This window comes from Cervus canadensis, chromosome 24 (assembly GCF_019320065.1).
Source record: "Cervus canadensis isolate Bull #8, Minnesota chromosome 24, ASM1932006v1, whole genome shotgun sequence".
Taxonomy (NCBI): domain Eukaryota; kingdom Metazoa; phylum Chordata; class Mammalia; order Artiodactyla; family Cervidae; genus Cervus; species Cervus canadensis.
Genome location: NC_057409.1, coordinates 12,971,834 through 13,233,867, shown reverse-complemented (window position 1 = coordinate 13,233,867; position 262,034 = coordinate 12,971,834). Strand labels below are relative to the sequence as shown.

The 262,034-nt window shown below is 44.1% G+C and overlaps 3 protein-coding genes and 4 non-coding genes across 24 annotated transcripts; 5 read left to right on the top strand and 2 right to left on the bottom strand.

Annotated features, from left to right (window-relative positions):
* Window positions 1-4,893: 4,893 nt before the first annotated feature.
* On the bottom strand, window positions 4,894-5,825 carry LOC122426558 (cofilin-1). Its single transcript, XM_043445562.1, has one exon. The coding sequence runs from the start codon at window positions 5,741-5,743 to the stop codon at window positions 5,243-5,245; it is 501 nt and encodes a 166-aa protein (XP_043301497.1). The 5' UTR covers window positions 5,744-5,825; the 3' UTR covers window positions 4,894-5,242.
* A 23,186-nt stretch (window positions 5,826-29,011) lies between these two features.
* LOC122426960 lies at window positions 29,012-29,118 on the bottom strand. The gene has a single exon (XR_006265305.1). It is a non-coding gene; the product is annotated as a U6 spliceosomal RNA (small nuclear RNA).
* A 19,410-nt stretch (window positions 29,119-48,528) lies between these two features.
* On the top strand, window positions 48,529-171,423 carry PUM1 (pumilio RNA binding family member 1). Of its 18 annotated transcripts, none has more exons than XM_043445925.1 (22): window positions 48,529-48,653; window positions 52,704-53,077; window positions 83,203-83,271; window positions 101,711-101,816; window positions 102,786-102,964; window positions 112,850-113,016; window positions 115,037-115,307; window positions 124,770-124,863; window positions 126,232-126,348; window positions 130,032-130,183; window positions 135,039-135,177; window positions 136,426-136,569; window positions 137,454-137,750; window positions 138,833-139,069; window positions 149,721-149,988; window positions 152,396-152,525; window positions 154,386-154,520; window positions 157,648-157,785; window positions 160,458-160,583; window positions 161,673-161,794; window positions 166,272-166,464; window positions 169,561-171,423. In XM_043445925.1, exons 2-22 carry the CDS (start codon window positions 52,715-52,717, stop codon window positions 169,690-169,692), a joined length of 3,579 nt encoding a protein of 1,192 aa, XP_043301860.1. In that variant the 5' UTR covers window positions 48,529-48,653; window positions 52,704-52,714; the 3' UTR covers window positions 169,693-171,423. The 18 variants fall into 18 exon arrangements, with proteins under 18 accessions (XP_043301860.1, XP_043301864.1, XP_043301863.1 ...); XM_043445929.1 differs by having other exon boundaries at window positions 101,708-101,816; window positions 126,247-126,348; window positions 154,386-154,514; XM_043445928.1 differs by having other exon boundaries at window positions 101,708-101,816; window positions 126,247-126,348.
* Window positions 135,295-135,371, top strand: LOC122426920. Its single transcript, XR_006265274.1, has one exon. It is a non-coding gene; the product is annotated as a small nucleolar RNA SNORD103/SNORD85 (small nucleolar RNA).
* Window positions 155,409-155,493, top strand: LOC122426918. Its single transcript, XR_006265272.1, has one exon. It is a non-coding gene; the product is annotated as a small nucleolar RNA SNORD103/SNORD85 (small nucleolar RNA).
* Window positions 167,287-167,371, top strand: LOC122426919. The gene has a single exon (XR_006265273.1). It is a non-coding gene; the product is annotated as a small nucleolar RNA SNORD103/SNORD85 (small nucleolar RNA).
* A 12,173-nt stretch (window positions 171,424-183,596) lies between the features above and the next one.
* SDC3 (syndecan 3) lies at window positions 183,597-222,206 on the top strand. Its single transcript, XM_043445000.1, has 5 exons — window positions 183,597-183,759; window positions 212,051-212,168; window positions 214,016-214,629; window positions 216,900-217,191; window positions 218,135-222,206. Exons 1-5 carry the CDS (start codon window positions 183,622-183,624, stop codon window positions 218,299-218,301), a joined length of 1,329 nt encoding a protein of 442 aa, XP_043300935.1. The 5' UTR covers window positions 183,597-183,621; the 3' UTR covers window positions 218,302-222,206.
* The last annotated feature ends 39,828 nt before the right edge of the window (window positions 222,207-262,034 follow it).

Sequence of the window (262,034 nt, the reverse complement as noted above, 5' to 3'; positions counted from 1 at the left end):
TTTTACAGGTAAAAGTACAAATAGATCAGATCTTACTGGCTTCTGTTTGAGAGAATGTTCCCCACATCTTTCTTCTTCCTTTTTTTTTTTTTTTGTTAGTATTGCAAGGCATGTTTCCTTTGGGCTTGCTAAGCCTTTGGTTTCTTGGCAATGGTCTCCAGTCAGATCACAGATTCCAATGGGTTAGGGAGGACTGAATTCAGCATATCACACAAGGCAATGGCTGTAGGAATCTAGGAAGCGGGACGGTGTTGCTTCATAGTCTTCAAAGGCATGCTCGGGTCAATTACTGTGCCGGTCCAATAAACTTGGTCCAACAGCCAACTCTGGCCGGGTGAGATTTTTCAGCTGAGTCATGTTGCCTGGGTTGAGCAGTGCCTTGCTGGAAATATGTTAGCTGGTGTGTGATGATTCCTGACACATAGTACCCTCCCCTATGTCCAAAACCCCTATTGTCTCTGTGATTAGTAGCTGCCTCCATGCTGGAGAGAGAGTTCAGGCCATCTCTGGGCTGAGCCAGGTGGGGGGTTTTGGCCTGTCCCGATAAATAAGCCTTTTTGCCCAACTCTTTCTCATCCATTTGCTGATTTATATGCTTTTTGAAGTCATCTGGGGACTTCCCTGGTGGTTCAGTGGTAAAGAATCCATCTGCCAGTGCAGGAGACATGGGTTCAATCCCTGATCAGGGAACATTCCCCATGCCGTGGAGCAACCAAGCTCTTGTACCACAACTACTAACCCATGCATCCTATAGCCTGTCCTCCTAAACAAGAGAAGTCGTTAAAATGAGAAGCCTGCACACCGCAACTAGAGACTGGCCCCCACTCGCTGCAGTTAGACAAAGCCCTCACACACCAATGAAGACCCAACGCAGCCAAAAATTAAATAAATAATATTTAAAAGAAAAAGTCACTTGGAATCTGTAATCATGTCCCCTTACCTATTTTTTCATTTTTAAATAGAGGTATAATTTCCATAGAATGATATCCTCAGATTGTAAGTGTACAGTTAGATGAGGTTTGACAAAGGGATATACCCCTGCACACAGGCTTCTCAGGGTAAAGAATATTTTCACCACCTATAAAGGTCCCTCATGGGTTTCTCTATTAATCTGCCCACCCTCATCCCGTGCAACCAGCGCATCCATGATAATAAAGCTTACGAGGAGTTTGCTGTTCTGATTTCTGCGTGTAGCAGAAATTGTCATGAGCAGGTAATGTATGGAAAAAAGTCATATTGACTGTCAAGTACTTCATGAGTATTATCTCATTCATTTTTCACAACAAATTTGTCAAGTATCATTATCCTGATTTTACAGGTGAGGCAACTGGAGGTCAAGTGAGGTGAGGCTGCTTAATTGGTAGGAAACTAAAGCTATTGGACTCCCAAGTTTCTGTCTTCTTCTGTCCACGTTGCCTCAACATCAATCCTTATAAATGACTTTTAAAAAAGAAAACAACAGGGCCATGCTGAGGTGAGACAGAGCAAGACTTGACCTAGAAGATGTCAGAACCCTAGGTCTCTAGGTCCCCTGGGGAGAGGCCTGAGTTTATTGTGATATGGTGGAATCCAAGAGCTCTTCAGTTTTCAGGCAGATGGCAAAATCAGCCATAGTGAGAGGATTTATGACAAGGAAATTGGCAAGTGTTGCAAATCAGAGCTGTCTTTTCTCCCCAGAGAGCTTACTGTTGAGCTCTGACCAGCACACCACGGGGGACATCCATCACACTGGCCATCTTTTTCTGTGCAGAATTAGCCAAGGACACATAAGCCTTTTTTTTTTTTTTTTTGGAGGCTCCTTGTGGCTTGTGGGATCTTAGTTCCTTGACCAGGGATTGAACCCAAGCCCCCTGCAGTGGAAGGGCAGAGTCCTAACCACTGAATCACCAGGGAATTCTCACAGAAGCTTTTTTAAAATGCTAGTGGAGTGGAAAAGGCACAGGAGACCAGATCTGATCTGAGTTTCAGAGCCCCCGAGATGGACCACCTTGAACTTGCCGCTCAGACTGGAAATTTAGGTTGATCCTCTGTAAATAAGGGGAACAGTAAGGACTGGCACATGAAATTAGGGTTCTGATTCTCCTAGGCCTGGGATGGGGTCAGGGAAGGACAGGACCAGGCAGGCTTTAATGGTCTGTTAGTTGTTAATAATGTAGAAGCCTGCGTGGTGAGATAGACCTTAATTTTTGGCTTAGCAAGAGAAGCTGCTGTTTTAAAGTTGCTGCGTGCCTCTCAGCCTGGAAGAACACAGACTTCTCAGCCTGCTTCACGTGCTCCTCAGCCTGGAAGAATTCCAGGAATGACCTTTATTAGTTATGTATTTGTGTGCGCGTGTGTGTGTGTGAGGCAGTACCCTTTGTGGCCTAACAGGGACTGCCTCTCCAACTTGGTGTCTGGATGGAGACAGGAGGAGGGAAGGAAATTTGCAATCCAGGAATGATCAGATTGAAACACTGACCTCTCTCTTCCAGGGTCAGTGTTACTAGGCCATGTCTGAAGGACTAACATATCTACTCTCTTCTCTTTCTGGAATCCCTAGTAGTGAGATACTGTTCATCCTTCTGAACTCACCTCTCTTTTTCCTCTCAGATTTGAAGTTTAATTTAGAAAAATTAGAAAATACAAGTAAATGAAATTAAGGCAGGCATGGGGAGAGCTTGCCCTGATTCATTCAGGCTGCTTTTCATTTACTCACAAATACATGAACAGAAGAGATCTGACTGTGTATGTGCTCTATGTAGACTGTTGTTTTCACTTGACACATTCGGCATGTAAATATACATGTACAGCATTGTTCCTAATATTAATAGCTATCATTTATTTTTCTGGAGGGCTTTCCATTCCATTATTAATTTAACCAAACCCCTGATGCCAACAATTAGATTGTTCCTTCATTTTTGTTATGAATGTACATCTCATACTTGTTCAAGAACAATAACATTATTGTCCTTGTTTGACCAGTTAAAATGTTTTTCCTGCCTCTTCTCTCCCCCTCTCCTTTCAAAAATAATCAATTGTAACATTCTGAACATTGTGTGAACATGAGGAAATACATAGATGGATATATTCATGTATATCCTCACACAATTGTGTTGCATATTTATGTTTTTTGTAACTTTCATATCAACAGTAGGATCATGTTATGTACATTTCCATTCAATTTCTTTTTTTGCAACCTGACAATTCAACATGGAGATCTTGCTTGTCAATGAATAGAATTAACTCATTTTTTTCTTTTAATAGCTGCAAAATATTCCAGGTTGGTAATATGCCACAGCTTATTCAAGCATTCCCCTGTCAATGGAATGCAGGTTGTTTTCAGGTTTTATTGTGTTTGTTTTGTTTTTGACTTTGCAAACAATATTGTAATTCACATTCTTGTGTATCTGTCCTTTAATTGTGCCTGTATTTCTGTTGGATGCACTGACAGGTGGACAAAAGAGTTTATGTAAATGGAAATTTTAAATTTAAAATTCACATTCTCTGGCTTCCCTGATGGTCCAGTGGTTAAGGACCATTGGAATGGTCCACCTGCCGATGCAGGAGACACAGTTTCGATCCCTGGTCCGGGAAGATCCCACATGCTGAGGAGCAACGGAGCCTGAACACGACAACTACTGAGCCAAGTGCCTGGAGTCCTGTACGCCACAAGAGAAGCCCAAGGAAGAGCAGCGCCAGATAGCCACAGCTGGAGAAAGCCGCAAAGCCATGAAGACCCAGCACAGCCGGAAATGAACACACTGAATAGACGAAGGGATGCGAGGACCGTGTCCTGGGGAATGCCAACAGGTAGAGGTTGGAAAAGGGAAGAAGATTCAGCAAAAGATACAGAGAAGGAGAAGGCAGAGCTGTAGGAGGACCAGGAGTGTGGTGCTCCAATAACCAAACGAAGAAAGGGTTTCTGGGAGGACAAAGTGATTGACTGAGTCAGTAGCTATTTATCTGGCAGGTAAGGGGGACTGAGATCTGATGTTAGGTTTGGCAACATGAAGATCAAAAGTGACCTTGTTTCAGTGGAGGAATGGGGACAAAAGCCTGATTAGTGCATTTAAGACAAAATGGGAGTAAAAGTGGAGGCAGTAAGATTAGATAATTATTTTGAGATGTTTTGCATGAAGGGAACCAAAGGGGTGGGGTGGAGGCTTCGAGGAATCTGGAAATAACAATTTTATACTTTCTTTTCCAATATTTATACTGGGTACTTCATTTTCTTGTCTAATTTGATAAAACCTCTGAAAACATTGTTGAGTAATAACATGTAAGCAGAGATCTCAATCTTTCCCCAATTTTGATGAAAATTGGTTCTAGAGTTCAACCATTTAGAATGAAGTTTGCTATTGATGTTTGGTAAATGAATTGTTGAGCTTTTAAAAAATCGTACTTAAGTAATTTTCTAAAAAAAATAAAAGATTAATGTATCTTTTGGCTGCGGCGGGTCTTTGTTGCTGCCGGGACTTTCTCTAGTTGCAGCAAGGAAGGGTCACACTTCCTTGCTGCGCGCAGGCTTCTTACTGCGGTGGCTTCTTTTGTTGCTAGAGGACTGACCCTAAGTGTGCAGGTTTCAGTAGTTGCAGCGAGTGGGCTCAGCAGTTGTGGCACACAGGCTTAGCTGCTCCATAGCAGGTGGGGTCTTTCTGGACTAAGGATGGAACTGTTGTCTCTTGCATTGGAAGGTCGGTTCTTGTTTGTTTGTTTTTTTTTTAGTGAGCCTTTTTATTGTGGTTTTTTTTTTTTAAATTGAAGGTCCCTTACTGGTCCTGCTTCCATGAGTGGCTGTGACCAGAGGAGAGGGGGGAGGGGAAGCAGGCGGCACAGGGAGGGGTCATCTCCACAACATTCCATTTATACACAGAACTAAACAGACAAGCACAGAGTCACTATTGCGGTTAGAAGTTGGCAGCATGGGAAAGGGGAGGAACAGGTGGGGGACTGGGGTGTCGTTAAAAAAAATACAGGCCCCCCCCCAAACAGGGGTTCGGGGGGGGGGGGGGGAACTTGGTCTGTTTCAACCCAAGAGGAATCAAGATCAAAAGCGGTTTGGGAAGGCCAGAACCGTCAGGGGTGGAGGGAGGAGGAAGGTCCAGGGGGTGGGGGGGGCTGTTTGGCAACTGGGGTGAAGGGACTGCCCTCCCCCTGCTGGGATCCCCCCAGCCCCTCGGGTCTGGCAGGAAGGGGGCAGCCTGCAACCCCCGTGGGCAGGTCTGGGGCTGCCAGATGCTCCAGGCAGGGGGCTGGAGGGGGCTCACAAAGGCTTGCCCTCCAGGGAGATGACGGCGCTGCCCCCCAGCTTCTCTGCAAGGGTGCAGCGGTCCTTGACCTCTTCGTAGCAGTTTGCTTGTAATTCATGCTTGATCCCCGTCAGCTTCTTCTTGATGGCATCCTTGGAGCTGGCATAGATCATTTTGCTCTTAAGGGGTGCACACTCAGGGGCCCAGAAGATGAACACCAGGTCCTCCTTCTTGCTCTCCTTGGTCTCGTAGGTTGCGTCATAGAGGGCGTAGCGGCAGTCCTTGTCTGGCAGCATCTTGACAAAGGTGGCATAAGGGTCGTCTACCGTCTGGCCCACGTCACCCACCAGGATCTCCTTGCCCTCCTCCAGGATGATGTTCTTCTTGTCCTCACTCAGGCAGAAGAGCACCGCCTTCTTGCGCTTCTTCACTTCCTCTGGTGTCGATGACTTACGCACTTTCATGTCGTTGAACACTTTGATGACCCCATCAGACACAGCCACACCGGAGGCCATGTTTCCGGAAGCGAAAAGGCGATAGCGAGGAGAGCCTACGAGACAAGAGCCGCTGCAGCTGCTGCCGGGATCCGACTGAACCGGAAGGTCGGTTCTTAAACACTGGACTACCAGGGGTGCCCAAAGTAATTTTAATTATCCATATTTAAAGGAATTAATGAGGTATAACATAGATACAATACATTGCACAAATCTTAAATGTGTATCTCCTTAAATTTTAAAATGAACATACCCATGTAACTATCTCTTAGATCAAACTTAGAAAACATTTTCAGCATCCTAGAAGCTTCTCTCTTGCTCCTCCTGGCAATATCCCTCCTCTTTCTACCATGATAGAACAATTTTGCCTATTTTTAAAAAATCTTTTGTTTATTTATTTATTCTTCTGTCTGGCTGTGGTGCAGCACTCAGGATCTTCGATCTTCATTGCAGCATACAAACTCTTAATTATGTCATCTAGGATCTACTTCCCTGATCAGGAACTGAACCCTGGCTGCCTGCATAGGGAGCATGGAGTCTTTGCCACAGAACCACCAGGGAAGTCCCATTGCCTATTTTTAAATTTCATATAAATGTAACCAAGAGTATGTACTCTGACATCTGGCTTCTTTCCCTCAATATTGTATCCATGAAGTTCACCTATGTTATTGTGTACAATGAGAGCTGATTCTTTTTCATTGGGCTTCCCTGATAGCTCAGTCAGTAAAGAATCCGCCTGCAATGCAGGAGACCCCGGTTCAATTGGGAAGATCCCCTGGAGAAGGGATAGGCTACCCACTCCAGTATTCTTGGGCTTCCCTTATGGCTCAGCTGGTGAAGAATCCACCTGCAATGTGGGAGACCTGGGTTCGATCCCTGGGTTGGGAAAATCCCCTGGAGAAGGGAAAGGCTACCCACTCCAGTATTCTGGCCTGGAGAATTCCATGGACCCTATAGTCCATAAGGTTGCAAATAGTCAGACACCACTGAGCGACTTTCACTTCCTTTTTCATTGCTGTTTGTTGTGATTTCCCAGGCAAGAATACTGAGGTGGGTTACCATTTCCTTCTCCAGGGGAACTTCCCGACCCAGGGATTGAAGAGGAGTCTCGCGTCTCCTGCGTTGGCAGGTGGGTTCTTTACCACTGAGCCACCAGGGAAGCTGAAAATATTTATTTTTCAGATCTCCCATTGATGAATATTTGGCTATTATAAGTAAAACTGAAAGTGAAGTGAAAGTCGCTCAGTCATATCTGACTCTTTGCGACCCTGGAAGTGGGTAGCCTTTCCCTTCTCCAGGGAATCTTCCCAACCCATAGCAGGCGGATTCTTTACCAGCTGAGCCACAAGGGAAGTCCCTGTGGCTTCACAAGGGAAGTAAAACTGCTCCTGTCATTTCATTTCCTCATATTTTACTTAAGAGTTTTTATTAGGAGTGAGTGCTAATGCCTTTTCAGCATCAGTTCATGTGATCGTATGGGTTTTCTTCTTTAATTTATATCAATATAGTTCCCAATAGTTAATGCATTCATATACTCAGAATTAAATCTATTTGGCCATAGTGCATTATTTTCTTAGGATGTTGGTGAATTTGAATTTCCAAAGTTTTATTAAGAAATTTTTACATCTATATAACGTGATTTGATATGTAGTTTTGCATTCTTCTTATCAAGTTAACATAGTAAAGTTATTCTATTTTCATGTAAATAAATTGTAAAGCATTCAATTTTGTGATCTAAGATAACCTGAGATATACTTGATTTTTAATGATTAGAGAGAACTCAGCTGTGAAATAATCTGACATCTTTTTATGCGATTTTAAACTTATTTTGATATAATCTTATACTTAAAAATCATAAAAAACAAGGAATTTCACATTCAATAATTGTTTACATTTTACCCTGCATAATACTCTCATCCTTTCTCTGTCTTTCCTATCTTCCCACATGTAAGACAATGACATTCTCTTATATAACCACAGTACAATAATAAAAATCAGGAAATTTAATATTAGTGCATATCTATTACCTAATATATAATCCATATCCAAATTTTATCAATTGTTTCAATAATGCATTTGGTTGTTTTTGTTCAGTTGCTCAGTCGTGTCTAACTCTTTGCAACCCTTGGACTACAGCACCCCAGGCTTCCCTATCCTTCACCATCTCCTGGAATTTGCTCAAACTCAAGTCCATTGAGTCGATGATGCCATCCAACCATCTCATCCTCGGTTGCGCCTTTCTCCTCCTGCCCTCAATCTTTCCCAGCATCAGAGTCTTTTCCAATTAGTTGGCACTTCGCATCAGGTGGCCAAGGTAGTTGAGCTTCTGCTTCAGCATCAGTCCTTTCGTTGAATATTCAGGACTGATTTCCTCTAGGATTGACTGGTTTGATTTCCTTGCTGGCCAAGGGACTCTCAAGAGTTCTCCAGCACCACACTTCGAAAGCATCAATTCTTAAGCGTTCAGCCTTCTTTATGGTCCAACTCTCATATCTGTATCTCAATCAGTAAAGAATCTGCCTGCAATGCAGGAAACCTGGGTTTGATTCCTGGGTCAGGAAGATCCCCTGGATAAAAAAAGGGCAACCCACTCCAGTATTCTTGCCTGGAGAATCCCATGGACAGAGGAGCCTGGCAGGCTACAGTCCATGAGATCACTAGAGCCGGACACAACTTAGCAACTAAACCACCACCTCATATCCATACATGACAACTGGAAAAACCATAGCTTTGACTATATGCACCTTTGTCAGCAAAGTGATGTCTCTGCTTTTTAATATACTCTCTAGGTTTGTCATAACCTTTCTTCTTTTAATTTCATGGCTGCAGTCACTGTCCACAGTGATTTTGGAGGTCAAGAAAATAAAGTCTGTCACTGTCTCCATTTTTGCTCTAAGAGCTATTTTTTTCTCAGGTCCAAGATCTAATCCAAGAGCATGAGTTGCTTTTAATTGCCCTGTCTTTAATCTCTTTTAATCAGAAATAGTTCCTCAGCCTTTATTATGTTGACCTTGGCATTTTGGAAAAGTCCAGGCGAGTAATCTTGTAGAATATCCTTCAAATGGTTGTGTCTGATGTTTCCGCATGACTGGCTTCAGGTTATGCCTTTTTAGCAGAAATACCACAGAAGTGAACTGTGCCCTGTTTTAATATTTTTTTTTTTTTAATCTTATTGTTTATTTGGTTGCATCAGGCCTTAGTTGCAGTAAGTGGGATCTTCATTGAGTCCTGCAGGATCTTTCCTTGTGACCCGTGGACTCTCTAATTTCAGCTCATGGGCTCCAGAGTGCCCAGGGTCAGTAGTGTGGCACACGGACTTAGCTGCTCTGTAGCATGTGAGATCTTAGTTCCCTGACAAGGGATAGAACCTGAGTCCCCTGCGTTGCAAGGCAGATTCTTAACCACTGGACCACCAGGGAAGTCCCAGCTGCGTCTTTCTCAGGGCATAGCACCCTGATAAACTCAGCTGTCCCAATCATGGTGATGTTAACTTTGAGGATTTGATTAAGTTGGTATCCTCCAAGTTTTTTCATGCAATGAAATTAGTAAATATTTACAGAACGTTACTTTGAGATCACTTAAATAACCTGTTCCTCATCATACCTTTAAAAAATAATAGTAGAGCTTTAGTCACTTTTTGATCTCTTCTTGATGATTAGTGATTTCAAGTTTTCTATTTATTCTTGGGTCCGTTCTCAAATGTTCTGCCTGTCTTCTCAGTTCTACATTCTGAGACGTTTTATTTAAAATTCTTCAGCTGCTTTGTTTTTGAAGCTTAACCGTATTATTAATTCCAAGAAGTCTTATTCTGTTTATTTTTAAAAAGCATGCTGTTGCTGTTTAATGGCTCACAATAACATCAAAGTTTTCCAAGGATACTAACTACGGTCCCTAAATTATCTTTGCTACCTCTGTGATCTTTTTTTTTCCCATGTGTTTTTATCTTGGCCTTCCTCTTTCAGGTTTGCATTCAGCAGGCTTTCGTCAAATGCCTGGCAGCTCTGGCTCGTTTGCACTTCTAAGAAAAAGGCAACGGAAAGGAAAGGACTTGCTTGAACTTGCCTGAGGCTTTCTGACTGAAGCCTCCTTTCTGGAGGAGTGGGAGGGGCCATCACTCCACTGGAGGGCCTCTGGAGGAGAGATTTATTGGGGTAGTAACTCCCTCTCCAGCTGTCTTTATGACCTCCAGAGACAATTCAGTTGCTTTAGAGAGAAACCCTCTATTATAGCCTTTCATTCTGGGCGGTGGAAGAATCTTTGGGTGGGACATTCAACTAGTACCTACATTTACAGCCCATTTCTGGACGCTAACCTTTTATCCCAATTCTCATTTCCCAGTCAGGAACCCTTCTAGAAGTCTGCCAGGAATATTGATTCTCTCTTGTCTTGCAACCCTCTCTCCGCACTTTCTAATTTGCTGCTTTTGGGGATATACTTCCTCCATCAACTCTTTGCCATCCATATACCATCATCCTGAAATTTGTTGAAACTTCTAGTTCACTACTGAATGAATCTCCTTTATTACATTTTTAAGATGCTGATACATAATTTCTAAATATTTTCTATTATTTTAATTGGGTTTCCAGACAGAACATGATGCAACGGTCATGCTGCCATCTTGAACCATAGCCTCTCTGGGCACCCTTTCATCGAATTCCCTTTACTGCTTCAGCTAACTGAAATTTGCCTCCGTTACCAGTAACCAAAACATTTCTAAAATAGAAGGGCATAGTCAATTTGGATCTCTCTGCTCTAGGCTTAGGCCCCCCACCATTCCTTAAGCCTTTTTGTAAATAAATTATAATGCAACTGATGAGCTTGATGCTTGAGATCACTCCCAGTTACCTGGCATCAGAGTTTTGATTGCTTTTAAAATCCTCAGTCACACGGTTAATTTATTCCCTGATCCTCAGATTCAAATGCCTGGAGGATTTAGGCAGATATCATCAATGGATGAAGTGGGCCAGGTGGGGACTGGGGAAATTTGAGAGTTTGTGTCTCTTAGCTAGACAGCTGCCACCAGACAGCTCTTCAGATCTCTGCTATCTGGACCAAAGTTGCCAGGTCTTCTGATATTCAAGAGAAACTGGAACTCTAAAATGTATGTAAAAAATCCAGATTTTTAAATGTTAACAACTGGACTTCCCTGGTGGTCCGTTGGTTAAGAACCTGCCTGTCAATTCAGGGAGCACAGGCTCAATCCTTGGTCTGGGAATATTCCACATGCCAAGGGGTCGCTAAGCCCAGGTGCCAAAACTACTGAGCCCTCACATCACAACCACTGAAGCCCACACGCCCTGTAGCTTGTGCTCCACAGTCTCAATGAGAAGCCTGCCCCCTGCAACTAGGGAGTAGCCCTTGAGTAGCAATGAAGACCCACTGTGGCCAAAAATAAATAAAAATTTTAAAAATGTTAGCAACTAAATGTTGAACATTTAAAATACCATTCTGGCAAAAGAAAACATGCTCTAAGGCCACATTTGTAACTTCTGATTTACTCCCTAAGGTATCTAACCACATCTGATTTATGTGTCGCTTTTATTATTCCTGCTACTGATGACAATTTTACTGTGTATTTCCTATTAGGCATTGTGCTAAGCAGTTTATGAGCATAATTGCATTTCATTGCCACAGCAACACTAGGAAGTAGGTATTAACTTTTCCATTTTATAGGTGAAAGTGTACAGCAAGGCTTTTTGAAATATAGCTCTTAAATCTTAAATCTTTTAATGGCTTCCTGTTACCCTCAAACTCAAGTTTCCTTAGCTTATTTATTTTTCTTTTTTTAAGTTTCCTTAGCTTAGTTTATAAGGGACTTTAACACCCAGGCCCCTATGTCTGTCTCATCTTGCCTTGCACACTGGGTTCAAGCAACTCTGAAATTTTCTCTTTTCCTTCAAACTTACTAATCTTGCTACTGGGTTTAGTTCTTGTTGCTGGGTTTTCTCATCCTGATTAGTCTTCTATGTTCCCTGGTGGCTCAGCTGGTAAAGAATCTGCCTCCGGTGTGGAAGACCTGGGTTTGATCCCTGGGTTGGGAAGATCCCCTGGAGAAGGGAGTGGTTACCCACTCCAGTATTCTGGCCTGGAGAATTCCATGGACTGTATAGTCCATGGGGTCGTATAGAGGCAGACATGACTAAGAGAGTTTCGTTTTCACTTTTCTCTTTCTGTAACCACCTGTCATTCACTCTTCAGGCTTTGGCCTCCAGATCACTTCGCCCATCCCCATAATTTCATCCTCATCCTGAATTAGGTTAGGCACTTTTATGGTGAGTTTCCATAACATTTATGTCATTTCATTGTTATTACTGGTGTAACAAATATGATAATTCATTATTTCTTCCATCTTTACCCCCAACTGAGTAATAAAGTCCTTAATAATATGACAGATAGGTCAAGAGTCCACAAATTCTCAGTCACTTTCAGATATCAAATATGTGTCCAGTTTGACACGCTACAATAATTTTCAGCAGGGATCAGCAAACTATAGCCTTTGGGCCAAATCCCTGTTTTTGTAAATAAAGTTGTTTTTTTTTAAAATAGTCACTTCATTCATTCTGTATTGTCTATGGCTGCTTTTATACTACATCATCAGATCTGAGTAACTGCCTGACCTCTATAGAAAAGATTAGCCAACACCACTAGGATAGTGATAATCATAAGAATAAACAACAACAACAAAGAAGAATAAATAATAATGACAAGTGTTGACTAGGATGTGCAAAAATTAGGACTCTCATACATGGCTAATAGGAATGTGAAATGGTGCAATTGCTTTGGAAGAGAGCTTGGCAGTTCCTCAAACTGTTAGTTACCATATGACCCAGCAATGCCGCTCCTAGGTATATATTCAAAAGAATTGATAATATATGTCCACCCAAAAAGTTGTTCATGAATGTTTATACGTATACAGATGAATGCTTATTCATAACTTCCCAAAAGTGGAAACAACCCAAAACTCCATCAACTGATAAGTGGATAAATAAAATGTTGCATATCCATACAATGGAATTTTATTCTGCAATGAAAAAGAACTGAGAGAGTTACTTCTTAGATAGGTTGATAAGAAGGCCGGAGTCCCCTAGGAGGAGAAAGGGGTCTGGGGCTCTTGAGAAGGAGAAAAGGGCAAACTTCTTTTCTACATTCCTTCATCTTAATCACATAAAATGTTTTTTTCTTTAAGCCCAGAGCTGATGATTGCACAACAAAACAACTCTGTACTAAGGATTATATAACAGCTATGTATCCTGCTTTGGGGCTTCTATGGTGGCTCAGATGCTAAGGTGTCTGCCCCAACGCGGGAGACCCAGGTTCAATCCCTGGGTCAGGAAGATCCCCTGGAGAAGGAAATGGCAACCCACTCCAGTACTCTTGCCTGAAAAATTCCATGGACAGAGGGGCCTGGTGGGCTACAGTCCATGGGGCTGCAAAAAGTTGGACCCGACTGAGTGACTTCACTTTCACTTGTGTATCCTGCTTGACATGTTTCTCCTTCTTAAGAATCTTCTGACTATTTCTGTTATCTTATAATGTATACTGTGGGAGTGGGTCTGGTAAGATCTTTCTATTGTTAGTTCTAATTCTGCTATTTTAAAATGTATACTGTAGGAGTGGGTCTGGTAAGACCCTTACAACCTTGAAACATTCTTTTGATTTACTGTAATAACCAGTTGAAAAAGTATATAGCTCCCTTGCTAAGACTCCCTTGCTAAGGGGGCACCCTCTGTCCCCCTTCTGATGTCTGTGTCAGAACCTTTCTCTGCCGCTTTCTATACTTCAGTAAAGCTCTGCTACACAAAGGCTCTTGAGTGATCAAGCCTGGTCCCTGGTCCTGAAGCTAAATCTTTGGAGCTCACGAAGCTGACATCGTTCACGTGGTAAGCTATCAGAACAAAGTACTGATAGAGGATACAGCATAAATGAACTCTGAAAGCATAATGCTAATAATGTGTGGTCTTTCTCTTGACTCATCAAGGTGTTTCTCATTTGCTGTTTAATGTCATTTAAGTAAAAAATTAAAATGATAAGTTGTTAGCATGAGTTTGCATTCGTTTTATTTTATATGCTCGTATACCTTATATTTTTACATTTTATGCTAAATTCTGCTTTTAAATGCAAATATAAGAGCAACTTAACTCATGCAAACTCATCAAACTTACACAATTTGCATTTTATAGTTTGTAGATACGTATGTATTTTGATTTTACCAGAATAATGGAAACACTATATTGAACTAACTAACTTGCTTTTATTTCACTTCTGGATGTGTATGTATTCTATCAACACTGTCTACCTTTGGTTTACTGATGAATAATGAAGGAAATGAAGTAGAAAAATAATGTATATTATATATAATAATAATATTAATCTGAATAAGAAGTAGTATTACTAAAAGTTAATCATATGAAATATTGATGAATAAGGAATGAAAATAAACTATGAGTTGCCTGTCTTTTCCCTCTCCTTCTTGTCATTTTCAGGGTAACAGGCTAATGAGGGGAAGTAATGTGGATAAGAAAGGATATGGTAGGGTGCCTTGATCATCTGTGTTTCTTAGAAAGCCATCACCTCATTTCTTTAGTCCAAGCAAGTTCTGGTTGGAACAGGGGCCATGGCTTATCAGGCATATGAGAGTTCCAGCTTACTCAGCCATAGAGGTAACCTGATTACCTTGCACTGGCTGGGTCCCACTGAATTCCCATATATCACAGGTCCATTGGTCACCTGTGCTCATGGGGCCTTGTGAACACAATTTGTAAATGGGGGTGGTGAGGAATGCCAGACACATGTGCTTATCTATTCCTCTCCTGTGCATGCTCCGTGTTCCCCTCAGGTTTCTCAAACAAAACACGCATTCAAAGATGGAATGAATAAGAATGTCAGGATGATGACAGCAGAGTATTAACCAAGCCTGGGGCCCTTGGAAGGACAAGGCCCTCTGAAATAGCAGAGTTTATATACCGGAAGTTGATCCTATCTGGAGGTTTCCCAATTACTGTGGTTCTTTTTAGAATTTGAGGCACTTAGCACCTCTGTCCCACTTTGGGGGCAAATCTCCAAATCTAGTCCAAAAGAAAAATTTCCACACGATTTCCTGTTACACTTGCATGGCAGAGCCTGTATTCTCTCCTTCTTCTGTGATAATAAAATTCTGAGCATTCAACTGGGCACAATAACCACAGAATAAAGACTGCATTTCCAAAAATTATTTGCATCTATCTAGTATGGCCATATGACAGAGCTCGGGCCAATGGGATGGAGGTGGAAGTACTCTATTCTTAAGAGCCCTAAGTATAACTCTTATTAAGGAACTCTGTGTGATGCTCAGGCTCCTTTCATTTATTTTTAATTCCTCCTGGAGTGTAGATCTGGCTTTTTAAAAAATATTTACTTTTATTTACTTACTTGACTGCACTGGATCTTAGTTGTGGCTTGTGAATTCTTAGTTCACCAGAACTAAGTTCTTGGGTGATATCTCATTCCCTCACCAGGGATCAAACCCCGGGCCCCCTGAATACTGGACCACCGGCGAAGCCCCTAGATCTGGCATCCTTGCACCTTGAGATTATAGACCCAGCATGATGGAGCCACAAAAATAGGAAAAAAACCCATGTCTTGACAATAGAATGACATACAAATCCTGAACCACCACCCAGACACAATTTGGGTTTAATTGCCTTTGCAGCTAAACCTAATCCTAGTAAACATTGGTTTTTTTTTAGGTAACAAACAAGGATCTACTATATAGCACAAGGAGGTATACTCAATATATTGTAATAACCTATAAGGAAAAAGAGTATGTGTAATTGAATCACCGTGCTGGACCCCTGAAACTAATATGACATTGTGAATCAACTATACTTCAGTTAAAAAAATTTAACCTCAAAGGGGAAAACAACACCTGCACACACTATCTGTTTCATACGCTCTTTCCCAATTGGCTTTAAGCTCCATTAATGCAAGAACCCATCAGCTGGATTGCCCTGTTTGCTGTTGTAACGTGAACATCCGCACACAGTGCTTAGCACAGAGAAGGTGTAGCAGAGTCAGATAAATGAATAAATGCGTAAACTGAGACCCAGGGTAGTTAATTAACCTGCCCAAGATCACACTGGACGCCTGATAGGAGGCAACGTGACTCAGGTCTACTCCACTGACTCAGGGGCAGCCTTACTTCCCATCTTTCTCCTTTACTGGAGCACTGACGCTACTGAATGACTTACGATTCCCAAACTCATCTTGTTGTTTCATGCCTTTGGCTTTCTGCCCAAGCTGTTCTTTCTGCCTAGACTGCCTCACCCACAACTGCTGCCTTGCCTTGTCGGCCTGGTGAACACCAACCTGCCTTTCAATACCCAGAGCATGTGTAGCTCCCAGGAGGATTAACCTTTCCTTCTTCTTCACTTCCACTGTACTCTACACTGGTTTCTATCAACCCGCTGATAATCTTTTTCTACACTATAAAGTGCAACAAATTTGCACTCCTGTGCCCCAACTGTGATTTCTCTAAGGGCAGGAACTGGGTTTTATTTACTTCTGAGTTCCTAGAGCCTGGAACAAGAGAGGAGACTGAAATATTTGTTGAATTGGTAGGATCCTGATCAGCTTCTGGGCTTCCCTGTGGCTCAGCTGGTAAAGAATCTGCCCGCAATGCGGGAGATCTGGGTTCTATCCCTGGGTTGAGAAGATCCCCTGGAGAAGGGAAAGGCTACCCACTCCAGTATTCTGGCCTAGAGAATTCCATGAACTGTATAGTCCATGGGGTAGCAAAGAGGTGGACATAACTGAGCGACTTTCACTTCACTTCTCCCAGCTTCTAGTGGTTTGCAGGCAATCTTTGGTGGTATTTGGCATGTAGAATCATCACCCAATTTCTTCCTTCATCTTCATATAGTGTTTTGTAGTGTGCATGTCTGTTTCCAAATTTCCTCCTCTCATTGTATTGGATTGGAGCCCGTACAAATGACCTCATTTAACTTGATTATCTCTGTAAAGGCCCGATGTCTAAATAAGGCCACATTTTGAGGTACTCTGGGTTGACTTCAACATATGAATTTTAGGGGAATGTAGTTTCTCAACTGCAAACTGAAGGATTCAGTGTGAATGATTGTTAAGGTCACTTCTGCCTCCAAGCCCAGGCGGAGGAAGCGGTTGGCTAAAGGCCACATAGATAACGGCTGGAGCTGGGATTCAAATCCAGGTCAGCCTGACTCCAAACCCTGAACTTTCAAGCCAGTACAGATTTGCGATGCCCAGTTCACCAGGAAACAGCCTTCAACTTCATAGGCACACAAACCTGCTTTCGGGGTCAGCATGCATCCAGGTCTTTTGTCTCTGCAGCTGTCCTCAGCATCCACCCTCCATTACCCTCCAGAAGAGATTTGTGTCCCATTCTCAGCTACAGCCTGAGGCCGTGGAGCCCACCAGTGTCTACCTGTTCCACCTGCAGCCCCAGCAAGGAAACAGAGAAGCCCAGAGTTTCTCACAAATACTTATTTTATGAATGTATTGTGGGCAGATGATGCTGGGTTGCGAGAATCCCCAGCAGTTTGAGGAGAAATCTACAAGTGAACGGAATTTGTGCCTCACCTCCTGTTCTGAGGCCAGGAAATCTCCATGTCTTTTTGAACATGATTCCCAATGACCAAGTGATGAGTAAGGAGGTACCTATATGGGTAGTCCCCAAGGCACTTTCACAGTGTCCCACACATCCCAGAGCAATGTTGCAAGTATCATAGAAATGGCCAGGGTCACTTCCATCTCTAAACTTCGATTTCACCATCTGTTAAAAGGGATATAAAAGTAGTTATCTCTTCCCATTGTATTAAATATTTATCATTCACTGAACTCTTGCTAGGGGTCAGTAATTAGACTGAACCAGGCATTGGCAAACTTTTTCTGTTAAGTTCCAGATAATAAACATTTTAAGATTTTCAGGTAAAGAGCCAAAATTAACACTGTCACATGGGGATGTATATAACAAGACAGAAAACAAATTTTCACTAATTTTTTATGAAATTAAAAATGGAAAAATCTCTGTAATGATGTGTATGGAAAAAGAATCTAAAAGAGTGTATATAGGTATATGTGTAACTGATTCACCTTGTTAAACAGCAGAAATTAATATAACCTTGTAAATCATGTCTATTTCAATAGAATTTTTTAAATGTAAAAACCACTTTAAGCTAGTGAGTTTTGTAAAAAGAGGTAGCCTGCGAGTTGTAGTTGGTTTACCACTTCTCAACAACATTACACACAATGGCTCAATTAATCTTCACACCAACAGGATGAGTTGTTTAAGGATGAGTTATGTGCTATCTTTATCCTTTTTTTTAAATATGAGAGCAACAAGAGAGCTCTAGAGGGGTAAAGTAATTTGCCCAATTTACACAATTATTAAGTAGTGGAGCTGGAATGTGAATCAAGGGAATTCATTTCTAGGGTTTGCAAGCTTAACCACATTATTGTAGAGCAAACCAAACAGACACATAGGACTTGACATTTAGATATGTTTATTCATATGTAATTGCTTCCCCTTTTCCTCTCAGAGATGCCAGACTGGCAAAAAGGTATTTCCAATACAGAATGAGAAGTACAAAGAGAGGGAAGCACAAGGGGCGTTAAGGGTAGGAGGTCCTCCGAAACTCCCAGTTTCATGCCCCTTGTAGAGTGAGTGCTCAGTTGCTCAGTCATGTCTTTGGAACCCCATGGACTCTATCACACCAGGCTCCTCTGTCCGTCGAACTTTCCAGGCAAGAATGCTGGAGTGGGTTGCCATTTCCTCCTCAAGGAGATCTTCCCGACCCAGAGATTGAACCCATGTCTCTGTGTCTCCTGCATTGGCAGGTGGATTCTTTACCTCTGCGTCCCCTATGCCCATCACCTCCCGATAACCCTGTGACTCAGTGATGGTAAATTTAATTATCTCCAATTTGAAAACACAAAGCAGAAACTCAGAGAGATGGGTAACTTACTTAAGGTCACACAACAAGCATGTGGCAGAACCAGGATTAGGACTTCAGTCTCCTGAACCTTGTCTAGGGTGCTTTCCATCATCACACCGTAGTCCAGGGCTATTAACTCTTCTGCTGGTGAATAGGTACCCAGGACCTGGTTCTTCCAGAGAATACCATGTGTGATCCTGGGTTATGTATGCACCAAATCCCAGAACATTAGAATTCCTGGGAGATCAAAAGTGGCAAGTCCAGGGATTTCCCTAGTGGTTCAACGGCCAATTCTATGTGTCCCCAATCAGGGGTTCTGGATTCGATCCATAGTCGGAGAACTAGATCCTCCAGGAAGCAACTAAGAGTTTACATGCCACAACTAAAGATCCTGCGTGCCACAACTAAGACCCAGAGCAGTCATATAAATAAATTAATTAATTAAAAAAATTATTTAAAGTGGCAAGACCATGAGAAACTATCAGGAGACCCTGCTACTTCTAGTAGTCCTGTGGTCCCAGGAATTGCTGGCTGCTTGGCATCCATTATTCCATTTAATTCCACTAAAGGCTCCAGGATCTTTCATTTGCTAATCTGTGGGTACAAGAATATGTCTCAGTGAAAGGAGCAAATGCTGTGGGGCCAGACTGCTGCTCTTGTCAATCCTGACTCAACCTACCAATTTACCAGCTCTATGACCCAGGTTAACTTGCTTCACCTCTCCGGGCTTCACTTTTTTCACCTGGAAAATGGGGACCATAAAACCTATTTTGCACAGCTGTTGTAAGAGTTCAAAATAATACTGTATTAGTTATCACTAAGGAACAGGATTATGTTTTGTAGGACATGCGTATTTGGTAGACTTTTCTGGTGGCTCAGACGGTAAAGCGTCTGTCTGCAATGCTGGAGACCTGGGTTTGATCCCTGGGTTGGGAAGATCCCCTGGAGAAGGAAATGGCAACCCATTCCAGTACTCTTGCCTAGAAAATCCCATGGACAGAGGAGCCTGGTGGGCCACAGTCCATGGGGTCCCAAAGAGTCAGACACGACTAAGCTATTTTACTTACTATAATCGCAAATATTTTATAATAATCCTGTATTGTTTTGTAAGTAGAAAAGTATGTAGAAATGAATAGGCATATATATTTAAGCTAAGTGCATGTTATAAGGACTCAACATGCACTTGTTTGTGTACATAATTATTTAGGGAGCATGTTAGGGCTTGTGGGATTGGAGTTCTACCAAAGTTTCCAGTGGGATTCACTGAACGAGAGTGGGAGGCATTGGCTGTAGTGGGAACAGAGTGCTTTGTGCAGGTGACAGGCCAGGCAGGGAGTTTGAACCTCTTCTAATTGCCAGTTAAAGGTGATGGAGACACTGGGAGAAGCCAGCACCCAGAACAAAGGGTAGGTTTTATGGATTAGTAGAGCTTGCTGGAGTGCAGACTGGGAAGGCACTTTCCCACAGTTCGCAGTGATTTTTTTGCAGGACTAGATGGAAAAAAGTTGTTTGTTTAAGGATGGCTCAGTATCTGTCAACTTCTGTAGCAGAGAACTGAGGGCCATCAGATTTAAAGACCCACCAGGTCATTCATGATTGAGGAGGACAGTTCTCAGGTAGCTGGTGGATTCTCAGATGGAGTCCAGTGTCCTTGAAGATTTAAATATTAAACCTAAAACCGTTAAAGCTCAGGACAAAAAAAAAAAAAATAGGTGAGTAAGTTTATAACCTAGTGGAGGACAGAAGAGCCTGGCATGCTACAGTCCATGTGGTCAAAGTGTGAGACATGACTTAGCAACTGAACAACAATGAGTTTATAACATAAAGTTGAGAAAGGTGTTCCAAATGGTCAAAAAAAAAAAAAACAAAAACCAGAAATCATGTTGTAAAAAGGTGATTAATTTGATAAGAAAAAAAATCTAAAGTTATGTACTGCAAAAGAATCCAAAAATAAGTTAAAACACAAATGGCAGATTGGGAGAAAATATTTATAACATATATAACTAATAAACCTACTGTAAGCATAGAACACCTATAAATAGACAATTTGATAGAAAAATAAAGAATACACATAGGCAATTCACAGGAGAAAGGGCTGAAACATTAAAAGAGCTTTGGAATCTCTCCTATGTAAAGTGATAAAAGTCCAACAAAAGAATACAATTTTTTCATCTATCAGAATGACAAAATTAAAATAGGTTCTTGATAGCCTGTGTTGGTGATGAGGTGTTTGTGTGCATTTGTGTACCCCTATAATTTACTAATGGATTTTGAAATTAGACAATCATTTTGGAGAGTTGGGTCCTAACATTTGAATTATTTGCTTTCTCACCTTCCTCTTCCCACCCCCCAAAATGTAAGCTCTTTGATGGCAAAGACCTCATTCGTCATACCCACTGTTGCATTCCCAGCACTGTATGAGTATATGGCATAATAAACTTTTGATAAATATTTAACTCACTCAAGAAAAGCATGGATTGGTTCATGGTTTAGTTGCTAGGTCGTGTCCGACTCTTTGTGAGCCCATGAATTGCAGCCTGCCAGGCTCCTCTTTCCATGGGATTCTCCAGGCAAGATTACTAGAGTGGGTTGCCATTTCCTTCTCTAGGGAATCTTCCCAACCAAGGGATCAAACCTGGGTCTCCTGCATTGCAGGCAGATTCTTTACCAACTGAATTACGAAGGCCAAAAGCACGAATTATGCATTCATATTTCTCTAGGTGCAGAAATCCTATTCTGGAAATCTACTGAACAATACTTTTATAAGAAGACAAAGATATTTCTAGAAAAATATTTATTGAAGATTATATGAAATAGTGAAAAGAAAATTACATACAGAATAACTGTTCTCCAATAAGAAAGGACATGGAACAACAGACTGGTTCCAAATTGGGAAAGGAGTACGTCAAGGTTGTACATTGTCACCCAGCTTATTTAACTTATGTGAAGAGTACATCATGATAAATGCTGGACTGGATGAAGCACAAGCTGGAATCAAGGTTGCCGGGAGAAATATCAATAACCTCAGATATGCAGATGACACCACCCTTATGGCAGAAAGCAAAGAGAACTAAAGAGCCTCTTGATAAAGTGAAAGAGGAGAGTGAAAAAGCTGGCTTAAAACTCAACATTCAGAAAATTAAGATCATGGCATCTGGTCCCATCACTTCATGGCAAATAGATGGGGGAAACGATGGAAACAGTGACAGACTTTAATTTGTTGGCTTCCAAAGTCACTGCAGATGGTGACTGCAACCATGAAATAAAAAGACACTTGCTTCTTGGAAGAAAATCTATGACCAACCTAGGCAGCATATTAAAAAGTAGAGACATTACTTTGCCAAGAAAGGTCTGTCTAGTCAAAGCTATGGTTTTTCCAGAAGTCATGTATGGATGTGAGAGTTGGACTATAAAGAAAGCTGAGGGCTGAAGAATTGATGCTTTTGGACTGTGGTGTTGGAGAAGACTCTTGAGAGTCCCTTGGACTGCAAGGAGATCCAACCAGTCCATCCTAAAGGAAATCAACCCTGAATATTCACTGGAAGGGCTGATGCTGAAGCTGAAACCCCAATACTTTGGTCACCTGATGGCAAGAGCTGACTCACTGGAAAAGACTCTGATCCTGGGAAAGATTGAGGGCAGGAGGAGAAGGGGATGACAGAGGATGAGATGGTTGGATGGCATCACCAACTCAATGGACATGAGTTTGAGCAAGCTCTGGGAGTTGGTAATGGACAGGGAAGCCTGGCATGCTGCAGTTCATGGAGTTGCAGAGTCAGACATGACTGAGTAACTGAACTAAACTGAGTAAGAAAGGATCCATTAAAAAAAAAATTATACTATGAAGTATTATGTAGCAGGTAAAAAGGATGCAATAGAGTTGAACATATTGTTCATGATATTTCATTGAGGAAGAAAAATGAGTTGTACAACAACAGATATGAGCAGAGAGGATGTCCATTTTGATTTTGGGGGTTTTCTTTTTCATCTATTTATGTATTTTAAATTAAAAATTATACACAAATATATTTAAGGCATACAATGTGGTGATTGATATACCTATACACAGTGAAATGATGACTACATATATGTAGTCAAGCTAATTAATATATCATCTCCTCACACAGTTATCTTTTTCATATGTGTGATGGGGACACCTGGAGCTTACGTTCAGTGAGTTGCCAGGGCTCAATACAGTAGTAAGTTGTGGTCATCGTTCTACATAATGCAACGGTGTACCCTTTGGTCAACCTCTCCCCAGTTCACTCATCCCTCCAGCCCCTGGAGACCACCATTCTGCTTTTATGAGTTCCACTTTTTTTTGAGTCCATGTATAAGTGAGATCATGCAGTATTTATCTTTCCCTATCTGACTTGTTTCACTAAGCATAATATCATCCAGCTTTATCCAGACTATAGCAAATGGCAGGAGTTCCTTCATTCTCATTGTTGAGTAATATTCCTTTGCATATATACATCATCTTCTTTATCCATTCGTCAGTGAACTCTTGGGTTCCTTCCATATCTTGGCTGTTGTAAATAAGACCGCCGTGAACATTAAGGTATAGACAGCGCATCAAAATTCTGATTTCATTTCCTTCTAATATATACCCAGGAGTGGGATTGCTGGATCATAGAGTTTTGTTGTTGCTCAGTTGCTCAGTTGTGTTTAACTCTTTGCAACCCCATGCAGTGCAGCATGAGGCTTCCCTGTCCTTCACTATCTCGCTCAGACTCATATCCATTGAGTCCAGGGTGCCGTCTGACCATCTCATCCTCTGTCGTCCCCTTCTCCTCCTGCCTTCAATCTTCCCCAAGATCAGGGTCTTTTCTAATGAGTCAGCTCTTCGCATCAGGCGGCCAAAGTAGTAGGGTTTCAGCTTCACCATCAGTCCTTCCAGTGAATATTCAGGGTTGATTACCTTTAGGATTGACTGGTTTAATCTCATTGCTGGTCAAGGGATTCTCAAGAGTCTTCTCTAGCACCATAGTTTGAAAGCACCAATTCTTCAGTGCTCAGCCTTCTTTACGGTCCACCTCCCAGATGACTACTGGAAAAACCATAGCTTTGACTATACAGACCTTTGTCAGCAAAGTGATGTCTCCACTTTTTAATATGCTGTCTAGGTTTGTCATAGCTTTTCTTCCAAGGAACAAGTGTCTTTAATTTCATGGCTGCAGTCACTGTCTGCAGTGAGTGACTCTGGAACCCAAGAAAATAAAATCTGTCACTGTTTCTGCTGTTGTTCCTCCATTTGCCATGAAATGATGGGACCAGATGCCATGATCTTCATTTTTAGAATGTTGAGTTTTAAGCCAGCTTTTTCACTCTCCTCTCTCACCTTCATCATGAAGCTCTTTAGTTTCTCTTCAATTTCTGCCATTAGGATGGTGTCATCTGCATATCTGAGGTTATTGATATTTCTCCCAGCAATCTTGATTCCAGCTTGAGCTTCATCCAGCCTGACATTTTGCATAATGTATTCTGCATATAAGTTAAATAAGCAGGGTGACAATAAACAGCCTTGACATATTCCTTTCCCAATTTTGAACTAGTCCGTTGCTCCATGTCGGAGTTCTATTTTTAAATTTTTTGTAGAATCTCTGTAGTATTTTCCATGATGGCTGTGACTTCTTGGGTTTTGTTTGAAATGTTTGTAATGAGCACATATGACAAGTATAACCTTTAAAACAATAAGGAAAAATTAATGAATATAAGTGCTCTTTTATTTATTTATTTTTCATTTTGCATGCTCAGTCACTAAGTCATATCCTACTTTTTGTGACCCCAGGGACTGTAGCCCTCCAGCCTCTTCTGTCCATGGGATTCTCCAGGCAAGAATACTGGCGTGGATTGCCATTTCCTTCTCCAGGGGATCTTCCCAACCTAGGGATTGAATCTGGTTCTCCTGCATTGGCAGGTGGATTCTTTACCACTGAGCCACCTGGGAAGCCCCTTTTTGTTGCTGGTCAGTTGCTCAATCGTGTCTGATTCTTTGTGCCCCCATGGACTGCAGCATGCCAGGCTTCCCTGTCCTTCACCATCTCCTGGAGCTTGCTCAAACTCATGTCCATTTAGTTGATGATGTCATCCAACCATCTTGTCCTCTGTCATCCCCTTCTCCTCCTGCCTTCAATCTTTCCCATCATCAGGCTCTTTTCTAATGAGTTGGCTCTTCTCATCAGGTGGCCAAAGTATTTAAAACTGTTTGCTGTTTTAAAGCAAAAGCACTAAAGAGAGAAATTCAGTAGTCTGCCTAAATCATCAGAGTCTGGTTTTTTGTTTTCCCCCCTCTTCTACCTTCTCTCCTTCTTTCCTTCTCCTTTTTCTCTTCCTTCTCCTCCTCTTCCTTTTCCTTCTTTTAAATTCAGTATGATTTTTTTTTTTAAGTATATAAGGACTTTACCATGTGTGTGTATATAGACAAGGCCAAGGCTGTGATTGCCTCTGAGTGGACTGGATAAGACAATCCATGATGATGGGCTGGGTTTTTGTTTTTTTTTTTTGCTTCATGGAATCTTAGTTGCAGCATGTAGAATCTAGTTCCCTGACCAGTGATTGAACCCGGGCCCCCCAGCTTTGGAAGCACGGAGTCTTAGCCACTGGACCACCAGGGAAGTGTTGGTGATGGAGTGTTGACTGACAGTTCTTGAAGTCTCAGGGAACCATTTTACATTCCTGCCTCCTTAAAGAGATTCTCTGAGATAAAGATCCACAAAGAGCTGCAGTGGAGTTTAGTGATTCCAAACTGACTGGGTTCAAGCTCCAGCTATGCTGTCTTCTCACTGTGTGGTCTTAGCAACTTTCTCCACTGTGGGTTTCTCCTTAAAATGAAGATAATAGCTGGGACTTTTTTTGGTGGTCCAGGGCTAAGACTCTGAACTCCCAACGCAGGAGGCCTGGGTTCAACCCTTGGTCAGGGAAGTAGATCTCACATGCTGCAACTGAGAGTTCCCATGCTACAACTAAGACGCCACACAACCAAATAAATAATAAATATTTTTTTAAATGGTGGTGCTAGTGGTAAAGAACCTGCTTGCCATGCAGGAGAGGCAAAAGACACGGGTTTGATCCCTGGTTCAGGAAGATGCCCTGGAGGAGGGCATGGCAATCCACTCTAGTGTTCTTGCCTAGAAAATCCCATGGACAGAGGAGCCCAGCAGGCTACAGTCCCTAGGGTAGCAGTGACTTAGCACAGCATATAATAATATTAATAGCATCTGCCTCACAGGGTTGTAGTGAGGATGACCTGAATTAATATGTATCAGGCCTGGAGTGCAAGGCCTGGATGAAGAAACTGAGGTGAGCCATCAGGATTCTAGCCTACCTCCGACGGCCTGGCTTTGCAGTCTGAGTGTTCCCCAGCCTGCTGGTCCTTCCAGCCAGCCCTCCTTGGGGAGCCAAGCTTTCACTTGGACTCTGAGGCTGAACGGAGAGGTGGAGTTGGGAGAAGTTCCTTTCTAGATCTCCCCCGTGTTTCTTCAGCTGTTGAGGACAGCTGTGGTTTTCTTAAGCAGGAAATAGCCTTAGGAAAACCAGAAGAAAAGCTCTTAGCACTCCAAAATCCCCAGAATTTTTATGCTGGTTGTAAAAGGAATTTGTGCAAGTCCCTGGGAGGGTCTTGAGGGGTCAGGTGTCTTGTGGGGACTTATTTCCTTCTTGGCCTGAGGGTACGCTTTCCTCTTAGACTCTAGTGGAGGGAGGCAGGCCTGGCGGAAGCTCCAAGGGTCAGGCCCAGACCTATCCCTCCTCTGTTAGGGGAAGCACTGCTGACTAAAACCGCCCACCCTGGCCAGGCACCATAGTAACTATCTGCATGAGTTGTTTTATGACAGGAAGTCCTGGTAAGGAAAATGAAACTAATAAGCTATCACCAACCAGAAGAGTTCGGGAAAGATCAAAAGGAGACACCACATGTTCCACCACCTCCCAGAATCCTTCTCGCTGGCATCCATCTTGGCTGAACAAGGCGTGCACCACCAGGAAGGACTCTGAGTCAGAATGATTGGCTAAAGACAACCTGGAAACTAATCCCATCACCAGACTGTGAGCCAAGAGGCAGAGAAGTTCTCCTGGGTTCCCTTACTCTATTGCCCTCCACGAGGGCACCCTTTCCCAATAAAATCTCTTGCTTTGTCAGCACATGTGTCTCCTTGGACAATTCATTTCTGAGTATTAGACAAGAGTCCAGTTTCGGGCCCTGGAAGGGGGTCTCCCTTCCTGTAAAACTTCCACTCCCAGAGACCCTATAGTGCCAGCAGCCAAAGGGTGAAAGAAGTAAGAGATAGCTCCATCCCAAAAGTTGCTTTGAAAATCACATTTTTAAAATATTTTAATTGTTTGGTTTTTCAAAGTTTTAAAAGATGTTTACAGAAAAAGAGCAGATGTGACATCGTTCTTTTTTAAGAAAAGAGGTCACAGAGGGAATGTGGTAAAAACCCAAGGCTTCCTCTGGGCTGCCCACACCTGTGTTCCCCTTCCCCCATCTCACCCCACTAGTGTGGCCAAGCCGAGGGGTATGGAAGGGGGCACAGAGCCTGCCCTGGGCAGCAGTCCAGAGGGCATCTAACAGTGTAAGGATCTGCCCCTGTTCATACTCAAAGGCCTTTCCACCCCCGGCCCTCTCCAGGGCCTGGCTCCTCTCCCAGTCGCTTCCACCCACTTATAATTTCAATTCCTGGGGTTTGCGTGCAGTCCCTGTGTGCCCTGGGGAAAGGAGCCTGGCTTCACCCCACTGAAAATAAAGAATAGTAAACCACAAAATCAAAACACAACCACAAAAAGACACCTTGGAAAGCAATATTTACTCTGGCTGTGTTTTCCCTTGTAAAAGGTAACACACGTTGTACACAGCGCGGAATGGCAAACACGAATGGAAATACAGCGGGTCCCCGGCAGCAGGTGCTGGCCAACCTTTCTGTTAGCAGTTTGCTTCTCCTCTTTGGGTTACAGGACATCTGTGACGTTTACTTACCTCCCCCCACCCCGGGCTGGGACACAGGCCCCCCACCACACACACACCTGTCACTGCGCACCTGGGTCCCCGAAGATGTGGACCGCTCACTCCCGTCCCCCTCCCGCGCGGAGGACGGAGTCGAGGGCGCGGCGCTGGGAGAGGTTTACCAGGAAGCCGGGGCTGGAATGGTGCTCCGGGCAGGGAGTGGTATCAGGTGGTGTTTCTGCAGCTGCGGGGCAAGTGTTCTATGAACGATATGAAGACCAGAGACTCCATCTGGGCTCCCTGACTCCGCGGAAAGGGCCCCAGAGGGCAGAGGGTAGCTCCTTTTTTCCTTTCTCTCCCCCTTTAAGATGTATCCATTCACTCTCTCATTTAACATTAACCAGCGCCCTCCCAGTCCGTTGGGGCGGGGGAGGGGGGGGGGTAGTAGCTGAGGTCCCGGGCTTACAAGAACTCTTAGCCTGCAAGACAAGGGAAAAAATAAGGGACTCTGTGAAGGTGCCCCAGGAATGAAGGGGAAAGAGGTGGGAAAGGAAAAAGAAGGGAAAGCAGCAGAACTCCCATTTTAAAAAAGAACATTATGTATTATAACAGCACTGTTATTTGGAAATGCAAAACAAAGCTCTGATTTATTTTATTTTTGAAGCATAATTGATTTACAATGCTGTTTTAGTGTCTTGTGTATAATGCATATATTCTCCTTTTGCCTTCAATCTTCCCCAAAATACATATGTATACATATAGGTACATACACATATATATTCTTTTCCATATTTTTTTTTCTTTCTTTTTTTCTTTTTTATTTTTTTTTTATTAGTTGGAGGCTAATTACTTCACAACATTTCAGTGGGTTTTGTCATACATTGACATGAATCAGCCATAGATCCACACGTATTCCCCATCCCGATCCCCCCTCCCACCTCCCTCTCCACCCGATTCCTCCGGGTCTTCCCAGTGCACCAGGCCCGAGCACTTGTCTCATGCATCCCACCTGGGCTGGTGATCTGTTTCACCATAGATAGTATACATGCTGTTCTTTTGAAATATCCCACCCTCACCTTCTCCCACAGAGTTCAAAAGTCTGTTCTGTATTTCTGTGTCTCTTTTTCTGTTTTGCATATAGGGTTATCGTTACCATATTTCTAAATTCCATATATATGTGTTAGTATGCTGTAATGTTCTTTATCTTTCTGGCTTACTTCACTCTGTATAAGGGGCTCCAGTTTCATCCATCTCATTAGGACTGATTCAAATAAATTCTTTTTAACGGCTGAGTAATATTCCATGGTGTATATGTACCACAGCTTCCTTATCCATTCATCTGCTGATGGGCATCTAGGTTGCTTCCATGTCCTGGCTATTATAAACAGTGTTGCGATGAACAAAAATATGGAACGCTTCACGAATTTGCGTGTCATCCTTGCACAGGGGCCATGCTAATCTTCTCTGTATCGTTCCAATTTTAGCATATGTGCTGCCGAAGCGAGCACCATATTCTTTTAAATTATGGTTTATTGCAGTATATTGAATATGTTCCCTGTGCTATAGGGAGCACGGTAGTTCCCATTAGAACCTTATTTTTTCTTTATTTTTATTAATACTTCTTGATGTTTCTTTTTTGGCCACTTGGCATGTGGAATCTTAGTTCCCTAACCAGGGGTTGAACTCATGCTCCCTGCATTGAAAGTACCAAGTCTTAGCCGCTGGACCACCAGGGAAGTCTCTAGGACCTTGCTTTTTGTCTTTTTAATGTACAGTAGATTATATCTGCTAATCCCAAATTCCTAATTTAACCCTCCCCATACTCTTGATTTTTTTTACATGACCATAATTCAACTCTTTTTTAAAAAATTATTTGTTTATTTATTTTTAGCTGCACTGAGTCTTCTTTGCTGTGTGCAGGCTCTCTCTGGTTGTGGAGAGCAGGGCTACTCTTCGTTGCAGTGGATTCTCTTGATGTGGAGCACAGGCTGTAGGCTTGTGAACTTCAGTAGTTGTGGCCACCCTGGGTTTAGCTGCCAAAGGCATGTGGAATCTTCTCCGACCAAGGATCGAATTCATGTCCCCTGCAATGGAAGGTGGATTTCTTATCCGCTCTACCTCCAGGGAAGCCTAGGATGTTTGGTTCTTAAAACACTAATGTCCCATCAAAGTCTTCTTTTATGTATAAAGTTGATTTCAATTATAATTTTTACAGAGTTGCAATAGCCCACATTTATCATGTTTTTCAAGTTATATATGTTGTCTGGACTAGAACATTTTGAAAAGGTCATGATATTCTTTCAGTATCATAAGTCTTTCTTTTAAGATGTTATTAGTGGGTTGAGTATAGCAAAATAAATGGAAATAATTTGAAACTTGATTTTGGCTCTTGGCAATCACAAAAAAATCAGTCTTCCACCTTTCTTTTTCTTAACATTTTCTACTACATGGGTAATGGCATCAATGTTGAAATTCTGTAATTTGGCATCAATAACTCATTTTTCATAAATCTTGCTTCCTGTTTTAAACAAAGAGCATCTTAATTTTTTTTCAATGCTTTCAAGGCCATTATTTATATTAAAGTTTGGTTCCTGTATAGTTTATTTAAAATATTTTCCCTAAACACCATTTCATATTAGCCCTGAGCAAGTACATTTAAAAGTTGAAATTTACTAGAATATTCATTGCATTCTAGAATCTATTATTATATCTGTAATAATATAATCAACAGTTCCTAAAAAGGGCTTTGCATCCTGCGTCTTGAGTTTTTAGTGACATTATGGCATTCACTTAACTGTCTCATTGTGGATTCAACATTGACATTCAGTGTCAGAAAATGACATGTATGTTTGAGAATACATGTTCAAAACACTCCAGCACTGCATCATAACTGAAATTTTTCTGAATTGTTCCCAGACAATACTTAAAAACTCACTGACATCAAAAGAATTTTTTACCACATCAATCACTCTCAAGTTTAAAGAATACAGAAAACAAAGAAAGCAGATTTCCCAGAATTATTTTTCAAGAATTCTCTGTTACAATCTATTATGATTTGCCATGCATTTTTGTTGCATTGTCATATTCCTGGGCTCATGGGTTATTTTTGCTTAGATCCAGTTTTTGTAAGTGGTCTGCTGAGAATGCAAAATCCTTCTCTAATCAATTCATCTGTTAAAATCCCCCAAGATGTTCGCATATAGGCATTTTTGTATTTTGGAAATCAACAGATCTAAAATAATTGTTATGTATTCTACGTAACTTGTTCCTGGAGTTGTATTTAAAATAATTGAAAAAATAAAATAAAATAAAATAATTGAGTAATGTCTAACATTTTTTACTCTATTCAACTTGTTCTTATTCACTGAATCTACATTTTTATGTATTTAATTATTTTACTTTGTCTTTTATTCCCTAAACAATGCACTGTATTACTTTGTGTTGGTGTTTATAGTTTGCATAAATATTCTGACATAATTGTATCAAATTCTGCTATGATTTCTGCCAAATTAAGAAGATTTCCCATTATCACACTCATTAACTTTATTGGATGAGCTTGGATATTCCCTCATCAAAAAGTGAATCACAGGTATCACGTGTTCAAAACAGCACCCATTTTTTCTCATTTTTCACGTGGATATGTTTTTGGAATCAGATTTCAGTTTGGTTGGTGTACATTTAACTTTCTTCATGTTTATTAGGAATATGCAGTAAATGCTGCCAACCTTTGCTTTCATTCTCATTCTAGTGTTGATTCTCCCCCACCCACATCCCCAAAGACTTTACAATGTAGACATAATAGAGAATCCTTTCAGATAGGTGACTTCCCTGGAAGTCCAGTGGTTAACATTGCAAGCTTTCAATGCAGAAGGTGTGGGTTCAATCCCTGGTCAGTGAACTAAGAGCCCAACAAAACTCGCAACGTGGTTAAAAAAAAAAAAATTAGGATTTAGTGATTTTTTTTTTTTTCTGGAAGAATTGGGAATATTAAGTTTCCACAACTTTCTACCAGTGTTGTTCTCTAGAAACTTAACGTTTCCTACCCAAGATAGGTCATTTCAACCAGAGTTGCCTGTTTAACATGGTAAGTTCTGTGGTCAGGTACCTGATAGGCAACAAATATATTTGGTTTAATGCATTCTTAGTTTTGGGGGGTTTTGGGGTTCTTTTTTTGGTTTTGGGGTTCTTTACCACTAGGGCCACCTGAGAAGCCAAATAACACTTTATTATCAGTGTTACGTACTAATAAACTTTAACAGTGTATAATATTTGTAGTAATGAAATTTCTAGGGCAGTGAATAAACAATTGATATAATTAGCAAGTCATTATATAATAATCTTTAATTTTATCTGTAATGCTTTGTAGATTTTTCATGGTAGATTCATGCTAGTTATCACATAATAATTTGTGTCATTTTGTGAAAGTACTAGTAAATTTAGTTGGAAACCTAACAATAACCTCATGATACAGAAACATAGTAGCAGATGGTGTGAACTGTAAGATAAAACACATCACATTTGGCCAGGCCACTGATACCAATAGGATACTTTCCTTTCTTTTTTTTCAAACGATTACTGGTCAACAATGGAGTCAAAAAAAGCAGAGCTTGTTTATTTTTTAAATATTTACTTCTTTGGCTGTGTCAAGTCTTAGTTGTGGCATGTAGGATCTTCCTTGCAGCATGCAGTATCTTTGGTTGAGCTTCATTGCAGCGTACAGGCTTCTCTCTAGTTGTGGCCAGTGAGTTCAGTAGTTGCAACTAGCTGGTTTAATTGCCCAATGGCATGTGGGATCTTAGTTCCCTGACCAGAGACTGGACCATGTCCTCTCTGTTGGCAGAAGGATTCTTAACCTCTGGAACACCAGGGAACGTCCCCTTATTCTCTTTTAATCCTACTCCAATCTAGTTTTTGACTTCATAATTCCAATGAAATTGCTTGGCCAAGGTCATCAGTGACCCTCATTTTGTTAAATTCTCTCCTCCTCCTCAAAACACTTATTTTTCTTGGTTTCCAGGGCTCTACGTCATCTACCTTCCATCTCTTCTCTGTCTGTTTGTGGACTTCTTCCCCTCTCCTAGATATCCCTCAAGTGTTTTTTCACATGTTACCTTCGCAACCTGGCTTACCTACGCTGAGGACACTTTTTAAATTCCTAAATCTGTGCCCTCCCCCAACGCCCACCATACCTGAGTGCTCTTATCTTCAGTTCGGTTTAGTCGCTCAGTCATGTCCGACTCTTTGCAACCCCCATGGACTGCAGCATGCCAGGCTTCCCTGTCCATCACCAACTCCCAGAGCTTGCTCAAACTTGTGTCCATTGAGTCAGTGATGCCATCCAACCATCTCATCCTCTGTTGTCCCCTTCTTCTGTCTTCAATCTTTCCCAGCATCAGGGTCTTTTCAAATGAGTCAGCTCTTCACATCAGGTGGCCAAAGTATTGGAGTTTCAGCTTCAGCATCAGTCCTTCCAGTGAATATTCAGGATTGATTTCCTTTAGGATAGACTGGTTTGATCTCCTTGCAGCCCAAGGGACTCTCAAGAGTCTTCTCCAACACCCCAGTTCAAAAGCATCAATTCTTTGGCGCCCAGCTTTCTTTATAGTCCAACTCTCACATCCTACATGACTACTGGAAAAACCAAGACTTTGACCAGACTGACCTTTGTTGGCAAAGTAGTGTCTCTGCTTTTAATATGCTGTCTAGGTTGGTTATAACTTTTCTTCCAAGGAGCAAAGGTCTTTTAATTTCATGGCTGCAATCACCATCTGCAGTGATTTTGCAGCCCCCCCAAATAAAGTCTCTCACTGTTTGCATTGTTTCCCCATCTATTTGCCATGAAGTGATGGGACCGATGCCATGATCTTAGTTTTCTGAATGTTGAGTTTTAAGCCAACTTTTTCACTTTGCTCTTTCACTTTCATCAAGAGGCTCTTTAGTTTTTCTTTACTTTCTGCTATAAGGGTGGTGTCATCTGCATATCTGAGGTTATTGATGTTTCTCCTGGCAATCTTGATTCCAGCTTGTGCTTCTTCCAGTCCAGCATTTCTCATGATGTACTCTGCATATAAGTGAAATAAGCAGGGTGACAATAAATAGCCTTGATGTACTCCTTTTCCTATTTGGAACCAGTCTGCTGTTCCATGTCCAGTTCTAACTATTGCTTCTTGACCTGCACACAGATTTCTCAGGAGGCAGGTCTGGCATTCCCATCTCTTTAAGAATTTTCCTCTTATCTTAATCTATGTTTTATTTTTCCTTTATTTTTTATCACTTTTCTCTCTGAAAGTGAAAGTCGCTCAGTTATGTCTGACACTTTGTGACCCCATGGGCTGTACAGTCCATGGAATTCTCCAGGCCAGAATACTGGAGGGGGTAGCCTTTCCCTTCTCCAGAGGATCTTCCCAACCCAGGTCTCTCACATTGAAGGCAGATTCTTCACCAGCTGATCCACCAGGGAAGCCCAAGAATACTGGAATGGGTAGTCTATCCCTTCTCCAGGGGATCTTCCTGACCCAGGAATCAAACCGGTGTCTCCTGCATTGAGGGCAGATTCTTTACCAACCGAGCTATCAGGGAAGTGAACTGAGAATTTCCACATGTACAATTTAGGTTTAGAAAAGGCAAAGGAACCAGAGATCAAGTTGCCAATATCTGCTGGATCATAGAAAAAGCAAGGGAATTCCAGAGAAACCTTTGCTTCTTTGACTATGCTAAAGCCTTTGACTGTGTGGATCACAACAAACTGGAAAATTCTTAAAGTGATGGGAATACCATACCACGTTACCTGCCACCTGAGAAACCTGTATGTATGTCAAGAAGCAACAGTTAGAACAAGACATGGAACAATGGACTGGTTCAAAATTGGGAAAGGAGTACGGCAAGGCTATTTATTGTCACCCTGCCTATTTAACTTATATGAAGAGTACCTTATGCAAAATGCTGGGCTGAATGAAACTCGAGCTGGAATCAACATTGCAGGGAAAATATCAATAACTTCAGATATGCAGATGACACCACGCTAATGCCAGAAAGTGAAGAGGAACTAAAGAACTTCGTGATGAAAGTGAGAGAGGAGAGTGAAAAAGCTGAGTTAACATTCAAAAAACGAAGATCATGGCATCTGATCCCATCACTTCATGGCAAATAGATGTGGAAAAATGGAAACAGTGACAGACTTTATTTTTGGGGGCTCCAAAATCACTGCAGATGGTGACTGCAGCCATGAAATTAAAAGACACTTGCTCCTTGTAAGAAAAGCTATGACAAACCTAGACAGCATATTAAAAAACAGAAATATCACTTGCTGACAAAGGTCTGTATAGTCAAAGCTATGGTTTTTCCAATAGTCATGTACAGATGTGAGAGCTGGACTGTAAAGATGGCTGAGCACCAAATAATTGATATTTTCCAACTGTGATGCTAGAGAAGACTCTTGAGAGTCCCTTGGACAGCAAGGAGATCAAACCAGTCAATCCTAAGGGAAATGAACCCTGAATATTCATTAGAAGGATTGATGCTGAAGCTCTAATACTTTGGCCACCTGACATGAAGAGCACATTCATTGGAAAAGACCCTGATTCTGGGAAAGATTGAGAGCAGGAAGAGAAGGGGGAGACAGAGGATGATATAGTTGGATGGCATCATCAACTCAATGGATATGAGTTTGAGCAAATTCTGGGAGATGTTGAAGGACAGGGAAGCCTGGTGTGCTGCAGTCCATGGCGTCTCAAAGAATCAGACACAACTAAGTGACTGAACAGCAACTCCCACTGCTGCCAGAATAACATCTCTCTTTCCCTTATTTCCAACCCCATTTTCCTTCTTGTTCCTTCATGGACAATCATTTAATTAATCTTTGAAATTATAATTACGTATTATTGTAAATTTCAATAATATTTTAAAAACAGTAACTTTTAGTGTTTGAATTTAATTTGTGAGAATGGGATTGTGTTTCTTTTCTTAATTAAATTTTAAAATTGGAGTACAGTTGATTTACAATGATTTGTTAGTTTCTTCTGTACATAAAAGTGATTCAGTTATACATATATCCACTCTTTTTTAGATTTTATTCCCATAAAGGTCATTACAAAGTATTAAATAGAATTCCCTGTGCTATGCAGTGTGTTCTTGTTAGTCATCTTAGTTAGTCATCTATGACTAACTGTTAGTCATATATATAATATATATATATAAAATAGATATATATGGGGCTTCCCTGGTCATTCAGGTGGTAAAAAATTCTGCCTGCAATGCAGAAGATCCAGATTCAATCCCTGGGTTGGGAAGATCCCCTGGAGAAGGGAATGGCAACTCACTCTACTATTCTTGCCTGGATAATTCCATGGAGAGAGGAGCCTGGTGGGCTACAGTCCATGGGGTGCAAAAGAGCTAGACAGGACTGAATAACTAACACTTTCACTTTTCGTGTGTACATGTCAGTCCCAATCTCCCAGTTTACCCCTCCCACTTCCTCCTTCCCCCTTGGTAATAACAAGTGGTTTGTTTTTTTTTTGAGGTTGGGGGGGGGCTGTGCCCCGAAGCATGTGGGATCTTAGTACCTAGACCAGGAATAGAAGCTGCACCACTTGCATTTGAAGCACAGATTCTTAACCACTGGACTCCCAGGGAATTTCCTGTAAATTTGTTTTCTACATCTAGGACTCAACTGCTCTTTTGTAAATAGGTTCATTTATACTTTTTTGGGGGTAAGATTCCACATATAAGCAGTATCATATGATATTTGTCTTTCTCTTCATTCAGTATGACAATTTTTAGATCCATCCATGTTGCTGTAAAAGGCATTATTTCATTCTTTTTTTTTCATAGCTGAGTAATATTCTGTTGTATATATGTACCATATCTTCTTATCCATTCCTCCATCAGTGGACATTTAGGTTGCATCCATGTTCTAGCTGTTGTAAACAGTGCTGCAATGAACACTGACGTACATATATCCTTTTGAATTGTGATTGCCCAGGAGTGGGATTGCTGGAACATATATTAGCTCTATTTTTAGTTTTTTAAGGAACCTCCATACTGTTCTGCATACTGGTGGTGGTAGTTTAGTCACTAAGCCCTGTCTGACTCTTGCGATCCCATGGACTGTAGCTTGTCAGGCTCTTCTGTGCATGGGATTCTCCAGGCAAGAATACTGGAGTGGGTTGCTATTTCCTTCTCCAGGGGATCTTCCTGACCCAGAAATTGAACCTGAGTCTCCTGCGTTGCAGGCAGATGATTTGCCAGCTGAGTCATGAGGGAAGCCCCTCATACTGCGGAAGTTCTCCATGCTAGCTGTACCAATTTACCTTCCCACCAACAGTATAGGAGGGTTCTCTTTTCTCCACACCCTCTCCAGCATTTATCGTTTTTAGATAAAAAAAAATATTTATCTATCTTTTTATTTGGCTGAGCCAGGTCTTAGTTGTAGCACGTGAGCTCTTGGTTGTGGCATGTGGGATCTAGTTTCTGACCAGGGATCGAACCCAGGCCCTCTTCATTGGGAGTGTGGAGTCTTGACCACTGGATCACCAGGAAAGTCCCCACTTCTTGTAGATTTTGCCATAGCTCACATTTGTAGATCAATTCTTTAATGACTTCAAGTTCTGGTACCCTCAGGCAATACATGGTTTCATAATCCTTTTTGAGCTCAAAGAAGGTGCTATCAAAGATCTGGCAAAGGCAAAGAACCTGCAACTCCTTCCAGCCTTTTGAGCTCACCACTGATATCCCTGATTCTGATGACAAATGCCAATTTGGGTTTCACTGGTAGATACAGGTTGCCAACTTTCCTGTCATCCTAACCATTCAAGTCTCAGTCTATACATCTGCCTATATTCCTTGTAATAGTGATTAACTTTTTTGTAGGTAAGCTTCTTCTTTGCCTTTCAAAGCATTTTTTGGGGCACACTTCTTTTAGATGCTTGATCTGTGAACTTCTTTCTTAGATGCAGCTCTGTAAAATTCCTTCACTCTTAAAGTCTTGTGATACAGCAGGAATCTTTTTCTCTTTTTCTGCACCCTCCATGATTCCAGATGGAAAAGAGGAAGAAAAAATATTTTTCTTTGTCAGAAACTAACAGAGTGAGGTTTAATGAGAATAAAAAGCAAAGCGAAAGAGAAGTCGCTCAGTCGTGTCCGACTGTTTGCGACCCCGTGGACTATAGCCCACCAGGCTCCTCAATCCATGGAATTTTCCAGGCAAGAATATTGGAGTGGGTTGCCATTTCCTTCTCTAGAATGAGAATAAAAAGAAAAGCACAAATAAATAATATAAATAATAAAGGGCTTCCTAGGTGGCTCAGTGGGTAAAGAATCCACCTGTAATGCAGGAGACACAATTTTTACTCCTGGGTTGCAAAGATCCCCAGAAGGAGGGCATGGCAACCCATTCCAGTATTCTTGCGTGGAGAATCCCATGGACAGAGGAGCCTGGTGGGCTACAGTCCATAAGGTTGCAAAGAGTGGGACACAAGTGAAGCGACTGAGCATGCACCAAGCTTAAATAATAAAGGGGCTATAACTACAGGGAAAACATAGATTTAAGAGATAATAAGAGGACTTCCATGGTGGCACAGTGATTAAGAAGCCACCTGCCAATGCAGGGGACACAGGTTTGATTCTTGATCTGAGAAGAGCCCACATGCCTCCAGGGCAATGAGGCCTGTACCTCAGAGCCCATGCTCCACAACAAGAGAAGCCATTACAGAGAGAAGCCCTTGCACCGATAGCAGAGAGTAGCCCCTGCCTGCAACACCTAGAGAAAGCCTGTGGGTAGTAACAAAGACCTAGTGGAGCCAAAACCAAATAAATAAAATATATTTTTTTCAAAAGGTGGTAAGAGAAATCTATTGTAAACTTCTGCCAATAAATTTCCAAATTGACATGAAATGAATAGCTTCCTAGAAAATGTAACAACTAAAATTGACTCAAGGGAAGCCCAAAGACAAGTAACCTTGTAGTGATTCAAATTGTACTCTTGAGCATTTATCTCAGAGAAATGAAAATTATGTTCACAAAACAAAACATCTGTACATGATAGTTTATAGCAGTTTGGCTTGTAATAGTCAAAAACTGGAGACAGACAAAATGTCCTTCAAAGGTTGAAATCAATGGTTCAGCTGTATCACTGAATACTACTTAATTCAGCAATGAAAAAAGAACATTGATACATGCAACAACATGGATAGAACTCAAGGGAATTATACTGAGTGAAAAAAGTCAGCCTTGAAAGGTTACGTACTGAATGATTAACATAACATTCTTGAAATAAAATTATAGAGATGAAGAATAGGTTAGTGGTAGCCTAAGTTAGAAATGAGGGGGCAGGGGGTTTTCCTGGTGATTCAGTGGCTAAGACTCCACACTCACAGTACAGGGCTGCTGGGTTCGATCCCTGGCCAGGGAACTAGGTCCCACATGCCTCAGCTAAGAGTTCAAATGTCACAACTACAGATCCCATATGCCACAACTAGGACCTGATGCAGCCAAATAAATAAATAATTTTTAAGGAAGAAACAGAGGGGAGAGGAGTGATTAATAAAGGGGAAGTAGAAGGATCCTTGTGGAGATGAGATAACTCTGCATCTTGATTGTGGTGGTTGGTGATTACACCAACCCACACATGTGATCAAATTTCATAAAAGTATACACCCACACATGCAGAAATGAGTGCATGTAAAACTGGTGAAATCTGAATAAGTCATGTGAGTTGCTCCATGGTCAGTTTTCTGATTTTGATATTGTACTATAGTTATGCAAGATGTTACCATTGGGGAAAACTGGGTGAAGGGTAAAGAGGATCTTCTAGTACATTTTTTTTTTGCAACTTCCTGTGAATCTATCAGTATTTCATAATGAAAGGTTTTTAAACATTGGAGTAGTAAGCAGCTTCCAACAAAGAAATCACCAGGCCCTGATGGTTTTACAGGCAAATTCTGTCAATTTTCAAGCCACAGATTATTTTTCATACACAGATCATCTTATACAACTTCTTCCAGAGCATAGAGAAAGAGGGAATAGCCACCTTCTGCTAAATCCATGAGGCCAATATAATCTGATACTAATTTCAGATAAAGTTAAAATGGAAAAGGTATTACAAATCCATTTTACTTGTGAATATAGCTGCAAAGATTCTAAACAAAATATTAGTGAATTATATCCAATAATGAATAAAAGAAACATACAATGACTAGGTTGTAGTTATCACAGGGATAAATATACATTAGACTCTCTAGAGATGTCACTGTTATAACAGATTAGGAGAAAAACATCCATATGAACATTTCAATAAATGCAGGAAAATTACTTGACAAAATTGAACATAAATTAGAAATAGAACAGTAATCCAAAAACAAAAAATAAAAAACAAAAACAAAAACCAGTCCTGAATATTCACTGGAAGGAATGATGCTAAGCTGAAACTCTAATATTTTGGCCACATGATGCAAAGAACTGACTCATTGGAAAAGACTCTGATGCTGGGAAAGATTGAAGGCGGGAGGAGAAGGGGACGACAGAGGATGAGATGGTTGGATGGCATCACCGACTCGATGGACATGAGTTTGAGTAGGATCTGGGAGTTGGTGATGGACAGGGAAGCCTGGTATGCTGCAGTCCATGGGGTTTCCAAGAGTTGGACATGACTGAGAGACTTAACTGAACTGAACCTAAAGAAAGTACCTATAAAAAGACTCACAACAAATGTTATCATATATGTAGAAACTTGGAATGCATTCCTTTTAAAGTTATAAACCTGATATGCATGCAACTATCACTATTTCTCCTCAACAATGTGATGGAAGCTCTAGCCAGAGCAGTAAAAAAGAAAAAAGAATTCATGGTGGACTTCCCTTGTGGCACAGTGGATGAGAAGCTACCTGTGAATGCAGAGGACATGGGTTTGATCCCTGATTAGAGACAATTCCACATGCTGCAGAGCAACTAAGCCCATGTGGCACAAGTACTGAGCCCACGTTCCAGAGCCTGCCAGCCACTACTACTGAGCCCACATGTCACAACTACTGAAGTCTGTACAACTAAAGCCTGTGCACCGCAACAAGAGAATCCTGAACACCAAAATGAAGAGGGGCTGTCATTTATTACAACTAGAGAAAGCCCTCAGGCAATAAAGATGAGCTAGTGCAGCCAAAAATAAATAAATACATATATAAATAAATTCAGGGCATAACTATTGAAATGGAAGAAATAAAATTGTCATTATCTTCAGATGGCATGATTATTTTCATTAAAAAAGGCAATAACCTATAGACAAGTTTTTGGAGTAGTAGAAGAATATTGCAAGGTAGTTGATTATAGGGTCTGTGTACAAAATAATCAAACACTTTGGAGATCAAACCTGTCAATCCTAAAGGAAATCAATCCTAAAAATTCATTAGAAGGACTGATGCTGAAGCTGAAGCTCCAATACTTTGGCTACTTGAGCCAAATTATTAGAAAAGACCCTGATGCTGGGAAAGATTGAAGGCAGGAGAAGGGGACTACCGAGAACGAGACAATTGGATGGCATCACTGACTCAATGGACATGAGTTTGAGAAAGCTCCGGGAGATGGTGAAGGACAGGGAAGCCTGGTGTGCTGCAGTCCATGGGGTCTGAAGGAGTGGGACACGATTGAGCGAATGAACACAAAACAAATACAAAGAAGGCATTCGCTATTCTATATACCAGCAAGTTTATATGATGTAATTGTACAAATAAAACATTAAAATAGCAACAAAACTATGACAGAGGAGTAAATCTAATGAAAAAGGTATAATATCTTTATATGCAAAATTACAAAACTGTACTAAAAAAACACCAAGTGTGTATTAGTCTCTCAGTCCTGTTCGATTCTTTGCAACCCCATGGACTGTAGCCCACCAGGCTCCTCTGTCCATGGGATTTCCTCAGACAAGAATACTGGAGGGGGTTACCATCTCCTTTTCCAAGGAATCTTCCTGATCCAGCAATTGAACCCCGGCCTCCTGCATTGCAGGAAGACTTTATGTCACCAGGGAAAGGGAAAGTGCAAGTGCAAGTGAAAGTGAAGTCACTCAGTCGTGTCTGACTCTTTGCAACCCCAGGGACTGTAGCCTACCAGGCTTCTCAGTCCATGGGATTTTCCAGGCAAGAGCACTGGAGTGGGTTGCCATTTCCTTCTCCAGGGGATCTTCCCGAGCCAGGGATTGAACCTGGGTCTCCCATATTATAGGCAGACACTTTACTCTCTGAGCTACCGGGGAAGCCTACCCTCCCACCCCCCAAATACCAAAGAAGACCTTAAGAAGTTAGACATATCCCATATTTAGAGTAGGAAGGCTTAATACCAGAAAGACACTTCTCTATAAGTTGATCTATAAATTCAGTATATTTTATTTATTTTTAATTTATTTTACTGTGCTCGGTCTTAGTGCTGTCACACAGGATCTTTCCTCAGGATCATGTGGAATCTAGTTCCCTGACCAGGAATCAAACCCAGGCCTCCTGCAGTTGGGGGCACAAGGTTTTTTTAACCACTGGACCTCCAGAGAAATTCCTCAATAGATTTTAAATCAAAATCAGATAGGATTAGATCAACAAGCTAATTCTGAAATGTATATATAAGAAAACAGAAGACCAAGAGTACTTAGACTAAATTTTATTTTTAAATTTATTATATATATTTGAAATTTTCTACAGTAAAGAAGATTTTAAAAAATCATGTCTGTTTTTGGTCTTTTATTCTTACTATATTAATATATAATCATCATTCAACTCTAACAATTATCAATTCCTGTACTATCTTGCCTCATTTATATCCTCTTTTACTCCCTCCCCTCCTGATTATTTTGAATCAGATCCCAGACATTACATCATTTCATCCTAAATGGGAAATGGGAACTCACTTTAAATGTTTTGACAACATAGCTGCAAGAGGAATTTTTTCCCTCTCCAGTTAAGTTACTCATACATTCCAACAAAATAAAACAGAAAAGGAAGTTAGATTGTGCTTCCCTTAAAGATATTTCAAATTTCTTTTTAATCTTGACAGTTTAATAATACATCTAAAATTTTCAAATAAATACAAAAAAAGATGGAGTTAGCTCCCTTTTCTTTCTAAGCAACCTGTAAGAAAATGGTTAACTCAAATACATGAGGCTAATGGACTGAGAAATTGATTTTTTTTAAAAAAAGTTTTCTTGATTTTTATTTTAATCAGTGAGAGATATAAAGGAGTGCATATATATAGCATATATATGAAGTGTATAGTCTGTTACATTGGAACATATGTATAGAGCTATGTGGGCTTCCAGGTGTCTCCAGTGGTAAAGAACTAGCCTGCCAATGCAGGCCATGTGGGTTCCATCCCTGGGTCAGTCATAGAATCGGTTATGGTGTATCCTTTACACTTTACTACCAGAATTATAAACCTTCCATTTCTCTTCTTGAACACAATAAACAATGTGATGACCACAATATGAGGCACTTTGGCGTGCCTTTTGATTGTGTCACTGTTGTGCCGTGCTTTTGTTCATGTTATCTTGTCTTCCAGTATACCTAATTATTTTTGCTTGTGAAATAAATACATCTGCATAATTGTTCATAGAAATAATTCAAGTTCCAGAGGATTCACTTTGTTTTCTGCCAAGTATTTGGGCATTGGCATGCTGGGATCATTCAGACAATTTCAGGGTTTCAGATATTTTGAAGCTGAGTTTCAATCTGTAAGACCTTGTCTACTCTATGCATATTTGCTTTTAGGGTATAGTCCTTTAGGATCCAAGTCTCAAGTGAGACCTGTTTACTAGGTGCTTTGTCTCTTAGCTGCTTCTGGACTCCGATCTCTGTTCTGGGAAGTATCCAAGGTAGGCTCTTAACTGCACCTCAGAAAGACTAGGAGTCCTATTTGTAGGGTTTACATTCCTCAGTTTCTCTCCTTTTCCAGATCCTGGCTCAGTTAATTCTTCACTAACTTATTAACTTTTTGATGATTTCAAGAGGAGATTTTCAGATTTTTCCAGTTTTACTAGTTTTCCTCAGTTGGAGAGTTGGTTGGAATTGCTTAGTCACCCATGCTGGAACAGCCCAAACCTTCCCTCCTACCTTCCTATGGGAAAAGCACTCTAATAACCAAGATTTGCTAAGAAACAAAATTACAATGGACATGCTAACAGTGTAACAATTAGCCAAGCACCAAAACAATGAGCGGAAATACCACCCAAGGGAAAGTCTACAAATACACAAAAACTCAAATGTAACATAGTTGAAAAAGCAACACAAATCAGTACTGATCACAAAACATCTTTCCAGAAAATTGGAGGTGTTCCAACCGTTGCTTAAGAGTGCTTTGCATTCAGTGTACAAATGCCACATTATCGTAACATTTATCATCCGATAGCATTGGCTATAAGAAAGAATGAAAGTTTGTGGAACTGAACAGCATTTGTTCTCTCCAGGAGTTTTTCTCAGCTGTCATCATGGGCCAGATTTGCTGACTCACCAGTGTGCTTCAGATCACAACTTGACAACCACTTCCTTGTGAACGAAGAGGTAACATTGGAAATTCTTGAACCAGGGCTTCTTGAATGGCCTTCACTAAATATTTCTATCTGAGATCTCTGTCTGATTCAGGTTACAATGGACTGGATTAGGTTTTTACTGATTAGATCAAAACACTTCTCAAATCCTAATCCTCAACCAGGTCAGTTTGATTAGATTTTTGGTTTTTGAAAATTTTGACAATTACATTATCTGTTATGCATGGGTTTAATTGACTGAATTGTAAAGATTTCAAGATCTAGGAATGATTAAGACAAGCTTCTGGGCTTCCCTGATGGCTCAGATGGTAAAGAATCTGCCTGCAATGCAGGAGACCCAGGTTCAATCCCTGAATAGAGAAGATCCCCTGGAGAAGAAAATGGCAACCCACTCCAGTATTCTTGCCTGGGAAATCCCACGGACAGAGGAGCCTGGTGGGCTACAGTCCATGGGGTCACAAAAGAGTTGGACACGACTGAGCAACTAAACAACAACAAGAGCCTTCTGACCAGACAACTCTCAGCAAATAACCTTAGATAACTTGCTTGGATAAATACTAATTTGTTTCCATAACATTCCAAGTCTTGGTTTTCTCATTTTTAAATGGAAATAATGTTCTCCATGTCATAGGTATGTGGAGACTTTTAAATGAAATACTGTATGTAAAAGTTTTGCAGTGCATGGCACATAGGTAAGCATTTGATAATAAGATGTCTTATGAGTCTGTTGCAAGTGATGTTCTGATAGAGTTATTTTTGGGACCTCAGGTTATATAAGGGAAAGCAGGGATGGTTTTCTGTTGGGAGTATAGCTTTTGATGGAGGAGAGGCCTGCATGGGGTGTGGTTCCACATGACTGTGGCCAAACTGATAATGGAATCTGAGTAATGAAAGCTAAAGCTTAAAACTGATTTAATCATGGATAGCAGAATATAATCACAGAACACACAGCCTGGTAAAGTTCTGGAAATTTTTGTAATTTTCTCATGTCACCTAAGTTTTCTCCTCTTATATGTTTTTCTAATTTGGCTACTCAGCACATTCCACTGTCCTGGCCCCATAGGGCTAAATGCTTTATCTGCTTTATTACCCTTAAAAAAAAAATTACACTTAGTGATGTTATATTAACCTTATGTTCCATGGGAGAAAAACAGAGGCTCAGAGAGTTAAGTAACTTCTGGCCTGGCTAAAGAGCTGGATCTCTGAATACAACATAGTAGTTTTTAGGATTGTTGGATTTGAGAGCTGTCACTCTAAATGGCTGTTGAATTCATTCCTTTAACAAATATTTAATGAACAACGTCCCTGTGCTTTGATAAGTTGCTCTCTGGGGATTCAGAAATGAATCTACAACCACAATAAAACAGCTACATTTAGTGAATGCTAATTCTAGTCAGGCACTTTATATATATTAGTTTATTTAAATCTTGTAATTGTCCTGTGGGTATCAGTTCAGTTCAGTCGCTCAGTCATGTCTGACTCTTTGTGACCCCATGGACACCATGGGCATGCACACCATGCCTCCCTGTCCATCACCAACTCCCTGAATTTACTCATACTCATGTCCATCGAGTTGGTGATGCCATCCAACCATCTCATCCTCTGTCGTCCTCTTCTCCCGCTTTCACTCTTTCCCAGCATCAGGGTCTTTTCAAATGAATCAGCTCCGAGCATCAGGTGGCCAAAGTTTCAGCGTCAGCCTTTCCAATGAATATTGAGGACTGATTTCCTTTAGGATGGACTGGTTGGATCTCCTTGCTGTCCAAAGTATGGAAACCCTTATTTTGCAAATGAGGTCACAGACACTCAGGAATACATCCAAGGTCACACAGCTGCGGAGTAGCAGAGCTCTGATCTTTAACTTCCAAGTCTTATCTTCTTTTTCAGAAATAAAATTCTCACTCTTTTAAATACAAATAACATTAAAAGTAATATCTCCTTAAATAATATAAACAAAAAAAAAATATCTCCTTAAATAATATAAACAATATGAGTGCTGATGTCCTCACAAAACCTGCCAAAAAAGGATTTAGTGATTATTTAAATTTTTGCCAGTTTAATAGATGAAATATTATATTTCAAAGTTGCATTTCTTTTTATTATTCTCATTTTTATAGCTTTATTGAGATATATTTCATATACTATAAACTTTATCTTTTAATGCACACACAGTTCAATGGTTTTTAGTGTATTCTCACAGTTGTGCAACCACCATTACAGTCTAATTTTAAACTTTTGTCAATACCGCCCAAAGAAACCCATACTCCTTTTCTTTATTTTCTTTTTTCTTTTTTTAAAATTTTTAATTATTTTTTTCCATTTATTTTTATTAGTTGGAGGCTAATTACTTTACAATATTGTAGTGGTTTTTGCCATACATTGACATGAATCAGGCATGGATTTACATGTATTCGCCATCCCGATCCCCCCTCCCACCTCCCTCCCCACCCCATCCCTCTGGGTCTTCCTAGTGCACCAGACCCGAGCACTTGTCTCATGCATCCAACCTGGGCTGGTGATCTGTTTCACCCTTGATAATATACATGTTTCGATGCTGTTCTCTCAAAACATCCCACCCTCGCCTTCTCCCACAGAGTCCGAAAGTCTTTCCTTTATTTTCTAAACTGAGGTATAGTTGATTTACAATGTTGTGTTACTTTCAGATATGCAGTACAGTGATTCAGTTTTATATATATATACATATATATTCTTTTTTATATTCTTTCCCCCTCTAAGTTATTACAAAATACTGAGTGTAGTTCTCTGTGCTATACAGTAGGTCCTTGTTGGTTATCTGTTTTATATACAATAATATCTATCTGTTAATCTCCTAATTTATCCCTTCCCCAGTTCCCTTTGGAGGCTGTAAGTTTGTTTTCCATGTCTGGATTGTGCTCTCTTTTTTTCAAAATTCTCTTTTTTAATTGATTAGAGAATTTCAGTATTTATCATGAAGATTAACCATTTGTCTACCACTAGTACTATACTTTAAAGCTATTTTCTCATTTCTGCATTGATGGTGGCACTCTTACTATATAGACGTTTAAATTTCTTTCAATTTCTAAAGAGATTTATTGATTTTGATTCATTATAAACATTCTCCCTTTCTATTTAAAAGCTTTCTCCCCTTATAATCTCTTCTGATCTTTTACAGAGTTGTGGTTTGCCTATGTTTTCGATTCATCTTGGGTTTCGTTTGAGTTATAATAGCTATATAAATACCTGGAGAAGAAAATATATATTGAAAATATGATATAAATATATATCAAATACCTGGAGAAGGAAATCACAGCCCACTCCAGTATTCTTGCCTGGAGAATCCCATGGAAAGAGCCTGGCAGGTTACAGTGTATGGGGTTGCAAAGAGTGAGACACCACTGAATGACTAACCCTTTATCAAGTACTGATTTTGAAAAATCACTTTCATCAAATGCTCAAATTTCTATTTTCCGAACTGGACAGACCAACATCGGCTAACGCTGAATCAGTGCTTACAAAGTCGGCTTTGCATCTTTGGTTTATGTTAATATTCTGCTATGTCGGTCTTGAAATTTATTAACGATTTTGAACAAGGGGTCCTGCACTTTCCCCTTGCGCTTGTTGTTGCTGTTCAGTGGCTGAGTCCGACTCTTTGAGACTCCATGGATTGTAGCACACTAGCACTCTGTCCACTATCTCCCAGAGTTTGCTCAAATTGAGGCCCATTAAGTGGATGATGCTGTCCAACCATCTCATCCTTTGCCGCCCTCTTCCCCTTTTGCTTTCAATCTTTCCTGGCATTAGGGTCTTTCCCAAACTCCCGCAAATTCTTTATCGGGCCTGTTTACCAGTCTCAGGCACTGTACTAAGCATTTCACATTATTAAATGGACTACTAAACCATATTATTCACTAATCCTCAGGGCAATGCTGTTAAGTAGCAATTTTCATTTTCCTCTGAATTTTTCAAATGGGGCAACGTAGGCAGGAAGATTAAATAATGCCAGAGCCAGAAAGCTGCGGCAACGGAGTTTGAACCCAGCACCTCTCGGGCCAGAGTCTTGGAGTAAGCGTCCATTAACCCTGGAGGCGAAGTTGGGAGAGCGCCGGGGTGGATGGCGCCTCGGCTGAGGTCACTGCTTGGACCCCGCGCGCCCAGATCCGTGCGGTGCTGGGCCAAGATCCGTGCACCCTGGGCGCTCCAGTGCCTGCCCGCGGGACTCCGCCTTCTGTCCGCCGCGGCGACGCACGCCAGTCTTGCGGTAGGGAACTCGCGCGCGCAGCGGTTGTGTTGCCAGCGAGTTTCCCAAGTTCACACAGGCCCCGGGTTGGCATGGCAACCAGGCAACCTGTTCCAGAGCAGCCTGCCTTCTCCGCACATGCAGCTGCCACCGCCGGAGCCGGGGCCCGAGCCTATCCCATGATGCACCGCGCCAGCCCAGTCCCCAGTGGGCCGCCATGTTGTCGGAGTGAAAGGTAAGGGGGAGCGAGAGCGCCGGAGAGAGAAGATCGGGGGGCTGAAATCCATCTTCATCCTACCGCTCCGCCCGTGAGTATCCGCACCCCGCTAGCCCCAAACGCTGCTCCGGACCCCCAGCGAGCAGATTGTCCCTTTGTATTGGTGTTTGAGAGCAGTTGCGGGGGTGAGAAGGGCTTTGGAAAAGCCGCCGGGGCCCTGGCTGAGGCTTCTCACTCGCTGTTCCTCGTACATGTTTTGGAGTCAGCAGCAAGGCCCCTATTGTTATCAAAGGAGGGAGGGGGTGGGGAGCGGGGTCGAAGCGAGGAAAATGCCGGGGGTTTAGGCCCGGGCCCTGGGCATAGATGTGCCTCTACATTTCTGCTTGGCCCCGTTGGGGCCCCTGAAGATTGATGTTGCCATTCGGGTTGCTTTTTTGATGGGTTTACGAAGCCAGAGTCTTGTGTGTGGCCATGAAGTGTAATTCTGTACCACCCTGGATTTCTTCGACTTCTTGAGCTTCCGTGGCTGCGCCGAAGCAGGAGGAACAATAAATCGCTTTAGAAGCAGCCGTGGCCCTTGTCTGCAGGCGAGATCCACCATGGGGGAACTTTGCGAGCCTTAAATGTGGAGAAGTAGGCGATCAGGAAGTTTCAGATCGCTTTTTAGGTTCCTGAGTACTTGTGGCCTTTTGTTTCCGTGAGAGCTTGTTTTTGGTGGGTTCTTCCTCTTTGAGCCTGTCTGTATTGGTGCGTGTCTGTCTTAACTCAAAGAGAGGTTCGTGCATCTGTAGTAGATAAACAGATACACAATACTAGATAGTTTTAGTCCTCACGGACGTTCTTGATAAACATAAATCGTTTGTTAATACTTGTCAGTACCACTCCCACGTCTAGTGAGGAATACGCTCGCGTAACTCCCCTCCACCACTATATGCCCCCCTCCCCCACAACATTACCAGGAAAGGTTTTATCCTTCCCATAACTTGATAAGTTGTTACTCTTCGTTGTCCAATTGAGAAAACACTGTTCTTAGTTGTCTGTAATAATTCGTTCACTTCCTACTCTGCCAGCGATTAAGAATGGGGTTTTATGAAGCTTTTGGGGGGGTTCTATTTTTTAAAATCTGTTACTTCTGAAACCGTAGGTTTGTAGTTTTAGCGTTTTGTTTGTTTTATGAAAAACACATCAAGACTCACCGAAACAGAGGTGGCTCCCAATGCAGCTTTAATAAGCAAAATAAACATTTTGACCCATTGCTAGTTTTAACTTTACAAAAAACACTCTTGGGGGCTCTTGATTCTTTATCTGGATTTTTGGGAAGTACACACTGGATTTTGAACTTTTCCTTTTGCCTTAGCCCCAAATGGATTCGTTTTGTTCAAGGCCGCGGCTTTTTGAAGTTGTGTTTGAAGTTCAGTTTGGGTTTAGATGAACTGCTTTAAAATAAATTTATGACCACAGAATTTTTTTTTCCCCAGTGTGGTAAAAATAAACACCTTTTAAACCACAAAGCATTTTGTAAATAAAAGGTGAGCGGTGGATAGATTAGATCATGTTCCTTTGTTTGAAATAAAACCTGTTAGTGATATTAAAAACAAGACTAAAGAAAAATAACAACTTTGGTGAAAACAGTTTGAAAACTATGGAAGAGTAACTAGAATTCAGAACTTTTTTTAGTTGCTTACAAATACTTTTTTAATGTATCATTTGGAGAAAAAAGTCACATTTCAAGTTCTTCACATAAGTTTTTAGTGGGTTTGAGAGTTCTTTAAAAGGCATCAGCAATTTAAATGTTTTTGAATATTTAAGTGACTGATTTCTTAATTTTTATGCTGATAGTTTCCAAGATACTTCAAAATTATCCAAGACACTTGTTAATTGCTTAGGTATTTGCTCACTTTCAAAATGTCCCTTCTGCCAGGTTTTCTCTTGTTTGAGAAACTGCCTTGCCTCATTAGGTAAAGCAGGAAGTCTCAGGGCGTACAGATAGCTTTACAAAAGCCAATTGTTTTGTTTGAACATTTTCATAGGAACTCTCCCGCTACCTCCATACCATTGCCTTTAGAGAATGAAGTTGTGGTCGGTGTATTTCAATGGTGAATACCTTTTTCATATGTAAGTTCTTCGTTAGATAAGTGTTATGGCAAATCTTATTTCAGAAAAGATTGTATTTGCTATTTTAGGAATCCTCTTAGGGACTGGAGTTCTATTGCTTTAACTGGTGGTGACTGAATTCCCAGGGCCTCAGCATGTGACTTTAAATTTACTAACTTTTATATGTATTATTTTGATTAAAAAGCATTTGTGAGTCATAAAGGAAGGATCTCTTCCATTTTCTAGATGAGGAAACAGGCTCAGGGAAGTTGTAGTTTAGTGGTAAAATTTTAGTTTTGGGACTCCTGGTTAGCTCTACAACGCAGACTATTAGACTGATAGTCCCTTGTGGAATAGAATGGGACTGGCTACTGTTGGTGATGAGAGGGCAGTGAGTTCTTTTGAAAATCAAAGAGAAAGGCATTAGGCTGGTTAGGACTGTGCTAGTACCGATGGTAAACTATGACTTTCTGATTTTCGTGTTTAAGCGTGAACATGACTGTTGATGAAAGCAGAAACTGCAGTTTAGAAAGCTGGATTACTCCAGTTAAGGTTCTGATGGATTGGAATTGTTAACTGAAACTATGCATTTCCAAATTCGGCTTTGAAAAATATTAAAAATTCCGATGTCTTTTAAAACATGAATTAGTTGTGAGAAGCAAATGCTTCTTTATCAGGATGTTTATTCTATAAAGAGAAATAATTTAAAAGATTTCTTATAAATCTTGTGAGTCTGTTTATGGATTGTCACAGTAGGGCTAAAGGGAGATATGGCATTTGTAATGGACTGTTAGGGTGATAGCTTGAAATTAGATTCTAGTGGCTGTGGACAGGTGTGTTCTAGTTGCTAACTGATAATTATTTTGAAGCACTTTTTTTTTTAAAGCACCTATAGGCTGACAACTTGTATGTTTTGTACAAATGTAAATTTTGATTTTAAGAAAACTTGAAAGTGGTGTTTTATAGTAACATTTTGGAGGTTTTTGGTTGATCCTTCTAGAGAAGAATAGCAGATGCAAGCGAGAGCAATAGTACCTGTTTTGGTTTACTGGGGTGTGGTAGCAAGGGGTTTATAGAAAGAGCTAGTTTTGGATGTGTACAGATTTGGATTTGAATCCCTTTTCTACAGCTCAGTCGTTGAATGGCCTTGGGCACATCACATAACTTTTCCTCTATACGTTAGTGTTTTTATCTGTAAAACAGGAGTGACTAGGAAATGTCTGCAGTATATTTGCCGTACAGTTATTATTGTTTTGAAGCATTTCTTTTTTTTCTTTCTTTCTTTTTTTTTTTTTTTACAGTGAGACTTTCTACACAAGGGGAGTGAATTTAGTTTGTCTCTGTAGGAGTCAGAATTTTAGTAGAAAGATGATGTGATTATAGTTATAATTGTAAGTTATTGGTAAAAATTTAGAGTTTATCTTTCCCATGTGCAGCAGCTGAAAAGTTTCAGGCTAAGAACATTCTGTTGCTGTCCTTACTTAGTCAGGGGGCCTTATTGTTTTTTTCAGAGAGTATCTTTCGAATACGTCAGACATTTTAAAGGATCTTTTCAAGTTTCGACACTGAGTCATTGCTAATTATATATGGGGTTTGGATTTTTGTTTGGTTTATTAGTATATGTCTGCTCCAGCTGTAAAGGGATATTTTGTAAAACTCTTATTCATTTAAAAAGTATCTGCTACAGTTGGCTTAAGGTGTAAATAAGTTAGATAGAGGAGTTGTTAAAGTCTAATTCCATACTGTTAACCTTTGGTACCAACATAAGTTTCCCTGAAGTTGCCGTATTGAGTCCTGATCTCAATTTCTTGTCAGTGCCTGTCACCTACTACAGTTATTTCCATACACACACTCTTGGCAACTTCAAAATAGAGGTTTCAATTTAGAAAATTGTGTATATGTCATGAAACATTTAGCTGCTTGGTAGAAATTATTTTAGATGATAGATTGCAAAAGCCAGGGGGCTCCCATTTTTATCTTGGTGCATATATCAAGTTATGTTTTAAGAAATGCAAATTGTAAACATTTGTAACCTGTTTGTCCTTAGGTGTTGGTGGAATGAGCGTTGCATGTGTCTTGAAGAGAAAAGCAGTGCTTTGGCAGGACTCTTTCAGCCCCCACCTGAAACATCACCCTCAAGAACCAGCTAATCCCAACATGCCTGTTGTTTTGACATCTGGAACAGGGTCGCAAGCGCAGCCACAACCAGCTGCAAATCAGGCTCTTGCAGCTGGGACACACTCCAGCCCTGTCCCAGGATCCATAGGAGTTGCAGGCCGTTCCCAGGACGACGCTATGGTGGACTACTTCTTTCAGAGGCAGCATGGTGAGCAGCTTGGGGGAGGAGGAAGTGGTGGAGGCGGCTATAATAATAGCAAACATCGATGGCCTACTGGGGATAACATTCATGCAGAACATCAGGTAAAAAAAGTTCACTATTTCAGTTTTGAAACTCTTTTTATAATCACTGTCCACTTAGGATGTCTGCTTTCAGTGAATGTCTTTAAGAAAGCCTAAATTGCTAATGATTTCATTTGGTCTAAACTAAGCAGTCACTTGTTTTAAAGGATGATTGTTGTTATGTTGTCACTGAGTTATCTATCGTTCTGGTGGTGCTAAAGAGCAAATGACCAATTCATTAAAAAAGAAAAAAAAAGACTTAAACTTGTTCTAATGTGCATGTTCCTTTTCTGAGTATACTTTTTAAACAAAGAATACTTTTTTCATTTTAGCATAGAATCTTTTAAGATCTATTCGAGCTGTTTATAGGCTAAATACATATTTTAGAGCCGTTCCTGTTGGGTTATTGGTGACTTTTGTGTTTAAAATATTATAGTTGGAAGCAGAAGGAAGTTGATACAAAAAAATCAGCTGCTGAAGTGAAATTTGACATGGAACTGATATATCTAATGTTTTGTGTTAGAAAGGAGTGGTTGCAGCTTTTAGGTTTTAACCATTTTTGTCCTCTTGTAAATGCTTGTTTTGTTTGGTGAATTTTAACATGCTTGCTTTTACTAACCAAAACTATAGCTGGAATCACAGCATATTTTACTGAGAAGAGAGTTTAGCCTGATGCTTGTTTCCTAACTTCTTGATAGTGATGAAAGGGTTAGAATGTTTTCATCTGGTTATTCTTTGAAACAGGGTATAGGTTGAATTTGCAAAAGTTTTATTTTGCCAATGTCTGAGTACTGACTAGCAGAAAGAATTGATGTCTTTCATGACGGGCTCTCTTGCTTCTGTTCTTCAGAAATAAATTAGGCACAAGCGCACTCAGTTGTGCTTCCCCTTGACCTTTCCAGACAGCCGGCGTACCACAGTTCTTTACCATACTAGAAATGAGGAGGTGGAATCTTGTTGGTTAACAAATTACTGAGCATGTTGTTCGCAGGTCTTTGGTTTAGTGGAACAGTTATCAGTATCAGTGCTACTTCATTAACATCTATTATGTGTAGGTAAGCAATACTAAGAAAAAAAATGAGGTGTAGGAGGCTTCTTCTTGGGCACTTAGTACATTTTTTATTATGTATCTATTACTTAAGGTACTTTGTTTCCTGTTTGCTTAAATCTTGGAGGTGGAGATCAAATTTTATCCATCTCAATATCCCAGTTCCTAGATCCTAGAATTTGGCATATGGTAGAGTTTCAGAAGAAAGTTATTGAATGCATGAACTCCTAATCCTATGGCTTTAAAATAAAGCTGGGGGAAAAAGGACATTGTCACAAAGATAAGGACCTTGAGTGCCAGGCTAAGGTTTAATTCACTAGGCAGCAGGGTTTTTAGTGTGTATGGAGTGGTTTTTATACAGTAGTGTTTTGGGAAGGTTGAGTTGGCAGTAAGAGATTGGAGTGGATAAGAGCTGACACTAGATTAGTACTCTGATAGCCCTGGTGTGAGCAGTGGAAGAGATGGGATAAGACTGAGAAATGCATAGAATTTGGTGATTGAATTTGAAAGTTTAGGTCCCTGGGAAAATGGAGTAATAGAGGAAAAGGAATATAGAGGGGAATCTGGTTTGGGGACAAGGTAATTAAGTTCCGTAGAACACGTGTTGAATTTGAGTTATAGGTAGCTGTGTGTGTAGGGTGAAACCAAGGTAGGAGGTGGTTAATTTGGATGGTATCTGTCTAGGGAGCAAAGGTGGAATGCCTGTAATTTTTGCCTTGTTGGGTTAAACATTATTTAAAAATCATGACCATTGGTTTTTAAAGTATATATTATAATTTATATTATAGATCTGTAAAATCCTGTGTTGGCTTTCCTAACGATGGACTGATGGATAAAATCTCAAAGAAGAATTAAGGTGCTTGTTTTGTACTTTGCTAGGTGGGCAAGTCAAACTCTGGGTCAGCCCTTGGCAGAGCTTCAAGATCTAAAATCTGGCTGTGGAGGGGAGGGAGAAACTCTAGTTGTGCTGTGCTGTGAAGACATACTCTGGACTCTAGGGCTGAGCCCTATCGTATGGAATCACATCTGACTTTCTGACCAGTTTTATCCAGGTCAGTTAGCAAATCGGTGTTAATGTTAAATGGCAAAACCTGTTCCACACCTAGGGGGGCCTAAACCAATGACTCAACTTGGACTTGGCATTTATCACCCGCATTTCTGTTGGTCTGGGTACATGGTATGATGAGCAGCATTCGGAAACTGCATTAGGTAGTTGCTGTGTTGCAGTGTGGACCACCCACATATTACCTCTCCTGTAGTCATTAGAGTTATTGTAACTTGGTGGTTTTGGTGTTGACTGAGTGAGGGAAGACCATAAAGTAAAGCAGTGAGTCTCAGAGCTTAGCTGTTCTGCTAGAAATACATGGCAGTAGATAGTGACCACTTGGACAAGAAGCAGTGATGAGTGTAATATAATTTAAGAGTTGGGGCGTAGCTCTGTTGCAAAGAATTGCTGCCCTCATGTCTGATCTGTCAGGTGGAACTGCAAAAGAAGTTGAGAATCTTATGTTTTAGGCACTGGACTAAAGTATTTCCTATATTTAATCCTCAGAACAATCTTATGAAGGAGGTAAAATCCTTTATTGAGAAGTGAGAAACTGAAGCTTAGTTCCCAGGTAGACTCTGGTTTTGAAATCAGGTGTTTGTGATCCTAATGCCCATGCTCTTTCTGTATTTCTGCCTCCCTGGGAATATTTCTAGCCCTAGAACCTAAACCAAACCAGAGTAACACATTCTAAGATCAAAGAATTACTTGGCCATAATTTATTTGAATTTTCAGAGATAAATTTGATAACAAGGAGATGAATACAAATAATGTTGGCTTCCCTCCCCACCCCCATCGGTAATGCTAAAGTACTTTTTTTTTTTTTAAACTACTTACATATGTGTATTCTATGTAGAAATTGTAGGAGTCTGTTGAGACAGAGTGACTCAATATAAAGTGATTCTGCTGCTAGCACATTCTGCCATTCCAGTGGGTCATTACTGTTTGTGGGCCTATTTCCCCTTCTTCTTCTTTTTTTTTTAAGACTTTTTGCATAACGGAACAAATTTTAAGATCAGATTGGCAGAATGCTTTCATCAGTGAGCTGGTGAAGTAAAGAATATCACAGGCTGTGATGCCAGCCAGCAGTATTGGAGGGAAGTGCCAGGTATTAGGCCAGTTATTTTATTTTATATCCATTTCTCTTACTATTACTCCCATTTATGAGCAGTCACTTTTTTATACTTAATTTTTTTTTAACCTTTGAAATTAGGATTTTTTTGCCTTATGTAGAAATTCTCTTAGTGTCTGGGTTCCATCTTTTTTTTCTTTTTTTTTTTGGCCATGCCACTTGGCATGTGGGATCTTGGTTCCCTGACCAGGGATCAAACCTCTCCCCTGCAGTGGAACCACACAGTCCTAACCACTGGACCGCCAGGGAATTCCCCTGAATTCCATCTTTTAATAATGCTCTCTTTAACTTGTGTCTGAATACATGTGACTTTTCAAAAAAATATTTTAAGTTTTGTTTTCTAACTGAAACTTGATTATTTGCATGACGCCCCTTTAAATAAAAGTTTAAAAACTTACAGCTTGAGAACTTGTGTTAAGTTAATATGGAGTACTTTAAAAATCTTGCAAGCTGAGATATTTAAAATTAAATTTAGGAACTATAATATTTTGAGGTGAGGAATGGTATTCAGATTTGTTTATATGTTTATTTTAAAAAGTTGTAGTGTGCAAACTCTTTATGTTTTTTCTGTATTTGTCTTTTACCTTAAGAATATAAACAGTAAATATCACTTGTTTTTTTGACATTTATTTCTGATTTTTTAATTTTGGCTGCACTGGATCTTCCTTGTGGTGCATGGGCTCAGTTGCCCTACAGTATGTGGGATCGCAGTTCACCGAACTGGTATCAAACTCGCCTTCCCCGCATTGAAGGGCAGATTCTTAACCACTGGACCACCAGGGAAGTCCCGAGTATCCCTTGTTTTAATACATAATATTATTGTATTTGGTATAGTTAGAAACTTCAGAGCCCTCATTTTTGGGTCTGATTGAGGTCTTTGGGAGGGGAGTGAGGGAAAGAAGTACCGTGAATTTTTTTTTTCTTTTTTGACCTGTAAAATTTACTCATAGTAAACAAGACAGTGGATATGGATCAAGATATTATAAAATACTAAAGAGGATTCCCTGATGGTCCAGTGGTTAGGACTTGGCACTTTCAGTGTCAGGGGTCAAGGTTCAGTTCTTGCTTGGGGAACTAAGATTCTGCAAGCTGCCTGGGCACTGCCAACAAAACAAAAAAATCCCATGAAAACACATCTCACTAAGTAAATAATACTATTTAAAAATGTTGACTACAAAAATTTGCATACTTATTTTAATAACAAGTTTTATAACTAGATCTTTCTTTCCTGAATAGTATTAAAGGTTTCACCATTCAAAGCCCAGCCTCAAGTCTTTGACTTTTTGTAATTGTTTTATTCTCTCATTGTGAAATCTGTTTTCTCTGTAAACTGTTGTGAGATAAAGCGGGTGATGAAATAGGGAAAAAATTTTTAAGGTTGATCAATTGAACTGTGGCCTCTGTACTGGATTTTAAGGGGGCAGAGATAGGTAGAAAGCTCTGCTTTTTGAGAAAGGAAATTTAGAGGACAACTCAAGTTTTCTTGCTTTTGTTAGTAGTCTTTTGGCACTGGGATGTGTCAGTATCCACCCACAGGAGATTGGCAGCCGTGGGAGATAATTCTAGACAGCCAAAGAGAATTCAGTGGCTGAATCTTGTGGGAGATAATTCTAGATAGCCAGGCAGAATTCAGTGGATAAATCTTCTTGTTGACTCTGTACCAACTCCCCCCACTCTTTTTTTCACTTGGTATTGCCATTTTCTAGTTGTATCCTTACATCTACCCCATTAATCTCCAGTGGCTATGAGTTAATTCTTACACTATATAATTAATAAATACTATGTTAAATTGGGAAGGAGCCCAAGTATTTTCATACTGGAAGTCTCCTCATTACCTGCATATCCTTTTATGTTGTCCCTGCTCTTTGACTTCGTTAGACCATGTGTCTCTTGTCTTTCTGGGTAGATGGCTTAGATGCCTCAGCATTTGGGCCAGTGGCACTTAGTTAACATGCGTTAAAGTTGCTTTCATATTTTTCAGTGTTTTCTCTTTCATTGTACTCTTGGAGCCTTTTTCATTGTATTTGGAGTTCACAGAGACTTAAAATATTTTATATTTAGTCGAAAGGATCATCAGCGGGCTTTCTTTGACTGTAACTTCAAGAATTATTTTCCAGTGTTAAGGATTAGATTCCAGTGTATAAAAAGTATACATTCAGATTCCCTTCTCGGGCTTCCCTGGTGGCTCAGTGGTAAAGAATTCGCCTGCTAGTGCAGGAGACATGGGTTCGATCCCTGATCCGGGAAGATCCCGAATGCCGAGCAGCTAAGCCCCAGCACCCACAAATACTGAGCCTGTGCTCTAAAGCCTGCTAGCCGCAACTACTAAAGCCCCCACCCCCGAGAGCCCGTCTTTGGCAACAAGAGACGCTAAGATGATGCTAGCATCGCAACTAGAGTGTAGCCACGGCTTGCTGCAACTAGAGAAAAGCCCTCAGCAATAGAGACCCAGCAGAACCAAAAATAAATAAATAAATAAAATTGGAAGAAAAAAAAAAAAAGAAGATACCTTCAGATTCCCTTCTCTAATGCCGTGTGGTACTTGATTGTATGTGCCTCCTAGGTGGCACCTTGTAGAAGTTTATATCTTTGTTTTGTTTCAGAAGGTTTTTGTTGTGGAATTGGGGAAAAAATACGACAGGTGGTAATGAGACTTTGTTCAGTTGCTTAGTGGTGTCTGACTCTTTGTAACCCCACGGACTGCAGCAGGCCAGGCCTCTGTCCTTCACTATCTCCTGGAGTTTGCTCAGACTCATGTCCATTGAGCCAGTGATGCCGTCCGACCATCTCATCCTCTGTCGTCCCCTTCTTCTGCCTTCAGTCTTTCCCAGCATCAGGGTCTTTTCCAGTGATTCAGCTCTTCGAATCAGGTGGCCAAAGTATTGGAGCTTCACTTTCAGCACCAGTCCTTCCAGTGAATATTCAGGGTTGATTTCCTTTAAGATTGACTGGTTTGATCTCCTTGCAGTCCAGGAGCCTCTCAAGAGTCTTCCCTAGCACCATCTTGAAAGCATCAGTTAGTTGGCACTCAGCCTTCTTTATGGTCCAACTCTTATATCTGTACTTGACTAGGTATATGAGATGTAGCAGTGGGAAAATAGGGTTATGTTAAGAAGATGAAGGAGGTAAATGTAGAATTTAGAAATACACAACAGAGTGGTGGGTTATAGAATTTGCTCTGAGTGCTCTAGTGGCCAAAGAAAAGAGGGAAATGGGATGAATCAGGAGATTCTTAGTAAGACAAAAACATAGTTACTTAGGAAGAGCTGTATTTCAGATTTCAGTTTGGTTGTGGTTGAAGTGCTTTGTAAACCATGAAATGATATAATAATGATACTGTTTTTCATTGCACCTCTCTGTATTTGGAGAAGATACACACATCTTTTGTGCATGTATCCATTTTCTCTTGGGCAACAGATTTTGCTTAATACTTTGTATATAGGCTGAGCCTGAGTATTTTGCAAAGAATACTTAAATTCTAGCTCTTGCTTAGAATCTATTCACTTTTGAGAAATGGCTTAACACTCATAGAGGAACATAGGACAATGCCAGTAAAGTAAGTGCTGAGGATAGAGTAAGAGGTTTTTTTTTTTTTTTTGCCACTTTATTTTTTTAATTGAAGGATATTTGCTTTACAGAAATAAATTTTGTGGTTTTCTGTCATACATCAACAAGCATCAGCGATAGGTACACCCATGTTCCCTCCCTCCCAGGGTAAGAGTTTTTGTTGTTGTTGAGGGATATCTGACCCCTTCTTTCCTAATTTTCACGTTCACTTTCTGTATCTTCTAGATGTAGGTAAAGAGCTGTAAATGGGAGTGTGGTTTCAGCTTAGTAGAATGCCTCTACCTTTTTGCTCCCTACTGTGAATATTGTGAGAAGTGGTGGTCAGTGATTGGCAACAGGTTGGGTGAATTTAATATTTGGGAATTTGATTGAAGAACTTAGGCTGAAGGGTATACATGGCATTGGTGATAAAACCTGAAGTTGAAGAGGAATGTTCATATTTTTTTCTGTAATATTTTTTGAGAATTGTTTTTCAGTTGCTATATTAATAATTTCAGAAGATTCAGCAGATGCAAAGTTGTGTTTTTTCTTGTTCAGTAAGTGTTCTTTTATGGTTAAAATATCTTAGTGTTTTTGAAAATCACATTAGGAAAACTTTTAGATTTGTGGAATTTGGGGGCCCTAACAATTTTTTATAATTGCTTTATTGGTATATAATTCATCCATTTAAACTGTGCAATTCAGTCGTTTTTAGTATATTCACAGAGTTGTGCAGCCATCACCACAGTCAGTTTTAGAACATTTTCATTATCCCTCACAGTCTGTACCAGTAGCAGTCACTCTAGCCTTAAGCACCCACCAGTCTACTTTCTGTGTCTATGCATTTGTCTCATTGCATATAATAAATGGAGTCATCCGATATGTGGTCCTTTCTGATTGGCTTAGCGTAATTTAGTACTTAATGTAATTTTTAAGTGATTTTTTTTTCTTAAATTTTTCTGTGGCTGCTCTGTGTGGCACTCAGGATCTTAGTTCCCTGACCAAGGTTTGAACCTGTGCCCCTTGCATTGGGAGTGCAGAGCCTTAACCACTGGACTGCCAGCAGAGTGTTTTAAAGGTTCATCTGTCTTGTAGCATGGATCAGTACCTCATTCCTTTTTACTGCTGAATAATAGTCCGTTATATAATAGATATATACCATATTTTGTTTATCCATTTATCAGTTGACAGACCTTTGGGTTTCTACGTTTTGGCTATTAGGAACAGTCCTGCTTGTAACATTCGTGTATAAGTTTCTGTCGATATATGCTTTCAATTCTTTTGGGTACCTAATAATTTTTAAAGGCACATAAGTCTAATATACAGACAAAAGTAATGAAAGTATCTTCACTGATGTCAGTGCTTTTTAGAAATAGTTTGGAGGTTAGTTTATCTACAACTTTATACCATGAATTTGGAATTTTTCCAAGTGAAAAGTTTTACTGGAGTTAACGACAACTTTCTTCTTTATCTGTGAAGAAAGTATTTTCAGGTTAATAGCATAAATAAACTTGTTTATAACCCTGGGAAGCGGAATGCTTAAATTAGAAAGAGCAGGTGTTTTTAGGGAGCTCTGCTCTCTAGATGTCATTAATATACAGTTAATTGATCTGCTAATGACAAATAATTTTTCTTTATTAAAGTTACCGTAAGGTCTTTTAATAAGGGAATGGTTCATTAATTTAATTCTGGTTGTTGTATGTGTTTAAAAGCACTATATCTGTTGTTAATTAAAAAAATGTTCTTTATAATTTGCTAAGAATTTATTGATTCAGATTGTTCCTTTTTTCACAATTGGACACATTAGGAAGATACTGCTTATACAGGTCAGAAGCCTTATAGTAAAGTACAAAACAGTGAAATTAATATATCGTTCTTTCTCCAGAGAATGAAGGGGAGGAAGGAAGGGAGGAAGGAATTGTTGGTATCTATATTGAAATGAGTGTTAAGATGGGGCTGTTGGGTGTTTGGGTGACAAAAACAAACCAGGTGAGAATAATTTTATAGTAGATATGGTTCCTTCACTTACTAACTTATTATCTAGAAAATAGACCTTAAGCTGTATATATCCATTAAGAGTGACATACGTGGAAAAAGGACTGGGAGGACATACGGGAAAATACTAATTTTATTTATGTGGGTGGGGAGATTATAGGTAATTTGGTTTCGTCTTGTACATTTTTAATTTTCACAGAATTTCAAACTGAATTTTTTTGTTTTGGCCTTGCTTTGTGGATTGTAGGATTTTAGTTACCCAACCAAGGATTGAACCTAGGCCCACAGCTGTAAAAGTGCCTAGTCCTAACCACTGGACTGCCAGGGAACTTAGACCCTGAAATTTTTATGTTAAGAAGAGAAAAAGGACAAATTTCAAACCTTTTGTTAAGAGTTTGGTTTACTATACTGACTGAAAGCCGAATTGGTGAATTGATACATTTCCAGTGGAATTTTGGTGTTGGAAAAGATCTTAGAAACCATTTAACTCCACTCCCCCCCCCCCCCATCAGTGCGGTGGTTTCCTTTACATTAATTATCTCTGTTTTAATTAAAAAGAATGTTAGTGGGTGTGTTGTGCTGAGGTTGTTAGGATAGATTGAGTGTATCCAGTGAGATTTAGAGGTATTTTTATTTTGGTATTTAGTACCTTTCTGTACCTATAAGTTTTATTGACATGTCTGCATATGCTGTGTGCCAGAACCATTCTAGTCTTTTTACATATGATGGGAAGACCCTGTAAATCTGTATCATTTTTTATTATTTCTGTTTTATGGATGAGGAAATTCAGGGTCAGAAAAATGAGATGCGATTTTTTAAGGTCTCATAGAAGACATGTATTTAAGGTGATTAGCTTGTGCTCTTTCCACTAGATCAATCTGTTTGGAGACTCTACTGTTGTGCATCATGGATTGAGTAGTCAGCTTATCCATCTCTCTCACACACACACATGCACACACGCCTTTTTTACACATTTTCACACATTTTAAGTCCTACTTGTTGCTTACATAATTTAGGGACACCAGTACATATTTAGTTTGCATGTTTAATTATAGGAGCCCAGTACTTGATGCATAATAGGTGCTCAGTGGGCTTCTCTGATAGCTCTGTTGGTAAAGAATCCGCCTGCAATGCAGTAGACCCCAGTTTGATTCCGGGTCTGGAAGATCCCCGGAGAAGGGATAGGTCACCCAACTCCAGTATTCTTGGGCTTCCCTTGTGGCTTAGCTGGTAAAGAATCTGCCTGCAGTGTGGGAGACCTGGGTTTCATCCCTGGGTTGGGAAGATCCCCTGGAGAAGGGAAAGGCTACACACTCCAGTATTCTGGCCTGGAGAATTCCATGGATTATGCAGTTCATGGGGTCTCAAAGAGTCAGATGGGACTGTGCGACTTTCACTTTCACTTTTCACTTCAGATGCTCAGTGAATGGCCTGTTCAAACAGGTGACGTTCAAAACTGAACTCAAGTGATTTCATTCCCTGTATCTTGTTTCTATGTATGGTATCTCTGTTACAGGCAACCCAAGAACCTTAGATTCTTGCCTCCTGCCTCAGACAATTCCAAGGTTATATTTATATTGCTGTGTTTGATCTGCTCATATTTCTTGCCTGAACATATAATAATAGTCTTCTAACTGGTTTTCTGTACCCTTCTCCCTTTTTTCTTCCTTCTGGCTATTTTCTTTGCTGCTGCCAAATTGTTATTTCTAAAGACACAAATCTGCTTTTGTCTCTTCCTTGCCAGGACTTCCCAGGTGGTGCTAGTGGTAAAGAACCCATTTGCTAATCCAGGAGACTTGGAGTTGATCCCTGGGTTGGAAAGATACCCTGGAGGAGGGCATGGCAACCCACTCCAGTGTTCTTGCCTTGAGAATCCTATGGACAGAGGAGCCTGGCGGGCTACAATCCATGGGGTGGCAAAGAGTCAGACATGATTGAAGTGACTCAGCAGGCATGCATGCTTCCTCACCTAAATTTTGTTTTTGGCTTTTCCAGTTGCTTTTAGGTTAATTAACTTTCAAGCTTCTCAGGATAGCACAGTGTACACTCTTTGTGTTTTGAGCTAATTTACCTCTCCAGGCTTTATTCAGCTTTACTGAAGTACTATAACTTTCTGAACATACATGCTATTTTTATAGTTTGTGCAATTGCTCAACATAGTTGTGCTATTTTTATTGATGTGGTTTTCTCTGCTTGGAGTCCCCTTCCTTCCTCATCCACCTAGCCACTTGTCTCATCTTCAACTAAAGTATTTTTATCTCTGATAAACCTTCCTCTTATCTCTTTCCTTATAGGTTGTGTCCCCTTTTGGTGCTGTCATCATTTGGTACACGTCTTACTAAAGCATTCGGCTCCAAATATTCAATTGGAGTTGAATATTTACTTTTTCCTTCACCATTGGGTGCTAGTAATCCGTATCAGAACAGATGCTTGGGCTTAAGTCCAAACCCACTGAATCAAAATATCCAGTGATGAGATGGAGTTTATATATTTTTAAAAAAAGCACTCCCTGGTTATCTTTATGTACAGCTCGGTTAAGAACCGCTGTGATGGTTCTTCTTGAAGAATCTTTCAGCCTTATATCTCCAGCCCCTGGCAAATAGCGTGTATCTCATGAATGATGAGTAAATACATTATGTCATCAGGGCTTATTGAAGAGACTTAGACTGATGGGAGTTTTATTTTGAAGAGTATTACGATACCATTTTGAATTGATAAGGTGTAAGGTGTAACAGAATGTAGGGTCTTGAATACTTGAGAGGCTTTTTGGCATGAAGCAGAGGAGTCAGTAAGCATTTATTGCAGAGTTGCATTAAAGAGCTCTTAAAGTAATTCCTATCAACTCTGGTTTTATGCTTTTTGGGGAGGAGTGGAGGGGGGTGGTTTAAAACCACATCAGAGCTAGGCAAACAGGAGGCTGTAGAAACAAGTTTTACTTTGCTTAATTTGTTAAACATTGAAACTTTTTGTTCACAGTCAACATTACATACTGGGAAATGGTACCATACTGTTTCAACCTAGTACATTTTCAAAGTTCATTCATGCTCTCATAAGTGAATATTATCTATTATTGTTTAAGGATAGTATCTTTATGAAGATAGAATGAAGGTTGTAATTTATCCCTGTATTGTCAGTGGTTAACTACTCAACACTTTCTGTTGTTATTTAGTTGCTAAGTCATGTCCAATTCTTTTATGACCCCATAGACTATAACTGTAGCTCTGCCAGGGTCCTCTGTCTATAGGATTTCCTAGGCAAGAACACTGGAGTGGGTTGCCATTTTCTGCTCAAGGGGATCAGGTTGGAACCTGTATCTCCTGCATTGGCGGGTGGATTCTTTTTCACTGAGCCACCAGGGAAGCTAGTGACTCATTTTTCTTGTTTGAAGCTTTTTAAGTTGCTGTTTGGGTTTTTAAGGTTTCTATTGGCAAATTAAGTATAAAGTGCAATGTCAATATTAAATTGCGAATTATTTTCTTATGTTTTGGGTTTAGATTTTGTTCCAAAGTAGAATAGCTTTATTGAGATATAATTCACATACCATACAGTTCACCCATTTAAAATGTAGTAATCAGTGGTTTTCAGTATATTCAGAGTTGTACAACCGTCACTACATTCAAAGTGAATGTTTTCATCACCCACAAAAGAAAACCTGTGCCTTTATTACCAGTCACTTACCACCTTCCTCACCCACATACCTAGGCAATCACTAATCTACTTTGTCTAAAATGAAAACTTTTTTGATAGTACATGTTTGTTTTAAAAAATGTCAATCATCTGTTTTTCAGAGTTAACTACTTTTAACAGTTTGGTTATTTCCTTCCAAACTGTTTCTGCACGTATATAAACAGATACGTGGATGCGTTGTAGTTTTAAACCAAATGGGGTCAGTTGCACTCTCTGAATATATTATATTCTTTTGTGTGTCCAGGCACGCACACACTGCGTGATAGTCTTTTCCCCCTTTGATACATTTGTAGTCATCCTTTCAGGTCAGTAAATACCTCTACTTCTTTTTTAAGGGTCCCAAAGAGTCAAGACAGGACTGTGCTCAAGAATACTGGAATGGGTTGCCATTTCCTTCTCCAGGGTATCTTCTTGGCCCAGGGATTGAACCCCTGTCTCTTGTATCTCCTGAATTGGCAGGTGGATTCTTTACTTCTCTGTGTATTGAAGTATAGTAATTTAACTGTTTTATCCCAGTTTCGATTTTAGGTTGTTTTTAAACTTTTGACATTCTAAATAATGCTGTAGTAAACAATACTGCAGTTATATTTTTGTATTCCGGAGTCACTTCTTTAGAGTATATTCAGAGATGGGAAAGTAACAGATCAAACAGAAGAATGCATTTAATATTTTGATACATGTTTCTACATTGTTTTCCAGATAGACTGTAGCAATTTAAAATTTAGTGAACACCTTATGAGTCTTTGTCCACTTTTTTTTGGTAGTAATTTATTAAATTTATAAAAACTGTTTTTATGTCTTTTAACTATGTTTTGGGACTTCCCTGGTGGCTCGGACAGAAAAAAATCTGCCTGCAATGCAGACCTGGATTCGATCCCTGGGTTTGGGAAAGTCTCCTGGAGAAGGAAATGGCAACTCACTCCAGTATTCTCTCCTGTAGAATTCCACGGACAGGGGAGCCTGGTGGGCTACAGTCCATGGGGTTGCAAAGAATAGGATATGACTGAGCGACTAACACTTAACTGTGTTTATTGTCCTTTATGATTTCATTATCTGTTTGCTCTTAGATCATCCCTCACATAATCTGTGTTTTTTGTAATATTTTAGTAGTTATAGTTTTATATTTTCATCTTTAATTAATCTGGAGTTTCTGTGCATTGTGTAGGCAGGAATTAGTGATGTAATTTTACTTTCCTCAAATTGTCAATTACTAATTCTAGCACTATTTATTGCTTTGAAAGACCTCCTTTATAATAAATTCTCTTCCCATATATGCATCTGTTTTGATTCATTTGTTTTATTGATATGTTTATTCTTACTGTAGGGCTAGTTTTTATTTTTTAAAAAATAATCTTTGTTGAGGTATAACTGACATAAAATGCACACATTTAAAATGTATAATTTGTTAAGTTTTGAAATGTCAAAGTATTCAGCTGTGAAACCTTCATGACAATTAAGATAATGACTGTTCCCATCTTCTCCAAAAGTATTGTTGGCCCCTTGTAGTTCATCTCAGCAGCAACCAATGATCTGCTTTTTGCTTAAGTCTAGGCTTCTATTTGTTGTATTTTAGTGGCATTTGGAATGACATTAAAGCAATTTTTGTTATTTCTAGAATCACCCTCATATCCCATCCCCCAGAGTTTTGACTTGCAGTTCCATTTGCTTGAGTGCTTCTGTCTCTGATGTCTGTGAAAGTTGCTCATATACCTTCTTCCAGTCCTTTGTTTAAGTTACCTTCTCAGTGAAGCTTTTTGTGAACATTATTTAAATTGTAACTGTCTCCCTTCCCTGCTTTCATTTTCTCAATAGCCTTAATCCCCCATTTAGTAATTTGTTATCCCTACTTTCCAAAGTGTTTACAGTGAGGATTTACTGTTCTTATAGTTCAAAATTTCCTAAAAGCCATCATTTTTAGTATAGGAAACAAAACACATGTTCTGATTTTTTAAAATCCCATTTCAAATGTTACTCTAAGGCACCCACAGTCTCCAAATTTAAACCTAATAAATTTATTACACCTAAAGTCCCTCTCAACTCTGAGAGGAAAAACTTCCACGGTTCATGATCTCACAGTAATGCAAATTACAGGGTAAGAAACTACAGGTAGTAGTTGTTCTGAAAAAGGAGCAGATGAAGGTTTACTATTTGTATAACATTAGGAAGAGTTCTGTAAACAAACAAACCATACAAAATACATACCAGTGTGTGTATTAAAAAGATTATTAAGTTCTGTCTCCTCATTTGTATTCTGTCTCTTGGCTGAGAGTCACTGATATTTTCATTAGTATATCTTTTTTTTTTTATCCAGAGGAGGTAGAAGTCTATTAAAATATTTTCTTCCACAGACACAGTTTTGGATTTATGTATTATGTTTTCCCTTAGGATCATGAAGTCCAGAGTGAGCTGTTTGATGTGCTTGGTAGCTGCCCTCTCTAATTATGTTGCTGTGATGTATTTGGATAGACTTACTCATTGAGAATTCCTGTTCCCTTACGTGCTACAAACAATAGAATGATGAAACACAAGAGGAGTGAGGGTTAGCGACAAGACTGCTGAATGGAGAAAGATGTTTACTAGGCTCCCTGGCTGAAGACCTTTTAGATAGGGAGCTCTTATTTCCTGTGCCAACTATTTGTATTGTAACAATAATAATGAACTGTTCAAACTTGAGAAACTGATTCTCTGAGAAATGTTTGATTAACAATATAGAATGCCTTTGTTATCAGACTAGAGTTTATTCCCCTTACATCTAAATATATGAGCCAACTTTGCAGATATGTTAAAACGAGTCATTTCTTTTGGTGATGATTGTAATTTTGTTTCTCAGTATTATAAGTGAACTAAGGACTCTTTCCATGGCCTAATTTCATTCTGTGTATCCTAATGAACAGTGATTTAAAAATAAAAAATTTCCCGTCCCATTAAAAAGAATGACTTGTAGGTATTTTTGAGTTCTAAAAATCAATAAATGCTCATTGTAAATATTTCAGAAAGTATAGTTATAAAATCATAAAAATAAAAACCCCCAAGTAACAAACCAAAAACCAGCCAACCCTCATCTGTAATTCAGCCCTAAGAATCTTTTGTAATATGTCCATCTAATTTTTTTACTCAAAACCTAAAAAATGTTAATCATTTCTTTTCTCTAATAACAAGGATAATTGTTTCTTTTAAAAAATTTTTACTTGTTTGGCTGCGTCAGGTCTTCATTTTGGCATGCAGAGTCAGTAGTGCCAGTACCTGGGCTTAGTTGCTCCACAGTAGGATCTTAGCCCTTGATCAGGGATCAAATCTGATTCTCCAAGGTGGATTCTTAACCACTGGACCACCAAGGAAGCCCCTTATTGTCTGTTTCTTTTTGGGTGCACTGGGTCTTTGTTGAGGTGCACAGGCTTCTCATTTCGATGACTTCTCTTGTTGCAGGTCTTGGGCTTTAGAGCTTGAAGGCTTTAGTAGTTGTGGCTCTCTGGTTCTAGGGCATGGGCTCAGAACTTGTGCGTGGGCTTAGTTGCTCTGTGGCATGTGGAATAATATCCCTGGACTAGGGATTGAACTCATGTCCCCTGCATTGGCAATCAGATTTTAACCACTGGACCACCAGGGAAGTCCCATCCTTGGGTTAATTCTGCTTGGGACTCTGAACTTCCTAGATTTGGTTAACTGTTTCCCTTCCCATGTTAGGGAAGGTTTCAGCTATTCTCTCTTCAAATATTTTCTTGGGTCCTTTCTCTCCCCTGGGATCCCTAAAATGAAAATGTTGGTGCATTTAATGTTGTCCCAGAGTTCTCTTAGGCTGTCTTCATTTCTTTTCCTTTGATCCATTCCACATCAGTGATTTCCATCATTCTGTCTTACAGGTCATTTATCCATTCTTCTGCCTCAGTTATTCATTATTGATTCCTCCTAGTGTATTTTTCATTTTAGTTATTGTATTGTTCATCTCTGTTTGTTCTTTAGTTCTTCTAGGTCCTTGGTAAACTTCTTGCATCTTCTCCATTCTTTTTCCAAGATCCTGGATTATCTTCACTATCATTATTCTGAAATTCTTTTTCTGGTATGTTGCCTATCTCTATTTAGCTGTTTTTCTGGGGCTTTATCTTGCTCCTTCATCTGGGACATGATCCTCTGCCTTTTTATGTTAACTTTCTATGATTCTGGTTTTCATTTCCAAGGCTGCAGAGCTGTAGTTCTTCTTCTGTTGTCTCCCTGGAGCCTCTTCATAGTCAGCTTGTACTTCCATTCCCAGCAACTGTTTTCTGTCCCTGTGGTTTTGCCTTTTCCAAAATGTCATACATGTACTGTAAATGTATGTAGCTCTTGAATCTGGTTTCTTTCACTTAAAGAAAGTTGCTCAGTTGTGTCTGACTCTTGTGACCCCGTGGACTACACAGTCCATGAAATTCTCCAGGCCAGAATACTGGAGAGGGTAACCATTCCTTTGTCCAGGGGATCTTCCCAACCCAGAGATTGAATCCAGGTCTCCTGCATTGCAGGTGGATTCTTTACCAGCTGAGTCACCAGGGAAGCCCAAGTAAATATTCCTTCACTTAGCATACTACATTTGAGAACCTGTTTTGTGTTTAACAATAAATGGAGCCTTTTAACTAGTAGTTTACTATTAAAGAGGCTTCCATGGTGACTCAGTGGTAAAGAATCCACTTGCTCATGCAGGAGATGTGGGTTCCCCTGGGCTGGGAAGATCCCCTGCAGAAGGAAATCGCAACTCACTCCAGTATTCTTGTCTGGGAAACCCCAGGGACAGAGGAGCTAAGCGGGGTACAATTCATGAGGTTGCAAGAGTCAGACATGCTTTAGTGACTGAAACAACAACAAACAACAATATCATTAAATAGTTATATGGCAGTTTTATCCACTTTATGTGCTCGGTTGACTGGAGTGCTTGGTATGGTAATTGCTTGAAAGATGGCATGTGGGTGGTATATTTTTTTACCTCTTTTGTATATTGTATTCCTGTAGCCTTTATAAATGAAAGACAATTGTGTCAAGACATAAAATCTTTGGACTGTAGATAGTAGATCTTATTGACTTTGGCAGGTAGTGTTTTAGAGAACCAAGAGTAAATTCTGTTTTCCCCCCCTGCTGTGATACTTATAGAATTCTCCAACTTTAGGATAGTTTGGTCAGGATATGATTTTTGTGTACTCTGTGGGTGAGACATTTTGATTTGCATAGTTCTATAGCTTGAGGAAGGTTTCTTTGGTTATATGTTTGATTATTTTAGATTTTTCCTTTGGAATTATTTTAAGTTGCGTCTTCATTATTTCTTCATAGCAGTCATCTTTTTTTAATTTAATGAAATTTTGACTTAGTTATTTGTTGATTCCTGTAGTTAAGAAATAATACAGAGAGATCGTTTGTATACTTTTTTCTGTTTCCCCTAGTGGTAACATTTTACAGTATAACCTTTGCAGGTAACATTGTGTACACACTAGTTTATTGACATTGATAAAATCCATCCAGTCCTAGTCACATTTCTCCAGGGTTACTTGTACTCATTTGGGTGCATGTGTATGTGTATGTATGAAGTTCTATATAATTTTGCGATCTGCTGGGTTCATGTACTTACCACCACAAAATACTAAGTAGCTCTTAAAACAAGGAACCCTTGAGTAGCCCTTTTTAAATACACTCACCTTCCCTTTGCCAGGGGTGTAGGGGCCTCCCCCCAGCCACTATATATTCAGTCTTCCATTTCCACAATTTTGTCATTTCAAAAACGTCGTAGAAATGGAGTCATACTATATACAGCCTCTGAGGGCTAACCTTCATCGCTCTGCATAGTTTTCTGGAGCCTCATCCAGGGTGTTGCCTACAGTAGACTGTTCCTGTTTATTGCTGCATAGTGTGTGTGGTGTAGATGCACTTTAGATGTAGTTTCTTAACCTGTCGAAAGACATGAGGGTGAGTCCATTTTTTAATTATTATAAATAAAGCTGTGAACATTCATGTACAAATTTTTGTGTGAACATCAGAATGAAGTCCAGTTGCTGGGTAATACGGTAGTTCCATGTTTAGTCTTTTAAGAAGCTTCCAAGTTGTTTTCTAGACCAGTAATGTTGGAATAATCCAATTTTTCTGTACCCTCCTAGCATTTGGTGGTATTACTGGTTTTTATTTTAGCCACTCTGATACATATGTAATGATCTTTCATTGTGATTTTAATCTGTATTTACCTGATGACTAATGGTGTTCAATATATTTTCATGTGAGCAGCTATCTTTATTTTTTAATGTGATGTTTAATTCTTAGTTTTATATGATCTTAATTTTTAAGAAAAGTACTAAGTTCTGATTGCTAGTTTCTGTATGTTCCCTTTATCCAATAACATTTGTGGAAGTTCCATTTATAAATTTGATAAGAGATCTTTGCTTAGTTTGTGGATCATTTTAACTTGGCACACATTACTTGTAAACATAAAAGGAATGACTTATTTTTAAACCAAATTTGGCAAACTATAGCCTCTGCCAAATCTAGCTTGCTGCCTTTGAGCTAACAATGGTTTTTACATTTTCAAGTTTGTAGTTGAAAGTAAAAGGGCTTTCCAGGTGGCGCTGACGGTAAAGAACCTGCTGCCAATGCAGGAGACATAAGAGACACGGATTCGATCCCTTGGTCGAAAGATCCCCTGGAGGAGGGCATGGCAACCCACTTGAGTGTTCTTGCCTGCAGAATCCGATGGACAGAGGAGCCTGGCAGGTTGCATTCCATAGGGTTGCACAGAGTCGGACACGACTGAAGCAGCGTAGCATGCATGCTGAAGAACAGAGAATATGTGACAGAGATGCTGTGTAGCCTGCGGTGTTATGTGCTCAGGTGCCTATTTGTGTCCAGCTCTTTGCAGCCTTTGCGATTGTAGCCTGGCAGGCTCCTCTGTCCATGGAGGAGGAGATCCTCCATGGGATTTTTCAGGCAAGAAATACTGGAGTGGGTTGCCACTTCCTTCTCAAGGGAATTGTCCAGACCCAGGGATCTAACCTTGTGTCTCTTGTGTGTCCTGCGTTGCAGATGGATTCTTTACTGCTGAGCCATTGGGGAAACCATGTAGCCCAGAAAGCCTGTATTATTTATTTCTTGATCTGTTATGGAAAGTGTTTGCCATCTCCTATTTTTTAATAATAGCGTTACTGTTATAAGATATTCACATATCATAAAATTTACCCTTGAATTTACAGTTTGGTGGATTTTAGTATGTTTACAGTACTAAGCAACCATCATGCTTCTAACACTGGAACACTTAGCACTCCCAAAAGAACCTCTGTACTCATTAGTAGGCATTGTCTATTTCCCCCTTTCCTAAGTCCCTGGCAAGCACAAACCTATTCTTGTCTCGTTTATTATGGATATTTCCTGTTAGTGAGATCACATAATATGTGGCCTTTCGTGTCCGGCTTCTTTCATTTAGCGTATTTTTAAGGTTCATGGATGTTGTATCGTGTGTCGGTACTTGATTCTCTTCTTCCTTTTTCTTTTTGCTGTGCGACCATGGCTTGTGGGGTCTTAGTCTCCCCCAGGGATGGAGCTTGCGCCTGCTGTGACGGAAACGTGGAGGCCTGACCACTGAGTGGCCAGCAGATCCCCTGTCCTCCGTTGCTTTTTTATGGCTGAATAATACTCCTTTGTACGATGTATATTATTTTTTGTTTATACACTCATCAGTCGATGGACGGTTGATGGGTTTTTTTTTCTTCAATTATCTTCTATTTGAATCTGTGTCCTTTTCCTCCAGATTGAATTCTTCTCAGTTTTGTTTGTGTCGTTAATTATTTGGCTTACTACTCTTTTCTGCTTTGTGAATGTTAATTTTGCTATGAATTTTTATCTATATACCTGTTATTTATTCTCTCCTTCAACAGGTAGATCATTTTTAGTCCTCTCTTTTATATCTTGAGATTTCCTTTCCTTGGTTAAGTAGTTTTTCCCCCTGGAGTCCCATGACTCCTTGTCTCTTTTCGATTATCCTTGTATTAACAAAGAGGAATCCTTGAGTTTTAGCCAGAGATGGGCTGTATGGGTTGTTATATTTTCAGATTTTGAGCTGGGTGACAGGGTAATCTAGTCATCTTTTTCCATTTTTGGGTTTCCAGCAGGCTTTCATCTAGTGCAACTTCGTTGCCTAAACAGTTAGAGTACCCCCAAAACATTTTGATCACTAACAGGACACTGGTTCAGAGTCAGACTCTGGAATCAGCTTGTCTGTGTAACTCTGGAAAAGTTATTTAACCTTTTTCTGCCTCAGTTTCCTTCTGTATTAAAAAAGTGAGTAATGGAGGATAATTAGGAATTATTTCATAGTTTGATAATGAAAGCACTTTGCTCCCCAGTACACAGTCACTAAATACTAGCTGTGATAACAGTTATTTTGAATGGCATAGGAGAATCCTGTCTCAGTAGAAACAGCTTCTTAGTATACCATAACCTTTTTATTTACTGAGTATTGTTAAAAATAAGGGCACAACGAGCACCTTTGCTCACTGCTTATTTTTTCCTCTCATTTCTTTTAGTTATTTAAGATGTTTCTAGAAGAGGATTATTAGTTTGAAAGATACTAATATAAAAGACTTCATGAATGTTAAGTTTATTTTCAGAAGATTCTTTCTGAGTTGTTTCATTGGCATTATAGAAAATGCAGAAACTACTGAAGAAGTTACAAATTAACATTTGAATATATTACTTTCTTATTTTGTGCATGTCTCTATGGAAATACATACTCTTTTTATATATACAGATTGGTAGCCTATTATAGAATCTTTACACATAAACATATTCTCTTCTGAGAATTTCAAAACTGTTTTAAGTAGCTGCATAAAATTCTGTAAATGAATATCTGCGGAATTTAATAATTCCTGCTGTATTTAAACTTTTTTTTTAAACCACTTTTCCCAACACAAAGCCATGTTGAACGTTCTTTGTTAACTTTGCCCATATTTCTGGTTATTTGCTTCAGATGAATTTCTAGAAGTAGAACTACTGGATCAAAGGGCATGAACATCTATAAAACCTGATGCATATTGTTAAATTTCTTTCTTTTGGAAGTCAGCTGTATGTCACTATGGGTAGTAGTTTCCGGACACACAGAGATAAAGATTTATCACTGTCTTTAGTTTTATACTTTTTAGATTAGGTTCTTTCATCATATTAATTAGTTTCTCTCTTTAATTAAAGTGGCCTGCTCTCATTACTGATTTCAACTTGATTATGATTGGTAAAATTAAGAAAAAGACAGAACCAGAAATTGTGAGGTTTTTACATTTAAAGGTCACTAGTATCATAGGGTTCATTAACTGCTTCTGAAATATTTATTCTTTTCAGTTTGTAAATCATTTTATGTTTAGGAAGTGCTGATATTTACATGAGGTGTATATATTATGGTAGTAAGGTAGCAAATCAGTTTTGATAACTTTGACTTGATAAACGGGTAGTTTATCTTTTTGGTTGGTTAACCATCCAGTCTGAATGTCATCAACACATTAGATGATCTGTAACTTCAATGGTATTTAATTGCCCAAGGTAGTAGCAGTTTTTAAATGATAAATAGTAATAAAAAACCTGAACTTTGACCTAATTCTGGCTGCTGTGGTGATTTCATTCCTTCCCTACCCTGCTGTGTATCATGGAGGAGACTATAAAAATAGTGTACTAATCAGTTTCTGGAACAACAGTTGTTTAAGCCAGGTGTTCTGGGTCCTTTGTGCTTGTCTTTAATGAGAAAAGATAGAAGTGGTAGTAAAAGAGTTAGAGATCTGAATTTGAATTCCACTTTGATCTTTCTGCTCTGTGACTTGGGACAGATTACACCTCATCTATAAACTGGAATAATTTTGCAGTCCAGTGTCTTGAAAACTCAGTAAATATACTGGTATTTAGTGTTGTTATTGACAGTGAATAAATAGCATCATGTAGTAGGCTTTGCATTCTCCCGAGCTAAAAGAGTTTTTTGTTTCTGGTTTTTCCCAGCAATCAAGAATTCTGTTGATTTAGTTATATATTACTAGAGGACTGTAATTACTTTTTGTTTTTCTTAACAAAATGGGGGTAAGAGTACTTGCATTTTCAGATTGTTATGACTTTTAAAGAGATCATACAGCATATAAGGATTTTTATAGGACAGGGCCTGTCACAACATAAGTCTCAGTAAATATTTATTGTTTTATTGTTTGTAATACAGATATAATAGACCAGAAGATGGTGTGGAACAGACTTATTAAGTGTTTTTCCCTTGATGTACTTTGTGCTTAGTCGCTCAGTTGTGTCTGACTCTTTGTGACCCTATGGACTGTAGCCTGTTAGGCTCCTCTGTCCATGGGGATTCTGCCAGGCAAGAATACTGGAGTAAATTGCCATGCCCTCCTCCAGGCGATCCTCCCAACCCAGGGATTGAACCCAGGTCTCCTGCATTGCTGGCAGATTCTTTACTGTCTGAGCCACCAGGGAACCCCTTTTCCCTTAATGATGAATTTCAAATTAGGTTAATTTCTCACATTCCGTTTCTTCTCATTGCTCAAGTTTCTCCTGCATTTGCTTGGCTTTTTCTCACTGGTATCCTTCCCGTAATGGTTTTTGGCACCAGATCTTCTGCTTGTATTGTTCTGGATCTCTGTTAGTGAAATGGAGCCATTGTGATCTAAAATATAAACTTTCAGTGTGGTTTCATTAACAACCAACTCAGTGATAACCTATTGTGTTAGAGTTTGGTTCTTGTTTAAAAGCAGCTGAGAACTGGTCAGACTGGCTCAAGTAAAGGGACATTCATTCTAAAGACACCCCGAGCAGTTAAGGGACAGTAATTCAGGACAGAAATGCTAGTAAATAAATAACGCCAGTAAATAAATAAATAAATGCTAGTGAATAAGAAAGGCAGTGCCAGAGAATGGTCAAACTACCACACAATTGCACTCATCTCACACGCTAGTAAAGTAATGCTCAAAATTCTCCAAGCCAGGCTTCAGCAATACATGAACCGTGAACTTCCAGATGTTCAAGCTGGTTTTAGAAAACGTAGAGGAACCAGAGACCAAATCGCCAACATCCGCTGGATCATCGAAAAAGCAAGAGAGTTCCAGAAAAACATCTATTTCTGCTTTATTGACTATGCCAAAGCCTTTGACTGTGTGGATCACAATAAACTTTGGAAAATTCTGAAAGAGATGGGAATACCAGACCACCTGACCTGCCTCTTGAGAAACCTATATGCAGGTCAGGAATCAACAGTTAGAACTGGACATGGAACAACAGACTGGTTCCAAATAGGAAAAGGAGTACGTCAAGGCTGTATATTGTCACCCTGCTTATTTAACTTATATGCAGAGTACATCATGAGAAACGCTGCGCTGGAAGGAGCACAAGCTGGAATCAAGATTGCCGGGAAAAATATCAATAACCTCAGATATGCAGATGATACCACCCTTACGGCAGACAGTGAAGATGAACTAAAGAGCCTCTTGATGAAAGTGAAAGAGGAGAGTGAAAAAGTTGGCTTAAAGCTTAACATTCAGAAAACCAAGATCATGGCATCTGGTCCCATCACTTCATGGCAAATAGATGGGGAAACAGTGGCTGACTTTATGTTGTTCGTTTCCAAAATCACTGCGGATGGTGACTGCAGCCATGAAATTAAAAGATGCTTATTCCTTGGAAAGTTATGAACAACCTAGACAGAATGTTAAAAAGCAGAGACATCACTTTGTCAACAAAGGTCCGTCTAGTCAAGGCTATGGTTTTTCCAGTAGTCATGTATAGATGTGAGAGTTGGACTATAAAAAAAGCTGAGTGCCAAAGAATTGATGCTTTTGAACTGTGGTGTTGGAGGAGACTCTTGAGAGTCCCTTGGGCTACAAGGAGATCCAACCAGTCCATCTTAAAGGAAATCAGTCCTGTGTGTTCATTGTAAGGACTGATGTTGAACCTGAAACTCCAATACTTTGGCCACTTGATGCGAAGAGCTGACTCATTGGAAAAGACCCTGATGCTGGGAAAGATTGAGGGCAGGAGGAGAAGGGGATGACAGAGGATGAGATGGTTGGATGGCATCACTGCCTCAATGAACATGAGTTTGGGTAAACTCCGGGAGTTGGTGATGGACAGGAGGCCTGGCGTGCTGCGGTTCTTGGGGTCGCAAATTGTTGGACACGACTGAGAGACTGAACTGAACTGAGAGAAGGCCAAGAACTGAACCAGAATGCTGTCAACAGTTGCTTCTTTTTTAGGTTTTATGCTGGACTGCATTGGCCACCATGGTAATACTGCTTTGTTTTTTGAGATTTACTGTTTAGTAATACAGAGCTGCTTAAAAATCTTGTAAACTAATTCGTTACATATTTGGATCATTACCTTCTTACATTTGGATTACTTTTTACCCAAGTCTAAGTTTCAAGTTTTTTTTTCTTTGACTGTAATGTTGGCTGGCCAAAAGAAAGACAGAAATCAGAAATCTAAACAGAGGAGCAGAGAAATAGGAGGAGAACCAGGAGATCATAGTGCTGTGGAAATCAAGGAATGAAGGAATTTGAGAAGGTGACTACTGAGCTTTTTTTTTTTAATGAGAACAGAAAGAATCTGAGGTTTAATCAGTGATGATTTTTGTTTTTATATTTTAGAAGTTTCTGAACTGATTAGAATGGAGAATGGAAATTTCTCTGAATTGATGATTTGGTTGAGAATCAAAAAGAGAGAAAATGGTTGTACTTTGAAATGCTAAGTTTTAGAAAGTAAGTTAGATGTGTGTGTGATCTCGGGGCTTCTAATACTGATTATGAAAATGCTGACTTGTAGAGAGAGAGGCTCCCCTCCCCGGAATGACCAAAACTGAGGATAGGGAAAAAAAAGATGGATGTGTGGAGACGTTTCAGTAACTTAGAAGAAACTATGAAGTGGATGTAGTTGAATACATGCCTAGTAAGTATTGGACATGTTGTTTCATTTAATCTTTATAGCAAGTGTGTCAAGTAGTCAGTGCTACCTCAGTTTTACAGATGGAGATAGTGAAGTGTATCTAAGTATTGGACATGTTGTTTCATTTAATCTTTATACCAAATGTGTCAAGTAGTCAGTGCTACCTCAATTTTACAGATGGAAATAGTGAAGTGTATATCATTCATTGATTCTGATAAGGGTATGGGATGTTGGGTATTGATAAGTAGGGCTTCTCAAGGAATGCAGTTTTGAATATCATTCTTAAAAGATTTGTAAAGTGATGCATTTGCTTAGTTTTTCATTTTCCAAATGTGATGTATAGTTCTGTGTTTATCTATTTTGATTTTATAACTTCCTACAGTGTCAGACTGTATTTTTTGGGGCTCCAAAATCACTGCGGATGGTGACTGCACCATGAAATTAAAAGACGCTTACTCCTTGGAAGGAAAGTTATGACCAACCTAGATAGCATATTAAAAAGCAGAGACATTACTTTGCCAACAAAGGTCCGTCTGGTCAAGGCTATGGTTTTTCCAGTGGTCATGTATGGATGTGAGAGTTGGACTGTGAAGAAAGCTGAGCACCAAAAAATTGATGCTTTTGAACTGTGGTGTTGGAGAAGACTCTTGAGAGTCCCTTGGACTGCAGGAGATCCATCTAGTCCATCCTAAAGGAGATCAGTCCTGGGTGTTCATTGGAAGGACTGATGCTGAGGCTGAAACTCCAATACTTTGGCCACCTCATGCGAAGAGTTGACTCATTGGAAAAGACCCTGATGCTGGGAGGGATTGGGGGCAGGAGGAGCCGGAGACGACAGAGGATGAGATGGCTGGATGGCATCACTAACTCGATGGACATGAGTTTGAGTAAATTCCGGGAGTTGGTGATGGACAGGGAGGCCTGGCGTACTGTGATTCATGGGGTTGCAAAGAGTTGGACATGACTGAGTGACTGGACTGACTGACTGATTTTGGTAAAACACCAATTTAATTTTCAAAATTATGATTTTGGTTAGGACAAGAACCTTGTTAGAAGCAGAAGGCTTACAGAAGAAAGATCTGGGAAATGGAAAGGAAACTCAGAAACTTCGTCGTTTATACAGATGATCCTTCTTGGGTGGGATGAAGTGAGGGATATGAGGTAGGTCAGACCCTAAGGTGGTTATCTTGCTTTGTGGCTTTAGTAAAAGGGAGTAAGAGATGATTTTATGGGGAGGGGCAGCAGTAGAGAAACTGGATGGGTGTAAGATGAGTAACTGGCCAGTAGCCCAAAGACAAAAGTAGGAAGTAGTTTTGGGAAACCAAAGGGAATAGATTATTTAGTAGAAGGAAGGAAGTCTTATAGACATTCAGCAAAAGTGAAGATGAAATTGAAAGTGGAAGTCTGTCAGTCGTGTCCGACTCTTTGTGACCCCACGGGCTGTAAAGTCCATGGAATTCTCCAGACCAGAATACGGGAGTAGGTAGCCTTTCCCTTCTCCAGCGGATCTTCCCATCCTAGGGATCGAACCCAGGTCTCCTGCATTGCAGGTGGATTCTTTACCGGCTGAGCCACAAATTAGTAAACTTTTAATTAAATTAGTAAACTTTTAATTAAAGAAACATTAACATTAACTCATCACTCAAATTGAATACTAGAGAAAAGGGGGAGGTATAGTTGTACAAGAACTTAAAGATGGTTCTATCCTGATGGGAGCATTTTCTGTGGTTATCATTTACAGCTAGCTTTTCTCCTTCATATAGAGTAAGTTTCTTTGTTAACCTGCCCAGGACGTTTCTTACAGTGGTCTCAGTTTTCATAACTTGATTTCTCTTGATTCCTGAGCATCTTTTTCTGATTATTAGTTTTGTTTTCTGGGAAGAGTTTTGTGGAGTCTGCCTCATGTTGATGATCATACCAAGTACAGCTCCCATTATAAACAATAAATATCTGACTTGTTAACACTTGTGAGAGTGATTTGGTTTATCTTGTCCACTCAACCGTGGGCAAATGGTTTCTGTACTAGCAAAGCAGACTTCAGAAAGTGAGCTCCCTTCTCATTGTCTCAAGGAGGTGGGAGGAGGAGCGGTTCACCTTGTACGTGAGACAGAGACAGACGCAAGGAAGGAGGAAGAGCTTGAGGTGAACAGAGAGCTAAAGAGGGGGAGACAGGAGAGCCGAGAGAGTGAGCGAGCCAGCAAATAAAATTTGGTAGGAAAGAGAATGAAGAGTGGGTGGAAGGTGGTATAGAAAGGGGTGGAAATCACTGAGGGCAGGAGGGGCAAATTGTGAAGGTGGGGGGAATAAACAGGTGGGAAGGAAAGGCAAGCATACCAAGAGGACACACTTGGCAAGGCCCTTGGCAAAAACTGAAGGCACCTCCGTCTGGGGGTGGCATCCTCCTGTGGCTGCCCTGCATGTAGCTTGGTGACATAGAAAGGACAGTACACAAACATTGGAACACCTGCATTTAGGTCCTGGAAATGCCGTCTAAGTGCACTTCCCTGCTTAACAGTGGTTGACAGAGAAAGTGTTCTTGGGAGGAGAAGGGGATGACAGAGGCTGAGATGGTTGGATGGCATCACCGACTCAATGGACATGAGTTTGAGTAAGCTCTGGGAGTTGATGATGGACAGGGAAGCCTGGCGTGCTGCAGTTCATGGGGTCGCAAAGAGTCGGACACGACTGAGTGACTGAACTGACTGAACAGTATCTCTGAGGCTCAGTTCTAATCTCTTAAATAGGAATAATTACTGTGAGATTGTTGTGATGATAGCATCAATATGCACATTGCATGTTCTCTACCTTCCTTACCATTCCCACTTTCTTTTTTCACTTTTTAATTAAGTAAAAATTCTTCCCGACTGTGCCGAGTCTTCATTGCTGCACTCAGGCTTTCTCTTCATTTCCTAGGTCAGCACACGGGCATCTCTCTTGTTTCGGAGCCCAGGCTCTAGGTACGTGGGCTTCAGCAGTTGTGTTGCACAGGCTTGGTTGCCCCGCAGCATTTGGGATCTTCTTGGACCAGGGATTGAACCCACGTTCCTGCGCTGGCAGGCGGATTTTTAACCACTGGACCACCAGGGAAGCCCTTTTTTCATTTTTGTAGCCACTCCTACTTTTTTCTTGGGAAACATGAATAGAATTCTAACATTCTTGGTTAAAACTATTTGTAGGTTTTTGAATTTTCGTGAAACTCCTAGCATCTAGTTAAAAGCATGTTTATAGATTCCATAGGAAGAGCTCCTAATAGTGTAGAACTTTATATGCGTTTAAATTACATGCCTTGTAAATGTTATTTGTCCTGAAGGTTCAAATTGATTTTATCTATTGTTTGTAGAGTTTCTAGCTAAGATTCTGTCCTCATCACCCCTCCTTATTTTTACCACCTGAAGTTTAGGAGCTTATTCAGTGTGCTTACCTGAATAATGTAAATGGCGTGTATTGTGACTCTAGCTTCTGTTTCAAGGCCCTTTGAAACTGTTTACTACAGTAACAAGTCTTATCTCTATGTCTCTTTGTTTTTATATGGCTTAAATTGAGCGTCATTTTGAATTTTATAAATTTACATTTTTGACAAGCATCCCAAAGCTGTTACATCTTAGTGACAACAGTGTATCATTTGTAGCATTGGGTCTTGAAAATGTATAATTCAGAACAATGTGACTGTATTTTTATGTGCTGTCACCTCGGTAGAATTAGGATTATTGGGTGGTATTCAGGCAGCATGCTAATAAAATTGTTAAATTGATCCCTCCAGCTGTATTCCAGTTCATGTTCCATGCTCTGCTCTCCCCCTGCCTGGCTCTAGTTTGGCTCTTTGCGTTCACCCAGTGCTAGACATTGTACATACATTTAGAGGCGGTGGTGATTAGATGAGGGGGTTTGGGAATGTTCCACTTTAGGCAGTCAGCCATCTTTCGCAGGGAGGCTGGAAAGCCTTCCTTTTTAATAAACGAGGGACTGTACTCTAGCCTTAGCAAAGGTGGCTTCTTGCTCATAACTGAGAGGTGACTATTGGACAGGAAAGGGTTTTTGAGTTATGACTGTTTTGTGTAATCTGTTCCACACTTCATTCTTGCTCTTAAATATTACCTTCTAGTAATGACCTTGAAGATGAGTTAATTGAAGTCTAGAAAGATTGTTATGATGTAGGTAGTACATTTAATTAGGTAAAGTTTGAAGGGATTCTTGTGATACTTGCTGATTTTTTTTCTCCTGGTTTTGAGATTCTAGGCGCTCCCAGAGATCTTCCAAGTTGGAGAAATGTTGAGGGCACTCAGTTATGTAGTTTGTAGTGACTTTTTCCCTGAGGTTGTCAAAGACATACTAGCTTGGATCAAATGAGTCCCCTAATTTGTATTTAACTGTTCACAGCTGTGGACAAGCTGTGGTCTTAGAGCCAGTAGCAAGGTTTAGGTAACATAATCATCTACATATATCATTGCCCTTAAACATGTTGAGCTTTACTTACTAAGTTAAAATGTATGAACAATAGCTATCGTAATTCTCGTGTGATGCAGTTTCCTTTTTCTTTTTTTGGATTCTGTGTTTTTCATGTTTGAAAGCAAAAGGGATTGGGAGGGGAGAAAGCGCAGGGATCATTGCTGAACCTGATGGTTAAAGGTAAGTGAATGTTTAATCTTAGTCACTTGATTATTGTTATTTTCCTTGTCAATATGTGAAAGTAAGCATCAAAAAGCTTTTCAGTTGTATTTAATGTGTATGTAAAATTCAAGGTACTAACGTGAAACTTTTCCCTCCTCTATTCTAAACATTAGGTACGTTCTATGGATGAACTGAATCATGATTTTCAAGCACTTGCTCTGGAGGGAAGAGCGATGGGAGAGGTAAGTAAATTGGTGTGTCAGAAACGTGGGTCTGTTTTTAAGGGAAGGTTGGAGCTGTCTCTCATCAAATGTGTCCGAATCTAGTCTCCAGAAGTATGTGCTTGCTTTTCCTTGTTGCCATCCTCATGATAGGAGTGGGGTATTGCAGAATTTTGCCAAAACAATCTCATTATAAGGAGAATGTTAACTTTAGCCTAATATGTTAAAAATAAAACCCAAATGTAAGCACAAATTAATATTATCTTAACCAGTCAGTTGGAAATTGAGGTGTTAAAATTTTACAAAATAACTTAGTTTTATATGCATCAAATGTCCTTACCTTTGCTTCATTTTTCAGTCATTAGATTCTTTTGCAGTGAAAGAGTTTTTAGATCTGCTGCTAGTCAATATGTTGATAACCTATCTTTAGAGGATGTTGCAGCTTTTGAGGATGTTGTTTGCAGTTTCATTGTGAAGAAGGAATTGAGATTTTTGGTAAATAATTCGAGAAGATTGAGGCCTGAGCTAGTCACCCATTACATAGATAGAATTTAGAAATAAGGATTTTGGTTTGTTTGTAATGTTTAAAATTTGCAGAAAACAAAATTTACTATCATTCGTTATACTGATAGTGAAGATTGCCGTAATTCTAAAAGAGGAATATAGATGAAGGACAGCTGATTTCCGGTGCTTCTGTATGTTGACCTAAGTGTTGTGGTGACAGGCAAAACATAAGTTTGCATTAACTGCTGAAGATGTCACAGGTTCACAAACTAGACATTTGGGTGTGATTCTTTTTTTCCTGGAGAGTAGCCTTAGGTTTTTTTTTTTCCTGTTTTATTTTTTGTGTATCTAATATTTAAAAGTTCCCATGTCTATTTTAACACTTTAAAGGAGGGAGAATAGCTATATGCTGGATTCTCTTTTATATCATTCATTAAATACATTTGTTCTTAATGATTTAGCCAATATTCTTTGATCCAGGCACTGTGCTAGGTTCTGAGGACTCAAAATTAAGATAATTTTCTTTCCTGATTTATAACAAATTTTCATTGACTACCATTGTGACTGAGTATTAGTTAAAGTCTTGGTGCTTTGATCCTAAGATTCTTGCTGTCTTGGTTATAAGGTTTTGTTTCTAACTTTTCCGAGTCATCTTGGCTTCATGGGTTTGTGGCCTGTTTTTGTTTTTCCTCCAGTTTGCAGATCGGATTGGTAGGTGTCCTTATGTTTTCCGGTGCTTGCCTAATATTATTGAAACAGTGCACATTAATAAACCCTGTTTGGTTATTAAGTAAAGATTTTCTCACTGTATTTCTGGAGCAGAATTTGAACAGAAGGTTAACAGATGTATCTGATACTAAGTATAGGTGGGGAAACCGCATTTATCTGCTTTCACATTCCTGTGATGGTAACCTGGTTCATTCTACCAAAAATATAATCCCAGTCTTAAAATTAGTTACACAAAATAAAAATAATATCCTGTTACTGTTTTGTAAGCAACACTTCATAATCTCTAAAGACTTAACTCTAATCAAAGAACAGTGGACAAAAAGTGAATTTTATTTAAATTAACAACAAAAGTATTTTAAAAAATCATTTTTTTCTTTTCAAAATGTTCCTTCCTCCCAAGGTCTCCAGACCGCACCCTCCTTACTTTTGTTAGAAATGTTATTTTTTGATGTTTATATGTAACTCCTCAGACCTCTACATGGGCATATGTAAATAACTAAACAAAATACACATTCCACCAGGAATGCAGTGTCACACTTCTTTGTTCTTTCCTCGTTGTTAACACAGTAGTAGTAACTACTGTTTGTTGACCACCTATTAGGCAGATGTTAAGAGATTTGCATTCGTTGTCTCCTCAATAACTCAGGACGGTTCTTTCATTCAGATAAAGAAAAAGACCGAGAGAGATGAATTAAATTGCTCAGGGTCATAAATCTAGAAAGTGATGGAGCTGGGACTCTGACCTGGCTACCTCTCCAAAGCATGAGAGTGAATAAAGCCAGGACTTAGAATTGATCACAGAAATCTCATTTTAGTAAGCTTTATAACAATAGATATTTGGGGGTGGATTTTTAAAAATGCTTAGTATACTTCCCTCCTAAAATACTGATACTTAACTGAAACTAGGTTTTGAAAGCATAACCCAGTGTCCAGGCACAAAGGGAACTAAGTATGGAGCGAAGTTTTTGAATTCGAGGAACTCTTTATTTAGCTAGTTGAGCATGGAATGAATATACATGATGACGGAAAGTGTGCACTGTTTTTCTTTGTGTGGTTCATGTTCTGAGAAGGTTAGTGATCACTACTGGCAAGACTAGTTTGTGCTTACTTGAATGGAGGAGGTATATAGGACTTGAGCAATGTCCTATAATTTAGTTAGGATTCATATAGGGGTAGGTTGGGAGGATGTTTTTGTAGAGATAAAAGGGAGATGGACACAAAAGAGAAAGGAAGAAAGTAAGTTTTTGTAATAAAAATGTTTCTAATTAGCTTAATGTCATTGAATTTCCTTCTCTTTAAACAATAAAGCATCTCTGGGAGGGGATGTGTGTAAATGTAGTCTTTACCCACATAAACACTAAAATTTCAAGTAAATTGCATAAGCCAAGCACAGTATTTTTTTTGCTGCAGTTATTTTATTTTTATTTGTATGTGTCTGTGTGCTTGTGTGAGAGTCCTCCTTAGGGAAAATAATACCTATGTTCAAAGAATGTATGAATCTTTGGAATTCAGAAAATTGGCTTCTTTCAAAGTAATTGATTTTTGGTAAAGTTAGTAGTGCCTGGCTCTTGTTATTTCTTTTCCCTCATCAAAGCCAGTGTTCGATAGACTCCTAGAGTCACTTTGGTGTATTTAGAGTGTTTCTTAGAAATCTTACTCAGAAGTGACTATTTAAAACTTCACCTTCAAACCTTGCTGGTTGTCTGAAATACAGCTGGTCATAGCTGAAGGACACAGTACAAATGCTTTACTTGCCTCCTGTTCTAAGAAGTACACATAAAAAGGAAGATAAGAAAATCTGTTAGGCTTAGGGCTACAAATTATTTTCAGATATTTCATCTACTGTCCTTGCTAGCAGCCCCTTTCATTCAACTTTAAGTTCAGTTTTGAAAAGTTTAAAGGCATAGATTATTTCTGGTAGTTGAGTATTTAAGAGTGTATCTTTGTAGTACTGAGGAAGGCTCATTGTCCTGATGTTTCTGGGCTCTGGTTCTACCATGGTTATTTGGCTTATGATCTTGCATGACTTATTTACTCTACATATAGGAGGGCAGCATTACTCCTCTTTATGTCCCGAAAGGGATGGATTTGCAGAGGTTAGCGGTTCTCATTTGAAAGTACTTCGAGTCTTTGACGGAAAAGACACTTTATCCTGAATAATTGGTTATCTCGCTTTTAAAAACCAAGGAACTTTTTTCTTTTTAAGTTTCCTTAATGTTTTACATATAGTTAACTTGACAGTGTTCAGGGACATTAATAATAGTGATTATTTCTGGAATAAATGGAATGTATTTAGATATGTGGCCCTTCATCTTTGTTTTAGAAAACTGAAGCATAGAAAAACTTACCCTTGGTAATAGACAAGTTTGTAAACAAGAGGAATGAAATCTGGAAAGTGCTTCTGTATGTGGAGTAATAATGAATCCTACCACGTTCCCTGGAAGTAGAATAAGGTGAGATATACTTAAAACTTAGATGTAGGTTCTCATTAGGCATTACTTAGAAATTCTGCCTGTAAATGTGAGAAAGCAGAATGGCTTGTAGAGTAAGGAGTTTGACAATAATTTGAAGAGCTCTTAACCAAAAGAAAGAAACAGCTTTGTGGGATGGGAGCTCACTGGACAAGAAGAACCCTTATGTCACCACTTCTGGCCTTGCCTCAGACACTCATATTCTTTGGACTTTGCTTTTTTTCCATGTATAAGACACAGATATTGGACTAGATAGTCTTCTAGGACCCTTTTAAGTCTTAAGATCCTTGAAGTTTGTCCTGATTTCTATCTTTAAAAAGATAGAACATCAGAATAGTTTTGCTATTTCTAGGATATGCCAGAGGTATCTTTGAGATACCTTAAAGATGTGTTTAGACTGTGATGTAGTGATTCTGTAACTTTTCATTGGGGTGTCTGAGTCATTCACCATCTGCAGCTGCATAAGATACCGAAGTGTTTGTCCATCATGGCTCATAAGGGTGGTAATTTGGGAATTGGGACAGGTGGGAGCCTAATGTGGACGTCACGTCCACATCTTTCATCATGGCATGATAGCTCACAGAATTGGAGGCTTTGCGGTAGCTAAAAGTACTTTTTTGATCTACAGCCCTAGAGGGGCTAATTTCACACTGTAAATTCCTTGCAGGTAGAGTCCCATAAAAGTAACTCAGTTGTCTCTAAACTGGATTGAATTTTGGAAAGGAATATGTTGTCTGCTAGCAAGATCATGCATCCCTTCTTGCAGAAGGAGGGAAAAATAAATAGAGCCTTAATATAAAAATATCAACCCAACAGTGTAACACACCTTTCCCCCACAAAATGCAGCTTTTGAGTATGCAGAGGAATGGCAAAAGGTTCCTAGTTCCGTTCATTTTGTGTTAATACCATTTGATTGTTGGGCATTTTTGACATCTTGTTATTAAAATGGAATGGTTACTTTAGAGAAAACATAGCCAGGCAGGCCAAGTGACCGGGAGGAAGTTAATAACTATCCTGTATTCTGTTAATGATTGTGTTAGCAGAGAAGTGACCTTTATATGAATCTTGTTTCGGAAGTTTCTGGGATCTCTTAATAGTTTTGGGATGAGGATTGGGCATTTTGAGAAAGAAGATTAAGAAGGTGTCTTCTAACCCTGTAAATGTGGGTGCATGTGACATTTGAAACCTGGTGCCCAGTTCGGCCCTGTGACTTTGAGACCTGTGTGGAACTCCACTCATTCCAGTATCTTCCTTCTGTCCTGCACTAGGAAGAATGGGCAGACCTACCACTGTATGCGTTGAGCTGCCTTGGAATGTTGAATACAGTAAAACATGCTCCTTTGAAGCAGGAGATAACTGATCCACATGTTGCTTAGTTTGTCTTCATTAAATTTCTCTTTTACCCTCCTTTTTCTGTTTTTATTTTTTTCATCCACATCAGTATGTTTTATTTGAAAGTAAGCTAACTGACTGCAGTAACACTTTTCAAGACACTTTGGCATTGATATCATTTCCTATGTGAATATTCCAACAGATTTTTGAGAGATATTAGTATCATTTTTGCATGAGTTCTAAGGTCAAGTGACTCCAGCAAAGATCAGAAATACCAAAATGTGGATTGACTTCAAGTTCTGTTTCATTAGGTTCAGAAATAATAATAACTGCAGTCTACATGTACCATTTTCCAGGTACTTTATTAATCATTTCATACACATTAACAGTTTTCACAGGCGTCCTGCAGTATGATGACGTCTGGACAAACATGGGTTACAGAGGTTAACATGATCACGGGCCAGCTCTTTAAACCCAGCTCTCTGTTGCTGGGTTTAACAGTAGCTCTCCTACTGTTACTCTGCATGTCCAGAGCCCCCAGTGCTCAGAAACCCCGCTCTGCTCATCAGCTCTCCTGGGAAAGAGTTCTTTCCCAGAGTTTTTACCAACCAGAAACTACAGAGGGAATTCAAGTAGCAAGTTATTTGTTTATATCATTTCTATGGCCCTGATTTATTTTATATATGTGCTTTGTGTAAATATTTTCTATTTCCTTGCACATAAGTTTGTTGAAGGCAGAGGCTTCAGCTAATACGCACTTAGCTAACAGTGGCTGCCTACTATTGTGTTGAATGAATTGTTTACCAGTAAATATTTTTTTCTAAGTATGAATTCCTCTTTATTTTCCCTTTTACTTTAGAAGTTCCCCCAGGGAACCTCAAGAGACCTCAGTTCAATTCAGTAAATATTGATTGTATTCTGTATTCATATTACTTTTGCATCCTCAGGGGTGTGGGGTTCTGAAGAGGGGAAGGATGAGGAATAGATAAAACTGAAAAGTATTTATTCAGTCTCTTCTGCAAATCTTTATATTTTCAAACTATTCAGTAATTATTTTACCAGAGTACATAAGATGAATAGCATATCAGCAATGCTGTTATCATCCAAGTTGAATCTTATATATAAAAGGCATTTATTATAAAGGATCTTTTGTTTAATGTAGCTCTAAGCATAGGATACATTCTCTGGGCCATCTGCTGGGGCGTGGAAATATCCTCATTATATATACAACCAGACATAATGGTGTTTAGAAAATTGGAATTGCTTTTGTTATACTTCTTGTTCAAACTTGTATTAAGCTATGTTGTACGTAATTCTTTCTTGTTTACTTTTATTTTGCTGCTGAGGACCCAGAAGATGAAAATTAATTCATTGTCACTTAATTAATTAATGCATTCTGTGATCCTCATTTTAGCAAAATGTATAGAAGAAATAGTTTATTTTCTGTGTTACATGCACATCTATGACATTTTCCACTCTTGGAACATATAAAAGAGGGAACTTGTCCATAACTGGCATATTGAGACACTTGTCAATTTAATAGTTAAAATTAGCCTGAGGATGACTGGTTGTGTGGGTCCCATCTTAGTTATGGGTCCCAAACTGAGTGTTTGGTCCCATCTTGAGGAAGAGGACTCTATCCTGTTTTAACCGAGCTGTTTGCTTCCTGCTTGTGGAATATGAGGGGGGTAGGAAGCAAACTAGAAGCAAACTAGATGTTTTCATGGTTTATTCATGCACATTACAGATTTCCTAACTGACCTGGAAGCTTATCTTTTGCACACTGGGCTCCCAGGTACTATTGGAAATAATCATTTAAAGTCTAGACCTAGTATAACTTTAATATGATTATGTTGTAGATCAAACCATGTAATTTATACTTAGATAAAAACAAATGACTTTATTTATAGGTAACTTAAAGGTGGCCAGGATAATAACATTGTCTTCTGTTTCCTTACATGCTTTTCCTTCTATTGTGCAGAAAAACCTGGTTCAGTTCAGACTCTTTGCGACCCCCCTGGACTGCAGCACGCCAGGCTTCCCTGTCCACCACCAACTCTCAGAGCTTGCTCAAACTCATGTCCATCGAGTCAGTGATGCCATCCAACCATCTCGTCCTCTGTTGTCCCCTTCTCCTCCTGCTGAAAAATCTTTGCCAGCATCAGGTCTTTTCCAGTGAGTCAGTTCTTTGCATCAGGTGGCCAAAGTATTGGAGCTTAGGCTTCAGCATCAGTCCTTCCAATGAATATTCAGGACGAGGTTCCTTTAAGATTGACTTCGGTTTGATCTCCTTGCTGTCCAAGGGACTCTCAAGAGTCTTCTCTCACACCACAGTTCAAAAGCATCAATTCTTTGGTGCTCAGCTTTCTTTATGGTCCAACTCTTAACATCCATACATGACTACAGAAAAACCATAGCTTTGACTAGACGGACCTTTGTCAGCAAAGTAATGTTTCTGTTTTTTAATATGCTGTCTAGGTTTGTCATAGCTTTTCTTTCAAGGAGCAAGCGTCTTTTAATTTCATGGCTGCAATCACCATCTGCAGTGATTTTGGAGCCTGAGAAAATAAAATCTCTCACTGTTTCCATTGTTTCCCCATCTATTTGCCATGAAGTGATGGGACCAGATGCCATGATCTTCATTTTTTGAATGTTGAGTCTTAAGCCAGCTTTTTCACTCTCCTCTTTCAATTTCATCAAGAGGCTCTTTAGTTCCTCTTTGCTTTCTGCCATAAGGGTGGTATCGTCTGCGTATCTAAGGTTATTGATACTTCTCCTGGCAGTCTTGATTCCAGCTTGTGCTTCATTCAGCCCGGTGTTTTTCATGATGTACTCTGCATCTAAGGTAAATAAGCAGGGTGACAATATACAGCCTTGACGTGCTCCTTTCCCAGTTTGGAACCAGTCCGTTGTTCCATGCCCAGTTCTAACTGTAGCATCTTGACTTGCATACAGATTTCTCAGGAGGCAGGTCAGGTTATCTGGTATTCCCATCTCTTTCAGAATTTTCCAGTTTGTTGTCATCCACACAGTCAAAGGCTCTGTCTTAGTCATTAAAGCATAAGTATATGTTTTTCTGGAACTGTCTTGCTTTTTGTATGATCCAGTGGATGTTGGCAATTTGAGCTCTGGTTCCTCTGCCTTTTCTAAATCCAGCTTGGACATCGGGAAGTTCTTTTTTTTTTTTTTTTTTTTAGTTGGAGGCTAATTACTTCACAATATTTCAGTGGGTTTTGTCATACATTGATATGAATCAGCCATAGATTTACACGTATTCCCCATCCCGATCCCCCCTCCCACCTCCCTCTCCACCCGATTCCTCTGGGTCTTCCCAGTGCACCAGGCCCGAGCACTTGTCTCATGCATCCCACCTGGGCTGGTGATCTGTTTCACCATAGATAGTATACATGCTGTTCTTTCGAAACATCCCACCCTCACCTTCTCCCACAGAGTTCAAAAGTCTGTTCTGTATTTCTGTGTCTCTTTTTCTGTTTTGCATATAGGGTTATCGTTACCATCTTTCTAAATTCCATATATATGTGTTAGTATGCTGTAACATCTGGAAGTTCTTTGTTCACCTTGGGCATTTCTTCATTTTCTGAACATAAATTTACTGTTTATGAAGTTGATAAGAGAAAAGAAGTTTCTTTTGGCTCCATTCCAGTAACTTGAAGTGGGAAGGTATAAAGAAAACTTTACTTTCAGTGGCTTCAGGAAGGGATATGCAGTGGAGAAAGAATTAGTGTGGAACTTGCCCCAGGTTAATTTACCACAAAATATTATGGAGCTTGAGGTACTAACAGTATCTCTGATTTTTTTTTTTTTTTTTTTGAAGGGCATGCTTTATGAAAGCAGCCAGTGTCTTTTGTGCGTTTAGTTTCAAGGATAAAGTTGTTAACAGTGGTTGTATTTTTTGTGTGGTAAAGAACACTGGGAAAACTTTGTGCTTTGTTGAAGACAGTGTATTTTTTTTTTTTAAAATTTGACCTAGCTGTGCGGTGTTCCCCGAGTCTTAACCCCTGGACAGCCAGGGAAGTCCCCAGAGTACATTTTTAAGTTAACAGTTGTCCTCAATTGAAGAACTGTTTGCAACTCGGTCTATTTTGTGGTGGTCCTAAAATTTCAAAGCTACCAAATTCTTCTATCTTTAGTTGATTGTCTTTTTCTCTTATTGTTCCCCAGCAACTCAGAGTGAATCCTCAGGACAGCCTTACCTTAAAACCTTACACTTTGGAGTTGTAGATTTAAACTTGTGACACCATATTCTTACATAGTTGGACCCTGTTGTCTTCTGGTCTTTGTACTCAACTGACTCTGTGGAATAGATTCCTGATTAAGACAACTTCAGTGGTAGACTGGCTTATTTATGTATACATTGTGACTTCATTCTTGATCATCATAATGGGCTATGAATCTTCCATTTTGAAATTAAATAATTTAAAATGCCTTGAAAGCTGAGCGAGGCATCTAAGCAGCAGTTTGTATTACCTTCCCTGCTCCCATTTCCACAGATCCCTTCTTTTACCATTTTATGGCTAGGTTACTGAGGTCACCGTTTTGCTTGGCGTCCCAGCATCTGTTTGCTTTCCCTCACTCCATTTAATAAAGGAATGTTAAGTTAATCTTTTAAAGTGAATTTTTATGATTTTATTCTCTGTTGCTGCCTGTTGGATTAGAGCCTAGCTCCTCAGTGCTCCACTAAGCCTCACTGGCAGCTAGACTAGTTGTTCTTTTGTTACCTTCTTACTGCTCCTCTAGTTGATGGCCAGCTTTCTTTTTTATTGGTGGGCACCAGGACAGAGAAGCCTGGCATGCTATGATTCATGGGGTCGCCCAGAGTCAGACACAGCTTAGCTACTGAACAAGAGCAACCTGCCCCACTGGCTTTCATTTCTGCCTTTGCCCTTTCTGCTTTCTGCTCCTTCCTCCTTTAAGGCGTCCAGGCCGTCCTGTGCCGGGTACTGCTCCTTTCTCATCTCTGTAGGTTGTGAAGTCTAACGGTCTGCATCACACTATTAGTGTGCTTATTTTGAAATGCCTTGTAACTATCACTTTGATTCCTGGTAGGTTTTTAATCTTTCATTCAAAGCAAAGACTTTTTGTTATTTATTTATTTCAGTATTTTTGTTACTTCCAGTAGTGGCTTCTGCGGGGTGTGCATTTCAGTGTAAGTTCAAGTAATAGTTTACTTTTTAAAATCTGTAAGTACTTCAGATGCTAAACCTTTTCTTTTTTCAGTAGTCAGAAAAGCAGTACTGGTTTTCCAGATACGAGAGAGAAGATGAAGTTACCACATATTGGCCAGGCCTAAGTGATTTGTGTAACTTCATCATTAGTGGTGGAAGTGTTATTAAAGGACATTAGATACAATTATTAGCAGTGCTTATTATGATAAGTGTTTAATAACCCTGGAAAATATTTTGTAAAAAATCTGTTAATTTTATATACTACAGTTATAATTATGCAAAATATTAAACATTTTTTCTTAAAAGGAATATATTAGATTTTAACCAAAAGATGTTTAGTTGTGAGACCATTAATATGGAAATTAGTTTTCACTAGTAGTCATCTTGCCATATAGGCTAAACATTTTAAGTAGTAATTGCTAGATGTCAGATTATGATGCTGCCTAGTAGTGACATATGTGAAAAATTATAGCAAACATTGATTTTTCAACAATTTTTTATGACTTGAATAAAATGAAACAGCAGAATGTTTATAAACATTTAAAAATAATCTTTGCATAGAAGTATTGAGTAACTGATGCAGGACACTTCCTTAATTAGTAGACATATAAGTGAGAAGTGAGAATTTAGGGGATCCTATTCCTTAAACTTGAAAGCAAAACCACCATATTGTTTGGCTTTTTAAAACCAAAGATTAAACCTGTGATTAAACCATTGAACATTTTAATCGTTCCTTATTTAAGCTACAGTTTTCAAAGTGCACTGGAAGTTACTATCTGCTTGCTTAAAATTATTTGAAGCATGCAATGTGAGCTCTCTTAAAATTCCCACTAACTTTGGTCACTTTGAAATTATGTTGTAGCAAAATGTATCTGCTAAGAGAAAATGCCATGTTTATTTGTAGTGAATTCTGTACCAGTATCTCAGTTTTTATTAAAAATCAGTTCTAAATCATAATAAAAGTGTGTATTATAACAAGTCATCCATAATCCCACTACATCAACAGACACCCATTTCAGCTTTTATTTTTCTTTCCAATCTTGATCCAAAAGGGAAGGGTCCATGAAGAGAAGCAGTCTTTACATGTACAATTTTGTATTTTGCTTTTAAAATTTACTGTTATTTTATAAATACTACATATAGTCATGATAGCTATTTTGGGTGTGCGTACATTGTTGCATACAGCTGTACCTTATTGAACATTTAATTTGCTCCCAGCTTTTTTGCTGTTATACTTTGAATGTGCAGCTTCCCCCCCCCCCCCGCCACCTTGAATTATTTAATGTTGATAAACTCAGGAATGAACATAACTTTTTTTACCTAGCTTTTAAATTTTTTATTATTTTTAAAACTTTTATTGAAGTGTAGTTGATGTACAGTGTTGTGTTAATTTCTGCTGAACAGCAAGCTGATAGAGTTGCACATGTACCTGTGTTTCGTGTTCTTTTCCATTATGGTTTATTGCAGGATATTGAATATAGTTCCCTGTGCTATGCAGCGGGACCTTGTTGTTTATCCCTCCTGTGTATGTAATAGTTTGCATCTGCTGATCCCACACTCCCAACCCTTATCTTTCCCACCTTCACCTCCTTCTCGGCAACCACACATCTGTTCTCCATATCAGTAAGTCTGTCTGTTTGATAGATATGTTCATTTTTACCATATTTAGATTCCACATATAAATGATAACATATATGGTATTTATCTTTCTTTTTCTGACTTCATTTAGTATGATTATCTCTAGGGCCATCCATGTTACTGCAGGTAGCATTATTTTACTCTTTTCATTGTGTATATCACATCTTCTTTATGGACACTTAGGTTGTTTCCATGTCTTGGCTATTGTAGATAGTGGTGCTTATGAACATAGGGGTGCATGTATCTTTTTGGATTATGCCCCGTTTTGTTTTGATATATGCCCAGGAGTGGAATTGCTGGGTCATATGGCAACTCTAGTTTTTAAAGAAAGCTCCATACTGGTTTCCATAGTGGTTGCATCAATTTACATTTCCACCAAAAATGTAGGAGGTGAACATGACTCCTAATGTACAATCCTTTCCACAAGAATTGTCCTAACAGTGAATGGATGTGTGTACAAGGCTTTTTCTTTATGCCTTGTAAAGGATATTAATTTATTCTTTTATATGTAAGCTGTTTTGTGTTAAAACTTCAGTAATAAAGCTTTATGTGTATAGTATAAAGTATTATGAACTATTTCACTACATTTCCCAATAACCCTCTGTGGTATGGAGGGCCAGGAAATCCCTTAGGGCATTATTTTTGAGAGTGGTTTTCTGAAAATTAAACAGTTATCACAGTCAGAGCTATTGGTTTACCAATAGTACTTCTTTACTGCCATCTGTGCTGAGTGGTCCTTTCTCTGAGTTGTTGTCAAATTCTTTTAATGTAATGAGGATATTTACCAAGAGATTAAAAAATTTTGGAGGGGGCTATATCTTACCAGCTAGTTAAAATGTCAGGTATTTGATTCCAGTATTGGCTACATTCCAGTGAAACTAAGCTTGTGTGGGAAGTTTGCATTGCCACATGAGATGATCAAACCTGGTCATGCCTTTGGGGCTGTAGCATCCCTGTACTCTTTAAGAAGCCAAATTTCTGCTTTGAGAGATAGCTCTGTGTAGCTTATGTTGAGTGTGTGAGTAGTTACCTATTTTGTTCCTCCTGAGTACAGCATACTTGCTGGAGTTTCCATCTGTTCAGGTGTTAGCGGTGGTACGGTCAAACACACCCAGTCCTTAATCAGCTTGCCTCTTAGTTCTGCAAAGCTGTAATCATGGTTCTTCTTGCAGTGTTTTTGTTAGGGCTCTTAATTCTACAGGATTTACACTGAAGTGGGCTGGGTGATGATGTGCTCACATTTGTGAGTTGAATGCACAGGAGCATCTCACTGGCTGTGCTATTAGGAGTGTGAAGTCTATTGGTTACTATTTTGTTATTAAATAATATTAACAGCTAACTCTTGGACTGGTTACTCTTGAATTTCGCGTTGTTACGTGCTATAACATTCAGTGTTTGTAACTTCATTTTATCAGTGAGAAAACTGAGACCTAGGTGAATAAATTCAGCACAGTTGGAACATGAAACCATCTTTGTTTGTCCAGTTTTAAAAATGATTTCAGAGTAGTTGTGTGTGCTTTACCTGCTATATTACTTCTTAAAATAAAAGGCCTAGAGGTTTTTGATATTCTTAGCGTTTTAGAACACTTTTGTTTAAAGGACTGTTGGTAGGGGTTAATGTGATGGTTGATTGTGCAAGTGTGGCTTTGTGTATTGTCTTTTTTTTTTAAAACGTGTTTCCAAACAAAATTTAGAGAAGTTTCCCAAGTGGCTGACATTGCTTATAAACCAGTGGTGCTTGGTTTCTACTTTATTCTCCAGAAGCCTCATGAATAAGCTTACTGTATTTCTTTACTCTTCTTAAGTTTTTTATTTTACAAACCTGTAGTTCAAGCTGGGATTAAATAATGTATGTGTTTTTCTTCTAAAGACTGAAGAGCAGGATACTATTGGAGGGGCAATTAGGAATCCCATGTAATGAGACAGTACTGAGGAAGAGTACAAGGTCTGTTGTATTGCTGTGTCAGATGGTGAAAGTGAAGTCGCTCAGTTGTGTCTGACTCTTTGCGACCCCATGGACTATAGCCTACCAGGCTCCTCAGTCCCTGGGATTTTCCAGGCAAGAATACTGGAGTGGATTGCCATTTCCTTCTGTCAGATGGTAGGATCTCCCAAGCCCTGGTTCTCAATTTGTATGTCTTAAAGGGGATGTACTAATTTAGAGCTGATTGGTTTATAGTACTGACCTGTACTAACTAGAACCGCAAGAGATGAGTGTATGAAAACTAAAATGCTGTTTACTGATTCATAAAGAGAGATAGCAGTTCTCAAGTGGATCAGCATGTTTGGCTGTAGGTGGAAACAAAGTTCTCTTAAGAAGTTTGCTTGGTAAGCAGAGTCTGAGCCAGGGAACTTGGATGTTTTTAGTGGCTACTGTACCCACACTGCTAGTCTGATGCAGTAATTGTTTTTATAAGGACGGACTTGTTTGTGCATCCTATTGGTTCTCCCTAAACTTGGGTACTGGACGATACTGCCTTCTTCATCTGACTCACTGGCTCTCCTTTTCTTTTGTTGGTCCAATTCCTAATTCCCTTATCTTCCTTTAGAATTGTCAAATCTTTTAATCCTCTTATTGCTTAATCTTTCTTTAAATTGAATTTTGTAAACTTCTGCTGTGATCTGTTCTTTGTTCCTGTCAGAGAGCAGTCTTTATTTTCAAGTTCTTGATGGGGTAAGCAATAACCATCTTTTTCACAGACCAGTTGCATTTGAATGTTTGGTGATTGAATTTACGTGGAGGTTTAATGGACATGAATTAAACTCAATGGATATAAATCTGAGCAAACTCTGGGAGATAGTGGAGGACAGCCTGGCCTGCTTCAATCCGTGCGGTCTCAGAGGATACAACTTAGTGACTGAACGATGGCAGCAAGAAGTGAAGGTTTGCAGGTTGGCGAACCTGGAGGCTTTAGCCTGTGCTATGGATGATGTTAACTTTAGAGGGCTTGAATCTTAATTTGAAATAATTGGATACTCATCATCACTTTGTTTTATGTTCAGTAGATTACAGCTCCTTTTAGTATGATCAGGTTCAAACAGCGTCTTTGCTTTAGATGACTCCTGGCTTTGTGATTGCTACTAATTCTCAGTAAGCTTAACATATCTAAGCCCATTTAATTTTGCAGAATTAAAAAAACCAGTAATTTTTTCTTTTTATTACAGAAGTGCTGTAAGGCAAAGTGAAACAGATGAAATTTTTTCCAAATTAAAAAATATTAGAAATAGAACAAGACTTGCTTCTTGAAAATAAAATCTTAAAGATATTTTAAATGTAAGAAAACCCTTGTGTATATCCACAGCTATATTAGTTACCTATTGCTGCTTACCAGATTACCCCAAAATTTAGTGGCTCAAAACAGGATCCCAGTCATGACTTTGTAAGATTATTTATTTCAGGGTCCCTGACAAGCTTCAGTAAAGATTTCAGCCCCAGCAGGGGCTACAGTCATCTCAAAGTCCCAACTGGGGAAGGAACTGCTTCCAAGCTCACTCACGTGATTGATATCAGGGTTAAGTTTCTCGCAGGTTGTTAGACTGAGGACCTCAGTTCCTAACGAATTGATGTCCAGTGACCTCTCTTGGTTCTTTGCCATATGTGTCTCTCTATTGGGCAGCTCACAATATAGCAGCTAGTTTCATCAAAGTGAGAAGGAGCAAGGGTGAGAGAGGAGCAGAAACAAGATGGAAGTCAGTATTTTAAGTCTTGAAAGCAACACTCCCATCATTTTTGCTTTTTATTGTTCCTTAGGAGCAAGTCACTAGGTTCAGCCCACAGTCAAAGGAAGAGGGGGAGTTACATGAGGGACTGATGACCTAGAGGCAGAGACTTTAGGAGAATTGACTTGTTATCACCTGCTGCTGCTGCTTTCTTTTTCTTTATCTCTTACAGACTTTCCTTTTCATTCCCTGCCATTTTTATTAGTAATAGTTAATTGATCTTGGCTACTTTGCCAGATTGTATGGGGTTTTACTAACTTTTGGGACTGCTCCTAGCACCTCTTCAGGATTTATATTTATAGATACTGTTCATGGTGGGAGACACCATTTCCTCTTAGTATCTGACTGGAGTCTTGAATTTTTTAACATGTACACATTGTGTGCATAGTACTACATCATTTTATATAAAGGACTTGAGAGTCTGAGAATTTCCGTATCCAAGGAGGCTCCTGGAACCAATCCTGCATGAATACCAAGGGGCAGCTGTATCCCTTTGAGATTTGTTGCATCTATTACCACTTTGAAATACAGTCTCTGCTTTTTAGTACCTTTCTACATGTTTCTTGTATTATTGTTTCCTTTTGAGAAAAGTTGACCTGAAAATGGCTCGCTTTATGTGGACCTGCCTTTACTGGCTTTGCATGTTGTAACAACCTGGCAAGCTACAGTGAAAGATGACAGGGTCTTAGAAGTCATTTTTGAAGCCTTGAGTTCAAAGGCTGCTACTTTCAGTAAGCAGTTTGAAAAATTATGGACAGACTATGTTTGCATATGGAGGCTGGTGCTTAGAGAAGCTTGAGTTTTGAGTAAAGATTTCCAGATTTGTGTCGAGAGGGATGAGAGTATAATGAATGTATTTCATCACCGTTGCTCTCTTTCCCATATATGAGACTAAAGTTAACCGACTGGTGAAGTGTCCCGTATGCTGACGTTCTTTTGCACAGAGAAGTTGATGCAAACTCTTGTTTGCTCACACTCCATAGGAAATACAGGAGAAAGATCTACCAACAGGGAAAGAAATTCTGTTTCTATTTGTAGTCTTATGAGAGGGCATTTTTGAAATTAAGAGGAGAAAAAGAAGTTTAAAAACAAGAATCTTGAGTTGTGCATGAGTAGTGCACGTTAATTTTCACTGTCCCTTCTGCGGTTTATAGCTGTTTTGCCTTGGTGTATTGCCACTGAATACATTTATTGAGAACCTCCTTTGTGGTGGACATTGTGTTGGGCACACATCTACAATATCTCTAATCATCACAGCATCCTGAAAAATACCTCCTTCATTAGTACAAAGAAAATGAGGCCCAGGGCAGTCCTGCATTTTGTCCTAGGACACACCAAAGTTGTTTAGTCTAGGGCTTCCTGACTCCATTGCTTAGCTGTGGTCTGGGCTCTTGCTCCCACCTGTCCTCATTGTACTTCAAGTTAACAGACCAGCTGTGTCCTTGTTTCTTTGAGAGAATGAACCCTAGAGGCACACTAGGAATTGACTGCTTATAACTGTTCATCATCAAGTAAACCAGTGCATCTGTTCAATTAAATGTCAGATCAAAATAGGTCTTTTTTTCATGACCTTGTTGGACCAGGAAACAATGTTAGGGCCTGAAAAATAAGTGGGAAACTACTTTGGTTCAGGTAGTAACCCATATCTACCATATAGTTCCATAGAACTCAAATAAATTGATGCTGAGAAACCCAGAAGTTGGATTGGATAGCTGAGATGTGTTTTAGTGAGAGCAGAGTTGAGATGTTTCTCCTTATCATTGGATAATAGGTTATAAATAGGAAAGGTAAACCTTAATTATCAAGGAGGAGAGCAAATGTTTTGTACTCTCTGCTCTTCTATTCTCTTCCTCTGAGAAATTCAAGTCTTCAGGTGTGTTCTTTTATGCTCAAAAGCAGTGATGAAGTATTATCTCAAACTTCTGAGTTTCTTGTCTGACTAGTAGCAGCTGAAGTGAAAACATAGAATAAATAAGAGGGAGGTTTTATTAGTGAGTAAAGCTGATGAAGAATAATGGGATAAAAATTTACCTTGTAGCTTGGGTCACTAATGCTTTGATCATGTGCAGAACTATACTGTGTTTTGCTTGAAGGGTGGTTTGCATTTCTTTGGTGGGAGCTAATTTAAAGCTAGTGATGCCTGCATTTCTAGGAAGTATGGAATGTTTTGTGAAGTCACTTTAATGGCGTTACTAAGTATTCTTAAGATTAACTGAGGTTAGGAGATTTTAATTTCCCTTCCAGTAATGGGGGAATAACTGATCTGTCTTTCCAATATCTTGGAATAGGTTAATGTTGTGGTTAGGAAGTGTTTTTTTTTGTTGATTTTTGTTTGTTTTTAATTTTTTCTTTGTGGTATTGAAAATGTTTTGCTTAAATAGAATCTCTGTGTATAAAGGAGGTAAATTTTGCCTCTAGTGTTCCATAGCTGGTGTCTGAGTTCATGCCCAAGCGTGAGTAACTTTTCAGGGTCAGTTAGTGTAAATGTAGGCAGAAGTAACCTTTTCAATAGTTGTAGGTACTTTTCTTTTTCAGTAAGAGTCTTCTTAGTGAGCAGTTAGCTGATAGGTCTAATATGAGTCCCCCTCCCTCCCCACTTAAAAATCTTGGCATAGATTAAGTGAATAATTCCAGATGTTTAAGCTGAGCCTCTATTGTGATGGGTTGATCTGTAGCCCTGCTTGCATTAGGCCTCTTTGTGACTTTTATCAAAGATAAAGTAGTGCTCTGAGGACAGTCTGCAGAGTCAGAACACTGTAATTAAAGACCTTCAGGGCACGTGAGCATCTTGCAGTACCCTTGTCTAAGAAAGTGTTGACTGCTGTACTTTCATCCTTTATGAATTCTTTAAAAGCATCTATTATTTTTAATTTGCAGCAGCTCTTGCCAGGTAAAAAGTTTTGGGAAACAGATGAATCCAGCAAAGATGGACCAAAAGGAATATTCCTGGGTGATCAATGGCGAGACAGTGCCTGGGGAACATCAGGTAATCTAGATCTAGCATCTGTACTGTGATTTATGCCTGTCTTAGAGCTCCTTTCCTCAGCAATTGGCAAGTCATGAATTTTACATCAGTGACATAAGCATGTCAAGCAGTGTCCTGTCCTGTAGTATAATTGCCATGAAGGAGCTTATATGATGTAATTTATTAAAACATAATTAATGCAAAATCAAATCTTCAATATTTTGGCTGAAGTGCTAGCCACAGGGGAATGGTCTTAGTTGAAATGACTGTAATTTCAGCTATAACTTCTTGTTCTGTACTGCTGTCAGCATACTTGGAATTAGAAAATCCATGCCTGCCATTTGAAGTTCATGTTTCTTTCTCCTCCCATTGCCCCTGTGTACTGTGTATGGGGTGATCTATCTAAAAATGTGGTTGGGGCCAAATAAGTCACTGGGCATGGATGCATTTCTGACTGACTACCCCTGAAGAGAGAGACGGGGAGAACTTGTAGAGGCAGCCACACTGACAGCAGAAAGAAATGACAGATGATGGGGAGGAAGGAGTCAGAACATTCAAAAGCCAATGTGCTGTGTTACAGCGCAATGTAAGAATGGAACCTCAGATGACAGTGGTCATCAGAAAAGATCAGATTATGTTGTTATTTTAAAAAGGGCAGTAAAATCACATTTCCTTTTAGTGACATTACCAATAAAATACATTAAAAAGGAATTCTGCTACTTGAAAGGGGTAAACATTAATTTGTCCACTTAGCTAGATAAACCAGTTATGTGAACTACTGTATTGCTGAACTGGATATATGAAGGGTGTGTTCTGTTTCATTAGCTTATGTAGAACATTATACTTAGGGAAAACACAGTAGGACATTTTGGCTCAATTGACCATGACAGGTTTCCTGATTCCCAGTCATTGGTTTATCCATGAGACATCGCTCGTAATTTGTTTGAGCCTCTGGCTGCACTGTATCATGCTTGTGTATCTTTTTTGTAGATCATTCAGTTTCCCAGCCAATCATGGTGCAGAGAAGACCTGGTCAGAGTTTCCATGTGAACAGTGAGGTCAATTCTGTACTGTCCCCACGGTCGGAGAGTGGGGGACTAGGCGTTAGCATGGTGGAGTATGTATTGAGCTCATCCCCGGGCGATTCCTGTCTAAGAAAAGGAGGATTTGTAAGTTGGCTTGAGGAACTTGTTCCTATCTCTCTCTCTCTTTCCCCTTCCCTTTAAAGAAAAACATGCCTGTTTAGTTTCCTTAGATATTCACAGCACTAATTGCAGAGTTTTTAAGAACACTTTTATTGCAATTAGATGTCAGCAAACACAGCAGGAGATATAACTAAACTTTTTAAAAGTAGAGAAATGATGTTTTTTTGGGACTCATTTATAGTAATGTGAGGTAAGAACTGAAATCTAGGTCTCAGTTCATCGGTCCTCTAGAAAACACACAAAAAGAGAAGGAATTAACACAAAGTTGAAGGTGGATGTCAATAGGGAATAGATCTGAGAGCAGTGATTTGCCAATACCTGAGGATCCTTAAAACGGATCAGATAACGTGGGTTCATTCTTGTTTTTGCTAGCTAAGCTTTAATTATGGAATGATCTTTGGCCCTCTTTGAATAACTTTGCTTCTCATACCCAATCTATCAGGAAATCAGAAGTTCTGTTAATACTGTGTTTCAAATTTTTTCAGATTCATCACCATTGACTTCTCTGATGCTAAATTCTAGCCAAAGCAGCATCTCTGTAGCCTCTTCCCTTTTTAAGTCTTAAGTAGTCTTCCTCAAGCATCTTTGATAGCCTTTTTCAAGACTAGTTCTTTCTTATACTATTGACTTTATAGATCTAAAAGTCTTAAGATGCATTTCTGTTTGATTCTTCCTCATTTTGTGTTCTTGGACTGGTTTTATATTCCAAGTCATAGCTAGGAAGATCACAAAAGGCACCCTAACTCTATCTTCCTTACTTTTCTCTTGACTCAGCATGTTTTGTACCTTTTCAAAGCACTGTCTCCCTGAAGTCTTTTTGGGCTAGTACTTCTGTTGGCAGTCATTTTAAGAGACCTTCTTTCCCTCAAATCATATTAATAATTCTGCCTTTATAACTGTCTTACATTCTATTATCTTAATAGCATTTATTGTTAGTATTTTTATCATTAGACATCTGTTGCTAGATATCTGAGGCTGGTTCTGTTTTCCCAGTTCCACTTGAAACTAATTTAGTGTCAACAGCAGTACATGTTTGGTGCAGCTTGCTCAAGGGTCAAGTTCAGTTCTTTAACATGTTAGTGGACACTAAATGAACGATTGTTGACTTGGTTGTCAGGAAAATAACAGGTGGCATCCAAGGTAACCAGAATCTACCTGGAGTTAACTTTATTCTACTCATGTCAAAGGTAATGCTTCAGTGGACATTGACACTTGACATATGGCTGGAGCTTTTGATTCTATCAAAAAAAAAAAAGAGTGGGGCAGGGGGAGTGAAATGAGCTTATTTAAGAGGCTGGTTTGGATTTCTCCCAGCTCTAGACCTAGAAGTTTGGTTTGAGGAATTAAGCCAGAACAGGATCATTCATTTTTATAACATTTAGGAAGAGCAAGGGATCAAACTGGGGCTTTTGTCTTGATTCTTGCATACTAGCTGTTCCAAGGTTGACCTGATTAACTTCTGGGTCTTTTGATCCTGCAGAGACATAGGTTCAGTGGCTCATAGGTCAGATTGGAAAATACTGCTTGTATTTGAACCTTCCCAAGAGGCTCTTTGGGAAGAACAAGATCTACCCTTTGGATGTGAGGAATGGGATCAGGCAGAATGATCATTTCCATGTTGTCTCATGGGAAGAATGGTGTTACTTCGTCTCTTCTTTCAACTTATCCCCAGCTCACCTCTTTTTCTTACCTCTCACACTTTGCTCATCTTGAGTGTACTTTGCTCAGAGGAAGTGCTGCCTTCTAACTTCTGCCTATGTTGTGGTTTAGTTGGTAAGTTGTATCTGACTCTCCTTCAACCCCATGGACTGTAGCCCGCCAGGCTTCTCTGTCCATGGGATTTTCCAGACAAGAATACTGGCGTGGGTTGCCATTTTCTTCTCCAGGGGGCTCTTTGCGACCCAGGGATTGAACCCACATCTCCTGCAAGTCTCCTGCATTGGCAGGTGGATTTTTTACCACTGAGCTGTCAGGGAAGCACAACTTCTGCCTGTAACTTTTAGTTATTTACTATAGGAGAAAAGTCATAGCTAAGTCATTACTGTGGTGAACTGGAACCTCTCAGATTCTTGCCATGAATTCTCTATCATGTGTGACCAGCTTCTAAGTCTTGGGCATTAGCCACCAGACATGTGCCTGGGTTACTGTGAAGTCTGTGAAAGTGAAAGTCACTCAGTCTTCAACTCTTCGTGACCCCATGGACTGTACAGCCCATGGAATTCTCCAGGCCGGATACTGGAGTGGGTAGCTTTTCCCTTCTCCAGGGGATCTTCTTAATCCAGGGATTGAACCCAGGTCTCCTGCATTGCAGGCGGACTCTACCAGCTGAGCCACAAGGGAAGCCCAAGAATACTGGAGTGGGTAGCCTATCCCTTCTCCAGCAGATCTTCCTGACCCAGGAATAGAATCTCCTGCATTGCAGGTGGATTCTTTACCAACTGAGCTATGAGGGAAGCCGTGAAGTTTGTAGGAAGCAGAAAAATAATTAGACGTAGGAGAAAGATAAAACACTCGGGCCGATGTATTATTATTTTTTTCCTTTTTAAACAATTATTTCATTAGTTAATCTGTGATGGAGCTGTGTCTTTTCTATTCCATATCTTTATTTGATTTTGTAAAGGTGGCTTCTATCCTTATTGTCTTGAGAGATTGGTGATTTCCAGCTCTTTTGTAGTATTGTTACCAGGGGAAGTTAAGACCTCAGGATAGAGGTCAGAAAGTTGAATTATCTAAAAACCGTCTGTTTTACTGAGTTTTCTGAAGTTTGCGTAAAGATAAATGAAAATTCTCCAAATCTGTATCCCAGTTTCTCAGAAGGAAGGTTGTGTGTAATGAAATGTTATCCTGTATTTTGACTTGAGTTACACCTAAACGGTGATACAGGAAGACTGATCGGTGACGTCAGGCCGTCACTTTGGCGCATCTCATCTTATGGTGGATGGAGACCTGGGATCAGTGACCTGCTTTATCAGCTTTTTGGTTGTTTCCTGCTGATCTTGTGCTTCTCTTGGTTTTGCTGTCTGTCTGTTGGTTAAGGTGACATTTGACCACAAGCTCTGGTCATGGAAACCTGAATCACTTTTTGATTGTCATGGTATGTATACATCTTCTGGGAAGAGGTGAGCCTTTTTCTGTTTTTAAGAAAAAAATCTATTTTGTCTTTTAGAGCGCTGAGTTCAGAGACCAAGGAAGACAGAATATCTGCTTCCAGTAGATAGTTGTTCTAAAGAGTAGTCTTGGTGGTTTATGGATTAGAGCATTCAGATGTTTTTCTTTTTAGGTGGTCGTGCCAGCATTTCTTCTGGTTAGCCTCAGAGATGCCCCATTTTAAATCCCCAAGAGCTAAAAACATCATCCCTAATGGCATAATGAATGTACACCTCAAATCAAGTACTAAGGGGCTATTCTCAGATAACTGACAACAGATAAGCCAGACTCTGATGAACTGTTCAGTTAAAGGGGTTTAGAACTAAAGTTATTACATTGGTTTTCCATTTTCAGTAAAGTTGTTTTTATGGTTAAAGCTTGAATGAAGGAGTTTAACCCTGTCTAGCTTTCCTGAGCCTTTCTTAAGTTCATTTCGAATGTAAAAATGGACTCAATCGTTTTGGCTTTTGTGATAAGAGTGCTTGCAGGCCGATGATAAGAACCCGACAGCAGTGTTTTGTTCTCAGCACCCACTGAAAATTTTTGGTAGTATTTCAGGTATGAATCACAAACTTCAGGGTAGCAGTTTTCAGAATAATGGGAAAACTCAGAATACCAGTTAAGTCAGAGTCAGGTTTTAAAATTTGATTTATTTCCTTTATTCCTGGATAAAGACATCTCCCTTACCTGCCCACTCAAATACCCCAAAATAAAACAAAGCATGGTTTAGGATGGTTATAAAGTCATATGTATTTACTATGTTCTTAGGCCATTGGGTGAAAAGATTTTTAGAAAAAAAAATATATTGGGAAGACCTTTCTGCTTGTTTATAGAAACTGGCCGCTTTCTCACCTGGAGGTTACATGCACCTCATAGCAATTCACTTAGGTCACAAAACTTGATAACTTGCTTTTCTAGTTTCCAGTGTATTTGTTTCAGGCAGTCAGTGTTGTTTCAGTAGATTTTGTTTAAAAACTTCGTGTAATGTAATGCAGGGACTTGAGTCTTAACTGGACTTTGATTTCTTCATTTGCAGAAAGTCATATGGTTATGTAGTATATAATATATGAAAATACTTTGTAAGTCTTATAAAATCTTGGGCCACATAGTTCTTGTCCAGTATCGGCATCTGGTAGCTTATTAGAACTGACAGCTCTCAGATTCAACTCCAGACTATTGAATCAAAGTCTGCAGTTTGATATGACCCACAGATGATTTATATACAATTAAAGTGTCATAAATACTGATAATATAGTTTTATTGGAAGATTTCAATTCAGAAACTTTTATCTCAGAATGGAGCCCCTTCAGACTTGAGCTTCCCTTGAACAAGAAATCTTTGTACTCTGCTTTGCAATGTCAAGGTTTTAGACACTGACTAAATAAAAAGTTTAAAAAAAAAGCCATGCAACTTTCAGAAAACCTTTTATGGTTCTCATCTCTTTTTCCTGCTGAATCTGGTGGTAGTACAACAGAGGGGAACACTTTTCTTACCTCTTTGCACACCAGGAATTGGGTGATCATATACACAGTGCATGGTATATTCCATGCTCCACTGTTTCTGAAGTGCATACCTCCCAGCTTCTGTTCAGTTTGAAATTGGATATGTTTTAATTGCCAGTGTTTCCCTTTTAGCAGCACATAAGATGGTGGTGTGTCTTTTACATTGATGGTGCCTCAGATTTGATGAAATGTAATAATAGGTGGTGGAGCTTCTCTGGTGGCTCACCATTAAAGAATCTGCCTGCCAACACAGGAGACACCGGTTTGATCCCTGGGTTGGGAAGATCTCTTGGAGGAGGAAATGGCAACCCACTCCAGTATTCTTACCTGGGAAATCCCATGGACAGAGGAGACTGATGGGCTGCAGTCCCTAGGGTTGTGAAGAGTCAGAGTTGACTGAGCAACTGACCACACACACACATACACACACACACACAATAGTTGGTGGCTTGATTGTATACAGATATTTCAGAAAAGTTACTGGGACAGAGGGGTTAATGATGAAAGCCATAGTCTTTCCAGGGGGGAAACATAAGGTATCAAGCAAGATTGAAGCTTTAGGGGTAGTGGAGGTGAGTGAGACTGTTTGTGTCTGAGAAAGGTAGTGGGCAAAATGTGAAAATTGGTTAAAATATTTTTAAGAATCTTTTAAAAGGAATTGCACAGTCATAAATTGCCTTGTGTTTAATAACCTGAAACAGCCCTTTGAAGTAGATGTTGTCCCTGTGAAAATTTATCAGTGAGGAGAATGAGGTTTAGAAGGGAAGTGGTGGGAACTGAATTCATAGTGTTCTAATTTCACATCTTTTAGCCATAGTATATGCTCCACTGGCCTGTTTTTTAGTTTCTCACAATAGTATCATATTTAGTACATTAATTTAAAAGTAATTCATGACTAGTAATTTCAAGCTTTTACTCATTTTTTTAGGTATTTGAAATTTCTTTATTACTAGTGAAGCTAAAACTGCTGAACTTTAAGGAAAGTTGACATTTTGGTTTTGGGTGGCATTTTGTGAAAAGTTGAGAAGTGTACACAGGGAAACCACTATTTTAGTTATTATGGTTTTTGGACTGGTTTATCAAGCAAATATACAAGTAGTCCTTTTAGAAAAAAGAAAAATTACTAATCTCATTGAATGTGACTTCTGCCACATGGACCTTTGAGGTAAAATCTCTGCAGTAACAGGAAAAATTAAGTTCTCATTTCTCTGACTTCATTCCGAATTAATATTCCCTGATATATTCATTCCCCTTTTGAGAAAGATGAAACTTTTGAGAAAGGTGAGCTAGACTGAATGACTCTGATCTGCATAGTACATAGTTTTCTGCTCTTCTCTCAGTTCTTTGGTATGAGGCAACAGAACATATTCTAATGTATATATCTGTGATCTGATCTCTCAAGAACACTCCTTGGCCCCACTCTAGGGATTTTGAGTGGGCTTGGCTTCTTGCATTTTGAGCACTCTCTGAGGGCTATATTTGGGTTACAGTTTTGAATTGAAATTTATCTAAAGAGAGCCTAGAACAGGAGGATGCTATTAATCCATCTTTGTTTTTTATTTCATTTAGTTATTAGGCTTTTTAGTATTAATTTGCACTGGGTAGTGTGTAACAGAAAAGAAAACCGTAACTCCTGTCTTTAGGATGCTTATTTGGGTTTAATTTTAGTGGTTCTTGGGCTACCCAGGTGGCGCTGGTGGTAAAGAACCCGCTTGCCAGTGCAGGAGACATAGAGACTTGGGTTGGATCCCTGGGTGGGGAAGATCCCCTGGAGGAGGGCATGGCAACCCACTCCAGTATTCTTGCTTGTAGAACCCCTGTAGAACCTCCGCCAGAGGAGCCTGGTGGGCTACAGTCCATAGGGTCGCAAAGAGTCGGCCACAACTGAAGTGACTTAACACACACACACATAGTAGTTCTCAGCTGTGAGTGCTTATTGAAAGAGAAACTTAGGTTTGTGGGAGCTTCTGCAGACCAGTTAAATTAGAATCTCTGGGAGAAAGCCCAGTCACTTGCAAATTTTTAAAAGATTGTGGTGGTTGATGCGAACCGTAGAGCCACGGCATTGTGAAAAGGACAGTGTATCTGGGAGGGCCAGATCGGCTCTACACTTTTATTTGAGTTAAACCACTGAATGGGAGCCTTCATTTTTAATGTTAATATCACAGTGTTACATAAGGAATATTCTCCCAGTGCATAGTTTTAACTAGTGTCATACTTGTATACAGTGTCTTTTTACTTTATAATAAACTTTTACATATGCATCATTTCATTGATGTTTACAACTACTCTGTTTTAAACAAAATGATCCCTGTTTTATAGATAAGACAACTCAGACTCGGGTTTAATGACCTGTCCAAAGTCCAGTAAGTGTTAGCAGTTGAGATAGACTGTAGGTTCTGTGCAATCTGGGTTAGTATTTTCCTAAAAGAATACCTTACTTTAAACATTAAAAAAAACTTTAAAACTCCATAAAACAGAGCAGCCCAAATATACCCTTATTCTCTCTCACTAGGGTGCTCAGATTTCTAAGAGACCTTTTTTATGATCCCCAACTCTGTATTCTATATTCTCTTTTAATAGCAGACTTTGACAGGATAGCTTCCCACTTGTGCTCTTGGTGTCATTCATAAATCAGACTTCATGTCAACTGTTTTAATTTAGTGCTTTTGTTGATTTACTGAATTTGTTAAAACTTTTTATGACCCATGTACAGAAAAGTTTACACGTCATAAATGTTCATCTTCATGACTTTCTGCCTAATGGAAATATCCCCTATAACCCGTCCAAATCAGGTATGGAAGTCATCCTACCTGTTCTGTGTTTTGCTGAGGCATTAATAATAGCCTAGTCGGAGTAGAAAACTAGGTAACTATTATGTAAATAGACTGTATAGCATGGACCAAAACCAGCCCATTCCAGGGACATCTTTGAAAATCTAGCCCTTGGCAGTATAATTGAGAAGCTAAGTATCAGTGACTAAGTGTTCAGGTCAGGGCAGTTGGCTTACAGGGGGAGCAGCTTCTCAGCAAGCCCTTGTGAAGGGTCATTGAGGAAAGATCATGAAAATGTTGATTTGGTGAGTGAGTCTCTTCTGTACCCAGATTATTTGCTTGGTGAAACTTCCTACTGCTGCTTTATTGCATTTCCTTCCCATTTTTTTCCTGTAGACTGTTTGAACTCCTTGTGAGAAATTGGAGCTGAACTGCCTGCCACTCCTGAGCCAGTGACTTGATTTGTAGATTTGTAGAAGATTATTTAAGTGTGTTGGTGGGATGATCTTAAAATACTTTTAAAAATTATTGATGTTACTGGTATCTAATTCAGGTGGACTTGTTTATTACTACCTGTTGGACTCTTACCTGATGATAAATAGAATTATTTTAGCAGTTCAGTTTTGCAGGACTTTTTTCTTTGTTTGTTTTATCTTATTTTTTGAACTTCTGTCCTGCAGTGTATTCAGTGCTGGGGACATGAAAATTACTACATAGCTTCCGTCAGTTTTACCTTTGCAGGAAGAGGGAGCGTTTATTTCTGGACATTTTGAAAGCTCTTTCTGTCTTTAGAATCCTGTCGTACTTTGTCTGGCTTGGGATCTCAGTGTCATGCTTAATTGGCTCTCATTTACTCTTTGAACCAGTATCAGTGTTATACTTTGAAGATGTGAAAGTTACATCTCATTTGCTGCCAAAACTATAGTTTACCATCTTGCTGCTACATGAAACTAAGTGGTATATCCTTTCTAAATTCTTTCTGGTATATGTTCCTTAATTCGTATTAGCCGTGAAGTCTTTCTGTGTTACTTTTGAGCAGAGGATGGTTTTAAAAGCAAAATGGGCTTTGAATTGGTTGTTGAAAGGTCTAAAAGATTGTCAGGGTCCCTGTGTCTGGTCTTTCTGTGTCAGGGTGGCTAAGAACTACTTTGAGAACATCTTTTTATTTTGCGTTTGCAGGCCTACCCATTTGCAACTGTGTCTGCTGCTTTATCTTCCATTTGTGGTCCCCACCCTCCCCACTGAAATTTGGTTGTGGTGACTGGAATTGCTGAGGAGGAGTTTCATTATCTTTTGATTGGATCTTACCTTTTACCAGGAGCTTTCTTTTGGTCTAGGTCTGTTTGTGTCTTTCTTAAATTAGGGGTCAGTGATGGAAATAGGCAAGATTATCTCTCTAGTTTTACAAAAGCAAAAATTATTTAACCCTTGGGTAAGGTTTTGCAAAGCTTGCTATACCATGTCAAGTCACTATACCAAACCTTCTTTTCATTCTGAAAATCAAGACACATTTGCTTTGAAAGTCCATGTCTTAACTTAGATTGTTGGTAAGAGGAGACAGACTTAATTTCTTTAAAAAAACAGGACATCTGTGTGCTTGGCACCGCATCAGTCCTTTTAGGTCCAGTCTTTCAGTCTTTGTAGTTTGAAGTACTTCAGAGATAAACTTGGTTGTATCAATGATTTGCCTTAACATGCTCCCATATAATCCTTGGTATGTATGGGACAGGGAGTGGATGACAATGGTAAACACTTAGAGTACTCTTTGTGAAAGAATTTTAGTTAGATTTAACATGTTTTGAAGGATTAAAAATTCAAGTTAAGGATGATTAGTGATTTATTGTTTCAGTAAGCGGTGAGACATTGGGTGGAATTGGGGTGGTGGTGGTTCAAATTGGCAGGGCATATATCCCAATATGAAGTCTGTAGAGTAATTGAATTGGAATGATGTTAAGACCACACTTAGCTCAATATTCAGAAGTAAGGGAGGAGTTCACATAGGCAATGGAAGTAGGAAATTCATTTTGTAGGCTTAATATTTTCCAAGTATAATATTAGCTATAATTCCTGGGGATTATTAGGAGCCATGCTATTCTAGAGAGTTAGATATTAGAGTAGAGAAATGGAACTAAGAAATACAAAGTTGTGGTTGGGTAGAAAGGAAAAAAAGTGGGGTGGTGGGACTCTGGGCATGATAAGACTGTCCTAAACTCTGTAACATAAATGTATGTCTGTCTCCCCCATTTGGCAAGACTTTCTGCAGTGTTCCTGCCTATGTGTTGTCTGTTAATTAGATTGTAATGTCTTGAAAGGTCATGGACACTATCCTGTTGTAATTAGCATCTAGTGTAGTCTGGTGTCCACAGTGGTTGCCCGCTATTATTAGTTAATGATGATTAGTGAAGCTGAAGCTATTTTTTAAACAGGGCCCAAGGGATGCAGACAGTGATGAAAACGACAAAGGTGAAAAGAAGAACAAGGGTACGTTTGATGGAGATAAGCTAGGAGATTTGAAGGAGGAGGGTGATGTGATGGACAAGACCAATGGTTTACCAGTGCAGAATGGGATTGACGCAGACGTCAAAGATTTTAGGTTTGTATGTTTTACACTTCTGATATTTGAGTGGGGGCTATGGGTTTTCGTTTTGATTCATTTTATTTTGATTTTAGTTTTCTTTTTCCCTCCCTACGTGTCTTTTTAAAGAACTGGGACTAGTGTAGGCCATACCACAAAAACTGTATGAACTGTTAAGGTGAAACTTTTTAAGATCTGTCCATGCCTGATGTTTTGCCAAAACAATAGACTTTGCATTTGTATGGAGCTCTATAATTTGCAGAATGATTTCATAAAGATCAGTTCATTGATTCTCAAATTTCAAAATCACCTGGGATGAGCACCTTGGGATTTCTCCCAAATCATTATCTTGGGAGAAATCATGTTTACTAACGGAAGTGTGTCATATTACTGTGGCATATTAAGGAAGAGTGAAAAATAGTTGATCAGTTAAGTATTATTTCACTTGAGACTCATAAGCTCCCTTTGAGGTAGGCAGGTATCGTTTTCTTCGTTTTGAAGAACCAGAGATACAGCTCAAGTGACTTGTTCTTAATCATATTCCTTCCATGGAGGCCTCTCATTCCATCTCTGGTCATAATTGATTTGCAGGTTTTACCCTGTAATTTTAATATGCACAGTATTAATGATACCATGTTTGTCTTCCACATTTGTCAAGTATTCTTCATTTTTGTAACTAACCTTTGTTACATGATGGTATGTGAGTTTTAATTTTTTTTTTTAATTTTGACTAAGGATTTTTATCCTCAGTCACTGATGTCCAGTAGAGAATTTAATTTTTAATAATTTTAGTGTAAAGCTAATGTGTGTCTAAACACATACACACACAACATCCCTTATCCTAATAATCTGCAAAGCCAAAATTAAAATATTGTGTGTGTGTGTGTGGGGGGGTCATTCCTTTTAGAAGAGTATTTAATTTGTTTAGTCTTCCTAAACTAATTTTTGCATCTCATGGATGTAAAGAATTAGTCTTTGTAAGAAATTTGAGTCACAGAGTAATAAACACTTAACCTCAGGTCTTTCAGATGAGTTTGGGTGTCCACTGCACCCTGAATCTCAAGCAGCTTGTGGTATTGTTTTGTGGTGTTTGACTCCAGGGCAGATGGTAGTAGTAGAGGGTGTGTGTGTGTTAAGGAACTACAAGAGCTTTAATTTGTACCAGCTATAGGATTTCTTTTAGGCTAAGTATGTAGTCACAGGCTATATTTTCCTGACTAGAATATAATATTATTCAATATTAATCTGAACTGGAATTAGATAGTTCTGCTGTCTTTTTGCATAGGGTGATTGATCATGTGTCCTGGATTGCCCAGGACAGTATTTGTTTATACCTCTGTCCCAAGATATTAATACTGCCCTTTTTTGCTCTTATGAGTGTCCTGGTTCGGATGATAAATGACATCCTCATATTACTTTTAATTCTTAGAGTTGACTCCTTAGCAGGAGCTTATCCTAAAAAGTGAATTTACTTTGTACTGTTTTGTAATGGTTTGATTCTGGTTTCTTTGAAAAGAAAAAGAGAGTCAGTTTGCCAGTGGTACCTAGGAAATACAAACAAAAATTTTTCGCCTATTAAAAATTGTTTTTGAATAGAATTATTCTCCCATGTGGAACTTTCCCTAGAAACTACTTTGTCTATTGACTCTTTAAAGAGTAGGATGTTGCTTTTGGGGGGCATGTTTTACTACCTGTATTTTGGGATCCCTGCTTTCATGAATACCACAGAGTGATTTCCCCCCACCCAGTCCATCCAGTGTTCCTCACATCTGGGCCCCTTGGTAAAAGAGATGGTAAATTAATAGCAGTTAATGTAAATTTAAGGGGTGGGTTGTGGTGGGAAGGCAAGCAATAGAAGAGTTGTTTTATAGGACGTAACATGTAAGCACCATAAAGGGTCTCTGGTCATTTTTCTCAAAATAGTTTTAAATACTGTTGGTAATAAGCTGTGTCAAGGACATTGTCCTTAAACTTAGGTTGGTGTAGTGTCCCTCCCCATTTAAAATAAGGTTTAATGCCCTTTACTTTCTCTGTTTAGCCGTACCCCTGGTAATTGCCAGAACTCTGCTAATGAAGTGGATCTTCTGGGTCCAAACCAGAATGGTTCTGAGGGTTTAGCCCAGCTGACCAGCACCAATGGTGCCAAGCCTGTGGAGGATTTCTCCAACATGGAGTCCCAGAGTGTCCCCTTGGACCCCATGGAACATGTGGGCATGGAGCCTCTTCAGTTTGATTATTCAGGCACGCAGGTACCTGTGGACTCAGCAGCAGCAACTGTGGGACTTTTTGACTACAATTCTCAACAACAGGTACTGTGTGTGTCTCTGTCCCTCTCTCTGCTCTCCCTCCAGGCAGAAACATTATTCAAGTAACTGAGAATGGGGGGATGGGAGGAGGGTGGCAATATTTTAGGCTTTTGATGGCCAGTCCTTATTTACCCAACAGTGTAAATTATAAAGCCTTTGCATCTTCCCTTCCAGCATGATTCCCATGCTGAGGTTTGTTGGCAAGAGACCACCCTGCTGTGTATAATTCCTTTGGCTTCTCTCTTTTATCAGGGCCTGGGGAGGGGCTGTGGTGGTGTTACCTCCTGTAACACAATCCTCTTGAATGTTAATCTCATTGAAGATTAATGTGATTATAATGCTGTTGGTTTTTGATTTTTAAATAGTAAACCTGTTGTCTGCCACTGTCAGGAGTCCAGTGCCAGATGTCTGATTAGTCTTGTCTTTTAATTAAGTGAGTTACTACAGATAACAGACATATGTCATACCTTGCAAAAGAGTTAGAATGTGATTGGGGAAAAACACGAATCACTCAAAATCTGCAGTGAAATTATTTGGCTCTTCTTTTATTTATAAGCCCTTGGTGTATATTTTATGTGTGCCTCTGATTTTGAAGGGACTGTATGACTCTCTCTAGAGCTTACAGATTCTTCTTTTTAATTTTTTTCTTTTTTTAAGGAAAATTAGCCAACTTAATGAAAAGGGGACAGGTAACTTCCTGTTCATGTTAAGTTCCACACGTTCTCCTTTGTGGCCTCAAGCAGTTTGATGAGCCATCAGTGTCTGATGCTCCTTAATTTTAGTCTGGCGCGCATACATATACATTTCTAGGTGTGAAAAGTTAAAATCTCATTTTGTAGTTTAGAAATTATGTATCTATGGGGAAGGTTGGCTTATGGTCTTTGTAGATCAAATTGTACCACACTGTCCCTTTAGTTGTCATAAGTGGCTGATTTTAAGTGAATTTTGCTTGATAGATAGCTGGATAATACAGTTAACCATGTGAAGTTTACAGAAACAAACCCCTTTAAGGGATGATGTGATATGCACGCACTCTGTGTTCCTATCAGTTGGATATACTAGGTGTAATTAACAAAATCTTTTTCTAGAGAGTTTGAACTAACAATGTACATGTGTTCTCCCTGTAGTTCCCAATAGATATGCTCACCTTTCCATGGAAATTTGACTTTCTGTGCTTTTTGTCTTATTTATTTATTTATTTGAATTTTTTTCACAATGAATCCTCAAAATAGCAGTGTTGAGTGAAGTCAGGAATTACTTCAGATGCTGAGGAAATATTCGACTTAAAGATATTTTGTGGCACATCAGCAAACATAGAGACACGCTATTACTGTGTAGACTTCAGCTTGTCCAGTTTAGAATATTAGTGTAGTAATTTCTCTATCAAAATTGAGGTATGTTAAGTGTAGGCTGTTTCTAATCAAGTTCCTGTAACCTAGTTATCTCAAAAAATTTTATCTGAATTCTATCTTTTATTGTCTCATTGAGCTTCCCCTGGCAACCCTTAGATTTGCAGCCAGTTTTGGTTCTTAGCTTCCATTCCCAATCTAACCCAGTCTGACTCTGCTTGTTATTTAAGAAGTGTTTGTCTTCAACCTCTTTTGAATGACAATCTGATTCTCTGTCATTTAATTGTTATCTCATAATCAGAGTTGGGATTCACTTTTGATTTGCTGAACTTGGATTTCAGAATAATTCTACCAATTTTTGAGGAGGCTGGATAATTATTAGAACTTGAACAGAAATATACTTTTTGCATGCCCACAAATAATTCACACAATTACATAAAAGACACCACCTGCTCAGATTTATAAAACCTGGAGTGCCTTCACCACGGATCACATTTCAGCAGTTTTTGGAAGCAAATGCCATTATTTTGCAAGTTAAGCTGTTGTTGAATTCTGACTTCCCATGCATGTCTTGGTTGCTGCAATATAGGGTCATTGTTACCCAGTTACAGCATCATCATAGGATGTGATTATTGTTATTTTGTCCCATGGGCTCATAATTCTTGCTATTTTGAGTAGTAGATGGCTGTACACATTCTTATACTGGGTGTACTGATAGCATGCCTGGAAGTCATTGACCCAAGACTCTTCAGGACCCTTAAATTCCCAAAGGCTGCTGCATAAAAGCCAGTACTTAAAGATGGAAGAACCCTTTCTCTACTGGAAATTGGTATTTGTTCCTATACTTTATCCTTCTAATCCCTTTTTACCCTTTTGCTTTTCATTTGATTTTATTCCTCTTTCCATTTCTAATAATTAAAATGATTCTCATTCTTCAAGGTCCAGTGCTATATCCCCCCCTTTTTTTGGTTACCTTTCTTGATCTCTAAATCAAGAAGTAGTCATTTCTGTCTCTGTAGTGCCTTGTGCTTCCTCTAAGAAAAAGAGTCATGGTGTCTCCTTGTCTGATGGTCCTCTGCTAGATTGTAATCACCTAGAGAGTAAGGTGGGGTCTTGATCTCTCTGTGTCCTCTGCTTTTGCTTTGATGGACCAAGTTTTCAGGGAACCTTTTCCACACCCCTGTTACATTATCTCAGAACATCCCCTGTATTTAATATACTTCACCAAACTAAGATTGAAAGCTAGCCTTGGCAGAGGTCTGGAGGTCACTCTTTGAGGTCTTGCATGTATTCTAATATGTGAGTGCTTTAGGTCTAGCCCACTAGATTGTTTATCATAGACGAATAAGGGTACCTTTTTAATAGCCAGGAAATTTATTTCCTGAATCAGTATTTAACCTTTTAGTGTCACAGCCCTCTTTTGCCATATGGTTAAAAGCCATAGTCCTCATCAAAAAAACATACATGGTTCTTTTGAGACTCAATTTTGTACATAACTTGAGGGAGATCACAGATCTGTGGATTGCAGATTATAACCTTCTGTTCTTATTTTTTGTTGTTACCTGTAGTCAGGCATATCTCTCATGAATGGAACAGACTTCCCCCAGTCCCATGGTTCTCAGTTTAGTTATTGTGGCTCATTTGGTCATTTAGATAGTGTAAGGAAATACTTGATGACAAGTGATGAGACTATTTATGCCTGCATCCTAGGGAGAGCATACTGTTTCCTGAGCAAGGAAGGACTTACAGAAGAGATGGATGGATCTTGAGCTGTGCTTTGCAAGACTTATTTATACCAGGAAAAGAATGAAAACTTCAGTGGAGAAAATAGTAAACTAAGAGCTTAAAATTAGACATTAACATATGTGTTCAATAGATAATATAGAAATAGTCACCCTGGATGGTAGTTGAGGTTGAAAAAAAGTGACTTGTGAGGTTACATACTGTCTCGAGTCTTACCATCTTTGCTGTGCTGTCGTACAGGCATTAACAAGGCATTTTAAGAAGTGATGACTTAATTATCATGATTTAGTTTTTTTGTGCAGAGAGTTAGCTTAGAAGCAGTTTTAGACATTCTTTTGTCCATATTAGTTAACTATTGACTGTTGTATCCTTGCAGGGACTTTAGGTTTTGTCGTAATGAACAGAGCTAATGTTCGTAATAAGCCTGTCTTACAGTATATAAAACAGTTATGGAACGCTTGAGGGACTAAATGTTAAATTGGTTGGTCAAGAATCCTATCAGACCAGGGGAAGGCTCATTGAGGACCAAGTTTGTATAGACCTAACTTGAATGAGAGATGGAATGTATATTCCTGCAGTTAAGAGAACAGAGTTATGGAGATGGAAATGACAATGGTGTGATCATAGGTTAGTAAGAGTAGAAGGTACACATAAAAGGAAAACAGAAATAGATGCATTTGGTTACTGAGTCCAGGTCACAGGCATTGAGAGCAAGGACTGAGTACAGACAATATTAATGATTGTGAGGATTGAACTAAACATCTAGTGTAGCATGTATTTTTCTGTACATTTTGCTCTTTTATCATGGCTTTCTTAAATGGGCATCAACTTTTTTTTTAAAGTTTGGAGTTTTGGAGTTATTTGCTGTAATTGGTAGGATATGTTGATTTTATGAGTGGATCTGGTTTGATAATTGACAGAATAAATCCTTGTGTCCTATTTAATTTCATTTGGGGTAGTAAGTTGGTTTCATAAGACTATTACTATCAGCCTGTATTTAGATACATAATATAGAGCATCCTGAAAATACAGGGAAGATATTTTTCATTTAGTTCATTACAGACTAACTGTCTTTAGGGATACTTTGGTTTTGGATAGCTAAACTGCTTATCTAATCACTGTGAACCATCATCTTAACCTAAGAGGTACTTATAGCAGGGATTCCTTTTATGGTGCCGTGAACCCCTTGGCAGTTAGGTAAGATCTCAGACTGAATTCTTAGAATACTGTCTTAAAATGTATGGTGTAAGTATAATTACAAAAGAAGCCAGTTATATAAAAATAGCTATAACAGTATTTAACAGCAAATTGAATGATGGGTGTTTGCTTCTTTTTCGTATGATGCATGAGATAGAGGTAGTTGTACTGGCCATGGTGGTGAGCATAAACAAGATTGTGAGATGTCTAGCAGTTGTAAAGTAACTTGAAAATACATGATTTCTATTTGTGATTGAATCACAGAAGTGTGGCTAAATTTAATGTGGTTTGTTGCCTATAATAATAATTGAAGGACTTGTTAAATTTCATGATAGTAATTTTACCTGCCTCAGGTACAAGGGTCTGGGGTTAGGAACCTTTAATTTAGGGTGGTTTGAAATGCTCATTGATACCACTTTCCTTACTTTCTCCTCATTGTCTTGTCTTTAATCCTGGAAAACACAGTGAACAGTTCATGTGTAATGTGTTCATACTGCTTTGTGTTATGATGCTTGCATAGTAAATAGCCATGAAGTTATCTCTGTTCATCTAAATATATTTTAGAAAATTATTGCTAGGTTTCATTATATTACAGTCGTGTAACAGAAACCACAGCCAAGATTAAGTTGATAATCTGGTTAATTGTTGATGTTCTTTATCTTAGGGTTCAGTTAGAGTAAAAATAGCCTAATGATGTGGCATGACTTACAAAATTGCCTACTGATGTACTGAAACTAATCTGTTAAGCATGAATTTTTAACAAAGAAGCAGTACTCTGAAAAAGCCTTAGTCAGATGGCAGAGGAAGTTGGCACGCATTGCTTTTTAATGTGTGGTAGTGACTTAAATGTCATTCTTATGAGACAGAGTTTGCGTAGTTTTAATATAGGTATTTAAAATTCTTGGCTTTCTTTTCAGTTTATAAATGAGAGGAAGATTTCATGTGTATAGTCACTGTTGAAATGCTGACTTTAGCTAGCAGTTAGGTCATTTGAAAATACCTTTATTGTTCTTTGACTTTGATGAAATTTTAGAATATGATTTTTCTCTAGAGATAATAACTTGCTTGACGGAAGGCTGTATTTTGTTTTCCTCACTTATTTAGAAGTCATTTGTTTTGAAATCAGATTCTTCATCTGCTAAAGAAATGTGAAATTTTTTTTTTAAGTTTGGCAGCATAGTTTGTATGTACCTGTTACGCTAAAAATCATTGTAGTTATATGTTAACTATTGCAACTGTTCAGATAACCTAGTCAAAAATGAACTTTGATCTAGAGGATATAGCAAATTATAGACAGTAGCAAATTTTCAAAAATTTCATATACTGAGGACTAGCTCCAAAATATAATTTTTTCTTTAAAATTTATAACCCCACTATTGATGTAATACTCTTACTGTTTAAAAGGCTTTTCTCCGTGAATTCTGGCAATAGCCTTGTCAGGTAGGGCAGCCATTTTTATAGATAAGAAAATTAAGACATCGTGAAGCTCAGAGACTTACTGAAGATCTTAAAACCCTGCTATGCAAACATCTTTGTTTCAGTTTCTAGCTCCTCACTCTTTGCTTTGGACCTAGTCCTAGAAACATAAAACTCTGTGTGGAGATGTCTCTACTTCAGATTTAACTGCATTCGTAGTTTTTTCAGCATGGTATATGTTTTAAAATTACTATCAACAACAAAAACAAAAAAAGTTTTTCTTTCCTCTTTGTGACCTAAAGCAGGTGGTGCTCATGAACTCAGCAGGACTTTAACACTGCTCAGAAGTTTTTTTTTTTTTTTTTTTGTCTATTTTATATACTTTTTAACATTTAATTTAATTTTTGAGTAGGTAGTAACATTCACATGGTTCAAAAAATCAAAACAATGTAAAAAGATACACACTTGTTATTCTTCCCACTCCTGCTTTCATCCTTTTTATCACTTTTGTTAGTTTATTGTGTATGCTATTAGCATTTTAATTTTTTTTACTATACAATGTTGTGGTGTCTGCCGTATATCATCACAAATCAGTCATAATTTTATATAAATATCTCCCCTTCCTGTTGAGCACGCCCACCCCCCATTCCACCCCTCTAGGTTGTCACAAAGCACCAGGCTGGGCTCCCTGTCTTACACAAAGCTTCCCGCGAGTTATCTGGTTTACACAGGATAGTGTATACATGTCAGTGCCACCTGACTCAGAAGTCTTGCCTTCTGCTTTCTTTGTCCCTTCCCGGACTGCCTTACTACATGACGCGCTATAAGAGGTAGCCCACAGAAGGACTGTGTCTGTGTAGGGGGTGCTCTCCTCATTCATCAGAAATAGTATCACATAGAGAGGACTTCTGTGTGTGTTGCTTTTAATCGTTAGCAGACAACCTTATGAGTTAGACAGCTCTTTATTGTCCATCTTTAGAGAGAGGAAGAGAGTGAGCACAAAGTGATTTTCCTTCCCAGTGTCCCACACACAGAGTCAGCGGTGGAGCTGAGATACCAGTCCAGGTTTTCTGGCCCCAGAGTCTGTGCTCTTATCCGCTCTCCACTGGGCATATTGCCTTAAACTCACAAGAAGGCAGGCCTGGCAGTACATTTTATTTTGAGGTGAGAAAGGGACAGAGTTTAGCACTTTGCCCAGTAGATGGCATTTGTATACATTGTTCAGGATCCTCTGGAACCTATCACTTGCCAGTTACCCAGTTTTGGTTTTTAATAACCTATATTTCCAGTTAATATTGGACCGTCTACATGAGAGAATGTGCCAGAATTGCTGTAATTTATGCTATGATCAAATCTGTCTGCTGTTGATGTATAGTTTACTTATGTTTAATTGTTTACTGCAGAATGCACTCAAAATAATTCCTTCTCTGTCACAGTCATGGACATATTAATCAACTCTCAAACATGGGATATATGGGAGCAGTTATACGGCCTGTCTGTTTCCAGTTAAAATTATTAGTCCCAGTGTTCAGTGTGGTGACACAGTAGTGAGAACCACAAACTAATGTTACGTGGAGTGATTACTTATTCATACACTGTGTGTATATATATGTATATTTACAGATATAGTACATGCATGTAATGTTACATGAAATGTTAAAAAATGTTAAAAACATATGAAGTGAGGTTAAGTCATAATGGAATGGTGTTAAAGTACTGTTTTTGGTTAGTAGGTCAAGATAACCTCAAGAGTTACATTCTGAACACAGTATCCTTATTCTCTTAGCTTCATGTCACAGAATAAGTGACATGCTAATAAGTGCTCAAAAAAATATTTGTTGAGTGAAATGAGTTATTTTATTTGCAGCAGGGCCAAGAAAGGTAGAAGGAAGAGGCTAGCATGAGCATTGTCTGAGATGTTAGATATTTTAGAAGATTTTAGGGTAGGAAAATTCCAGAGACCCATTGACTAGATAGCAGATACCTAGTGGAACTAGGAGGTGTTTTTATAGTCTTGGAAAAAATGTTAAACAACTTTCTACTATCTTACTTGTTTTCTGCCTCCTGGACGCTCCTCTTGCAGGGAGGGGTTTGGGGAGAGCTGTTGGTAGGAGGAGTATGAGCCACTTATCCTTCAGGTGAAACCAAACCAACTTGGCGATGATCACAAGGTTGTAGTTACCAAATAGTACTGGTTGGCTCCCGTCCTGGAGTGAACAGTTGTTTTGATATATTTGCCAGTAGAGTCCTGTATTTCTTTTGAATGCTTGACAGTTAATCAGTGCCTATGAAGTAGAGCTGTTTTTTTATCAGCGTTATAATGAAGTTTTTCTTTTCTTTAACCTTTGAAAATAAAAAACTATATATAAAGCATTTTTGAAACCCCTACTGCATGGTTACTTTTGACATTCATACTGTGAAAGCAGAGACTTATTTTACTCTGGTTTTTAGAAAAATAAATATATATAGAGGTAACAGGTGAAGTTGGTCAGTATGTTCAGAATATTCACCTTAAAAAAAATTTAAAATCAGTCTGTTTTTATACTTGAGGTACAGAAGTAACCAAATCATAACAGTCAAGTTCACCACAACTGAATCAAAGTTCCACTGTGACAGTAATTAAGCTGAGTTGTCAGAATGACATTATCACCTACTGTCCAAAACAGGTTTCTTTATGAAGACATCTGTGGTTCAAGATCCCTGGTATCTGTTACATATCATCCAGTGATGTTAGCCTAACCACTGAAAAGTCCTGTAGAAAGAGTAGGTAGGTTGAAGGTCCTTTGTGGGGAAGTCCCATCAGTAAATTCTCCCAGTCTGATTTCAATAAATAAAGAAGTCTTCAGTATATAACTCCTTGGAAGGAGGCATATCAGGGCAATCCAAAATCAGGTATCCCCCTTTTTTGTACCAGTATTATTCATATTAAACTGTATGAGCATTTCATTTAGTGTTGTTAACTTAGTTCCTTGCACAGTGCCTATCAGGTTTTGATTCAAAAATAATTGTAAAATGAGTGATTGACTTTGTAATAAGAGAGAGTCTTAGGATATTCTTAGTGTCAAGACCTTTGAACTCCTTTCCTTTTCTTGGAAACTAAGCCCATAATCCAAGTTTGGTTAGTAGCAGCTATACTTCTATTGTTTTATTTCTCACATGTAAAAGGATTGGTATTCTAGGAAACTCGGGAGCCCCTGAAAGTTGCACATTGTCCAGTTTACCCGTTTTTGTAAACCACTAGTTTGAGGGAGGTATTCAGTATTTTCCCGAGAGGAGACAGCCAGGGATGAAATGAAAACTTTCCATTTTCCTGTCTAAAATGTGAGTAGGTGAGAATTATTTCAGAGTGTTTGTGAAGTTCTCAAAAGAACTGAAGGGAGGTACCAGCACTGGTGCAGTGAGGTAAGTCATTTGTAGTACATTTGTTTAGTTTCTGGCTTGCTCTGGATCAGGCAGCGCCCTTAGACCTGAAGCAGCTGTTAGGGCATTTGTATGTATGTTTATGGTTCAGGGGATAGATAACCTGTGAAGTAAGTAGTCAGCACATGGGAACTGGGCTCACAAATTGAGCCAGAGCAGTAGAGGGGAAACAGAACTATGAAGCATCATAGATACCAAGGGAATGGAGTAGAGCATGAGGACATTTTTGCTAAAAGCATCATGTCTAAACAAGAGTTATGGAAATTTTTATTCAGAGAGGCTTTAAAATTCCTTCATGTGACCAGTTCTCTAACCTCATCATGCCCTTTTCTTTCCTCAGCTGTTCCAAAGACCCAATGCGCTTGCTGTCCAGCAGTTGACAGCCGCTCAGCAGCAGCAGTATGCGCTAGCAGCCGCGCATCAACCCCACATCGGTAAGTCCTTAAGCCAAAAGCACCCTTGTAGGGGTGGTCCCATCTCAGGACAGTGGCTGTTGTGAAACCCAGCTAGTGTGGACTGATTGTGAAAGTCCAGACAGATCTCAGAGTAAACGGCCTCTGACTCTCATCCAGTTGTCTTTAGCCACCTTCTTATTTTTCTAGACCTAACTCGTAAGATTTCTTAGTATCCAGTTATTGCTCTGCCAGCTGTTTCAGGATTTAAAGTATTTCCTGTAGTAGTGGCTAGCATCAGCTCTGTTGGTAGGTTTGGATGGACTTAAATAACAACAATTTTGTGCTTATTGGGAGTGTATAGACTATGGATGTCTCAATGTCACATCTTATTAGGTGGCGAGTAGTACCTGTAAACCTATTTTCCAAGTAGCATGTGTTGAAAAATTTAAAAAGTTTTATCATAATCACTGGTTTTTAAAGTTGCTCTATACCTGTTGTATTTGTTAATGTCTTGATAGTAACATATTTTTTATCTTATGGAACATATTTTTGTCTTACTGCTGACACTGCCCCGCCCCCCAACACACAGCTATTTTGGGGTCTCTTCAAAACAGTGCTATACAAGTAGAAATTTTATAAAGGGGGGAGGTTAAAATGACTTGATTGAATAGATAGAAAATCTCCAGTCACGGATTGTGCAATGCTGTGGAAGAAAAGGCTTGGTTCCAGCCTAGTTGTATAGGTGACCCTTGAACAACGTGGGTTTAAGCTGTGCAGGTCCACTTATATATGAATTTTTTTCAATAAATATGTTCTATAGCATATTTCTTGGTTGAATCGTTGATGCTGAAGTGTGGTTATGGAGGGCTGATTTTAAAGTTACACATGCATTTTTGGCTGTGTAGGTGTCACATGAATTTTTGGCTGTGTAGGTGTGGGCACCCCTAACCCCTGTGTTGTTAAAGGGTCACCTGTATTAAGTTTAGACATAAAAACCTTTACCTGGGTCTGATTTAATTTGTACTTACAGATAGTTTTTATAAATAGGCATACATTTTCTTTGAGGAGAACTAGAGAATTGTTTAAATGGAAGTAAATCCTTCCCTCCATTCCATTAAAAACTGTTTTAAGTCACTTTATTTTAACCTATTATAATTTCATTAGTCTTTTAGAAATTGTGCTGAATTTAAAACTGCTTAGTAGTTTTAATTGTAATCTTCAGCAGAGGCTAAAAAAAGAGACAATAGATGGCTGTCACCGTAATCTTTAGTACAGGTGTTATCTTTCTGAAAGTCCATTTTGCTCTCAACCTCTTGTATCCTCTCTTTGTTCTCCTCCCCACGGAACGGTTAGCCAGACTGTGTAGGGGTTTGGCAGGCTTGTTTTAGTCGTTTGTTTTACTGACAGGTGTGTTTTCAGCAGGTTTAGCTCCCGCTGCCTTCGTCCCCAACCCGTACATCATCAGCGCTGCGCCCCCAGGGACCGACCCCTACACAGCTGGATTGGCTGCAGCGGCGACACTCGGTGAGACGTTCTGCCACACGAGGGATTTTCTCACCTGCTAAAAAAGTCCCTTTGATGGGCATTCATTTTTTTTTATACTCTTTTACAAATCCGTGTTTCTAGTGAATATTTCTCTCCTGATTTTCAGGACCATCTGTCTGCCAGCTAAATATCTCTGCCCACCTATAACCTCAGACTTGAACATATTTAAAATGAGGTTAATCAGCTGCCTCCTGTATGGGTTGTTTTCCTTTTTCTTTGGCTTGGTGCAAATGCCTTTTAGGCCAGTTGTCGCCAACATTTTTGGCATCAGGGACCAGTTTCATGGAAGACAGTTTTTCCGTAGATGGTGAGGGGTAGGGGTTGGGCGGTGGGGTGAGTGGTTCAGGCTGTAACGCGAGCAATGGTGGCTGGCAGATGAAGCTCGGCTCACTTGCCTGCTGCCCACCCCCTGCTGTGTGGCCTGGAGCCTAACAGACTGCAGGCTGGTAGTTGGGGACCTCTGCTTTAGGCCACTTCCTTTTAAAATTAATTATTTAATTCACAGTGTTGTGTTACTGTATAGATAGTTTTGCTCCCCTGAGTCACCAGTTGCTCATACATATTTCGGGAATTTCTACCCTTGCTTATATCTCCCTACTATGGCAGATCCTTTTAATCTTTACCTAGACTTTACAGCTGTTCTCTCTTACATGTTGCTAGCTTTTTTTCTTTTGCTCCCTCTTTCACCCACCTAGATTGTTTGAGAAAACAGTCTCAGACACAAATCTCACTATGTCACTCTTCTACTTAAATCCTTTTTTGATTTCTGTCTTACCTACCTAATATAGTATACTGCAGTTAATGTCAGCATGGGTGGTCATTCCAGACTACTTGGGTGGTGATGCTGGTTTGTTCCTTGAAATTAGTGTTTGAAAGGAGCTACCAAGACATCTGAGGATTAGTGAGGATTGGGACCCACTATGTATAGCAGTCTTTCCATGACTATATGAACATCTCCACATGTGTACCGCTTCTCCCCCTGCCCCACACTGTCTCATACCATACATTCTAGCAGTATTAAGTTGATTTTGGTTTGCTACACACACCGCACTGGTTTAGGCCTCTGCATCTTTGGACATTATGGTCTCCTTAGTCCTCTAGAGTAAACTCTTTCCCTATACTTTGCCTGGGAAGCTTCTTAGCCGGTATTGTCACCTCTAGAAAGCTTCCTTTGTTAACCTGTTCTTACTCTTTCTCTTATCACTTTGTATTTATTTGCTTGTGTATGTAAACATGACTGTGTACCTTTTGTTTATTTTTGTTTTCATTTCTGTTGCTTTGGGAGACTGACCTAAGAAAACATTGGTATGGTTTATGTCAGAGAATGTTTTGCCAATGTTCTCTTCTAGGGGTTTTATGGTATCATGTCTTAAGTCTCTAAGGCAGTTTGTTCAGTCTGAGAATGTGTTCTAAATTCATTTATTTTCATGTGGCTGTTCAACTTTTCCCGGCACTGTTTGGTGAAGAGACTGTCCTTTTTCCATTGTATATTTTTGCCTCCTTTGTTGAAGACTAATTTGACCATAGGTGTGTGGATTTATTTCTAGGTTCTCCTTTCTGTTCCACTGGTGTCTGTATGTCTGTTTTTGTGCCAGTACCATGTGGTTTTCATTACTGTAGCCTTGTAGTATTGTCTGAAATCTGGCAGGATTATGCCTCCTGCTTGGTTCTTTTTCTCAGAATTGTTCTGGCAATTTTGGGTCTTTTCTGGTTCCATATAAATTTTAGGGTTATTTGTTCCAGGTCTGTGAAAAATGTCATGGGTAATTTGATATGAATGACATTAATTCTGTAGATTGCTTTGGGTAGTAGAGGTCACGTAATTTAAATGTTACAGAGTTGAGATTTAAGTCAGATACAGCTCAAAGCCTGTGCATGGACTTCCCTGTCATATAGTGCCCTTGTTGTCTTGAGTTATCTTCTCTCTGCTTTCTTTCCTTTACTCACTTTCCTCTACTAACTACCGTATGTTATTTGAAACAAAGAACCAGTCTTAGAGATGACAAAAGTTGTCCTCAGTGAGATCATAATTTGATGATGAGAATCTTGCTTTTGTACTTATCATCTGAGCCAAACTGAAAATGAATTAAGTGCTTTTGCACAGAGCAGAAATGTTAACTACCCAAACTGTGAAACTGCATATTCTTGTGGAATGTTAATCCACAGAAATTGAAACAGGCATCCCGAGGGAATCAAGCTCAATTAATGATGCACCCTGAGCCAAACATGCCCACATGTTTAAAATTTTTTAACTTATTTGCTCATTATTAAAAAATAACTCATACTGTAGCATAACCTTCGTAAGCAGCACCTTCATTTTGCACTGTATTTGACTGTGGGCACCTTTATAAACAGATTCTTGATCTTGTCTAAGGCTACAGATACAGAAAATGCCAAATTAGAAATGTCAGAGTTGAAAAGAAATGTCAGAGTAATATTGGACAGTAATATAATTTGACTTATTTGTGTTTTAGAATTTAATGGAGAAGCAAAAACATGAGCGAATTTATTTTGACTTAATGAAGTACATATTTCTACAGGATTGGCTACTATGTCAGAATGGATGTATTTGAAACAGCTCTATGGAATTTCACTGAAAAGTGCAGTTATTATTTAATCAGGTTGCAAATATTTGAAACTGTGCTTTAACTAGGAGAATTCTCATTAGATATGTATTCCCGCACACGTGAGATGCTGGCTTTGTGCCCTTGTCTTGGTTGACAAATGAGCCTTGATGTTTCTTGCCACCAGCTTCGGAGAATTCTGTGGTTTAGATTTTTGCCCCACCCAGGTTGCTGTCTGCATAGCTCTGTTAACTTCTCTCTTGCTTGTTCTATTTGGCAGAGACTGCAGTGGTAGCTTGTTGACAAAGAGGTTAAAACAGAATGCTCAGTTTTGTATAGAATACTCAGGTCTGTGAGAAGTCGAGGTTTTTTTGTTTTTCATTTCCGTTTGTTTTCAGCTTTGACTTATGTTTAAAATTTCACATCCCGATATCTAAATGTAGTTGTGTTGAATGCTTTTTGTGACATTAAAAAATAGAGATGGGAAAAACAAGCCTCTTCAAATTTGAGCCGTGGAGTTTCAGTGGCGTGTCTGGGCTTTGTTGTCAGACAACTGGTGGATTTTCATGCTTCTGGAGTTAATGAACCACCAAGATCCCTGTCCCCATCAGTCGCTTCAGGTGCCATCCATCCTTACACTGAAAGCAGGGTGCAGCTTCATCTTTTGCTGTGTTTCATCACTAAGCATACAAACTTTCCATTTCCCTTTTAACAGCAAGCTTTGTCTCTATATATCCTATATATTTTTTTCTTTCTCAGGGGAAAAACATACCTTTGCCTTCTTGACCAAGGCCAATTCCTCCATCTGTTCTTAGTCTCTTCCAGCTTCTATCAGTTATACTCCCTTTCAACATCTCCAGTGCTTGGTCCTTCACCAGCCTCTTTCTCTAGGCCTGGAGTATATTGCTGACTTTAGAAGACTTTGGTGTGGGAATCACATATAATATTTTCTGTTTTTAAAAAATAGAACTCATGATTAGCTATAATGAATCAATATATTAATATTTTACAGCAGAGTCTGCTGAATCAAGTATAGTCTTTGGAAACTCTGATTGTTAATAATCTAAATTTTTCTTACCTTTCTCTTGCTATTTTTAGGCCCGGCTGTGGTCCCTCCCCAGTATTACGGAGTTACTCCCTGGGGAGTCTACCCTGCCAGTCTTTTCCAGCAGCAAGCCGCCGCCGCTGCTGCAGCAACAAATTCTGCTAATCAGCAGACCACCCCACAGGCTCAGCAAGGGCAGCAGCAGGTAAATGTCAACAAAATTTACCCCACTTAAGTGTGAATATTAGTTATTGTGTATAATTAAAGGGTAATGCTGTTCCTGATAGAGAAACTGTGAATGGTGAATGAGTGCGTTCCCTTGTGTGGTATATGAGTTCAGACAGACTGCCTGTGCTTTACTCAATGCCTTTTATTTATCTGTTCTTTGGTCAGCGTGACAAAGTGAGATCATGGTATGACATACCATGTGATGCTGCTTAAGAGGGTTTTCCACCTTAGTGATGGTCGAGTTTTCTCGCTTTGATACTTTGGCTACTTTCTAAGCACCATTCTCAGATCACTTCTGGCTCTCTCTTTTGAGTAGTTTCCTACCAAAGGGGAGGTACTAGTTCTTCAGATTGCTTATTTATGGCGTCAGTTTCACAAAAAAAAATTGAAGCATAGTTGTTTTACAATGTTGTGTTAGTTTCAGGTGTACATCAAAGTGATTCAGTTACACATACATATATACACATGTACATTATATTTATATATTCTTTCTCAAATTCTTTTTCATTATAGGTTATTACAAGATATTGAATATAGTTCCCTATGTTATCAGTAGGTCCTTGTTTGTCTATTTTATGTGTAGTAACATCTGTTGAATTGGACGTAAATCTTAAACCTATTTATATCTTTTTTAACTTAGAGTAAGCTTTTTAACCAAGATAAGAAAAGGAATACTTAATTGTAAAACTAAGTGTCTTTTTATATTAGGCTATTTTCTCTTGCTTGCTAGAATAATACCTATTTATTTCTGAAAGTTGTGGTGAATTGAATTACTTGAAGGGAAAAATAAATCCCTTAAATCCTTGTGTCAGAAAAAAACCAGTATAAATGTTTGGTATCTGTCATTCTAGTCTTACCATTTAATTAATTTCTTATAAAATTGGGATTATGCTGTCCACACAGCTTTGCATCTTGTTATTATATTCTTCTCTGCTATTTATTGTTTTTAAATCCGTTGAAAAGTGCCTCGTTCTTTATTTTGACCGGTCCATTATTATTTGTTTTATTTATGTAACTGCTGCTATAACTTAGCAGTATTTTGATGTTATAAATAAGCTTAATATCTTTTGCATAAATCCTTGATTATTTCCATGGTATAATGTCCTGGAAATAGAAATTTTTTTTGAGCGAATAAAATGAGCATTTAGGCTTTTGATAAGCATCATCAAATTAAAAGTTGTGTGTTTTTTGTTTTTTTTTTTCATTTTGAGGAAAAACACCATGCTCATATATGTACACATGATAATGATCCAAACAAGAATCATTTGCTTTTTATCATTCTCACTAATAAAGTGTATGTTTAATTTCTTAGATTTCACAGGTTTATAGAAAAACCAGGTCTTGAAATTCTAGCTAGTTTTGTCTGGCTCAGTATTTTTTCAGTTAGATGACTTTTTGGAAGTTAATGTGTGGTTTTCTTTATAGTAGGTACAATTCTAGTACCACGTGCAGAGGGGATTTAGCAGATAAGTTGTTGACAGAAGAGTGACCTCTATTAATAAATTTCTTAGTATCAATAGCTACTCTTTGTGGAAAGTTGGTACTTATCAGGTGATGATCTGTGTGTTTTAAATGGCTGCCAGATCATGGATTTGGAAGATGAAGTAATAGCCGTGTTTTCAAATCAGCTCTAATAGACTGAATAAGAAAAGTAGTAATAAGTACATCTTATTGAAAGCTTTTTGTTTAAAGCTAAGTGCTCTACATATAGTTTTTTTAATTTAATTCTAATAAGTAGATTACATGACTTCCCAGCATAAGATTGAGGGAGTGGAATTTCTGTGCCAAGGGTCACACACGTATTAAATTGTTAAGATTTGAACACAAGTGTGTAAGTTCACAGTTTGTGCTATCTTCTGACCATATTGTGATATCTAGAGTGATAGAAAACCTGAGATCTGGTCTTTGTTCTACCACTAACTGGTTGCAACTAAGGCAAGTTTTATGACATCTCTGAACATATCCTTTGCTATAAATTGAGCATGACAGGTTCATTATTTCCAAGTTTTCTGTTACCGACAATAACAGACTCTACTGTGAAAAAGTTGTTATTCAAATTATGTTTTGACAAGTATCCATGTTTTCATTCCAGTGTCATTTTTGCCAATTTCTGACTTCAGATGTTTTAGGAAAATATGATTTTCCTGGTGAACTTCTTTGGTTCTAGTCATTTAAATAAGAGGTCCTTTTACAACTTTCGACCTTTTTGGCCTTTGCCTTTTATCAATAAGCATTTGTTACCTGCTTAGATATGCTAACTCTTTTCCAAATCTAATTGCTGGAATTGACCTCTTGGCCACTCCATCTTTTTTCTGATTCCTTTTTCATTCTTTTCGAAGATTCCTTTGACACCTGATAAAAATGTTCATTTTTTAAAAATTTCAAAATGTTTGGTGAAGAAAAAATTCTGGATATTAGATGAACTCAGGCATGGTGGTAATCTTGGTGGTGGCTTGGTGCTGGGTGTTGTATCATGAGAGGAAAGTTTAGAATGGCTTCTGAAGCCTCTAGATGAGGGGAGACTATATAGATGTTGATTCTACCAAGTATGATGAACTATAGAAGGATGAATGCTTGTTAAAATATCTCCATTGTGCATCTGCTTGCTTATTAAATTTTAATGCTGCATTTAAAATCACTACCTTTGGGACTTCCCTGGTAGTCAGGTGGTTAAAACTCAGTGCTCCCAATGCAGAGGGCACAGGTTCAATCCCTGGTCAGGGAACTAAGATCCCACATGCCAAAATAAATAAATAAATAAATAAATAAAATAAAATCACTACCTTTGAAAAGAAATTAGAATTTAATACTTTTTGCATCATGAAAATAGTAAACTGACTCGTAGGATAGTGTTTTACAAATAGATATTCAGTCATTTTGTTGATTTTATTTGATGTGTAAAATGTTACTTGTGAAATTTTACATATTTGTTTCCCGGGCTTGACATTTCTTTATGAAATTAAAATATGAATATTGGGAGCTGACTTACAAACTTTGGTTTATCATCAAGGGTACCACATAGATTTCTAGAGAGTTGACCAAAAGGATACACATTGCTCTCTTCGTTGTAAAACAGAACTCAGTGGTCTGGACTACCCCTTTCTTCTGACACCTTGTCCATTTCCCTGTCCTCTGACCTTATACACAACTCCTAACAAAACATAAGCCTAATTCATAATGCTTTCATTGATTTTTCTTCTTATTTTAAAATTAAAAAAAATTTTGAACTATTAGTATTTGCCATATCTCTGTAAATACTGTTTACTTTTCCTTGAGTAAGAGCTCTTCTGGATTGTTGGTGAGGCATCTTCTCAGTCTTGGACCAAACTCTCACCTGTGCAACTTCTCTTGAGTCTTCTATCTATATAGATTGAAGCATTCTGTCTCTTGTAAAGTCCACTAGAATTCTTTCGGTCACAGATAGATAAATTGCCTAATATTTTGATAGGAATTTTTTTTTTTTCATTTATTTTTATTAGTGGGAGGCTAATTACTTTACAGTATTGTAGTGGGTTTTGCCATACATTGACATGAATCAGCCATGGATTTACATGTGTTCCCCATCCCGATCCCCCCTCCCACCTCCCTCTCCATCCCATCCCTCTGGGTCTTTGATAGGAATTAGCTATTGGTTATTGATTGTTTCCTGGTTACTAGGTTTAATGCCTTGCAGACATTAATTTTAATACTTCCTACAAATTTGCATGATCAGCTATTATTCTCACTACTTCTGTGGATAAGGAAATGAGAAACTTTCAGTGGATTTAGTGTCTGTACATCTCTTTTTGCCAATATGGACAGTGTCTTTCATCTTAAATACTCATTTAATAAATATTTGATAGTAGTGTTTCTCTGTACATGGGCTCTTGATTACATGTCTAACTTTTAAAAATAGCAAAGTGATAATGAAAATGATCTGGTAAGAACTTCACCTTTGAAAACTTTGCAAAATGCATAAAGTTTGGTAATTTTACCTTGTTATTGGGTTTTGCGTTTTTGCTTATTGTCATATATAGATCTTTTGGAATAGATTCTTAATGATTATCAGCATCTTATCTTTCATTAATTAAAGAAAAAAATCCTTTATCACAGTGGCAGAACAGATATTCTGCACTGAAATGTCAATGTTCTTGACTGATACGTACATCAATTTAGATTGCTCTCTGTGAGATTTATGAGGAAAAATAGAAATAGGTCAGACGCCTTTTACAATCAAATCTGTTGATTTCATTTGGGACTGTTTGGCCTCTGATGAACGGGAATAGTGTTATAGGGTAGAGAAAATGTTCTCATATTCCATAAAGAAAATACAACCTTTTTTGTGTGTTTGGTTTTTATTTTTTTAATACAGATATTATAACTTGGTGATGTGGGTAAATTATTCCTGTTTATCATATCTAAACCTCTCATCCACTCCAGCATAATTTTTTTCACCCTCTTTTGATTATTTTAGGGTTACTGTCTAGCTCCCATTCACTGGAATAAAAACTCCAAGAAGACAGGAGCTTTGTGTGTCTTGCTCCTTGCTTTATCCCCAATACCTGCCAGATGTTAGGCATTAAGTATTTGATTAATGACTGAATTATAACTTTTAAGTGCTTTTAACTCTTATAAAGGTAATATGTTTCTTAAACTAAAAGTGGTAGAGTGAAATTTCACTATATGAAATGCTGTTAATTGATTTTTTTTTAATCCTAACATCCATGTCACATAAAACCATTATTGGAAAAATGGTTTACAGCCATCAGTTTTTAAAGTTGATTTAACTTAAGCACGTGTTGGGTCTTAGATGTTTCCAGTGAAGAAAACATTGATTTATTTCTGTCTCCCAGGTTCTCCGTGGAGGAGCCAGCCAGCGTCCTTTGACCCCAAATCAGAACCAGCAGGGACAGCAAGCTGATCCGCTAGTGGCAGCTGCAGCAGTGAATTCTGCCCTTGCATTTGGACAAGGACTGGCTGCAGGCATGCCAGGTGAGGCTGCATTTGTCCCTCATCACTTGAGGCGGAAAAAGTCTGCTTATTGGGGGGAGGTTCAGAGGAGAATGGCAGTACTTTGGCCTTGCTTATTAGGCTTGTCATCACTTGGGGACTGGCGAGGATGACATACACTTGCCCTCACTTAGACCATAGTTCGTTGATGAGAGCACCTAGTATTCTGAGCCAGTCATAATCTCACATGTTGGAAATATGTGAACCTCCACACATAGCTTCGATTATCCTGCTTTCCTTTGGTAGTAGTCTGTTTTCTCACTCAGTGTTAAGAATGAAAGGAGTGGCCAGGTTGCATCAGCATCATTCCAAGGCTGATATTTGTGAACAGTATTATTAGGGAGACATTCCCAGTATTCTTTGTCATGTTCCCCTTACATTTCTAGAATTTCTCCCAAACCAACAGTAGAGGTGCTTTGTAGCTGTCTACCTATGATTGATATGTATGCTGAATACATGTTATTCTTAGCTTACTGTCTCCTGGTCTTATTCTTTGCATGGATTGCCTGTAGGTTGAGGTTTTGCCTTTGAAACAAGTCCTTCTGAGACCTCAGTATGAGTTCATGGGTTCTTACTGACCCTGGCATATAGCTAGATCATCTTATCTATTTATGAATTCACTGAGTAACTTGAACTTAGATCATGCATGTTGTTAGTTACTAAGCATTTATGTTTTATTATGAAGTCAACTGTAATTAATCTTATGGCTCAATAGCATTTGAAGATTCTGTCTCAGAGTATTGAAAGAACCTGTTAATGGAAGCTTGTCTAGAGTTTCCCTGATAACTTGCAGTATATTTGTGTTTAGATTATGTGATATGAATTGTATAGTCAAGAAAACATAAAATAATTGTCAGTGTATGGTTGCTGGTGATAACCATGGTTAGCACTTTGAAGAGTACAGTTGTTCCCTGTCCCACTAAATTCCCTTTCTAACACTTGGTGTATAATAAATTACACTACCCCCTACTGTGCCACATTTTATGCTACATCTTTCACACTCATTTTTTAATCTTCACAAGAACTTTGTGAGTCAGATATTATTATTAACCTTACGAGGATACTACCCAGACACTCAGGGTTATGCTGCTATCTTAAGTGGTCAAGCCAGGATATAAACCTAGGTGTTTCTGTCCCTACTGCTGAGTTTGTAACTATGTACAGTTTGCTGGTGTCCAGGAAACATTTGTTAGTTTCATATATACTTATCTGTCACCTTAATATTCTCAGGTTATCCAGTCTTGGCTCCCGCTGCTTACTATGACCAAACCGGTGCCCTTGTGGTGAATGCAGGAGCGAGAAATGGTCTTGGAGCCCCTGTTCGACTCGTAGCTCCTGCCCCAGTCATTATTAGCTCCTCAGCTGCACAAGCAGGTGAGCTTATGTCTTAGTGGACTCACTCAGATCTGAAAGGGAGGATGGATGATATTCTTAAACTATGTTGAAATATACTTTAATGACAGTTCTCAGTAAGAATTCTATCCTGTAATTTTTCAAAGAGAGTCAGTCAGAAGTGGCAAGTGACCTTGATAGATTCTGGTTCTGTTGACAGCATGTACCAGCTGGTTAGCAGCAAGGACCTGCTCTACTGTGAGCATAGGAAGTTGGATTACTCACACAAAATGGCACTGTTGGCAGAAGTCCAAGGCTAATTTCACAGAAATTCATATTGTTATTTTTAGATGATTTGATATTTGTTTTGTTTTTGTTTTTTACTTATGGTGGGGGAGGGCAGCAATAGATTTTTATTTTAAGTCTTTATATGTATATATGTCATATATATATACATAGTATTATTATATATGTTATAAATTTGGGAACAACAGTGGGGGTATCTAGGGGAGAGGAATATGCTTAAGTGTCCTAAGAATTGCAGGGCTTCAGTATGTGATTCTGGAAGAAAATGTCCTTAATGTAGATATTTGTAGAACTGGAAACTTTAGGAAGCGGTTGTATTTGAAATGAGTACTTTGATACCCATATCTATCTTGAATCATAGACTCTCTCACCCGCCCACACCGTGAGCTTGGCTGCAGCGGTGTTCTGGCTCTGAGTTGGGAGTACAAGTAGGAAAAGACTAGTGGAGCTTCCGGTGAAGGGGTCTGAGATGGAAGACAGATTTGTGTAGTTCTTTACAAGGTTCGTGTCGACTTTGAACAGATACGGCAGCATTAAAAGGTTTTCAAAAGGATAACAATGCAGTTTGGAAATGTGGCCAGTGTCTTTCATAGCCATATGGTTTGCTTTCTTCTACATAGCTGTTGCAGCGGCCGCAGCTTCAGCAAATGGAGCAGCCGGTGGTCTTGCTGGAACAACAAACGGACCATTTCGCCCTTTAGGAACTCAGCAGCCGCAGCCCCAGCCCCAGCAGCAGCCCAGTAACAACCTGGCATCCAGCTCTTTCTACGGCAACAACTCTCTGAGCAGCAGTTCGCAGAGCAGCTCCCTCTTCTCCCAGGGCTCTGCCCAGCCTGCCAACACATCCCTGGGGTTCGGAAGTAGCAGTTCTCTCGGCGCCACCCTGGGATCAGCCCTTGGAGGGTTTGGAACAGCAGGTAGAAATCAGACGGATGTGCTGAAACTAAATTTTAATTATTTTTTACAATCTTTATGGAATTACTGACAGTGCATGGAACCCTGGACAGATACCACAGGCAGATCTGGACCGAGTCCCGTGGGAACCCAGCTGTTCCACACGTCTTTGAGATAATGGACTATTCAAATCAAGTTATACATTTGGGGCCTATTTCAGATTTACACGCACATTGCTACTTGTTTATCCTCTCAGAGTCTGTTTTTTTTATTTAAGGATTAGAAAATCTGGGGAGATTACTGCAGGCATTGGGGAGAACGTGGAGGGAAGTATACAAATGTGGATATGAAAAACTGAGGGAGGAGGACTTACCAAAAATCTTAGGGTGGTATACTCCACAACCTGCAGGCCTTAAAGAGTCACGAGTTTTCTCTAGTCTTGAGAAGAATTAAGCTGGATATTATGGAAAAGTGGGAGGAAGGAAATTAGACTTAAGATATTTTAAATGTTTTAATGGGAGAAAATAGCGGGAAAGTAGTAAGGAAAATGATGGAGTAATTGCAGTGTTTGTAAGACAGTGTAATCAAAACAGAAGGGTTTATTTGAGAGACAGTATCTTAAATTGGAACTGGGGGCTAGTAATATCTGTTGATTGAACCCTTTGAGAAACCAGGCTTCTACATGTAAGTCTTGTGTAGTGGGGCAGTACCCCCTCCACAGATCCTTTTTCTACTCCATTTTTCTACCAGAACCTTTGGGTTGATGAAAGGCATTCTTTCTAGCCCATTTTCTTTCACCTTTCCCATAACTTGTGTGGCCATCAGAGGATTTTAACCCACCCCTACCCCCATAATATGAGACACAAAAGGAAGGAGAATTTAACATACGTGTGATGGTTTGAAAAATACGTTTCATGTTAACCTGAGCCATGTCCTCTTTATTACTTTACCTGCCCCTAGAACTGCCACATGAACAGTTAGGCTGTCTCTGCTGACAAATTTGCGGTGGTAAGGAGTCTGGATCAAAGTGTTAGGAACAGGTCACTGGGCTTGTTCTTCGAAGAACAGGCCTGTTCTTATCTGCATTGTTTTAATTCCATTTTAGTTGCAAACTCCAACACTGGCAGTGGCTCCCGCCGTGACTCCCTGACTGGCAGCAGTGACCTTTATAAGAGGACATCGAGCAGCCTGACCCCCATTGGACACAGTTTTTATAACGGCCTTAGCTTTTCCTCCTCTCCTGGACCCGTGGGCATGCCTCTCCCTAGTCAGGGACCAGGACATTCACAGACACCACCTCCTTCCCTCTCTTCACATGGATCCTCTTCAAGCTTAAACCTGGGTAAGAACCAATACTCTGCACCACCTTGAACTCTAGAAATCTCTTGCCACTGATGACATTAGAAGTACTTTGCATAAGCAAAGGACGATCCCTTTATCCTAGAGGTGTCCTGGGTGTTCTGTGCCTTCCTAAAGCACCTCATGTTATTGAGGCTGTACCTAGGTAGCACAGCAGTTTGGAATTTATCCAAGTTTGGGTGCCTCCCATGTATATTCACTTCAGCTTTAGTGTGAACATCTTTGGCTGTTCTTTGGCTGCATTGAGAATCTTTCAGTATAAACAGTACAGATTCCTTTTAATTAAGCTGGAAAATAGAAACAAAGAGTGTATTAACCTAGTAACACTACTGAAATAGCACCACAGTTAATATTTAGCTTTGTTTTTCAGATTCCCTTCCCTTCCCCATGTATATGTTTAATATCTTACTTTCTCACATAAAGCATTTTGTTTTAAAAATTTTGTCAGATTCTTTAAAAAATATTTCTATATACATTCTTAAACTACACAGGATGCTAATGAGTATAGATCCTTCTCGATTATATGTTTAGCTTATTATGTATATGGGGTTTAAAAAAATGTTACCATCTGAATCCTGGACAATGACGAGGGAAGAGAGGATCCTAAGCAGCCAGCTTTAAGAATGAAAAGAAACTTATTTCCACAGTTTGGGTGGCAAAGTCTTAAATCTCCCTTCCTCTAGTCATTTATCAAGTTTGTATTTTGAAGTACTGATTTATTTCTTAGGTGGAGAAAGTTGAGGCATAGAGGTGTGGTGATCATATAATTCATCCCGCAACCCAGGACACTTAAGGGAGCTAATGACGGTGTTGTTATTAATTATCTCTGCTGACAAGCCTGAATTGGGACTGTCCTGGGAAATACCACTTTGCTAGAGGATTCTGATTTTTAAATCTTCTATTTATTATTGTTTTAAGTTAAAGCTTTGTTTTTTAGAGCAGTTTTAGTCTCATAATAAAATTGAGGGGAGAACACAGAGATTTCCCTTGTATTCTCTGACCTGCACATTCATAGCTTCTATTATCACCATCCTCCACCAGAGTGGTACCTTTGTTATGGTTGATGGACCTACATTGACATATCGTTATCATCCAAAGTCCATAGTTTACATGGATCTTTTTTTTTGTTGTTGTTTCTTTGTTTTTGACCAGAAAGATTACGGACTCAGAAATGAGGACTGATTAAAAATGATTAGTCCTTTTTTATTTGGAAAGACAAAGACTGAAAAATGATTATAAAAATCAAAAGTCTTGAAGGGGACAGGATAATATAGTTATTATTCTAGAACTAAGAGTGCTCTGTGAGTTTTAGAAATGAGTTCTAAGGCAAAACTATCTATGTACATGGACATGTGAGAGTGTGTTGTATCCTGAGATTTTACATGATAAGAACTATAGTTATGAAACTGTCTCATGTTACATATGGACATTACTTTAGAAAAGTTTTAGGGATGTTACAGATTGCTAGGTCCATATTGGATAAATAAAGAATAGGGTATATTGCACAATAGTGTCTCCTTGTGACAGGAGTCCTGGTTTTAAAGAATGAGGGTTAATGCAGACTTGCAAGGAGGAGATGAAAGTCCCAGCTTAGTATGTAGATGGAAAGTACTAACATTTATTGAATAGTTATTACCAGCTACTGTTAACAGTTTTGGGTGCTATACATACCATACTGGAAGATACGGTATTATGCCTATGATTCAGATGTGAGGAAGCTGACTTAAATCTTGCTTAGGTCTTTATCTGAACAGACTCCAAAGCAGCATCAGGGTATATCCTACCATGTAATGTTCCCAGAATATCTTTTAAACCAGTGCATTATCAGGGTCAGAACTCTTATCCTTTAATTCCTTGGTTTAAACATTTAAACTGTATCAGCATATACTTAACAGTAAACAAATGAAATCTACAAAAAGTTTTTTTTGTAAACAGCCAGATAGTAGATATCTTAGGCTTGTCAGTCAGTCTCTGTAGTCAATATTCAACTCTGCTATAGAAGCACAGAAGCAGCCACAGACAAAATGTAAATAAATGTGCCGCTATCTTTCAATAAAACTTCATTTACAAAAATAGGTGGCAGGCCAGATTTGTCCTGTGGACTGTATCAGCCTCTGAACTAAATGCTATGGCTCTAGGTGTTTGAAAATGGAGCTGGAAACATTACTTGCATGCGTGGTGCCTTTCCTCTTTCCAATATATCAGCAACTTAATAAAATACATCCTTCTCCTTAATTTATGATTCCCCTGTGAAGAAGGAACAAACTATTGGTGTGAGTTATTTCTTATTTTAATGACTCTTGCTGTCTGCCTAGTTTTATTTTTGACATACCTTCCCTTTAAAAATTTTTTATTTTGTATAAGCATTTTAGATGTATGTATTTCCATTGGAGTGCTTTTGTTGCATGTGTGATGTTTAATCATACATGCCAGTTTTGAGAAATTTTGTGTCTTGATTGGTGGTGCTTTTGCCTCACCTCAGTCTGTTTCCTTGAGAAAAAGATTCTTGTATGCTTTAGTTTTAACCATTACAAAATGATCACCACAATAAGTCTGTTTACCATCTGTCACCAAGGAAATGTGACATTTCTTTACCGAATAAATATTGGGCCATTCCTAATGTAGTTTTTACTATTAATACTATACAGCTGCCACCAACTATCAGTTCTTAGGTCACTAACAACCATAGGAAGTAAGCATTCATTCATTGTGTTAAGTACTCAGATGACTCTATACGGGGAAACTTAAACTCAGCATGGTTTAATGACTTTCGTGATACCCCATAGCTATAAGTGTTTGAATGCACACTCCAGCTTGTATGTCTGTTATCCCAGTGTGGCTCTTTTCTCAGTGTTATCATATATTTTCACCCTTCCTCCCAGTAGACAGACACGTGTTAGAATACTCTGATAAAAAATCACTGCCTGCAGTAATTATATTCCTCCTTATTTATTCAACATTCACATGTCGAGTGCCTACTATAGATTCTTCAGTGTTTTTTTCCACACCTGTTTTAAAGATCAGATTTCTATTTTTAAAAACAATTTATTTAAAAAAATATCTGTTTATTTGGCTGTTCTGGGTTTTAGTTGTGGCACGCAGGATCTCCGATCTTTGATGTGGCATGGGGATTCTTTAATTGCCACATGTAGGATCTAGTTCCCTGACGTCCCCTGCAGTTGGGATCATGGAGTCTTAGCCACTGTACCACCAGGGTAGTCCCACAAAAACAGCTTTATTCAGTTGTATATTGCATATTTTGAAATCTACTCCTTTAAAGCATACAATTCAATTATTTTTAGTAACTTTCTATATTGTGCGATCTTTAGCATAAATCAGTTTGATAATATTTTCATCCCTTCTGTAAGATTTTTCTTAGTCATTTATGTTAATCCCCATTCACACCTTTGTGTATGTGCATGCGCATGCACTAAGTCACTTCAGTCATGTCTGACTCTTTATGACCCTATTTTAGCCCACCAGGCTCCTCTGTTCATGGGATTCTCTAGGCAGGAATACTGGAGTGGGTTGCTGTGCCTCTTCCAGGGGATTTTCCTGACCTAAGGCTCCAACTTTCGTCTTCTACGACTCCTGCATTGCAGGTGGATTGTATACTGCTGAGCCAGCAGGGAAGCCCATTCACGCCCTTAACCCCAGTCAGGCACTGATGTACTTTGTGTTTGTGTTCTTTTTTGCATGTGGAGGTGGAGATGTGTGTGCTTCGAGCCTTACGGATTCTTAGTTACCCTACCTGGAATGGAACCCAGTGCCCTCTGCAATGAAAGTGCAGAGCCCTAACCACTGGACTGCCAGGGAATTTCCTACTTCCTGTTTTTAAATTTGCCTTTTCTGAACATTTGATATAAATGGAACCATACAGTATGTGACCTCTTTTGCTTGACTTCCTTTTTTTTTTTTCTTCAAAGGTTTTTGAGATTTTATTCATGATATAGTATGTGTCAGTAGTTTATTTATTTATTTATTTTTGGCTGAATTATCCTCTGTTTTCTGGATAATGCCACATTTTGTCTAACTTTTCACAGTTGAAGGATGTTTGTTATTTACAGTTTTTGGCTATTAGATGTTTTCCTGTGGAAACATGTTTTCACTTCTGTAGAACTAGAATTGCTGAATGTGAAAGTTTTATGTTAAACTTTGGACAAATTCAAACTTTTCCAGTTTCATCATTTACATTCCCACCAGCAGTGTACGAGGATTCCAATTTCTCTACATCCTTGCCAACATTTGTTATTTTATTGTTATTTTTCTTACATAACATGGCCATTCTACTGGGCATGAAATAGTTAATGTCATTGTGGTTTTAATTTGCATTTCCCTAATGACAGTAATGTATAGCATCTTTTTATGTGCTTATTACCATTCATGTATCTTTGGTGAAATGTCCACTCATTTTTTGGGCCCAGTTTTGGATGTGCATTGTTTGTCTTATTCCATGAAATTGTAAGGGTTCTTTATATATTCTGGATGTGTGCTAAGTTGCCTCAGTCGTGTCCAACTCTTTGTGACACTATGGACTCACCAGGCTCTTCTGTCCATGGGATTTTCCAGGCAAGAATACTGGAGTCGGTTGCCTTGCCCTTCAGGGGATCTCTACAACCCAGGGATTGAACACGCCTCTCTTAGGTCTCCTGCATTGGCAGGCAGATTCTTCACGAGTGCCCCGTCTGAGAAGCCCTGTATTCTGGAATTAAGTCCTTTATCAGACTTCATGTATATGTGTTTTGCATATACATAGTTTCTGATCTCTTGCTTGTCTTTTTCTTTTTAAATGGTGGTTTTTGAAGTGCAATAACTTTAATTTTTCTAAAAATAGTTTTAATTTTGATGAGGTCCAGTTTATCATGCTTTATAGTGTAGAAATCTTTGCCTAACTCAAGGTCTTAAAGATGTTCTCCTATGTTTCATTCTAAAATTTTTGTTTTTTCAGCTCTTAAATAAGGTCTTTGGTCTGTTTTGAGTTAATTTTGTGTATTGCACAAGGTAGGTGATTGTTCATCTTTTTGCGTGCACTGTTTTTCCCCAGCAAAGTTGTGAAATTTTTAGTGTGCAGGTGTTTACATGCTTTTTGTTAAGCTAGATCTAGTATATTTTATTTTTTTAATGCTATTGTGAATAGAATTCTAGTTTTATTTTGGGTTGTCCTTTGCTTGCAAGTGTTTAGTTTTATTATCATGGTAGAATTCCTAATCCTTTAAGAAAAACAAAGATCAAACAAAATAATTTTCCCTGTCCCTGCCTGAATTGCAGTTGATGTTTCCAATTTATTGTTCAGTAACCTGTGGTAATCTCAGGTTGTTTACTAGTCATGTGTGTGCCTTCAGGCACTTCTCTATTCTAAATGGAAATGTAGCATTTTGTGACTGATTACCTAGTTCTCTGAAAGTGACTTGTCATCTCCAAAACTAACTAAGTGAAAGTTAACGTAGTTTGGATTCGGCATTATGCACTAAAGACAATTATTCTTAGGCTTACTTTCATGAAGGGTTGCTTGGTTATGGTATTAAGGAGTGGTTGGGGAAAACTTACTTTATAAACATTTTTGTGAGCAGCACTGCCTCTGCCTGTGTTAAATTCAGAACCAGATGTTGAGTGCCTTGGGAAGTTTTCTTTAAAAGGCAAAGAAAGCAGGGTTTTGCCCATTAGTCATCTACTAAATCTCTGAGTACAGAAAACAAAACCAGATGAATGAAAACATTCCACGTAGCAAGAGGATGGGATCCTAGATGTCTGGAATACTAGAAAACCTTTTGGATAAAGTAACTGAAGCACTTCTTAATTAGCATGGTACTTTTAATTTGTATGTGTGTATTTTTAAAGTTAGCTTCTTGTAGACAGCATATGTTGAATCACATTTTTTGACCCACTCTGACAGTCTCTTTAATTGGTACATTTAGATCATTGACAGTGATTATTGATATAGTTGGATTAATGTTTACCATATTTGTTGTTTTCTATTTTTTGTTTCTGTGTCTTTCATTCTTTTTCTGCCATTTGTGGGTTTAAAAAAAATTTTTATTTGGCTGCATGGAGTCTTTAGTTGTGGCATGTGGAATCTAGTTCCCTGACTAGGGGTCGAACCCGAGCATCCTGCATTGGGAGTGTTTAATCTTAGCCACTGGACCACCAGGAAGTCCCTGCCTCTTGTGGTTTTAATTGAGCATTTTTTATGATTCCATTTTATTTCCTTTCTTAGCCTATCAGTTAGACGACTACCTTTTTTTTTCCCCCAACTTTTTCAGTGGTTTGACTAGAGTCACTATACATTTACAGTTAACTGAGGTCCACTTTCAAATAAGGCCATAAAAGGACTTTATAATCACAAAATAATCTTAACCTTTATCTGCTATCTCTTGTGTAATTACTGTCATTCATTTCAGCTGTGTAAAAATCATATGTGTGTATATATGTATGTATATGAAATAGACATAAGTGTGCATAATTGAATACATTGTTGCTATTATTGGAGCAAACTGTTGTCTGTCAGATCAATTAAGAATAAGAGAAAATTTTCTCTTTATTCTTTTTTCGAGGTTCCTCCTTTCTTTATATGGATCAGTTTGTGGCCTGTGTTGTTTATACTTCTATCTGAAGAACGCTTTTGACATTTTTTGCAAGGCATATCTGTTGGCAACAAATTCCATCAATTTTTGTTTGCTGAGAAAGTCTTTATTTCTCCTTCACTTGTGAAGGATAATTTTGCAGGATATAGAATTCTAGGTTGGTGGGTTTCTTTCCTTCAGAACTTACACTCTTCTCTCTTCTGGCTTGCATGCTTTTTGAGGAGAAGTCAGATGTAATTCTTAGCTTTGCTCCTCTGTAAGACTTTTTTCCTCCTATGGCTTCTTTCAGTATTTTTTATGTAGTTTGATAGTTGGGCGGTATAATTTTTTGCTTTCTTTTCCTGCTTGGTGTTCCCTGTGCTTCCTGGATTTGCAGTTTGCTGTCTGACATTGATTTAGATAATCCTTAGTCATTATTGATTCAGATATTCCCCCTGTTCCTTTCTTTCTTCTCCTTCTGATATCCCCACTATGTATATGTTCCAGTTTTTGTGGTTGCCCCACAATCCTTGGATATTCTGTTCTGTTTGAGTCTTTGTTCTCTTTGCATTTTGATTTTTGAGGATTCTATTGATAGATCCTCTAGCTTAGAGATTCTTTCCTCATCTGTATTCAGTCTAATAAACCCATCAAAGGTGTTCTTCATTTTGGTTACAATATTTTTTTTATCTCTAGCATTTCTTTTTGGTTCTTTCTCAGGATTTCTATCTCTCTGCTTACATTGCCCATCTCTTCCTGCATGCTGTATATTTTAGGGCCCTTTGCATATTAATCATAATTGTTTTAAATTCCCATTCTGAAAATTTTAGTATCCCTGTCATATATGTTTCTGATGTGTGCTCTTACTCTTCAGATTTTATTTTTTTTTGCCTTTTGCTCTGCCTTGATAGCCATGCCTGATATATCAAGTGAAAGGAAATTTCATGAATAGGTTTTTAATAACGTGATGATGAAGTGTGAGGGAAGGGAAAGTGTTCTATAGACTTACGATTAGGTCTCACTGTGTTAGCCTATATCTCTGGACTGTCAACTTCACAAGCGTTTCTTAGTTTTTTTCCTTCTCTCTTTATTGAGACAAGATAGTTTGAGTAGGCTAGAGTTGCATATTTTAGGGTTGTCAACACTTGATAGTTTGTTGGTTACAGTTCAGGATTTCCTAGTCTGGTACTGGTTTAGGCAGTGTGTCTATTTGAGTCTGTGGTCAGGTTAGCCGTGATGACCTGTATATCTGTTTCTCTGATCTTGGTGGCAGTGGTTTTGTTTACTTTCCCCTCTTTTATGGATCCAAGAAGAATTTTTGATTTTTCAGGCTGTTTAGTTTTTTGTTTGTTGTTAGGGTGAAGTGGTGACTTCCACATTCCTTACATGTGAAGCAGGAGACCTACACATACACAAAACATTTAAGCTGTTGATCTCTGTAGAAATGTCATAGGACACAGCTCTATGAAATCCACCACCATCAAAATATTGCTGAAAACTTTGTGGAATCATTAGGAGGCTCCCTTAGAGGGCCTGAATGAAATGTTCTTTTTAAAACAGGTGTTAAACACCCTGAGAGGCCACCTCCAAGGGATGAAAGTTGGGGCCTAAGTGCATGTATGTGTGTAAACTATGGTGAACTAGAAAACGCCTTTATGTATCTATAAAGAAACTGCAATCAACAAGTAATGATGGTCTACTCTTTGCCAGGTACCTTTTCAGAAACAACAGGAAACCACATTTTTTAAGCAGAAATTTTAACCGTTGGCTTAATGTTTAAAGAAAATTATTTGGCCTGAGCAGAATATTCCCATTAACTGTTAGTTTGCCATTTATATTATAATACCTGGAGAAACTTTTTTTTCAGATTTGTGTACTTCCTTTCTCAATAATAACAGCTGTGTGTATATATGTGTGTGCTTGTATATCCTGTCTGGCATCCAAGGATACCAGAGCCAAAAATCAAAAGTTCAGGGCAGATGTGTAAATCTGCCCATTATTCACTCCAACCCTTTATGTTATGGACTAGTCAGTATGCTCTTAGCCCCAGTAACAGAAATCCAACTGATAATGGCTTAAACAGTAAGTGCATTTGCTGGCTTGTGTAACTGAAGTATAGAAGTAGGGCAGTGCTCAGGGTTGGTTCCCGCAATTCAGCCTTGAAAGCAAGGATCTGGCTTTCTTCCATGTTAATTTGGATGTTTCTCAGGCCTTTTAGGAGTTTGGTTGTTTTTTTGTTGATTTGTTACTTTTCAGTAAGTGCCTTTGTTAGTGACCAGGTTCTTAAAATACCTTTGAGTTGTTTCAAAACCTTGTGTATTCCTGCCATCCCTTCTTCTTCACCACCTTACTTGGTATTATCACATTCTTCCATTGCTGCTGACCTGTCTGATTACTTCCTCTTTGCCTGTTTGTATCCTTTCTCAGACTGGGGAAAAAAAAATTATTTTTGAAATGGGATAAAAAGCAGCCATATGACTACTGTTCTTTTTTTCTTACAAGCCTCCTGTCTTCCTTTGCTGAAAGAAATGTTTTCCTTTTGGATTAAGAAATACTATGGAATTTTGACAAGAATAACAATGTCCTTTAGAAAACGAAAACTGTATAACTGTATCTGAAAAGGAGAATCGTGTGGTTGGTTGCAAAGCTGTAACTCTGGAGTTAAGAGTTCTGTGATAAATTCTGGCCATGGTGAATTTGAGTTTCGTATCTTTGGAGAGGCATTTCATATCTTTGGGCCTTAATTTTGTTACTTATATGGGATTTTTAAAACTCCCTTTTCCGTAATGCCAGTAAGAATTTGATAGAAAGTGGGTATGAAATATTGTTAGCATAGACAGGCTGGCATAGGACAGATACTCAGTAAGTAGTTTTTATTTAATTATTTAAAAATGTGAGCCATTTCCTTTTGGATCTACAGTTTTCATTGAGACCCAGACCTTTGAAACTGGGCCCTAGAATTCTGTGGAGAAATCCAAGCTGAGTATCCCTTTGTAGCCACCACTGAACTCCAGACCAGACTGTCATTAAAACTCTAGTTAACAGGCAGTTCATGTTGGGTGACTTCTCTCATGGTTCCTGGATTGTTATTCATCTGCTCTCTTTGTGGTTTAAATGGCATTTCTTACCTACTTTGCAATGTTGGAATGGGGGAAGAACCAAAAAAAAATAAAAAAAAAGGCTTCACGTCCTTTTTATAGTACAATCTAAAGTTAAAAAAAAAAACAGTATCATTAAAAAACAAAGAAAATAGATACTCATAATTTTTGAAATTCTGTTTTACCTTTTGATAGGCTTTTCAGTCTTCCCTCTTATTTTTTCTGTCTGGGGATTGACAGTGCTTATTCCCTTGTCAGCAGTCAAGATGGCAGTCAGTATTAGTGGCCTGAAAGTTGTTGCTACTGCAGTTACTTCAGGCTCTGTTCCAGTAGGAGTTAGATGCTGCCCATTCCTGATGAAGAACTTGAAAGCCTTCCATTTCAAAGCATATATCCTTTTTATTTTTTTTATCCTTTATGTCTGATCATTGGCCTGCATTGCCTTAGTGATTTTCATACTTGTATTTACTGGCAAAACTATGCCTTCAAAACTTTTTGGGGGGACACTATATAAAACAGACTAACCTGGGTACCCCATTTTTCTTTTAAAGGAAGGGTTTCAGATGGGAGTGGGGATTATTCACTGATGGCAAGAATCTCCACAGAGATGAGAGTGGAAAACCATTCTCGTCTCTGTGCAGTTTGTCTTTTCTGACCCTGGTTCACACAGCAGGAACGTTCCTCCTCATTTCACTTATGAAGGGACTCACTAACCCTTGCTCCATTATTGCTAGCAGTCTCCTATCAGTGTTTAATAGCAATCTCCTCTTAATTTTTGTGCAAAAGTTTTCTTCCAACTTAGTGAGTTGGCCTTCTAAAAATCAAGGCACTAATAGAATTGAGTCTTAACACAAAAGCAACAGATTTGAAAAGAAATCAGAGGTGATACAAGATTTCATGTATGGGATGCTTTTTCTTCTCTTGAACAAAGTTCCTTAAGAATGAGTCTTGAGTTCTCCTGTTCTGTAACCAACAGGAGGACTCACAAATGGCAGTGGAAGATACATCTCTGCTGCTCCAGGCGCTGAAGCCAAGTACCGCAGCGCGAGCAGTGCCTCCAGCCTCTTCAGCCCCAGCAGCACCCTTTTTTCCTCCTCCCGTTTGCGATACGGAATGTCTGATGTCATGCCCTCTGGCAGGAGCAGGCTTTTGGAAGATTTTCGAAATAACCGATATCCCAATTTACAATTGCGGGAGATTGCTGGGCACATAATGGAGTTTTCCCAAGACCAGCATGGTTCCAGGTGAGGACTTGGCTTTGGCACTTAAGGTAACTGAAATCTTAATGCCTTAAATTCCATGCCTCAGATAAGGTATACACTAAGGAAATTGCTATAAAATTAATGAAACAAAATTTGCCTTTTGGTATACTTCCTATTATTTATTTTAGAGGCTGTGAGACCCATCAGATACAAAGTGATTGACAATAGCCATTTAGTAATCTGGATCACAACAAACTATGGAAAGTTCTTAAAGAGATAGGAATACCAGACCACCTTACCTGCCTCCTGTGAAGCCTGTATGCAGGTCAAGAAGCAACAGTTAGAACCAGACATGGAACAACAGACTGGTTCAAAATTGGGAAAGGAGCACGTCAAGGCTGTATATTGTCACCCTGCTTATTTAACTTAGATGCAGAGTACATCACACGAAATGCCAGGATGGATAAAGCAAAAGCTGGAATCAGGATTGCTGGGAGAAATATCAGCAACCTCATATATGCAGATGACACCACCCTTATGGCAGAAAGCGAAGAGGAACTACAGAGCCTCTTGATGAAAGTGAAAGAAGAGAGTGAAAAAGCTGGCTTAGAATTCAGTATTCAAAGAATGAAGATCATGGCATCCGGTCCCATCACTTCATGGCAAATAGATGGGGAAACAATGGGAGCAGTGACAAGGCTTTATTTTCTTGGGCTCCAAAATCACTGCAGATGGCGGCTGCAGCCATGAAATTAAAAGACGCTTGCTCCATGGAAGAAAAACTATGACAAACCTAGACAGCATATTAAAAAGCAGAGACATTCCTTTGCTAACAAAGGTCCCTATAGTCACAGCTGTGACTATAGTCCCAGTAGTCATGTCCGTGAGAGTTGGACCATAAAGAAAGTTGAGCACCAAAGAATTGATGGTTTTGAACTATGGTGTTGGAGAAGACCCTTGAGAGTCCTTCCATTGGACTGCAAGGAGATCAAACCTGTCAATCCTAAAGGAAATCAATCCTGAATATTCATTAGAAGGACTGATGCTGAAACTGAAGTTCCAATACATCGGCCACCTGATACGAAAACACTTTTTAGAAAAGACATTGATGCTGGGAAAGATGAGAGGCAGGAGGAGAAGGGGACGACAGAGGATAAGGTGGTTGGATAGCATCACTGACTTGATGGACATGAGTTAGAGCAAGCTCTGGGAGATGGTGAAGGATAGGGAAGCCTGGCATGCTGCAGTCTGTGAGGTCTCAGAGTCGGACATGACTGAGCGAACTGAACAACAATAATCTGGATCACATGCTGAAACAACCCTTTTTACCTTTCTGAAAGATTAGCCTGGTGTTCATTTGCTCATGAGAACCTCATAGAATGTCTACAGTTCAAGAAAAACAGAAATAGTAACACAAAGACTTGTGTACAATACTTGCTACTTTAATCACTGTTAAGAATCTTTCTCTCAAAGAGATACTGCTCAGTTGCAAATTTGGGTCCTTAGGCTCAGGAATAAGCTGTTGCCACTGCTTTCCTTTGTTGTTCCCTTCTGTAGAAGTAAGGGTCTGCACAGAGGTTAGAAAATGCTATTATTTAGCTTTGGTTACCCGTCCCTGTTCCAGTGGACTTCACAGAAAGGGACCTTGGTCCTCAGGAAAAGGCAGAGTTATGGTGACATTATCCAGCCTTCTCTCCCTTTTTCTTTCTCTCTGATGGTTCCTTTAAAACAACTCCCAAAGAACTTGCCTCCTCTTTAAGTTCTACCAGCTTGCTACTGGGCAAGGATTTTTCATATTTAAATATTTTCATATTTAAATCCAGATTAAGAGAAAAACATGTTTTTTTTAATACAGTTTTTTTAATACAGTCTCCTGAGCTAAAAAAGGCAAACGGAGTAGCTGCTACTTTAGAAAGATACTGCGCATAGATGACTGCTGTCCCACACCGTTAATGAACACATACTACATGTGCACTTCATATGGGTGTGTGTTGAAGACTAAAATAGGGACCATGGGCTTTTAAGTTTATTGATGTGGGACTGGTTTCTAAGAGAAAACGTCTGGCCAAGTTCTCCTGGTGTTGTGCCTCTTGCCTTCACCTTCTTCTCTCTTTTTCTGCCCCACTTTTCATCTCTTCCTTCCATCCCACACGGAAATAAATACATGTCCTGTTGTAATGACATATACTGAAACTTAAATATACTTTTAAAAGCTTGGTTAAAATAGGGAATACTTCACAGTATAACTTGTTTTTTCCTTTTCAGTAATTCTTCAAGTAAGTGAGCTCAAGTGATTTATTTAAGTAACAGTTGTGTGTGTACGTAAATGCATATGCACACAAATACATATAGCTTCAGAACTGAAAAATCACATAAATTGAGCTAGTCTTTAGATATTTTCCAAGTCTTCCTAAAATGCTGTGATTGCTCTTTTTACTTTGTATTTCAGATTCATTCAGCTGAAACTTGAGCGTGCCACACCAGCCGAACGCCAACTTGTCTTCAATGAAATCCTGCAGGCCGCTTACCAGCTGATGGTGGATGTATTTGGAAATTATGTCATTCAGAAGTTCTTTGAAGTAAGCCTTTGTTCTTTCTGTCTTTTGCCTTTAGAGAATCTGCACAGCATTTTGATTTTCATTAGCTGTTTTTAGAATTGCAATTTCATTCCAGTTCTTAAAATGAAGTGTGAGTGGTCTTTTTGAAGCACGATTAAATGTTTCTCCAGTTCGTTAGCAGAAGTGCATCATTGAAATACCCAAGCAGATAATGATAGTGTATTTGAGAAATGTGTTTGTAGAACCAGTCTCTTCATTTAGGATCCAGCACAATATTTCTGATTGCCAAAATAGTTTCACTGAAAGTGTCATGTTTGGAGGAAAAAATTTGTGTAAGATAATTTTAGCAGGACCACAATAAAGTTCTGAAAAAGAAATTTAAAAAATGGTTTCCTAGAGAATTATCTTTGAACACCAGCTCTAGTGTTTTTCATCATAAACCACAGTCATGAGGATTGATACATGGGTGATCCTTCAGCCTTGGTTCCTTATTATTCCCCTGTTAATGCGGATAATGTCTATTCTTGTTTTCATTGTCTTTGGAAAGGATCGGTGAGATTGTTGGATTAATGTCTTATTTCCTCTTCTAAACTAAAGTGTCAGAAAGGCACAGATTTTTTTTTTTTTTTTGACTGACCATTGTAGCTGTGATGTACTACAGAGCCGTGGTATCAATAACCTTATTATAATCCAGAAAGGAGTGAAACATTGAGATGAAACATCTGGTACAGGGGTAAAATGTGGCAACTCTGCACATTACCTGTCCCTCAGCAAGAGAAATTTGTAATCTTCTTACATCTTATTTTTTTTGGTTTGTGTGAAGATTTTTTAAACATGGCTCACTCACAGTCTTCTCAGCTTTTCTCATCAAGATCTAAGTCCTTTGACTCTGAATTCTCTAGCTGTGGATTGAGGAATCAACCTAAACATGACTCTTACAATTTTGACTTTCAGATACCTTTTCACTGCCATTTTGGTCACATATATATAAAAATATAGGGCTCTCCCAACTCCAGAGGTTAATGCAGCTAGGCTGGCCAAATGAACAGTTGATTATAGCAGTACGATTTGGGACAAGCTGGAGAACTTCTCTGACTTAGAGAATGTCCATGGACTTGAGTTCCCTTGTATGAAAAATGAGTGGGTTGGGCATCCTTATTCATAAAGTCTCTATCAGTCTCATATGCTATTCAAATGAAAATAAAAAAACAAGGATGGAAAAGCATTCTAGGAAGACTTAACATTGTGCAGTCATACCCCTCGATTTTACTAACTTTCCCCCTGATCCCGTTGACTTGTATAAATAGACATTATCATTTCTTATAGTAGTATAGAACAGTGTATTCAGAAGAGAGTGCGCATGTGTGCTTTGGCTTAAACGTCACAAAGATGAAAGAACTTCAGTTCTTTCATTTCAACTTACGGACTCAGACACCTAAAGTGATACAGGTTTGCTGCAAGAAACCCTTAAATATCCCTCAGACATTGTCTAAAGCCTTAGTAATAAACAGTGTCGTCCACATGTAATTTTGTTTTTAGAATAAATGTAAATGCTCTTGTAATTAATGGCATATAGGTATATTTAATAGTATTGATGAGTTAAGGGCATCTTTGAGGAATTGCCTATTTGTTTAGCAGAAACTACTACAGTTGGATATCTGAGAAGTGTTTTTAACATTAAAAAGAGTTCCTCTTAATCAGATTCTGATAAGTACTGCCTTGAAGAAACAAAGGTTTTTATAAACAAAAGGTTTAGTTAATCACAGACGATAGGGCTAAAAGAGGTATGCCAGTGGTTGATACAGAATAATGAATGCTTTGCTTTCTCTGGTTTCTTTCTTTCTACCTAAGTAATGGTGTTCACCCACACATTATGTCTAGTTTGGCAGCCTTGAACAGAAGCTGGCTTTGGCTGAACGGATTCGAGGCCACGTCCTGTCATTGGCACTGCAGATGTATGGCTGCCGTGTTATCCAGAAAGCTCTTGAGTTTATTCCCTCAGACCAGCAGGTAATTGTAAGTTTCCCCTTTAACTTTTCTCTTGGTGTTTGGTGTTTCTTCATGGTACATGTGGTGAACCTTGCATGTTTGTCAGTCTTTAGTTTTCTCTCAGTGTTTCTTTGGTGCTTGTGGCTGCCCTCTGTGCATGACAAGCATGAATTGTGCAGTTAATTTTGTAAATTTATAGTGGATCAAGTGTCTGTGTTAAAACCAGCGGTTTCAAACATTTTCCCCTTTGACCAGAATTAAGTCTTTAGTAGGTGTGATTTTAGAGGTGGGTTTTTCCTTTGGCAAGAGGTGAAGAAAGTAGAGTTGTCAATTTCTTGTACCCGAACTGACCCCAACAAACAAAACTTTTTCCAACTTAAACCTTCTAGTTTTCTTCACTTGCACCCTCTTAATCTTCCATTCCACCGTTTGCTGAAGGAGCTCCTGCCTGAGGCCGCACTGGTCTGGCACGCTGATCTGGCGCCCACCGTGTGCCAGTCACCAGCACAGAGATGGCTGAGGCTGAGCACTGCCCACAGAGCACATGTGGGAAGGGTGACGTGAGCGCCTGAGCGCACGCCGCTGAGGGGAGGCTTTGTAGGAGGAGAAGTCCAGGCTGCAGAGGAGGTAGAGGGGAGAAAATGGGACAGAAATCTGAGGCGTTGTGTGCCGTGAGTGGGAGCTGACCCAGAAAGCACATGAGGAGGCTCAGGGCCTCAGAGCGGTCGTGGAGGAGGTCCCGCCGGCCCCACACAGACCACGGGGCCGGGGAGTCCAGCCAGCCCCCAGGCAGGCGTGCGGGCCGCACTGTGTCTGCGGGAGGCAGTGCCTTGCGCCTCGGGTGCTGCCCGTCTGAACCCTCAGCCTTTGGGCTCTGAATTGACCCAGCCCTTCTCGATGGAGGGGTGCCCGTGGTCTGGCAGTGATGAGCCACTTGCCCTCTCTGAGAACAGAGTTCGGTAATGAGAATCTTTACTATGGACTCAAGTTCTGAGCCAGACGGGGCCCCCACCGCCTCCAGGTCAGAACCCAACACCGTGCTGGTGTTGGCGATGGCAGCTGAGGGCTGGGGAGTCCAGAGTCCTTAAGCTGTGAGACTCAGATGGGCCTGTCAAGGTGCTGGTGAAGGTGGAGGGGATGTTGGAGACACACAGCGGGTTGGGAATTCATTCCATTCAGTGCCCAGCACAGGAGCTACAGCGATAAGAAGAGGATGTTGTGTGTAAGTGATTAGAAGCAGGGGTGAAGCTACTAGTTTGTTTTCTCCTAATGTTCAAATCGTTATCAGTTTTAATTTTCCCTGGGATGTTCCAGGATGAAAATTTGATGACTGAATCTTCCTTTGTTAATTTTCTTGTTTCTTTTGAACATGGAACTTTTTCCCTCTCTTGACCATAATGCCTGCTTACTGAAAGCAAGCAGGAAATTTTGATTCCCCAGATATTTTCCATATCTTTGTCCTCTCCCATGAATATGATACACTGTTGATTTTATTTTATATTTTACTGTATTTTTTTGTTTGTTTTCTGATCCAGTGGCTACACTGTAGTAGTTTTTGTCTCCCTTCTCTTCCCTGTGCCCCCACCCCCCCATTGCTCTTTCTACCCTATATATATTGCTGAGTATCTTTTCCTAATCTGGTTTCTCTGTGATTCCTGTTCTGGGTCTAAACTATCTTCCCCAGTACAAATAACTTACTGTTTTCCAGATGTAAGTGTATTTTAGATGAAATAAATTGATCTCCAGTGGAGTTTTTACCTCTTTGGGCTTCAGGGATGCCACTTCCCCTTCATTTTGATTATTAGAACTGTTCCTGGTGTTTTATCTTTATATAGGCATCATCCTCTATTTATCATTCTCATAATTATGTTTCCATAAGTTATTCTTTTCTGACATTTGATTAATTGCTTCAGCAAACTGTCCTGAATCTATTGCTTGTTTAGTCCCTGGCAATGTAGTCTTGAGTTTCTTTAATTAGAAAATCTTTTAGTGCTTTTACATGCTTAACATCTCAAGGATTTAAGACAATTGTATTCATAAATGTCACCATCTTAAACTGGTTTGCTGTCTTCTCCCATACCATAAATATAGAGTCAGCACCGTGTAGCTAATATATAGAGATTGTATACAGCAAAGAAATTGGGCAGAAAGTACCAGGGCCCTGCCGTTGTGCAGGTATTCAGCTTAAGGAGACCTGAGTCAACAAGTCTGGGGAGGGGATCCAATAAAAATCCCAATGGCTCTTTTTCGGTACCCTTGTCACCCCCACACACACATACATACCACATAATGTCTAGTTTTGTCCTGTATTTTTCCCTGCCTTTGGACACTTTTCATTAACTGAGAGTACTATTCCAGCTGATTATGCAGTCAGTCTGGCCTGGTGGAAAGATCATGTTGGAGTCACAGACTCAGGCTAGAGTTCTGATTCAGTCACCGTTTATAGTTTTAACCCTTCTCAGACTCAGTATGTTCATATATTCATATATGTGGGTGGAGAAGAGTGTGCAGGGTAATATTTAATCGACTAGTCATTTGCTGACATGATCTGTATCACCACACACGGGAGTCAGATTACTTGAGTTTGAATTGGGGCAAGTCCGGGTCTGTGATTTTTTAACAAGTCAGCTAATTTTTCTCTGCCTTGATTTATTCATCTGTAATAGTGGCCACTGCAGAGGATTGTCAGGCAGATTCATAAGTCAGATCATGTTAAACACTTAGAGGTCTGCCTAGCTAGAGTCAGCTCTAGATTAACTACTGTCATTTTTATTGATAGGGACTTTACAGTCTTGTCATGGTGACAAATGGTGAATTGTATGTGATAGTCTCTAATACAATATAGTTGATTTGATACCGGCTGCTTTCTATTTGAAGTTGACTGCATTTTTTTTGGAACTCCCAAGAGGTCTTTTGCAAGTTAGAGAACTTTTCTTAAGACTGGTTGTCATTATAGGAAATTTGCTATCATGTGGAAAAACTCCAGTCCTCGTTTGTTATCAAGGTTGTCTTGAGTGCCACAGCTGAGTTGTCCCACTTTCATTGTCATGGATTCCCTGCTCCGTGCTTTTTGTGTTTGGTAAGGAGAATGTTGACTGTCCAGGTGTTTGCTCTCTGTGATTCTGGTGATGCTTTCTTTCTTTGTCTCAACTAGAATGAAATGGTTCGGGAACTGGATGGCCATGTCCTCAAGTGTGTGAAAGACCAGAATGGCAATCACGTGGTGCAGAAGTGCATCGAGTGTGTGCAGCCCCAGTCTCTGCAGTTTATCATCGATGCATTTAAGGGGCAGGTAAGTGACTTAGTAAAGAAAAAAGGGAAACAAGTTGATGGGTGTTTCCATTGTGAGCGGAGAGCACAATGGGAGTGTTCTCAAGGGCTTAGTGCGTTTTAGACTGCAGTAAGTAGCAGTCCTCTTCAGTGTTACTAGGTACTAGCTCTGTGCACCTCCAGCTCTTCCCTTAATTGTCCATGGATCTTCTCTCCATCATGAAAGCAGGAGGATCATGTCAGGATCATGTCAGGATGAGATACTGTCATCAGAGTTGTTAAGTCTTATATTTGACGAGTAAGTTTTTTTATTTGGTTGAGTACTATTTATCTTGATATTTAAAAGTTTTTATCATGTTTTAAAATTTAGGTGATTTACAAAACCAGTCTTACAGGTTATGTGTGACTATATCTTTAACAAGGTGTGGGACTTCCCTGGTGGTCCAGTGGTGAAGACTCTGCATTTCTAATGCAGGGGTTGACTGAGGTCCTACATATCCACCAACCCTTCCCCTCCCCCCTTCCTCTCTGCCCCCCAAATCTCAAGAAAACACCAAGGTGCTTCTTAATTTTGGGGCGTTGGATGGGGCAATGATCAGGTTGGTTTGAACTCTGTTAAGTGGCACCCAACCAGAACTAGCTTCTGATTTCTCCTGTTTATTGTGTATCATAAGAACCAGGGTGCTTTTAGCACCAATTTCCAAGCAGAGTTGCTATTTTGTCATACCACAGCTTTTGTTGTTGTTTTTGAAAAGGAGGGGAGACTGGAAATATCAGGTAAATTTTCAGGTATAGTCATGTGAACTGCTAAAGCCTGTATTGAAATGGGATTTTAGAGTTGTTTAGGTTTTGCGGTTTGCTCGGTTACAGCAATGGTTAAGTAGAGTACAGACACTGAAAGTGAAAGTCGCTCAGTTGTGTCCGACTCTTTGCGACCCCATGGACTATACAGTCCAGAATACTGGAGTGGGTAGCCTTTCCCTTCCCAACCCAGAGATCAGACCCAGGTCTCCCACATTGCAGGCAGATTCTTTACCAGTTGAGCCACAAGGGAAGCTCAAACAGTAACTGAGGATTATTTGGGATTTTCTGAGTTAAGTTAAAAAAGAGTACCTCTGTTTAAGGCTTTTTTTGTGTGTGTGCTTGAAATACACAAAAAAGTAAACAGATTAAGCCACCAAATGGGAGGGAATATTTTCAAGATGAAAAATGCCAATGAATTGATAACCAGCATATATAAAGAACTCTTAAAATCAAAGAGAATAATACAGGTTAATTCAGAAATGGGCTCAAGGCCTGAATAGACAGAAGAAACCTATGAAAAAGTAATCCTATTAGTAATCATGAAAATGCAAAATAAGACCACAAATAGTAGATCATTTTTTTTGTTTTTTTTTGGCCACGCCTCGTGACAGGTAAAAGTGAAAGAGGAGAGTGAAAAAGTTGGCTTAAAGCTCAACAAGATATGTTCAGATATGTTTAAAGCAGCATTGGTCTCCTAATAGGAAAAGACTAAGTAAACTAGATATCTATCAGGAGAGGATCAGACCCCGCCCCACCCCCCCAGACTTTCTCAACTTTATGCTATACAGATAGATAAACAGAGTAAATGGTAGAACCTCATAGTATTATAAGTAATATTTGAATCACTATGTTGAGTGAAATAAGTTGCTCTAGACTGAGTGTTTACTGTTTTTATAAAGCTAGAATTGAGCAAAACAGTACAGTGTATCAGGTGTATAGTTGTACACATGAAGCTGTGTATAAAACACCTAGAACTGTGACTGACACTTGGTAAACATCTAAGACACATGAACTGTAGCCCACTAGGCTCCTCTGTCCGTGGGATTCTCCAGGCAAGAATACTGGAGTAGGTAGCCACTTCCTTCTCCAGGGGATCTTCCCAACCCAGGGATCAAACCTGGGTCTCCTTCATGGCAGACACATTCTTTACCGTCTGAGCCACTAGGGAGCGTATTAAGTGTTCTCATCATTACTGTCATTATTCTTGACAATAAATTTGAGGTTCAGGTAATCCAGGTCATTCAGCTAGGAAGGGCAGAATTGAGACTGGGTTCTCTGGATCTGAAGCCTGTGCGTTCGCCTTGTTCCAGACTCAACAAAAGAGGAATCCTTTCTTGCTTCTTGCTGGAAAACACCCCAGCTCAATTCAGAACATTATCCTGTGGTTATGTGAAAGCATTCAGGCTTTGGTCCAAACCCTTTTTCTGTTTTTAAAGCCATCATTTGACACTGTGGACTCTTTAACTGTGTTTTCTATGACCTTAATCTCTGTTCCTTTCTAAATAAACCTTTTGGTAAGGTCCTTCTTAGTTTTGAATTTGTATAAATCTATGAGTTCCTGGAATGGGTTTAAGAAATTAGAGTTTATCCTCATTCGTCCATACACACCTTATTATTTTCAGAGAGAACTTAAATGCCATACTTAATAATTTGGACTTGGAGTCAGAGTAGGAAATCAAATCCTGGCTGTGTCATTTACTGTCTGTAAGACTTTAGGCACATTATGTAAACTTAGGCACTTTGGTTTTCTCATCTGTATACCAAGAATAATCATGACTGTCTCTCTAGGTCATTGGGAAAATTAATGGGAAAATGTATATAAGTAATTCTGAAGTATTGAAAGTGGCACCTGTTAATTTTGGTTTTCTTGTTTGTGTCGGTCTGCCCTAGGTGTTTGCTTTGTCCACGCATCCTTATGGCTGCCGAGTGATTCAGAGGATCCTGGAGCACTGTCTCCCTGACCAGACACTCCCTATTTTAGAGGAGCTTCACCAGCACACCGAGCAACTTGTACAGGTAATGGAGTTGCCAGTAGAGGAACTGCAAACACCTGTGCGCTTACGTGTTTTCTCAGCACAGGTTTCTTTTCCAGAAGGGGTTAATGTGTTTAAAATGCCCATTGAAGCTCTGGGCAAGTTTCCATTTATACCAGCCTGGTTCATCTTTTATGCATATGGGTGATGAGTAGAACCCTGCCCTTGGAGTTAAGATCTACCTCTGAGTCATCAAGAGATCTGTCAGGAACTGTCAAAAGCCAGAGCCCTGTCATGGATTAAGCTAGCTGTGGCCACTTAGGCAGGCCATGTAGTCTGTCAGTTTCATCTTTTCAAATGAACTAAATGGAGTAGTTAATTTCTGTAGTTTTTAAAATTTGTCTTGCTTCTACTAAAATTTTCTCCCATATCATACTGTTCGAACACTTTCTTCATGTAGTATGTTGTCTTAAAGCAATTTTAGGAGTGGTGCTTGTTGCTTGTTTTGCTCAGAGATGTGAGATTATAAATGTATTAAATATTCATTGTAAAAAAAGTTGTAAGTGCAGAAAGGAGCAGCAGAACACAAGAAAGGTTCCATAATCCTACTGTCCAGAAGCAGATACATCTGGCATAGGCACTTTTTTAAAAAAGTGTTCTTTGTATGCACTTAATTTTTTGTGTGTTACAAATAAATATTTGTGCCCTTGGAATTCTTGCTCACACACTTATTCTTTAAACACATCTTTCACTTTAGATGAAAGCATTGTATGCTTGTGGTGTTATTTAATTAGGTGTTGCCAGTGTTTCCAGTTTTTCTTTGTTAAAGACAGGTGCAGAGACCCATTTGTACATTTGTTAGAAAAATAGCTCTTTATTTGAAATCCCTGATTGGATCTTTCAGCATAAATATATATAGAAACATTCCATTGTCTAGTAATGATGTGTTCCTGTTTTGTAATGATAGGGAAAAATTGTCACTACCTATCCATTTAAAAAATCCTATATGTTCTTTAGTATTCAGGTAAGCCATCATGGTGTTAAAGGAAGATAGATGTTGATTAATGTCAGAATTTAGGTAGCCTAGAGCTTGTTTATATAAATTTAAAATTTTCTGTTGTTTTTGAAACAGGATCAGTATGGAAATTATGTAATCCAGCATGTATTGGAGCATGGTCGTCCTGAGGATAAAAGTAAAATTGTAGCAGAAATTCGAGGCAATGTACTTGTGTTGAGTCAGCACAAATTTGCAAGGTATGTGCTTTAAATTACACAGGCTGTTTTCCAGAAGAAATGATTAAATAGTATTTCAGGTCCAGAGAAATTGTGGTACTTTTTTCTTCTTCTTCTTTTTAATGTTTATTTTCCTTAAAGTAATACATAGTTACTGAGTTCTACTGCAAAATATGAAACATAAGACGTCTCTTAGTGGGCTTCTTACTCCCCTAGAGTGAGCCACTTTGAAATCTGGGGAATTTGTTTCTAAAGCACATACATTTTGTACTTTGGTAAACTGGGTATTTCATGAACTTACTTTTTTGGAATTGTGAAATGTTCTTTACTTAGTTTCCTCATTGATACTGAGAGTTAAAAGGAAGGTAACCATATCTTTGTATAAGGCCTTCATAGTCTTCAAAATCTCTTTTCAAGCCTTCATATCATACCAGCCCAATAATTAAATGTATATGTTATTCCCAGGTTGTAAAAGATGTTTTAGGTAACTTATAAGTAGCAGAGATTGAAGAAGAAATTGATGGCCGTCCAGTGGGTTAGTGCTATGATTTCTGAGTAGAGTGTGTATCTTACGCATAACATAGTTCTCTGTATTTTTTTGGAATATTTTTCTTCTCTTGTTTTTAAAGTAAATTGCAGGGCAGGTGTGACTCGAACAGCCTTGATGTTTTTAAATTGTTCACTTTTAATTCGTGAAATCTTGTTACAGCATGGAAAATAGAGACGAGAAATAAAAGCACCCCAGATCCAGTGTTTCAACACCCTAACCACAGTAGGATCATCTCCTGGACCTTGTATTGGTTTTTATGGACATTTGCTAGGATCAGGAAAATAGAGGACGGAACCTCTTAGGTCTCTTTTTGGGGTCACAGTCCTCTTTACTGTCTGGTTCAGTGTATATAATGTCTCACCCTTGTATAGTGTTAAGTATTACAGTTGTGGTCTGATAATAAGGGAGTAGCTATTTTGGGCCCAACCCTCTCATGTATAACAACTAATAAATTGTTGACAAAATGCCAAAAACTACCTGCAGACATTAGATAGTGACCAGGAGCATGGAGATAACCAGAAGTGAGTAGAGGAGGTTGTTGATACTTGAAAGAAGGTTCACTGCATTGGGAAAATTCCACCCCCCCTCCTCCCACACCTCCTGTTTTGAGAGAGTGGGAGAGATACATAATTGACAGGTAACACTGTGCAAGTTTTGCGTGTACAACCTGTTGGTATGATACATTTATATGTTGTAATATTCCTACAGTAACTTGAGCTGTTACCATGTCACATAATTATCATTTTTCTGTTGAGAACCATTAAAGATCTAGTCTGTTAGTAACTTTGAAATTTATAAAAGGTGTTGTTGACTATAATTAGGAAAGTTTTAGTCTGTAGGCTAAGTTGGGATAGAAGATCGCTGGTGTTCCAAAAAGGCAGTGGCAGAGTGACAGGGGAGAAATTCTGGAAAGGAAGAGAACCAGGGAGGAGGGGGAAGCCTAAATTTAAACTTTCTTAAGTATCTAGTTGACTCCTGACCCACACTGTGTAGGATGAACTTGAGGCAACCCTGCCAGGGCTGAAAGAATTTAGTGGAGATTTCATGTGCTGCTTATTGCATGGGGGAGGTTTGCAGTTTACTTTCAGCAAAGATAACGCGTGCCCAAAAAAGGGGTTAGGAGAGTGATACTCTTAGGAATATGACAGAACTCAGGGTATACAGTGCATCATTTGTCATGTCTAGATAACAGAAAAATGTGACCTATACTCAAGAAGAAAAAATGAAAATGGAAAAATCCCCAGTGAATATAGTTCCATACCACCCAGATGTTGGAGTTAGCAGAGAAGGATTATAAAGCATTTTATAAAGTATATAATTTTATAATTATATAAAAGCTATTATTTTAAAAATTAAATTAAAATAAAAATTTGTATTAAAATTATAAAAAGTATAATTATATAAAAGTATGAATTTTATAATTTTATAAATTATACATTTTACAAATTTTATATAAGTAATTGGTATTTTAAAATACTATATTTTAAGGTACTTAAAGTATTATAAAGTATTTAAATTATACTCAAAAATGTAAAGGAAAATGTGCATATAGTGAAATGAAAAGATGAATGTTAGTAGAGAATTAGAAGCTTTATTACAGAAAGAATAATAGGGAAGTTCTAGAGTAGAAAAGTATAACATCTGAAATAAAATTCACTATATGGCTTTAACAGTAAATTAAAGTTAACAAAAGAGCCAGTAAATTTGAAAATTGAATAGAAACAAACCAATTAAGCAGGTTAGTGACCTTATGACATTTTTGATGGTAACCCAGAATACAAAGTAAATTTTTCATCAACTTTGAATGCATAGGCACGTGCATACACACATAACTGAAGATTGTCATAATTAATTGATACTGACTACTCTGTTTCATTAAAAAAAAAAACAAAAAAAGCTAGTCTCAAATCACTAAGTTGATTTTATCACCCACAATCAGGTTAAGAACCACAGTTTCAGAAATACTAGAATGAACTTTAAAGACTGAAACAATATGGATTGTGTGCTTAGGTGGTAGGGCGGCTTTGGCCAGGTGGGATCCTGATCAGTGAGTCATCCTACCAAGTGTGATAGCCGACCCTGATGACCTTCTTGAAAGACAAGTTACTGTCAAGGAGTCAGTCTTCCACCCAGAAGAATGAGTGTCCTGTTGCCAGCCTAGCTTAGTAGAAAATTCTGTTCTAAATCTGATCACTCTGGTCTTGGGTGGATGAAGGGGCAGCTCAGCCTGGCAGTTCTAAAAAGTGATGATTCTTTGCTTGAACATTTGGATATCGTGACTGGCTTAGTAATGTCCTAACTCCCTTTTCTGCTAAGGGAGAAGCCAGTGTCTATTAGGAGATGCACTTCCACACGCCACACCTTCAGCTCATGCTAGAATTGCAGAGTGCTGTGGGAGGAACGTGAGGGGGAAAGTTTTCGCATGCCGCTGCTATATCACAAGGGAGAGGCTTTTTGTGGTCTTAAAACGTGATTATCAGATTTGATTTGCTCTGTCTTAAGAAGAAAGGTTGAAGAAATGTCTGGTAGGATGGTGGTAGTTCTTGGACATTTTAGCTTGAGAATTTTGTTTTCTAAATAAAAGCACGTACATAATAAAGGTTCAGTATTCGAAACCAGATAACATGGTGAGGGTTCTTTCAGAGTGGTGTGGAACCACCACCCTCTCTTGCGATTTAAAAATCGAAGTAGGAACTTGGTGTAGGGACCTGGAGTAGGGACTTGGTGGTCGTTATTTGTGATGACTGTTCAATTATATAGGGCTGGCCTTTGAAAGGAGTGAGACACTATCTCTTGCCTTCTGGTGTTCCTAGAGTAGGTATAGACATCCTTTTTTTCAGCCCCTGAAGGCAAAATTAAGACAAATAGGTGAAATTTCAGGGAAGCACATTTTTACTCTAGTATATAAAGAATGTTTGAGAGAACCATTCATTTGCATGGTCGGTTGCCCCAGAATCGCTTCCAAATCATTGGAAATTCTCATGCAGAGGCTAAATGGGCATCTTGCAGAATGGTCAGAAAAGAGCTTTCTGCATTAGCTAGATTTGAAAGTTCCTTTTCTACTTGAGTGTTCTGTGATCCAGAGCAGCTCTTCCCCCAGTCATGAAATCCTTGCAGAGTGTTCAGCCTCCCACTTGCCAAATGTTCTCTCTGCCAAGTATTGGCTCCAGTAATACAAATACAAAGAATAAGTATTGTTCTTGTTCTTAGACATCACACAACTTCCTCATACCTACGGAGGCACAGAAGCAAACATTCTTGAGTAATCAATCACTCCTGGGTGAGGAGTGCCCTTTAGCATGTGGCTGGGTGTGATTTAATCAGCATCTGCTGTCCTTCTGGATTGTAGAGGAACTCTGGTTTAAAGTAACCACGTCTTTTTTTTCCTTTCCGAGGTTGAGACATCTGTGAAGTGTTTAGACATGTGGACACACCTGGGGGTCCTTCTTGTTTTTAAGAGACAGTGTGAAGTAGTTGACTGACGACTGTGGTTTCTCCTTGTGTCTGCCTTCACTCAGCAAGTCTGTAGGGCCTGTCTTAAGTGCCCAGTTCTGTGCGTGGCACTGGGGATCTAGATGTGAGAGAGACTTGTTCTTGGCCCCATTAAGTTCACAGAGGTGAGGAGAGAATTGATAGATGTTGATGCCTGTTGAAATTATGTTCATTACCCATTTCAACTCATAACCAGTCTTGTGAACCTTTACTTACCTGGGTTTGCCCTCCCCTGTTAGGTGGTTGGGTCTGGTACCCTCCATGACCTGGGCTTGGCCATGGTCGACATTGGAGGTCACAGATGGCAAAAATAGGATCTTATAGAGCCAAACAGATGAGGAATTAATCTTCCAAGAAGTCTCACTTGCTGCTGACCTTGAGGTCAGAGCCCAGGCCAGATGAGCCCGGCCGATCGAGGCCCGTCTAAGGACTGGCCCTGGACTTGTCTCCTTACAGCAACGTCGTGGAGAAGTGTGTCACTCACGCCTCCCGTACAGAGCGCGCTGTGCTTATCGACGAGGTGTGCACCATGAACGACGGTCCCCACAGTGCCTTATACACCATGATGAAGGACCAGTACGCCAACTACGTGGTCCAGAAGATGATCGATGTGGCGGAGCCAGCCCAGAGGAAGATCGTCATGCACAAGGTAGGCCAGTTTGTGCGGGTCTCCATCAGAGAGGAGGAGCTGGCCTCGCTTCTTCTCAGTTCTGAAATGCAAAGGAGGGTGGGCCTCTTGCTGCTTCTTGTGCAGTTTGTCACTGGATCGTGCCTTCTTGTCCCTTTTATCTGGAGTGGCCATTGTCCCTGTGTTTGCTGCCGCTCCATCAGTAACTCACTGGCATGAATGTTAAACTCAGTCTTTGTGGGGGAGTCCCCTCCGAGTCTTGTACCTGCTGGCTCCCAGGAGACCAGCTTCTCAGTCTAGCAGATCAGCCGCCTTAACCTTATTTCCGTTCCTCCCTCTCATCTTCCATTCCACCGTTTGCTGAAGGAGCTCCTGCCTGAGGCCGCACTGGTCTGGCACGCTGATCTGGCGCCCACCGTGTGCCAGTCACCAGCACAGAGATGGCTGAGGCTGAGCACTGCCCACAGAGCACATGTGGGAAGGGTGACGTGAGCGCCTGAGCGCACGCCGCTGAGGGGAGGCTTTGTAGGAGGAGAAGTCCAGGCTGCAGAGGAGGTAGAGGGGAGAAAATGGGACAGAAATCTGAGGCGTTGTGTGCCGTGAGTGGGAGCTGACCCAGAAAGCACATGAGGAGGCTCAGGGCCTCAGAGCGGTCGTGGAGGAGGTCCCGCCGGCCCCACACAGACCACGGGGCCGGGGAGTCCAGCCAGCCCCCAGGCAGGCGTGCGGGCCGCACTGTGTCTGCGGGAGGCAGTGCCTCGCGCCTCGGGTGCTGCCCGTCTGAACCCTCAGCCTTTGGGCTCTGAATTGACCCAGCCCTTCTCGATGGAGGGGTGCCTGTGGTCTGGCAGTGATGAGCCACTTGCCCTCTCTGAGAACAGAGTTTGGTAATGAGAATCTTTACTATGGACTCAAGTTCTGAGCCAGACGGGGCCCCCACCGCCTCCAGGTCAGAACCCAACACCGTGCTGGTGTTGGCGATGGCAGCTGAGGGCTGGGGAGTCCAGAGTCCTTAAGCTGTGAGACTCAGATGGGCCTGTCAAGGTGCTGGTGAAGGTGGAGGGGATGTTGGAGACACACAGAACGTTGGAAGTTCATTCATTTACCAAATACTTAAAAGCACAGGTGCTCTCCGGTGAGCTCTTCTTGCACCAGGACACTGTTGGCAGGCCCAGCGGTGTTGCAGACAGTTACACTGATGCTGGGGAGATCGTGGGGGGCTGTGAGTGTGGAGGGGCGCCTCACAGAGAAGGCTTCCTGCGAGAGCGATGTGTGAATAAAGCCTTGCACCTTTCCAGGTGGAGGAAACCTAGTGTGTGAAGCCTTGAAAGAGGAGACAAGACAGTGTATTTAAATGGAGAAGTACAGCAAGTCCAGTGGGACAGGACTGGGGTGCCAGAATCACACTTAGATTTCAAATCATGGTCCTGGCCAGTGAGTAACTTGGAGGAGAGGAGGCAGTGAGGTCTGGACAGGGGGTTGTTGAAATAGCTAAGCCAAGAGGTGAGTGGCGGTTTTGAGAATCAAGAGAAGTGGACAGAATGGGGCTTGTGCAGCTGGTTTGATTGAGGGAGTTGAGAGAGGAGGGGGAGTCCTAAGAATCTGAAAAGCCTAAGACTTCTGCTCTTTCACAGCTAGGCATACCCATTTTAGGAAGCGGGAGGATTGAGAGGGGAACACGTTGCTTTCCATTTCCCTTTAAATCAAGTGGAAGATGGAGTTCAACAGTGTTGTATATGCACATTGTTAGTGTCTTGTCTGGAATAGGACAGATGTAAAGGTTAAGTGGCTGGACTCATCAGTGAGCCAGTCCTGGGGACAGACAGGTGAAGGGATTGAATTTCACTCAGGTTTTAAAAGGAGAGCTGCCAAAAGCAAGGGGTTCGGAGCCTCGAGCACTAAGGACCAAAGCCTCAGCTCTGTATGTCACCATGATTGCGACCCAGATGGAAGTGTGGTGTCCTTTCTGCAAGTGTGTTTATTTAGGACGGTTAGGCAGTGGTCTGCGTGCCACAGCTCGGAGTTCGAGCCAAGGACTGTGCATAGTTTCCCAGGCTGGCTCCTAGGTGAGAGTATAAAGCTAATATGGGTCTGCGTCCTGTGTGGGTTACAGAAGTGGTTTCTGGAGCCACCTGACCCTTCCTTGCTTTGAGGGTACAACTAAACAGGCAAAACGGTCTGCGTGGAACACTCAGGCTTGAGAGTGTCCATCTTCCCTGGCATGTTGTCCTGTGTTGAGTAAGTAACTGGGGAGCTGTGATGGGGGAAGCAGGTCAATGTTGTGGGTTTTCACTGTCTGTGTGGCATGTTGGTGGTTCCACAAATGATTGTGAACGCAGTGTGTTGTAGAAGGCTCTGTGAGGTCACCAACGAGGAAAGGTGGTTCCAGAGAGGAAGCACCTGCCGAGTTGTGTGGGATGCACGGGACTTTTGGATGTGGGTCTGCCCCAGGGTTGGGGGTACAGAGAGATGCTCATGGGGCTGAGTGTCTTGGAGAGGTGGAGCAGAGCTGTGAGAGGAGTGGCCAGACAGTGGGGGGGGGCTGTCTGACTTTAGATGAGTGGCTTAACCACTGTGCCTCCGTGTTTTCATCAGTGAAACGAGGATAATCACACCTCTCTTACGAGGATTCAAAATGGATGGTTCTTGGCTCTTGTTCATCATTTTTATTGTTATCATTGATAGCCTTCTGTGATTTGCTGTGAATGGGAGAGCAGGGTCAGGTGATGAGCGCAGGGTTCGTGGTCCCCAGAAAGCAGCCCCTGCTGCTGAGGAGAGCCGTGGGGCCGAGAGGCTCCCTCAGGGGCTGCCGACAGCGGTGGATGGTGTGGTCGTGTCTCGGGATGCTCAGTCTCCACACGCTGTCCTGGAAGTGGCCTGTGGTTGTCCAACCTCCAGAGCCCTTGGATCCTGCATCAGCGCTCAGGACAGGAGCCGCCCTCCTCATCTGCTGGGTCAGTGTAGCTCGTGTATTCAGGTGCTCAGGCTGAGCTAGTGAAGGATGCTGCTTGTGGGGTGTGTGTACCTGTAGGCACTCATGGTGTCCAGGAGCAAGTTACCCTGAGCCCCCTGAGCCTGTCACAGGCCAGAGTAACACAGACTGTGCTTTCTCTGCAGATCCGGCCCCACATCGCGACTCTTCGCAAGTACACTTATGGCAAGCACATCCTGGCCAAGCTGGAGAAATACTACATGAAGAATGGCGTTGACTTAGGGCCCATCTGTGGCCCCCCTAACGGTATTATCTGAGGCAGTGTCACCCCGTGCCCTCATTCCCACTGACCTCACTGGCCCACTGGTGAATCCAACCAGCAACCAGAAATGTTCCAGTGTAGAATCCAAAAATGGGTAAATGGTTGCTCCAGGATTACCCTCTCCTCCCAAAAAAAGGAATCAAATCCACAAGTGGAAAAGCCTTTGTAAATTTGTTTCATTTTATTACGCATAACATGTACTAATTATTTTTTTTAATTGACTAATTGCCCTGTTGTTTTACTGGTGTATAGGATACTTGTACATAGGTAACCAGTGTACATGGGAGGCCACATATTTTGTTCAATGTTGTATCTATATTCCACGTGTGGAAACTTTCAGGGTGGTTGGTTTAACAAAAAAGTTAAAAAAAAAAAAAGAAAAAAGGTTTTTAACTCATTTGCCTCACTGGCAAGTTTTGCAAATAGCTCTTCCCCACTTCCTCATTTTAGTAAAAAAGAAAAACAAACAAAAAAAAACCTGACAAGTCTGAATTTTAGTTAAATGACCCCAAACTGGCATTTAACAATGTTTATAAAAATATATATATATAAATATATATATATATAGAAAATCATTTCAGAGTTGCAAAAGCCTCAGTTTATGACATTAAGTTTATGAAACTTCTGAAAATTGCCTTTTTTGGAGACTATTATGCTGAAGAAAATAGTGTAGTCCATTTTGTGAGGAGGAGATGTGAGCACCCAGAATGTCTTTCAAGGCCGGGCGGGTATGATTGTTTACTGCCTACTGGATTTTTTTCTGTTAACATTGAAAGGCAAAAATCTGATTATTTAGCATGAGAAAAAAAAAAAAATCCAACTCTGCTTTTGGTCTTGCTTCTATAAATATATAGTGTATACTTGGTGTAGACTTTGCATATATACAAATTTGTAGTATTTTCTTGTTTTGATGTCTAATCTGTATCTATAATGTACCCTAGTAGTCGAACATACTTTTGATTGTACAATTGTACATTTGTATACCTGTAATGTAAATGTGGAGAAGTTTGAATCAACATAAACACGTTTTTTGGTAAGAAAAGAAAATTAGCCAGCCCTGTGCATTCAGTGTATATTCACACCTTTTATGGTCGTAGCATATAGTGTTGTATATTGTAAATTGTAATTTCAACCAGAAGTAAATTTTTTTTTCTTTTGAAGGAATAAATGTTCTTTATACAGCCTAGTTAACTTTTAAAAAGAAAAAAAAAAGCTTGGTTTTATTTGTCACCTAGTCAGATAGTAGCGAGATCCTTTCTAAATGTTATTCCAGATGATTCAGTTCACACTAGTGGTTTTTTTTTTTAATCCTAAAAAAGTAATGTTTTGCTTATTTTGTGACAGTCAAAAGGACGTGCAAAGTTCAACCCTGCCCTAACTTTCCTTACAATCAGAGCCCCTCTCACCTTGTAAAGTGTGAATTGCCCTTCCTTTTTGTACAGAAGATGAACTGTATTTTGCATTTTGTCTACTTGTAAGTGAATGTAACATACTGTCAATTTTCCTTGTTTGAATATAGAATTGTAACACTACACGGTGTACATTTCCAGAGCCTTGTGTATATTTCCAATGAACTTTTTTGCAAGCACACTTGTAACCATATGTGTATAATTAACAAACCTGTGTATGCTTATGCCTGGGCAACTATTTTTTGTAACTCTTGTGTAGATTGTCTCTAAACAATGTGTGATCTTTATTTTGAAAAATACAGAACTTTGGAATCTGAGTTTGTGCTTTATTGTTATTATTACTTTTTCCAATAGAGTGCCCCAGAGCAGACAGCCCTTTTCTTGTTTGTGTCTCTTTCTTTCTGTTCTGTTTTTGTCTTGTAAGAGGGTTTATCAAAGACATCCCACGTGCATCGTGATGTCCAGCTTCTTTTGAAAAATCAGAAAATTCACCTTCCTGGGTGCCCATGACAGCATCCTCAAAAGGCCTGACCCCCACTGTCTGCCTGGTTCTCGTCATTTGCACTCTCTGGGCTCTCGGGTGCTGTTGTGAGCCCGAAGGGCCGGTATTGGAATCCAGCAGATGATAAACGTCTCCTCCTCGCTCTCTGAGGCAGGGTGGTGGGGAAGGCCTCCCTGTCCTGAGGTCCCCGCTCCTTCCCCTGTCTGCACCCCGCCCTTCTGTGTCCTGACACCAAGGTTGGCCCAAGCTGGCCTGCTGTCCCTAGCTCACTCTTCTTTGCATCACACTGGGGACCTCTTCCAGCAGTGAGTTCAGGAGGCCCTAGCTCACTGAAGTACCTGCCGCCTGTGCCTGGAGATGCCCCCTCCCCTTCTCTGCTGTCTGCTCCAGGAGCAGCTTTGGCAGAAAACCACCAGTGAAACTTGGTTGGCAATGACAGGATGGGCTCAGCCAGGGGCACTGGAAGTGGAGCCTCAGGGTAGATGGAAAGGGGACTTCTCAGGGTCCCCTCCCAAGGGTGAGGGACGGTCACTAGCAGCCCCTGTGGTCTGAGAAGAAACGTAGGGGAAAGGAGCTAAGACTGGAGAGTTCAAGTGCAGAACCTGATTTTGCCTTAGCAGCTGTAATGGAGTCTTCCCGAACCCTCTTCCGAGGCTGTAGTCATTGCGGGCCCACTAGAGATGGCATGCTGGGGGTGTGTGCGACTGAGTAGTCAGTCTGGCTCTGCAGTCAGACCAGGCTCCCTAGCCCTGACCCGACCTTTTTCAGTATTTGTGTATTTATTTGGCTGTGTTGGGTCTTAGTTGCGGCATGCAGAAGCTTTCGTTGGGGTGCGTAGACTTCTCTAGTTGCAGCACAAGGGGTCAGTAGTTGAGGCGTGAAGGCTTATTTGCCCTGTGGCTTATGGGATCTTAGTTCCTCAGCCAGGGATTGAACCCCTGTCCCCTGCATCGAGAAGTAGATTCTTAACCACTGGACCACTGGAGTAGTCCCTTTACCTGATCTTGAACTGAATTCCTTGCTGGAAATGGATTGAAGGCCCATCAATTGTGTGTAGGTGAAGTGGTTCTTACATCATGGAAAGTTAACAGCTTTCGAGACAGTTACGGTTTTACTGAACCTTTGCAGAGGCTGAGAACAAAGCAGGCAAGACAAGAGGCTTGGATTTCTTTCTCTCCCATGAGTCTACAGTCTGTGACCTTGAGGTGGTAATTTTGTCTGTCTGATCCTCAGTTTTCTCTTCTCAAAGATTGAAGTAATACCTCATGAAGCTGAAATAAGATGGAATTGTTAATAAACATGTCATGGGACTTCCCTGGTGGCCCAGTGGTTAAGACTCGATGCTCCCAAGGCAGGGTGCCTGGGTTTGATCCCTGGTTGGATGATTGGATCCCTCATGTTGCAGCTAGGACTCAGGCAAAAAATAAAAATAAACATGTCAAGTGCCTGGAACTTAAGAGGTACCCATGTAGGTTTTCTCTTCTACCTGGACTATTTACACTTAGACTACTTTTTTTCCCCCCTCTGTCTCCTTTTACTCAACATTTAGAGAAATGTCTTGTGTTTTTAGTGGTAAGAAAGCAAGGTGCTAGGTTGGAAATGTGATACCTCCACCATCTTACTTCAATCCTGTGTCTTTGAGGCCTTTGTGGTCAGACAGATACAGGTTTTCATCCCAATTGCCTTTTATTACCTGGGTCATCTCTCTGAGTCCAAATTTTCTTCTCAGTGAAACTGGGGAAAACAGTACTTCATGTCCAAGGTTGGCTGTGAGGATGAACTGAATTACGTAGCCTACCAGAGTGCCTGGCACATTGGTGCAATAAATGATATTTATTGTTTTTTACCTTTAATAGCACTCCTCTAAATGTTTGTGCACAGGTTTTGGTGAACCAAACAATCCTTGTCCATTATGTAAAGAAGTTTAAAAGTGTTAGTCGCTCAGTCGTGTCCGACTCTTTTTTACTCCATGGAGTTAAAATTCCTGCTCATGAATTCTCCAGGCAAGAATACTGGAGTGGATTGCCATTCCCTTCTCCAGGGGATCTTCCTGACCCAGAGATTGAAACTGGGTCTCCCACATCACAGGCAGATTCTTAACCGTGTGAGCCAGCGGGGACGTAGTCATTCGTCATGAACCAACTCTGGGCCAGGCACCCAAGAGTTTTTACATGTTCTCTCATTTCTCACAACAGTCCTGTGAGGAATGTGGTGGTTCTCATCTTGGAGATATGGAAATGAGTTCTGGGTTCTGATGCGAGTCTTTGGGTCAAACCAATGCTTGGCCTGAAGCTTTTTCCCTTGGCGTCTTGTGGGAGGGATTGGGGCTGGGATGGACCCCTCCCTCTGCAGGATTGCATTTCAGGGCTCAGGCTGAACCTCCTTATTTGACTGCCAGTACCAGCTGCTAACAAGTCCATCCAAGGATGTGAGGTCCTGGGCTGCCACCATATGGAGACTGACATTCTTGGTCTCTTACAAGAGACCTCCATCCTGAGTCCCTCCATCGCACTTTGATGACAACAGAGTCCTTCCATCACACTTTGTATAAAAATCCTTTACCGGATCACAGGGCTTTACAGGGTACAGAGCACATTCGTATTTGGATGCCTTTGATCCTCTTGAAAGCCTTAGGCAATAAGATAAAGTGAAAAAGTGAAGTTGCTCAGTCATGTCTGACTCTGCAACCCCATGAACTGTAGCCTACCAGGTTCTTCCATCCATGGGATTTTCCAGGCAAGAATACTGGAGTGGGTTGCCATTTCCTTCTCCAGGAGACCTTCCTGACCCAGGGATTGAACCTGAATCTCCTGCATTGCAGGCAGACGCTTTACTCTCTGAGCCCCAGGGAAGTCGGGCAGTAGGACAAGGCAGACATCAGCCCATTTTTCATGTGAGGCGGTTGAGACCCAAGCCACACAGTGAGTCAATAACCTAGCAAGGATTTTATCTGAAGTCTCCTGAAACCGAGTTCAGTGCTCTGTCCATGCCATCTTGCTCCTGCCACCTTCCATCAGCTCCAGGGATGGCTGGTCTCTCTTTTCTAGTTGAGTTTTTCGAGAAGCGTGAGGGACTGGACAGAGGAGCCTGGCGGGCTCCAGTCCAGGGGGTGGAGTCAGACAGGACTGAAGGGACTTGGCGTGCTGGCAGGAGGCGCTAGAGAGCGAAGCATTTTACAGGGAGGAGAGCTGCGGCTTCATGTAGTTACCAGCAGTAGCCACACGAGGGTGCTGCTGCCTAAAGAAAGCCTTATAGACGCCTACGGGCTCAAGGGTCCAAGGTGGAGGGCTGGGATGGCTTATCCCCGGCTTGTGGGGCTCCGGAGTGAAGAGTCCCATCCAGAGGCCTGAGGTCTGGCATGTGCCCTAAGACTAAGCTTTCCACTTCCCTCCCTCCCCAGCTTCTGCTGGGCAGAAAGCTAGTCCCTCACTCTGGCTTGGGACGGCAGGGTATCTGTCTCACAGACCCTAGTTTTGCCTGGGACTCACGTGTGACCTCTGGCAAGTCGGTTGCCCCAACTGTCACCTGGCATGATAGCCCAGCCCTGCCACCCTCACAGGGTTGGTATGAGGTCAGAGGGCTGATCCTGTGAGCAGGGGGGCCCCAAGCCTCTGTTAATGTGACCCGAGGCCCTAGTACCTCTTTAGGGGCTACATCTCTGGCTTATGCATCAAAGCTTTCACAATGAAAACTTCCGAGTCTTTTTATGACCCACAGGTGCGCCTAGCTTCAAATCCCAGCTCTACCACCCCTCTGGGACCAATGTGAGTCATTTATCCTCTTACACAAGAGGATAATAGTCCTTCTACCTCCTGGGGCGCCCTGGAAACACTTGACACAGAGCTGGGCACATAGCAAGCCACACATGAAACCTGTTACTATTATTTTTATTGCCCTATTTTTTCCTGCTATGTTGGAGACCTTGGAATTTTCACTAAGTGTGACTAATTTATCCTCTGAACTGGGACAATTTTAAGCATGAAAGTGATTGCACTGAGTTATTACCTCATGTGGAGACAGCCTCCCAGGTGGCCGACTTCCTGATGTCCTTTTCCTCATGTGTTCTGCGTGAAGGGGGCAGCCTGCAAACAATAGGACATTGTGCAAAGGGTAGGGCGTGACTTCCCCCACACAGGACACTAGCTCCAGCTTGCTCTCTCCGGGACACTTTGTAGGACACTCTGACTTGAGGGCCCCTGCTGTTGACCAGGCTTAACACGCCAGTCACACTTGCCAACTTGCCAGCAGGGCCTCCAGCCCCCTTCCAGCCTTCTAGGACATCCTGACTGCAGTCTCATGGGAGACCCCAAACCAGAACCACCTATTCAGCCGCCCCTGAACTCCTGACCCACAGAAACTGGGGGAGATAGTGCCTATCGCTGTTTTAAGTGGCTGTGTTGAGGGTCATTCATTACACAGCTGTGGATAGCTAATACACAGCACAAAAACTGCTGTAGGCCAGGCTGGTTCTGGGCACATCAGAAGGCCCATTTCTCTCATTTCTCCTGTGAGGCACATGCTGCCCTGCTCTATCTTGGCCTTGGAGAGCTTGGCCACCCCACCCCTACCAGCTGCCCCCTTGCCAGGACTCCAGGAAACTTCCAGATGCTCCTCGGAGCCCCGGGTAGAGACGTGTCTTGGGGTGCGGCTGCACCAGGGACCCCCCCAGAGACCACAGCTCTCCTGTGCCAGGGCTAGGTCAGCCTCTGTCTCTCAGGCTCAGGAGGGTTCCCTGGCCCACACCCCTCGGGTCGCGAGTGGACCAAGCCAGGAATGACTGGAAAATAATGGCCAGTATTGGCTGATGCCCTGAGCAGGGTGCTGCCCTATGTCACCCGGTCACCTGCCTCCAACTCTGGGAGGAGAGAGCAGTTACATCAACTTCCATGGGAAGACAGCGGTCTCAGGTCACTGGCCAGGAAGTGGAAGAGCTGGGATTGGACCCAGAGTTCCTCTCCTCAGAGCCCAGGGGCTCAAGACCCTCCCTGCTTCTGCCCTCCGACATGCCCCATCCCAGGGCCCCACGCTGGGAGCTGGGAATTAAGTTTGGCGTTCCCAGATCGGACCCATTTACAGATGCAAAGACTGAGACCCAGGGTGAGGGGAGTAACCTGCTCAGGGCCCACAGAGGGTGAGGAACGGAGCCAGGAGCCATGTGTCCCATGTGAATGCAGTTACAGTCACCCCTCAGCATCCCTGGGGGATGGGTTCCAGGATCCCTGTGATACCTAAATCCACTGAGGCTCAGGTCCCTTATACGAAAGAGCATGAATATTTGCATAGAACCCACGCACATACTTCCATGCACAAACTTTACTTAAGTCATCTCTAGATTCCTTATGGGCTTCCCTTGTAGCTCAGTTGGTAAAGAATATGTCTGTAGTACTGGAGACCCAGGTTCGATCCCTGGGTTGGAAAGATCCCCTGGAGAAGGAAATGGCAACTCACTCCAGTGTCCTTGCCCGGGAAACCTCACGGACATAGGAGCCTGGAGGGCTTGCAGTCCATAGGGGTCTCAAAGAGTCAGGCACGACCGAGCGACCAGCACTTATAATACCTAATGCAATGTAAACACTCGGTAAATAGTTGCCAGTGTGCAGCAAATGCAGGTTTGGTTTTTTTTGGAACTTCCTGGAATTTGTTTTTCCTGAATACTTTCCATCCGAGGTGAGCTGAATCCACGAATCCGGAGGGCTGACTGTCCTTGCTCCTTGCCCACCTCCAGCCCTGGGATGGCAGCTTCCTCAGCACCTAGATCTGTGCCTACTTGGCCCTCCGCAGGGACTCAGGAAACTGAGGGTGAGCTCTGCTGGTCTCGGTGAGTCTCAAAGAGGAAAGACGCATGACATGTCTTGGTGATGGTTGAGCTCTCTCCATTTCTGTTGGTGTGGAGTCAGGAGGGTCTCCGGCCCCCTCGGTCCGTCTCACTCTCCCTTCACACACACCTCTTTTGCAATTCCAGGTCACTCTCCTCCACCGACTTTTTTGGTTGTTGCCCAGCTGGGCTGCTCTAGCCCCAGGATGAGGTGAGAAAGAAAATATATTTTTAGAGAGGCTTTTTTTTTTCTTCCAGGAAAATGACTCTAAATGTGCAATTTGTTCCTGGGAACGGGGGTGTGTGAGTGAAATGGCTTCTGGTACGGCAGTGGCCTCGTCTCCTCCTGCGGTCTCCTCTACATTCCTGCTGACCCTTCCCCTCTCTCCCTCCCCTCCCCACTCAAAGGGAAGAGGGCAGGTGTGTGCTCCCCCACCCCAACAGCCACTTCCGAGCCCTGTGACCCTGGACTGGCAAGAAGGGGTCACCATGGGTAAGTCTTGGACATGAATGAGGTCTTTGTTGTGGGGTTGGTCCTACCTCGAGAGTTTTTGCAAACCACAGAGCGTTCGGCCTAGGAGAGAGGGTGGGTAAAGCAAAGCCCAGGGCTGGTGGTGAAGCCGCCTGGGTTCTGCCACAGGCTGACTGTGTGTCAGTCACTTCCGCTTTTCAGGCCTCAGTTTTCTTACCTGTGAAATGGGCAGATGAAGTGGGGAGTGAGGAGAGCAACTCAAGAGCCTACATACTGTCATTCTAGGTCACAGCGAGCAAACTTCAGAATCTTCTCGGCCTCATCCATACATAGCTCGAGCTCAAGACTTTAGGAGCCCTCCTCTCAGGTGGGCGTAGTCTCAAGTGCAACCGCTTCAGAGCACCCACTCTCGGAGGTGGGCCCACCATGGTTCAGTAGAAGTGGCGCCACCACCATGAAGCCTTCCTATATTCCCCCAGGATCCACAGCCCTCGGAGTGGGGTTAACCCCTCCCTGCCCAGGCTCCTCTGCTGACCCTGCTGGACCCAGTCGATGGTACCTGGCTGGGCTGTGGGCTTCTGTTCAGACGAATGTAACACAAATGAAGCTTAAGCTTTGGGGACCCTCACTGGCACAACCCCCTTCCAAAGCCAGCCAGCCCCTAATTTTGTATTCATGATCCCCTCAAATTGTATAAACTCGGGTCCCACAGCGTTGGGTTCATCCCTGTTTTCATCCCCACCCAGTTTGAGGTCAGAGCCTCACTCCTGGAACAGTTGTTGTTCCTCCTTCCCTTCCACCTCCCCCCAGGCCCCGGTTAGTCTTGGCGCCTGGGCCAGACAGACCCAGGGACAAGGTTTCGGCTTTCACCTGCCCGAAAACAGGGGTCTCTGTTGGGGTCTCTGTGACCTCTGCTCTCCCCTCTTGGGTGACCAGCCCAGGCCTGCTCTCTGGCTCCCAGGTCACTCATCTGAAACAAAATTGGACTTCCTCTCTCCCCCTCCTCCCTCCCCCTCCTCCATACCTGCCCGAGGGGCCTCCCAGGAAACCTGTGGGTCCTGAGTTTGCCAAACCCCAGCTCACAGACCTAGGAGAAGCCTGGGTTCGAATCCTGGCCCCGTGCCTGGCAGCTGTATGCCCAGGGGCATCACCCACTCTTCATCTTGAGGAGATGTGCCTTCAAGTCCCTCGCACATGGGGGGCTCAGGAAAGGCTCGAGGATGGCCTTCTGAGACCCTCACACGGGCAGGCCCCTTGGTGGGCAGGGGGCTTCCCCCCGATGGAGGCCAAGCCCTCCCGCTCCCACCCAGGCCCTGCAGACTCTCCCAGCAGCCACTCAGCTTATCCCGTGACACTTCTACTTGCTGGGTCAGCAGGCAGACAGCCCGAACCTTCCCAAGTTCCCTCTGTGGGCTCCAGCCGGAGCCCTCTTGCCAGAATCCTCTTTCACTTCCTGATTTTGGGGTCAATGACACCTCAGGACTTCTGTCATTCAGGCTTTTCTCGGAAGCAAATCGGGGCTCTGGCTCCATCCTGAGTCTTGGGCAAGATGGAAAGTTATGATGGGAGAAGGTAGGTGCGGGGCGGGCAGGGGGAGTCAGGGGAAGCCCAGGCAAGGCACAGACTGCTTTTCCCAGACCTGTGATTGCTTTGAGCTGGAGGGCCGGTGAGGATCACAAAGTCCCCTGCGTGGCCACAGGGAAGAGCAGAGTGGTCCTCTGTCAGCCCCTTAACTTCCCGGCTGGGCAACCCTGGGCCAGTCACCTCAGCTGGAAACTGGGGACCACGGAAGGCGCAAACCCATGCATCCCTCTCCCCGTGTGCCAGGCTTCGCTGGTAGACTCCTCTCAGCAATGACGCGAGGAGGCGAGTGTGTTTGTGGTACACGAATCCCAGGCCGCAAGAGGAGTAGGGAGGTGCCCTGGATGGTGTCTGGCGAAGGGCAAGCCCTCAGGAGGACCTGGCTCTCATCATTACACGGCAGTGTGAGTTCCAAAGAGCCGGTCTGTTTAGCCAAACCTCTGGGAGCAGGTGGAGTCAGGCAATGATTGCTGAGCAGCTCCTGTGTTCCAGGCCTGGAAATGCAACACAGGCCTGGACCTCAGAGATTCCGGCAGAGGCCTCCACTTCCCTTTTGCTGCCTTGCTGGAGCCAGGCAGTCTGGCTGGGGCAGAGGAAGGTCTGAGTGGGGTGGGTGGTGGGGCCTGGCTGTTTGGCGTGCCTGTAGCAGGGTCATTTGGTCTCCAGGCTCATCTGAGTGCATCCACAAGTTGTTTGTGTCCAGGTGATGGTGCAAATCACATCCCCCCCGACAGACCTCTGGACCTGGCATTGCAGTGTTACTGTTGAGAGCCTGGGTCACGAGCTTAGCTCTCCCTCACCAGCTGGGTGACCCTGGACATGTCTCCTAACTTCTCTGGGCTGGCTGTGGTTCATCCCTTGTAAAGTGGGGATAAAGCCACTTTACAGGCGATGTGCATCTTTAAGCTGTGCCTGGCGTCTAGTCAGCTCTGCCCCATTGTCCTTTGGGGGTTCTGAGGTCTCCCACTTCGGGTAGGTGGGGGGTGGGAGCGGGGTAGGGAGTGACAGACAGTAGAGACTGAAAGGGCTGGGACGGCAAGCTTGGGTCTTGTCCAGGGTGCTGGTTTGGGGGTGGGTGGGATGAGTGGGGATTAAGCCCCACCTGAGGGAGTCAGGAAGGTTCCCCCGAGGGGCCAAGCAGGCCACGGGAGTTGTGCTCTCCGAGTGCGGCGAGCAGATGCCTGTGTGGATGGTGATCACAGGTAAGGGAGACCCCGAGAAGCTGGGGTGAGGCTCCAATGCACAGGTAGCCATGGGGAGGGGGGTGTTGATTGCATGGATCGTCAGCTGCTGGGATGCGGTGAGTGTGTGCAGCTCTGAACACCAAGGACAGCAGGGTGGGGGAGGTGGGAGAGGTGAGGAGCAGAATGAGACCCTCGGGGCTCAGACCCGGCTCAGCTCCGGCCGGGATCAGCATCTCTTGAGGTGCGGCAGGGGGCGCTCCTGGCCTGCCCAGTCCAAAGAACCTCCCCCCTCGCTGGGACGTCAGGGAAGAGGGCACAGCTTCCAGAAGTCTCGGAACTGGCAGGGAGCTCTGAAGGTGGGCCATGCCCATTCTGTGCATGGGGACTGTCTTAATGGCCTTCCTGATGGCTAGTTTTCTGAGCCTCGTCTACCTGCCAGCCAGAGTGCTCCCCACCTCTCAGAGTAGCCAGTGCCATCTGTGGCTAGTTCCAGCTGTTCCAAAGTCCCTCCTTACACAGAGCGGACATCTGGCATCTCAGACGCCCTCCCCTGACCCTGTTGGCCCCAAGTCTGCCCTTCAGGAGCTCCTCAGACCCAGCCTGTTCCCTGGGCCTGCAGCAGCCCCTCTAGGAAGTAACTATCCTCATATCTGGGTCCCTTACTTAATAAGCATCATCTCAGCCACCCTGGTGGCTCAGACGGTAAAGAATCCATCTCCAATGCAGGAGACCAGGGTTTGATCACAGGGTCAGGAAGATCCCCTGGAGAAGGGAATGGCTACCCACTCCAGTATTCTTGCCTGGAGAATCCCATGGACAGTGGAGCCTGGGGGGCTACATTCCATAGGGTTGCAAAGAGTTGGACATGACTGAGCCACCTTTATTGAACCCCAGTTCAGTGGCCAGAAGAGCTCATTTAATCCTTACAACCTGGCACATGGCCCTGGTCCTGGCACACACGGCACTCACTTTATCTTTGGATGATGAATGAATGAGTGACCACGTGGTCATGTTTTCCACATTACAGTTGGGAAACTGAGGCTCAGAGGGGTAAACTCACTCATCTAGAGTCACCCAGCTCACATCTGACAGAACGGAGGTCTGAACCCAGGTGTTAGCCCAGCTGAGTCAGAGCTCTTTAACTCCAAGCGGTGCTGCCTCAACTGGAACCAGTTCCCCACCTCCTGGGCCCCATCAGCCCCTCTCCAGCCATCTTCCCAAGGGGCCCATGGGTCAGAGTTCCTAAAGCTTTGGCAATGGGGTTCCCAGAGGCTGGGAGCTCAGAATTCCCAGGGATTTTTGAATCTCAGAGTGTTGAAGTTGCCTTGCCTCCCTCTCCAGATCTCTGCCCAAGGGCATCTGGATGAGGCTCTCGTGAGCTACCCTGCAGGGAACGCCTAATGAAGCACCATGTGATACTGAGCTGACCTTTGCCCTTTGACCCTCCTCTCAAGCCCCTGGAAGGGCCAGTCCTGATTCATCCCACACCCCAAACCACGCCTGGTGCCAGGGTCTGTTCCTCGGGTCCACACCCGGCACTCTCCCCTCCTGGCTCCATCAGTCCTGGTTTCAGTTTCCTGTTCCTCAGGGGGAACTGCTCCAATTTCAGTTCGATGATTTCCCCTTTGCTGAAGGCAGGCCCTGAAATGGGTCTGGGGAAAGGGGGGCTGGGGGTGGAGACTTTCAGCTGGCCAGTGCCAGCAAATAATCTTCTCCCTCTAGGCCTGTTTCCCATCTAGGAAGTGGAGATATTGACAGCTCCTACCTTATGGGGTCACTCATGTAAAGTACTTGGCATGGATCAGGGGTTTAGTAAATGTCTATACCCTTCTTCCTCCAAAACAGGTGGATGGGAGTGAGTGAGAAACACATTTACTGATCCAACAAATTTGCACCCAACCACTATTCTGCACCAGGCCCTGGGCTAGTGCTGGGGACAGAGCAGTGAATAAGACGAACCAAGCTGCTGCCCTCCTGGGACTCCTGTGCTGGTGGTGGGAGATCCCAGCGGGTGAGCGAAGTGCATCATACGTCAGGCAGGGATAAAAGCCACAGAGAAACCCAGGATGAGCACCCAAGGGGAAAGGACTACAGCGCAGGGCACCCCCCCATCTGGGACATACTTTTCATACCACCTGCGCTGGGAGCAGAGGGGTCTGCAGCCTACAGTGAGGAATCCGAGGCTGGGGGAGCTGGCAGCGCCCGCCTGAGGTCACATAGCTGCGGGAGAAGAAGCACCTGGCCAGGTCTGTCCACCCAGTGTCAGGGCCCAGAGGTCAACACCCGCCGGCGCAGAGGGGAGACTGAGGCCCAGAGAGGGCCACGCCTGTTCTGTGGTCCCGCTGCCCACCCGTGTCCTGGAGACACCAAAGCCCAGTGAACTCGGATGACCTGTGGCCCCTTCTTGTGGATCGGCTGGAGGGGGTGATGGATGGGTCCTGGGAGAGTCAGTGAACCCTTAGCGGGAGGGTACCCATTGTCACGCAGATGAGACCCATCTACCCGGACTCTCTGACGAGCCAGGTTGTACCCCGCACCTCCACGCGGGGTCCTTCCCCCTCCAAGCCCCGCGACGGCCCGGGGAGGCGCGCGCTGCGGGTCCCGGTCCCCACAGCGAGGTTCAGCGAGGCCAGCCACCCGTCCCCGGTCGCACGTTCCCCTCGGTACCCCCATCCCGCGGCGGGCGGGTGCGTGCGGAGCGCGGGGCGCGCGGGGACCCGGGCGGCGGGGGGCGCTCCGCGCCGGCCCCGCCCCTCCGCGCCCCGCCCCCCGCGCTGGGGGCGGCCCGGCGGCAGCGCACGCTTCCTGCGGGCGCGGCGGCCGTGGGCGCGGAGCTGCCGGGCGGAGCCGGGCCGCTGAGCCGGAGCCCCGACCGAGAGCGCGCCGGGCCAGCCGCCGGGCCGTGCCGCCGCCGCCGCCGCCGCCTCGGGAACAAAGGCGCCCGCCGCCGCCGCCGCCGCCATGAAGCCGGGGCCGCCGCACCGCGCCGGGGCCGCCCACGGGGCTGGCGCCGGGGCCGGGGCCGCTGCCGGGCCTGGGGCCCGCGGGCTGCTCCTGCCTCCGCTGCTGCTGCTGCTGCTGGCGGGGCGCGCCGCGGGGGTGAGTGCCTCCCGTTCCCGCGCCCCGCGCCGGCCGGCCTGCGGGGAGCCCGTGCTTGGCCGCCCTTGCCTCCCGGGGGCTCGTTTTCCCGCGGGCGGGGGGACCCTTCCCCGAGGGCGGCCTGGGGTCCCGGCTGGGGTCCGGGCGCGGGGCCGCGCTGGGCGTGTCTCGGGTCTGAGCGGACGTGGCTTGGTGCTTCGTGGGTGTGCCCGGACCGCGGCCACTTTTAGGGAATGGGGTCGCCTCCCCCTGCGGGGGGAAGGGTGTGCTTTCGGTTCCTCCCTCCGAGGGTCGTTGCAGGAGGGCCGGGGGCGGTGTGTGTGGGGGGGCAGGCGGCCCTGGGAGGAGGAGGGGTGGAGGGTGACTTGTGTGAAGGTGACCTGAGGGGGTGGGTGAGGATGACCGCGTGTGTGGCCACCTCCGTGGAGGGTGCTGGGACCCGTGGGGTGTGCACGCGTGAAGGATGAGGCGTGAGGACGAGCCCGTCCCCGTGGATGGGGACCCCGTGCCCTACCTGCGTGTGGTCGTGTCAGGGTGACCCATTGTGTGTGGTGTGTGCCCGGGCCGGGCTGCGGACCATTGGCCATGCTGAGTGTGCTTGCAGGGGTGACTGTGTTGGGGGGAGACCTCTGTGGGGTGTGTGTGTGTGCAAGCATGTGCAGGCAGGTGTATGGTTGACCCCGTGCATGGAGCATGCACATCTCGGGGGGCGTGCGTGTGGGTAGCAGTGAGTATGCATGTATGACCTGACCCCTCGGTGTCTCTTTGACCGCAGCAGGCGTGGGGTTGAGCTCAGTCCCAGCTCCATCAGGGGCAGCAGGAAGAAAGGCCACCTCCTCCTTGCAGGACCCAGGTCCCAAGAGAGTTCCCCATGGGCACGTGTCTGGAGCCTGGCCAGGCCATGAACGGGGGAGACTTTAGTTCCCTTGGTTGGTTCTAAGAGTTATGCCTGGCTCCCCCATTCCCCAGGGTGAGAGGAACCCAGGCCTATCAGGCAACCCCCCAGGTGCTTACTCTGCCCCTGCAAGCCTCTGTGGGCCTCAGTTGGCCAGTCTGTGAAATGGGAGGAGGTTGGGCAGGGGCATCTTGGACGGACATGCTCAGTCCTCCCCATCTATCTGAGGGCTTTGAGCTGGGTGGGGTGGGGTGGGGAAGTGTCGAATGCCAGGCTGAGTACCGGGGCTGGTGAGCTGGCTGCCTCATTCCCAGTTCTCCCCTAGATGGGGTGAGGAAAAGAGGTCCCTAGCAGGGACAGAGATCCAACCCATCCTGGTAACTGGGTCCCTTTCTCAGCTACATTTCTGGATGACCATCTTAGGAATCAGAGACTTAGAAATCGCACAGGCTTGGGTTCCAATCCTGCTCTCACCCCTGATTCTAGTGTGACCTTGGACAACTTGTCTCACCTGTCTGAGCTTCCATTTTCCCCGTCTGCAGAATGGGGCTGATAACACCCTCCTGAGAGATTAAATGAGAGGCCATGTGTGCTGGCCCACAGAAGGGGCCCGTTGAATGTTTGATGTCTAGATGAATGAACAGAGGTGCTGACGCCATGCTTTAGACTCGGCAGCCCAGCGGGAACCCTGAACTGGGTGAGCCCTGGGCAGCTCACGTCCCTCGTAGAACTTTTCCTCATCCATAAAACCAGGCTCATGGTTTGTGCGCCACGAGGCGGTGGAAGGAATGAAGTGAGCGCACGTGAAGTGAAAGGTCTCCGTGAGGCAGGTCTGAGGGCCAGGTGGAGTGGGCGTGGCTTCGACTCAGCTCTGGGTGGCAGATAAAGTCAACCCCCAGGGTTGGGGTCTGGAGGCTCAGATGGGGGGGCTGGACATGGAGAAGAGGAGGGGCTGGGCTCCAGATGAGGCGATGGAGGGGACCCGTCTTCTCCAGGCTTCACACCTTTCCAGGAGGAGGGACGTCGACTCATCTGACCTGGGAGCCAAAGGGTTAATGGGTGGTGCCCAGGGGCCAGGGGCACGGCACCAGAGGAAGAGGGTGAATCCTGCATCAGGAGGGACTGAAGTTAGATCAGAAGAGCCCCAATCAGGATGGCTTCAGGAGTGGCTTCCATGGTGGGAACTCCCAAGGGCATCACTGGGATGGGCAGTGGCTGACTCGGGGCAGGGGAAGGACTTAGGAAAGGTGATACCAAGGTGCTCACCAGCTTGAAAGGGAGCTTGTGTGTGTGTGTGTGTGTGTGTGTGTACGTACGGGGCAGCTTCTAGGATGGCCTCAGTAGGGGTAACAGGTCTCATTCATGCTGCACGTGGTGAGTTGGGGAGTGTGTGTGTGTCCTGGCATCCTCTCTCTGAGAAAGCAGCTGTCTATGACTCTGAGGGATGTCTGCCTTCAGGGTTGCTTCGGATGTTGTATTATACTTAAGTCTACCCAGAAAGACCTAGAGTGTGGACATCCTGGAAATTTCAGCTTTAAATTGCGTTTTTTGGATGATCAGGGCTGAAAGGGACTTAGATAATCACTTAGTCTTGTTTGAATTCCCAGTGGTGGGAGTTCATGGCTTTGTGATCTTGAGAAAGCGATTTAACCTCTCTGCACTTTCCTTTCCACCTGTGAAAGCTGGGAAGGATAGGAGAACAAATGGGGTTAATATGTAAAGCTCTTAGCGTGGTGCCTGGCACATAGTAAACACTCGGGAAACGTTCTCTTCTTGTTCTTCAACAAGGTTGTCATTCCGTGATTGGGAACCTGGTAGGTGTGGGGGGTGGAAGGGTGGGGGACCATGGGAAGAGGAAATCACTCCCGGAATTCTTTTGTTTATTTGTTTATTTTTGGCTGCACTGGGTCTTCATTGCTTCATGCGGGCTCTCTCTAGTTAGAGCGAGCAGGGGCTACCCTCGAGTTGTGGTGTGCAGGCTTATTATTGCCATGGCTTCTCTTGTAGTGGAACATAGACTTTGGGGTGCACAGGCTTAGTTGCCTAGCAGCATGTGGGATCTTCCTGGACCAGGGATGGAACCTGTACCCCCTGCCTTGGCAGGTGGGTTCTTAACCCTGGACCACCAGGGAAGTGCCCAGGGAATTCTTCTGAAGCACCAGCCCTGGTGGTTCCTGCTCACTCCCCACCCCCGTGATTTTAAGCATCCAGGAGCTCCCTACTCCGCTCCCCTCCAGCTGCTCCGGTTGGCTGTGAACACTGAGTTGCCAGCGCGAGATTGTCCTCACTGTCAAACTTAAATGCTGGGAGACCCCTGGGCGGTTCCAGGGCCAGGCCCTGACAACAGGGATACCTTAGGGATCTGTAAGTGTTAGCACCCAAGATGGCAGGGACTCGGGGACGGAGACTTTGAGTAAGGGATTTCTCCGTTTCAACATTCTTATCTGTCAAATAGGGACCATGACTGTGCCAGCCTCACAGGGCTGTTGAGGAGAAAGTGAGCTCCTTGGCTAGACCCAGCACAGCCTGCCAGTGCACTCTCCAGAGATGGGACCTTTCTAGGAGGGAGCCTAGGGAGGGCTTCCTGGAGGAGGAGGTTTTAAGCTAGGCCATGTGCCATATGACACTGAGCAAGCTGTCGCCTGCCCTGACCGTCAGCTTTCTCACCTGTCAACTGGGGACCAATACTTGCTGCATGGAATTGCTACTGGGGGGCATGGGGGGGAGTCATACCATTCTCATGGCCGAGTTGGGATTGGAACTTGGTGCCTTCTGCTCTCTGGGGAGCAGCACAGTGCCCCCCGCCTGTGAATTCAGTGTGTTTCTTGTTCCCTCTTACTGGGGTTTGGCATGGGGTTGAGCTCTGCTGGAGAAAAAAGCAGTGTGGGCTTTTGAAAACAAATGGCTGTCCCATCCCATGGACTGGGTCATAGGGTCCTGGGAGGCCCCAGGGCAGCGCTGGGGGCAGGGGCAGCTTTGGACTTGAGACCTGGAAAATGCTGGGGCAGCGGTGGGGCGGGTGAGAGGGGCATGATGACGGGGAGAAGGTAGAAGCCGAGCTCCCCCACCCCCCCAAGCCACAGGTCCTGCTGAGTGCAGGCCTCCCGCCTGCCCCTCCCATCGGAGCTGGGACCATCCCCAGAGCTGCTGAAGGGGAGGGGAGAGGGACAGGTCCTTCCAGAAGAGGCTGCGGTAGGATTCCTTCAGGCTGGAGCAGACGGAGGCAGCTGGGGATGGGAGGTGGTGAGCTGAACAGGGGCCAAGGCCCTGATTTGGGTGGCAGCATCCACACCTCAGAGGGCTTAATAACACAAAGAGCAGCTAATGCTCACTGGGAGCCCTGCCCATTGAGCACTTGGTATGTATTGGCTCATTTAATCCTCATTTTAATCTTTGGAGGTAGGAGTTGTTAGAACCCCCATTTTACAGATGAGGAAAACTGAGGCATAGAGAGGTTAAGCAGCTTGCTCAATGTCACACAGTTGGAAAGTGACAGAACTGGATTGAGCCAGTGCCTGGCAGGTTTATAGAACTGGGCTGCAGTCCTAATTTCAATCTCTCTTGCCATGTGATCCTGGGCGAGGTACTTACTTCTCTTTTGGCTGTCCCTACTCCCAAATTATGCCTACATTACCTGTTTCATGAATGCCTGCTCCTTGCCAGGCTCTGGGCCAGGCATGTCCCCTATCTTTTTTCTTTTAATTCTCACTGTCGCCTTGGTGGTGGGGTGATGCTACACATGTGGTAGGTGGGGGAAGGGTCTGGCTCTGGAGCCCTTGCTCCCACACAGCCTCTCAAGGCTCCGTGATCTGTAAGTGAGCTCTTCTGAGGGTCTTGGGGGATGAATCAAGGGAGAGTTTTATAAACTGCACGATGGTTAACAAGATGGGGGGGTTGGTGGCGGGGGGGATTGTGTCTGGGTCATGTGACCATGGCCCAGGAGAGGGGAATGTTTAGAACCTCAGGATGAGAAGGGTCTAAAAAGTTAGCATGTCCCCTGGACACCCACTGGATGCTCCCAGTGTTGGGGCTGATTCTCTGCACAGATGACCAGCCCTGCCTTTAATCCCCTCTGACTCTTAAAGAGTTGTGTGGAGTCCCAATCTATGTCCCTGTCACCCCATCCCTGAGTCCTGGCCCTCTTACACCTACAGGTCCCTCTGGCCTGAGTGACAGAGGCTTAGAGAGAGGGAGTGACTTGGAGGTCACACAGCAGTCTGGAGAAGGGCCAGACACTTTCTGGATAGACCGTGAGCACCTTGGGGAGGCTCTCTGGCTTCCTTGCTCTTTGCTGCACCCCCAAGGCCAGCACTGTGCCTGGCCCAGAACGGAATGGTTTGAATGAATGAAGAGTGAATGAGTGAAGGAAGGCAGGAAGCCAGGACTGTGAACTTCGGTGCCCAGTCTGGGGCTCTGTGCTGTCTCCTGTGGAGGTGGGTTGGGGTGAAACATCGAGGGACAGTGAAGCTGGTAGAGTCCTGGTGGGTCCAAGCGTGTGCCTGTGGGCCGGGAGGCGCCAGGGGGGCCACAGAGGGGGCGGGGGACTGTGGTCTGAGCACCGAGGTGCGGCCACCACATCTGGGTGGGACAGAGGCCCTGTGGTTCTGGGCTCCAGCCCAGCTGCTTGGAGCCCTGTGATTTTGTGTCGGAGATGGGGTGGGGAGGCGGGGTGGCTGGAGCCAGGAGCCGTCCCTGGGTCCAGCCCCTTGCTCACCCCGCAACTGCCCCCTGAAGCAGAGAACAGGGTCTGGGCTGGACCACCTGGCTAGTCTTGCTGTCCCCGTAATGTTCCACCGCATCCTGGGAACATCAGGCCAGCGCCTGCCTGGTAAACTTTTGTTGACTGACACCCCCTCCCCTTGCCTTGGCTCCCAGCCTCCCAAGATTCCAGGAGGCTGGGTCGGCCTCTCTTCCGGCCCCCCCTTCCCTCCAGAGCAGGCCCTGGCCAGAGGGGCGTCCGCTCCCCTCCCCCCACTGACCAGGCCTAGTCTCAGCGCCAAACAGGAAGCTGTGATTACAGGGGGAGTCTGAGCAGCAATGGCTGAGGGCCCAGCTGGGGGATGGGGTGAGGGTGGCCCCTGACAAGTGATCTGGCCCCTTCCCTACCTGGCTGCAGAGGGTGGAGGCCGGGGAATGCTGGTGGCAGCCTTTTATACCTGGTGGAGAGTGTTCTGCATGCCTCAGCCGGCTGAGGTCTGCCTTCTTCCCATCCCTGGGTCCCCACCTGGGCCTTGATGATGTCTCTTTGGGGCGGGGGGCCTCCAAATCTGAGGGTGCAGCTTGAAGTAGTGAAAGGAACAGGGGCCCCAGAGCCTACTGGACCAGGGTTGAGATCCTGCTTCTGCCGATTTCTGGCTGTGTGATCTTATCAAGCTCACTTAACCTCTCTGAGCCTCAGTTGCCTCCTCTTTAAAAGGAGCTAAGAGTACCTCTGCCTCAGAGTTCTCTGAGAAGGAGAATACAGAACAATAAAGTGCCTGATAAGAAGTGGGTTCCTCCTCCAAAGAGCGATCTCTTCCACTTCTCTTCCACAAGACCTGCTTTGGTCTTGCTCTTTTCCTGTGCCTTTCTTGGTCTCACTGAGGAATTGCTTTTGTGGGGGTGGAGATAAGGTTTTCTTTTGGAGAGTGTGGGAACCAATTTTGAAGGATCATGGATGACCCGAAGTAGAACCCTGGGGGTGGGGGCTGCCCTAGGAGGGAGAACTTGGGCCAGAACTCCCCATTGCAACAGGCAGGGTTGGGGCCAGATTAGAGGAAGCACTTTCCGGTGCCTCGTGGTAATGAGTTCACCAGGATTTTGATTCTTTGGAGCTGTTGTTGGCAGCCTGTGGTCCAGTCTGGAGGTAGATCAGACTTGATGACTCTTCAGGCCCTTCCAGTCCTGAAACCCCAGAGAGACCTTGCTATTGGAGGTACCGCCCAGAACATGGTGACACCGGGCCCCTCTCCCTTTCCTCCCAGCTGGGGAGCCCCTCCGCTGCATTCCATTTATCACACACATCCTGGCCCAGAGTCGGTGACTGTTGATGTTTACACAGGACCTCAGGGATGGAAGAGCCCTAAAGAGACTATCAGCCCGGCAGCTTCCAGGCTCACAGATGGGTGTCCTCAGGCCTGGAGGTGGCTTGGGGCCTTGCCCAAGGATTGGGGGTGATCCTCCAGCCTGTGGTCTCCTTGAGCCTTCTGACGCTGGTGGCATTCCACCCCTTTAGAAGAAAGCTTGGAGATGTCAAGCCACCTGCCAGGGCTTACACACCTGGGTACTGGTGAAGCTGGGTGTTTGCTTGCTTCTCAACCTGCTCTGGATTCTGCCTGTCCTGTTGCTGACCTGGTCACCACACCCCTTCAGGAGTGAGGTTTTCTGAGATGAGAGATGAGGGTTAGGGGTTTGGGGTGCTGGGGAGAAATCTGAGGGGTGGGAGTTGGGGGTGGGGGATAATACTGGTTGGGGCCTATATCCCACTTCTGGGATGGGCCATGGGCTTGCTTCCCTCTGGGTTCAGCCTCAACCCAAGCCCTCCCAGAAACTGCACCCCCTGTGCTGCCAGCCGGGCCCCACCCCCCCCTCCCCACCCCCCAAGCTCGGCTCACCAGCCCAGACTTTAATAAGGGTAATTTAGAATCAATCACCAGCAGGATCTCAGAAATCTAATTGCAGCAAGCTGATTGCCAATTCGACTGCAGGCACCAGGGGGCTGTGGGTGGCTCATTAGGCCTGTCTTCCTTCCCTGGGCTGGGGTTTGGGGGGCCGTGTGGGGACTGAGCAGGCACGGCTCCAAGAGAGGTGGGGGTGGCAGTTATATTGGGAGCAGGGGAAGGCTATTCTTACTTCTTGGGGTGCCTGGCAGAACCCAGATACTGCAGCCCTCTCCAGGGTCCATGGCTAGAGCAGGTGCCCATGTCTGTCTCCACCCTTCACTCACCACCATGTGTTTACTGCCACTCCTCATGGCCATTGGGGGTGGGGTGGAGGTGTCCGCTGCTGAGTTTTACCTGGCTCCTGCTCCAAGTTGCTCCGCTGTTGGGGAGCCAGGTGCAGTGGTGACAGTGATACTGGCCAGTCCTCACCAAGCACGTGATGTACCAGGCACAGTTCCACGTGACTAACACGCTTTATCTCAGTTCTTGCCACGACACTATGCGGTAGGTATTGTTACCCCATTTTACAGATGGTGACACAGAGGCCCAAGAGCTTAGGCAATGTGTTTCAGGCGAGACGGTTAACAAGCGGCTGGAGTGTGCTTCCTGAGATGCCCTGTTGTTTGGTAGGGTAGGCCAAGGAGGCTCGGGGCCTGTCTCTTGCTGGACTCCTCTGTTCATTCTGCAAACGTGAACTGGGCACTTGTACGCCTGGCCGTGTGCTGGGGGCTGTGGGTGTGCAGGTGTATCTTGGGTGTGTCCTGCTTCTTGTCGTTGAGCCTTGTTTGGGGGGGTTTGTGTCCGTGTGAGGGCAGGCATTGAAGAGAAGCAGGGAGGAGGCCCTGCTTCCCTCCCCGACAGGTTCGAATCCCAGCTCTGCCACAGAAGCTTCGAGAACCTGGGCGCGTGACTCCTCGAGTTTGCGTTGTCTCCTCCTCTGTCAGCTGGGCCAGGAACGTCTTGTTCGCTAGGCTGGGGTGAGGAGCAGTGCTGGGGGAGGGGCAGCTAGTTAAAAGGAAGCTGCTGTTGACTAGTTACTTGTGTTTTACTTGTTTTAATGGTTATACTTTCCCTAAGATTGTTGTGTCTCAGAGCGAACCTGCTACAGGCTTGTCCTGTGACTATGGGGCAGCTTCCCACCTCCCACCCCTACCCCCAGCATCTACTTTCACATCTGTAAAGTGGGGAAACTGGGGTGGATGACTCAGTGGCTCTTCCAGTCTTCACATTTGAGGAACTCAGAAAGACCAGAAAGCCAAAGAGGGCAGGAGCTGACCTGGGGTAGCCCAGCTGGGAAGGGAGGACAGGCCGGTGGGGCTGGGGCAGACGACAGGAGGCCTGCTTCCTTCAGGTGGCCTGTCTGTCTTTCCTTCTGGGTCAGGGTAGGAGGTGCCCTTTCCTGGCCCATCACACTGAGCACTGTCTTCTGTCCCAGCCTCTGGGACATGATCCAGGCCAGCTGGAGGCTGGGCTGTGTGTCTGGTTTCCTGGGCAGAGAGTTTCCTGGGCAGGGAGTCCGGTGCCTGAGGTCTTGTCCGTACTCTGCTGCTGACCTGCCAGTCACTTTTAGCCACTGTTTACTGATGTCCCTTCTGTGTCTGGCCTGTGCTGAACACTAGGAACCCTGAGGGGGCTCAGCCTGGTCCCTGACCTCAGGAAGCTTCCAGTTAGGTGAGGGGCTGAGGAAGTGAGTCAGGGGAAAGAGAAGTTGGTTTTTGACTCTTGGGAATCAGGGAGGGCTCCCTGGAGGAGGTGTCCTTTGTTTCAGGCCTTGAAGGATGGCAGCAGATTGACAGGCAGAGGGATCAAGATGGACAAAGGCTGAGAGGTGGGAAAGGTCATGGTATAATACGGAACTGAAATGTGGTTAAAAGCAGCAACTCCCAGCTGGGGGAAGGGAGCCATATGTGAAAGTGGGAACATATCTCCCTTGGGGAGGGGGGGCGGAGGAGCCGTTGCTGGAGGGTGTGCTGTTTCTAATGAGACTGTTGCTTCTTGCATTTAACAGACATTCACGGGGCACCTCCTGGGTGCCTGGCCCTGTGCCACAGGATGTTTTGGGGCTAAACAGGTGAACACCACAGTGCCTTGGCATGGGAGACCCCAGTGGCTCATAAACTGGGCTTTGAGTCCAAACCAAGGCATTGGGTTCCATCCTCGAGGCAGAGGATGTTGGTCTGTAAAATGCGTGCAACCCCATCCTGGCCTGGAGGGCTGGCGTGTGATGCCAACAAGAGCATGGATGTGATAATATTAATATTGAATGATGCCTGTTGAGGGCCTGCCACGTGTGACAGACTCTGCCAAATATCTTGTGTATAAAAGCTCACTTAATCCTTACAAACTTATGAAGGAGACACCATTATTACCTTGATTTTACAAAAGAGGGAATTGAGGCACAGAGAGGTAAAAGGATATGCCCAAGATCACAGAGCCAGTAAGTGGTGCTCTTACTAGGCTTTGAACCCAAGCCGTCTACCTGGGGTTGCAAGAGTCGGACACGACTTAGTGACTAAACCACACCACCAGTCTAGTGTCAGAGTCTATCTGGTACATAAGCGCTGCTCCCGGCTACTGTGTGTGCTACGAACTGTGAAGGGTGGTGCCCTGAGAGGATGAATTTAAGGCTAGTTAGGTCTTGCTGGGTGAGCCGGTGGGGTTGCTGTGGGGGAGCCCTGACGCAGACTTTGGGCTCTTGGCTTCCATACGGGGCTTCTCTGTTGCATGTTTTCTGTTCAGGTTGGGCCATGGACTGAGGCCAGCCCAGACTGGGGAAAGATCAGAGGACTAAAGATGGTTTGCGCTGGAAGGGCTTTGGAAACACTGTTGTCCAACTTTTTCATGGTCCTGAAGGGGAAACTGAGGCCAAAGGAATGACCTCAAGTCATAGTGAGGGTCTTTTGAGAGCTAGTGGTTCATCCTTTCTGGAGGAGGGCATGGCAACCCACTCCCGGATTGTTGCCTGGAGAATCCACGTGGGCAGAGAGCCTGGTGGGCTGCAGTCCGTGGGGTCGCAGAGTTGGACACATGAGCAGCTAAGCACAGCATAATTCAACCTTTTTGTTTAACCTACAGGGAAACTGAGGCTTGGAGAGGCACGGTGACTTGCTTGAGGTAACACAGCAAGGTTGTGGCTGCGCTGGGACTAAGAACTTTGTCTCCTGACTCCTAGGCAGGACAGCGTCCCCTGTACTGTGTTTCTTCTCTTTACCTGTCTCTTTGTGCGAAGACTGCAGGCCCAGCTCCCACCGACCTCTCCCGGGAAGCCTTTCCTAACCTCAACAAGACCCTATGCCAAACTGATTCCATTCACCGCTCTCACTGGGCTTCTCTAGCCTCATCCTTTTGCCCCACATCCCATTACCACCCAAGTCTCCTGGCTATTCCCTGAGTACAGAAGACAACATTATCTCTTTTGCTTTCCTGTCTACCCACATGCTTTTCACTCTCCATGGACTGTTATTCTCCAGCAAACTCCTACTCATCCTCCAAAACCCAGCACAGATGTCCCCTTCTCTGGGGATCATTTACCAACCTCCCCTCCCAGCTCCCAAGCACAGTGAGCCCTTTTTCCAGCCCCTTCTCTCCTGCCTCCCCGTTCTAGATTCCCAGGCACTGCTCTAATACAAGCGATAGGATTCACTGCTGAACCCCAGTTCTATGACATCAGCTTTACAGCCTCTGGCTCCCCACAGGGCTCTATCCTTACCTCCTGGAGCCCTCACCTGGATGCCTTGTTGCAGCAGCTGCTCCTCCATTACATCATCTCCCTGGTCAGCCTCACACTTATTAGTTTGTTGCCTTTCCCTCAATTCAGTCATTGCCACGTTGTTTCCTCCTCTTCGCTGGCACCTCCTCAGTCTGTTTTACTTCTGGCTCTCCCCTGCTGTCTGCCACACCTCCTCCTTTCTCCCCAGAGCCCTGCTCCTGTGATCCCCAGGCCTGGAGACGCGGCGAGCGGAGGCTGGCAGCGGGGAGCAGTGGGCACTTGCTGCCTCATCACCCAAGGCTCAGGCTTGGTTACGAGAGCTCTTCCCCCTCTGTCCTCTATCTCCCGGCACCGGCCGTCTCCTGCCCACCCCCTCCTCTGTCTCTCCGTCTGTCCGCTGTACACACCTCCCCTTCCCTCCTTCCTTTTCTGTCTCCCTCCTCCTGCCCTCGTTCCCCCGAGGACTCTGCCTCACTCCCTCCCTGGAACCTCCCATCTCTCTGGCTGCGACCCAGGGCGGGTAGGACCTGAAGGGGGACGGGAGTCTTTGGGGGCCCAGGGGTGTTTAGGGTCAGGGCTAGAGGGGCGACTCTACTCCTCACCCTCTGGGCCCAGGAACCCCACACCCCCACCCGTTCCCTTCATCCTCCCCTCCAGAAGCGTAGTTTCCTGGACAAAGGGCCACAGGAAGTGAGCCCTGGTTGCACTGTTTGGATGAGGACGTGGTGCCCAAAGACGGAGCTTGGATGTTCAGGATCCGCAGTAGTGAGAGACAGAATGTCTCCTTCAGGAAGCTGAGCCCTGGCCTGGCTGAGTCCTGTTGTCTCGTGAGGCGGGGAGCTGGAACACTCGGGGATAATCTCAGATCTAGTCTGTGTCTGGGGGGCTGCCTGCAACGCTGTGGTTGCGCCCAGGGTGATCCTTTATCTGTGTGGAACTAAGGCCACATTTCTGTTTCGGTTGGGGTGAAGGGCTGGGTTTGTGGGTGCGTGTGTGGTGCTGTGTGTCTGTGCTGGTGCACGGGGGGCCCCGGGGTCCCCGTGGGTAGGAAGGAGGTTTGTGGCTGCTCCTTTGCCATCAGCTGTTTTGGTGGCCCTGATGTGAGGCTGGGGGAATCAGGAGTCCCCTTTCTCGGCTGTAGGGGGCATGCTCCCAACACCTGGGGTGGCCATGGGTATTAGCAGCTCCCAGGAGGACAGCAGAAGTTAGGAGACACTCTCCCACCTCAGGGTGGGGGGATTGAGTCATGGGTAGATGCACGTATAGACCCATTTGTGTATGTGAAAGAGCACACACCTGTCCTGCACACACGTGTGGAGACACAGACCCATGTATGTGGACACACACAGGCACTCAGAGATAGGGATGCACATTCCCCCTAGCGCACGTGAACCACTCACAGAGCGACAGCCCTCGTGCTCACGCGAGCACACCCAGGCCCACATCTCGGGCATCTCAGCCCACCTAAGACAACCTGAAGGTGAGCGCACACAAATGCGGCTGCACGGCTGCCCAGAAATACCCTTGCAAGTGCCACCTGCGTGCCTCCGCAGGACCGCATGCACACACGCCCACACACACGTATGTACATGGGTTGCTGGGCTTCTAAACTACCAGGAATGTGTCCGCCCTTAATCCCAGCTCTTAATCCCAGAGTCCAGGGAGCCCAGGCCAAAGGGGCAGCTGGTCAGCCGGCCTCCTTAGAGGTGATTAAGGCATGGGCGGGGGCGGGTGCAGGGGAGCAGGGCGGTGTCTTCTGCCTGACCTCCAGGGATGCCACAGAGCTCAGAACTTGGGTTCCACCTGAGACTTGGCTACATGGAATTTACCAATCCTGGGGTGCAGACCTGGTGGGGAGGCTGGCCAGGGGTGTGGCTGGTGTGTCTCCAGGGAGCGTGACAGCTTCATCAGGCCAGGGGAGGCGGTCCCTTCATTTAACCACCTGCCTGCTGGGGCCTCAGTGTGAAGTCTTCTGGGCATTCTGACCTCTGGGAACCCTGCTTCTGGCTGGAGCACTTCTGGACCAAGTGGGAAAATGAGGCCCAACTGGGAGATGCTGAATGTGGGGTCCTGAGTGGGGAGGAAGGTGGTCACTGAGACAAGGGTGGGGTGGGGAGGAAGTGGGGGCTGAGCTGGGCATCAATGCCTACTACTGGGCATTGTCCCAGTAGTGGGGGTGCTGCTGGTGGCATTTCCTGGGTGGGGGGTCAGGGCTGCTGAATACCACAGGGCTGGGAGGACTGTCCCACCCAGGAGCCTCCGCAGTGCTCCTGTTGAGAACCGCTGTCAGGTCATGCAGCCTGGGAGGGGTCAGCGTGGGCCACAGCTCAGAGGCGAGGCTGTCCCCAGCGCGCTGCAGGAAGGAAGGCCATGCATACTGCCCAGGGCGCCATAGAGGGGCGCAGAGGTTGTGCAGGCTGAGTCCTCCTATCCTGGCCTCCCCGCTTGGATGTGTGTGTGTGAGTCTATAAGGGGTGGCTGTGATAATGGCGGAAAGAGGGTGGTTCTGGTTTTGGACTCTGACCGCTGCTTGTCAGCTGGGTGATCTTGGGCAGCTGTGGGGTGATTTTGAGAATGTGGGTTTCCTTGGCTCAGAGTCCAGCCAGCGCGTTGTTGCACCCAGAGCTAGCGGCCAGTACTGGTCATCGTGGGAGCAGTGGTCATGAGAGGCTTCTGTCACTGCAGAGGTGACAGCCACCTGGGGTTTGGGGAGCAAGCTGGCCCTGGGAACAGCCCCTTGCCATGTGTCCATCTTTGAGCCCGGCTTTTCCAGACCAGTCCTTTCTCTCACAGGCTCTGTCTGCTCTGGCTCCAGGGCTGGGCCATTTGGGTGCATTCATCTGGACATCCCTGGGGTCTTGCTCTGGTGTGAGGCTGGTCACGGTGGAGCCCCTGCTGTGCGGAGGGGGACCAAGTTGGTATGATTGGGGCTCTGATGGCAGGAGCCCAGGAACAGGGGCTCCGAGGCTGCCTGCAGAGGGTCAGGTTGATGGGTCAGCTGAAGGAGTTTTTGGTCTGGGAGTCATGTTCAAGTGAGAAGAGGAGGGTGTGTCTCCCCCCTGGACATGTGGGGCACATGAGGGCCGGGCAGTCAGGGTCCCTAAAACCCTTGGGTGTTTTGGACTTCATCTGAACTCAGTTGGAGGGTAAAACCTATGGCGGGGCCTAGGGATGGGCTGGCTGGACACCAGGGTGCCCTGGACTGGTAGGAAACTGGTGAGGATGCTGGGGCGATGACGGGGGGACGCTGAGGTTTTCTCTGGTTCCCTCCACCAATAGCTGAGACAGAGGGCTGGGGGGGTCCTCATGGGGTTTCTGGCTTCCCCCACCCTCAGGGTTTGTTGTGGCCCCCTGCCCTGCAGCCTGAGCTCTGAGGGGCCCTCCTCCCTTCTCAGTGACCAGACGGGGAACAGGGATGGCGAGGTGGTGAACCGGAGGCTGGGGATGCAGGCGGCGCGGGCTTCAAACTTGGATTCAGCCTGGTTGGGGTTCGGGGGACGCGGGACACCTGTCAGAGGCCCAGCCCTCGGGACAGACGGGCCTCTGCACAGCGAATAGGGAGTGGAAAGCAGCCTGGGGCTCTGCGGCTGCCAGCTGGGCTGGGGGGAGGCGGGTGCCTGGGAGCCTCGTGCCGACAGGGCAGGGTGCGGGGGTGGGCCCTGCGACCTGTCTGTCCTCACACAGTCCTAGACAGATACGCAGGGGCAGGGGCGGACGGACTCGTCTTCAGACTCACCTGCACGTCACCGCTGGAGCCCTCCATCCTCCTAACCCCTTCCTGGGCAGGGATGTATCCTCAGGTCTCTTCCTGAGGGCAGCCAGGGGCCACCACGTGCTCTGAAGGTCCAAATGGGGACATCCTGGCACCATCGAAGGCTGGAGCTGGGGACACTGGGGTCTAGAGAAGCAGGTGACAGCCAGCCTGAGTTTGGAGCCATCTGCCTTCTCCGGGGTCACTCTTGGCTGAGCCTGCCCCTTCCAGTGGCCCCACCTGGCAGTGTAGCCTTTGACAAGCACAGGGGAGGCAGGCAGTTGCTGTGCTGGGCCTCTCCCACTGTGGTCTGCAGAATCAGTGTTGGCCCTTTGGAGGTTGGGGCTGGGGAGGCTAACCTGGGGCTTGGTTAGGGGTTACTAAACAAGCTGAGGAGGTGAGCCAGGATAAGGCTCACCTCCTCTCCCATCTGAGCATTTGAGTTGAGGCTCTGCTGTGTGACCCTGGGCAAGTATCTCGCCCTCTCTGAACCACAGTCATACATTCATTCTTCTCTTTTAAACGAAAGCTTTATTATGATTTAACTCACATTCTGTACAATCCACTCATTTAAAACATAATTACAGTATTCTTGCCTGGGAAATCCCATGGAGAGAGGAGCCTGACAGGCTACAGTCCATGGGTTCACAAAGTCAGACACGACTTAGTGAGTAAACAAGAAAAAAAAGAAAAAAAAAAAAACATAATTAAAGGGGTTTTAGTATATATACAGTTTGAAACCACCCCCAATATTATTCATTTTTATTACCCCCTAAAAGAAGCCCTATACCTATTAACAGTTGCTCCCCATTTCCTCCCAATCACCCAACTCTGAGCAATCACTAATCTACTTTCTGTCTCTATGCATTTGCCTATCCTGAATGTTTAATATTAGTGGAATCATATAGCATGTGGTCTTTTGTGACTGGCTTCTTTCTCTCAGCATAATATTTTCAAGGTTCATCCATGTGGTAGTATGTATCATGACCTCACTTCTTTTTTCATTGAATAATATGCCATTATATGGACACATCACCTTTTTTTCTTCTGTCAGTTGACAGATATTTGGGTTATTTCTACATTTGAGCTGTTACGAATAATGCTGATATTTTTGAAATGTGTGGACATATGTTTTCACTTCCCTTGGATGTATTAACATATGCCCTAGGGGTCGAATTATTGGGCCATATGGTGGTAACTCTATGTTTAACCTTTTGAGGAACTGCCAGACAGTGTTCCAGAGTGGTTGAACCATTTTCCATTGCCACCCGTGGTGCGTGAGGGTTCAAACTTCTCCACATCCTCACCACTACTTGTTATTTTCTGACTTTCTGATCACATTACTCTTGCATCCATTCATGCCTCAGGTATTTATAGAACACCTGTATTTGACAAGGCAGGGTGCTCACTGCAAAATTGAGAAGAAAATTTATCCCTTGAGGAGTTGTTTAGAAGATTTAATAGCACCATGGCTGTAAAAACCTCCATGCGCTTAGTGACAGATCACGATTATCAAGGGGAGAAGCTGAGGGTGGTCAGGAATCACGGGGCCTCTGAGAACAGGGGAAAAGAGAAAGAAACCTTTGTGTTCTGACTGCAGGCTCTGTGTCAGAACTTTTGTTTCAGTTCTCATGACCTTCTGGGCTATCCTGTCGGCCCATTTGCAGTTGGGAAAACTGAGGCTCTGGCCAGGCACCTTGCCCCAAGGTCACCCAGCTGAGAGGTAGCTAGGCTTTGGCCTGAGAGTCTGTTTGGATAACTTCATTTAACCTTCCCAACCTTTTGAGGTTGATACTATCATTTTGCTCATTTTGTAGAAGAGAATGAGGCTCAGAGAGGTGGACTTTCTTGCCCAGGGTCACACAGCTGCTGAGGGCCAGTGCTGGGATTTGGATCCAAGCAGTCTAGCTTCAAAGCTCCTGCTTACTGTCAGATGAGGTCCCACCTATCTCCTAGGACTCAGCAGATGAGGGTGAGGGCTGGGGCATATCTCATAGCATATCTTCTTGGGCTGGAGGTGACCCTGGCAGTGAATGTGGCCTTAGGCAGGCCTCCTCCAGCTTTTTCCCTGACTCCTTGCTCTGTGCCTCAAGTTTCTTGTGTAGGCAATGGTGATGGGGCCCCTGAGGTCCCCATGACTCATACTGAGTCTGGCTTGTTCTGTCCCTTGAAATGGAGCCACTCAGAAGCCAGGGGAATCATCCTGGGCTGGGAGTAGGGAGTTGCATCTCCACTGCGTGTGAGTTTGTGTTGGTTCTAAATACCCTGGCAAATGGAAGGGTGAGGGAGACCACAGCCAGCCTCCTCAGGAGGCCACACACTCACACCCAGATGGGCGTATTTTGTGTGTGTGTGGTGTGTGCCTGACCTGTGCCCGGGGAGGCTCTGGGGCGGATGGCAGAGCTGTACAGTATCCCAGCACAGCCGGAAGCACTGGCCGTGCCTCTGACCAACTCCAGCAGGGTCTGTCTGGTTTTCTGGAGTCCCAGAGGATCCCCAGGGCTGGCCAAGTCCCTGTGACCTCCGCCTCTGGCTTCAGGTGGCCCCTAAGACCGGGCAGAAGCACCCTGTGCCCTGCGGGCTTGCCTTTCCTGAGGTCTCATTCTGTGGGGTGAGGACCAGACACACCGCATGGGGGTCTCTCTCTGCTTTCCCAGTCCCTCCCCCACTACCAGCCCCCCATCCCAGCTGCCTTGCTCCCCTCAACTCCATCCTGACTTCGCCAGCTGAGTTCTCTGTAACCTCCAGCAGGTTGACTGGCTTGAGTCTACGGAGTAAGAAGGCCCATTCCTCCTGGTCCTGTCCGTAAGGGCCAGGTGCTTAGTAGGTGCTCAGTAAACGCTCCAGTCCTCCCAGCCCACGCCTGGCTGTAAAGGGGCCAGAGCTGCAGGCTCCACTGGGAACCTACTCTCCTGCATGTTTTTGCATATAATTTGCATAGTCATTTTATGACAAACAGCTGGGATCAGTTCTCCGTCTCTCTTCCCTCCTCCCAGATGAGTTGGAGCCCTGGTTGGCTTTTGGAGGGATCAGAGAGAACTTTGTGCACCCATCTGGTTTTATGGATGGGGAGACGGAGGCCAGAGGAGAGGGTCCTACCCAGGATCCCATAGTAATCAGAGAAGTGGCTGAAGCAGGTCTGTAGGGGTGATCCCATTCATAGTATTCAGTGAATTGATGGAGGCCGACTGTGTCCCAGTCACTGCCCCCAGGAGCTCTTCGAGGGGAGCTAGGCATTAGACAAGGAGGTCAATAAGTAAACAAACTAATTTCAATCTGTGGTGGGCTGTGAGGAGTAAGCCTGCCGTTGACAGAGTGATGGTGTGTGTGGGGAGGTTATGTGGATGGAGCTGGGGGTCAGGGAGGGCCACTCTGAGGATGTGAGCTTTGAACAGCGACACCGGGTCACGCCCCAATACTTACTGGTTGCCTGGTAACTGGTCAGCTTGTCACAGCTGGAGTCTTGAATATTGGGCATCATCATCCCATTTTGTGGGAAGGCGAACTGAGGCACGGTGAGGTGAAGGAGCCTGACCAGGGCTCTCTGGAAGTCAGGATGGGCTTTTGTCAGTCCAGGAGATGTTGCCAGGGCCGAGTCTGTTGGCAGGGTCGTGTGCAGAGTCTGGAGATGCAATCCCAGGGGCACCGGCTGGTGAGTCCTGGGGTGGTGGGTGGGGCTGCTCACCTGAGCTGGGTCACCTGTCATGGGAACAGTACTTACCTTTCCATTGCTTCTCATTTCTAGTCTGTCTGTCTTTGTGCAGGGTGCTGGGCTGGATGTGGGGGGCGGTATGTAGACTCTGAAGCTTTCCCGCACCACAACCCCCCACCCCCCCGCCTTGAGGAACTTCCTGATGAGGGGTGGAAAGAGGTGTGCAGGTTCAACTAATCCAGGGTTCATATTTGGCCCCATTGGCTGTGTGACTTTGGGCTAGTTGCTTCACTTCTCTGAAATTTGGTTTGCCCATCTGTGAAATGGGGCTAATTAACCCCTACTGGTAAGATGTTCTTGAAGAGAAATGAGGCCAGGTGCATATATTAAGTGTATGCACCCTCTGTGGGAGCTATAACTCTTGCTCATGGTCAAGGGAAAAAAAAATCCCATTGTGTCCCTACTGGTGGCTTAACAGCCTCAGTCTCCTTATCTGTAGATGGGGACAGTGGAATCTGCTTCCTAGGGTGGCTCAGTGGGTTCCATGAGCTCTGGTAGAAGGGGCCCACTGGAGTGATGGGAGGCGGTTGTGGCCCCTTGCCCCCAGAAATGACAGCACAAGGGAGGTAGATCCCTATGAAGGGACTTCCCACTTCAGAACGCAGGTGGTTGGCATGGGATGGCCTCGCAGGGGAGGCAGTTTGAGCTGACAGAGCTTCCTGAGCACATACCTGTCCTGTAGCCCACGGGAACCTGGGTATCTATAATAGTGCCCGGTACCCAGGAGGTGCTTCATAAAAAGTACTGCTTGTCCTGACTGGCTGGTCAAGTAGTTGCTGGCTGGGCAGAGCTGTGGAAGAATGTTCCAGGAAGCAGGAATAGCACGTGCAAGGCCTGGAGGGAATCCACAAAGGGTTCAGCGTGGGAGGAGCACGCGGGCGGGGCAGCTGGGCCTCAGTGGGTGGTCCTGCTCTCAGACACCAGCTTGGGGACAGGGATAATTGAGCAGGGTGAGTCAGGGTGGCCGAGAGGGTGACGCCAGAGGGCAGGCGGCTTGATGGATGGAGCGGTGACAGGGACGTCCCAGCCCTGGGTTGAGGAGGAGGCTGCTCTTCCCAGGATTGCGCTGTCACCCTCTGTCCAGGTGTAGGTGACAACGGTAAGGGCCTGGGGCTGGCAGGGTGGGAACTAGGCTGTTGGATGAAGCCGGCGGGGGGCCTGCGGCCGAGATGTCTGATCGCTATAAGCCAACCGTGGCTGCCAGCAGGTCAATGCCGGGGGAGGGAGCTGGGCTCTGCCAAGCCAGCCAGTCTGCAGTGAGACGCAGCTCTGTAGGCACTGGGCCACCGGCCTGCCAGCTCCCTCCAGCTCCCTCCAGCTCCCTCGGAAGCTTTTGTGTTCATTTCCTTTCTGCTGGTTCCTCTGTTTGCTCGTAACTCATGACCAGCCCCAATAGGGGTCTCGGCAGAATGACGGGGGCCAAGGAGTTTCAGAGAACCAGGAAACAGCAGACAGGGGAACTCAGAGCATGCTATTTCTAATAACAAAAGTACTCTGAGTTTATTGTAGAAAATTTGGAAAATACAAACAGATTCTGAGTGAGAAATGAAAAACTGCTTGTAATCCCACCACCCAGAGAGAGCCCCCTGGGAACCTTTAGTAGAATTCAGTGTTTAGAAATACACTTTGGTATTGAGTTCATTACCAAATGAACTTTTGGTAATGTTCATTAGCAGGATCAAGTTCTACGTATTTTTTCTTTAACCTATTTTTTAGACTTAATGATGATCATAGTACTAATAGCCAACATTTATCAAGTAATTCATTAATGTGTGGGCACCCTAAGTCTGTTACAGTGAATCCGACGGGGTGGTTATTATCTTTGTGTAGGAAAACCAGGCTGACAGAGTTAAGTACCTGTCCAAGGTCACCTAGGTATTGAGAGACAGAACTGTTTGTATGATCCTATCAACAGTCATGCTACATTGCCTCCTGACAACCAGAGTGTACATTTCCCCATGTCCTTGCATATTCTTTGAAAAGAGTTTAAAAAAAAAAAACCTTTTGTTATGCATTTATGCTTTTTAATGACCTGATTAGACAGTGTGGATTTGTGAAAACACAGTTATTGATAGCTGCATAATATTCCATGTCATGGTTGTGCCCTAAGTTCTTTAACTAGTCCCATGACGTTGGGAAAGTAGGTTATTTCCCCACTTTCTCTCTTATAAATAACACTGCCCTGGCTCTCTTTGACCCAAGGGCTGAATTCTTGGGCAAGGGCTGAATTCTTGGGCACCCAGAGTGTCCAAATCAGAAAGGCGGCTTAGAGCTCCAAGCTCTGGTTCATTTCCAAATGAGACGTCGGAAATGCAGAGACAGGGGTAGGGGGCTGGGGGGTGGGAGGGTGACTTGTCTGGGTCTGAGAGGCTGCGGTCACCTGCGCCGGGATGCTGCCCACTCTCTGGTCCAGTGTAGATGAGGAATATTGGTAGTGTGGGGAGAGGGTTCTGGGGAGGATGGTTGGGAGCACAGGGGTGGGTAGTGGAGAAGGTGGTGGAGCTGATGGAATGCAGTTGTGGCGTGGGGAGGCTCTGCTGTCAGGATGTCTCTTCCCAGAGCAGTTGGCTGAGAGGGGATGGACCCAAAGGGCTGTTTTCCTGCCCTCTAGGCTACCCTTGGGGCTTCCCTGGTAGCTCAGACGGTAAGGCATCTGCCTACAATGCGGGAGACCCGGGTTCAATTCCTGGGTCGGGAAGATCCCCTGGAGAGGGAAATGGCAACCCACTCCAGTACTTTTGCCTGGAGAATCCCATGGACCGAGGAGCCTGGTAGGCTACAGTCCATGGGGTCACAAAGAGTCGGACATGACTGAGCGACTTCACTCCACTTCACTTCACTTCAGGCTACCCTTGTGGGAGATCTGGGGGCAAGTGTTTGGAATAAGGGAGGTGGGGAGATGTGTGGGGGACTGGGTGTGTGTCTGGGCTGTGCTGGCTGTTTGCAGAGGGGCCTTCTCAGCCCTTGTGCCCCGTCCTCCTCCCCCAGGCCCCTCTGCTCCCCAGGACTTGGGGTCCATGGCCCCTTCCCACTGACGCAGCCGCAGCCTCCGCACCCCGCACCCCTCCGGCAGCCAGTAAATGTGGCGAGTGCTGGGTTCCCAGCCAGGGCAGCTGTGGACAGTGGGGGGGTGGTGTGGAGACCGGGGCGGCCCCCTTCCCGGGTCTGGACTCTCCATTGTGTTGCCCCCTCGGCTGTCCTGCCGCCCGGAGCCTGGCCCCGGCCCACATTCCTGTGGTGACGCTCCGGGTCTCCGGGCTGGAGCTGGTGAGCGTGAGGGGCATTGAGTTCTCACAGGACTGAGGGCCCTTTGGGGACGGGGGTGGGGTGGGGGTGCTGGTGGGGATGGAGCCTCTGTGTGTCTAGAGGGCTCTGCTGAGACCACCCTGCTTCTGGAATCGGGTGTGAAGTCCCACTGTGCGTCACTGGACACGTTACTTCACCTCTCTGAATGCTGCGTCTTGGGCTAATTCCCCACCTCCCTCTCATCCCCTTTCTGAGCCTCCGTGTCCACCTCCGTAAGACGGGAGAGTTGAACTTAGTGATCACTCAGGCCTGAAGGTGAGGTCTGGGCGGGTGGGGGTGGGGGAATGTACCACAGTACTAGTTACACATGGTTATGAAGTGCCAACTGTGTGCTGAGCAACAAGAGTGGTTTTGGTGCATTATCTTACTTGATTCTCACAATGGTATTATTTAAGCAAATAGAGGCTCAGAGAGGTTGAGTAACTTGCCCAGGGTCACCCAGCAAGTAAGCAGAGCTGGACTTGAACCCAAGTCCAGCTTGGGTTCAAGAACCCAAAGTTGGGCCCCCAGCTGTTGCTCACATGCCCTCTAGTCACAGGAGAGGGCAGGCCGAGCCTGGCTAATGTGGGGAAGGAAGTGCGGGCAGAATTAATTATGCTTGATTTTATTCTTAGTTTTTGCAGCATGATTAGCACTGCACAGGGTGCTGGGCTGCTGGCCCCCCGCCAGCTGACCTAATTTTTGTGTCTGTTTCTGTAACTCGCCCTTCCTCCCCGCCTCACCCAGCGTCTCCTTTTTTCTCTCTCTGTGCTCTCCCCTGCTGTGTGGCTTTGGCAAGCCCGCTTAGGCTCTCTGGGCATGAATAGTCGCATCTGCAGCCTGGGTGTAACTGTCTTGATGCTACTCCCCTCAGGAGTTCGGTGAGGCTTACATGAGATAAAATCTTCAGAATTCATAATGGAAATATTAACATACACCTAGCAATAATCCCAGCTACAATTCTTTATTCAGCTCCCAGTGTTGGGTCCTATCCTTAAGCCTATCACATGCATGATCCTCTTTGATCCTCACAGCACCCCTGCGAGTCACATACTGCAATTGTCATCCCCATTTTATGGATGAAAAAACTGAGGTGCCGAGAGATTCAGTGGCTTGCCTGATGTTTGATGGGTAGTGAGGGGAGGAGCTGGTTCATTCTGGTTTAACCTCTGTGTTATCCTGTTTCTCTGGGCAGGCTCACGATGGGGGGTGGGAGGTGGTGGGGGCTGGACATGAGAGATCCTAGACTTCTGGTCTCCAAGGAAAGCTTGGCAGCAGAGTGGGGGCTGGAGGAAGGAGAAGCCTTGCCTTTCTGCCTGAACACGTCCCTTCTCTCAACCCCATGAGAGAGGGACGGTGGTGGAAGTTACCCACCCCAGTGGCTCTGAAGCCCTATGGAGAGGATCAGGTAGGGGTGGAGGAGGGCCAGTGGCTGGCAGCTCATGTTACTGCTGGTCCCATCAGGGCAGGGAGCCTGAGTTACTTTTTTGGGTCAAGGCTGTGGGTCAGCATGAAGTCAGATGGTGACAAGGGGGAAGTGAGGAAAAACGGCAGGGGGTGTGTCCATTGGGAAAGGTGCCACGTCTCACCCTTGCATCCTCCAAGGTGCCACGTGTGTGTGCTTGTATGTACCCCGGAGGGAAAGTGTGCGTGGTGTGCGCATGGTGCACGTGTGTGGAGGGGAGTGGGAGGCAGGTTCAGGGGCCTGTAGCTGGTTGTCGGGGTGGGGTGGGGCGGCACGTATGTGTGGTGCAGTGGGTGCCTTTTCAGGGATGCATGGGTAGAGCTTGTGGGCAGTGGGTATTTGGGAGCATTTGGGGTGTTTGCCATGTGCCAGCATGTGTATGGTGTGGGCGGGTGGTAGTTCTGAGCTGAGGTTGTCCAGGGGCTGTGTGGGTCACAGGTATAGGAACTCTAGATGAGCAGCAGATTGGGGGCCACCTGGAAGGTTTGGAGGAAGGGCCCAGAGGCTGAGGACTCACGGTCATGTCTCAATTCTAAACCCCAGGCTCAGTGCCTACCTCTGCAAAGTGGGTATAATGAAGTTGTGGGAGGCGGTGCTGGTTGAAGCCAGTGCCACAGGTTAGAGTGCTTCCAAACCTGACCTGGGAGGGGGCCTCCATAAGGGTGGGCCCTGGTCTTTAGAGCCCCCTGAGGACCCTCAGGAGCTCCCCCAGCAATCTCGGAGTTTCCCCTGCTGCTGGGGGAGCCTCTGGGTGGGTGTCTTGGCTGGGACAGGTGGTGGCAGGAAGCAGAAGACGCAGGGGCTTCCACAGTGGGCTGTGTGTGGGGGGTATGAGGATGCAAGTGTGAAAAAAGGTTGTTTACAAGTCATGAGGTTTGTGTCAGAGTCTGAGGGGTCACTGGCGTGGGGAATATGAATAGCAATGCTTGGTCGTGGGGAGGGTCTGTGTGTGCCACCCATGTGGTTATGGGATCTTGCCGAGGTTGTGTGGGGTGTATTAGGTGGAGAGAGGGATGCAACTGTGTGTCTGTGTGTGCAGCTGGGGGGCAGCAAATGGGTGAGCTCGTGGTGGAATGTGCTAGGCTATTGTCTGTGAGTTGTGGGTACACAGGTTGGGGTCGGTAAATGTGGATCACGACTGTGTGTGAGCGTCTGTGCTGGACATGTGTGTGTGTGCATGCACGCATACAGGTGCTCTTGTTTGGGATATGTTTATCAGGCATGGGAGGGTGTGTGGTTTACCTGGAAGGGACACAATGAGGGTTGGGGGAGGCTGGCATTTGACTTGGGTGCTCTTTTAAGGGAATTGGTACAGATTATTATGCTAATTATGCATGGAATTATGCAAATAGAGAGGTCGTTTGGGGGTCAAAGGCTGTTTGTCATTACCCCCTCTGGTACTTGTGACTTCAGGCTTTCCCTGCTGTCTGCCGGGTTCTGTTCCCCAACCCCCCTCCTCTCTGCAGCCCTTGTAGCTTCAGCCACCGCCAGCACCCCTATAGTGTTCCTGGGAGGGCCCTGTGAGCGCTGGTCCCCCAGGGAGGGGGGCAGCTGGCACTTAGGCGTGGGGGTTGTGTGGGCAAGATGGAATCCTGCACCCCTCCCCCACCCCACAGGTCTCAGGTGTCCCAGGGTTAAGTTTCCCGGGGTGAACTCAGGGGTGCCTGGTTGTTGGCCGTCACCCCCCCACCCCATCCGGGGGCTGCTCATTATTTGGAAGGAATGTTCTCTCGGATGCAGGTTTGGAAAATCACTGAGGTGGCCCCTTCCCCAGCTTTGTGTCTGATGAGCGTGAGGCTAAATTAAGATGTGAGAGAATTCTCTCCCTCCGCCTCCCACTCTTGCCTTCTCTCTCTTTCTCTCGCACACCCAGCCCTCCCTCCACTCCCTCCTCCCTGTCACCCCCGCCCCTGCCCCTCTGACCCCAGGCTTCCCTCTGTCCTTGCATCTCTGTCCGCATCCGGTGCCTCGCCCTCCCCGTCCCTGTCATTCTCTCTGTTCTTCCAGGATCTCTCCCTCTCCTGCTCCCCCTCCCCGCCCTCCTCCCCCCCCCCACCCCCTGCATCTCTGTGGGGAGCTGGAGCTCCTGGTCCTTAGCATGGAGGAGATGGTCGTCATGGTAACGGTTGTCATGTCGATGGCTACTGAGCTGGGGATGAATAGTATCTAGGTGAGAGCTACCTGAGCGGAGGCTGATGGGTTCACAGGAGGTTCCGTACTTGTTTCTGAGCCTCAGAGCTGCACCGCGTGTGCCCGCATTTAGCGTTTGCCCCCCCCACCCATGTATGCGCCTGTTTGCACCCAAAGGCATGCCAACACGCGGTGCCTCTCTCTAGCTGCCTTTAGGTGAGCGTGTGTCAGCGTGCCTCTGGGTATGTCATTTCAAGGCTCTATGTGACTTTGTAGGGGTGGGGGGTTTGAATTTGTGCAAGCCTTTCTGGGAGCAGGTTGTTAGGGGCTGCTGTGTGGTGCTGGTCACTGTGGAATCATGAGGACTCCCTATTTTGGCCCCCCACCTTTACCCCAGTTTGGGGGTCCCCTGGGACCACAGGCTTCTTAGGCCCCTTCCTCCCAGCTAAAGGGCTTTCAGCTTCCCTGAGCTGCTTGGAAGGATGGAGAGACAGTCCGGGCCACACCCCGGCTCAGGCCCCATCATGCTGCACGTCTCTGGCTTTAGGCTGGTGGCCTAAGAATGGAGCAGAAAATCTCCAAGGGACCCTAGCTAAGGTGGGGTCATAGAGGCTGGTGTGGGGTGGGGAAGCACCTAGCCCCTTTCCTTTGGGTCCTAGGGAATTTATTCCTCTGGTAAGTGGGAGCAGAGATGGCAACTGGGGAAGGTTGGATGGTAGCTGCTCTGAGCTCCTGAAATGTCTAAAACGGAGGAAGACCCGGCAATTAGTCACGGAGCAATTACTCTAATTGTTCCACTCCATGACTCACTGGTAGCAAGTAAATACTGATTAATTCATTACTTTGAGACTGTGTGTGTGTGTGTGTGTTGGGGGGGTGATGGGTAAGCTGGGGGAATCTCCTGGCACCCCGCCCTGGCCTCCTGCCCTGCCTGGTCTGGGTAGGGCTTTAGAGCAGGTGGTCGAGGCTCAGGGCCCGGAAGCCAGGATCGGGATCCTCTCTCTAGCCCCATAGGAGCTCCAGGAAGGGGCTGTCAGGGGCGGGGTGTGAGAGGCTGAGCACAGGTTGTGATGCTGAGCTAGCCCCTCTCCTGCTCACATACCTTCCGTGACTCCCCATGTCAGTCAAACAGTAGGGGTATTCAGACTCTGCGTCAGACCTGCTGAGTTCTGTTTTTACAACATTCTGACGTGCAGTAAGAATGAAACATGACCAGTTTCCAAGAGAAAAGTTGCCAGCCGAACCCTGAGAGCCTGTGATGGGGCTTCCCCAAACTCAACTCTGGCCTGTCCTGCGCCCACCCCACCCCCACCGCCCAGGAATTGCATCCTCCAACACCAAGTCCATTCCTCACCAGATACTTGCTGATACCCACTGTGTGTCTGACACAGTCCTGCTCCATCAAGGTATAGTTTAGTGGGGGTGGGCACAGTCACAGGAGAAGTGTATACCCATGCCTGCCCAGCTCACAAGTGGTGAGAGATGTGAATTCAGAAGCACCGGATGGATGCTCTGAAAGCTCAGAGTAGGAGGGCTTCTCGGAAGAAGGGATGGGGAGTGAGTTAGCTTCTGGGAAGTTGGAAGATGAGAGGATGGGAGGGGAGAGTGTTCCAGGTGGAGGGAACAGCATGAGTGAAAGAGGCAGGAGACACCAGGCAGGCATGTTCCGGGAACAGATGGGGGCCGGGTGACTGGACTGCAGTGACCGCAGGAGTCCTGAGGGACCCTGGATGAGGCCCCCAGACCCAGCTCTGATGGCACAGGCTCTGCTTCCCCACCTTGGAGCCTTTGCTTATTCTGGTCCCCCTGCTTGCTTGCTCTATTTCTTTCTTTCTTTTTTTTCCTCTCTCATTCAATTGTTTAAGACCCAGGTGCTAATAACCCTCTATAGCTGAGCACCAGCTCATCTTTCTCTGAAAGCTCTCAGGGGGCAGGGACTGTGGCCAGGCTCAGTCTGGATTCAGGTTTACGCTCCTGTCTTCAATGTCCTTAGTGCTGGCTCTCAGGCCGGGTTGCAATGGGGGGAGGGGGGATGGTCTGGGCCCAGGAGCCACAACGCCCCACCTTCCCAAGTTCTGATTCTGGGAAGAGTCTTGGACCTGGAGGGCTGGACTCCCCTCATCCCGGCAGACCCCTAGGAGACCCTTGTGGCAGACATGGAAGTGGCATCCATGCCCTGAGCTGACTCTGGAGCTGACTTTGTTTTGGGGAAGACCAGAACTAGGAACTACACTCCCTTCTCTCCCTCCCCCATTACCCAAGTTTCTTCCCTCCCAGAGTCCCAGCCCTCCCCAACACCTATGTCTGTCTGATGGGATAAATGGGCCTGCCTTTGGGATTTTGAGGTGTGAGGCACTGCACCCCTAGCAGAGTGTGGACCTCGTCACATCACGTGCTGTCTGGTGACCTGGGGCACTGGGGCCTCAGTCTTCCCGGCTGTGGAAGGGGCAGATGGGGCTGCCCTGTGCGGAGTACCGGCTGCTTTGAGGCGCGCTCAGCACATACTAGCACACTGCGTGCTCACAGCAACCTGCAAGGCAGGAAGTGGTGATCCGGCCTACCCCGGCTCTCTGCCTCTGAAGCCACGTCTGATGCTGTCCCTCCACTGTCACTTGGCCCAGAAGGGTGTCTGTTGCTCCTCTGGGCTTGTCCAGGCCGCTGGCCTCGGTTGCTGAGCCGTGTGCCCACCTCTGCCCTCCGCAGGCCCAGCGCTGGCGCAGTGAGAACTTCGAGAGGCCCGTGGACCTCGAGGGCTCTGGGGATGACGACTCCTTCCCTGATGACGAGCTGGACGACCTCTACTCTGGGTCGGGCTCCGGTTGTAAGTACCCCATTCCGTTTTCCTACATATCATGTCAACAGTGCCAGCCTCCCACCAGTGCCCCATCCGAGGCTTTGATGGCAAGGAAGAGGAGCCCTCGTAGGGTAGGCTTGCTTAAACGTGGGGTGGGGGAGGGAGAGGTCATTCAGAGGCAGCTCCTGGACCTTAAGCACGTAACGGGCAGGCCGTCTTCCCCCCGGGGTGGAACCAGAGCCCAGCACTCCCAGTTTCTCTGTCTCTGGGTCTCTCTGTGCACTGTTTGGGTCTCCCTGCAGACCTCCAGCCTCTGTCAGGGAACACGGACGCTTCTCAGTAACCCAGGTTTCATACTGTTGTGACCACTTTTGGAGGAACTTAGTGGTCAATGTTTCAGGTGTAGTGAGCAGAGGCCCATTTGATTGGCTCAATTGGGGTCACGTGCCCCCGTTCTGCCCAATCAGCGGTGGCCAAGGGCGGGGTTAGGACAGTGACGGAAAAATTAGAGGGGCCTCCAGTGGTGCCTGGGACAAATCAGTTCCATGGTCCCGCAGAAAGCCCAGCAGAGTAGCCTGAGATAAGGGAGGCACGCCAAGTTGAATCTGTTTCTCTACCTAATAGCTGTGCCGTCTTTAGCCGTTTTCCCTCTCCAAGTCTGTATTCTTATCTGTAAATGGTGATAAATTTGCCTTCTTTTCGGAGCCTCTGGGGGCTCTTCCCAGGTGGCAAGTGGTTAAGAACCTACCTACCAATTCAGGAAACGTTAAGAAAGGCTGGTTTGACCCCTGGGTGGGGAAGGTTCCCTGGAGGAGGGACCCGCAACCCACTCCAGTATTCTTGCCTGGAGAATCCCATGGACAGAGGAGCCTGGAGGGCTACACTCCACAGGGTCGCAAAGAGTCAGACAGGACTGAAGTGACTTGGCACCCGCTCACGCACGCCGAGCCTCTGGGAGGCTTCAGTTTAAGACGTCAGGGCCTGGCACAGAGATGAAGCTCTGCAACTGGTAGTAAAAAGGGGTGTGTTTTGAGATTGGGGCCCTGGAGGGGACAGGCAGAGTCTAATGTAATGGTGGGGGTCTGTGTGCTTTGGAGCTGGCCCCCTACAGCCCCTCGCCTCTAGTTTCCTCACTTTAGCCCATTTCTTTAAGCATCTTATGAGTTATAAATCTTGTGAGAATCTTCATAAAATCCATCCTGATGGGTGGTAACATCTCTACTTCCACACCTCTCAGGCTCCTCCCCACCCCTCCTCTGCCTGGTTCAGACCCCCCGGGAGCTGGTGTGGCTTATCTCTCTCCTTATTTCTGCCGAGGCCCTCCCTTCATTTGTCTGGGTTTGGAGTCCAGATTGCACAAGCAGCCTCTGTGGGAGGGGCTTGTTCTCCTTCTTGCTGTCTGCTTGTGCCTCTGGGGGAACCTTGTTTGCCCACCATGGGTGCTTGGGTAGCTTGTAGGCATGTCTGACTCTTCCCAGAATGCCACGGCCATCCTCCCCTCCCCTCCCCTGCCTGTAACCTCCAGCAAGATCTGAAGCCAGTAGGGCCTGAGTTACCACTGCCTAGATTCAGTCTGCTAGAAAAGCTCCAGACTGGGTGGGCTGGAATAGTCAGGGAAGACTTCCTGGAAGAAGTGGTCCCTTAGAATTTTTGGCTAGGCAGAGAGGAACTGGGACGCATCACTAGCCATCAGTCGACTGGTAAGCTTTGACCAGACTGTGCCTTCCTCCTTTCCCTCCTCTTGTCTTGGGAAAATTATGCAAAGGGTGAGGGTTGGGAGCCTCCCATCTTGATGGCCATTGCTGATCTGGGATCCTCATGCCCTCAAATCACCCAGCTTCCTAGCTCTTTCCTTCTCCCCCCGACCCCCTCAGACTTTGAGCAGGAGTCGGGCATTGAGACAGCCGTGCGGTTCAGCCCAGATGTCGCCCTGGCCATGTCCACCACCCCCGCGGTGCTGCCCACCATGGACATCCAGCCTGTGGGCACCCCGTTTGAAGAGCTCCCCTCTGAGCGCCCCACCCCGGAGCCGGCCACCAGCCCCCCACTGCTGACAGAGGTGCCAGAAGAGCCCAGCCAGAGAGCCACCACCGTCTCCACCCCGACGGCTACGACCACTGCCACCACCACGGGGCCCCCGACGGTGGCCACAGTGCCCGCCACAGTGGCCACCGCCGTGCCCAGCATCCCCGCGGCGCCCCCGTCTGCGGCCACCACCTCTGTCGTAAGGACCACCGGCGTACGGAGGCTTCTGCCTCTGCCACTGACCACAGCGGCCACAGCCCGGGCCACTACCCCAGCGGTGCCCTCACCTCCCACCACGGTGGCTGTCTTGGACACAGAGGCCCCAACTCCCAGGCTGGTCAGCACAGCTACCTCCAGGCCAAGGGCCCTTCCCAGGCCGGCTACCACCCAGAAGCCTGACATCCCTGAGAAGAGCACGCTGCCCCTCGGGACCACCGCCCCTGGACCCACGGAGGTGGCTCAGGTGAGCCGATGTGGAGAGGACAGGGAGTCAGAGCAGAGGAGGGTGGGTCAGGGCTCGGGGGGCGGGGTGGGAGGAGGAGGATGGAGCTGGACAGGGCTGAGATCTAGAATGTTCTGGAGATGAGCCAGACAGGGAGCAGGAGGGTGAGAGAGGTGTGAGGCCAGCACTGGGGCTGAGTCACAGGATGAGGACAGAGGTCGAGATGGATGGGGATGGAAGAGGGACCGGGCCGGGGTCTTTAGATGTTAGGTCAAGACATTAATGGGGAAGGAACTGGGAGGATGGGAGTGTTCAAAGGGGAAGGGGCCAGGGGCCTGTGTGTTCTGGTTAAAAGCACAGACTCAGGAGCCCTGCAGCCGGCATTGGAATGCTTCCACCACCATGCAACTTCAGGAAGTCACTGATCCTTTTTATACCTTTGTTTCCTTATCTGTGAAAAGGAGAAAAGAATAGAATGCAAATCACAGGGTTGTGAGAATTAAGTTTCCCAACAGAGCCAAGGTTCTTAGAGCAGTGCCTGGCAATACTAAACAAGCAAAACGTTTCACTTTTGTTATCACCGCCACCACCACCACCACCATCATCATCGTTGTTGTTATTATCCATCTGAGGGGGATTAAGAGCTGGGCGGTAGGAGATGAATACTGCAGGTCACGTTCATGGAGTGCTGCCTGGGTGGAGGCTCAGTGCTAGACACTTACCTGTGCCACCATCTCCTCTCCCTCTCATGCCTGCCCTACGGAGTGGGGTGGGCCTTGCCATCATCCTCCCTTAAGGTGGGGCCACTTTCCAAGCCTTCACGGGCAGCAGTGGCAGAGTCAGGATTTGAACTTGGCAGTCAGCTCTAGGGTGTGTGTGTGTGTGTTTGGGGTGTTATGGATGGTGTGTGTGTGTGTGTGTGTTTGGGGTATTATGGATGGGGATGGTAGTTCAGGGAAGAGGATGAGGATGCCAGGAATGCCAGGATGGGGAGGGGATCAAGGAAGTGGGAGAAGTAGACTGATCCTTGCTGGTGCTGCTGGGCAAGGAGGGGATGTAGTGACATTGACTGGGGTACTAAAGCCCTTTGCATCTGGAGGAGAACCCCCAGGCTGTGGAGCTGCCTTTGGGTCAGCATCAGCCCGTCCGACTCCCCAGCCAGCCCCAGCAGGACACGGGCCCTGCTCTAGGCTCCTCTGAGCAGTTAGGGGAACCTGGTGTTTCATAGATGCTTGGCCAGGTGGGCTGGGGACGCAGTGCTGGGGCACTGAGAGCAGGTCGCTGGTGCAGCCTCTGTGCATGTGCGTGGCCTTTCCTCGGCCTGGACCCCGGACCCATTCTCTCCATGCACACCTGTGAAGCAGCTCCATCCTTGCTGCGATCCCAGCTCTAGTTGGGATCCTGCCTCCAGATGCTGGGAGCCATTGAGATTTGTGGTGCTCTTGGACTGACCTTGGGGCTTCCCTTGTGGCTCAGCCGGTAAAGATTCCGCCTGCAATGTGGGAGACCTGGGTTCGATCCCTGGGTTCCCTTTTAGCTCTGTTGGTAAAGAATCTGCCTGCAGTGCAGGAGACCCGGGTTCGATCCCTGGGTCGGGAAGATCCCCTGGAGAAGGAAATGGCAAACCCACTCCAGTATCCTTGCCTGGAAAATCTCATGGACAGCGGAGTCTGGTGGGCTGCAGTCCATTGGGTCGCAAAGAGTAGGGCATGATTGAGCGACTTACGCTTACTTACTGGACTGACCTTCAGGCTACAGGACTCACCCTTGCCTTAGGCACATGGATCGAGGATCAGGCCCAGGTATTTAAAATCTGCACCCAGCTATCCCCAGACAACAGTCCCTGATAGCAATCTGCTAAGGCAGCTGCCAAGAAAGGCAGCTGGAGAAGGAAGGGATGGAGATGGGATGGGGACCAGGATGTGGCCAGGATAACAGAGGTAGTGTAGTGTAGTGTTAGGGACACATACTCTGGAGTTGGACAGATCTGCATTTTAGTTCTGCTTCTACCACTTACTAGCTATGTGTCCTTGGGCAAGTCACTTAACCTCTCTGAGCCTATTTCCTACTCTGTAATGTAGGGGTGCTAATACCTTCTTAATGGGTAAAATTTGAGGGGAAAAGGCCCATGATGTGCTTAGCACAGTGCCTGGCCCATGGTGAGTGCTTAGTGAGTATCAGCCCCCCAGGGAAGTGCAGTGGCAGCAGTGGGCTGGTGTGCATGTGTGTCTGGCTGCCCTGTGGCAGGGGTTCTGGGCCTGGCTCCTGGGCTCATGCTACCCTCCCTACAGACCCCAACTCCAGAGTCCTTCCTGACCACCATCCGGGATGAGCGAGAGATGCCAGTGAGCGGGGGACCCAGTGGGGACTTTGAGCTGTCGGAGGAAGAGACCACACAGCCAGACACAGCCAATGAGGTGGTGGCTGTGGGTGGGGCCGCGGCCAAGCCATCGCCTCCCCCCGGGAAGCTGCCCAAGGGTGCCCGCCCAGGCCCTGGCCTCCTGGACAATGCCATCGACTCAGGCAGCTCCGCGGCTCAGCTGCCCCAGAAGAGCATCCTGGAGCGGAAGGAGGTGCTTGTAGGTGAGACTTGGGGCCTGGGAGAAGGGGGCAGCTGGTGGGGCCTCAGTTTGCCCCCCAGGAGCCCAGGAGGGAGGGTAGGGTGTGGGTTTCCTAGAAGCCTAGTTTTCTAGGAAGGGAAAGCTGGGGACTTGGGGACCTGAGGACCCACCCTCTAGTTCCTCTTCTGACCCTCTGATCCCAGATTTTGTCCTACCTCCCGCACTTTCCTCAGCACCCTCTGACCTCTTCTCAGACTCTGCCCTTGACCTCTGCCTCCCTGGGCCATGCTTGTTTATCCCTCCTGGACCTTATCCCCTGGATCGTAATCTAGGGCCCCATCCTTGGCTTGATCTGCTCCCACCCTTGATACCAGCCCCGAGGACCTGCCCTTGGTCTTCTCTCCTGAAGTCTCTGGATTTGTGGCCCAAACCCTGTTCCCCACTTATGAGCAGCGTGGCCTCGGGAAAGTCCTTCACCTTTCCAGGCATGCTTTTTCCTCATCTGCGAAATGGGGGTTATCATTTTGCTCCTAATCAGTCTCAACGCACGTGTGTTCATGTTAACTGTTCTGCAGTTGGGATGTGTCCTAGTTTAGATGGCAGAGTTTTTTCTTTCCTAAGGGTATATAAAATACTGGAGCATCTTCTTATTGATGGCATCTCACATTTGATGAGGACCTTAGCACAGCACCTCCCTAGTAGCACTGTATGAAGATTCCACGTGTTCATATGATTAGAACAGATGATTAGAACAGTGCCAGGCTGTGGTGAGGAGTATCAATGGCAGCCAGTGCTGGTGTTTTAGCATTGACTCCAAACTTCACTCCGACTCTGGTCTCAAGTTTGAGATTCCCAGCTCCCTCCCAACTCTTGCTTCTACCTGCAAGGACCCTCTGCCCTTTCCTCAGGCTCTAAGGTTGTCTTGCCCTTCCTGTGGCCTTGACCTTTGCCCTCTTTCTCCACAGCTGTGATCGTGGGCGGGGTTGTAGGCGCCCTCTTTGCTGCCTTCCTGGTCACCCTGCTCATCTACCGCATGAAGAAGAAGGACGAGGGCAGCTACACGCTGGAGGAGCCCAAGCAGGCGAGCGTCACATACCAGAAGCCTGACAAGCAAGAGGAGTTCTACGCCTAGCGGAGCCAGAGTGCCTCCCTGTAGCCTCAGCGCCACCCCTATGTCCAGTCCCTGGCCTGGCATCCCCAGCCCCGGCCTGGGACTGGGCCTGGGAGACATCCTGGCCCCACTTCATCTCTGCCATCCTCCCAAGGTCTGCCCAGACTGCCAGCCTCACGCAGCTCTTCCCCAAGGGACAGGGGGCACTGCCGTTGCTCCAGACTGTACCCTTATGAGCTCATCACTTGTTCCACATACTCCTCCCCCAGCCACCAGCTTGGAGCTTTAGGACCTCACATCAGATGGACAGGAGGAAGGGAACTCCTGATTGGCTGGTGGACGAAGGGGTGGGACTTCAGCCCCAACCTGGCCCCACAGGGCTGGCTGAGGTTTCCTTTTGGAGGCAGAGAGGCACTCGGGCTGGTTTCTAGGACAAGCATTTGGCAAGCCCAGCCCTTGAAATCATTGGGACACTGCACCCTGTTGCTCCTGTCCCAGGCTCACTCTCTGCCTGGGTGAGACGTTACCCCTCACCCACCAGCCTGTTTTGTCCTGGCCCCTCTGGGGTTATGGGGTCATTTTCCCTCATCTCTGCTCAATGCACATGCACCCACAGGCTTCACTTCCTTCCTGGCCTGCCCCAGCTTCCTGAGAGTGCTCCGGCAGCCACTGGTGAGGAGGGGTCTGCACCTCCTTCCTCCTAGTGGATTCTGCACAGACACCGTCTCTCACATGGTTACACGTATTGTCACACACAAAGAGAAAAGCACGCAATGACAAAACCACACACGATCTTGACCACCTAGCTAATCCAGATACGTCACAGACACACACATTTTTCCAAAGATGTTTATTCTCATATGTTTCTTATGTGCCCCCCTGCCCCAAATGCTTATGACAATGCAAGTCACTAATCATCATAACCTAATGGTAATGGTGTGGCCTGCCTCTCTCTCTGCCATCCCGCCACCCCTATTCCTGCCCACCCACATACACTCCGACACCACACGTGTTGCCTCCAGCTTTCAGGCTCACTGGGGAGGGTGCAATTAGGCCGAAACAATCAGCCCATATTGGGTCCCCGAGTTGCCCCGTCACGCTCAGCCTTCACGACTCCTCACCAACCACATCGCCACCAAACCCCAGCGAGTCAGATGCAATCCCACGTGGGTGCACAATCTCACCCACACCCACACAGCCCTGCTGTCACGCTTGGACACTTGCCTTTCCTGGAATTAAGTGCAGTGTGGGGGACATGGCCACAAGCCCCCTCAGGGCCTTGCACACCTGCTGAACCTGGCTTCACCTTACCTGCTCCCTACCCTCTGTAGCCTGCAAAGGGCTTGGTTGGGGGCAAGTTCCCCACTTGCTGAGGCAGGCAGGCTGGTTCCTGGAATTCAGTCTTCGGCTGGAGAGGGGGCTTGGGTCTCCCAGCACCAAAGGCTCCTGGTGGGGAGGGGGCATGTGGTGAGGCTCCTGGTCTCCTTCCATCCTCCTCTTGCTCTGAGCTAGGGGGTCGACTCTGCCTCCCAGGACACAAGTCTCCAAAGTGCCTGTGAGGGTGGGCCTGGCGCCTGGGCCCTCTGCACCCTCTCCCTTTGGCCTCACCAGGCCCACCTCAGCCCCACCCCTGGGCCTTCTCGGGGACCTTCCGGTGGACCTGTGCCCATGCATTTGGCCAGACAACTTGGTGTTTCTCCTGGCTGCAGCTAGAAGCAGTCCATCCAGACACTGTCCCTGGCTGAGGGCTGAGGACAGGCGGGGTTGGGGATGTTCCAGGCCCCAGCCCGCCTCCCTCTTCTTTGTTACCCTTCAAATGGGGCCACTTCTGTAGATATTTTAAACGTGGGGTCACAAATCTCCCATGGGGGCTGTGCTTTGAGAGGGGTCTTGGAGCCACGGGATGTGGTCTGAGTTGTGGGTGGCTGGAGCTCACCCCTCCACCCCTTGCCCACAACCCTGGTTAAAGTCAGAAAGCCGGGTTTTATTTCTGTTCCCTTTTGAAGACTCGCTGGCAGGAGACTTCTGCAGGGTGAGGGCTGGGGGTGCCAGAGGCGTTGAGGGTGAGGTTCCAGGGAGCTCCTGCAGCCTGTCTTTTCCACCGTCTTCCCAGGCTGAGGCTCCATCTCTCAGGCCTATAGGCCACCTTGGCAAGTCCTGGAGGCTTGTGAGGAGCCCACCTGGTCCAAGTCTTTGCGGGGCAGGAGCAGGGGGAGGCATCCTAGGCTCACGATCTGTTGGAGGTGACCTGGCCTCGGTCGTTCCTGGAGCGGAAGGGCTGGGGGACGAGGGAGACCAAAGCCAGCCCCAGCCTCCCCTCCCTCTACCCTGCCTCTTGGCAGGCTGCTGTCTTGGGGCAGCAGCTCTGGTGTGAAGGCCTGGGCAGGCCGAGGCTGAGAAGCCAGGGAGCATGGCGGAGAGAGGATCTGGACCATCCAAGGATGCTGGGACCGGGGTAGGAGGCCCAGCAGTGGGGGTGGCCTCTGCACAGCCTCTGGTCGGGGCGGGGTCCAGCACAGGATGGCTGAGCAGGGCCTGGGCTGGCTGGAGTGGGCTTAAAGGGGCCGCATGGGTCCAGCCTGACCCCAGCAGGCCTGACTCCTCACCTTCTGTGGACCGGCCTCTAACCTGGGGCCTGGGGCTTTGCCACCCGCTGACCGATGCCTCTTCTCTGCATCCTTAGCGTTGGAGAGAAGAGACTGAGGGCTTCATTCATTGAGCCCTGGCCCCGAGACAAATGTCCAGGCTTAATCTTCATGAAGCTTAAAAGCAGTCCAAGTCCAGCATGGTGATCTGAGAGCAGGCGGTGAAAAGGATGAGCTGGATGTGAGTGCCTGGGTCTCACCCTGCCTGGACACAGGGTGTGATGCATGCAGGGCCTGCCCAAATATGTCCCCAGGCACCCTGGTGCTCCTGGGGAGGTGTCCTGCAGGGGCCTAGTGTTTCCAGGAAACACGGCCGATTGCAAAAGAAGAGGGGCTTGTGTGCTTGACAGCCTCTCTGGGGCCTCAGCTGCCAGAGAGGACAAGGCGGGCCGGGGTCACCCCCCACCCCCAACTGTGACTTCTAGAGCCCAGGCTCTATCTCCCTGGGGATCGAGAGGGGTACCTCCCCAGGAGGGTCAGTCCCCTCGATAGGAAGCAGACGGGTGATCACTGGGGCCCAGGCCGGGCAGGTCGGTGGGCGGTGGCTTGGGGTGCTCAGGCCAGACCCACCTGGGGTTGGCAAAGCCATCTGTCCAGGCCTCCAGGCTGGGGCCCTGGGCACAGGGAGCAGATGCATCTCTGCCTCAAGGGCAGAAGGGGCCACCACCTCCTTGGCGCTCCTGAATTCCTTCTCCTGCCAGCCACCACCCTGGACTTGCTTCCCCAGGCCTCTTGCCTGTAAATAGAAGCCCACAAACTGTGTACAGATTTACGGAGATGCTGAGGCTGGGCCCCAGAGTCGCCATCAAAGGGCTCGTGGCCCCAGCATCCCCCGGGTGCCCAGCAGGCAGCTCAGCGCGGTGGCCCCAGCGTGGTGAATGCATGTAAATATTTTTTGTAGGCAGTGCGGCTCCAGAGAGCCCCCTGAAGACTGTGTGCCCCCCACCCCCCGCCTCCCACCACGTCCTTTCTCCTGTACAGATCCTCCAAGAACCCAGCCTGGGATGGGGGGAATTTGTCCTTCCCTCCCCCAGGCCTTCTCTGTCCCTTCTTCCCCTTAACCTGTTTATTAACCATACCTGTCCCGAGTTCATGGCCAAAACTTTCAGTAGGAAAAAGTGGTGGAAAAAGACTGGAAAAAGAAACCAAGGCACCTGTCCCACTGTGGGTGCTTACCTGTCCCAGCGTTGTGAAGGAACTGTTCCTTTTTTTTTTTTTTTTTTTAACACTTCCCGTGCTGTGCCCATTTATAAGAGGAAATAAAATTAAGCTGAAATGATGCATTGTGGTCAGAGTGTGAGATAAGCATGGAGGTCATTTGGGGAGGGGCAGTCCGTGGCCCCACTTGGGTCTCAGCCACATCCCCCTTTAAAGGAAATTGAGAAGCAAGCAGAGAAAATTGACCGACAACCCCTCGTGGGAACCATTATGGCAACAGCTGCTCTTGCTTTAGAGTGTTCAGGAAACCACGGAGCTGACTGCGGCCAGGCTGAATGGGGGCTGCGGTTGGACAGAGGCCAGGACGTGGCGTTGGGGGCTCTGTGGTCCACCCTCGGGGGAAGAACTGGTTTCAGGCCACAAGGAGAGAAACCTGGAACTGCAGGATATTGGAATCCGTTGGCTGAGGTGAGATGTCTTGAGGTTCTGAAAGGCCTGGTTCCAAACCCAGGTGATGTTTCCTGATTCTGACTTAGCCTGAGCCTTAGCTTGGCCTGAGCCTCAGTGTTCTCACCTGAGAAATGGGATAAGCATTAACGACACCCCCCCCCCCCAAAATGGAAGGTAGTGGGATTATGAGAGGAAGAACATTTAGCAGAGGGCCTGGAACTATCAGCTCACAGGAATAGAACAGAACCCCGGGCCGGGAGGAGTTCTGGGGCCTGGGAGCAGTTCTGGGGCCTGGGAGCCTGGACGGCCTCCTGGGGTTGCAGGGTCATGGAGCTGGGAGGGTAAGAGTCAGCCCTGGGCTCCTCAGGGTAGAAATCCTTTCTTCAGCACCTCGTGGGGGATTTCCCTGCCACTGCCTGCATACCTCTTGGAACAGGGGCTTGGTGCATCCTGGAGACTCTGCCTGTTGAGAAGTCCTTCTTTATTTTTAGCCAAAATCTGCATCTCCTGTGTTTCCTTTCTCTGCCTCCTCACCATGAGATAGCCCCAGGCATGAGTGTCAGGGTCAAAACCTTTCCTCCTCCAAAGGAGTCCTCTGCATGTCCTCCAGAGATTTACTCCTCTTGCAGTGGGATGCGCATACGGAGCCCTGGTGGTTCTGGGGTGGGTTAGAGGCTGAGGCCCCTGGATTTGGTTCAAGATCCCACCAATTGCACCTTTCTCCTTCACTCAAGTTCCTTGAGTGCCTCCCTGTGCCATCCTGGGGAGCACTTACAAATACGGGGGAGAGAGCCAATAACCAGGGTCTCATGACTGTGTAATGATGCTGGTCTGGGGGTGTCTTTCCTGCTCAGCCTCCATCTCCAACCACCCTCTGCCAAGCATCCCTCTTACTGCCAGACAGTTTAGGATCAAAGCTCCAAGGCCCGGTCTTCACTTTGGGATCTCAGACCACATGGCCCCTGACAGTCTCGGGCGGCGTGGCTGTAAATTGGGGTGAAGGAGCCAGCGATATGACTTTAGGGTCTTACAGAGGACTGGGCCCCAGTTTGAAGCTCGTTATGACGTGAGGGGTTGGTTTGCCATCATTCAAGTCCCAGCTCCTGATGTGGTCCCTCCTCCAGGAAGCTTTGGGAAGTGGGTTCCATCTTCCCTGAGTTCCTATAGTCTAGAGTTATCTCCCCTCCGGCAGGCACCCCCTCACCTTCTCATTTGAATTCGAGTGGCATGCATCATGTTGTATTCTCAGAGTCTGATCCTGAGGTCGAGAACACCTAGCTGTGTGCACTTGGGCACAGGGCTCTACCTCTCTGAGCCTGTTTCCTCACAAGTAAATGTGAACAATAGGGTTGATATTTGGAGACCCCTGTAAGGATTAAATGAGATAACATTGAAAGCCACTAGCATGGAGCTTGTCTGCCATATGTGGCTGCCAGCTGCGGGACTTCAGTTCCTCTTCCTTCGGTCAGTCTTTAATAGGCAAACCTTTATTCAAATGCTCACTCTGCCACTGACTAGCTCCGGGACCTTGGGCAACTTATTCAAACCCACAATGCTCAGTCTCCTCACCTGTAAGATGGGGACAGTATCAGTGCCTGCCTCATAGGCATGGTGCTCAGAGCCACGCCCGACACACAGTAGGTGCCGTGTAACTGCGGCCATTATTCGTGCTGTTGTTGCTGCCGTCGTTATTATTGTCATTATCTGCCGAGTCCAGCCTGCTGCGTGTCGAATGAATAAATGACATGGAATCTGGGTGGAAATAAAAATATTGGTGTCAGCTCTGGAGTAAATGATGATTTAGGCTGAGGTTTATTCGAGCTGAGGCTGACACCTGGAAATCATCCACATAGAATGTACAGATGGGCTGGGAGTTGCTGAGACTTGGAGCATTTCTCTCAGGGCCCCCTGGTCCAGGGATGAGCAACGAACAGAGGGGGAAGGAGGAAGAATAGCTGATTGTTTCCTGAAACCCAAGAGGTCACAGCTGCTTGCCAAGCTGCCCCAAGAACAGAGCGTGCTCAGCTTCCGAGGGCCGCCCACCCTGTCTCTGCTGGCTTAAGGGTGCGCTTGGGGCAGACCGAGGGTCCAGATTTATCACGGGGGCCTTATTTGCACTCAGGGAGGAAGGAGGCTGGGCCAGAGCAGACAGCAGAAAGGGTGGAGTGAGGCACCGGCTGCCAGGCACCCTGAGACCGGCTCTTCTCATGTTAACTCATTCTAGCCTCATGCAGTTCTGGCCTCCTGGCTGTTTTTTTTTTTTTGGCAAATGAAGAAACTGCAAGTTTACAGAAACCTGAGGCCATAAAGCTATTAAGGGTGCAGTGGGATTCGAGTCTGAGTCTCCACATGGAGTCAGTGTTCTTACAATTCCACCCGCCCTTTCCTCCCTCCACTGTGTGAGCGTGGGCAGGTTACTAAGCTTCTCTGAATCTCAACTATATCATCGGAAAAACAGAAGCACAGGGTATTGAAAGGCTCAAAAGATACATTAACACATGACAACTGTGGGTGCCTTGCAAGAGTCACAGCCCATTTATAGACATAATCTCAGTTCTTGGAGAGAATGATCCCCTTGCTTAACAGATAAAGACGTTGGCCCTGTGAACAGAATCCACACCGTGGGACTCTTCTATAGGACAAATGACCCAGCTTCTTCAACAAATAAAATTGCAAGGAAGGGGAAAGGAAGAGATGGAGAGGGACTTTATAGATAAGCCTAAAAGGCATGTTAACCAAACCATGTGGGAACTTAATTCAAATCCTGATTCAACAAATTCTATTAAAAAAAAAAAGTTAATTATGGGGCAAGTGGAAATTTGTATATTGAATGAATATTTGTCATAAGGGAATCATTGTCAGTGTTCTTAGAAGTGATAATGGCCCTGCAGTTATGTTTTTTAAAAAGAGTCTTTATCTTTAGACAGACTAAAATTTGGCAGATGAAGTGATTGGATGTCTGGAATTGGCTGAAAAAATATGGGGGAGGAGTGGGTGAGAGAACGGAGGATGTAAAACAGGACTTGATAATTGTACAAGTTGAGTAGCAGGCTACATAGGGGGCTCACTAAATTATTCTGTCAACTCTAAGTTTAAATGTTAAATTCTTCATAATAAAATATTAAAGAAAGGAATTGGTTCCCAGGGGGCATTAAGACTTGCCAGGGGTCACACTCCCCGGTGGAAATGCAGAGCTGGCTCTTCTGACCCCGAGTCCAGCCCCCTGGCCCTCACCCATCCCTGCTCTGGACTCCTGCAATGTAACATTTTCCCTGGCTTGATGTCCTCCACTTCCAGATGGCCAGCTCCTTTAGGGGCCCCACCCCCTCCTCTTTTATGGAAATTGACTCTCATGAATTTGACTGTGATGAAGGAATTCCATGCAACTGTGATGAGAGATGCGGCTTCAGCTGCCCCTTCCTCCAGTGGTGCTTGCCTTCTGCCAGAGGGAGTAACAGAAATGGCCCTTCCTGGTGGTGGCTGGTGTATTGTAGCTCATGATGTACTTTCCAGGGGATCCTTGGCGTTGCTTACTGTCCACACCAGTCTCAGGGGGTGGGATGGTTGGGAATGACTCCACCCACATTGAAGGACTTTGGATTTGGTCATTTCTCCCCATTTTCAAGGCTCAGGCCAAGTCTAGACCTTTACTATACCTTGCTGGAAATCCTGAAAGAGACTGGAGAGAAATCGGTTCTCCATCAGTCTCAGTGAGTTTCTCCTGGCTTGTCCTGGAGTCTTGGCTTCCTCTTCTGCATAATGGACACAGTGAAGGCCCCTGCAGTGTTTGTGGGGATCCAATGAGGAGGCAGATCTAAGTGTTCAACGCAATGACTGACACACAGTAGGTGCACAACAGTAAGAGTGATGGTCTTCACAGTAATAACAATCACAGAACATGTAGATTGTACTTACCATGTGCTGGGCATGAGCTAAGCACTTTTATTTATTTATTTATTTATTTGAGCTAAGCACTTTTAAAAGTGTTTGGCATTTAGAAAAGTGGCAAATGGCACCTAGTAAGTACTATGCAGGTGTTTATTAAATATGAAAAGGCAAAAAGATATGACACTGAAAGATGAACCCCCCAGGTCGGTAGGTGTGAAATGATGTTACTGGAGAAAAGTGGAGAAATAACTCCAGAAAGAATGAAGAGTGGAGACAAAGCAAAAGCAACGCCCAGTTGTGGATGTGACTAATGTTGGAGATAAAGTCCGATGCTGTAAAGAACAACATTGCATAGGAACCTGGAATGCTAGGTCCATGAATCAAGATAAATTGAAAGTGGTCAAACAGGAGATGGCAAGAGTGAACATCAACATTTTAGGTATCAGTGAACTAAAATGGGTCGGAATGGGCAAATTTAATTCGGATGACCATTATATCTACTGCTGTGGGCAACAATCCCTTAGAAGAAATGGAGTAGCCCTCACAGGCAGCAAGAGTCTGGAGTACTTGGGTGTAATCTCAAAAACGACAGAATGATCTCTGTTCGTTTCCAAGGCAAACCATCCAATATCACAGTAATCCAAGTCCATGCCCTAACCACTAATGCTGAAGAAGCTGAAGTTGAATGGTTCTATGAAGAACTACAAGACCTTCTAGAACTAATGCTACAAAAAGATGTTTTTTTTCATTATAGGGGACTGGAATGCAAAAGTAGGAAGTCAAGAGATACATGGAGTGACATGCAAGTTTGGCCTTGGAGTACAAAATGAAGCAGGGCAAAGTCTAACTGAGTTTTGCCAAGAGAACGCACTGGGCATAACAAACACCCTCTTCCAACAACACAAGAGAAGACTCTATGCATAGCCATCACCAGGTAGTCAATACTGAAATCAAATTGATTATATTCTGATGTGAGGAACTGAGTCATTTGGAAAAGACCCTGATGCTGGGGAAGATTGAAGGCAGGAGGAGAAGGGGATGACAGAGGATGAGATGGTTGGATGGCATCACCGGCTCGATGGACAGGACTTTGAGCAAGCTCTGTGAGGTGGTGATGGACGGGGAAGCCTGGTGTGCTGCAGTCCATGGGGTCACAAAGAGTTGGACACAACTGAGTGACTGAACTGATCTGAATTTTGTGTTATTAGCATATTTAATGCAATGGACTGAATTGTTTCCCCACCTCCCTGTACAATTCATATGCTGAAGCCTTAACTCCCAAAGTGACTGTATTTGGAGGTGGGGGCCTCTAGGTCATTAAGATTAAATGAGGTCATAAGAGGAAGGCCCTGGTCCAAAGGGACTGGTGTCCTTACCTGATAAGAAGAGACCCCAGAAAACTTGTGTGCCCCTGCTCACCTCTGTGAGCACATAGGGAAGGCCCACATGAGGTCACTGTGAGAAGGCAGCCATCTGCAAGCCAGGAAGAGAGTCCTCACTAGAAACCAACCAGGTTGTCAGCTTGACCTTGGACCTCCAGCTTCCAGAGCTGTGAGAAAATAAATGGCTTCCTCCTGGCTTGTCCTGGAGTCTTGGCTTCCTCTTCTGTCAAGTGAATGCACACAGCGGAGGCCCCTGCAGAGTTTGTGGGGATCCAACGAGGAGGCAGATCTAAGTGTTCAATGCAATGACTGACACACAGTAGGTGTGCAACAGTAAGAGTGATGGTCTTCACAGAACACGTAGATTGTGCTTACCGTGTGCTGGGCATGACCTAAGCACTTTTAAAAGTGTGTGGCATTTAGAAAGGTGGCAAATGGCACCTAGTAAGTACTATGCAGGTGTTTATCAAATATGAAAAGGCAAAAAGATATGACACTGAAAGATGAACGCCCCAGGTCAGTAGGTGTGCAATATGCTCTTGTTTTTGCTAGGAAACGCAGTCTTCTGTATTTGGTTATGACAGCCCAAGCAGACTAATACCTTTAATCTTTGTAAGAACCGAGAGGCAGTAGGTACTGCTAATACTCTCATGTCTACGGAGGAGGAAACTGACACATGGAGATTCTGAGGAGGCTGAGAATGTAAATAAGGAAATAGTACAATGAACCTTGACCCACACCACCCCCCACCCTTTTGGCAAACTCCTATGGGTCCTTCAAAGCCCTACTCCCACATTACCCACTCTGGGAACTCCTAGGCACGGTTAGTCCTTGGGGCTAAAAAGGGGAGGTAGAGAGGTCAGGGAGAAATATTTAGACCTGGGAAAGGAGGGCCTGATGGAGGTTGTCGGATGAGCAAGAGAACTGGAGAGAAGGTTTGCAAGAGAGTCCCTGGGTTGGCTGTCAGGAAAGTGTGAAGGGGAAAGCTCTTGGTCCTTCTTCCTGTCATGGATGGCTCTGTCCTGTGGCTTGCCCTCCAAGGCCCAGCTCAGCCTCCAGCTTTCTTGAGGGTAGCTGTGTGGCATATAAGTTAGGAAACAGACCGAGGCCGCACGGTGCCGGTTTGACTCCTGGCTCCGCTGCTTGTCTGCTATGTTGTCGTTGCTGTTCTGCTGCTCATCTGTGTCAGACTCTTTGTGCCCCGACGGACTGCGCACGCCAGGCTTCCCTGCTCATCACATAATGGCTTCTCTATCCTTCGGCTATGTGATCTCAAGCAAGTTAACCCCTCACGCCTCAGTTTCCTTGTGGGGATAAAATGGGGGTATCAGAGTACCCGTCTCTTAGAATAGTCCTGAGGTTTAATTAATACACGGCACATAGAAAATGCTTGATAAATATTAGCTTATAACCTCATCTTGGGTAACTCCATGGTATTCTCTTCCCTCATAATTCCAATGAACTTGAGTATAAAGCATGCAATTCAACCCAACAGCATTGATAATAATAATGAACCATTATTGGGCACTTACTTTTGGTCAGGCTCTATGCCTGGTCCTTCATGTACAGTGTTCCATTTAGATGTAATAATCCCATGAGGTTGATACTACTAACATGCCCATTTTACAGATCAGAAAATTGAGATCTCTTTAAAATGTCTAAAATTACATAGCTAACACATGGTATAATGGGGATTTGAAGCTAGGCAATCTTAACTCAAGCCCATGTGATTCATTCTAGTTTGTTAATCATTCACCCAATATTGATAGACGGCTGCTCTGTGCCAGCCACAGTGCTGGGTATCAGGGATACGGAATTAAAAGACACACAGTCCTGGCCCTCAGGGAACTCACAGGGTGGGATGGAGAAGACAGACTTGGAGTCAGATACCTTAGAATATTGATGATGTGAAAGGAATAGTGCTTAACCTCATTTCTGTGTTAGATTCATTAGAGGCTGTGTATGTGTGTGTGCGTGCTCAGTAAGTGGCTGACTCTTGTGATCCCATGGACTATAGTCCTCCAGGCTCCTCTGTCCATGGGACTGTCCAGGTAAGCATACTGGAATGGGTTGCCATTTCCTCCTCCAGAGGATCTTCCCAACCCAGGGATCGAACCCGTGTCTCTCACGTCTCCTGCATTGGCAGGTGGCTTCGTTACCGCTAACCCACCTGGAAAGTCCTTTTATTAGAGGCTATGTTTATTTAATCACAGACTAACAATTATTGAGCATTGGAGCTCTGTGATAAATAATGCTCTCTCTTCTCAAAGACAAGGCAGACGGATTCCTAGAGTGAAAAAAATGACACAAAAAGCACAGCTTTGACATTATTTTTAGACTTCCAAGTAAATCTGAAGTTGTTGCATAGGAGTATTACTGGCATCGTGGTTAATTTCATACAGTTCCTAGAAAGTCGTAACACTCTGGTAACCATCAATGCCTTCTAACTGGCCTGGACAAATTTAGCTAAATTCTGTCTGATGTGAGGGGTGCACGGTAAGTTAGAATTCAGTGATGCCAGGTGATGCAGGTATAGAGTAGGGAGCAATTAACTTTGGGGCTTCTAGGAGGAGGAGATATTTGGTTTGAATTTTGAAGGCTATGTAGGAGTTCTCTGTGAAAAGAAGAGGGGAAAAATTCCTTGAAAGTGGGGAAAAGAGTGAGAAAAGCACCCTGGATGTTTGGGGATGGATGGAAATCAAGTGAGGCTGAAGTGTTGGGTTTACAGAGGGTGGCAAAGGCAGATGAATTGTTGGGTCTGGGACACAGAGGGCCTTGAATGTCATGCTAAATGGCTGGCTTGGAGTTAACCCTATAAACTTTGGTGTGTGTGTGTATGTGTGTGTGTGTGTGTGTGTGTGTGTGTGTGTGTGTGCATGGAGTTTTTTAGAGAATGATACGATCAGACTTATGATTTGTAACCATGGCTCTGGGAATCTGCAGGGAGAGAGTTGGTGCCAGGGCAACCAATTCCCCAACCAGACTGTAAGTTTCTCGGGTGAAGCGTTAAGTCAGTATCTTTCCCTCTGGTATTTTTCCATAACGCCTAGCAGGTGTGGGGCATGCAGCTGGTGCTCAACAATGTCTACTGTATGAAATCCATGCATGTCCCAGGACACTCATGCATGCTGGTGGATTTTAGCAGCACCCATAGCCTGCTCATGGTGCTGTCCATGGTGCTAATATGAGCTCTAAGGCTGCAAACCCCAGTGGGCTCCCTGGTGGCAGCTTGGGGTGTGTGTGTGTGTGTGTGTGTGTGTGTAGAATGAGGTGGGGAAGGAGACCTTCAACATCTGTCTCTTGGGATCAAGGCAGGGTCCCAGTTGCCCCAGCCTCAGAAGGGCTTCCCGGGTGCCCACAAAATCTGCCCATGTCACCTGGTTAAGCCTTGGTGTGCAGGAACCTGGGGCAGGAAATGAAGTCAGACAGAAGGGGTGGGACCAGAGTTAGCAATGGTCTTCCTGCCATGCTTGAGAGTAGTCAAGATCTGTAGAAAGTCAGTGACAAGGTCACATGTGTCCCTGAAAGATTGTTCCGGTGGTAGCAGGGGGGATGGACTGGAGACTAAAGGAGGCTCTGGAATCTCTGAGTCCCACATTAGCACCCAATGCCATGTGACAGGACTTTGGGGAGGAAGGAACCAGGCAGGTCTTCCTGGAGAAGGTGGGACTTGAGCAGACCCTTGGAGGATTCTTAAAGAGGAAGAGGGGCAGGCCAGGCAGGGGAATAGCAGGAGCAAAGGCAGAGAGGTCAGACTGGCTAAGAGGAAGAAGAGACAACTGCCTTTCTGGTCCCTCTGCTCCCCACTCCTTGCTGGGGCCCTTCTGAGCAGGGAAGGGACTGCTCTGAGATGGAGAGCTACATTTCTGGGTGCCTCTGGGCTGAGGGAGGGGGCGAGCTGCTTGAAGCCTTGAAAGGTCGTTCCATTGTGTGAGAGGCCAGGCCAGGGCAGCGGAGGCGGGTCCATGGAGCCCTTTGTCTGCAAGCCATCCCCCCCACCCCCCAAGCACTCAAGCAGCCTCCACGGTCCTCACTGGCCTTGGATCTGAGTTTTGTCATAGAGGCAGGTTGCTTTGCCTTGGGGGGCCCTGATGTCATAGCGGAGGGAGGGGGCAGGGGCAGGGGGTGGACTTCAGTGCTGACCAATGAGTGATAAGTTGCCTCTTGCCCTTGAGGTTCATCGAACCACTAATTCATAAAATCCTTTAACATTACAATTCACAGACCAACTGATGGAACCTTCTAGCACCTGAGAATCCTAGACTAATGGAATCTTTTTAGAATCTTTTTACGAGCAGAGTCTTTCATAACAGACCTTATGGGAACTATAGAATCCTGGAGGATAACAGAATCTTAAAAATCATAGACTCTTCCTTTTAGGGTTGCAGTGGGGATAAAATGAGATATTACGTGACCAACACATAGACCAGTCCTGGAGTATTGTAAATGGTCGCTAAGTGTCAGCTGATCCAGGGATGGGACGAGCTGCATATCTCCATTGTGAGGAACCTCAGGTCTGGAGAGGTGATGTAACATCCCCAGAGGCACACAGCTAGGAAGTCAGTGGTGACACAGAGTAACCACGCCTGGAGGGGACCCCTGGTGGGCTGGGGCCCTCTGATGCTGAGCTCCCCTATGTTGGAGCCAGCTCATTCTGTGTCTGAATCAGGGTCTCTGAGCAAGAGGCTCCTTGGTGGGGCTGAGGGTGGGAGGCAGAGAAGAGGTGGCCAGGAATCCAGGCTTCGACCTAGCCCTCACTCTCTGCAGCAAGGTCTGTGGAACAAAGTCCCTTAATCTCTGGGTTTCCTTCTTTGCTTTCAACATTGGGGAACAGTATGGCAGGCTCTGAACTCAGGCAGCCCGTGGCCCTCAGGTCCTAACTGTGTTCCTGGGCAGATGACATCACTTCCTCATGAGTGCATTGAGGAGAAGGAGGATTGAATTGCCAGGAGGACTGAAAGAGTGAAGACTCGGTAAGGCAGCATCAGGCCCCAGCTTTGCCGCTCACGGGTTAGTGGTTCTGCCAAGGCTGAAGGTTACTTCAGGTACCTCAGTTTCCTCAGCTGCAAAATGGACACGACAGGAATGCTCATTAGATTAAGTGGGTTAATACAAGTGGAGCACTTAGACCAGGGCCCTTCAAGCAGGGAGTGTTTAATGAGTACCCACTATCATTGCTACAGTAAGAGGCTCAACCATTGTGAGCAATTATTGGTGGTCAGCGAGGAGCTTGGAAAGTGTTGCAAAATTGTGTGTGTGTGTGTGTCCCTGAGTGTGGGTGATGATGCTTATTAAAAGCAGAGCCTGCAGCCCCAGAGTTAAGCTGTGTGCCTGGAATAGCTGCTTCTCCTGGCGGCCTCCCCGGGGACGGGAGTGTAATGAGTGTTTACAGAGCCCCCGCCAGGCAGAGATGAGAGGCGCTGAGGAGCCAGCTCTGAGCCAAGCAGCGGCTGGGAGCCCAGTGTTATTATATTAACAAGCATCAGGGTGATGATTACCATTAATGAGATTATTCACCAGGCGGCCTCCCCTCTCCCCAGGCCTCCTGCCTCCGGCTGGCGAGGCAGACGGGCATTCTCTGCCCCGTCCTCCGCCCCGTCCCTCTCTGTCTTGGGGGAAGAGGAGAGGGTTCCCTAGTGCTGCGTGTGATGCCAAGCCCACAGGTGACATTCTCACCTCACCGCTTCTCTCCAAGCCCCTGGGGGCAGATATTGGCCCTCTTCATTTTAGGATGAGAAAACTGAGGCTCCGTGAGGGTGAACGGGGGTCCTCTCAAGCCTGAGACCAGAGCACATGTATTTTCATTACTCCTTTATATGATTCTCAAACATTTACAAAGCGATTTACCTGGATAGGCACTGTCTGTGGATTAACCCTTTAATCTTCACAACGACCTCATGAGGAAGGTACTGTTGGGATCGCCCTCCATGGTGGGGAATCGAGGCAGAGAGCAGCTGAGTAACTTGCCAACTCATGCCTCAGTGTCTTCTGCCCCCAGTGGGTCCCTCTCCTCCTAGCAGTGGAGGTGAAGGTGGGGCTCCCAAACGCTTTGTTTTTCTCTGTGTAGCAGGCCAAGCACAGGGGTCTGTGACTGGGGGCTGGGGGGCAGTTTTCTCCTTGCCCCTTGTCCCCACTAGCCCCTCAGGTAGGCTTAGTCCTGGGCACAGATACTTGGTGCCACCAGCCATGCAGTTGAGCTGCCACCTGCTCACTTAGGTGACAACCAGTATACTGACCCTCCTTTGGACCAAATATCAACCCCTCTATATATACTTGTCGAGGTCAGTTTCACTAATTTCACTCTCAGACAAGCTGCTGTGTGTCCAGCCCTGTGCCAGGCCCTGGGGACACAATGAGAGAGATGGACTCACCTTATGGAATTTTCAGTCCTGGGGGTAAATCAGTGTGGGCACATTTTAAAATTATAGTTGGACTGAACACTCCAAAGGGCAGGACAGGGGCCAGGGGAAGGGAGGTGGGGTGGGGAATGGGCCGGCCTATGGAGGGACTGCCTTATACCCAAGTGGAGATGAGTCAGGGAAGACCTCTCTCCAGAAGTGACATTCTAGGTGAGACATACAGGTTGAGCCTGAGCTGGGCTGTCAGAGAGGGGTGTGGGGAGCATTCCCGGCAGAGGGGAGAGAATATGCAGAGCTGAGATCCCGAGGAAGCCTCGCCTGCCTAACCAGCCCCACATCAATACACAGGTGCCCTCCGGGCTCATTCATTCATTCATTCAATAATCATTTATCAATTGGAAATTTCTAATTGAGATGGTTCACCTTCTCCTCCATTCCTTTATCCTCTATTCCCTGATGCCCATCCCCTTTCAGGCTTGGTGTTGGGCAGGGGGACACAGAATTAAATCAGTTGTGGTCCCTGCCCTGGAGTTGCTCACAATCTAGGGTGGGAGATGGGCCCTTACACACAACACCATGTGATCAATGGACACTGAGACCCTTAATCCAGGCTGGGGCGGTGGTGGTCAGGGAAGATTATCCAGAATTGCAGGCAGGAAAGGGGAGGTGGGTAAAGGTTCACAGCAGGCTCAAAAGTACAAAGCCCCAGAATAAAGCTGCTGGGAAAGGCCCCGAATGTCAGGCTGTAGCAGAGACTGGCTGTCCTCTAATATTCATATTCCTTTCTTTCCCCAGTAGTGAGACATGGCTGCTTGGAATAAAGACTACATTTCCCAGCCTCCTTTGCATCTAGGGGAGCCATGCGATTCACGTGGCCAATAGGATAAAGCAGTAGTATGGTAGGTAGTTTTAGGTTTGTTCCCTTAAAGGAGAATGGTCTGCCTTCTCCTCTACCTTTTCTCCTTCCCATTGGCCAGAAGGTGAACTTGTCTCGCCTTGGACCATGTGAACTAAGGCAACAGCCCAGGAAAAACAGAGCAACAAGACAGAAGCAACCAGCCACCGGACTGTTCGTGTATGAATTATTTTATGAGGGACAAATAAACTTTCTTGTTCAAGCCAGTGTTATTTGGCATCTCTGCCTTAGAAGCTAAACCTATATCCTGGCTAATAGCCAGGCTAAAGGCTATTATCCCCTAGAGTACAGAGATTGGTCAGAGTTCTTCGTGGTTGTGGCGGGGGTAGGAGGAGTGGGTTTGACCCTGTCAGATTTGCATTTTTGGAAGAACTGTCTGACTGCGGAGCGCAAGATGGTCTGGAAGGAAGAGAAATAGGAGGCCAGGAGCCCAGAGAAGGTGTCGATGCCTTAGAATGGGGCAGAGATACCCAGGTCTGACCCAGAGCAGGCCTGCCCTATCAGTCAGTTCAGTCACTCAGTCGTGTCTGACTCTTTGCAAACTCATGGACTGCAGCGCGCCAGATCTCCCTGTCCATCACCAGCTCCCGGAGCCTGCTCAAACTCATGTCCATCGAGTTGGTGATGCTATCCAACCATCTCATCCTCAAGTTTCCTTCTCCTGCCTTCAATCTTTCCCAGCATGAGGGTCTTTTCTAAGGAGTCAGTTCTTTGCATCATGTGGCCAAAGTATTGGAGGTTCAGCTTCAGCATCAGTCCTTCCAATAAATCTTCAGGACTGATTTCTTTTAGGATTGACTGGTTTGATCTCCTCGCAGTCCAAGGGACTATGTAGAGGCCTGCCCTATATGTCCCTGCAAACCTAGGCCTGGAAATCAGTCTTGCAGAATCTGGCCTTCAGCTGCCATTGAGGCCCCACTCTCCTCTGGGGCTTGGTAAACTCGAGATGCACACATGCACAAAAGCACTCACAGACTCACAAAGAGGTACAGACACACACAGAGACATAGAGGCACAGTTGAACTCACACAGAGACATAGATATATAGAAACAGACACAGTAGTCTCACACACACACACACACACACACACACACACACACGTGTCTGTCTGGAGGCCTCTATGGCCCTGCCCATGGCTGGCTCCACTAGAGCTAGCCATGGGGTTAGCTCTTACATGGGGCTACCCTCCAGAAGAAAGGCTGGAAGCCCTCACCTGGCAGGCTGGATGAAGTGGATTCCTCCTGGGATGGGAATAAATGTTTTCTTTTGCCCAAACAGTGGCTGAGAGCCAGCTGGTCCTGTGGCTCCTGTGGCCATTCACATGGCCAACTTTGACATCAGGACAACAGACTGGCCCTGCAGGCCAACAGTTCTGGAAAACACAGAGGTAATAGGGCCTTGGAAGAGGAATTCTCACCCAGCTGTCTTTCTTCTCAGGCAACACAGCTAGAGCACCACTGTCTCCACTCACGGCATCTCAGAACCACTATGACAGGCATTTGTGGGAATACACGTATGGGTGCAGGGCCTTGGGTCAGGTGCTGTGGGGCACACCCACAGGGGTGGGGGGAGAAGGGGAAATGGCACATCATTTATTTTTGGATCCTGACACATTCCAAAATGTTTATTCGTGGCTGGATCCCCAGTAGTCCTTAACACAGTATTTAGCACACACTAGATGCTCAATAAATGTATGTAGGATAAAAGTAACAAAGGAGATGACTATTAGTTTCATTTTGCAGACATGGAAACTGAGGTTCAGAAAGGCAATTTGCTCAAGGTCATGAATCAACCAAGAGGAAGAGATGGAAATTGAACCCAGGAACTGTGGGAGTCTCAAGCCCCAGTTTAGGCATCATGTCTCATTGCTCATCCAAGTTTACTCAGACTGAATTGAGTAAACCATGAGTTCTCAGGCAGGTCTTACTGCCCCCAGTAAGCCAAGGGCCCTGGAGGTCCTCCAAGTCTATCTTCACTATTTAGTCTAAGTCTCAGTTGCCTTGTCTGTACAATGGGTTGAATAATTGGATATCAGGTGTGAGGGCACGAGATTGATTTATAAGAATCGTAACTTTCCTTTTTCTCACTGATGTGGGCTTGTATTTTGAGCCCCCATCTCATTGTAGCAGAAGCAGAATCTCAGTCATCTGGGGGCCCCTAGGTGGGGGCTGCGTCTGCAGCGGGGAGAGCACAGATGACTTTTCAGTGGCAGGTGCAGGGGTGAGGGCATACCCTCTGGCTTGTCATTACCCCACACTGGCCCCCACTGAGATGCTCTCCTGCCTACTTGGCCTTTGAGATCAGCCCTCCGATGTCACAGCCACACTGTCCCCTGTTCCCAACTCCTAGTCTTCCAGCTTGGCTCACTCTCAGCATCCCCTGGGTGTATGTTCCCAGTCCAGCTTCAACACTTACTTAGCAAATTTCTCCACCTCAATTTTCCTTATCTATGAAGTGGGTATAATAGTGCCACCTGCTTCCTAGGGCTGCTTGTCAGAATAAACAAGTTAATTGACATAGAAGGCTTGAAACAACACCTGGAGCATCATAACTGCTCAGTTAAGTTTTGTTTTGTTTTTCAGTTGTTACTGTTACCCATCCTGTTTCAAGGGCTCAGCTCAGAACAGGAGTGGGGGCAGTGGCCCCGGTCTCAGGTCACCTGTATGCCTGCCCTCTCTTCCTGACTGGTGAGGACAGATAGGACCACCCAGGCGGGGCCCATCCTGGTGACGAGGCAGCACGTGGGGGGCTGTGCCCAGGCAGGGGTGGAGGGGCCACCTGCAGGAAACATCAGCCCACGTGCCCTTCATCTGCAGACCGTTGGTGACAACTTTCTCTCTGGAGCCTACCTCTTGGCCCTCTCTGCCACCCCACCCTGCCTGCACTGCTGGAGGGACAGTTTCCATAGTATTGATCTGAGCCCAGCCCTGCCCTGCTCCCACACCCTCCAGGGTGCCCCATCACCCACTGGGTCCCATCCAGAAACCTTAGTTTGACTTTCAAGGTCCAACATGACCTTACCCTGCACTGCGCTTTGTTTAGCCTTCATCCCTGTATCTATCTCAACATGCTCCCTTCTTTCAGACTCCACACTTCTGCTGTTGCTCTTCCCAGCTGGACGGTCCTCTCCTGTGGCTACAACACTTAAAATGCAGCCTATCCTTCAAGATCCAGCTACGCGGCTGGCCCTGGGCCTGGCGTGATGATGCAGCCGGGGCCAGGCTGGCTCAGCAGTGGGAGAGCAGGGACAGAGATCCAGGCAGATCCCCTCCTCCTAGAAAGATGCACAGGAAAGGTTTCCATGAGGACAAGAGGAGGACCAGGCAGGCAGTTTGGCTGTTGGCAGGTGGCTGGTGGGTCTTGGCACAAGGACTGCTATTTGGGAGGCAGGGAGGCTGGTAGGTAAGTGAGTTGGACTTGCTGGGTTTGAGGCTAGCTTCCTTTTGGTGATCTCAGACCAGTTAATTTACCTCCCTGAACCTGTTTCTGCCTTTTTGAATGGGGATTGAAGTAGTTGCTACTTCATAGGATGATTGTGAGGACAGAATGATATGATACTCATTTTGTGTGTAGACAGTGTGTAGCATACAGTAAATGCACAACAGATGATGGCTTTTATTAGCACAGACTCTGGGTGTTTGACAGGTACAAGTCAGGATTTCAGACCCACAGGTCCTGGGCTCCAGGCAGACAGTCAAAGCTGCAGCTTGTGGCTGGGATGGGAGAACCAAAGTAAGAACAATAGCAGCATATACTATTTGAGGACTTTCTAGGGGTTTGTCTCGGAGTGGGCGTTTTGTAGAAATTACTCATAAAATCTGCATCACAATCCAGCAACACGAGTATCTTCTCATGGCCCCTGTTGGAGAGTGAATTGTGTCTCCATGAAAAACATGTTCAAGCCCTAACCCCTGCTACCTGCTACCTGGCCTTATCTGAATAGAGGGTCTTTGCAGATGTAATCACATTACAAAGAGGTCAGACGAGATTAGAGTGGGCCTTAATCCACTGATTGGTGAACTTGTAAGAGAGGGAAGTTCAGATACACACACAGAGGGAAGCTGGCCGTGTGAAGTGGAGGCAGCTACTGGAGTTTTGCTGCCGCAGGCCACGGAAGGCCAAGGAGGGCTGCGACAGTCAGAAGCTGGGAGAGAGGCATGGAAGAGATTCTCCCTCAGGGTCCTCACTTTAACATCAGACTTTTGGCCTTCAGAACTGGGAGACGATAAATATCCATTGTTTGAAGCCACCAAGTTTGTCGTGATTTATTTACAGCAGACGTAGGAAACAAACACAGCCCCATCTCACAGATGAGGAAATTGGAACTCAGAGAGGTTAAGTCACCAGCCCAAGTCACACAGCTGGTTAAGTGTCAAGGGCAAGGTCTGAACCTGGGGCTGCCTTTCTCCAAAACTCCTGCTCCTAATCAGGGGCGTGTTGGCCTGATCACTTTATTTTGTAGTTCTTTGTGCCCCGGGCCCACAGCATGGGTCCCTGTGTACCCAGGGATGCTTCAAAGGGCTGCTCAGTGTGGGCAGACTAAAGGCAGACAAGGGGTCCAGCTGGAGACTCGAGCATTGCGCCTCAGGGAGTGCCCTGTGAGTAACATCGTAGGTCATCGGGCCTACAGGCTTCAGCCTCTTTCTGTGTCTGGGGGGATGCGAAGGAGCATCTAGCCGGTGCTGAGGGCACTAGGTGAGGCCAGCCCATGGTCTCAGAAGACTCAGGTTCTAATCTCAGCCTTCCTTCTCTCCAGCCTCATGTCCTTGGGTAAGGGACCTCACCTCTCCACGCCAGTTTCCTCATCTGGAAGATGGGCACGAGGCTCTCGGGGGTAGGCAGCAGGGCAGGAGATAAAGAACCATTGTGGCTGGCTCCTCCCTCACCCACAGGGCTCCCCCGGCCAGGAGGTGACGTAGGGACGGCTGCCCCAGTGACGGGAGGGGTGGCCCTGGATTCCCTCTGGGAAACAGGAAGTTTAGGCTGCCCAGGTCACTGTCCCAGCCACAGGAAACCAGCTGACCATCTCTCTCCCAGCCCAGCCCGGGACTTGCTGTACCATCAACAGCCCAGTGCAGCTTCTGAGAGTGATTCTCAGAGCTGTCTGGGGCCCAAGATAGTATCCAGTTGCCCCATTTTATAGGATGGGCTGCTGAGGCCCAGAGAGGGGAAAGGGCTCGCCCCAAGACACACAGCTCCCAGAGGAGACAGGAATAGAACTCAGGACCTGTGACTCTCAGAAGCTCAGCAGCTGCAGGGGTATTAATGGATCTTGGTCTCTGACTTTCCCTCAAACTCAGCTGCATATGTTACATATAACAGCTTACCCAGTCCTCACACCCTTACAGCGTAGACACAGTGATGACCCCTATTTTACAGATGAGGAAACTGAGGCACCCCAGGACTACTGCCAGTAGGTAGGAGAGTCAAGATTTACACTCAGTCAATAGGAGCAGGGCTTCTGTTACGAAATGACTCCCCAACAGCTCAGTGGTAAAGAATCTGCTTGCGATGCAGGAGAAAGGAGATGCAGGTTTGATCCCTGGGTCAGGAAGATCCCCTGGAGGAGGAAATGGCAATCCACTCCAGAATTCTTGCCTGGGAAATCCCGTGGACAGAGGAGCCTGGCGGGCTATAGTCTATAGGGTGGCAAAGGGTCGAACACAACCAAGCATACAGCACAAAAAATAGGAGCCGGATAGAGTCCTATAGCATCTGATCCAATTCTCCTGTCTTTGAAATGGGGAAATTGAGGCCTCAAATGGTGAAGAGACATGCTCCAAACCACGCATGTAAATGTCAGGCAAGCACTGGCCCCATGCCTCTTGTGGCTGACAGTTAATTGCTTACCATCTTCCTCTTTATCTTTACTCACAGGACCCAGGCATTCTTCATTGTGGCAGTGCGCACAGATGGAAAAAGCCCAAACAGTTTTTCCTATTCTTCCTAGCATATTGGGTTGTCATGTGACAAATTCTATCGCATAAAATCTAAGCGGATTTAGTGGTTGAGGCTTCCAGAAGAGTCTTTAAATGGAGATCACCCAACTGGTATGGGCTTCCCTGGTGGCTCAGATGGTAAAGTGTCTGCCTGCAGTGCGGGAGAACTGGGTTCGATCCCTGGGTCAGGAAGATCTCCTGGAGAAGGAAATGGTAACCCACTCTAGTACTCTTGCCTGGAAAATCCCATGAACAGAAGAGCCTGGTAGGCTACAGTCCATGGGGTTGCAAAGAGTCAGACATAACTGAGCAACTTCACTTTAGCTCTTTGCCGGTCCCTTTCTTTCCATCTAGAACAGACAAGATGTTGGAGTACAAGTAGTCATTTTGTCATCCTGAGGCTATGTGTCTGAGAATGATGTCATATGCTAAGGAAAGCTGAGCAGAGAGAGGTTAGGAGCCCAGTGGCATGAGGGTGTGTCTCTCAGCCTGGGGTTGCCTTCTTCAGTACTTCCTGTTACATGACAACAAGAACGCCCTCTTGGATTTAAACCCCAGTTCAGTTTTGTAATTTAATTACTTGCTGTTAAGTGTAGTTCTGACTTACTGTGTTTAGATTCTGAATCTTAAATTCTAATCAAGTTGTCAGAAGGATGCTGAAGAAATATCCAGTTCAGGGATTTTCAAATTTTGTGCCTTAAGGGGCCTAGAAAACCGGATTGGATATCTACCTTTCTGTCTATCTATCTAATTTATCTATGTCATCTATCAATCAATCATCTACCTATCCATCCACCTATCTCAATTTCCAGGCACTATGCAAGGATTCTGTCTCTTTGCTTAAAAGAGGGCAACTCTGTTTTTCCACTAGTAAAAATGTCTGAAGACCATCATCTCATCAGATTCTAATATTTAAACATGGGGAATCTGAAACTCAGTGAGACGATGCTTGGCTCAAGCCGAGAAGAGCAGGACTGGGGAAGAGAAGGATGGGGATGAAGAGGCCTCACTGGACCTCACCAGGAGGAAGGGACTGGCAGGGAAAGATGATTCCGTGTCAGACCACAAGCATCCCTGTGAATGCAGGTGCCGACAAGGAGAGCGAAGTTGAGCCTCCAATGTACCTGGACGGAGGGATGAATCGTGACTGAGCAGGAAATTGGGGCAGTGATATAACTGGGCAGGGGCAGGGAATGGGAGGAGAAGTCCCAGTCACTATGTTCTAGAGCCTGGGCTGGAGGCTGGGGGTGTACGTGAGCAAGACAGACACAGTCCCTGTGTCCAAGAGTGGCTGAACAGTGTTCAGACAACAATGTCCAATAGAGGAAGAGACCCACCCCCATCCCTAGAGGAAACATGTTGGGAAGAGCTTCGGGACACGGTTTCCAGTTTCTGCCCAGGCTGTGTGGCCTGAAGCCAGTCTTCGCCCTCTCTGGGTCTCTACAGTGGGTGGGGAGAATCTCTCTCCATGGACTTGTTTTGCTCTGACACCTGGGGAGTCTGGTGTAACGGGAACGATATCGTGTTTTGAATGTACCCGTGTGTCACTTCACTGCTTTTATATGACTCTCTTCCTTCTCAGCCAGAGGCTTCCAGGGTCTTAGAGAGGAACAGGATTGGGGATGGAGAGCACAAAAAGGAAGAATTGATGTTCAGCTTTTGACTGAATAGGATCCTGCAGCCCTTAGCCAGATAATGGTCTTGAAAGCCAGGCTTTGTTGAGAGAGAGGAAAGGCTTTCTAAGTCCCCAAAGTCCTCTTTGCATATCAAGAGCCCAGTCTGGCTGCTTCTGAGATCACAAGAGGAGTGTGGGGAGGATGGAGGAGATAAAAAGAGGGAAATTCCTGCCAGACAAGGAGAGGAAGTCAGGATCTGTCATCAGAGGAGGGGCAAGACAGAACCTGGTAAGGAGGGTCAGGGGTGGGGACAGGGCCTGGGTCCCAAAGAAAGACCCAGGGACCCACCCTCCTGGACATCTACAGAGAGTCTACAGAGAGGATGGAACCAGAGATACTAGAAACCCAGTCTGACAGTTCTTTATGTCACTTATCCAGTGTGGGGAAGCGGGTAGGATTCCCAATATGACATTGGTGGGAGGGAGTGTCTGGTTTGACAAGACTGAGCTAGCATTGCTGGGCCCCTGTGACCAGAGTAGGGTGACCAGGAGGTCAAGAATTTCAGCATGCCCCCAGGGTCAAGAGACCAGCAGCCAGGCTTCCCTGGTGGCTCAGTGGTAAAGAATCCGCCTGCCGGTGCAGGAGACAGAGGTTTGATCTCTGGTCCAGGAGGCTCCCACATGCTGCGGAGCAACTAAGCCTGTGCGTCACAACTGCTGACCCTATTTTCCAGAGCCTGGGAACAGCAACAGGAGAAGCCACTGCAATAAGACGGGGCCCTGTGACTAAGAGAATAGCTGCTGCTTAAAACTAGAGAGAAGCCCTTGCCGCAATGAAGACCCAGCACAGCCCCCGCTCCAAAAAAGACCAGCAGTCAAGGACACCTTGTGCCTGGTGCAGTTTTGGGGGGACCTCTCTCGGCCATGGCAGTGGAGGCTGATTCAGGTCCAGGTCTGCTGGATGAGTGCAGTCACCAGCGGTGACCCCCAGTGTGGACGGCAGCCAGTGCCAAGACAAACAGGAAGAGGGGCCTCAAATGGGTGCCAGTGTGGACCAGGTGGGCAGCACCTGGATGGGAGACCCCACCCTATTGCCTCCAAGAAGTTCTATCAACTTTCCCCGCTTGTCTTTCCCTGGCTGTCATATTTGGAAGGTGAGATGGGAAAGAGAAATTGTGAAACGCTGAGCGTGCGTTCACCTTAAGGCAACTGAGAACGCCAGGGACACCATGTTACACTGGAGGGAGAGACAGAGTCATATTTAATCAGTGATGAACTTGCCAATTAAGAGTCCCTCTCAGGACTTCCGTGGTGGGCCCACGACTAAGACTCCATGCTCCCAATGCAGGGAGCCCGGGTTTTGATCCCTGGTCAGGGAACTAGATTCCACATGCCACAACTAAAACCCAGTGCAACCAAAACAAAGATGAAAACAGCAGAACAGCTCCTCTCTTCTTCCCCAACTCTCATCATCACTGGGACGGGTGTTGGAGTATGAGATGAGGTCATTTGTGAGAAGTCTAAGGAAGTTACATTTCCTTTTCCTCTGTGCACCTGAATGACCACGGGCAGTTTTGAGCTGCCAGTACTAAGAGTAGGGCCTGCCCATCTTTATGTTTGTCCTTCCTTATCTTTGGGCTTCCCTGGTGGCTCAGACGGTATCTGCCTGCCATGTGGGAGATGTTGGGTTTGATTCCTGGGTTGGGAAGATCCCCTGGAGAAGGGAAAGGCTACCCACTCCAGTATTCTGGTCTGGAGAATTTCATGGACAAAGGAGCCTGACAGTCTATATAGTCCATGGGGTCACAAAGAGTCAGACACAACTGAGCGACTTTCACTTTTCCTTATCTTTGGTCAGATTTTTTGTTGCCAGTTATGAGGGGAGGTTGCACAGAGGTGATGTCTGGCCAGTCCTTTAGGAAGCGTTGTCATATGTGTTGCTTCATGTGATAGTGTTAAGGATGATCCTCCCCCCATTTGGGGCAACTGAAGCTCAGAGAGGATAAGCAATTTGTCCAAGGTCGCACAGCAAATTGGTAATGGAACTAGGATTTGAACTTGGATCTTTAGTTTCCTAAAGATCTTTAGCTTCTCACTTGCACAGGCTCCACGGGGAGCACCATGACCATGTGATTGATGGCAGTGGTTACAAGGCCATGAGCTTCTTGGGAACCCTCCCAGCATGTGACAGGAGACATCCATGATGATTAGTCAGGGGCCGCAGGGGGACCGCCTGCTGGCTTCCAGGCCATCACTCTTCTCCGGTGCAGGAAGAGGCCCAGATGAAAGCCTTAGACATGCCTGGCAAAAACATGTGCAAGACAGAATCATGCATCTTGCTCCAATTACGATGTTGGAAGAGAAGAGAGTGTAATTGTCCCACAATTACCTTTATTTATCAAACTCAAAATGATGTGTGATTATGAAGTGTCTCAGGAGAACTGCGAGGAGTTGGGGATGGTCCAGGGTCTGACTGGCACCCCAGAGACCACAGGAGGGAAGACCAACCTGCATAGGTGTCTGGGGAGGTCCTCCCCGGTCCCAGCGATGAGCAGGGTGAGGTCTGGTTCCTGCCCTGCTGCTGGCTTGCAAGGGGTTTTGAGTCTGTCACTTCCTTCCCCTGATCCCAGCCTCTTACTATGGAACAGAGTGGAGGCGATTCTCTACCTTGCTCATTTCATGTGGAAGGAAGGGAAGCTGAGACGCAGCACGTTCCTTTCTGTGTTTGATGCTGTGGCCAGCCGTTCATCCAAGCTGTGAGAGCCCTTCCGTGTATCATAGATGGGACATCACTTCATCCTCCAAACAGGACTTGACCAAGATGTCACCTCCTCCTGGAGCCTTCAGGTTGGGCCAGCGGACCCTGTATCTCTCGACTCCCAGGCTTTGGTGGGATCTTTACTGTCCTGGGGGTTGAACTGTTCACCTCTTTGCCTGGACTGTGAGCTCTGCAGAGATCAGGATAACTTGAGACTCATGTTGGCATTTCTAGCACCTGGGACAGGCCTCTAGAAGAGTCTCCATTATTGTTTGTTGAGTCAATGAATAACAGATAAGGAAACTAAAGCTCATGGGGGTTCAGTAACTTGCCTGAGGACACAGAGTTAATAATTCCCAGAATCAGGAATCAATCTGTTTGAGTGCTTCATACTAATGAGAGGAGAGAGTTCAATTGCTCTGGAAAGTGTACGGGACCAAGGATGAGCTGAGGCACCGGCAGCATCCCTGCCTGGCCACGTGCCCACAGGAAAGAGGAGCATTAGGATGCCTGAGAATAAACATTCAGAAATGGAAGAATGGACAAGCTGGTGACGTGTCAGGCACCGTTTTACACACTGGCATGATACAGACATCCATGAGACATCATCTCTAAATTTAAGGAACGTCTGGGCTGGGGGGGCGGGAAACAGATGGGAAAAGACAAGGCAACACATTCAGTAAATGCAGAATTTCAGGGTCCTGCGTGTGGTTTGATCTGGGGTGAACCAGGAAAAGTTTCCTGGAGTACTTGACATGAACCAGAGAGAACACCCTGTGCAGAGGTAAGGGGTGAGGGAACACTTACTGGCCCCGCTGCGATGATTTGTCGGTCCAGGAGTGGGTACCGGAAGTGCCTGGATGGGAGGTTGCGACCTTGCACAGGCCCCGCCCCAGTCTGCTCAGCCAGACTCTCTGCAGCTCCGAACCTGCAAGTTACTGAGGCTCTGGGGCGCAGACACACCCGGCCACATCCTGTGGCATGGAAAAGGAGGAAGTAATCTGGGCTTGCTCATTTTCCTCTAGTCCTTCCGGAATCCCTGTGCTGGCTCCAAGGAGCAATTTCTCGAGACAGTTCACACTGCAGGATGGATGGAGAGGCAGAGATCGCTCTTCCTGCCTGGGGCTCCTTTGCATTCATGTGTTGACCGCTGCCTGGCACCATCCATGAGCACCCAGCTGCAGCTGAGCTGGCTGGAAGAACCAGGAGAGCTCAGCAGTTTTTGAGAACTTGCTGGGGGCTATGCATGGTGGTGCTGGGTGCCTTCGTACACGATCTCAGTTTCACATCTCAGCCCTGTGGTAGCGCTGTTGTTCCCCATGTCAGAGATGAGAAGGCTGATGCCAGTGAGGGGAGGATTAGGAGGCTGACCTGTGGACATACAGCTCATAAGCTGTGGGGACAGCATTTGGACCTGGGACTGTTCAAGTTCACTGTGCCAGGCTGCTTTTCAAACTCACCTGAGGTTCTTAACGGACCAAACATTTCTCTGGCAAGGGTAAGACCCTGCACAAAAGGGTCAGGTGGGGACAAGTCCGTCCGGACAAGTAACTGATACTGAAGGTGAGTGTTGGCCCTGACAGGTGGCCCGAATCACACCAAGTAGGGAGCAGTCCTGAGTGTCTAGAGGAAAATGTGAAAAAGTTCAGTTCTTTTCAGCCATTTCTGACCTGGAGTGCCTTGGAATGAGTGCTCTTCAAGGGGGGACAGTAATACTACTGATGATCTTCTATATTTTAACATACATAACTATCCATCCATCCATCTATCCATCTGCTCATTTATCCCCACTCCCATGAACATTTTCCATCAGGCTTCTGATTCAGCAACCAATCCATCTATCCATCCATCCATCCATCCATCTACCTGTTCATCCACTCTCAGTTCATCCATCCACCACCCTGCTCTATCACCCCCCTCCACCACCATCCACTCAAAGGTTAATTCATGTTTCAGTGAGAAGCTCTGAGGACCCGGGCTCTGTCTCTGTTTTTGTTCCATGGTTCTCAGAGTGTCAGGCTTTTGCCCTCCTCTGTCTTATCATCTCATGGCTATGGGATCTCCTCATGGATGCAGCACCTCTCAGCATCTCATCCTCACTCATCAGTGTTCAAAGACCAGAGAGAGAACGTCTCTTCACTGTGTTCCCTTAATGAGGAAAACTTTCCTGGAGGATCCTCAGTAGACTTCCCCTTGTGTCTCCTGGGTCAGAATTGCATCACATGGATATTCCTAAACAACCCTCTGGCAAGGGAAAACATATCATCGTGATGGCCTTGAACTAAACAAGATGCGCTGCCTGGGGCCCCCGTCTCCTCCCCAGCTGCCAGGGACTTGAATAAAATTGGGATTCATTTAGCAAAGAAGAAGACAAGGGGAGAGAGAGGTGGCTGTTGAGTAGGCAAATGTGTCAGCCGCTCCATCCATCTTGCCATTCACTCATTATCCACATGGCGATTCATCCATCCCTACATCCCTCATTTATCCATCCATGCGTCCATTCATCTATCAAACGTTTATTGATGCCCACTGTGAGCTGGGCCCTGTGCAACCCGTCTGGTGGGAACTCACAGGAAAAAGATCTCGTTAGGGAGAAATATGGAGTTTCCCATAATACCTCCGATAAGTGCTTTATTTAGTCACAGTAAGAATAATATCTGAAGATCGTGCTGTGCATTGCAATTTGCAAAGATCTCCCAGGACCACTCCTTCATTCCACACATGTTTATGGAGCATCTGCAGCATGCCAGGCACAGCCTTTTAGTTTTACAAAGTGCTTTTTCCTACATTTGTCAGATGAGCCCTCCAAAGTCAGAGACCAAATGGTCTCTGGGGGCAGGGATGGACAGTCCCTTGGGCCTTGCTCAGGGTTGGGGTGGGGAGTTTGCTGGGGTTAGGGTTGGTGAAGGGCTCCTTCTGAAGAAAAGAAGTGTTTTCTGGAGACAGGGCAGGGTCTTTCAAGAACCACAAATGGAGCATTTTCTGGAGCTCATGAGGGGCATTTTGCAGAGCTAGGGCGGGGTGTCACAGTCCCTAGGCGGGGTATCTTCTGGACCAGGCATGATGGAACTACGCTGTGCTCAGCACAGAGTGGGCATCTGGACCCAAGGGTAGGTCTTTGCTCTGCTGAATTAGACAATGTCTCTGGCCAGCCCTCCAGGGGTTGTGCGATCAGCAGATGTGAATTTATCTTTGATACAGATGCCCCCCCTCACCTTTTAGTCAGGCCCACTCCTCCCCCTGGTATGGACCTAACAGAAACAGAAGATATTAAGAAGAGGTGGCAAGAATACACAGAAGAACTATACCAAAAATATCTTAATGACCCAGATAACCACGATGGTGTGATCACTCTCACTCAGAGCCAGACATCTTGGAGTCTGAAGTCAAGTGAGTCTTTGGAAGCATCACTATGAACAAAGCTAGTGGAGGTGATGGAATTCCAGCTGAGCTTTTTCAAATTCTGACAGACGATGCTGTGAAAGTGCTGCACGCAATATGCCAGCAAATTTAGAAAACTCAGCAGTGGCCACAGGACTGGAGAAGGTGTTTTCATTCCAATTCCAAAAAAAGGTAATGCCAAAGAATCTTCAGACTACCACAAAATTGCACTTATTTCACATGTTAGCAAAGTAATGCTCAAAATTCTCCAAGCTAGGCTTCAATAGTATGTGAACCAAGAACTTACAGATGTTCAAGTTGGATTTAGAAAAGGCAGAGGAACCAGAGATCAAATTGCCAACATCTGTTGGATAATAGAAAAAGCCAGAGAATTCCAGAAAATTATCTCCTGCTTCACTGACTATGCCAAAGCCTTTGACTGTGTGGATCACAATAAACTGGAAAATTCTGAAAGAGATGGGAATACCAGACCACCTTCCTTGCCTCCTGTGAAATCTGTATGCAGGTTTAGCAACAGTTTTAGCAACAGTTAGAATCAGAACAATGGACTGGTTCCAAATTGGGAAAAGAGTACGTCAAGGCTGTATATTGTCACCCTGCTTACTTAACTTATATGCAGAGTACATCATGAGAAATGCTGGGCTGGATGAAGCACAAGCTGGAATCAAGATTTCAGGGAGAAATATCAATAACCTCAGATATGCACCATCCTATGGCAGGAAGTGAAGAGAAACGAAAGAGCCTCTTGATGAAGGTGAAAGAAGAGAGTCAAAAAGTTGGCTTAAAACTGAACATTCAAAAAACAAAGATCATGGCATCCGGTCCCATCACTTCATGGCAAATAGATGGGGAAACAATGGAAACAGTGACAGATTTTATTTTCTTGGGTTCTAAAATCTGCAGATGGTGACTGCAGCCATGAAATTATAAAATGCTTACTCCTTGGAAGAAAAGCTATGTCAAACCTAGACAGCATTTTTATTAAAAAGTAGAGACATTACTTTGCTGACAAAGGTCTGTCTAGTCAAAGCTGTGGTTTTTCCAGTAGTCATGTATGGATGTGAGAGTTGGACTATAAAGAAAGCTGAGCACCAAAGAACTGATGCTTTTGAACTGTGGTGTTGGAGAAGACTCTTGAGAGTCACTTGGACTGCAAGGAGATCAAACCAGTCAATCCTACAGGAAATCAATCCTGAATATTCAATGGAAGGACTGATGCTGAAGCTGAAACTCCAATACTTTGGCCACCTGATGCAAAGAGCCGATTTATTAGAAAAGACCCTGATGCTGGGAAATATTGAAGGCAGGAGGAGAAGGGGAAAACAGAGGACTAGAGGGTTGGATGGCATCATTGACTCGATGGACATGAGTTTGAGCAAACTCGGGGAGATGGTGAAGAACAGGGAAGCCTGGCATGTTGCAGTCCATGGGGTTGCAAAGAGTCGGACACAACTGAGCAACTGAACAACAACCCTTCCCCTGACAGTTTAACTCCGATAGAGTTAAACAGAGCTTGTTATGGTCTTAGGACCCCCAAATTCACACTGGTGGCCCCCCCTCAACTCACCGTGCTGTGGCCCACACCCCCCTGCTCACACAGACGGAGCTGTGGGGCTGTAATAACAACCATTCCCATCCATGCGGCAGCCTGAAATGGACCTCACCTCCCAGACAATCAAAGTCCAGACCTCATAGACAGGAGGAGAAGTCTTCAATATGGACATATTAAAGGCAGGCAGGACATATCAGAACATTAGGAATGTCAGATTTTCAGAACTTTCTTGCCTATCATGTCCCCTTAAATCTTTGAGTTGAAATTATTGGTTTAGAGAGGGGTGGCAGTAGGGGGGGCCCTTCCGGAGCTTCAGAGCAGGTTCTTGTCTAACACTTGGAAGTGAGTTGTCCGAGGAGACACACGTACTGACAAAGCAAGAGACTGCTGGGAAGGGGTGCCTGGTGGACGGCCGCAGGGTGAAGGGACCCAGGAGAACTGCTCTGCCACATGGCTCAGGGTCTCAGGCTTTATGATAAAGGGGTTAGTTTCCGGTGGTCTCTGGCCAATCGTCTTGCTTGGTCCATATCTGGTGACTCAGGGTTCTTCCTGGTGGTGCGGGCATCTCTCAGCCAAGCTGGATTCCAGTTCTGAGGGCATCTGGGAAGTTAGAGCAAGACATATCCTGTCCTCTTTCCTCCTTTAGGCCTCTCCCGAATTCTTCCAGTTAGTTTTCATCAGGACCGAATTCTTTATTGGGATCTCCTGTTGTAAGACAACTCAAGCAAGTGGTTATCATCGTGCCTGGCCAAGACGGGTGGTTTCGGTTAACGATCAATGGTACCCTGACAGAGGGACACCATAAATCAAGGGACAAGGGACTAGCTACATGCCTGGTTTAGAGTCCTCTTTACCCAGGGCCTGGTAGTCTTTCAGACCCCTGAGCTGAAATGATTCCAGACCGAGTCTTCTCTGCTCTGAGGCTCTGAGTTTTCCATACCCAGTGACTCAGAGTCCTCCACCCCCTACAGTGATGGCCCTCCACCCTCTGGAGCTAGAAAGGAAGAATGAGGCAGCCGGCTCTTACTGGTGATTGTATGAAGTGACTGTAGCGTCCCCTCCCAAATCCACTTTCAGCAATGTAAAACTGCTAATTTGAAATCAGCCATGATGGGAGTATTCCAATTGCCATGAAAATCAGCAAACACTACCAATCAGTAGCTCCCCTCCCCAACCAAGAGCCCATTGCTAAGGTTACCAGCATCCTGTTCAGACCTCCAGACTTAGAATGGGAAGCTCTCTAGATCTTGTGACGAACATTTTTTCTAGATTTTTGGATACTGTGTTTTCTAGAGCCCTAGGCAGAGTAGTTTTCAGTATGAAGGGAGTATTCTGTCCAGCTTAGGATGGTGTGTTTTCCAGAGCCAGCAATGGAGTGATTCCTAGGGTCAGGACCAACGTTTTTCAGAGCCTGCACTGCGGGATGTTCCTGTGCCCAAGAAGCAATGCTTCCCAGATCCAAGGATGGATGGTTTTCCAGGGCCAAGGACAGAAGTTTTCTCAGGCCTGGGAATCGAATTTTCCAGAGTTGAGGATTCAGAGTTTTCTTAAGTCTGGAACAGTTTCCCCCAGTTCGTAATTCCCCCAGTTCGACTTTTCCAGCGGTAGGCACGGAAAATGTTCAATATGGGCCACTGTCTCTCAGTTCAGGGTAGAGAATGGTGTCTCCTCAGAGGCAGAGGAGGCTGGTGTCCGGGCTGCTCAATATTTCAGCATCTCCACATTCACAAGGAGACCCCATCACACCTACTATCCCTGGTTATAGCTCCCAGATAGAGGATGGCAAAGTTTACCAGCATCACGGCCTCATAAATCAACTAGGAAATGGTTCATACTCCCCGGAAGAATCAGTTCTCCACCCTCAAGGTCAGCATGAAAGCTCATTGAGTCATTTTACTACAGTGGAGAAAAGTCTAAAAGCAAGTTCTCTGCATTGACCCTCGGATATAAAGGACCTCAGAGCCCCTTTTGTCAACTGCAGTGTCGAGCCCTTCTCCATTCATCATTATGTTGGTCCCTTCTTGGTAATCTGCCCATGTGCCCATAGTTATGAGTAGATCTGGATAGGGGCTTCCCGGGTGGCTCAGTAGATAAAGAATCCGCCTGCAATGCAGAAGATGTAGGAGACACAGGTTTGATCCCTGGGTCGGGAAGATCCCTGGGTTGGGAAGATCCCCTGGAGGAGGGCATGGCAACCCACTCCAGTATTCTTGCCTGGAGCATCCCATGAACAGAGGAGCCTGGCAGGTTATAGTCTGTAGGTTCTCAAAGAGTTGGACAGGACTGAAGTGACTGAGCATGCATGCTCAGATCTGGATATTGGAACAAAGAGGGGCTTTGGTATTGCCAGAACCAGGTTAGGATCCTTGGGCAAGTTACTTACAGAGTGTGTATTCAGTTTTTTCATTTGACAAATGGCAACCTTACAGCCCAGCCTGTGTATGAAGCTCCCCACCATGGCACCTAGGAGACAGAAATCTAATCGATGTAGGAAACAACACAGGCAGTGAGGAGAAGCAAGCACTGGCCTGCCTGAGGGCTGACTCTCCTTAATGGGGTGCCCTGGGAAAGCTCACTTCCTCCTCTGACCCTCAAGGTCCAATACTGTAAAACTCAAGGGTTAAAATAGATGATGACAACTCATGCTCACACCAGCTCGGACACATATTAACATTCTAGGAACTGAACCCTGACCTTCAGAAAGCTGCCCCAAAGCCTGTCCTTTGTGCAGGGAGAGCTGAATCATTTCTCAGTGTCTGTAATGACATCCATCAACATCTCGTTGGAGCAGTAGGTGAGGTCCTCCTGGTATAAATATGGTGACTCGGCCAAGGACCCAGGGATGGAGAACGCCTCCTGGCACATCAGCCCTCCTCCCTAGAGATTCCCCAGGCATGTGTGTGTGCAAAGATGAAAAACAGATGGGAAATTAGAGCGTTCCAGTGACGAGAGAGACACAAAGGCCGCCTCCTCTCTTCAAGAAGGACTCTCTGCCCGGAAGGGAGTACAGCATTTCTCATCACACAAATGGACTCTGACCCTGAAGATGTGTAAGAAAGTGACACTTTGAGGACTAGACAGTTTCACAGCTCATCCAAACTCCCAATCAATTAACCCAAATATTTCAGAAACACTGTTAAACACCTAGATAATAATCTTTCAAGGATGTCTTCTTCAAAGCATTAAAAAATTGAAATCAATAAATTATTATTTCCTACTTTTTTATCGTTAACATATTAACCAATGATTTAACCCTGTGTAAACAAAGGGGGAGCAGGTTTGCGTATCTTGATATGTACAGTGTAGGGTGTGGTTCTCCTTCTGTGCCACAGTGAACACATGCTGCACTTAGTCGCTCAGTCGTGTCTGACTCTTTGCGACCCTATGGACTGTAGCCTGCCAGGATCCTCTGTCCATGGGGATTCTCCAGGCAAGAATGCTGGAGTGGGTTGCCATTTCCTTCTGTAAATAACCAGTACAGGGATAGGTTAAGATGCTTGAGTCAATCTGAACGGGACTTGGGCTGGGAGTGCCCCCAGGTGTCTGGCAGAAACAAGGAAAATGTATGGAAAAGAATCAGGCAAAATGCTGATCCCTATGGGAGAAGAGTGGAGATTCATCTGCTGCGCACACTACATTTTCCCACCTGGACCTGTGTACAGGGCAAATACTCCGGCAGTGAGAAACACATGTGTATTAATTACCACATATTTTCTATTTTTTTGGTAAGCCATTTAGATGTTAGGATTCAGCTAGTGTGAGATAATTACAATCACTTACATTCCTATCACAATCCAATTTATTAAAGTTATAGATCCTAGAAACCTAGCCCTTTCTTTAACTTTCTCTTTCAACTTACAGGTCTTGATATTTTACTTATGAACTTAGTAATTTTTGTATAAAAGCAAGATCACATTTACTTGTTCATTGATTCATATTCAATTAACTCATACATTTGATAGACTAAATTCCCATAGACTTTTAACACCATTTACACATTTAATTAAGCAAATTCCTTTAGATATTTCAAACTACAATTGCAAATTCAATTTATCTGATTCAAACACTTCAAACACCTGACAAGGGAGACTTTCAAATATGACGAACAAATTATTCCTAAGCACTTAAACAACTTCTGTAAATCTAATCAGACATAAAATTAGTTGCTCAGAATTCATTTCATACACCATAAAAAACCCAAGTAGAACATCCATAAAACAAAACAATGATTATAAAATTCACTACAACTGTAAACACAGCTTTATAAAAGTAGTAATACTATGATTCATTTCTTTATTGCCTTACTATGTTAAAAGAAACATGTGAATTAACTTAATTTCTCACCCCAGTTAAGATTAGCTACATTATTATTTTGCATTAAAGCTAAGGTTACTTGCTAGAAGACCCAGGTCCAAGACATGGGTGGGGTGACTTTATTTGGTTAGATCTTGAAGTTTGGGCCATGGGACACCAGTAAAAAATGCTCAAGACCAGTAGAGGTTCAAGCATGGGTGGATGTTTCAGGTATCAGATGGGTTGGCCTCCATCTCGAGTGAAACTTCTGTTGGCCATGTCTTCAGGACTTTCTGAACTCTTGTCTTTGGACTGGAACTTAACCAAAAACATAGATTTCAATTTCTTGCATCTTAGGTCCTTTCTGGGAAGTGACAGTCTCTCAAATCAACAGGGGGATTCCATGCCACTGCATTTCACTTTATTCCCATAAAACTACCCATTGTAAAATTTCTTACACTAATATCTAGTGTGCTCAAGTCTCTTGCCCATTTTTCTAGAAGGTGGTCTAACTTTTCCTTCATTTGTTGAAGTTCTTTATGAGTTCTGGATGTGAGTTCTTTGTCAGATATGTCTGTTATAAATATCTTCTTCCACTCAGTCAAAAGGGAGTGTTGGGTCTCTTCTGAAATCCTATAACCAGTTGCACACTCAAGATCACCTCTTGAATGCCCAACGGATAAGTCAACCTTTATAAGGCAAAAATGGATTTTCCATCTTCTCATTTCATCCCCTCTCCTAAAACTTTCCAAATCTGAAGTTGGCATCATTATTCATCCAGGTGCTTAGCCACATTCTTTTGAGCAGAAAGTATGCAAAAAAAACCTCCCAAAAACTAACTTAACAAATAAACACCCAAGAAATTTATAATCTTGGCCAAGAAATAACACTGCCAACACTCAAAAATTTCTTGTAAATGCTGAAAAGAAAATACATGTATTTATATTATATTTTAATTTTTCCTATATTTCAACTTTATATTGATGGAGTCACCCTCAATACATTTTTTCGTGTCTTCTTCCTTCCTTTCAAACTTATGTTTCTAATATTCTTCCTGTCGTTGTGTGTAACTGTGGTTCATACATTTTTATTGTCGCATATTATTCCACTAAAATGTATATGCCACATTTTACTCTTGATGGATCTTTGGGTTGTTTTCAATTTTTAGCTGATATGAATGTGCTTCTGTGCTTCTAAAAATATTCTTATACATTTTAATGATACATAAATGCATGAATTTGGTTAAGGTATGTACCTATAACTATTATTGCTGGTCACAGAGTGTATCTATTTTTGGCTTTCCCAGAAAAAGCCAAAGTCTTTTCCAAAGTGGTTGTAACATGTTTTTTTTTCTTGAGTCTGTATGGGGAAGCTCTGTTTTTCTAGGGATTTGTCCATCTCACCTAGAACTTCAAACTTCCTGGGCAGGAACACTTTCACCATGTCCTCTGCTTTTTGATGTCTGTAGCATCCTCACTGAAGCCCCACCCCCTTTTATTTTTGACATTGTTTATTTGTGTCTACTCTGTATTATTCTTGGTCAATGTCCTTAGGGCAAAAGTGGCTTCTGTGACCGCCTTCCTCTCTGAGTTTTTATATTTCCTTCCAACTTGCCCTGCTCATTTCTTATGATCTCACGAGTTCATCACTGCTTTGGAGAGACTTTTAAATTTTTATCAAGAATCTTTATTTGTTTTCAGTGGGAGAGCTGTTCTTGAAAACCAGGCTCTCTGCTTCTGAAAGGTCATGGTCATTCAAGATTCCTCTCTTTTTCTCAAGTCCATATGCAGAGTATCCACCAATAAGTCCTGTCAGTTGTGCTTCTAAAACAGGCCCCAGCCCTGCCCACAGCTCCCAGCTGTCATCCCAATAACACATCATTTCATGAGTGCTGTCTTGACTCAGTTTTGAGATCCTGGCTAAAAACTCTCAATTCTTCTTTATGAGCACTTTTTTAAGCCTTCATCCCAGTCACTTCTGTTACCAGGTTCCGTTGCTCCTGGATTATGAAAACACTTCCAACTAACAGGGACTCTGAAGCCTGGCATTGAGGGATGACCCCTTTTTCCCTTGGGCCATAAGAACAATTCAAAATACTCAATGGAATTCCAGAACCTACTAACCCCACCCTGCTTGCCTTCTACCTTCCAGCTTGCTGGTACCTTTTCCCCAGGTGCAAACCTCTGTGTGGCCCTGCGTGGCAACCTTCTCCCATTCAGCTATGTAAATGTGCTCAAGTCTTTGATCAGCCTCTGAGGTAGTCCCCTCCTAGATCCTCAGGCTGGGATGTAACTTCATGAGTCATATGATTATTTTAAGGAGCGCTTCTGCAAAACAGGATGGGTATATAAGACACAAACATGTAAAAGATTCTAGGGCCTCTTTTATTTTTATCACATAGAGGGGTTCACCTCTTCTTTTTTCTTTTCACCTCTTCTTCTTTCAGTGAATTATGTTGGCAACTCTTTCGGATGCCCACAAGTCCCAAACAAACCCTATCGAGTGGTCCTAGAATCAACATACTATAGTGCCAAGACTGTGGGCTTTGGAATATGATAGACCTGGGTTCGACTCAGTAAGGTTGTGTAGTCTTGGGTGAGTCACTTTATCTCTCTGAGACTTTCAAATGAGACTAATCATATCCACCTTGCAGGATTGTCATTAATGTCTAAAGTAGTAATGTATGTGAAGACCCCAAATGTGCCCTGGGCTGGAGAAAGTTCTAACCACCATTCAATTGCAAGTCAGAAAAGAGTTGGAAAAATGCAGTGGATTAGAAGTTGGTACACCTACAATATCTCCTTATTCTGCCACACAACTCAACTGTACAACTCCAGGCAATCACTTCTCTTCTCTGGCCCTCAATTTCTGCATCTCTAAAACCAAAGGTTGGGAATTCCTTGGTGTTCCAGTGGTTAGGACTCCATGTTTTCACTGCCAGGGATTGAACCTCTTGCTTCTGTGTGGAGGACGGGCTGGAGGGGGCTATTGCAAGGACCAGTGGGATGGCTAGGACTCCTAAGTGGAGATGGGGAGAACCATATTCAGGAGATTCAATCCCTGGTTGTGGAACTAAGATCCTGTAAGCAGAGTGGCCTGCCAAAACCAAAACCAAACTAAAACAACAACAACAAAATCCCACACAGGTTGAACGAGAGGATTTTAACTAAAGACACTACCAGCCCTGACATCCTGGAAGAGTCATTGACTGTAAGATCTGAATTGATTCTCTTGACACTTAAGAAGCTGCTAGCCTGTCTTGTGGAGCAGGAAATGGCAACCCACTCCAGTACTCTTGCCTGGAAAATCCCATGGACGGAGGAGCCTGGTAGGCTACAGTCCATGGGGTCGCAAAGAGTTGGACACGACTGAGTGACTTCACTTTCACTTTTCACTTTCACACATTGGAGAAGGAAATGGCAGCCCACTCCAGTGTTCTTGCCTGGAGAATCCCAGGGACAGGGGAGCCTGGTGGGCTGCCGTCTATGGGGTCGCACAGAGTCGGACATGACTGAAGCGACTTAGCAGCAGCAGCAGCAGCAGCCTGTCTTACTTGGAAGAGCTAATCCGTAATCATTGTTTTAGGGATGCAGGTGAGACTTGATGGTATTAACATGGCATCATGACAAAAATCCACGATTCTTGTCTCACCATCATACTTGTCTTGTGTTTTCCCCAAGAGAGTGTATAGCAAGTACGTGAGACACACGAGGAGTCAAAACATCTCTTCATGATGAGCTAAGCAAACGCCCATATCCCAGTGCAGAGCTGAGGCATATTAGAGTCCTAACTTTTCCATCCTCCTGTAATGCTCCATAATAATAATGTCATCGCTATCTGATTGATTGGATAGTAACTATGTGCCAGGCAACAAACCTTATTTAATTCTCAATAACAACCCTATGACTGTACTGTAATGACCCTGCTAACCAGAAAATAGGCCCCATCAGTCTTTGAAAATCAGGACCTAAGAGAGGAGACTTTTCTTTTGTGCTGGGGGCTGAGAGGAGGGAGAGACATGATAGCAGAGGGCACTTGTAGTTGGTGGCTACAGCTTGACTCTAAGTTAAGAAAGAAGTACATGGAAGGTGGGGAGGATGGATGGGGGCTGGGGCCAGGGTCAGGTCATGGGTTGGGAGATGATCGGGGTTTGGATCAGTGTTATGAACTTGTACTTGGGATGAGGCTCTGTGCCCAGTGCTGGGAGTACAGAGGTGAACAACAGTCTGGAGATGTGTGTATGGTGGGGCAGACATGAAAACACACAGACATCTTCTCAGTGCAGCATGACTCAAAATGTTGCTGCTGCTGCTGCTGCTAAGTCACATCAGTCATGCCCGACTCTTATACGGAATATCAGTGTTGTATAGAAGGGGGAGTGATGATCTTGTCTGGAAGGCAGGAAAGCCCTCCCAACTTCCCAGGTGCAGTGGTGACAACCATTCAGTCCTCAGACCTGTGGTGCCACCTGCTTTACACTCCCTCCTGAATTTGGTTCTCCCAATCTCCACTCAGGAGTCCTAGTCATCTCCCAGGTCCTTGAAATATCCCTCTCCAGCCCATCCTCCACACAGCAGCAAGAGTGAAGACCTTCCTACGGTGCAACTTAACCTAATCTCCCCTCTCCAAACCCTGCTGGGAATATGGTCCAGGATTCCTTAGCATGACTTGCAAGCCCTCTGTTTACTTCGACTCCTCTTCTTTTTCAGTCACCCTCGTCTCCTAACCATCTAATTTCCTGCTGTAGGACCCCAAGTGTTCCTTGCTCTCTCTTGCCTCCCAGTCTTTGTACAGGCTGTTTCCTCTGCTTGGAATTCCCTTCCCCCACCCTTCCTCCTTCAGGTCCCACCTTGGCATCTCTTTCTCCTGGAAGCCTTCCTACCCTGCCAGGTTGAGGGCACACCATCCTTTTAAACCTCAGCACACTGTCTTGTGATTTTCGGTTGAAGCACTGGCTTGCTCAGACTGGGGGCTCCGTAAGGGACGGATGGAGGTGTGCTCATTTCTGTATCTGCAGAACCCAGGCGTCACCTGGCCGGCGGATGGTGCTCACCGCTATTTGCAGGATGAATGCCTTAATTCCCCTACTGGAGGCCAGGCGACAACGGGGTGTGTGTGTAAATGAGAGCCTCTGGAGGAGTTTAGGTCCTTCGGGTTGAGAGGGGGGTGGAGTAGGGGAGAGATGAGAGAGTCCCACGCCCCGCCATAGGCTCGAAAGAGCTGGGAAATTGGGCTCTCCCACCCGGAGCCTCAGCCTAGAATTCCTGCCCTGCGCCAGCCTGCGCTGTCATAGCAACAGCCAGCCCCGGTGACTGGGCCAACCAATGGCAGCTGGTTCTGGTGACGTAATGCCCAGGTCTTGCAGCTCATTGGCTCCGCTCTCATCCACGTCCGGGCCGGGCTGCGGGTGGGAGATGAGACGGGGAGGAAAGAGCGCGCGGGGAGCCCTGGGACCTCTCTGCTTCAGTCGTCCGATTAGGCCTTCTACTCCTTGCCTCGCTCTGCCTTTGCTCACTCTTCCTCTCCCTCTGCCCTGCGCCTGAATTTCTGCTCTCTCTCTCCCGCGCGTCGTTCCTGTCTCAGGTTGTCTGGGTCCTTCTGTCTGTCTGTCTCTCTCCCGTTGGGCTGGGTGGCTCCTTCTTCACCCTCTATCTCTGCCCTGGGGTCCCTGACTCTGAGCGCATCTCCCTGTCTCCTGGCATCTCTGCTTCCCCAGCCGTCTCTCCCTCCGGTCTTGCTGGCGGGTGCCTTCTCCAAACAAGGGCTCAGTGAGAGCTCCTTGACTTGCAGCCAGAAGGTGACTCACTGCTTCAAACCGCAAGGCCTGCCTCGCCAGTCTCAGAGGCACATTCTTCCTGAGACTGTTGGAAAGCTCTGTGCCCCGGCCCAGATCTTGAGACCCTGGTGAGGCCACAGGCCAGCCTTTCTTTGATGTACCTCACAGATTTTTGTTCTTGCTGACTAGTCACCCAGACAAGGGGAAGTCTGAACGCTCTGTGCTATGGAGCAAGGAGGGGCCCAGAGGGTAGACTTAGGGAAGGAATAGGCATAAACTTCAGTAATTACAGCAGAGGGATTTAGGTTAAACAACTGGAGGTTAAACTAGGTTTAACAACTGGAGGTTAAGCAACTGGAGGAGCTTCCAGAAAACGACAAGGGTGTAGACACTGGAATGAATGAATGAAAAATATAGTTGGACTTCTCTACCCTTTTACATGTTAGTCCATCTAATCCACACAACCTATGGGTGCCTCTTGGTGCCAGGCTCCGTGCCAGCATTGGCTTGGTCCCCTGGGCCCCAGGAGTCACGGCTCAGTCTGGGAGGCAGATATATATGTACCTTGGGTTTTGCTGGGATTCCAGAGGAGGGCAAAACTCATTCTGCCAGGTGTGAGGGCTCAGGCAAGGCAGCTTCCTGGAGGAGATATCTTTTGAGCTGATGTATTTGGGAGAATGGACACTAGCTTGTTTGGATCACCTTGGAAGGGGCAGAAGAGCAGGAGATCAGCCTGGATGGTTCTCTGGAGGATAGAGGGTCCAGGAATGTGAATACCTGGATGGGGAGTTTGCACTTGACCCCCAGGGCTGATGGGGAGCCATGCAAGGGATCTGGGTCAGGGAGAGGCATGGTCAGAGGTAGGTTCCCTACAGTCTGTCTGGCAGCCAGGATCTCATCTGCCCCTGAGTCCCAGCACAGATGACAGCGCCAGCCCACAGTAGGTGCTGCAGCTTTTGTTGAAGGAAAGTGCAAACTGGAGGGGGAGAGGTTCTTCTGATAGATGAGGGGCGAAAGGAAGAGACTGAAGTTCGTGTGGCGGTGAAGGGAATGGGAAAAGTAGGTTGGTTTAAGAGATGGAGAAGACGGGCAGCATGGACGGGTCTTGCTGGCTAGTTAGAGGTTGTAAGGGTGATGGCGAGGGAGGTGCCCAGGGTAACACCTATGCTTCTGTCTTGAGTGGCTAAGGATGGGAGGAGAGGGTCACAGGAGGGGAACGATTTCAAGAGAAAGGTGGTTAATATAGAGTTGGAGCCACGGAGCCTGAGGTGCTTGTGAGATGTCCAGGTGGGGCCATCTGTGGAGAGGTCTGGGCGAGGGTGACCAGCATTAATGGTGTCTCCTGAGGCCACTTAAGGACTGGGACATGTAAGAGCAGGTTTGTCAGGTGTCCTTTAGAACTCGGAGAGATCTGGCTAGGGGTCAAGAGGCCTGGATTCTGGTCTGGACTCTGACACTGGCTCGCTGCATGACCTTCGGCAAGTCACTCTTCCTCTCTGGGCAACTGTCCCTCAGTCTGTATGCAGAGCTTCTCAGAGATGAAGGGAGGCCTGGACTACTTCTCTTTTTGAGGCTTCTGGATATGGTTTTAAAAAGATGAAGATGTGCCCAAAATAGGGT

Excerpts from the sequence above, each read along its gene's own strand:
- PUM1 (XM_043445924.1), top strand. The coding sequence starts at position 52,715 with ATGAGCGTTGCATGTGTCTTGAAGAGAAAAGCAGTGCTTTGGCAGGAC. Across the intron at positions 113,017-115,036 it reads GCAGACGTCAAAGATTTTAG|CCGTACCCCTGGTAATTGCC; the intron begins GTTTGTATGTTT and ends TTCTCTGTTTAG. Across the intron at positions 149,989-152,395 it reads CAAGACCAGCATGGTTCCAG|ATTCATTCAGCTGAAACTTG; the intron begins GTGAGGACTTGG and ends TTTGTATTTCAG.
- LOC122426558 (XM_043445562.1), bottom strand. The coding sequence starts at position 5,743 with ATGGCCTCCGGTGTGGCTGTGTCTGATGGGGTCATCAAAGTGTTCAAC.
- SDC3 (XM_043445000.1), top strand. The coding sequence starts at position 183,622 with ATGAAGCCGGGGCCGCCGCACCGCGCCGGGGCCGCCCACGGGGCTGGC. Across the intron at positions 183,760-212,050 it reads TGGCGGGGCGCGCCGCGGGG|GCCCAGCGCTGGCGCAGTGA; the intron begins GTGAGTGCCTCC and ends TGCCCTCCGCAG. Across the intron at positions 214,630-216,899 it reads GACCCACGGAGGTGGCTCAG|ACCCCAACTCCAGAGTCCTT; the intron begins GTGAGCCGATGT and ends CCCTCCCTACAG.